This window comes from Cydia fagiglandana, chromosome 10, assembly GCF_963556715.1.
Source record: "Cydia fagiglandana chromosome 10, ilCydFagi1.1, whole genome shotgun sequence".
NCBI lineage: Eukaryota > Metazoa > Arthropoda > Insecta > Lepidoptera > Tortricidae > Cydia > Cydia fagiglandana.
Window position 1 is genome coordinate 10,806,338 of NC_085941.1, and position 262,844 is coordinate 11,069,181.

At 36.8% G+C, this 262,844-nt stretch overlaps 1 protein-coding gene and 1 non-coding gene across 2 annotated transcripts; both read right to left on the reverse strand.

Annotated features, from left to right (window-relative positions):
• Positions 1-2,219: 2,219 nt before the first annotated feature.
• On the reverse strand, positions 2,220-211,736 carry LOC134668163 (protein couch potato). The gene is given in 10 exon segments (XM_063525680.1): positions 2,220-6,100; positions 6,558-6,762; positions 8,334-8,527; positions 9,502-9,671; positions 10,553-10,697; positions 11,709-11,771; positions 11,853-11,906; positions 15,287-15,364; positions 200,947-201,711; positions 211,574-211,736. Coding segments are annotated over 9 exon segments (1,005 nt in total). The 5' UTR covers positions 201,007-201,711; positions 211,574-211,736; the 3' UTR covers positions 2,220-6,064.
• On the reverse strand, positions 67,503-67,575 carry Trnad-auc (transfer RNA aspartic acid (anticodon AUC)). Its single transcript has one exon. It is a non-coding gene; the product is annotated as a tRNA-Asp (tRNA).
• Positions 211,737-262,844: the final 51,108 nt, after the last annotated feature.

The following is a 262,844-nucleotide window of genomic DNA, read 5'->3' on the forward strand; positions in this document are numbered from 1 at the left end:
TCGGCGGGAAATGGGGTTGCCCGCGCTCAGACCTATCCGGCCTCGCTTCGCTCGGCCGTCTATATGTCTTCGGCCGGCAACCCCTTTTGTCCCGGCCTCTGTAGTAATGTACTATTACTTACCAGTTATTAACCTACATAACATTTTTATAAATGTAATATAATATAACATTTTTATCTAATTTAACCCTTTAACCGCCAGAGTCTGATATATTATAAGACATTACATATCCAGCTCATTTCGCCACAGTCTGATAAATAAGACAAAGATCTGATTTGGTTTTTACAGCACATTTATAACTCCCGTAACTATGCCAACCTTACTCTGCGTGGTACAATTACTGTCGGTGGCGACACGAGCACGCTCGATCAAAAATTGCTGGCGGTTAAAAGGTTAATACTTAACCTTATCCGTTGACTCCTGTTGTTTTTCTTCGTTTAAAAAATAGACATGTAGGTACACCTGAAGACCATGAAAACTTGAGTCTTACATCGAGCTGAAATCTCTTTTCAGCTTCTATTCTAATCTAAAAAAGATTTTAAGAAATTGACTAACACTTGTTTTAAAGTCATAAGTTTTCGTGTGACTGTCACTTCCACTTAAGTATTTTTAGTACAGTCGACGTCAAAGATATGTTTACACTTTTGCATCTTATTGCAACGGAATAAGGTGCAAAAGTGTAAACATATCTTTGACGTCGACTGTACACTAAAATGCAAGGTCCCAACAGAGGTTTATTCTCATATATTATTTACCCGCAAACTTGACTTAGCTTCAAATTGTCTATCAACCTCGGAGTTGTTTAAGCGATGGTCTCCAAGAGACTTGCCAAAACTTCCCTACTCATTTATTTATTGGCACAAACTTGCTAAACATAGTCCGGGATAAAAGTATTCGTAATTTATAACTTTTATAATTCTTGACAAGGCACTTAGGAAGTTATTTTCCAACTACGAAAAATTTCACACCTTAAGAAAGAAGTGTGTGTCTGTTCTATTAAGGTCACTAGATAAGTTTTGCCATAGACAAATATGACAATGCCTCCACCTCTTTGTTTCATATTTGTTCATTGCAAAAATTATCTAGTGACCTATGTAGACCTGTATAGGTATTACCTATAGGCGATTTTTTAATTATGGAAGGTATTAAATGAAACCCTTTGATTTTCTATATTAACAAAAACAAAGTGAAGTCGATATTTCAAAGACGCTACCCAATCGTATTATACCTACTTGTAATATATAGGTACTTTACCTACAGTACATGTAGTACAGTCAAATAATTTAATTTCCGACCCATTTCGTACCGTAAGTCCCTAGACCTCATACTATTGTCATCGTGACAAAGTACAAAATGTGTAGGAAATTATATTCTTTGACTGTACTTTTTCTTTATGATTAATATAAGGAATTACAAGTAGAAATCAAAACCATCTGCCACTCAAATGGTTGAAATAATCGAATGGTAATACAGAAATCATAAAAAAAGGAAAAGGATTAATTTATAAATGTTGCTAGATGCGTTTTAAGTTTATACTAAAATAACTAATCATAATTTCGGAACAAAAAAGGGATAATACGAGTATGAAGTTGAAGCTACTTGTACAACAGCGTCGTGAAATAAACAAACAGAAGTTTATTTTTTAATATTGTTTATTCCCAATCTTTGGACCCTATAATGCTTTAAAACTAATTTAATAACAGAAATACAACACCGCCATAAGTTTATCAATACCTAGTCAATGAAATAATGAAATATCCTAGCATTTTCACTGATAGTTTTTTCTGCAGTCTGTAAAACTAATTTAGTTTGACGTTTCTGTAAAAACCGCAAGAATAAGAAACATTGAATTTTACTCTTGTAAATCAGGTTTACAGATGGCAGCAGTAAGCATTTACGTCTACAAAGCAAATTTTAAAAGCTCAACTGTCATTTATATCTAATCTGAGTTATCCTAAATTAGGTACCTACCTAAGATTTAGTACTATTCTGATTACAAGACTTTCAAGTAAAATAACAAAATATGTATTCCTTTTTAAATGTTCCAACGAATAAACGTCGTAATTTAGGTACTCAAAGGACATAATTCTTCTCATGAAAGAGCGTTAAAATGATATTGGCTCGGCTCTAGAGCGCAGGTTAAGAATTCATGAATGGTATTATATTAGGCTGCCGCCGACATGAATCCAAAGCGGGGTACCGTTGAATAAAAACTTCGATTGAGGATGAGCTCAAATTTATTTGAATTAACAATGACGTCTCCAATGCCACAATACTCCATGAAGTAAGAAAAGAAATCAATGAACATCTATAAAAGTTATAATAATTATAATTAAGCTATAGTTATCACTATTTTTACAATGTCATTATGTTTTTTTTCTTTAACCACAATAACACCTTACCATTCTGCTCTAAAAGCATTTAAATGATTCAAGTCACACAAATCTAACAATTAATTACTTAGCTATATAGTTTGTATTGTTTATTTTGCTCAATATACAAATAAGTTTCAGTGGCATCCTACTCCTGCCACCGTTAAAACAAGGACATTATAATACTGAATCTGAAGCCAAGTGTTAAAAATAATTTGGTAATTAAGCCATAATTATTACTTTAAAATAACAATAACATTTAAAATCTATAATAGCGGTAAAACCAAAACTAATCGAAACTTGCGCGCCACTACTCGGGTACTATTCTGTGAGTCACGTCGAAACACAATCTAGTCGACAACATTACTTTAACGTACGAAAACAACACTCAGTATTTGATACTCAAAACATCTATTTTGTTGCTTTATTCTATTCATATGTATCTCTTAGATTATTAGTATTTAACTAAATTTATTAGGGGCACAGAATTGATATGTTTCCGATGCACGGCGTTTGTGTGTTACCGCTTCACTTAACCTAAGTTGCAAGGCGCTGCTACCACCCCTACTCTACCCTATCACATGCGGGCCAATGTCACGCTCTCGCCCTCGCGGATGCCTAATAACGATGATCCGAATACCATCTTTTCGATTTCACAGTAAACGTTTACAAAATAACGTTGTAAGAATATTTTCGATCTTTCATTTCAAATAGTATATTCCGCAAGATTAAATAAATATATACAATATAAAAGTTTGAATTAAAATTTGTAATAGATAGTTATATAACTGAAATTGCAAGCGTTAATGTTGACAACTGAATTCGGTTAAATTTTGAATTTGGCGTGACATGTAGCCGATTGCATTATAAGTAATAAATAGTAGACAAGATACAGAATAAACGTCTCTATGAAACCGCTCTTTACTCTAATTACACATTAATATTACACGATGATATGTATCGAGTAGTCCCGCAAAAGGTGACGTAGCCGTGTCCTCAGCCACTGGACGTCTCTTACGCGCTATCTACGGTTGTTGGACGGAATCATGGCGGCGGCGGCGTCTCCTCGCGTCCACGCCACCTCCGCCGCCATCTTGTTTATAACAACTCTACACAAAATGGCGACAGGAGGCGTTGTAGACAAATCAAAACTATTGAGGTTTATTGGTGACTTGCCTTGTCGTTTAAGTTTACTATAATAATAACACCGAAAACGTCACCAGTAAACCTAAAAAATTAACAACAGAAAAGAAATAAATAACTTTTCGTTGTATTTTTAAGTCTGTTCCCGAGACCGCCGACCGCCGAAGGTATGGGAGATCACTACATTATTTATTACATAATTACTTACGAATTAGCATTAATCGAAATAAATAAGTAAACATTGACTTAGCTTAATCATTAAAACCGACAATGAATTTATTACGAATAAATATATTAAAGAATTCGAGATTTAGTGAAAGAGTGATTATTATTTTTTGACTGATCTGATAATAAATAGCCACACGATAAGTTTTTTTTATCGTCCAACCGAATTTCTCGTAAGACGCATGTCCTCGACGTTGCAAAACGTTATTGCCAGTACAGGTTTGTCTATAAAATACAAATTTGGTACGGTCTGAGGTTAGTATTAAAAATTATGTATATCCTTTATCTTTGGTCTATACGTCACGACGCTCGGTACATTGTGAAGTTACAGTCACTATAAACAACGTATAAAATTTTGCTAAGTCAAAAATTGACAAGGTTTCTATTAAATATTGACTAAGAAATTTTCATAAGAATTCACATGCGGAACCTCCGCCCGCCAAGCGCTCGCCCGGCGGGGTCGTGAATCGTCCATTTCCGTCGCGTCAACGTCAAACAAAACAATATTCCGATATCTTATTACAATAGCCTAAGCAGGGATTTTTTTTACTTTTTTTTATATAATTTTTACATGTTTACATCAGCAGAATATGTCACTAATAGGTACCTAAATAACATTAAGATTTCATTTTTGGTTTATTGCTATCTCGCACTCCCGTGCGCTCGGAGCGGGCTCCGGTGATACATTTCAGTAGGTAACTAGTATTCTGTATGCGATAGTCAACTAGCTAAAAATAAAAAATATATTAATCTTCCATTTGATTAACCCTTACCTTTCAGTAAATTTAAAATTCATTACATTGTTTCATTATTATGTATGAATAACGTTCATTAAATAGTAATGTAACTATGTAAAATTTCTACAATAAATACCCTTATCTAAATTTATGGTATCGACCTAACGATTACACAATAAAAGTAACTACTACATTTAAAATTAGATTATTACCAAAAAGCTCGTCAAAGCATGCAGATAGAGTAATTGTTTCACTAATCGGCGTCGGCGCACCCGCGCGGCGCCAACTAATATATTATTACAATTAATTAATAGGTATAATGATTACATTTAAGTTATTTAACTCTCATAAGGCCAAGGCTAAATTCTCGCAACAAGACTGAACCGACGTCGGCCGGTCGCACCGCGCCCCGCTTTACTGTTATATCCCGTTTCCCTTCAGTCCAACTCTCAAACAAGAACATGAAGTGTAAAAATATTAAAAACTTCGAAGGATAAGGGAATCGTAGGCAAGGCACATAGAAAGGAATATTTGTGTGTGACAAGTGGAGAACAGACGGGACAGGTGGGAGAGGAGCGGCGCGGGCGTGTCGGTGTCGGTGGCGACGGCGGCGCGGCGCGGCGCGGCGGCCGGCGCGGCAGCGAGTCGCACTCCACAGCAAGCGGCACCAAGGGGCGTCCCTGTCCAGTCGCGCCGAGTATACTCAATCTTTATAATTATTCCGATAACTCCATTTACAGAAAGAAGGGACCATAAGACCAACACCAGAGTGCCAGCGCTTTAACGAGTGATTGAACAATATAAAAATTACTAAGAAAGTATTAGATAAATATAATTTGAAATAGTTATGAAATTCATTTAAATACGCTAACATTATTGAGGCTAAAACAAAAGCATCGTATTTATTAAATACAACTTCTTTTTAAATCATTTAACTTGAAATATTATTTAACAAAACGTAATCTTTCTATGAAGGGCACCTTTGGTTTTTAGCTTATTCGAATGAGATTTATCCTAAAATGTTTAATTTCTGTTATTACACTATAATTATAAATCCTCTTAGATGTTTGCATCGGTCCTGCAGAAACGAATTCGCAATAAGTTGTAAATAAATCTTATGTTACACATTTAAAATAAAATATCGACAATAAATAAACAATAAAGTTTACACCAAGAACTAATCATTTAAATTAATAATTATAAACATGTTTTTATTATGAACGGTAAACAATAAAACTGGAATGTTAAAATTAATGCAATAAAATAACCCTTTGTGCTAATTTTGGTATACATTAAGACACCACACCCCTGACGCTGATTTGAAAAACAATAAGGAGATGAGAGCATTGCCGTCTACGAGTAGGCTAACAAAACCTATTATTTAACACGGAATGATGGGCTTGTGTGTTTGTCTGGTTCTGTACAGCCTACGAGAAGATGTTTTCGGTTGAATCTTGATCCTAGCAGCCGTAGTATTGACACTGGTTGTAGCAGTAGGCTCCATCTCCCGCGGTTCCGATGCGTCGAGGATCAAGATTGCGCGCCCCTCAGTTCGCTGGTTGTCAAGTGCCGAGAGCAACGAATGAGCTAATGCTGTTCGCTCTCTTCTCCGCCTTTGGCTCCCTGGTAAACGACAAAAATGGTTATTATTAAAAACAAAACAAAATAATTAGTAAATATAACTCATAGTAAATTATAGATTTTATTAAAACTAAGCAAGCATTTTGTGCGTTGTGCAAGGTGAAAAATTAGTGACGATTATATTTGAAACCCATATTATTATATGTTTGTACGTAGATAAAGTTAAACTTTAATGGACCTTTAGGTTAGCCTAAAATCAGATGTCCATTCAGTTTTATCTAAAATTCAAATTAGTGAATATTTCAATGGGTTCCAAATTATTAAAAACGCCTATATTAAGGTGCAGTTCCTTCCTGTGTGACCGTCTTACCGTAGCGATCATTACAAATTCTAATGAAGGAAAAACTAATGAACGTAAAATGGTGGTACAATGTAATAATAAAATTACGTCGAAGGTTCTGCACCCTACTAATATTGTGAACATAGTGCGCGTGCGTACTTCGTGCGCGAGAATCCAGCCGTTGTGTGCCATCTTGTGCCGCGCGTACTCAAGATGGATGGCCCCCTCAGAGCTGAGAAGCAGCGCGCCCTGCAGCCGCGCGAGCGCGGCGGCCGCGTCCGCGGGACTAGCGAAGTCGACGAAGGCCACCGGGCCGCTGCCGCCGCCAGCCGTCAGCAGCCGCAGCCGCGTGAATCCCGCGCAACTGTCACCCACTATCTTTAGAAGCGCCCGCTCACGCCACCCACCGGATTTGACAAGTGTGTGTTGTTGGTCGTGCCCGGTTATGGCTTCCACAACGTTTTTTTTTTAATTCAATCTACAGCTGGTCAATCTTGATCCGTGTGTTCGAGTGTTATATTCCGAAGGATCAAGAACCTGGCTAAGGTACATGATCCATAACAAGGTTTAAAAAAATACTGGATTCTTATGCCTTTGCCATCTAGCATACCCGATTTTGTAATTTTTCAACTTTTATAACAGACGGTACTTTCTAAAGCAACCTAATCAGATTATGTTTAAACATTCAATATCATCAACTTCATTGATCATCTTTAGCTAAAATTTTTATAATAAATAAACTGACAACATAGTGACTTCAGTGAAAGTGCAATCTAGTACATCGGAAACGAAAGTAAATGGCTTTGTGTGTGTGGTGTGCTGATAGTTATATGACTAGTCGTGATAGTGTGGAGCAATACAAGTGATATTACACTGTCATGCTCGGTGGGTGGAACGAGTGCAGGCATTAGTTCTGACCATAGGCAAAATAATAGTAAGTCGAACAAAGAGGTGCGAAATTATGTTAGCGTATTTTTTTAATCAGCATTTAAGATGGGGCTCTCTAAAGCTATATCAAATTATACGGATTAGATTGTCAAGTACTGTTGATATCACGCCAACAATATTTACCACCACATTGTACATTTTACTATTTATTTGTCTATGACTCTCACACAAATGTATTGCAAAATAATATTAGTCGTCACTGAAACGACATATCATCGCAATAGTTCGTGTCAGACAATTTACAAACAAAAAAGACCTAATTATTTTATACGTGGACGACATTGTGATTTCGGTGAAACATGCACTGTGGAAGATTACATAGACATAATTAATTATGATATATTCATATCATTATTCATCACATTTGGACTAAGTAATACTTTAATTTGAACATTAATCGTGTGTGTTCATGCACGTGACATTCACAGTAGGTAGCGATTTGGACTGGAAGATTAAAAGGTAATACTTTCTATTTATTTTAGTACTAAATATTGTAGTATGTATATATTACAGACAGTGCTATCCACGTATTCTTCCTTCAACTATTAGGAAGGAAAATAAGGAGTGTGGCGCATTTTTGTACTGTTTATATATCTGCTTTCATAATACTTCCAGTCTAAACTTTATTTTACATTCATATAGGATAGGCATCGATGGCTGTTCAGCATCTTAACAAGATTGCGGTTCAGTATTACTAACCCCCTTATTAATAAACGTTTTACTAAAGTTGACAAGCCAATAATAATCGTTTGTACCTTTCCATCATACCAAAACGACGGAAAGGGACAAACGATTATTATCGACTTGTCAACTTTAGTAAACGTTTATGAATAAAGGAGTAAGTCTTCACAATGAGGATATGCAGTGAACGTTTGCAATAAAATGCAGGAATATATATAATTTAATATATGCACAACGCCATGACGCAAGATGCTGAACATACCAAACCTTGCTCGGTCCTCTCGTATATATAAAAATAAAGCTTACCTGCTGAATATCTCCTTTAGTTCATGTTCGGAGACAAACTGTCCGAGGTTAGCGACGAACAGCGTGGAGCAGGGAGGCGCGGGGTGCGTGGGGTGCGCGGGGTGCGCGGGCGGCTGCGCGTGCGACGGCACGGCCGCGCCCGGCGAGCCCAGCGCCGGCGCCGGTAGCACGCAGGCGCCCAGCGTCAGGGGGGTCTGCCCGTTCAAATACTGACATTTAATTGAAGCTGGCGAGCGTTTCAAGGGTCAAGTACTTATTTACTCTTCCTAGTGGTTTAGGGTCGGTTGCACCAAACTGTTCGTATCATTAAAGAGTTCGCAAAATTTTTATGCATGGAAAGTTTCATAGTAAAGCACTGGGGCGCGCCGGCTGACGTTGATCAGTCTGTCAAATGTGGTTGGTGCAACTGGCCCTTATTCTAATTCTAATAACAGGAGGCGTATTCTAATTAATTACTTTCACTGACAAGTTACATCCATAGCAATTCCAGATCAAATTAATAACCTGTTATTACAATCAGAATAAGTACGCCTCCAGGTTATAAATTTGATCTGGATTTGTTATAGATATTCTCTTAATGATAGATCATATCTATAACAAATCTAAATCAAATTTATAATCTGTTATTACATTAGTCCCAGTGACACTTACTAGTAGTACAAGAACTACGCTAATACAAGAACTAGGGATAGACACCTATAAAACATTGCGTAAAACACTGTTTATAATTGTAACCATAATATGTATATACGGTTAAGACTGAAAAGACTCCCATAAGTAAACGCGATATCTCAACATAACGCTACAGAGAAAAGTATCAGCTACGCGCTACGGCGTAGCGCGACTACAAGAACCGCGTAGTGAGTGAAATCCTTAACACATTCAACACCAAGAACCCGACTGTCGGGTACACTGTTCGTAGCGACTACGCGCTACATACGGCGAACCCGTGGCTACGCGCTACGAGCGTAACCCGTAGCACTTAGTGGTAATGAATGTGTTAAATTTCACAGTTTAGAAAATCTACTAAGAATGACAAACATTGTTGTTAGTATAAAATACATAGGCATTATAAAATATTGTGTTGTCAAAAAACTACTTTGAGCCTAAGTATAAGGGCATTATAACTGACTTTTAGACATACCGAGGTCATGAAAAAGATACTTACGTGGTGTGGCCTATCGGCGGCAGCTAGTCAGAGGTAGGAGCGTACAGGCGCCATCTGCGGGTGGATGGCCGGGTGCACGAGCCCGTGCGAGAGCGTCGGCAGCTCGCCGCCGTACGCCAGCGGGTGGTGCCACAGCTCCCCGCCGCCGGGGAAGAACGGACTCGCTAAGTCTGCGCAATCGTACCACGTCACTATCCAATACAAAAACAACTCCGTAAAAAAACAATTAGCTCGAGCTGTCTCACTAACTATGGAAAATCATTATTTACAGTGTGCTCGCTCGGCCTTTGTTCTCCAAATACTTGAATCCGAAGCACCAGATTCGCGACATACATAATACGAAATCTTGAAAAAATCGACCGACTTTATATCAACCTTTGAAACATTCATGTAAATGTAATACATATTACCAGAGAGCCAGCCAAGATGACAATCGCCAAACGAAGCGAGACCTTTCGTCGAATCTGTCATCGCGATACATGGTTACTTGTTGGCGATTTTACGATATACGATATCATCTAGGCAACAGCCCCTGATCAAAAATATTGATTCGGATTAATAGTATCAAGAGAACTAAGGTTCAACATGTTTTCACGGCTTGCACAGTTGAATGTTGTTACATAAAGTATCATGAAAACATGTGGTAGTGTTAAGAAACCGACAGATCGATTGTTTGAAAGAGCTTCGCGGAGCTAGGCCTTGCGTGGTACGTGTAAGCGATCACAGATACTTGCCCATGGCGTTTGCTCGACACCCCAAAATAACTAGATAATTACTTAAACTGGATCACTAATTTTAAAGTGAAAGAAAAATACTGAATTGTAAGCTGCTGCGTATTTGTAGGTGCTGGCGGTTCACTTGTGAAGGGATTTTTAAAGTCACAATTAAAAATAATTGAGAAGGTCTCGAGTTTGCTTCAGTAATTGATAGTGTATTTCAGGGTAGGGTTATCACGAATCGCGAAACGATGAAAGAGTGGGCGGTCGAGTGAGGTCTGAAGGTGTGTGGGGTCGAGCAGCGCCGGGCGGTGTGTGCGTACTGCGGTACTTACGTCCAGTGAGTGGGTGCATCAATGCAGGGTGTGCAGCTGGCGCGGCGGTGGCAACTGCCGGCTTCGGCTTGCTGACCTTCGTGTTGCTTTTAGCGAACTCCAGCCGAATCGTTTGCGGCATGTCGGGGTCGAATCGGACGCCCTGCTGTGAACAGCCGCGAGCGGCGCGGCGCTCCGATATAATGAAGATGGAAGGCTCGGTTGCCGCGTGCTCCCTAACCGTGTGCCCTCGGCGGCGAGGACACCCATCACGGTATATCGGGAAGAGGATACTGCATTTGGATGAGGACAGCCAATTGTGTCTAATACAATCTAATTGCAATATCCCCCAGCTTACTTATATTATACTGTCTGTGAATCAATTGGACATATACACCCATTTTTTTAAAGCAATTATAAAATTAACAATTTAGTAGGACGGGACATTGGAAATGTCTAGAGATTCGCGCCTGCTGCCAGGGTGACGGAACACAGTGCTCGGGACGTGACATCAAAACCTGTCAAACCGTGACATGCATTTGCTTATTTACACGTTAAATATTGGTCACACGGCGCCGAGCGCGGCCCACTGATGGCCCGATGTGGTCTATTCGATATGTGCATGGGTTTAGCATAACTTACGATGCGGTTACTCGAGTTAGGAAAATGTTATTCCAAGTCTACAATGAGATATTATCTATAGTGCTCGTTGGCTGTGTTGAGGCATGTGATGAAAGAGGTTTAGTAACACCGTGCGTCTTACAATTTGTTTAGTATATACAACAGCAATTAAGTAGGTTTCCTAATCTTATATCTCAGTCTTTTCCAGATATATTTTTGTTGTTAGAACATCTTACTGTGTTTGAAAGCCATTCATACTTGTTATAAGGCATTGTGTGTGGTTCTTTTCTAGTGTTACTGTGTTTTCTCCTACATTGTCAGCTAGTAGGTATTTAAACATTCTTAGCTCCCGATTGTTAGGTAAAACTTTTCCATTTACTTCTTGCCTATAGTATAAAATAGCTATTGAGAAACTCAATAAGCAACTTCTAAAGTTTCTGATCGGTATAGACGGTTTACACTCGTATCGAGTACGAGAAACTTTAGAAATAACTCGGTTTATTCTTAAATATTAAATGTTGGGTACATCAAATATTATGCATGTGACGATACTAACCTGAAGGTCCTGTTTAGCTGCCTCTGCGCCGGCCCGAGTGTGGAACGTGACGAATCCGACCGGCTGCAACATACATACGCCGTAATTATAATATTCTATAGTTAGAATCAACACTAATTTATCAATAAAGATATTTCTACCCACCGATGCTGTTTTTCCATTCTTGCTTGTCACTTTTAATAGAGAACCTTCATAACCCTGCAAAAAAGAAATAAGAAATTAGTTTATAACATCATACCATTATTAACATTCCTACGCCGTGGCCCAGGCCACGTTACTCGTGCTTGGATCCATTAGCCGTTACATTACCAAATTACTTTAATGCTTTTACCAATACGTCATAGTTCCATCCTATTCAACAAAAACCCCTAAAGTGTTGAAAAATAGTAGGTTTCGGTGCCTGGTACGGGCCGAACACGCGATGCACACAAACTACGAGCCTTGGTTTAAGTTAAGGCACCTTTATGTTCGCGGTGCCATCGGTGCCAGTCGAGAATCGAGTGTAATCCCCCTTATCGGTACACTGAATCGATTCAATCCGAATATTAGGAATCGGAGCATGACATTTGATATTTACGACGCAGTAATCCGAGTCGAGATCTGCGTCGCGTGACGGTAAGCCATGTTGCTTTCCGCTTTATTTTCTCTAACAGTAAATATTTGGACGTCTTCTGGAGTTTCTCGTATCATCGATTCCTTATGAAAGTGGTTTGCGTGTACTGAGCACGTTTGATGTTCGGAGGTAATAGTGTTCCGATTTAAATGCTTTTCGTAAAATTACTTTGAGTTGAAATAGAAAATATAGAAGCACGATATGTTTAGCATGTTCACCTTGACAGTTTGGTGAGAGTACCTATTCAAAATTGTACCTGTAGGTACAATAACTCCGTAACTCCGTCATTCGTGATGGAGAAAAGGGTAGACCCTTTGGGTTTAAAGTTTGGAAAGTCATTGTATATCTATTGACGTCAATGATGTCCTGCCCTCTTCGCTCTTAGAATACACATAGTATAGAGTAACAAAGAGCCTTTGGTTTACAGAAATAATCACGCGTGCTAGTTAGGCAACTTTTAGTAAATGGCCTTTCCTGAATGTATTATACAGATACAGGGGTGATTTTATTACATATACGTATAGTGTTGAGTGTCATAGTTAAACTAATCATAGTTAAAAGTATTGAGAACATTTTTTGCCTTAATAACTTTTACATAGAGTATTAAAATACATTTTCTGTACAACTACAAAAGTAGGAAGGAATACTTATTAAAAGTCTTCTATTATTAGTAACATATAAAAACTAAAACAGCTGAAGAGACACTCGAAATAAAACCAGTGATTCCGATATTATAAGCAATTATTATTAAGTAGGTATCGTATTAAACTGAATTATGACATGTATAGTTGCTAAAATCTTTGGGCCTAGGCTGTATTACTGTAGCAGTTAGGTACTTATTATGCGTTATAGCGTATTTATAAGCATGATATATCATTGCGTAGTGTATTAAGAATATATATAAAAACTTTTTACAAAAAAAAGAAAACCGACTTCAAAAAGGATGAAATAAAATATTATCCTTTTTAAGTCTATGCGTTACCAACTGATATGTTTGAAGTCGGTGCCAAGCCAACTTTTGAAGCATACCATGATTTTGGTGCGATTCGATAAGGATGTACGTTGGATTGCCTTACACGACGACAATGAACGTACTTTTTGTAGGTACAGTCGACGTTAAAATATGTTTACCTTATTACAAAGGAGTAAGGTGCAAAAGTGTAAACATATCTTTGACGTCGACTGTACCTAAGAACACACCTCAGAACATACGATCAAACCTTCCACAGTTCGTACCATGTTTGTCGGCACGCAAGCGTGGGATTGGGACTGAAGTTATTTGCCGTCCCTTATTCAGAGGACTACATTTCAAAATATAAAACAATTCAAGGAATTTACTTTCTTGCCAAATTTCACTTAAAGCGGTTCAGTTGTTTAGCTATGAAAAGGCGACAAAGAGGCAGACAGAATTACTTACATATTTATAATAGTTATTAGTACAGTTCTAATGGGATTTATAGTCATAAAGCTGATTAAGTATTTTTGACGGGTATTGTTACTACTTGGCTTGGCACCGACTTCAAACATATCAGTTGGTAACGCATAGACTTAAAAAGGATAATATTTTATTTCATCCTTTTTGAAGTCGGTTTTCTTTTTTTTGTAAAAAGTTTTTATTTTTCCATTTTTAGTTTTAACGCATTGTTAAGAGCGCGACGCATGAATGAAAAACAACATCATGATTAACACTAAATTCGTGTACCTACTTTAATAAATAGGTATGTAATCAGGAATTTTCTCGAGTCCGACTGGGAAATTATAATTCCTGTCACTACACTAAATCCATCCTCCGCCCCGCCACTGACCCAATCCCTCAACCCCCCGGATCACTCTACCTCACAGCGCATCAACCCCTGATCCATGTACCCCTCGGCCCTGAACCAGCAGCCCTTCAACCACCATTACCCGACTCCTTAACTCCTAACCCTAACCCCCGATCAGTAGCCTTACCAGCTTACCAAGAGTTTGACATCGATTTATTCGCTAGCGCGTGTAGCGTAGCTTTCTTTGCATCTCGCTCGTACTCGCATATTAGTGCGAGCGAGATGCAAAAAAAGTAAGTTTCGAAGACATTAGCGTCGCTAACTTAGCGAATATGTCAATGTCAAACTCGTGGTAAGGCTACACTTGCACTACATCAAATTGGCGGTGTTCGAAAGCAAATGTTAGAAAACACCGAAATCACTTTACACGTGCCTTTAAAAACTGAGGAGTTCCCTCAATTCCTCATGGATCCCATCATCAGAACAGAACCAAAAATAATACGTAAACACCTTAGAGGCAACTCCTTCCAAACAAAAAAAGAATTACTCAAATCGGATCACAGGTGCCGGAGTAATCGCTCAACATACTACATTTAAAAAATCATCATCATTATCATCAAAACAATCATCATCATCAGGTCTACTTCATCAAAGTGGTGGTTTTCGGAAGAAAATGCTCGAGTTGCTTATGAAAACACCCAAATCACCATGCATGTGCCTTTAAAAATTGAGGAGTTCCCTCAATTCCTCATGGATCCCATCATCAGAACAGAACCAAATTAAAATGGGACCAACTCGGAGGTAGCTCCTTTCAAACAAAAAAAGAATTACTCAAATCGGACTACGGATGTCGGAGTAATCGGTGAACGTACATAGAAAAAAAAAAAATAGCCACAACCGAATACAGAACCTCCTCCTTCTATGAAATGGAAGTCGGTTAAAAATATGATACGGTGCAGCGTGTCTATTTCGACTGCGGGATAATTTCAACTAATCGAAATATCTTCCATGTTTTACATTATTACCTAGAGTGACATATATGTCCAGATAGCGAAAAAGATGTGTTGTGTGTGGTGTGAGACTCTAGTTAATGATGTAAAATATGGAAGATATTTTGATTAGTTGAAATTACCCCGCAGCCAAATTGCCCCGTTGCACCTTAAATGTTTAGTGGAATAAGGCCACAGATATGAATCACTCACCTCATATGCTCGAAATAGTAAATAAAGCTCGCGTGGTTTTGCATCCATGGGTAACCCGCTGACAAATAGCGTCCGCACCTGTAACAAATAACATAACCTTATTTATTTTAAATGTTTTACAATATGCACCAAGAGAGATTAGATTGCAATTCTATTTAATGGGAGTTATATGGCGGCATTTTTTGGACTCGTCAATTTCTAAACTAAAATAACGTTTCCCTTTATAACTTCGTTATATTTGATGTCATTTCCAAGTAGGCATTTTCCCACCTCAAACAAAAAAGAAAAGAACATTATTCACCGCAAACACAAAAGAAGCGTAGAAATGTTTCTATTCAACCGCTCCTTCTCGATTCTTTCATCGGCTTTGTAAACGGTGCAACGCATTAATTCGGCGGGTCCATTTAATGAAATAAAACAGAGGTCGTAATGGCGGCGCGATTTGGCGCGCGCGGGAAATGGAGATTAATTGCAGGCAACACCGGCCGCCGCCCGCGCCGGCGCCATCTTGTTGCGCACTTTATTTATGCATCTAACATTCTAAGGGCTCATTTAGATTTAGACGATGCGAGAACTCGCATATGAGTTTTATTACATTGCGGTTTTTGATCGGTCGGTTGAATTGGACGTAATCAACAGTCCGCAATGTAACTATAATTGAAGGGATGTTTACACAAACAACATACAATTGACACTTGACACTTTTTTCAGAACATTGTTAATCGTTTCAGGTGTCAACCAGTGTAGTCAGTTATGTGGTTTTTGTAAACATCCCTTCAATTGCATGCGAGTTCCCGCGCCGTCTAAAACAACCTTCTCTATAATACACAAATGGTAGCCAAAGAAACGGAACACTTTAAGCCCTCCTTTAAGCAGTGCCTAATAGGCAGATCGCAACCTCCATTAAAAAAAACAGCCATTCCTTTGTATACTTTAGATAAGAATAAAACTTTAAATCAAATTACAAAACGGAGTAAAATTTTGACATATTTTAACAGCAATTCGAAAATTCTCTACGAGGCAACCGAGGGAAACAAACGTTATTTGAAGTTCATCCTTGAACGTGAAATCTTCTGGCCAGAGCAGAAGCGGTTCTCGCAATATATATTTTTATCGCATCCGACCCTCGACCAGTAGCAGAATGTCAGACCTTAATGTCGGCTATTTTCCGGTCGACTGCATGGGAATGCCCCGGTTCGCCGATACGCGATATTTTTACGCGAATCTTTAATACAAAGTTACCATTATACTCGTACGATTGTAGATACTCAGCGCAAAGAAACTTGATACTCGCTTTGATATCACATTCAGCCGGGCTTAGTTTGAAGTTAAAATATTTCGATATTTAAACTCCTTTTACGTTCGTCATTTTCCAAGCGAATGCGCTCTGTCCCCGATGGAAAATATTTCACTTTGACAACGAATAAGCATAACCGGTTTAGCTAGGGGCTCGGCCTGGATTTGGACAAATATTGAAATAGCCTAGGGTGAAAGAAAGCACTTCATATAAAAGATAAACAGTCCTGTAAAAGGTTAATAAATGGAATGCTCGTTCTTTTACTTTGCGATCATACTATTTACTCTAGAGAATACTGTTACGGCATGCCATTTAATCACTTAGAAGGGACCGTAAAAGAGTTATATTGCTATTTGAATTAAGGAATATTTATCCTAGAACACAATTTCATCGCACCGTCGCCTCTCATAAAAGTGTTCATCGCCTAGGTCTCACGGCGGACGACCTGATTCATGTCGGACCACACCTACGCGAGTGAAATATCTATCACATAAGGACGTCAAATACTCGCTCAGGCAACATATTTCACCCAGCGGCGGGGGCGTCCGGTCAGTTTGAAAATGCCCCTCTGTGTCGACCATTTTACACTCGGTTGCCTCCGAATCCCTCCGCTCCACTATTGAGTTATGCTTCATACTCGTGTGTGGCAAAAACAGGGAAAACATCGAAAACATTGTTAGTTTTGATATTGGAAAATATTAAATCTCTTACCTACAAATACTATACAGGGTGCTTCCTGTAACAGGAGCAATAAATTAAACTAAATGCTGTACTCCTCAAACTGACCAACATTTGTTCAGCATTTTTTTTAAATTATGAATCCTTTAGACTTTCTCTTTTTCATACAAAATAAATATTGCCTTCAATGTACGCTGACATCAGTGTGTTTGACGTTACTTGTCACGCTTTTAACATAACAAAGCAATACATTGTGTCTTAGAATAAACTTTAAAGTGTAATAAAAATCAAACCATAAGTTATTTTCAAAAGTTGCTGAACAAATGTTGGTCAGTATGAGGAGTAGAGCCTACAGTTTAATTTATTGTTCCTGTTACAGAAAACACACTGTATATATATATATATATATATGTATACATGATCCTGTCGTGGTTAAATTTAAAACCTAACTTCGTGTTAATTTTGCTACTTGCGAATGTATTTCTTCATAGAATACACATACCTACGCATGTAGTAGTACGACATGAGTTTCACGGCCTTGTTTCCTTAAGCGAAACATACTTAAACGTGGTCTTTGACGGAACACTAGTCTGATAACATTCACGGGTGACAGTAATATGGCAGGAAGGCAGATTGTATTGTGAACCACGCTGCGATAGCTTAGTCTGCGGTTATCTCCTCCATAATACCCGCAATCAGTGTTGGCCAACCATATTTCAACAAGTTTTTGATAGATGATCATACGATTTAAAATTCAGATTAAACTATGTTGAGGTATTCTTAGGCAACAGATTAATAATTATGGGCATGTTCACTTAAAAGTATACCACTTACATACTTTTTTCGAAAATCCATCAACTTTTGGGTTATTTCTACTTAGAATCACTAGGACTATCGATTTAAAAATAAAAAAATTGTGTCCCTAAAAGTTTTCAGTTTTGTGACTCATTTTCACAAAAGTAAGTACATTTTGTATGAACCGTCAAAAAACTGACACCCAAACTTTGTATGAAAAGCTGGGGTCACGTTTTTCCTTCGTATCTTTCAATAGTACTCGTGATTTTGAGGCTTTTAACTCGTAGTAATAAATGTCTTAGTAAATGGTACCATTTATTCTGAAAACCCCCTTATATTAGAAAACATGTAGGTACCTAGTTTACAGTTCAGTTTACAGCACTTAACTGCCTCTGTGTCAATTAACAAGCACTCCCAGCAGCAAAAGTTGTTATGACTATGTCGCAACAAATATCGCGCCGAAATGCAATATATTTTTATTTTCTGTGTGCTCCATATTGGCTGCTAAAAAAAAAAACCAAAGTGAGATGAGCCGGGCGCAATCGGGTGACAATTGCATACAGCCGTATGTGAATCAGCTTTCGAAATCACGCCGAGTAATGGGAGCAGTGCAAACCGATGCTTCGGCAGTTGCAGTGAAATAAAACCATTTGAACACAAAGGAAAACACGATGAAGGTCTGTTATGAAGCAATACATTGAATATTTTCCATGAAATCTGAAATAGTTTTTTTAATACAGTTGCTCAAAAAGTGCTACTTTACGTAGCTGTTTAGCGTGCGGAAAGTTGGTTATCTCGAACTAGTGCTTTTTACTTTTCCAATTTTTTTAAATTTATACTTGTTCCAATTCACGACTACTTATTGATGAGTGTTAATATTAGTTTCCTTTAAACGTCGTAATCAGCATAAAAACCTACCGTTAATGTAAGAATACGAAAAATATTACATATTTCATATTTAATTACTTACCTCTTCATCATTATAACACGTTTAATTTTTAATATTCAATATTGAAAATTCCGTTCTTAATAAGTTGACTGAATGGAACGGAATAGCTGTCAAACGCCCATAGATATAATATACTTAAAGACGACGTCTAACCGAGCTGTCACTGTTACCACTTTTGTTTAGTGTACGATTAACAATGTTTTTCTTATTTTTTCGCAACTGTATTAAAAAACGTCGTTCGATACACGTGCGGAAATGTCATTCTTCACTCGTCCCGAGTCTTGCCACTCGCCTGCGGCTCGTGGCAAGATATCTCGGTACTCGTGAAGTAATGACATACCTTCCGCACTAGCATCGAAATGTACTATAGTAGTAGCCTTATAATAATAAATTATGACATTTACTAAATAAAAGCAACTGACAGAAACCTGCTAAATTTGAAGATTTTAACCTTTTTTTTTGCAAGAAATATTTAATTAGTAGGCTTTAAGGACATAACCAAACAGAGACGCCTTATCTATAATTTACTGTACATGGCCGATTTTTGCGGGGGAGGGGCACGTCAAATGTATACGTAACGTAAAAATAGCCATGTCAGATAAACGTCAGTCCGTACAATGTGTATGACCATTGGCCGCCTATTTTCGACAGAGGGGAACGCCTGTTAATGGCTACTCAGTTAAGTTAGTAGGTAATGCTATACCTATTACTTACTAAAATCACCCTGATAATGTTGCTTATATAAAAAGGCAAATATGCCTCTCTTGACAGTAAGCGTCAAGAAGTAGTACTGAAGATTATACTTAGCTGTATTTTTTTTAAATGGACATGCATTTTACTTTCCTCTTATTCGACATGAAGCTAGAATAGAGTGTTTAACTCGGCTGTAAGGCACAATTTCAGTCTCAGACTATAGGTCCTCTCACTGCGTTCGAGCGCCAAACCTCGACAGAAATGGGTGTCTTTCATCCCTTGGTTAACCATCTACGATTGTCTACCTCCAGCTACTGTATTAGATAATTATTCTGTTTAGCTTTGTCACATGCATATTATCTAGGTGTATATGCTTGGCTATATGCATGTTTTAGACCAACAGACGAGATACAGTTTCTGGTAGCAACAGGTAAGCTAGCACGGCACTAAACAAAGACGAGCATTGTTAGATGTTGGCGCATGAATGTAAATTTAATGAGCGAATGTTGGGTCAGGCGCAATGAGCTCTATTATCTAAGCTAATTGCTAATATATGGTAGATGAATATTTGAAACAGGAGTTAGATTTTGTTTATTATTGTCCCCTTAAGTATGTTTAATATTATCTTCACAAATACTTACGTAGCGTCACTAGAATTAATGTAATAAAGTCAAATGTTGACTTGATTTTTTGACACTTACCGCAAGTTGATTCATCAAGACTTTTATGCGATATATTTTGCGAAATTTAGCAATTGTTTGTTGATATCACCGCCATTGATAAAAATAGCCGATGACGATGACGCCAAATTATGCGTTTTACGATTATTTATTAGATACGACTAGATATCGTAGTATTAGTTTCTACTTGTTACCATAATATAGCTTAAAATACTACAGTATTTCTGTACAGGAACCAAACCTTTAATATTAAAAATAAAATAGTGATAAAGGTGTGTTCACACTGTTCGTACGATCGATCGCACAGCTCGCATCCGAAGCGAGCGGAGCGGAAACCCCGGGGCGGCGCACGGGAATTTATCATGCGCCCAGTATTTACGTGCCCCAGCAAGGTTTAATATGTACCATCGGCCCGTGAAAATGTTTAGTACACTTCGATATGACAGAGCTTTCAAATAAACATATTATGGCGGCGAGTAGTGTACTGTGCAACGGCACGGTAAAGGGTTAAATAGAATAGAATGACTGAATTTGTTCAGGGTTAAAATAACTGCGGTGTGAAATTCTCAAAAACAATAGGAATCGAGGGTCAAAATCGCCTTACTACCTTGATTATTTACAAAGTGTCACTTAAAAACGATTTGAAAATGAAATGTCACGCCCCAACAGAGAAGGTTAATCGAATTGGGTTCGTCACATGTCTATAAGCGGACACGACATGTTATTTCCATTTGTGAAAAGGGCAATAATGGAAATTTACAACTTTGGAAATAATGTTACTGTTTAACGTTTTGTAACAAGCAATTGTATATCTGTTTGAAGTTAGTACACTTATTAAAAAATAGGAAAAGTTTCTCAATGTTATAGCATTTGGTTTCGCGATATTTTGGTACTTACCTTATTTCCTTTAACAATTTATACATATTTATTCGGTTCTCTATAACCCCGATAAATCTGAAAATTCCGAGAAATGGATTTAATAGAGGACTCGTGATATAAGCAGACTAATAAAATGTAATAAAACTAGTTTTATGATCAAAAATACACCGTTACTTATATATAATTCTTACTGCCAATTTTGCTTTATTGTACAGCAGCAGAAGTTGCTAAGCGGGTGAGGTGTTCAAAATGATCTTGACGCGACGTTATTGTTAAAAGAATAAGAGTGTGTCATTTTGAACACCTTTGAAATGAACGTGTGTTTCGATATATTTGGCTACGTGTGCCATCACCAAACGTCGGACTATAGGGGGCAGTTTGAGGGCAAGGTAAGGTTTACAAAAAAATCTTAACTTACGAGGATTATAATGTACCTAGTATTTGTAACATAGTTAATTAAATTAGTTACCCGTTATCATTTTATTCATCTTTAATGTGTAAATACTCTTTGAAGTGATGACTGATAGCACACTGAAGTGGCCACTTAAAAAACAAATAAATAGCTGACATGCGTCATTATGACTGTTGTTCATACTTATATTTGTTGGTAGAGTGCCGTCTAATCAATAGAAAGATTTGCTTTATTTGTTATATTATAATTACTAGGTACCAAATACTAAGTACAAATACTCGAAAGTGAATTGATTGATTTGCGAACCTTACCAATCATTCTGACATGCCACGAAAATGCCCGCTGGAGTCCGACGTATGGCCATCACTATCTATTTGATTCTGCCTAATTACTAAACAATGTTATTTTAATAAAAATATGTTTAGGTAACATACAAAATGTTTCATCACTTGACTTACCTACTAGAATAGATGTTGGTTATTAATGTTAATAATAATTCAATTTTTTTCGAATGTCAAATTGGAGGCCACACTCACAATTTCCTTGTTTTCAATTGGGTTGTTTTCACCATATTATTGAGAGACCTCATTTCAATAGCTAAGGTAAATTTACGAACAAAACCTTTATTATTTTTATACGAAGTATACAAATTGTTACGGTCCATCGCACCCTAAATAGAATAAAACATTCATTGTTTAAGAAACGGAAAGATTGAACCTTTATAAGCCTCCAATACGGCGGTGAGCGGAGACACAACGATAGAGATATTTTCTAATTTTTCGCTCGACTCGCACCGACCGAAGATTGGCAGTTAGGGGAATAGACAACCAAAACGTAAATAGGCTGGAAACTTGAAGAGGGTTGTTTATGTATGCAAAAATAGTCAATCACATTAAGTAGGTCAGTCTTATGTTATACAGGCAACAAGTAATAACAAATATTAACGTAAATAAATAAATGCAATCAGAAAAAAAACTATTAAATTTTAAATAAATACTTTAATAACAGCGCCTCGTGAATATTACATCAAATCTAGGGGGCACTTGCACCATTTACTAACCAAAGTCAAAGTCAAAGATACTTTATTCATGTAGGCCTAGCAACAAGCACTCATGAACGTTTTACATATAATTATATTATCTTAAGCTAATTATCAGAGCAATTTATTGATGTTAATATTATTCCATAATAATATTGGTTTATTAGGTATACAGATCAAATTAAATACTAAGAATTTCACAAAAGCTGGGGTTAACCGGTCAAACCTGAAGTTACCAGTACAATTTGACTCTGGGTTAATGGATTAACCGGTTAACCCTGGTTTAGTGCAAGTGACGCTAGCATTTATGCTAGCGTCAATAGCTAAATATCCACAATAATCTAAAAGAAATCAAGACAATAGCGCCAGCAAAATCCCTTTCAAAACGATATCAAAGTAAAATAAAACAATATAAAATCACGGAACAGAAAACATAGAAAGAGTTCCAGCAGGCAATATTGTCGACCACCTGCTCCGTCGAGATAGGGATCATAATGTTAATTTAATTAAAGGACTAATCTAAATTGCAGACGACCCGACACCCCGGCCGCTATTAAAAGGATATTTCGTTCGCCATGAAGTTAGGGAAACTTGGCGACTATAAATACATCTTGGGAAACAAGCAGAGGGGTGGGCGTTAAGTGCAAAAATGTAACTTTTACACGCTAAATAGGTTTTGTAAATATTGTTGTGCTCTTTAAGCAATTGTTGATTTTAAACGACGTGCAAAATAGTAATGGTGTTGTAATAAGAACTCCCTCGTTAACTATTAAGTTCTTAATAATGTCACGAAATACTACCAAAATACACTGTCATAAAATATGAAGCACCTACCTCAAGATATATTATAGTAATAATTCTGTCCTAGAATTTCAACATGAGACCTCAAATCGAGGTACATGTAACTAAGGACAAACCTAATTAAATTAAGACGTAGAAAATAAATTAAAGCGTTATTTTGTTAAAGGAATTATCTAATCAATTTCCAATTTTTATACAGAATAATAATTCAATATTTTAATTCAGCGTAATTAAATCTTATTGCCATTAAATTTTATTCATAATAAATTATTTATGATAGACTATTATTCGAAACCGAACTGAAACATAGCTTTGGGTGTTGTTGAACACTGTTCGTCTTCTTATAGATAGGTACCTACCTATACCTACCTAGTATTTCCCATTATATCTTTCTATTGCCTATTATACCTATAAGTGTTTAGAGGCTTCGTGCTCAAATAACCAATATAAATCAGACATCGTTAAATAAAAATAAAACTTTTTTGAAGGAATTTGTCGGAAGTTTTTAAAAGGGGTTCGAATTTCGCAATAAGGAAGAATAAGTTTTGTCATGATAAATGTTGCGCGCGCTCTCGGCCCGTCGACAGACGGAAAACAATCCATTATCTTATAGCCAATTCTTTGCAATTATCGTTTCGGTCGCCTGTTATAGACTCAGTCGTTAAAATTAATAAAACTGTGCAAGAAAGTACGAGTAAGACAGCCGATGTAAACACCAAAGGAATCATAAATAAGTTTTTTCTAAAGCCGACAACTAACTAACAGTCCGCCGGACGATATCCGCCGGTCAGTTGTTCGGAATTGTCAAATTTTTGTTCTAACTGACAGGCCGATATCGTCCGGTGGCATAATAGCCGACATAATAGCCGATTACAAAAAAAAGTTATTGCAACGTTTTTGGAAATTCAATCCCTAAGGGGGCTAAAAAGGGGATGAAAATTCGTCTTGGGGTGTAAATTTAATTTTAAGCTAGGAACTTTAACTTTTTGAAAAAAAAGGTAATAAATTAAAAAACATGAAAACTAATTCAAGCATTTTTGAAAATCATCCCCCAAGGTGGTGAGAAAGGGGTTGAAATCTTGTATGGAGATCAGATATTTTGTGAGTGCGGAATGCGGAACTTGAATCTTTGTATAAGGGCATAGGTACATTAGGTACCTATTATGAGAATACAGGAAAAGTAATTTCAGCAACCAACATCAAAATCCACTTGACTTAAAACTTCATACAACTTGCAAAAAAAGAAAAGTACTTAATTTCAACATTGCTTGGATATGAAAATTATAGGTACTAAAGATGTAAAATGTTGAAGATAAGATTCCACGCGGACGATGTCGCGGGCAACAGCTAGTAATATATAAAGCTATTTGCTCCTGTCATGTTAGATCTATCATATGGGCCAATGAAAGAACAATCCCATCAACGCTTCATCATTAGGTAAAGAGCATTAGTACAAATCAATAGTTTGCAGCCAGTCGATATCAATTTAAACGGAGTACTCGGCAACAGCGATGGCGGCGGGCCCGCCCGAATTATGTTCAATGGGTAATTAATTGAGCCTATTCACGCCGATAACAATGAACGTCATATCTCGATCATTAATGCGAGTCGCGTTTTTGGATCGGGTGTTTGCAGATTTAATGCACTGTAGTAACAGTGTACTTAACACTAAAATACAATAACGTAAACGTATTAGTACTCGACATGCTAATGCCCAATAAATGACACCTTGCTGTCACCTCTATTGACAATGAGTTAAGATGACATGTACTGGAACCGCGTCGAGCACCATTTACCTTACATGGCTAAGCCGTGGTTTAATAAGACTATCTCGGGAGAAAAATAGACAACGACATTCTGAACTAAGAGAATGATAGTGTCTCACAGTTATCACAATTTTTAAGTAAGTAAGCACAAAAACAGTTGAATAGATTTGGATGGAGTTAGTCACACAGATACTTTATCATCTGTAAAAAACATTGGATACTTTTTTCCTTAAAGTTATCCCCAAGGGGAAAAAGCCGGCCGCGAGTTGGACTCGCGCCCCAAGGGATCAATAATCAAACATGTTTTTGCAAATTTTTTTCGTAAGTTCGACTCACGTCACGCTTGACTGGTCTTATTACTTTTCCTGTAATCTGTGGGTAAAAACTATTTAGTATTTTTTTAACATTAGATTTTAGCCTATTTCATCTCAGCCAAGTAAAAAACAAGGCGAAAACCATGCGTCTAACAGAAAATAAACAATAGGTAGTGTAGCTCATAAATATAGGTAATGATGATTCATTTTCAAACCAAATTGTGATGTCCATACACTAAATTTATCTGTCTTCCAAAGTTTCTACATTTTGCCAAAAAATACAATTTCATAAGCTTAGTAAAGTATATTTCGGAACAGATACAACTTTCTAATCCCTTTACTTTCGCTAACCTCAAGGGCGGCGCGAAACTATTCCCTACTATAAAGATACACGGTTACTGCGAGCCCGGTTTCGTGTTATCTTATTTGAAATTCAAATTGGGCTCCAGGTGAGGACACGATTGGGCTGAACTTCCTGTACGGTTTAGATTTACCAGGCTCAATCGAATTGGGCTTGTCGACGGAACTTGTATACGCGTAGTTGGTAAACTGGCTTATGAAATTCGTACAAGTCCTTTGTGTGGTTGGTGATATCGTTTTCGGGTGTCTAGTGTTTGTGAAAAGGTTTTTTATTGTCTGACGTAAACATTACCTGTACTATAGGTAGATTAATTTTTGACCGATCATGCGCCATAAGTCGATCGACGACCGGTTGGGCGTCCTAGGTATCGCTGGTGCGATGAGGTCGTGAAAGATCTGAACGAGCTTGGTGCCGTCGATTAGACAGAAACGGCGCTAGACAGAGAAGCATGGCGTTCCTTAGTGTCAGAGGCCAAGATCCACTTCGGGTCGAAGCGCCACGGCAGTAAGTAAGTAAGTATGCGCCATAAGTGCAATTTAGAAATTTTTGGTATATACATATGTGAATGTGAAGTGGAATTATAAGTACCTATGTTCTAAGAAGATTTCGTTGATATTACTTAAATATATAATTCAATACGGATGCATTATCATAAGATATAGCCCATAAAACATGAGGGATTATTTAGTTTTTCTTAGAAGGAACAACGACTTGTCACAAAATTAAACTTAAGTACTTAAGTAGGTATTGTTGGCCACACAATATAATAAAAATAATGATATTATTTTCAACAGTGTTGTAATTGGAATTACCTAATAAAATACATACTAAACATGAAATTGGAATGGAATGGTAATGACAATAATATTAAGTTATAGTATCTCTTCCGTAGGTTTACGCTATTATGTTGTTAACTAGGTACATACATACAAGTAATTAAATTGTAAGGGTAAAACTAAGCATCGAAGTAAGTTTATTTTACATGCTTTTTGTGTAAGGAATATGAATATACTTAACAATAATACAGAAAATAGAGCAAGATGAGAGAACAAGCAAACAATAAGGAATCTATTCTATTTGCGGAAACCAATACACTCGAATGAAACACAAAGCACTTTGTAGTAGAAAACTCAACTTTTCTACTTGCCGTTTTACTTGGTTTTGCACATGATGTTTTATTGTAACTCGTTCGCATTCATATTAATAGTACGAGTAAGACTGTATAAAAGACAATTTCGCTATACATTTATAACTGTCTAAATACCTATAGACTTAATAGTAAAAGACTTTAAATTATCTACTTTAAATAACTATATGTGCAAGTAGATCCAGTTTTTAACTGGTGAGTTACAGCAACAATTACAAAATCTTCACTTAAGTATGTTTATTAAAGTATTTTGTGGTTGTTGTAACTTATTCATTTCGTCTATACTAAACAAAAACACAGAAAATATAAAATTAACAGTTTGTCATCAATATGATGAAAAATTTAAAGCATTGACAGTAAAATATAAATGAATCATGTGAGATGAAGAAACTACTCAAGGCTCTTCTCCAAAGAAGACGTTATAAAATGACGTTTAAGTAATGTTTCACGATTTAACTATGCATTTCCCGGGCAATTGAGAAATGCCCCATAAATAATGCTCCCATAAGAACGGTTAGATTCTTTATCCGGCAAGTAGGTACAGGAAATTCCGCCACTCGACGTCTACTTCAGAGGTAATTTTTCACAACTCTATCGGTAGACGCCGCTTGAAGTGTATTTTGGTACAACGTACAAGTTTCAGCTAAAAGTGCTTTAGTTTGAGATCTCCATTTTTAAGTATAACAAGTTAGTTTATCTACATTTATATACCTAGTTGAAACAAGACTTGTACAAATAGCATTACTCCTAACTGTACATCGGTGGACCTTATTACAAAAAGCATAAGGTCCATCGAGGTACCGTTAACAGTTCGGCCGATGGTACTGCTTTATACACTCAAGTTATTTGAAGGTTTGTCACTTATCGGTTCTATGTCATGGCATTAAGGTTCGTGACTATACATTTTGCCTTTGCTGTAAAAACAATTTTAAATTAAAAAAAAAGTCGTAAGCAAATATTTTAGAATTGTATGTATTAGTAAGAGTATAAAACTAAAACAAAACTAGAATATAGCCTAAACTATTATTCCAACAGGTAACACGCAGACGAAACCTCTAAAACAGTGCACGTTCAAAATCGATAACCAACTTTCAGAATCCATCCACCACAAAATTGGGTAAAGTTTCTCTTTGCCGTGAAACAAAAAGCCGACCGCTCTCAGCTGTGGCTTGCCCCGCAGTGATAGAGGTATCTCGGCTGCTCCAGACCATCTGATTGATGGATCTAATCTCCGCGACTATAGTACTCGTACGGAGATAGATAACACACTGGATACTGAGGCACACATAATATTTGGGATAAAGTGATATATTAAGGTAACTTTGTCTTGTTCAAGTGGTTCAATGATAACTGTAACTATCGGAGTAAAAAAGATGTATAGGGATTCAACTTGGATTAATAATACTTCCATAATAGAATATCTTACAAATAAGTTAATAAACAAATAATGTCTGACTGTCTGTTATGTATTTATTACATAATTATTACTTGTTTATTGGCTAATATAGATCTAATAAGACGTGTTCAATTGTTCATATGTATACTAATAATTAAAGTCGTGTTTCATATTGGGATGTAAACTTGAACTACGGGCTGATTGTTTAAACTTTTTAGACGAACCAGCGTTTATAATCCACATATTTGTAAATGTCATTTTTAAGAGCAAATTCAATCAGTCCAAACAAGCGGAAAATCGAACCCCAAATCATCCAATCGTAGTAAATCTCAAATTCTGAGTACGCAGCTAAGGAGCCGTCCCGTCCCGGCCAAGTCCCTGATTTAAATTGCAGATGCCCCTTGGGAACGAGCGCCGACTCCCGCGATATGCTAATCATAGTCAAGCCAAGGATTATCCCTGTTTACACTCAACAAACTCACTTAATTTCGCACCAACTAGACGTCTTTCTATATTTGTCATCCAAATGTAATTGAACGCTGCGCTGGACGACCAGAGATTCAATAAATTTCAACACTCGACCCGTACGTATCCAACTATCCAATCAAAACTGTGTACCCATTTCTCAAATTAAATTTTAAATTATCGAACTAAGTGTAGATGACTAGTTCCCGAGTTCCTATTAATAACATGTTAATTTGAGGCGAATGCACGAGCCATTGTAAGAATAATTCGCCTCAAATTAAAATGTTCTATAGGTACTGGGGAAATAGTCATCTACATTAGTTTAATACTTAATTAGAGTAGAGACTATAGTAGGTAAGATAAATAACAGGATATAGAACAAATTAAATAATACGTCTATATTTTAGTTCCATCCATTCCAGTTTACCGCACTTCTACTGACCTATAAGTTCATATGATCCCAGTAAACAAATACTAGTAAGTGGCTAGGATAAATCGGCGCAATTCTGCTGAGACGGCCCTTCGTCGGGCGCCTTAGTTTCTGGAATTAAACTGTCTAGTAGCCCACGTCTATTCGGTGTTTCAAACCAGTTATTCTCTTGTATAATATAATATCTTCAAATTAACAAGGTAGTTTGAAAATAGTTATTAGGATTTATGGGAGCGGTGTTGCGCACTTCACTGCGCTAGGTAGAAAAAGTGCGTTAAATGTGGAAACAAACATAATTATCTGCGATTAAGTCATAACATCACGATTAAATTAAACTATATTTCCCGTTGATACAGAATTCCGCAAGTAAGTATTTGTAAGCTAAATAAATTTTAATATTCATTTATAACGCTTACAAAACAACAAATAAAATAATTACAAAGCTTTGATAACTTTGAGCGTTTCTAAATAATTACGTCAGGGGAATCGACGGTTGTTTTGAAACTAAATTTCATTAACACATTTTAGTCACGAAGATTTGACGTTTGTCCGAATTCCCTTTAAATTAATTCTGTAGAAACTTCGCGACACCTCTAACGATGTCTTCTTCGCTTAAGAGTTCATCTATAACAGAAAACTAACTTACCGGGTTTTATTCTCTCGCCTCTTAAATTAACCACTTAATTCAGTTTTCAAGTTTATAACAATCTTGTGGGTTGATCAATGTTAACTTTGCTGAAACTTTTAAATCTGCGTGTAATAGCAAATGAGAAAAGTTTGTATATTAGCGTATTGCGCATTCTACGCTACGAATGCCTGAAGACCTTGCGACTATTCGTGCCTACAGCGCTAAGAACGCTAAGAAGTATCATTACGTACGCTGTCAACGTGTTACTGTCATGTTTCCAGGAGTTCCTGGTAATATTGCCCTTTATTTTGGCATGTGAGTGACTTTTTTGATTATGATCACGCATCATAATCAAAACGCCTTTAACGGTTTGTATAACTCTAAACTTACCGATAGTTAATAAATAAATAATTCTTAACAAACACGCACACACATGACATGTCTCCGATAATATATTTTTTTACAGTGCTCGGTAGATTATGATTTTAAGCTACGTATTAGCCTGTCGCATTAATAATGCAAAAGTCTACAAATAAATACTTATAAGGATATTTACTTTCAGTAAACATTTACCACGGTCACATTTCTAGACCAGGCAATAAGTACGGCTGAGGAGTCGTAAAGTCGACCAGAGGTGGCACTAATACGAATTTATGTCGATGGACCCGCAGAGCGCCTTGCCGATATCGACCCACCCACCTATAAATGTTTCAATTTACAAACCAATTTTATGTTAAGAATATGACACGAATGTACGAGTACTATTTGTTAACTCTGGGAACGTATATGGATATGATGCGCAGTATAATTTACTGTTCTGAGATGACTCTATCCAGCATAATATTTAAGTTTACATAAAACTTAGGACTTTAGATACGAGTATATTGATAGATTAGGTAATGAATTCCTTATTGATGTATGTTACTAATAAAAAAAGAGTTAAAATATATTTACTAATTGCAATATTTATAAAGATAAACGGATTATTATTTTCCTAACTTCGATTATAATAAACAAAGTGTGTATGAATTCGTCACTCAATAAATAATCTAAACAGGAACCCTTCACTCTTAGGCGTTGACAATCAAGTGCGTCAGACCGCAGTTTAACTTATGTTATATCGAGTTTGGAGAGGAAATCTCGTAAATTTACATGAGAAAGCCCGCGGAAAGAGGGCTGCATGCCCGGGATGTCTCGGGATTCGCGTCTAACAAGGGCCGGGTATGTTTGAGGTATCCGGGACAGCCACGCGGAATACGAATTGAACGTTTGATTGAAATTGCTAAAGTATTTAGATAGTTACGTATTTCTGTCGCGAGTGTCGCGCGTACTCTTTTTTAATAAGATTTCAAATCAATGAGAATTAGTGTGAAAGAGCTGCTGCTGCTAAGCTAGTTCCATGATTTATCTACACGGAAATTAAGCTAAAACTTTTTCTATTACCATACTTTGTTGGCAAACAAGATTAAGCATATACCCCCCTCGGCTGACATTAAAAGATAATACGGCGGCGCGGAGGCCCACGTTGGGCGCCAAAGTTCGCGATATGTGGCGCGCCGCACGAGTAGTAATTAACACCGCCCCACGGACCCCGCGCCCACACGTTCCTCTCCTGCCCCTGCCTCACCCTACAACACTCAGTGGGGCACAGCGATTGAATTAAACTTCGGCACGGTTGTTGTGGTTCGGATCCGAGGTTGGTTTTGCCGCTCGCGTTTTGTGCAGCTGCGATTAAACTAGCAATACTTGTTCAGCGTTTATTGGTTCTGCCATAAAGTTTTTTACTCACATTAGTAATGAAAGCTCTTTGAAAGGCACACGTTTTTATTAAAGCGAATTCTCAGTAACAAATGCGAACATTTCACGTGATGCAACAAAAGAAGAGAGTTTTTTAACTCACTACAAAGCACATGAGCTCAATGTCAACAGTGATAAAGATTTTTCCTTTCGCGCAACGAGTCTCAAAAACAAGGAGTGCTAGAAGGGGGTGGGGGTGGGGTTCCACCTAGCACAATTAGCGCGCGCGACTCAACACGACTTGAGTTTTAACAACATGCCTGGAACTCTCGGCGTCATTCACCCGAGGTGGAACAGCACCGCATGGGACTGTTTGTATCCTAGAGACCTACTTAACATTTTACTTTCTAGTTTCAGACAAAAATAGTTTTGTATTTTTGCTTTCTACTTTTTCTCGAAGCAAAATATAGCAGTTGAGTTTTACTTTAACTCGACTATTTAAAGATATGCTTATCTTGGTAGTAACTACATTGGCCTTTATTGAAATTCAAACTGATAAGCAGTTGTTCGGCAGACAGCTCCCACCTTTTCAAGGTGCAATAAGCCGAGGCAGCCACAAATCCTAAACAACCACAGCCAGAGAGCTAAATCTAGGCCATTTCAACAAAACAATACAGTTCATTGATCACAGTTCCTGCAGGCCGTAATATTAAATGTACACAAGCGCATGTCTGCTCGCCAATTAACACAGCGGCAGTATCTCTCAAATTAAGCTTGTTCAGTGTGCACAGAGTGCACCGCAACGGACTAGGCGGTCAAAACTAACACTACTCTATTTTTTGGGGAATAAGCACGTGCACAGGTTAGCTGAAAGTTCACTACGCTTCACGCTCTTCAAGCTTATCGTTATTTGAATGCATATCGTTGTTTACTTACGCTGGCCTATATTGTATTTATCATAAAATTGATCGTCCAAGCGACATCCAAATTAATATTCAATGCTCAGTATATTCAATTTGATGTAGGTTACCTATTCATTCGCATTGGTATTCTATTCACGAAGGAGTAACAAATATCATGTTAATAAAACATGAAGTTTACTTAGTTTTTGATCACAAAAAATATATTAAAATAACTCCTTTACACAGACGCTGAGGGTTTGTAAATTCTGGTACGGAGCTTTAAACATGAATATATAGGTGCAACCGCACAGTCCCTCAACAGAGTGTGCCTGCCTTCTCCTTCAGGTTAACTCGTGCGAAAACTTTTACGTTTTTACGACGACTGCAAAACTCGACCCTAATGTTCTTAAGACGACACCTCCGCGCTGATAAGGCGTCGCGTCATTAGAGTCATTACGCTAACAGTGCACAAAGAACAAGGATTTCATGGGAGGAAACAGCGAGATTTCCGCCAAGATGCGTTCCTCGACAAGTAGTGCTGCAGAACGAATAAGCGAATATTTTAAATGTAAAAACTATTTCGGTACTACACATTCGGGTAACCGATATCGATGAAAAATTTAACCGACCAAGTTAAAAAAAGGCTTTATAAACCTATTTAGATACCGCATCATAAACAATGAATTCAGTCTATAATAATATATTTGTAATGCTGTAACGTAGCGTTTGCTAACCCTATTCAAGAAAATAGTCATCCATGTACCTATTGATAACTGCAATCTAAATCTGACGAAGTAGTTATTCAGTACAATACTACTTTACTCTTGTGTGTGAACAAGAAAAAAAGCCTTTGAAGAAAACAGACTTTTCAGGCTTAATAAAAGGCAACGTACGGAGCAAAGTTTTAAAGAATTTTCTTGAAGCTTTATGTGAAACTCACGTAGGTACTTACAACGGATAAAACTTGACAATTCTTCCAATTAGTACCCAGCAACGCAGTCTTTTAATTTTATTGAACGTCTGAGAAACTACGAGCTTTGTTTAATGTTCATTTTATTTGACTTGCACAGAAGTAATTGGACGTAATAGCTCGTTCATATTTCAATTTAAAAGATGCTTATATTTTTCTTAATCCGAAGGTTGTTAGCGAGGTCGCTACCAAGTCGCCATAAAACGGCAGGAGTGTCTTCAAGTAGTGTCAAACGCGTGTAGCCTTCATTACTCGGCACTCGTGCGCGAGCCGGGGTCTCAGGCCCACTCGAGACTCCTTTATAAGCCGGCTAGTAACGCCGCGCCCACATGACTTGCTGGTACTCGCTCATTGCAGCCTTTTGACTCTTACGCATGAACATATTATGTGCGTGAGACTCATTACAGTTCTAGTTGTTTTAATGTGCTCTCCATACGAGGCAGATGATTACGAAAGGAATGCGCGAGTTGAAAATAATTCAAGGGCAGTTACGCAGAAAGTTGAACGCTTTGACGCTAAATACGGCTATGTAAATGAGATTCAGTTCTGTTTTGTTTACCTAACCGATGCAGTTTCGTTTACAACTCTATTTACGTTTCTCTATCTGAGCGATTCAATAGGAAGTTTCGATGTTTAAAACTACTCACGCACAGCCGGTATGAATATTGGATTATACTCTTACACAAGCTGGGAACGATAACGAGTTTCCCGAAGATCTAACTAGCCACCTATATCCTCTAGCGGCCCACCATAGAAGGAAAATTGGCAATCGAATTTGAATCAACGGTATTAGAAAATAGAGTTGAATTTGTTTTGTTTTAAAATCGAACGAAACAAAATAAAAGAAACTCTATTCCATTTCATTAAGATTTAAATTTCATTGGAGGTAATTTGTACTAGTATTAGGACATTGAACCTCAAGAGGATATTCCGAGATCCACTATTGAGGCATTCAAATGGCTAGTTTAGCATATAATATTTGAAGAGAGGAAATGTTCGTACGCCATTTCCTCTATAGATTTAGAACATAGCGCTCCTAGATGGTTTGTTTTCTCATTGAAAAACCCAGAAATTCAGATACAGTATTGGTTAAAGTAGGTACCAAAGTTATGAAGGAGACTAGCAATTAGAGATTAATGAAGAAGCTATACCGAGAAATTACTAATTATAAATAGAGTTAAGTATCTGTTAATTTGTAAAAATTAGTTAACAAAATATATTTCAGTTTTTGTGAAAACTTGAAATGTAAGTAAATAGTTATGAGAAACATGAAAAAAGTAAGTTCAACAGGGTGCATCGGCTATCAGTATACTATAATCATATTAAGCGATTTTGTCATTATGCGGGGTTTTGGGCACAAGCCGTATGAATCGGCCTCGGCCCTTGGGCCATCTTACGATATACCACTTTATTTAACTACTAAATCGAACCACTAGGGAATCAGGAAACTAACTTATTCATGAGTAGGAGAATACTACCCTCTAAATTACAGCGGTCGCTGTGAATCGGGAAGGTAGCCTATTCGAACCAGGCTCGGAATATCGTGCCGCCATATGTTACATAATTTGAGGGATCCACGAGGGGTACTCCTTAGAGTCAGTAAGGGGTTTCTGGTAAGGATATATAACCTAGGAATTTACGAGGTAAGTTGTTACGAATAAACTAGTATTTTTTTGTTGTAGCACAGATACTTCCCTATATCTTTGCTTATTTGTACGAACATTTTAATAAATACGGGCCAAAAATAGAAATGCTGACAATAATATACTTATTATTATAGCATTCCGTACCTATAAATAGATCCCCACATTTGTAAGCGTTCATAACTAAGCGTACATCCAATAGCGTGTAAAATAAATTCGTAACAATAAATACAAATTAGACCTATAAAAAGAAAAGGTCGCCTCAAAATAACGATACCCACTATTAGTAACGCTACAACAAAATTACACCGTAGTAAAAGAAAATAGACCAGAAACATTCCCGTCCCGTTAAGGATGACTCACGCTAGACCGGGCCGTGCCCGGACCGGGGCGGGCCGGAGCGAGCCGACGCAGGAGCTGTCAGGAGCGCCACCGTGACCGGGCCGTTCCGGGGCCGAGCCGTCAGGGCCACCCGTTTATTACATTAACACTAGTGCTGTCCGAGCAATGTCCGAGCCTCTAGTGATTGTAGAAACTCGAGTCCTTTGAGTCTGAATTTGATGTAGGCACAGCTCGTTTTTACAAGACTCTGCGCTTAAAAAACTTCTTCCGACTTCTGTCCTGTTGTAGTCCTTTTTAAGAGCAACTCAAAAGGACTCGAGCCTCCAAATAAAGACTCCGTGAAAAAATTTATGGGTTTTTCCTATATAACAGTAATGAAATTAAGCGTTATTTTATGATTTATGTACGTATCTAATCTACAAATTATACATAAAGACAATGCATTTCGATTTTTTTTTTGTAAATAAACGAGAGTTCGCTGAAAAGTACTCAAGTCTCTACAAGAGACTTTGGTCTCTATCTAGTTGAAAAGAACTCGAGTTTAAACTTAATTATAAGAGTCAGAAAATTGAGTAGTCTTCAAGCAGAGGATTCAAAGGATTCGAGTTCTACCCAGCCCTATCCGAGCCGACCGGGACGTCCGAGCTGACTGTTCATGACAAATGTCATAATAAATGTCAATCAGATTGAAAACAATGGTTCGATCGGAAGCAAGCGGATATGGAAGGAAATAATATAATCAAAATATTGGCCCTAGCTGCCTTAATGACTGATTAAGAGGCTACTGCATACTCTAGGGCGTACATCCACGTCGACACGTTCGGAAAAATAAGAATAGGTACATACAACATGATGTAAAGAGCTTTATTTACATATGACTCAAGATTCTTTCGAAGCCGTCCACACGGCAGAATTAAACAACGTTTGGTAAAACAAAAACAAGATTTCAGAAACCAATATCCAGCATTCACCGTCTGGCTCTCTGCTTAAGGTAAGATATGGAAATACAGTGCATGTACCTATTAATAAATATGTATAATCATGTGCCGAAGTATATTAAGCTATTAAGAGGAAAGGGAATGACCGGTTCTCCATACAAACATAGTTCCCGTTTTCCTCACTGGATATTGATATTATGGAATATTTAGGTAGTCGTCAGAAAACTGTAGTGGTACCCAATGCATTTAGTTACATTCTACAAATGTAGATTTTTCAGCTTATCTGGTTTTGACATTATTTTCTCCCATCAATGCCACGTTCTTCAGTGTTCATGTGTTCAGTTCAGATATGTTCAATTTCAGGAACCCATGCATGAAAAACGAGTTTAAAAGAGGAGAAATTTCCAATGGCTGCGACAAAGTAACAAAAATTTTAAAAGTATCGGTATAAGATAATTATCTACAAGCTGTTTTCGGCCACAGCGAATACAGTACCACCACTAAGAATGTCGGTGGTGCGCTCTCAATAAAATAAGTAAGTAAATAAAAACTATTAAGCTCGTTACACTAAGATAGAATTGTGTCGGTTACAAAAAATAAACTATCTACTTACTTACTTTCCTCTGTTGAAAAAGAAGCCAAGATGGCAAAAACGGAACCCTTACAGTTTCGTCATGTCCGTCCGTCTGTCTGCCTGTCTGTCTGTCTCTGTCTGTCTGTCTGTCCATATGTCACAGCTATTTTACTCAAAAAGTATAAGATAACGATTTGGAAATTAGGTATATTTTGTAAGTCGTGCAGAAGAAGATAACAATATAATTGATTTTAAATATGGGTTGCTAGTTTATATTTATTCATTAGCTTGCATTGCAATGGCACTTTAGGCTTAGCCTATAAGTACTAAGATTCTAATGCTTAGATCTAATATTAAAAAAAGTCCTTCTATGGTCCAACTCTTAAATAATATGTTTGGACTCTTTTCTTATGCCTTTTTACATTTTACGACTTTTAAATATTTGACGCTGTCATGTTTTTCGAATAGTATAATAAACATGTGAAAAGAAAAAATAGTGATATTAAATTTGTAGAAAGATACTAAATGTATTTGAATATGCAAGAACACGTTGAATGCAGGTAATGTATCGTGTTACCCCGCGCGTCAAGGTATTGGCAAAAATAGGTATGATTATGGTGTAGTGCCGTTTGAATCTGCATAGGAACCCGCTTTCGCCTTTGTAATACCTATCCTATATATTAGTATGCATTGATGCTGTTTTCTCCCCGAGGGTGTTTGTCTGTCTGTATTTTAGGATTTCATTAGCTATCCAAAACATCATCATCATCATCATTAACTTAAGAGTTATTCTCTTGTCGGTGGAGTATCTTCCAGCTTTCCCTATCTTGCGCCAAAACATACGAACCCAAATTATTTCTGTGTTTTAAGGGTGAAACCCTGGTCGTGTGAAGAGATTTTATTTTCTTTGACAAATACAGCATTTGCATTAACTACACATAGATGAGGTGTTCCATGATTATGTGGCTTTCGAAATGCTTTTGTCTTGTAGGTATGACAACTTCCTGAATTAACTGCGTAAAGCTCGAGAAAATACTACCAATAGGCTAGGCTAGATGATAAGTTTTTTGTAAAGGATCAAATGTCTATATCATATGGGACCCATGCAGGCATGCACCCATGATATTGAAGTAGGATGATTGTTTTTAAAATATTTGTAAGTATATTGTATGTACGTAGGTTTGTCTGTAAGTATATTTTTTGGTTCTAGAAGTAATACCTAGTAACCTTAACAGTGATGTCTTTCACGTTTTTTTTTCAAGTAAGTACGTACTACTTGCATACGTGAGAAATAAGAAGAGGAGTAAAATAAATTTAATATTACTGTACACATACGTATTTCCAAAGAAAGAGCGCTATGATAAGCAAAAGTTATTTTTTAGGGTTCCGTATCTCAAAAGGAAAACACGGAACCCTTAAAGGATCACTTCCGTCCATCTGTCTGCCCGTCTGCCCGTCTGTCCGTCCGTCCGTCCGTCCGTCCGTCTGTCCGTCTGTCCGTCTGTCCGTCTGTCCGTCCGTCCGTCTGTCTGTCTGCCCGTCCGGCCGTCGATACCCTTTATTTCGGGAACGGGTCCGTATTGAGTTGAAACCTTTTATATACTCCTAGACTTCGTAGCGTAGACCTACGGTCCTGTGAAGATAAATCAAATAGTAATAATTATTATGTATGTATGTATGTAATGTACCTACAGTATTTCCAAAAAACAGCGCTATGTAAGGTTTCGGTGCTTAGGTACAGTCGCCATCAGATATATCGGAGCGGCCAAGGTGTTCACAATATCTGAACACGCACTCTAACGCCTTGACAATAAAGGCGTGCTCAGATATTTGTGAGCACCTTGGCCGCTCCGATATATCTGATGGCGACTGTATCGTAATTTTATTGTTATGACATGAAGTATGGTAAATAATTTTGATGGTATATGTTTTGATTATTTTTTATTAATAAAAATATTACTTATAGAGAGGAAGGAAGAGAAACTGCCCAAATTCCACACGGGCCAAGCCTTGGCCACAGCGAGTATAACCACTAGGTACACCTAGCTTATAAAACAAAGTACCAAAGAGTGTATATATTATATGCTCGCGATAGAATCAAAAGAGGTATTGTGATACAATTAATTGTATTATAAACGATTTTTTTTTTCATGTATGTGCCATGGACATTCCTCGATGGCACCAAGTTGCAACCGGAAAGCGATGATCACTCGGCAAATCAAGACTATAGCAGCCACATCTAAGGAGATCATGAATACCTATTCAATAAATTTTTATTCTTTGCTGTTTGATATGTAATAATAAGTTTTTGGCAAAAATTTCATTTTTGGTACAAGCTTTTATCGTCGACTGTACTTTTTTCCACAGGCAACTAATACTCATCGAGACAATTCTAAAAACCCCAAACACAATTAGGTTTCGTTGTTTTATCACAGAGTTCCTATGGCCACCTCCGGTCTCCATCATCAGATCAGCTCGATGACACCATAATATTGCATAGTCACCCGACTTACAATCGGAAACCGGGAAGTTGATCAAATTTAACTTGCAAGATTTGATTACAGACAGACAGACAGACAACGGTCAGGTGAAACTAAATAAAAGCTTGTAAAAATGCGGTATAATCCAAGATTTCACAGGTCCACCCGCCATCCTGACATCAGAATAGCGGGTGGACCTTTTTTGTTAAATATCTCGTTTCCGGAAGAAGTACACTGATTTCTATTCATAGTTTACGCAAGTACACTAAAAGTACACTATAACTACATACTTGGAGTGCTGTATAATCCAAGATTTCACAAGTCCACCCGCCATCCTGACGTCAGAATGGCGGGTGGACCTTTTTTGTTAAATATCTCGTTTCCGGGAGAAGTACACTGGATTCTATTAAAAGTACACTAAAGTACACCGAAGGTACAATATGTTTATAAATATTTCGTTCAAATTTGCTGAGGTCCACCCGCCATCCTGACGCTCACGGAATGGCCGTCCCTAGCAGAATTGTAATTTAAATTGTTGCACACGCAGTATACCCTGGTGTGATTCTTATACAGTCAGGGTTATAACCGCGAACCACTTCATTAATTAATATATTTGCCTCTCTATCACTCTTATGATTATTTGCGCGAAAGAGAGGCACTTATATGATTACTTGGCATGGTTAGCGGTCCCCCTGACGCGTTCCACGTCTTTTAGGATGGTATTCCATCTATCCAATTTCTTTGCCCAATGTGTAAAGTCGGACCAAAAAAAGTCTGCAGCGGATTTGATAGCCCACGCAGTGCAAGTGTCATTTATACGGCATAATTTCAAAGAAGTTTGACGTTTAAAATAACACTTTCACTGCGTGGGCTATCAAATATGCTGCAGACTATTCTTGGTCTGACTTTCTATTGATCAATCAATCAATCAATCAATCAATCAATAATTTATTTCGTCATCATAGGTGTAAATACATTAGTACAGGTGATAGGGTGTTTTTTCAATGCAGCAGCTATGATGTACCTTACGGCTTACGATATTTAAAATATAACTAAGTAATACAATTATTTACAGTTAAAATATAAGTTACAAACTGGGAAAAAATAAGTTTAAAATTATAAATGCCAACTGACCTTAACATAATATACCAACCTACAACTAGTAATAAAACCTTACAATGTTCTCAGTTTAAAAGTCAAATTAAAATTAGGAATAATTAGGAAATAATTTAAAGGTCACTATCACACCTCGCTATCATTGCGTCTCACATCAGAGAGTGAGACGCAATGACATTGGACAAATAAATTGGATAGGACGGTGGAATACCACCCTTAGTCATTCTCATTTATATAAGAACAATAAAATATACGAAGAGTTCTGTTGTATTATTTCAGTAGTTAGTGCCTTTGGGTAATTTTAGGCAGGAAATAAGGAATATTACGGAACATTCTGCGTATGGGGCGTTACTCTCACTAACCCCAGGACCTACTGCGAAACACGAAAACCAACATTTCGGTTTCTGCCTCTCTATCACTCGATATCTGCTTCTCTGCATATCGACAGAGGCAATCACTCGATATCTGCTTCCCTGCATATCGACAGAGGCAATCACTCGATATCTGCTTCTCTTATCGACAGAGGCAGATAACGAAATTTTGATTATCGCGTTTTGCGGTAAGTCATTTGTAAACAAGTCACCTGGATGCAAAGAGTAAAGTAAGTATGCATCAATATCATGGTGAAAAGTTGACATAAAACTGTTTAGCCCGCTCCACACTCGTGTGCGAATCGCAGCGCGAAGCCAAGATTCGCGCACGAGTGTGGAGTGTGGGCTTTTAAGGCATAGTTATGATGTAAATTTGTACTCTGTGCAGGCAGAGATCAGTTGAACTCTAAATGAATGAATAAAAATGGTTATTATAGTTTGTCAAAGGACTGTCTCATTTCAAACATAGATAGAGAGAATCATGCTATCTTGGTCTTACACTAGTACTAACACCCAAAAGAAAAGGATGAGTATAGTTTTTTGTTCTTATTTACTGACAAATTTGGTTTGACCAACTATAAATACGGTATTGTCAAATAAATTATATATTTCTATGAACTTCGTACGAAATAAAAAAGTATCTAAGTAATAAGTTACTTCTACACTCCATATAATAAGTGGTAATGTGAGAAAAAACGATATAGTATCTTAATCTTCATTATAAACCTACATGCTCATTATTGAATCATTTTTACAAGCAGTAACATCAATAGATGTCTCATTTAATATAATCCGAATATAATCCGACTAAATTACATTTCAGCAACACTTCCATATTTCACAAAATAAATCAAGACATTATCCAACCTATATAATCTTGACGTATATTATATCAAAGACGGCTGTACCTAATATAAACCGACCAAGTAACGAATTAGCTATACCATCATATTTAACAAACAAATTTATGACGTTTTGCAACCTTCTTATTTTGGCAAATATATTCCGACACAGGGGTGGTATTCCATCTATCCAATCTTGGTCCAATGTGTATTTGCGTCTCACATTTTGCTTAATGAGAGAGTGAGACGCAATGCATATTGGACAAAGATCTTAAACAAGTAGAATACCACCCGAAGAGAAAAATAGGTTGTCAGGAGGCTCCGGGACGTGACCGGGCCGGGCCCGCACCGTGCCACGCCCGAGCCCCGGTGATCACGTGATGCTTTCCATAGAAAACGACGCTCCGGAAGCTCCGGCCCGGCCACGGCCCGGTCTAGCGTGAGTCATCCTTTACTGGGGTCGAACGATCTCTCGGAAACTTAATAATGTATTTAACAGTTCCATTACAGTTTATTTATTCGTCACATTCGAATTCGTAAACATTTAGTTAAAGAGTATTTGCAGTGAGGTTAGTTGAAACAAACACCACCTAGCGAAATGTTTCAAAATATCTTTACGATCGTTTCCTAACACTTCAAAGGTAGGTCATTAAATGTCGGGGGACGTCGGCGATATAAATCCGGAATACCTAAGCGTGCACCACGTGCGAATGCCACCTGGCTACTGTCAACATGAACTGCCAATTTGAATTCCGAGTCACCTAATTGGTCGACAGCTCGCTCCAAATATAAATATTTAAGGTCGGAAACGGAAATCGCGTAACGAGGTGAGCGGGGCCGGGGGAGGGGGCCAAGGCTGTTACAATCAACGTAATATGTTGATTGAATTTTGTTTGCACTCAATTAAACACGATATCGCACTTCACCTCAAATGTCAATCATCGCGTTGAGTATTTCATTTAAGTTTATAATATGAAACTATTTTTCAACGAAAATCCTTTTTCCTGATATAACAATTTGCACGGCTTAACGTTTAAACTATTAGTTTTGAAATAATTGAAACAACACAAACGATGAAAATGGAATAACTTCAGATGTATTCGTTATAAGAGCGCAATGCATGGCTGCAAAGCGTTTAACACATTCACTGCCCCCGACGCACATGTTCGTTCACCGTCATACGAGTTTGTTCCTAGGCCAATCCCCCTGACAGTGAATGCGTTAAATTAGGTAAATATGTAGGTACCTACAATATCGATTTATAAACAAAAGGAAAAATCGCTAAATTAGACGAAGTAGGCCTACTTGCACCATTCCACTAACCCGGGGTTAACCTGTTAAACCTGGAGTTACCATGGTTACCACTACAATTTGACACTGGGTTGACGGTTAAACCGCTTAGCAACCGGCCTTAGCAAACTAGCCGTAAACATTCGTGAATGGTGTCATATCTGTCTAGTAATGAATACAATTGGAGATAACACATAAGTGTTTGAACACTTCGAACTTTATTAATTTCAGATTAATCTTTGTTTCTCAATCTATAGCTTGGTTTAAGTTTTGAAGTATAAGCATATAGTAAATATGCTTTGTTAAGCTAGAGAAATAACAGGGCGAGAGGTTTACAAACAGTGCTATGCAAGATATCTGTCTGCGGCCGGATTTATCCCGGGACAAATTGCAACGCCCCCGCCGACGCCGTCCTTTGTGCAAATGAGACACGTAACAATGTCGAAAATTGTTTCGCTAAATTAATACATTTGCATGGTGCTGGTGTGAACTTAATTGAAAACGATCTCGGGCAGCTCTTGTTTACGTTCCGAAAATCGCTAATTATTTGAAAATAAATTGCAAAAGGACGTTGAACTTCCAAATATAAATTTTAATTAGGTAGGTAAACTCAATTTTGCAGATTCAATATGAATGCTCAAAATTATTTTAGGTTTCGATAAGGTTGGTATTTTCAAAAATCGTCACCCAAATTCCGTAGGTAGTATTATATTCTGCAACCTGTTGATTTCAGAAATATGTATAATGAAACGAGACATTGTGTTATATTAAAGTAAATGTTATAATACCCCATTACCTATATCAAACAAATTATAAACAGCACAATCAGACCGAACACCAACTGAGAGCATTGGATTCAAAAGACAACACTGTCTCGAGTCATGACACGACAACTTGACAAAATTTATCCCTTCAACTCGGTTTGTTTAAACGTTAATTATCGTTTTATTTATGTTAGGAATATTCTAATTTACCCCGAGCTAATACCCGGCCGTGTTGCGCAGACGAGACAAGACGGGCCCCGTCCCGCCATCTGACAGGTGTCTTACGCGCCGCCGGATTTGTCCCGAGATAAATTGCCGAGTGCCGCACTCGGTCGAGTATGGAGCCGCGTGTCAGCTGGCGTTTAGTGGCTTTCTCGAGAATATTTCGCAATTAATTTACGTTATTTGGAAATATTACCACTATGGTGGTCTGATCAAAAAGGTACTTTTTTGTACCTGCGTATCGCAGAATGATGGGCAGTTGTTCGTCTTTAATAAATACATTAGCATAATTCAAAATTAATTTTAGCCAATCGTAAATTTCTACTCCCAGCCGTTTAACTTTTTGAATATCTTAAACAGACAGTTCACCGGTGGCATTATCATTTTGCACAAATATATAAATTATATTTAGCAACCAATTTAGCTACGTTTGAACTTTGGGTTCAGTAAAATAACTGTTTGCGAATATTTTGATTAAAAATACCTGGCGTACGCGGACGTTCGTGATTAAAATGATTGATGGCGCTAATAAATTACCTTAATTACCCAGAAATGACTGTACACGACTTCGGCAGAACTTTGAAAAGGGGCACGTGATTTAACACGCACGCAAAAGAAACAAGAAAACCGCTGAGTTGTAAATTCAAACAGCGGTTAAGTAATAGTTATTTGTTTTACATGGGGGCAAAGTTATTGTTTAACCGCTCGTGCTAATATTGATAGCCGAGTAAGCGAAAGATTCCAAAATTGAAAAATGGAATCTTGAGCGTTGCGAGGGTTTCAAAGCACGAGGGTTAAACAAATTTTTACACAAAATTTTTCACCACACCAACCCGAAGCAAATATTAAATGTAAAATATCAAACAAAATCAAACCAAATCAAATCCAAATGAATGTTATTAAATATTTATCATCCAAAATCATCATTTAAAATTCAATTCTACCAGCAAACTTAAAAAACAACTCAAAATTTGCATTTGATTACTTTGCCTCACATGTCACTAAAATGCAACTTTGCTATCAGTTTTTGAAGTGCAAAGTAAGCCTTTCTGAGCTGGTGTGGTGAAAATCAATTTAGATGTCAGAAAACAAAGCAAAGAAAGTTGTTTCAGAATATTTTTCGGAGACACGGTTATAATTTATGAAAAACACTTCCTTTCGCCATTTACTCCCCCGCTATATAGATGGACAAGCGCAACCCATTGCCCTCCCTCTCCTTTGTTTAAATATGCATCGCGCCGTCTCTACTCGGGGCACTTGTTTGAATATTTAAAGTAGAAACTTGTATCGAGTCACAGATCCGTTCGGTTCGTGCACTAAATTCCGCGTCTTGTCCAAATTGTCCGCGTCTCCCCTCGCGTTCTTTTGTTTTCATTTGTACTTCTGCGGCCACACCAATTTATTCGGTATAATCTTCACTTGACTATTGATTGGTGCGTTTTCAGATTCTAATAACCATGATAATTTAGTTTCTAATTGGCTTACATAGTGAATTGTGCTTGCTAAGTAGTTTTCTGCGTGTTAGGATAACCAAATAAGACAACCAGTTAAATGTTTTCTGTAAACCTGTTTTTTCTGTTTACTGTTATATTCAGGTATCGGAATTGGATGAACTTGTGCACTCAGAAACTATATAACGTGGATTAAAGCTACAGGTTATCAGAAGCAACAGCTTTAAGCCCCGGGAATAATGTAGTTGATTCCTAAATGAATTATATTTCCACATGAGTAATAATATGCCGCTATTGATTATATAGAAGTAACTTTAATTTTAACGCCACGTTTTAAGCTGAATAAGCCACAATTAATTCGAATACATTGTAATCTCTATTTAATGACCACAGAAATATTTCAAATACTTAATCACTGTTAATTAACGTCAAAAATTATCAGAGCGCGGCCGATAATAAAATGATATCATAAATTACTCCTGGCGCGCAATCGGCAAATATTTCCATAATAAAAATATCACATCAACTCTCCATTGACATGACTATTTGAGTACGACCAGGGGGCCGATTTTTGAATTTCGACTGCTCAATTTCGTGTATTTCGTTCAATAATATATCCACTATGAGGCATTTAAATTCTACTAATAGAATTAAAAACGAGTGGTCAATAGCACTAGATACCCAATTCCAATCGCTCATATTTCAAAAATTAGCATTTCGCTATTTTCCACCGATTTTTGAGTGACGAAATTGAGCGATCGAAATTCAATAATCGCCCTCTCAATGGTACTTTATAAGTGCAGGGTCTCTAGAACAGTAGTAGCTCTACTAAAATGATTATAAGATAAGATAATTAAATATTCTTTCGCGCGTCATTCACATCATGATGAATTGAGTTATGTACCTATAAGAATAACTAAAATCACCATTACTACAAAAGAAACGGCAACGACTTGCTACGGAGGACAAGCACTTTGCTACGTTTCAGTGTAGCCTTCTACGAAATACTTGCTACGTAGCATATGATGTTCCTTACCACGCATACACGCAATAATGACTATAACTGAATGGCGTTCGAAGTTCAAAAACATGGTATTGATTTATTATTCGCAGTGCATTTTATTTATACTAAGGTATATTGTGCTGGCTATTAATATTAAACCAATATCAGGTATTAAAAGTTCGAAGCTGTTATTATATGCTCCGACTCGTAAGCTCCTATAATCCCAACCGGAAAAAGTATACAACTTAAGGATACATGTAGATAACTTGTTTCGGTAAGAAATAATTTTTAAGAAAACAAAACCGACTTCCATGGGGGCCGATGAAAGATTATTGTAGATGGTACACTATGTAGAAAAGGAGGTAAAACCACCCACTTTTCTACTAGCATTTCGCTTCTGTATAATGGCTCCTCTACAGGATGGGCCAACGCCGGCCACTCCAAGGGACGCAGCCATGCGGTAGAATGAGATAGCAATATCACTTGCTCCCTCTAACGCATAAATGCGTCCCTTGGAGTGGCCGGCGTTGGCCCATCGTGAAGAGGAGCCATGAGGGTCGTAGTTCTAGCCTAACCTAACTCAGATAGCAGTTCGGTTCTGTGCGGCTCGCAGTTCGAACCTAATCAAACCCACTTTTCAAGTAGCATTTCGTTTCTGTAAGGCTCGCAGTTCTAACCTAACCTAATCCTTGTTCGGTTCTGTGAGGATCGCAGTTCAAACCTAACCTAACCCACTTAATGGCGCATGCCGTGCGGTGTACGGGGGTTTAAGCGGGAGGGGCTAGTAAGATTGGCATCATCGTACTTTATACCTACATTAATTTTATGGTAGGTAATCATAGTTGTTTATTTAGTTAAGGTATCATAGTGGTTTTCTGGGTCAAGATCCGGGTCCGAGTCCGGGTCCGAGTCCGGGTCCGAGTCCGGGTCCGTATCCGGGTCCGAGACCGGGTCCGAGTCCGGATCCGAGTCCGGGTCCGAGTCCGGTTCCGAGTCCGGGTCCGAATCCGAGTCCAGGTCCGGGTCCGAACCGGATCCGGGTATGACTCCGAGTCCGGGTCCCAGTCCAAGTCAAAATCGAAATTCGTAATCACCAAACGTGTACCATGCGTCATTGAAGAGTTCTGTTCTGGTCATCATCAGCAGTTTCACTTCATCAAATGCGACAGTTTTTAATGTAAATGCTTGATTTTATGATGAAAATACAAAAAAATCTGTACGTATGCCTTTAATATTTGAGTTCCCTCGATTCCTTATGGATCCCATCATCAGAACTCGAGCTTGACAAAAATGAGGCTTAAAAACTTAACTTGCTTAACGAACATAACGAAAAGGAAAAATCGCCAAACGTGAACTATGCGTCGTTTAAGAGTTCTGTTCTGATCATCACCAGCAGTTCCACTTCATCAAATTCAACAGTTTTTAATGAAAATGCTTAATTTTCTGATGTAAATACAAAAATCTCTATACGCATGCCTTTAAGATTTGAGGAGTTCCCTTGATTCCTCATGGATCCCATCATCAGAACTCGAGCTTGACAAAAATGTGGCTTAAAAACTTAACTTGCTTAACAAACATAACGACGAGGACAAATCGCCAACCGTGAACTATGCGTCGTTGAAGAGTTCTGTTCTGATCATCATCAGCAGTTCCACTTCATCAAATGCAACAGTTTTTAATGAAAATGCTTGATTTTCTGGTGTGAATACAAAAATCTCTATACGCATGCCTTTAAGATTTGAGGAGTTCCCTTGATTCCTCATGGATCCCATCATCAGAACTCGAGCTTGACAAAAATGTGGCTTAAAAACTTAACTTGCTTAACAAACATAACGAAGAGGACAAATCGCCATCCGTGAACTATGCGTCGTTAAAGAGTTCCGTTCTGATCATCATCAGCAGTTCCACTTCATCAAATGTCACTTTTTTGGGTGTATATGCTTGATTTGTTGATAAAAACCCAAAAATCACTATATGTATGCCTTTAAGATTTGAGGGGTTCCCTCGATTCCTCATGGATCCCATCATCAGAACTGGGTTTTGACAAAAACGGGACCAATCTGTATGCATATACATTCAATCAAAAAAATTATTTTCAAAATCGATCTAGTAATGACGGAGATATGGAGTAACAAACATAAAAAAAAATAAAAAAAAAATAAAAAAAAAACATACAACCGAATTGAGATTTGGAAGTCGGTTAAAAATAGAAGGGAAGCAACTTGTCAACCCACCCATTTTCCCACCTTTGTGTCCCTTTGTGCATTTTGTTTTTCAGTTTTAATAGAAAAATGATTGAAGTAAATTTTTTGTAAAATGATATGAACCTAAGAAATTTTTTAATGATTCCTAAATGAAATAAATAATCCACATAAAATCCTTAAGTTCTTTTCTTTAATTACCTATACATCTCATATTAATTTATTTTCATTTGGCATCTTTTGTTTCGTACATAATTACGATGACGCAGGATGGATACTCTTCCACAAAAGGGGGGATTGTTTTTTATTTCCTCTCGCGTATGAAATCCGAGCGCTTATTAAAAATGCCAGTTAATGATGCGATATGTATTCCGGGAATTTTCACAGAACGGTATTTTGTATTATAAATGGGAGGATTATTGAAAAGCCTCAACATTTAAATCTTCCGGCGGAAAATAAAAAATGGTTATTATTCCCAAATTACGAGGAAAATAATAGTAGCGTAAAAAAAAGTTCAAAAAAAGAGGAGCGCTGTTACATTTACATTGTAACTTAGCATAAGGACTGCTCGTGTGATCCCAAGAGTTCATGTTTAACATTCAATGCCATAAATCCTTCTTTTAAGATTATTCGTCTCAAATATTTTTATTTTCCGAAAAATCTCTAAAAACTTAAACAAAAACTTTATTACTTAGTTTGAGCATTAAGAGATTCGGACTCCAACTAGTTTTGATAGTAACTAAGTAATTTCTAATTTATTTAACGATGGTTAACGTGTGAGGGAATTTTCCATTTCATTTATTTTAACGACCCGAGGGAACGCCCGCGTTCCAGGTCCCCGTTTAATTGGTCGAATTACTATTTAACAACTCACGTTAACTTCAAGCCAAGCTGTATAAGTCAAAGTCTTCAATGGACTTATACTCGTATAACTTGATTTTCCCTATGAGGCTATGAGGTTGTTGCGATTTTTACAAGGTATCACAAAAGCGGATGATGTATTCGATAATTTGATACAAATACTTAAACCGGTACAAAAAAAGTGTGACCTGTTTAATGCCTGATAGCTAGGTAGATTAATCAGTGTCCTATAAAAGGAACACCTTAAACTGGTACAGCTGAGTTTTGTATTTTACTCGTACTACTTCATAGTCTTCATACTTGAAACCAACACGCGATAAAAATTCAGCGAAATTAATCAGCGGACCATTTGTATTATTAAAGAAAAGAACTTAAGTAAAATAATTATTTGAAATAAATCTTCGGAAGATGGAGAGCAAGCGAGTCTTTCACTCGCTTAATTATTCAAAGCAAACTACATAGCAAAGTCTGCTAGTTTGGTCGTAAAACGCGCTAAAGACTCCGGAGGCAGCGCGAAATACGGGCGCGGTTAAAAGTTCCTTAATACTGCCATACATTAGACAACTAAAAGCCAGCTGTTGTCAACCATTAGACACTTCAGTACATTAAATAAGGTAATGCAATGTACTCAGCGAGTCGGGGCAGAGTTGCAGCGTGGAGGGAGATGCAATCTGCATACATTAGCCTAACGTACCTATCTTAGTTTTGACACCTGCTCGCCGCGCGGGATGGATGGCACAAACATGTCACAGGTGTGGCGGGCTGGAATGCCCATGTGTGTCCCATTTTCAACGGCGCATACGACCTCTTAGGATTCCTCTATAACACTTCTCACGACTTGTACCAAGTTGGACATGTCGCCGCTGCGCTGCGGCGTGATATTTATTTTCTGAGTCTCTGTGGAGATCCTATGCGGGACGATTTTAAATAAGTTTAGAAATGACAGTGCCTGACTTAAGTTCGGGAAGGAATATGGTAAATTATTTGTTGGTACCTAGCATCACTGCATTATGATTATTTTGTAGATTATCTTCTAGGAAATCAAAAAACAACATTTTAACAAAGTGCTTTACTGCTGAAGAGATATAATAATTATTTTATATACCTATCTAGATAAACTAAATAGTATAATAAAATATAATCAGTATCTAAGTAAATATGAAAGCTCTTAATGCCTACATTAAATACTAAACCAAATGATCGAGTCAAGTTAATGCAGCCAAAGAGCCAGGGTTGTCAAGCCGGAACACATTTTAATAATGCACCCGCTCGTTTAGTATGAAAATTAGCAAGCGAGCGGCGGGCATGCGCGACCGCTTTATTATTGATAGCGACGACGGCAACCCTAACTACGCCCGGATTAATCTATTAAAAACGTAAACCTGTTGTAAGTTAGCTTGAATCCAATTTTATTTAATGTTACATAAAACCATATTGTAACACCCTGATGAATACAAAGCCTACTAAGATTATTTATATTAATGCGTAGGCATTTCAAATTTTAATACTTTAAACTTACTTACTTAATAATTACTGAGACGACATACAATATGAGGCCCTAACTTTTAAACAGTAGTTACAACACATTAAGGGATTTTTTAAATACAGGGTTACTTTTTTACCAGTACAATAAATCAACATACGTAATTGTTGCCAAAAATAAAAAATACCAGCATTCTTTGTTACTACTATTTGGGAACAAAAAAACAAAAATAGCAATGCCGAACTTATCCGCTAAAGTACTAGAAAATGTGGATGCCTTACGCATCAATTAGCAAACGCACGAACTGGCAACTGTTTGTTTACGTCATCGCGCGCGATTTCATACCGTTGACACCTTGTAATTAGTGCAACCAGAAGTTACTAAATTGGTGAAGGATAAATTAATTGATGCGAAATAAAAAAAAAATTTTTTTATTTGTGCAATGTGATCTATTATTGATACCAATGATGTGGTAAAATTTATTGTACCGGTAAAAAAGTAACCCTGTATAATGTGTTATTTATTTTTACTATGACCATAATTACCCACTAATATGTTACAGTATGTTTATCCAAATCCAAACCGAAACACTTAACAGTCTGTTAAGCAACCGTGTCAGCCTACAAATTGTACAGATTAAAGTTTTGACAGTTCGTAATGCGCTGATAACACTGTAATGGAGTGTTCAGACTGTTTTGTAACTCGGAATTAGATTAAATAGTGCCCCCGGGACTTACAAACTAACTTAGAGTCAGTACAATATCACAACTCTAACAATCAGTCATATTACCAGGCTAAGTGTAAACGTGAACCAGTATGACCGGACCTAGCGAAATTAATATAAGGGTTTTTGGTTACCATCAGAATCCTAAAAACAGGTAACTAATTTGACAAAAAAAAAACCTATGGGTAGCCTAATTTAAAAAAGTATTTAACTAGTTTTATCAATATAACATAATAGTTTGATATATATTATAATAAGACGAATGATATATAAATTAGAATAAGAAGGAAAACAATACTAAGCGATAAGTATACACTCTAAAAAATGAAGACCAACTAAGAGCAGTTTCTTCTTAGTTGACGTTAAGTTAATTACAACAATTACGATCTTATATAAATCAATGAAAGCTGATTACTTAAAACAATAAGTGTATCTGTGATTGAACTAATAAAGTAGGTATTGATTAATCCTAACAATTGTATACCTTGCATCTATTATTAACTTGTTGACATAATTATGTAACGTAGGTTGATTCAATAAATATCAAGCTTAGTTGATCTTACTAGGGTCAATTAGTTACCATAATTCTTTTTCATGTATATATTGAACAAGATCTTAGTTGGCTCAGTTACATAGCAATAGTAAGATCAATCAGAATTACCTTATTTGAAATGTCGAAGTCCTTGTTAGGCTCGTATGGAATCAAGATGCTTGATTACGACTATCAAAATATTGATAGGGCCAACCAAATTTTTTTTAGAGTGTAGATAATAATAATTTCAGTTTTGTTCAAACATATGAAATTATTTCAGGAAAAGGGTAGGATCTTTTAAAAGTTACCTATTTTTATTCATTTATGTTCCGTATCACAATCGTGACTTTACAAGCAATCGGGAAGAAGTATCCTCTCGCTATCGCGCCATGGACGTGACTGGCTTCAGAATTATAACCTTTTCACCGTAGGGCGCGACTTGATGTTTGCGGGACGCACAGAATACTTAGTGAAGTTTTCCAGGAGCTTCAGAACAGATGTTGTGTGTAAGACAAATTTGACAAAGTGGATCTCGTTCCATAGTAAAAACAGGACAAAATCAATGATCACGAACACCTTATAAAACAAAGTCCCCCGCCGCGTCTGTCTGTTTGTATGTTCGCGATAAACTCAAAAACTACTAAACGGACTTTCTTGCGGTTTTCACCTATCGATAGAGTAATTCTTGAGGAAAGTTTGTGCACAATTTGTTAAAAGCCGGGGCGAGTCGCTAGTGTTTATTAAAACGTATTGATATATTTACATTATGTAGTGCTTTTTAAAACGATGTTCTAAGGTCACGATTTGTATCAAAATTCATATACGGCTCGTTAATTAAGTTTTCATTTACACGCCTTTAGAAAGTTCATTTAAACATTCACTCCGCCGCACTTCCCATTAATAGTAGTGGTCCCAATTTTCCCGAAAACTGCATGTTTACATTTAGAAGCGGCATAGAGTGCCGACCCAGCGTTTTAAAGTCAACCGAGGGCATTATAACATTCACACAAGTGGAAATTCAATTTGTAGTTTTGATTGTGAGGGTAATAAGGCATTGTCTAAGCCCCAGTGAGGAAGGGCCTCGCGCCCGCCCTCCGCGCCACTCTGAACATATTTTTAGTCAACTCCTGTTATTTATTACCCGACACTAACTGCCGACAAGTTTTCCGGTCGACTTTGTCTTCGGACTTTAAACTGCTTTGCTACATTAGTTAACTGTTTCGCAAGTTGAATTAATTTTAACTGTGATATTTCATAGGGATTTACAACAACGGCCAGACGGGTCCGTGAAACCAAGGTGAAGCCATAAAGATTTGATATTTTGTGAATTTATGGCTGGTTCTTTTAAAAATAAAAGCCGTTCTGCACTGGTATAGGAGGCAGGCATGGCAATGGCGAAAAAAGGCGGGAAGGCAACTAGGCCCGTCGCGAACGATTGCTGCACATAAATCATACAGATTTGGATTCGTCCGAAAAGCGCCTGTTGCCGGTGTTATGTACATTCGATCCCTCCTTTTTCAGGTTTTTATTCTAAATGGTCGATTTCCTTAGCTGTGTAACTTATCCATAAAGATAACATCCTTGACTTCTTTCCACAAGCGCGGACTTTAAATTGAAAATTAAAATTTTGATCCCGTACTAGTTTTCTCAAAACCGGAGGGAATTTAAATTTCCTTTAACTTGCGAGGTAATGGCTCTTAAATTCCCACATAATGCTGAGCAGAGCGCCCTGAAACGACCCTGGCGCGTGGGGCAAAGTTAAATTTGATTTAATCTTGTAGGTTCCTGCGTACGCAATTTACAACTTATTAAAATTGCATTTAAACTTGAAAGGCGACGTGACTTAATGGCGCTCGAGTATTATGCGCATAACAATTTGTCAGTCGTCGGGTTTGAGTCCCGGATTTATTAAAAGCGGAGTTGACGGAGACGGACGAGCGGTTGTCACCTAAATCAGAAAACAATAATCCCGATCGGTCGGTCAAGCCCGCTTGGCGTGGAGAGCCTCGTGCCGCTAGAAATTTTCCGGGTTCTTTAACGGGATTCATTCATAACTCACGGTCGAGTGGAGCCTTCGAATATTTCAAGCTGTAGAGGCTCCACCCCCATAAATTCCGCGCGTCGGGTTGCCAAATTAGGCGCGAGGAACGCCGACTTATTCCCCCCATTACTCCGGCCCAAAGCGAGTGAGACTTTAAAAAGAAACTTTCTACATTCGTCGCAGGTACAAGCGCGATAGAACATTGGAACTTTTGGAAACTCGTCATGTGAATTTGTATAAGTAATAATACGTGTGATTCTCGTTAGAAAGTGGGGTTGAATTTATACATTTAATGATTTTAATTGCTCGTCAGTAATATTTCCCCATTACCTATTTGTCATTATTTTGAGAAAGTCAAGCATAAAAAAATTACGAAATACGTTTTCTCGATACCTACCTCATATGTGCTAAGCGATTTCACTAGCTTGCAAGAACTTCCGCTCAATTAACTTTATGCGTAACACGTTATGGTAGGTAATTGTTATACGGTTTTAGAGCCGAGCAGGCGAGCATCCGCCTGGCACATGACAAGAAAATTGGCATTTGTGTCAATTCAAGACTCTCACACAGGGGAAAACGCTAAAATGATCATTTAGTTGCTAGTAATAATATTGTAGAATACTATTTAAGGAATTAAAGTATAATTATAAAAATTCGATGAGATTGGAACAGGTATCGAAGATTGAAGGCAAGCTCGACACGAAGTACCTATTTTCAATTACAATACAAGAACTGTAAAATATACATTTCTTATAATAACATACTTAGCTTCTTTTCTGTGGAAGTTTGATATGTATTTGATTGAAGTACTTACCTATATTATTGTTTTATTAAAGAGTTACGAGTAATTATTGATCTAGAACCTAAAACAATTCGTTGAACGTACCACTTCGTGAGTAATAAACATTCTGGTAGCAAAAACATTGTGCACGAACCGAGACAAATCCAATAAAGCACGAAACAATCTGGAAAACTGTATGAAAATCAATATTCAATATTTGGCGTCGCAATCATCATAGGGATAACAACAATGGTGTGGTTTCACAATGACCGGTAATTTAGCGAGCGTAATTCCGAGGCGGGTGGCTGCCGAATTTAATTTTATCAGGGATAAACCCTCGGTAATAATTCATGAAAACCACGGCCCGAGCGTACGTTGCTTTCGCAAAAAAATCTACTTTCCCCGACACAACAAACAACAAAATATGTAACGTGATTCGGAAGGAAAAAGAGATTAGACCTCTGGGCCAGGTGCAATATTATATGCTAAAAATAATTTTACTGGGAAAATGTCTGAGATTTAACAAATAGGCTTAAGCTACATGCCGCCAGTGTTGAATTAGGTAGAATTATAAATGAGTTTTGTTTTATTATTATAAAATATATAAAGCTAACAAGTGTTACCACGTTAAGTGCATAGACTAACGAACAGGCTAAATGACCCATATTTACTTAGAGCTGGTGTAATTTAGTAAGTGTTATTAACCAAGACCGTGTAAGTACACTCTCAGAGTTTCGTCTAAGTTCTTGCTAGTTGCTCCGAAATATGGCGCTAAACACTGGGCTAAATTTTAGTCTACTGCAAAAGAGCTTAAGCTCCATGGTCCGGATAAGATATTTACGTCCATTTCACTAAAACACTGAATACTAGAATTAAGTGCAGCATTAACAAGGGGAGGAACCCGGCCCGCGCTAAGCCTGGCCAAATTAGCAAAGTCGGGCTTCGGAGGTTTAACCGGCAAGAAATCTGTCTTAGTGGCAATATTAGTTAAATAAATAATTTTATCGTACACAACATTGTCTGCTCATTAGCAGCACTGGGTATGTAAATCAGTAAAGTACCTACATCCCAAAAGGGCAAATATGTAATTCTTGTAATTACTAAGCTTCAATTACCATTTCGTGGTAGGTGTTAATAAAAAAAAAATACTCCCCTATCTTTAAGCAAGAAAAATCACTAAACCAGTAACGGCGTGTACTTTGCTTAACCTAGGAGGCAATAAGCTGTATAAAAGGGCACCGCAAGTGGAACGGTAAACTTAACATTTGTTACTGTAGACGGAACAGAGCAATAGAATTAATTCAATCGGCACAACTTTACATTCAGCCCCAAAGACGATTGTTCCAATTCATGTTGGCTAAACAAGGGCTGAGCCGGGGTTAGGCGGTCCACAAAATGATTGATGGATCGAATAATTAGCGGGGCCGACGTGTTATTGTTTTATCGTGTCGCTCGATCGTGACGTTATCTAATTTAATATTCCACGCCCATATTTCATTCGGCCGTCATTTGTTATCGACCAAGTACGATTTTTTTCCAGTATTGCAATGCAGATACAATTGAATAGGCCAAGTAATCGATTTCCTAAATGACTTGTTTATCATCCATATTATTAAGTCGGTTGGCTTGTAAGGTTCAATTTTGTCTTATCAAAGAATGTTCACAAGTATTTCATAATATCATATTGCAGAAAAAATGGGAAAAAATGATCGAAATTATGTTTCAATATTTTCTTTCTATAAAAATATCTGAATTCAGCTGAGCACAAACACAAAAATTGTACCTTTACGTTAAATACTATTTACTTACTCATGGGTACCATAAACACAAGAACTACAAGTATGACATGACAGCCCAAAAGCCGAAGCTGTAACAACTAACGCCAAAAATGTGCGGACCGTTCGTGACAGCACTTATTAAATGCGATGGCCGCGTTAGTTTAGCATTTGCCCGTCGCCAGGGCAGACACGAGCTGCGAGTAACAGGGATTAAGTGCGCAATAAAAGCCTGGAGGCGCAAACAATGCGGCTCACGTCACTCGCCACGGAATTATCTTGCCGCGGCTACGACGATCAATTACGTTCGCAACTACGCTACAGTCAGTAGTCTACAAGAGACAGTAGTCAAACCGCTACCAAGCGTAAGATGGATGCTGTTCGACATGACAACATAACTATCATTTTGCGACAAACGCCACTTTTTTGACACCGATAACCACTAGGTACCATCATTTATCCGGACAGCAGTTTGAATGCGCCTGACAATTTAAATTTTAAATAATTGTTTGGTATTAAGAAGATTGAGTTATTCGTCGATGTTGGCACTCACTTGCACGAATGTAAAACCGTGTGTAAGAACGCGACGTGCTAATACTCTGTCGGTTGTTGTTTTTCATTAAATACGCCCAAGAACTACGATAGAAAATATGGTATAGGTATCTTATATGTAGAAGTATTCTTTCGTAAAAAAGGAGCTTAATTTTCCTTTTCATTTCCAAAAACATTGTGTACTGTGTCGTATTTACTGCGGGCACGTGGACTCGGATAAGAAGGTTTTATTTTTTCAGAGCTGCCTTTGTTAGGGCCTTCTCGTAAACCCCACTTGTTTAATGAACATCATTGTTAATAAGATTCCCGGCAAACGCAGGCTTTGAAAAGTATTTCAAAACTTTGCATTCGAGTTTTAACATGCGGACCTTTATTCTTGTAGGGTTTATTCTATTTATACGCCCACGATAATAATATTTCTGCTAAGCTACATATATAACATTTTTTGTAACTTATTGCCACTCAAATAAAAAATTGGCTACTAGCAACTAGCATAAAAATAAATGTAAAATAGAATTAAAATTAGAAATCGTAATTTTTATGTTTTCCCGGAAATTTCTCAAATAGAATCTTCGTTGTTTCACATTACCGTCAGCAGTCTACTGCAACGTGTAATGTAAGTACTGGAAACAATTTTATTTTTAAGATAATCATTCTGAACACCAAACCCGCTTAGCTACTGACTATTCCAACATACGACTCATTTAATCTACTCCACACTCATAATATATATATTATATTTCAACGAAATTGATGCAAATTCATTTTGTCGACAAGTGATCGAAGGGTTTCAAGCCCTTCAATCAATTGCCAAACTAATCAATTACCCATAAGTTTACTGATGATATCCTAATACCTTTCACGGTACGGAAATCGACGACAACAGACGACGCCAGAGGGGAAAACTGACTAACCTAACGGACATGGTTCAGAAAAAAATTACTCGGGAAAAACCTCTGGCCTTATTCATAAACGAGTTGAATGAACGAAAAGAGAAACAGGCCTGATTTAGCTATGAATCGTTTGTTTTTATCTGTCATTTGGACTTATGTATTTGTAAGAAAGGTATGAAACGTAATTTAACCAAGTCAGGCCCGTAAAGTATATGAATGAAGGGGCTAAACTTTACAAGAACTTTTTAAGACTAAATTAAGTGATCTCCAAAGTTTTTTATTTAATTTAGTATGTTCTACTCTACACTGTAGGTACATACATTACGTGTGCATATAACTTTAACTATAACTTAGTAACATAAGTTAATATGTTTCTCTTATAAGTTATTTTATACATTCTCCTGAGAATAAAGTTTCTTAAACCTGAATAATACAAGTAGATCCTTTTAAACATTGTTCCTGGAATAATACGTTATCTGTTTTTGTAGTTTAGCTGATGCTTTTCAGTGGGTAAAATATAGTACCGTGTGTGCTGTGGGGAGCTAGATAACTGGAAATATGTTGCTCCGTCCGTTAACACTGAAATAAAACGACGATTGCTTTATCTGCTAACCACATTCTGGCTCTCCGCTAAAGAGAAACGTGTACGTGTAATGTAACATAGTGCTTATTAGAGCAATACCTAATTTCGGAATAAAATTATAGGTAGATATGGTAGCATATGCCTTTTAGCACGAATCACACGCCCTACTGCCGTATTCGAACTTCAAGATATTCACAAGAGACGACACGTACTAGATCCATTCTAGATACGTTATAGTTTAGATATCAACTACCTAGTTCTCTTTTGCAGCGCAATTCGGGCAACCAATGTCACTTTTACGTTAGCTAGAGTAAGATATATATTAGATGTGAATTGGATCTTTAAGTCATATCCTGTGGAAATCGTTCAAGAGTATCTCCAGAATAGCGCAAATGTCAAATTTGACAGGTTAGATCTTAAACATATCGTTATCGTATCTTGGCGATGTCTAAAAGATATCTAATAGATGTCTATTTCAAAATCCGAATCGGGCCCCCAGTACGCTAAGGCCGCGTCAAGCGGTTCACTTACCTAATAGTTAATTGAATAGTTATATTTGTTAGTACATAGTAAGTCGAATTAATGGAAGCCGCTCGTAATTGACGGCGGCGCCCTCGACACTTTCCTGGTACATTAATTTGGAATAATTAATGCTCAGCCTCAAGTGGCACTATTTAATTACTATCACACTATTTTCAATTTTGAAAATGTGTTCGCAAAACGTTATTTGCATAGGTATGCATAATTAAATATTTAAAAAAACTGTCAAGAATTTTAAAGCTTCGAAACAGTTAGCTAATAACATCTAAATATACAAATTTAAATATTTACGAATTAAATATTCATTAAACAATACGTATACAGTGTGGAAATGAAATTATATTTATTTACTGACTATGAGAAGTCATTTATTAGAATTCATACTATTGTTGTCATAAGATTGATCATCATCACTTAGCACAGCAGAATGTTTATCCTAACAATACAAACACATCTACGACTGCGGTATCCTAAATTGCGTTGTAATTGTATCCTTACACAGTTCGGAAACAACTTTTCTTGCGAAGGGTTCATCCATTTGTTTGGGCTTAGTTTTAGGAATTATTATCTGAGAGAATCGATCGATGAGACTAAGCTGTAATTAAGGGTGGGATTATTACTAATTGGAGGTCTAATGGACCGTCATTTGTCGCAGTTTGGGTCTGCTGTTTGTCAAAAGGAACGAAATGAAATTCCACGAAACTTTTTGATTAGTTAAAACTGTATTTTACACGTGACACCGCAGAAAGCACTGATTGGTACAGTCGACGTCAAAGATATGTTTACACTTTTGCACATTACTCCCTTGCAATAAGGGAAAATGTAAAAATATCTTTGACGTCGACTGTACACACCACGCCGAATATGTTCGAGACGCAAATGTTTCCAAAGAGTTCCAACTAAAAAAGGTTTATGTATGCTTTCACACTTATTTAAGATGTTGTAATACTGTTTTAAATATCGTGAAATATTTTAACTAGGTATATTGAAGTTTAAAGAATAAGTAATCAGTCTAACTGAACAATTGCATTTACGTTGTTGAGAAACAGTTTAAAATAATTTGCAAATATAACTCATTGCTGAGCTGTAACTCTCCTAATTAAATTAGTATTCTGACCTAGCCGCTTAAATACCAATTAAAATCGTGTTACGTGTTATATTCCAGTTCCGTCGGCGGGTCTCGACAGTGGTAGATGCGGATTAAATACAAAAACGGCGCGATTACGACGCGAGCCGGCCCGCCGCCGCCATTACGAATTCAGCAAACGAAATGGGGACATCGAATCGACAAAATTGAGCCCGCCTTATCTTTTCTAACATCGTGTGTTCCCTCTAAGGTCCAATATTTTAATATTTTTCTGGAGTCAAGGAAAACGACCGCTGTTTTGATCTACGTCCCGCAAATACAATTTTTTCTTTACTCTACATAGAAAATTCCTCTTCATTCCTTTCGGGCCCATAACTTTGTGAATACGCCTTGGAATAATACGGGGATCTTTTATGAATGGAATTTTCGCTTTGCCGGGGGCCGGCCAGCGAAAACAGCTAAATTACTTACACAGGTCACCAGTAACTCGAGTGCCAATAGGCTTACCTGGAACAAAATATAATAAATTAGTCCAGAATTAAACGAACCAATAAGAACTTAATTCATAAACTTCTTAATGCTGAAAGCCTTCTAAGAATTACAAGTGGGGTTGTTTGCATTTCAAAGTTAAAATTACAAATTTAATTAACTGTGATTTATTTCAGTCCTCTTATTCCGTTAACACAAGTTTAACAAAACATCATAGCGCCGACACAAATATTAATATTATGTTTTTTTTTTTGTATACCTTACAAATCTTTGAAGCTGCTTTTCCCAACAGTCCTCTTACTACTTACTTACTTACTTTGTTGGCGCGGTGACCCAAAATGAGTCTTGGCCTCCAACACAAGAGCACGCCACTTTGATCGGTACTCTTAATTCAGCAATATCCAATATATCCATCCCCAAACATCGCGTGATTGTAATTATGTGCATCGATTCATGTGTATCATCATCATGGCAATTATTACTAACGGGCGATTCCTAACCAGGCGGCTAACGTCAGGTATGTGTTTGCGTATTAGAACGCTAATGTGCGATGCACACGGTTCGTTAGGCGATTAAATGCGTTATATTAATACGTGTGGCCGTCGTATAGTTAATTGATTGTGCAATTAGATTGAGCTCTTGTATTGAACGAGCATTGTGTATCAATTGTGTCTATATCATTGAGTCATGAATTATGATCAAAATACAATATGCAATCGAAATAATGCTTTTAGTGTTCTTAATCAGTTGATAACAGTCAATTCACCTTTTTGTACTGAAAAAATAATAATTTATTCACTTACTTTTCGATTATGAGTATATTTGTCATAAATAAATATATGTTAATGTACAAACTGATTGACAACTCATTAATATTTATACTATGTCGTAGCATTGCGTAAATCTTTTGTTTATGTAAAAACGAAAAGGAACGAGAAAAACTATTATATGGAGTGAGTAAAAGTACTGAAACAACAGACTTCTCAGCACAAGCCCGTAACATAACATGTAATAAATATTAATTAAGTGAAAGATGTGCGTGTCTTTATATCAGAACACATCTGTACTATATTCTACTTTAATGGAAGCACCGTGCGCCGTAATGATTATATATTATGTATAATGATAATAATTCAGCCTATATACGTCCCACTGCTGGGCACAGGCCTCCTCTCATGCGTGAGAACCTGAGAGGGTTTAGGCTATAGTCCCCACGCTAGCCCAATCGAATGATATTTCTTACATAAGTTCCGAAAAACTCATTGGTACGGAGCCAGGATTTGAACCCGCGACCTCCGGCTTGAAAGTCGGGCGTCATATCCACTCGGCCACCACTAGATTACTTAAGTAATATTAATAACAGGTTTACTTTATCGATGTGAATCTCTGCATTAATCTGATCAAACATTTTCAGAGCACTCCTGTGTAAGTTGGTGATAATCGAATAACTTCTATAAAGACAGGGGGGGGGGCACTGTTGCTTCTATATACAAGATTACATTACTCTGTTTTAACAAGTTAAACACAACAAACTTATCCACAATAACACAAATTATTATGAGCTCGTGCCGAGGTCATTCACTACGTAGATACCTATCTAAACGCGTCGTTTAGAAAATAAATAATTGTGACAGTAAATTATTTATTTATATAATTATGAAACGCCATAGACTTCTTTCTTAGCTCTCTTATTTAAGAAATGTTGAATGCAGATCGGACAAAAATATACAAACGACTAGTAGGCATCGAACCTGCCATCGAATCACTTCCAACCTGTCTTCACTGCGTAGACTTAATAATAATGCCAATTTTCGCTATGTTCAAGTGATTAATTCTGATTTTCATATTTAATTCGTAAACGGTTTTTCCTCAGTGCTTAGTTCCGTCTAGCTGTGTATTCACATTAAAGCCAAACGCGTCTCGCGTTCCATACCTCGAGTGAATTATTACTGGCTGCTCCTTGCATATGACCGCAGACAATTAAGGCACTTGACCCGATTACACGAGGTGATCTAATATGCGGCGGGCTACACGCCACAGGTCAGAAGGGCCCGAGCCGGGATGCCGGGATTAATTGTCTGTACCGATTTTTTTATTGAGTCAAATTGGGGTTCATCACGGTGGAATATGACTCAATAATAGGCTTGACTAAATTTACTGTTGTTAAAATTTTATTTATTATTTTGTGTTTGAATTCATCTCCGTTTTATTTATTACTTATTGCTACAGACAATAAGTTGCATGTAATATGTTGCCTACGTTAAAATCTATTATAGGTATCTATATATACATATAATAAGACGCACCGAAAACGCCTGGAAGAGCTATTGGTCAATGAAACACCTGATGAAGGGAGACCTACCTCTATCTCTCAAGCGTAGGCTCATGGACATGTGCGTACTTCCAGTTCTCACCTACGGTGCTCAGACCTGGTCATTGACGGAAGCTCAGAAGTCCAAACTCGGGGTTTGCCAGAGAGCTATGGAGCGCAGCATATTAGGTGTAAAATTAAGGGATCGAGTCCGAAACACCACGCTGCGCTCTAAAACTCGAATAATAGACGTAGCTCGGAAAGCGGCCAAGTTAAAATGGGACTGGGCTGGTCATGTCTGCCGAATGCCGGACGACTTGTGGGCCAAGTTAACCACAGAGTGGGAGCCCCACGAGTCTAACCGGGGAGCCGGCAGGCCTCGTCGGCGATGGCGGGATAACTTGGACTCCTTCTTGAGAGGCTGGCCAGATATTGCACTAAATAGAGACGAGTGGAGAAAGAGGGGGGAGGCCTTTGCCCAGCAGTGGGACACAGTGGGCTCTGAATAATATAATAATAATAATATATACTTTGATTTGAGCGATTTGAGGCTGCATCTTCATCACCGACGTGCAGGATTATTATAAGCTATGCATGCATTATAAGCCCATATTTCCTGTAAATTTTAATGGAAAACAGACATCTATGACTAAACTTAAACCTAGAATTAAGTTAGGGATATTTAAGATACTGATTATGAATTCAATTAATGTATTACATCAGACGGTACAATTAATCTCGTCATATTTAATAGTTTGTAGGCACTGACTCATGATTTCGATAGCGTACCACTCCGTACCTATCAGTGATCTTCGCAAGCCGACAAGATTCCATGATCCGATCACTAGCGTGTTTACCCTGAGAGATTTGCAAACATCCTTTGTGTGCCGAGCGAGGTGGAACACCTACAAGCTTGCTTTTTGGGCTCCCTATTACACAATACAATTTAGAACCTTTGAATTTTCAAGTCTTATTTAGCAAATAATGTGGCAGATAAAGTTAAATCATCATCATCATCATCATTTCAGCCTATATACGTCCCACTGCTGGGCACAGGCCTCCTCTCATGCGCGAGAGGGCTTGGGCTATAGTCCCCACGCTAGCCCAATGCGGATTGGGGACTTCACATACACCTTTGAATTTCTTCGCAGATGCATGCAGGTTTCCTCACGATGTTTTCCTTTACCGAAAAGCTAGTGGTAAATATAAAATGATATTTCGTACATAAATTCCGAAAAACTCATTGGTACGAGCCAGGATTTGAACCTGCGACCTCCGGATTGAAAGTCGGACGTCATATCCACTCGGCCACCACCGCTCTAGCGCCGCGTAAATTAAATAGTAGTATTTATTTAATTCTATCGAGCAAAAAAATATAAGTACGAAATTTAGTTTCATAATAAATTGCTGGATCAAACGATTGGCTCGGAAAAGAGATGACTGACGATTACTCCACCAACACGAGAATATACAATGCTATTTCCCGTAAGTTAAATAATGTAGGTATATAAACATTATTATATCAATTCCCGCTACACTCCGCATATTCACAACCGAAGATGAAGTGAGGCTCATAATATGATCAAAGGTAGTCTAACACTTTCATCCGATATCAAATAGTTTCTGTCGAAACTAGTCGGCACCTGACTAATGATATCTACGTTCACAGTTGTGTTAACTTGTAGGGTGCTTTTGTCACATCGTTACCAAGTATTTATTACAGTTTTTTCAACCAAAAACGTCACTTTTGATACTGATATATCTAATCCATATCGAATCTAGAGTAATATTTGACGTATCCTAAAATTTGAATTGGGCCGTTAGTAAATATAGTGCCTTATTGCCGTTGAAATCTAATGGAAATAAATTCCAGTAAGTATATCTTACTTCGCTAAACTCAGACTAGTAATAACAATTTTAGATTTTTAGCTCCATTCAAAAATAAACCTACATCATTCTTTTCTTAGCACCCACCACCCTAAAGTAAACACGAAAAATCTTAAAACTAATATCACACATTTTCTTTGAAAGGAATCACTTTTCGGGACATGCGATATTTTACAACAACAAAAGGTTGAATTGGCGACAAAAAACGACCAGTATGATGCGGTGTCAACAGTGATAATAATATATCGCGATATCAGGGTGTCTCCATCGCTATTGTGTCCCTAAACGCGCGATCCCGGGGATCACCAGCCCCCGACTCGTTTGTCCCGGGATATCCTTCGGCAAACATCGACGAAACCCGAGATTCACTGGACCTTTACACGAGAGCTTTGTCGGCTCGTTCGAGGATATAAAAATATAAAATGTCTTTTTTCTCACCACGTATACGGTTACGATATTATATTGGTTAGTATTGTTTCTGCTCAGCGTGAGATCTAACAATATGCCCGCGTGATACTTGCATTACATCTTAGATTATGTAGTGTTTTCCTAAATTAAACGACACATAAAATAATCTTGCAATGTCTAATACCTAAGTTATTTTACCTAAGCGACAATGATAAAAACAAAAGACCATTTTATATATGCTTTCCTATTAGCTGAATGCGAAGAGAATTTGCTTTGGTCAGATAATACCGGCACTTAGAAACTGTTCAAAGATCACGTCGCTAGTCCACCTAAAAAGACGACAGAGCAAACTTTCACGGAAACATCCAATAAAACGAAGTGTGCTGCTGTTCGCCAGTTGCACATAAAAACTTCTCGCCGATAAGTTGGACGACCGGTCGTCAAACTCGCGCGACTTGCCGGCCTAACTTGGGATATTACTTCGCGCGTGATCGATTTAGCAGGCCAGTTTGACAGTTCCGATGGTGACAGATGACGCCAGATGCCATATCGTGCGGGTGATTTGTCTTGAACTTGAGTTATTTCGCCGTGTCTATATTGACATGTCTCAGTTTGTGGCGATCGATGTAAGGAAAAGTGAGATATCAATTCGCAAATAATATCTGACGAAAGCATTAAACTGAATACGAATACGTGAGAATTACAGCAGTTATGTTATATTGTTTAACATTTTAGCTGTCAATATATTCCCACCGTTTAATCTACTCGCCTAGGTACTTACTATTTTAATTGGTGTTTTTATCATTTGCTCTCCCATAGACCATAATAACAAATTACTTAATTTCTGTTGACAATATCTTATTTAAAATACCCTATTAAAGTATAAAGAAAAATATCCTTCATTGTATCTGCTTTAAAACCCGCCACCAAACGTAACAGCTAAGCGAGGCAAAGTGCTAAACGCCTTATAAGTCATTCCCGTGATTAATTTGTGTCTGGGCTGTCGTGGTAATGGGCTAAAATAATTTACAGGCCGCCTCGCTTTATTTATTGTTCGCTTTTCCACCTCCTGTTGGGGTTTGTTGGACAACTTATCGATAATCTGGTTCGGAGTCTAGTTGGGCTGACGTCGGTACACTGTTTTGTAAATATTGTAGATACGTGGTATTGTTACTGTAGCGTTGCTTCTGCATTTACTCGCTGAAGTTATGTCTCTCTGTATCCATTATGACATGACTGTAACATTATATTCTAGTTTAAAGCAGCTAAGTTTAAAGAGGCAAAGTGCTATCCTGTTAATGGAGTAAAATAATTTACAGACTGTCTTGCACTAAATACATACAGGTGTCTATTTCATCTATTTTTTTTTATTGGGCAGGACAGCATTTCCACACTCAACAATTCATAGTAATTGTATTATTATTTCGGTCCCGTCAAACCGGCATTATTTTGCTAATGGCACCAAACTAATGGCACTAATGACGTAATCCTTACTGTCCGACATTGATTAGGCACTTTGTCGATGTATTTATGCAAATCGGACTAATTAGACTTTGTTTATTTAGGTCACTACTGTATCAATTACGTACTACTATTTTGTACTATACTATACATAATTTTAATTTTGAACAAGCAGAAACGTCTGCGAACGATGCTATTAAGCTTAGAATAAATTTAAAAGTGGAAAAATTACTGTCTTGGGTGAGACTTGAACTCACGGCCTCTGGATCGATACTCCAGCGCTCTGCCATCTGAGCCACCAAGACCTCATCCCCAGCCAGCAAATCTTTCCACCATATTATAGGTCAAGGGGACCCTTAGCGACATCTACCGTAAGAGTGTTACACTTCTTAAACGGCTACCGGAGTTCCAAGTCATATTGGAAATTCACCAGTTACGATGTGCTACCCATACTAATTTTAATTTTGAACAAGCAGAAACGTCTGCGAACGATGCTATTAAGCTTAGAATAAATTTAAAAGTGGAAAAATTACTGTCTTGGTTATACTATACATATCTATCAACAATTTATTATGTTTATTGGTAGGAACGTTTAAGATTTTTTTTAAAGGGTTGACGAATCCATAAAATAGTTAGGTAAGTACTTGAAGATTACAACTTTGTAAGATTAAGTATTTTCTTCGAAAATTGTCGGAAGACAATTAATATTATACAAATGGAAATGCGGGGAAATGCCGCCAGCATCCTTGGTACAATGCCTCAGGGGCCTATTTTATTTAGATTTAAGCTAGTTATTAATTTCGTTTAGTTGTACCACTGTATATATATTATATTGTATGTAAATAAATGATTTAAATATCTGTAAATATATTGATAACAGTACACATATAGAATGTATGTAATGTAATATTATACAAATATTTCTTTATCGTTCGTATGAAATAAAACATAATTATGAGATTGTGAAAATAATATTATAAAAGTACAGCGAAATTAACGTCGCAAGGCATTCTCTACTAGTTAATCACAGGGCTAAACTGAAATTAAAGCTAAACTAACCGAAGTGTTCGTCAACATTCCTCACAGGAAAATCACTACAAACTGGGGAGACGTGAGCGACTTTGTACTAAGCGGTTTCTGTCGTCTAGTGAGTTTCTGTAACACCCCACAGTTACAATGTGACAAAAAATTAAATTTATTCAAAATATGAATGTTGAATGCAAATTTTGAATCGCAATAAAGTGAACAGTGGCGAGCTCGCTCCATCGTAGGCCACGTCTACGCCTCGGCTAGTCTGTGGCCATGAGTAAGCCCATTCATAATAAAAAAAAAATATATTCTGACCATGTTGTGGCTTCAGTAGTAATAAAACGGTTAGACATTAAACAGAAAGACAACAAAGACAGAAATTGTGTTGGCTTAGTAAGTTTAACTAGAAAAGCAAACGTGACCCGGATGGGCAGTAATTGTATTAAGTCCAGCTGGATAGACATTACGATATTTTTTCGATCCTTTCAATAAGTTTATAAAAAAAATCTAACTAATTTTATCCCATTTTCGTGGCCAATTCTCGGAGCGGGACATGTCTATTTCTTTTTATTTTATTAATTGACAAAAAATTATATGAAATTACAACAACTCTTAAATGATGTACCTATACAGGGTGATTTCTGGGTCGTGATACAAATTCACTTTTTCTGACTCTGTAAGTGATCCATATTATCATAATATATGGTAGTAATTGATTAAAATAGATCTAGTTTTATTTTTCTTATTTTTCAAGTAAAATTTATCTTATATTAAGTAATCATGGTCACCCTATGACTTTTGACATACGCTGTTTGGAAAACGACAAGACGTCACATTGAGTAGGGTGACCAAATTGTATGCAAAAATGTTTTCTTCTACTTGTCGTTTGAAAAATAATCATCATTATTGGCGATAAACAATAATTAACAACATCATTGTGGTCATCTTTGAATTCTGTATGATGTCTTGTTCTCTTGCCACACGACCCCGAAATCACCCTGTATATGAGTTAAAGGGCCATTTTACTAATAAAACAACGGACGTGAAGCCTCATCCGCGTCACGCACCAGCCAACTCAGAAGTGAAAATCCTTTAGGTACCTTGTAACTTGTCTGATTTCAACCAAACTTGGCCCGCTCGCCCGACTTGGCACAACTTTCCGCACAACGGATTGGGGGTGAGCAACAATGCTTGGCGAAACAAAAGAGCCCCAAATAGGTACTTCGCAATACACTACCGACCAAATTAATGTATATGGCCACTTCCCTCGGGATAATTATACGGTTATCGACGTTGTTGCCGGATTATTAAGTTGTAAGGTCGGGATAAAAGTGTGGCTAATCTAGAAAATGTAGGTACTTAATGGAGGATTTTTATATGAAGTATATCTACCTACAAAGTTACTTAGAGACTTGGTACACTTTACTCGTAATTTTTTGAGTGACTAATAGTAACCCGAGTATTGATTTGTTAGGTAGTAAGTGTGCTGTAAGTTAATTGCGATTATTTTAAGAATAGATACATATATTTGGATGCTCAATTATTTTAGCTAATTATTTTTTAGTGTCAATTCTACTGGTCCCTTTTGCTTGTGCTTTCTAACTATATAAATGCTAATGCTAAGTTAATGTTTACACACAAGCATCGCCCTAATTACCACTCAACTTGGTCTCAAGTGTACGTCACAACTTGAAAGCTGTCATCAGTTAAAATTAGTTTCGTATAAAGAGGCTGCCATTAAAAGAGCATTAAGTTAAATTTTAATAGCATTACAAGTACAAACTTCTAACCAAGTTTTGTTTCTCGGCACAGTGGTCTTGATAAACGAGCCACAGCTAAATCGAGAACAGACAACCGGCACTTGCTTAGTCATTAAAGATCCGAGGATGAGATTGAAAAATATCCGGAGTAAGAGAGACGTGATCAAAGCGTTCTTAGTATGTAGTAATGGATCGCTTTTTGAATGTTTGAACACATTGAAAGTCATTTTTTTACAGCTTCTAATATTTTCTACCGTCAGTTACGTGAGTTTTTATGGGACGAGAAGAGCTTTTGGTACATAGAGCAAAAACAATGCTACAAGCTACGGCGTAGCAACCGTAGCACGCCAGCGCAAATGAAATATAATAGGAGCGGTCTCCCTTTAAAGATCTAATCAAGTTCTAATGGCCTTCTAGGTTAAATACAAAATTGTGGATTTGATCAATGACAGACGCACGAGTGATCCTATAAGGGTTCCGTTTTTTCCTTTTGAGTTACGGAACCCTAAAAAACGAAATGAATTAATTATTAAGAATATGTGACTCTACCTATAGATCAATGTTTACAAGTGTACGATCGGGATGCATTATTATTGAAATAAAATTGGTAACATTAAAGATAATCAAATTTAAACTGTTGTGAGACACACTAACATTGAATAATTTTACGGTTTAGACTCACTTGTTTTTAGTCACTCGCGCGACATGTTTCGGAGAGCTCCTTTCTCAAGCACTTACAGTGCGACCTCTCTCTCTGAAACATGTCGCGCGAGTGACTAAAAACAAGTGAGTCTAAACCGTAACATTATTCAATTAAAGATGATATTAGGTAAGTATATTACACGTTTTCAAAACTGCTTCTGTTGATGTAACAATTAATTGCTCACAGCGCAAACATGGTTAACATGATCACAACAAGATTCTTGTAACAAGTGTGGGTAAAATACGAAGAGCAATCACTGGCAATCTATTACGGTGGACCCAGATCCCCGAAACGTCAGTTCCATCAACACGAGGTTTTATCGAATTACTATTTGTCCGACCGAATGCCGACTTAAACCCTTTTATCCATCATTTGTTGTGCTCTAACGAGTACTCTACTTAAGGCCACGTTTTTATACCATTCAAGGGTATATCTACAGTCGCCGTGGTCGAAGCAGGCCGGGAGAGTATGTATGTATGTATGTATATATCTGGGCATTTTCATTTAACTTGTACAAGTTAAGCGCGACTTAAGTCGTATTTCAGTAACGTCTAACCGTTACATTCCTGACAAATGTATGGGATTTGACATTGACCGTCAGTTTTGTAACGATTGCTAACCGGCCGTTAAAGGTGTTCAATTAAGTGAAAATGCCCGTCTACACTATTTTAGACATCACTCCCCGCGACATGTGTTAAACCCGGCTTTATTTTATAAAGTTGTGCAAAATACTTATGTGAAAATATAAAATTATAACCGTGGATAAAATTTCTGCATGTTTTTAGCCACTTTTATACTAGTTATGTATATCTGACAATAGGCAATTTTTTTAATAATAGTTTAATTGTCAAGCCGACCCCAGGCTCCCATGAGCCGTGGCAAAATGCCGGGACAACGCGAAGAAGAAAAAGAAGTCTAATTGTCACTAAATCAAAAATAGGTTGATTTTGAAAACCCTCCCCTTAATACTTGTGCGAGTCTGTGGAGCCCCCACATTCCGACGCGTATGCGATTAAGTGTTATCCTGTAGGTATTCCCTTTGTTACACGAGGTGTAGTCGTGTTTTTCTCGCTCCCGCCCTCCCTAAGTCTCAAAAGGGCAGCTTAAGCCGGATTTACACGATCGATGATTGTGGAATTGTGTGGGTCGGCTCAGGGCAGTAAATTTAGGATATCGCAACAAAATATGTCATGGAGTGCGAAAGTTTTTGAAATATTGTCTGTTGTGAGCGTGCATGGTTCTTTTTTCAACTACTAGCTGGTATTTTGTAATGATAACATTGAAATTCATACTCGTTTCTCATCATAGCCATGAAGCCTAATACACTCACGAAGTAGGGTAAAACCTAAGTACTTAGTTAAGTGACCTACATAAATGTCGGATTTTCTGTGAGCAAAAATTACCTGGGTATGAAGAAGGTTGATCTAAATCACTTACCTACATACATAAGCCAATATTAGATATTTTTAGAATAAACTAAGATATAATATTATAGTTTAGTTTAAGTCAATGAATCATAATGCCATCAATGGTTTTAACGTTTATATATGTAGTTGTTGTGAATTGTGTCGATACGTTAATATTACTGACTAGTAGCAAAAGCAGGAACATCGTTATTTGTATTTATATCGTAGGTACATAATTCCAAATACATTTAGTGTGCAATATCAACCAAAAACGAGCAGGCAACTAACGAAAATCTTTCCCGAAACACACAACATATGCACCCAATTTTCTATACGCGTGCAATTTGGCGGGACAATTGGTCCACTTTTTTCAACGTTGTTTCGTGAGCGCCGCTACTAAAGAAAAGGGATATTTTCCAACAATCTTTACGAACCAGAAAGTTTCCGATTTCAGTAACAGGTACTTTTAAACATCATATATTTATTATTGAGATTTACGAGTAAAGGTTTTAACATTTTGTTAATAATATTTGATTTATTTATTAGCACAAGTTAATTTATAGCACTCACCAAATAGTACTTAAAGGCAAATCTTTATAAACTACTTCAGAATACTATACATAAAATAGTAGACTATGTATCCCTCGTGTGCCATAACATAATAAATAGCCTTAGCCACTTATGTTTTCACTACACTTTACAACACATTATTCCAATTTCAATAGCATTTAATCCGAAATTTTAAGTAGGTAAGTTAAGTTTGCTTGTTTTCGTTGCAATTTCTGCCTTTAAGGAAAACAATAAAAACAATGGCAAAACAATACCAGCTCTTAAAAAATCCTCAAGACCTTTTCTTGATTAATTACACCCAACAATGGCATAGATTTCATTGTCCCCCAGTGCACGGCACAACAGAACTAATGCTCTTGTCATGCCGAATGAACTGTAACTATTGTTTTCATCCGTGAAGCTTATACGCTCCATTTGTTCGTTCCTTTTTTTCACTCAGAAATTCTCCCTTTTGTTGGTAAAATATGGCCCAGATTTTTTAGGGCATTTATCAAAGTAATAGTGAGTATTTGTTTATTACTTGATTAGAACTCTAAATCAATGTAAGCAGAGTTAACTTCACATGTCATTTGCAATGACAAAGTGTGCCAATATCATCATTATAAGAATCTAAAATTTTTTTTTTTATAATTTTAGAATAAACTATTTAGAAGTAATTCAAGAAAATAGGCAAAAAATGACCATTGCCCCTTTATTACCGAAACTACTGAGTTTAAAATAAATAAAAAAATACATATCATAGGTCCTCACCTATAGATGACAGGAAAACCTGTTAGAAATAAGCAGTCATGCGTGAGTCGGACTAGGTAATTACTTAGTTTTTGATCCAACCCCTACGGGTTTTTTAAAGGCACTTGCGTTTCACATATAAAATGTCTATGTCTCTATATTAAATTTGTAATTTAAGTTGTTGGTTTGACGTAAATAAATGTATTTTCTTTTCTTTTCTTTCTTTTCAAAAATACATTGTTAAAAATTGAGTAATGTACGGAACCGTGGGAACGCGAGTCCGACTCGCACTTGGCCGGTTTTTTTATTCAATTAAGTGCAAAGTTAGCTTAGACGGATATTATTAATAGGCCTAAAGTACAATTTAACATGACAGTGAGTAGATAAGTTCCGTTGATAATTTAAAATAGAATGTCGTTGGTCGTGTGTCACTAAATCTGCCATTATTGCAATATTTTTAGAACTGATTTTCTTCTTTTTGGTCCGCACGCTAAGCAATGGTGCAAAAAATAAATACAAACTTACAGTGTCCTAGAGACCCTGCTCCAAGCAACTTCCAGACCATTTTTTTAATAATATTACGTGTATTATAATACAGTGTGGAAAGATAAGTCGGGCCCTGGAGGGAAACTACCTTAAATCCTTAAGCTGGCTCATTTTACTTAAAGGAGACATTCCTTTATCTTTAAAAAGAAACAAAACTGCTTACAAAGATTTTCTAAAGCTCGCTTGCCTCGCCCGGGACTCGAACCGACTAAAAAAACCCAAAAAATAAACACTCGCAATTTTATTCTATTAGTCGATACAGTTAATGTTAATGATAACATTTCTCCAAGAAACATTAGGTCTTACACTTGTCTGTCGTACAAAATATCCAGAATATCTAATATTTAGTACTCAAGTTTTTTTAGACAATTGTAGAAAAAAAGAAAAATCTTTTAATGCAGTTTTGTTTCTTTTTAAAAATAAAGGAATGTCTCCTTTAAGTAAAATAAGCCAGCTTAAGGATTTAAGGTAGTTTCCCTCCATGGCCCGACTTTCCACACTGTATAACTTGTCAGTTTTAATTTTATTTGAATTACCATTAACATGTCATGACAAAACAGCGTTTCGCTTCCAATTACCCATAAAGGAAACTCATTTTGTGATTGTACAAATGGGCACACATTAGAAAATCAATATCAAGCGGAATAGTGGCCGGCGTGTGTCACCTAGCGACGGGGCGCAAACACAGCCGGTGCCACCCAAATTACTAGCTCACCTTCTAAAGTGGCCACGACGGCCTTCTATGTAATCAAAGGAAAGTTTCATTAGAAAAATACACTAATTATTGATGGGATGATTAGTAGTTTATCAAATGGACTTCAAACGGATATGTGTGTGTTAAAAGCGTTTGGTTTTTATATACATATACATAAATGAAGGTGTGTTTTAATTTCCGAGTTTTTTTGTGTTTAGTGGCTGAAGTCCAAAACTAAAGTTTGCTAGAAAAACTAAATGAAAAGGTACAAAGATGTGAAGGAATATAATAATAAGTGTATTTTACACTAAATATATAGAAATATAATTATGTACCTATTTAATAATAATATATAATTAACCTAAAAAACAATCACTAAGCAACAACAGAGACCAATTTTCATTAAACTGACACTGCGGGGTTGCGAACTGCGTCGCAACCATAATTGTGTTTTTAGTTTTAAGATATATTTTGTAATAATATGTATGCTAGTTTTAAGGTATTTATCTATGGGCCAATAGTTGCCTGAAAATAAATGTTTTCATTCATTCATTCATTAAAAACATTATTATACAGTTTTATTTATATAAAGTCTTTTATAAACATGAATAATTAAAAGTACCTAATACAAAACTAAGCCACGTGAAAAGAAATTAAACTAAGTAAATGTAATTTATTACGAATCTCACGAAACACCAATTTTCCTTTGGCACGCCTGACCTCACGTGAACTTTATTTGAAATTCTGCTTAAATTGTTCAAGTGCTATACGTAGCAGTCTAGATTAAAATCGCATACTTAAATCTAATATGTTTAGTCTTGATTTAAATACCTACTTAGACCAGTGACCTATGCAATGGAGCCATCGTGGTAACTAGAAGGTTTACTCTTATGGTAACATTCCATTTCTAACCGCAGCTACACTACCGGTACTGAACGCGTCGCTGTCATTGTCAATTTCTATAGTAAAATGAACAGTAATGCAGCTGTCGTTGGAAGTGGACTGTCACCTTAAACTTAATAAATACACGTGATGATTTTGTCGTTTTATACATATTATCCAATGTTATCAAATTTAAAACGGCTTACACATGAATAGTAATGTAGAAAAATAGTACTGGATTACCACTGGTAAATTTTTGATAAATAAAAATGGATTAGTTCGATTCCTCGAATAATATTTTTCATTTTCACGTAAGTTTATGTATTATTCATGTTTATTTGAAGTACTATTTATTTTTCAACACATTAAATTGGGTAATAAGTTAACTGTCGAGATTTTCATTTTCAAATGATTTTTTTAACGCTGAGAGTACTTTTCTTCAACATTAAGACGATTTCCATTCTACGAACTAAGCTCGATGAAGTTGCGTTGTTTCATCGTCTAGTTTCTATGAGTTCTATGACCATCCGCATATAGGGGACTTTATTATCATATCATCATAATAATGTCAAGAAGTGTCAGGAATGCCACCAAGACAGTTACCTTCACTTCTTACTCCAACGTAGGCTGCATAAACGCGAAAAGCGATCGACGACCAGCCCACCTGTAATGTTCCTGGCCGGCCATCCCTATTCCCTACATTCCTCGTCGATTTGATAGCTGTTGGTCCGAAACGCGATTCGTCCAAATGAATTTAAGTACGCTTTTCGCCCAACACGCTTTTCGTCCAACACGCTTTTAGGGCAACACGCTTTTCGTCCAACACGCTTTTAGGGCAACACGCTTTTAGGGCAACACGCTTTTAGGGCAACACGCTTTTCGTCCAACACGCTTTTAGGGCAACACGCTTTTAGGGCAACACGCTTTTAGGGCAACACGCTTTTCGTCCAACACGCTTTTAGGGCAACACGCTTTTCGTCCAACACGCTTTTAGGGCAACACGCTTTTCGTCCAACACGCTTTTAGGGCAACACGCTTTTCGTCCAACACGCTTTTAGGGCAACACGCTTTTAGGGCAACACGCTTTTAGGCCAACACGCTTTTAGGGCAACACGCTTTTAGGGCAACACGCTTTTAGGCCAACACGCTTTTCGTCCAACACGCATTACGTCCAACACACTTTACGTCCAACACGCTTTTCGTCCAACACGCTTTTAGTCCTACACGCTTTACGTCAAAAAACACCCTGTATATAGGTGTGGGAAAGGTACGTAAATAGTTATTTGTGCAACAAGAGAGGAAAGTTGGTTTTTCTTGCGAGTGTTTATTTTGTGTCCCTCGCTACGCTCAAGATTTGGACAAATGGCGACTTGGACGAATCGTGATATGGACGAACGGTGTAAATGATACTTGACGGACCACGTAGTTGACGAACTAAGATTTGGACAAATGGCGACTTGGACGAATCGCGATATGGGCGAACGGCGTAAATGATACTTGACGAACCACGTAATGGACAAATCGCTACTTGGACGAATTACAATTTGGACTAACAGCTATCAAATCATCTCGTCATCTATATTGCGTAATCAAAGAGCGCCAGTAGCGGTTACACTGGTGGTGCTCGGCAAGCAAATGGTAATGACACCCCTAAAGGAGAATTACGCTAAGTTGCTCATTCGCAGCCTCAGGGTGAGGTAAGTTTACTGTTATACTCCCCTTTTGGGTGTGACGCAATTACTGCAGCTAATGTGCTCAGCTCGCACTCAGTGTTGTACGTTACAGTTGCGCTTACACAACTGCAAATATTTCTACGAACATGTATGTATAAACATTTGTGTGTCTATCTGTACGATCTGTAAGCATAAACAACGGAACACCTCTACATACTTCCAATGAAAAACATAAATGAAATTGCGCCTTTTTTATTTAATTCTAAATAATTAATAACTGGCTGGTTAATAGCCGCCATAAAACGAAAAAGTTATATTACGTAAAAGTAAGACTTAAATAACTTCAGTTTGGCTTTAAAGTACAAGCAAAACAAAAACCGTCTTATCACCGACATAAAAATAAAAACAAAACGAACACAAATGTTCAATGTCCTTATTAAATAATTACAGTCAAAAAGTCTAAGCGGAAGAGAAGCGATTAAAAGTTATTCATAAAATTCAAACTGCCTTAGGGCAGTGTGGACGCCGCCTTATGTAATAAGTGCCAAGCTGGGGTGGAAAACGAAAATGCTTATGCCGCTAATGAACTTTCCCTGACTTTTATGTTATAGCATAATTTTTATGGACCTTTTACTGCCACGAAAGTAGCTAGTCATTAGGAATCACGGAAATGATGGATTTACTTAATACATAAAACGTAAAACGCGTTCTGTTCCAAAGCTTTGTCACGCGTAATTTATCATAAATGACAAGAACATTCCGTGGAGTGACAGTACTTATTGATAAGGGGATATATTCAGCCGCGAAAAATTGTATAGGTACCGAATTGATGTGTCGCACCGCTCATACATATTTTTGTCAGTAAAGCGAGCGCGATGCACAAGATATTCTTTTATTGTACATTTCGATTTCAAAAATTCTTTTATTGTACATTTCGATTTCAAAAATCTTTGAACACATTAAAAAGGCACGTGGCATGTTTTAGTTAAAAAAAGTTTCCGGTAGGTCAGTTAGCCTCCAGGGCGGTGAATATTTTCTAAAAGAGTGTCGTCTAAAAAGGACCTAATAAAAGCAGACGCTGTTCAAAGGCGCAAAAAGCCAGGCCCATTACGGGACACACGTCGTCGGAAACCACAAAAGACCCAATTATTCTGGTGTGTGAAGCCAAAAAAGGGTTGGACCAAAACCAAGTCGGTGGGCGCTCTGTTTTACTTTCCAAACGCAATGAGCAGAAAGTTGGGCCCCGTAATTCCGTGAAGTGAGAAATGGACATTGGACAGCTCTATTTATTTATTGTCAAACAATTTTGTTGCCCAAATAGCTCAACTTTATAGGCTATTTCGATTATTAGGATGCGTATTTTAGCAGAGTTACTTATCATATTTATTTTCACGTTCATGCTTATTTCCCATTTATAAATAATTTGTGAAGTGTAAATATAAATTGATAGGATGAATTACGGTATCCATACTATTATATCAAAAGTACCTAAGTAATATGTAGGTAGGTACTAGGTAAAAACCTATTGGTTTAATGAGTATAAGAAAGGTAAGTTATAACCATTAAAATTAATGACATACCCTTGTTACGAAGATTTTTGTTTAACGTATCAAAACTTTAGCCATTCAAGTCATCTCACGAAAAATCCGAGTCTCTTCACCCACCCCGTGCAGGCCAGGAGTAAAGAGCACTTGACTCCACTTTTTGGGACGATACTTGGATATGAAGCTTCCTGTTATTAAACTTGAGAATAAACTTGGATAATTTGTTTAAGAATCTTCATTAATATATTTTAAAGCACAAATATATATGTATAATCAAAAAGGTCAAGTGAAAATGTATATTTGGGTAAAGTGCGATAGGAAATATCGTGTTTTAACAATTTCACAGTTACCATTAAAATTACCCAAGGTATACAGATATGCTTCAATGCAGCATATTTTCGGTTTCAACCTTTGAAAATAAATTTGAAGACCACAAACAAGTGGCTATGTATCTAGCACGTTCTAGCACATGCAGTGACGTACGCACGGAGATAAATAAATATCAATATCATGTTTTCATCATGATTCTCGATTCTGAAGATGCCTCTTTTTCGCTATTCTCCCTCGTGTGGTAACTATTTACATGAAAATGTTATTTTAAATACATTTTTTTCACCGGTGACAAAATAAACGCGTTAATCAATGTATAATCTCTGTGATATTTTCATATTGAACAATGCCACAACAAATTTTATATTTATGACTTATGACGCAGTGTCAGGTTGCATTTAAAAGTAAAATTGTTAATTATTGATTACGCGAAAGTTTTGTCTGATAGTGATCAAATGCACCTTGATATAATCAACGACACATGACTTAATTTTGGTTACGCCACACCAGTATAAATGGAAACTGTATTTTATGGTTTTAACGACTATAAATATTCATACTCGGGTCGGCCCGCACAATACGCCCAATGAGCCGAATGATTTAATAACCCGTGTATTTTAATCGTTCAACTACACTTTAACGTTACTTATTAGTATTGTAGCTGAAGTTCTATTCAACCTGGAGGAACATTTGAACTTTATAAATATATAGATATATCAGTGCAAGAGAGATGCAGGGTGATGATTGCTTATACGATTAAAGCGTTGGATTAATATCACTTACGTGATCGTTATTTTTGGTTAAAAGTGGTGACAATGTAAGTATACACAAAGAATAAAATGAATAATATGCAAAATACTTTTTGACGTAGCTGTTTTGTATTAAAAATATTACAAATATAAAACAATAATATGCAGCTTTCGAAAATTTCCTGTTTTTGCAATTTTCCTGTAATAATGAGTAATCTCAGCAATTTCATTTTTCCTCATAACGAAGACCTCAATTAAATCTGGGCGCTCAACAATTAATATACTAGACGAAAAAAAACTGACTTTCCGCAACACAAATTTCAGTGGGAATAAATCACGGGAAATTTCGTTTGAAACAGTGGACCGCGCGGGTGGGGAGAATACGCCATTTTCATAAGGGGAAAAACAATAACTTCAGGCGTGGAGCAAGGGCCGCTTTTAAGACCCATAAATCAAAACACGGACGATATTTTCGGTATAATAAGGCCAAAAGCGCACTTTCAGACCGGGATTTTTTGGGACAGATCGGGATTAGCGTTGTTTTTATTCGCTTCTGCATTTTCATCTCTTGCCCTCAATATGGTAATATTAAAGAATGTATCATTCGTATCCCTCCAGTCCATCTTTTTATATCCTCTGAAAGGTTAACAAGTAATACAAACATACCTACCGTTTCCTAAAAAAGCTCAAGTGTTCAAGTACCCCAAGGGCACTACCACTTAAAGTTCGCTAGTTCATAACTACGCTTCATCATGCTTTGATATTGTGTCAACATGTTCATTCTTACGTTCAATATCAAACCAACATCGAACTGGGTCCTAAAGCATCGCTAAAGGCAAGAACGGAATGAGATTCTTCCTTTGTGCTTTCATATTTCATCCACCTACCGAGGTTTCTGAACACATCTGGCATGCACACTGACGCGGGTATTTAAAAAGCGTTCTTAACATGACTGATTAAAGTCGGATACAGAGCGGAGCTACATTTGCAAGTAACTAATGCAATGTTCTAGTGCTGGTTCTGCTGGGAAAATTTGCTTTTGGGAAATATAGTTTGAGCTCGACGCTGCACGATAGCACACCTGATAATTCAGTGTAAATGGATTTCATTGGAGAGCAGGTTACATATTGTTTATTACGAAGCCAGCCAGGGGTGAATTTAAAAGCTACGCTTCACAGTGTCTGTTTTACGAGCTACAAACGCGTTTTTAATCTCTTTAAAGCTGAAGTAAACACACAATGTTTCATAGTTTCATGTGAGAGCTTCACTCTACGTCATATGAAGGGGAGATGTATTTGTTTCCAAATGCGGGTGTTATTTTACAGAGTGCTCTCGTAGTATGGCTCGACTGGCTTGTCGATTTTCATATGACCAGTTGAACTACTGCTATAGTGGACTTTTGAAATATTTCTAGTACCTATTCAGATTTCTATCGTTCGTTTTTCTAATAACAAATACAAGAATTATTAGCTTAATAAACCTAGTTATAACAGGATTTTAAAAAATGTTTCAAACTAGAACGAAAAGTGAAATTAATGTACACATCATGCCATGAATATAAAAAAACGGCAGAGAAATGAAAACATCACGCGCGGCCCACCGCTCGTTATAACGTGACAAATTGGCGACATTTTTTCCCCGAAGCTTCAAGAATTAGCGTGATCAATTGCAGTGTTCGGCACTCCTAAACTCCGTCCTCCACCCTCTTAGATACCAGTATATATACGTTTCGCTCCCACGCTAAGAAGGGAGACGTTCCGATAGAAGATCGTCACACCTCAATCAAGTTCACTCCATTTCAATGGGTACTTACAGTTTTTGCGGATTTACTCTATACATGCTTGCAAAATGAGAGCGATTGAAAGAATTTATAAGGCGGATTGAATCAAGTCGAAGGTAAATGCGTAATGCCCATGTTGGAGTTTTTATTTCTAATAAAATAAAAGAAGAACATTAATAAATAGCAATAGGTACAGCATGCATTCCAAATACCTATATGCAACATTGTAGATTAAAGTCAAGTCTTCGTTATGAGCAAAGCAAAAAGCTGACACTGTGTCCAATATATAATAGCTGGGTTTTACATCGAATATAGCCTCACCTCAATGAGGCAGCAAAATTTCTTCCCCGAGTGTGATAGTCAGCAGTGCACTGCATCTCGTCAGCGGTACGTCGCGTCGAGTGTGCCGATGACAATTATGAGACTCCGCAGTTATGGATAGCGGAGGCTCTCCGCCCACTCCAAGTCTAGATAACGCAATTACCGCCCATTATTCAGAGACAGCTATTACTCATTCCTGAGCCCCTGGTACCAAGGGGTTGTAATATGGCCACAACATCATGTATTTAACCTCCGGGAATTGTTTTGTTTTTTGAGCAACCGTCAGGTTTCTGTTTTGTTTTAAGAGGTTTGCGCAAGCACTTGCTCTGAAGCGAATGAAACTGCCAACACGTGCAAAATAAAGCGCATTCAAGATTTATGACTTGAGCTAGAATAATAAATACAGCGCGCAACGGGCAGACCATCTGATTGAAGCATTTTAATTAAATTTTATGACTTCTATACACAAAGAAAGTCTCTATGGTTGTATAAATTCATAAAGTAACATACCGTAACATTTAAATATACTAAAAGAAAGCAGCAATATGTATCCCATAGTCTCGCGTACGTCGCCAGCATACGTTTAACCTCCTGAGCGTGGAATTATTCACGTAAAACGCGTTGCTTCCGAGCTATTTCTTTATTACATCCATTCGGCGCGTCGCGTGCTTGCTTAGTTTATTTAATTTATTTCACATCTAGGATATTCCTTATTGCAATATTTCCAATACATAGCTATCCCCTTTTAGCCATCTGTTATTCAATGTCAATTTTGTATTTCGATTGTCATATTCTGCCTTTATGAATGCTTAATATATGTGAAAGTGCTGCGATGAATAATGAACACGTTAAGTAACGCTCTAGCTAACATAGCCGTGGCTCTATGTAACGTACCTATTACGTACCTATCAATCTCACCTAGCGCGACAGCTATCAGCAAATCTATGGGTCTATTCTACAGTAAGTATTAAGATTTAAACGAAATTTGATTGGTTTTAAACTGTACAAAACATGACATAAAATTCCAAATAAGTTGATTGTCTTACAGGCTGAATAACTATGCTGATACTACATTATTAGTAGTAGATACCTTAATAGTAGAACTAATTAATTTAAATGGCCTAATTAGGTACACTAGGTAATTACTAATTAATAAATTTAAACAACACTCAGCAGGTGATAATAACCCATGATGATAGTTACAAGACGACTCAGACTGCCGCTATATTAACAATGATTCATAATAATTAATAATTAATAAATCTTCAAGTTGCATATGTCCATGAGTACATTTATTTGGGCCAATTAGTCTCCTTCCAGGCGCGTCAGGAAAAAGAGGTCGAAAGACATACTTCCAGTTCTAACCTATGGTGCACAGACTTGGTCTTTGACTAAAGCTCAGAAGTCCAAACTCGGGGTTTGCCAACGAGCTATGGAGCGTAGCATATTAGGTGTCAAATTGGTGGATAGAGTTCGAAACACCACGCTGCGCTCCAAAACACAAATCGTCGATGTAGCTCGGAAGGCGGCCAAGCTAAAATGGGACTGGGCTGGTCACGTCTGCCGAATGCCGAATGAGTTGTGGGGCAAAATTGCTACAGAGTGGGAGCCCGAAAACTCAAATCGGGGAGTTGGCAGACCCCGCCGGCGATGGCGGGATGAACTAGACTCCTTTTTGAAGGAGTGGCCAGACACAGGAGAGGAAAGAGATCTCTGGAGAAATTGGGGGGAGGCCTTTGCCCAGCAGTGGGACACGTAAGGCTCCAAATAATAATAATAATAAATCTTTTAATTTAACTTTGCCTTGATTATCGTTTTCACAGTCTCATGGTCACACAGACTTAAGTTGAATCGGGTCGAAGACAGATATGTATTCAATTAAACCAACCACAGTCATGTGTAACAGACATATCGTCGTCACTCACTGGATCCTCAATCTGTCTCTGGCAGCGTAATAGAATCGACAGAGCCCGGGTGCCCCGGATATGACCTGTCATCGCACAACTGACAGAACCGTGCGAGGGGGTGTTTACTTGTTTACCCTACTTAGTATGAGTAAACAGGGCTTGACTTTGTTTTAGTGTAGCCGTCTCCGGTTGATTGATTTACGGTTTCGGTATCCGATCTTAGATAAGAGTAGTTTGGGTTGCAACACAATATGCGCTGAATATCGTCTATTAATTGTTTCATGAAGATGAGCTTACGAAAGGTCATAAAGTAATTATAACAGAAACAACTGTATTTATGGAAAAGAAAAAACATAATATTTTTACTTGAGTCTCAATAGTAGAAGTCCTCAAAAAGTTCAATTTAAGCATACATATTGACTACATTTAAAAAATTTAGGATTTCTACTGGACAAGAATTCACCTTGTGTATTTGTATTTTATCAAAGAATGTCTCTGTTTGAATTCATAGGTCCGAAGTTTTGTTAAATCATATTTAACTGTTTTAAATGATACATTTCTTTATTTTTATGCGAGCTTTTATTAAATTTAGCTTGATAATTTAATAAATTAATTTTGTAAGACTTAAATAAATAAAGCTACGTAAGGAAGTTCATTTTAAATATACTCGTATAAGTGAGCCATGACCCAATTTTATTAAAAATATTTCTGGGCTATTCAAGAATTTTAACAAGCTCTCAAGATTGTAAATATATTATATCCAAATGTTTAAATAGGTCATTATTTTCTTATTAATGCAATAAAAGTTTATTAGGTATAGGGTGAAATACGTTTTTTATTATGTTCCGATACAATATGGGGTAAAGTATTGTTTTTATTAATACATTTTGGTTCCAATCTAATACATTTTCAAACATCCGTCATGCCACGGAAACGAAACACATAAAAACATTAACCCTTTAACACTACTTATAAGTAATCTAAAGCCAATTCTGAAGCTATGCAATGGTGTAAAAGGATTTATAAAGGGGAAGGATATGCAGTTCATTGGAAAGTCCGTGTGTCAGTTTCGGGGAGTTAATTGTTTGCGGACAGCGCTGACCGGCAGTGTCGCATCTCACAACGCGCGACAGCCAGCTAACGCGACCTCTAGCTCGACTGCACTAGATACCTTCTCAGTTTTCTAACATCCCGTGTCTGCATTTCACTGCAATGCTAATCCTTTAGCCGTTTAATTATCTAGACTTACATTTCTGTTCTATTTATATCCTATTAATGGCAGTTCGTCGAGCTATTAAAAAATGTAACTTGCATTTCTAACTCCACTGATATGGCTCTGAGTGAGTGAGTGAAGTGAGTGAAGTGAGTGAAGTGATTCGGCAGCTACGGCACCCGCGACCTTAACCCGCCATTAAACGGTCTTGATATACTAAATAAATATGAATGGTACCTAACTAAATAAAGTTAAAACAAAAATACCTTTGATAAAATAAATAATGTCAGTTACCGTACCGTAAAGATACCTTACAATCAGATTAACATAAATTATGATCTGAATCTTTATAGCCTAAGGAAAACATACAAAAGAGCGAAATAACGCTGCGTTTTAACCGACGAATAGGTATTTTGTGTAAAAAAGTGTGTTTCGTGATCCAATTTTGATCTCCAAAATCCAATTCTCCTCCAATCTCCAAAAGCTTTGCTAGGAACACATAATATATAAAATCATTAAAATGCGCGTTTTCCCGGAGGTAAGACCTAGCTAGATCGATTTATCGCTCCTGAAAACACCCATATAGAAAATTTCATCGAAATCGTTAGAGCCGTTACCGAGATCCCCAAAATATACGTCTATAAATAAACATATAAATAAACAAGAATTGCTCGTTTAAAGGTATTAGATAATTCATTTCAAACTAAAACTTTTTCAAAATTCTCTATTAATGCTTTGATAGGTACTCATAAAATAAAAAATAAGTATTCAACGGAGGATAAGTACCTACCGGTTCATGTTAAAAAGCAATACACACGGTCTAGAGACACTATACTTTGAACTACATTATCAAGCGTAAGTTTCAAGTCCTCCTTAACTATATACAAAAATATTCAGCTTACTGAAAAATATCTTGTAAGTAATAGACAATAAGACACATTTCTTATTTATCTGCTATGTAAAATAAATAGTAACGTTCAAATTGTATTTAGTCCAAGTCCCTAATACCATAGACATTTGTGCAGTTTCCGAGTAGACATTACCAAATTATCTGTTGCTAATAAGCCAGAGTAAGAGCAACTAACTTCTTGCAGAGACGCATCTTGATCTGTCTTATAGTAAAATATATTCATTTAGACGTGAAAAGTCAAATTTTAGCATGTCTGATGAGAAATTAACAGAAGGAAATTCAACGTGTGTTAATGAAGCTTACTCAGAAGTTAGCAGCTCATCCATTACCGGTTAATCAGAGCATCGTCGGTGGAGTTTACCTGTAACAAGATACGTCAATTAGTTGCACCGTAACCACTACACTAACTTACATTAATTAAAGATAATACAGTGAGTGTCTGTGAATTTACAAGACTCACATGACACAGTTTCAACGAAATATTTTCAATTACATTTGGCACCAAGTGAAAATACCAGTGGCGGCGCGTCCATAAAAGCCGATTCCCACCGGCTTGCCTGTTTTTGGACGTTTGAGCAGAGTTGTAAAGGAAATATGTACCTAAGCCAAATTAGCCCCAGCTTGCCTATGGATATGTTAGACGCGCCGCTACTGGAAAATACACTGACAACTTTACTAAACAGGTATTTGTAGCTGTAGATTTTGAGATAAAAATAGAATTATTGTAGAATACAGTTAAATAATTAGTTAAACGTGAACTGATGTCGTCATTTATAGCAGGCAGACAGATTAAAAAGTTTCATCCCTTTACATCACGAAGAAAAATTAAGTAAACTTAAACAGTAGATAAAGATTGCAACAATTAGTTTATGTGAATATGAATAAGCATATAGCAGACTTTTAGGTTCTAGTGGTACCTATGTGAACCAGGAGAGGCATTTAAAATCAAAACCTAAGCCTGTTATTATTTTCCTATTATTTACCGCAGCGCATCTCACTCGTTCCAACAAGAGAGTTGAACGGGCAAATGATGCCAGAATGACATCAATTTGCTAGTGTCAATTAAAATTAACCAATAAAAAACCAATCTATGTCAGTGCTGTTATTAGTTAATTTAAATTAAGCGTTTTTGAATAAAGCATCTTCTATTCTATTCTATTCATCTTCTAAAAAAGGAGGACATATAAAACAGCCATAGTTGTCGTTCCAACAGCAGCTACAAATAGTGACACAATATCTTCCGTCGAAAGGTTAATTGATATCAATTACTCAAGCAGGATAGTGAGAAGAGTCCTTAATTATTAGGATAGATATACAGGTTAGTGCGGGCCGGGTCCCCGGACGCGTCAGTTGATTGAGCCCCGGGTCTGACGTGAGTGGATTGATCCCCCCGCCCCATTCCTACGTGCAGCGTCTCCGGCGTGACAAATATTGCTATTGCCAAGCAATAATAATAATCTGGTGCTGTAGCTCCGGGCTTTTCTTATCTTCCGGTTTTTATGTATTACCTAAAATAAATGATGGTGATAATAAATGTAACTCATATGAGTATTGTCAGCTTTAGTTATAATTTAAATTTATGTTAATACCGATTTCAAGATTAAATATATTTTAGTGAAGTTCAGTGTCATTTGCTCAATCTATCTTCTATCTTCCTCGCGTTATCCCGGCATTCTGCCGCAGCTCATGGGAACCTGGGGTTCGCTTCAATATGGGGTCATTTGTTCAATATAAAATCAAATATTTTTATTGTACCGGATGTCAATCAGTACACCGGAAGCCAACTAGCAATTTTGTTATGGCTTTATTCCTAAGTTCTAGAAATTTGCAAAAAACAATGCGTTCCCGACCTGTACTCGTTGTCTCATATCTCATCTTGCCCATATATGTACTTTACATGCCGCAGCCGGTAGGTTCCGTAATCAATAGTTTTCACAACACGATTAGTTAGACTGTCAGTTACTACTGCATGCCAGCATGACGCTTTATTTACATACTGTCCCGATCACTACGGCCGACCCGCGCTGCACTTGCGCTTTCAAAACCGCACATGTATCAAAAACGATTCGTGTATATCACTAATGATCCCTCATAACAGTATTACGTTGCGTTTTATATCAGCTACGACAGCTTACCCTTTATGATGTGTCGTTAACATAGAGCTTATTTATTACAAACCAAGGACGTTTTTACAATGGCACAACGCAGCAAGATACGAGGTCGCGCAAGTAATCAAGTCCATATTTCACCGGGTCACGTTTCGCGTATACACGTATAGGGATATTTGCGGAGTCAGAACGTAAACGCGGTAGTACGCGTCAGACGAACCGGCTAGGGTAACCAGATATTAGGCAATTTATCGTGTATATTTTCGAGGGCTAAGTCCCAGCTAAACTTAATGTTTCTGTACTGCCCAGATTTCCTTATCGAACAAGCTTGTAATGACAACGTGTATTCATTCGAGTGTCATGAAAGAGAATTTAATTGGATATTTAATCAAATCTTGTATTCAGCAGGAGCGTGGTCACCAGCGCCCGAGGCGGCACCTTTGAACCCTGCATGAAAGCCGCCGCCCGCCGCGGCACCTACTTTTCGCGAGGAATATTCAAAAAGTCGCGTTCAAACAAGAGGGCCCGTAGAGTCATTTAATATTTCACTACTTACTCTCGTTTCGAGCTAAAAGTGACATTGTTTAAGCAATTCTGCCTTGTAAGAAAATGGCATAAGATATTTGTACGGTTGCATTTTACAAATGCAAGTAGATAATTCGGGAAAGGAATACAATACAGCGAGTAGAGTATAGCAGCATTTATGTCGCGTGGACACTTATCCAAAATAATATTTAATCATATAAATATTTTTTCTTTGATCAACACGTGTCTGTCGTCATGTCTCAAAGTTGAATGTGTCTTCAGTTTCACATCGACTCCATTTCATTCCGGCCGTATCCCAGAATACACACGCCTTCATCTCGGAAGTAATGAAGCTTAGGTACTTTATAAACGATTTCAGTGAATTTCATACATCGCGGAATTTTATTGGAAAGGTCGTGATTTCCTCCCTCCGCCATTGAAATACGGGCAATATCTCTGCAAGCTCATATTTTATAGCGCTCCCTTTGTTATTATGTTGTTTGTAATTTTCTCAGCGTTTTATATTTATGTTGATTTTCTTTTGAGTCGGGCTTGAGGAAAATGTTTTGAACATGCTTTAATATTTGCGTGCCGAATAAGTTTTTCTTGTAATATTTTTAAGAAAGCTGCATAATCAGGGAACGATATGACTGTTTTGTTCATAACCAACTAAACCAATTTTAAAATGCGTGTAACTTGTAGGTACCTAGGGTAGCTTATTTCTTGAGCTTACCGTGGGGCTCAGTCAATTTGTGTAAACATGTCTTGTAATATTTATTTATTTATTAACTCAACTTTCTAGATCGTTCAGTACAGCTTGGCAAAAAAGAGTAGAAATTAAAAAGTTGCAACACTGTAGTGTCGTCCCTTTCAAACCAATAAATATAAGAAAACGGGATGACACTATAGTGTTGCAACTTTTTAATTTCTACTCTTTTTTGCCAAGCTGTATCTTGCCAATTGGTCACACTTTGTATTCATACCTAATTATAACTGGAAGTTTCATTCGATACCTTAATAAAGGTTAAGTAAAATAATATTATACGCCGTAAATTTTATCCGTGTGATAAAAACAGATGCCTACCTCACGTAATTAATGCAGACTAACCACCGGCTATAACTCCAGCCAGTGGACGGGTAATTTTACTGATAGCAATGTATGGTCACCGTGAGTTACCCACACACTTATCAGGGTGACAACACCCGCTGTTTGCTTAGGACTGTTGTCCGAATGGACATGAAGGCTGCTTTGCTAGGATTTTCCGTTTGATCGCCGAAACATCATGATTTCGTTGGTTGGTTTCGTCTAGGTACCAACTTTGATATTACGCAGTGTCTCTAATTTTCTAGTTTTGGTAATAGGACTTTAGGTTGTTAAAGATCTGATTTGTATTATGGTTATCATAGTTTCAGTTATCAGTAGTCACTAGTAGAAAATTACAACAATGATAGATTGAATATGTCCAACTAGTAATTAGTATAGAAACATAATGTACCTATATGAGTAGTAAATAAAATTGATACGTCAGTTTTATAAAATATTATATGGTTACCGCGCTCGTACATTTATCAGAGTGACCACACGCGCCGCTGTTTGCTTAGGCCTCTTGTGTAAATGGACATGGAGACTGTTTTCCCGGGGGATTTTCCGCTTAATTGCCGAAAGTGATCCCAGTATTCCACTTTGTGTAAGAAAATAGCAAAGTACGGATTGGATTTAATTAATAGATGACAGGAAACCGCTGCGACAGTTTGCGCACTCAAGAGATGTGCTAATAGTGACTTTGACTTTAACAGTCTGTTTATACCACTCAGCGAAATTGCAAGGAAATTCGTTATTTATCGAAGTTTATATGGAAAGGAACGGATGTTCTTCCCTAGTTCATATAAAATCAGCAGTACCTACTTATATTGTGTGTGTGTGTGTTCTTTTTTAAATTAAAAATAAATAGAAAACACTTCAAAACATTACATTCTAATAAAAAATAATAAAGGTAATTTAGGCAATGCCATCTATTAAATATAGGAAAAAATAAAATATTATTGCACTGTTCTCACGAAAACTGAAATTCAAATTAAATTATCCTATCAATTAAAGTTTCACTACGAGAGGGATTTATATTGAAATGCCTGCTCAATACCTAATATACCTAAAAATAATTTCATTTAACAACACGAATTATTTTTATAAAAGGAAGCAATGTCTTATGGGAAACAAATTCAAAATTAATTCATTTTAACGAACAATTACAGAAAATATCACGCACCCACCCATGCATGCTTACATTTAACCGACATATGTCACAACACTATTATTGTAGATCTCAACAGAATCTTGGTAGCCACGTCAAATTAAGCCGAATTTGGGCAAGCTGCGGAAATAATTCGTGTAGTTTTGAAAATTGGTACAGGCATACCTTGTGGTGTCTAGATAAACATACTAAAAGTCCTCGAGGGTAGGGGGTGTGCTGGGGGTGTAGAGGGGGGTTGAAGGTACCTTTTTTCATATTTTTGCTCATATCTCGAAAATGTGTACGAATTGCATTATAATTACTTCGGACTAAAGTTTTAACATAAAATTTACTACAAATTTGGTTATGTTTATTTTTACTCTGCGATCAATACTTTAGGAGCTACAGGCTGTTAAAGTAAAATAAGAGATAAAAAATAGACGGTTTAAAAAAACGTCGTATTTTCCTAATTGTTCATCATAAATAAAAATTTTAATTAAGAATAAGCAAGCTAAATGACCTGCTGATAAAATATAAAAAAACCGGCCAAGAGCATGTCGGGTCATGCTCAGTGTAGGGTTCCGTAGTTACCCGTCCGTCAAAATAGACTATTTGCAAAAACTCAAAAACTGCTTAATCGATTAGGTTCGCTATATTTTTCTCTGAAAGTCTTTATTAAGCTTTACTTTCACGATTTTTTTCATATTTTTTGGACCCATGGTTCAAATGTTAGGGGAACTAAAGTGGAAAACACAACTTTTTTTCTTTCAGATCGATTATTTCCGAAAATATTAAGCAGATCAAAAAATGGTTCTCAAAGACCCGTATTCGTTTTAAAAGACCTATCCAACGACACCCCACACTATAGGGTGGAAGCGAAAAAAAATTTCATCAAAGAAAAAAAGTTGTGATTTACCCCTTAGTTCCCCTAACTTTTGAACCATGGGTCCAAAAAATATGGAAAAAATCGTGAAAACATAACTTTGTAAATACTTTCAAGGAAAAATATAGCGAACCTAATCGGTATAGCTGTTTTTGAGTTATGGCAAATAGTCTATTTTGACAGACGGGTAACTACGGAACCCTACACTGAGCATGGACCGACATGCATATGGCCTATTTTTTTATATTTTATCAGCAGGTTGCTTAGCTTGCTTATTCTAAGCTAATTTTTTTATTTGTGATGAACAATTACAAAAAAACGACGTTTTCTTAAACCGTCTATTTTTAATTACTTATTTAACTTTAACAGCCTGTAGCCCCTAAAGTATTGATCGCAGAGTAAAAATAAACATAACCAAATTTGTAGTAAATTTTATGTTAAAACTTTTGTCTTAAGTAATTATAATGCTATTCGTACAGATATTCGAGATATGAGCAAAAATTTGAAAAAAAGTACCTTCAACCCCCCTCTACACCCCCAGCACACCCCCTACCCTCGAGGACTTTTAGTATGTTTATCTGGACACCACAAGGTATACCTGTACCAATTTTCAAAACTACACGAATTAATTCCGCAGATTTTTCTAATTTGCTTAGGCTATGGTTCCCACGCTCTAACGGAAGCCCGAAAGAATCCGCACCGCACGTGTCGTGTCGTAACGTAACGTACGCATTACGCGTGTAACGTAACGACCTTTTATTCCGAGCGAGGAATCAGTAAAACAAAGTGAATGAACAAGCGTTTCGGAAGTATTTAAAAGCGGACTTAAACCACAAATTGCTTCCTGACATGTCGTGACATCGCAAACATTACGAATACCCAACAACAAAAAATACATTCCCAGCTTGATGAGATAATGGCGACACCGCCATTCTTCACGAAAGTCACATGTCACAAACTGTCCCCTATTTCCCTTCTGAGTCAAAGTATTTATCTGGGGCAGTTACTTTCGTCAGCAGCAGACATCTGGCTGGCTGGTTCCTTTAGGACGCAAGGGTATGCGTTAAGATTAAATCAATCAAACATGCATTTAAAAGAAGCATGACCTTAACACATTCACTGCCAAGAACACGCCAGATGTGTTCATTTTGTATTGGAAATTGGGAGTTTGGCATTGAAGAACCCATGTCAACGCGCTGGATATCCATCGTGAGATAGATTCGCTTCGATTGTTCCGCTCGCAGTCCTCGACAGGTACGCATGAAATTAATTCATAATGCTGCTAGGTAATCTCTATTTATCAAAATGAACTATATGACAAGAAGTCAAAAACCCCTAAATTGCAGCCCATTCACGATTGGGTGTTGATCGTGTAATCGCGTCGCTTAGACCGCCGCCGCTCACGATACATCCCCAATTTCCGACCGCCGCCGTTATTGCCCGGCGATGGACTGGCTAGTTTTGATACTTTGATTCTTCACTGAAGGTTCTCATTTTCTTTCAAATTTCTAAATTTCAAAAGGAGGAGGTTGTCAATTCCGTTATATATTTTTTTAGATTATATTATGTACATTTGTTATATCAGAACTTTGTCATTTCTCAAGCTCTCTATCCAAATCCAATCCAAAATTCGGCTCTTATGATAAAATTCATGAGGAATCGAGGGAACTCCTTAAACCTTACATGTATAAAATATAGTTATATTGTAATATATTTTCACCACCAAATCAAGTAGGTAGGTACATGTTAACATTTAAAAACTGACATTTGATGAAGTGAAACTGCTGATGAAGACCAGAACAGAACTCCTCAACGACGCATATTTTACGTTTGGTGATTTGTTTTCTTCGTAAAGATTGATCAGAAAGAAGAGAAATTAAGGGAACTCCTTAAATATTATAAGCATACTTATAGCGATTTCTTCTATTTTTACCCTATAAACCAAGCGTTTGCATAAACAGTGCTATTTGGTGAAAAGGAACTGCCGGTGAAGACCTGAATTCTTCTTGTGTTCAATTCTAATGTTTTGAGATGCAATATGTTTAATGACAATTCAAACAGTTTTGAGAAGTCTTTTAATTGTTAAAGATTATTATAGAATATGTATTTTTTTAGGTACCTACACCTACCGTTATTATTCATTTACTTACATAAACACGTAGATTCAACGTGTTTCAAGCTTCATCAGACTTACCTGAAATAAAGAAAATAGAATCGTTGAGTACAACATTATTACCATTATTAAGGTTGACTGGTAGAGAATGCTTTTGGCATTAAGTCCGCCTTTTGTACGATTAGTTTTCTTTTGTGCAATAAAGTTTAAATAAATAAATAAATAATTACCAGTAGCATAATTTATATTGTTATTTCAATTAAAAATCTAATCAGATCTCAATTTAAAAAATAATGAAATAAAGAATAATGTCTCTACACCTTTATATGTGAGGCATTCAGATTGTTTTAACTACTCAATCAGGAACTGAATAATACACCAAGCAGATCAATTGCTTTACATTGATATGGGATTTAATTAAATATTCAATTAATGTATACAGTATATAATACTCCAGTATCGAGTTGTACGAGTAGGTGCGAGTAATTAATAATGACGCAGCTGTAATAGGGTGGGCCATTTCAACCACTTAGCAAGTTCCCACCCACGCTCGAACGAACCAGTATAAGTACTATAAGTGCGCTTTTCAATTACTAGAGATCTCGAGGTCACGTTAAACTGGTTTAATCAAAAACACAGTCCACGAGAATGCGTCGTAGGGACGTGTAGATGCAGCCAAAGTGTTTGTAGTGATCAGCAATCGGGCGGAATCAATGCGATAATGTACACATTATTGCACGGTCGTAATTGGATTTTAAGTTTTAACAAATAGTTGGATAAACTTTCGGTAAATTTATTATTCATTTAAAAGTCATTATTGACTGCAGTTTTTTATGGCTTGTTCTAAAAATATTTGCAAGATTTTTTGATATGTTGCTATATCCTAATACACCTAAATTGAAAACACTAAACAAGGCGAGATCTCTCTCGTCACCACCAAAAAAACAACGAAAGAAACTAAATATGGAAATGTTAGTTTCCTTATTAAAAAATCCATTATGTATTAACTTAAACATTGAATATTCCGTTTACTCGTGCTCGAAGTTAGTTTGCTAAGCTACCAAATCCCCTCGGGCGCGCTACACGAAAATCCGATAGATAAGAATCCACAAGAAACTAGATAACCACAGACTACAACACAACTTTCCCAATACGTACACACGTCAAATTGCGAGCTGTACGCACACAGGCGCACATAGTCGCCTCGGCAACGGCCGTGATCCCTCCGGAGTGAGCAATAACTCGCTCCTGGTTAATAGGGTGTCGCGAAAATTAGGGAAAGCACCCACCGCCGAGCACTAGCTGATTAGAAGCCGGGAAATGCGGAAAATTACTTAAATACTCCACGAGATGTTTTGCTTGCGAACTGTTAACCACCCTATAAATATTTAGGTACAGTCCGACCTTTGTTAACCATAGAAAGTTCGCAGCTTCTACAGCAAACATAATCTGTATTCAAAGCGTACTTTATAGAAAAATAAAAACTTTTTATTTAACAACGGGAGCCCCAGTACGGTACATGTTTGTTGCGAACGCCTGTAAAATAATTAATAGCAATATTTAATATCTGTGCATACTTTCATAGCACTGGATAAACTTTCGCAACCGCCAGGCGTTGTTCTGAATTGCAATTCGTGTTATTCTTACAATCTGATTGTACCTACTTTAGCTACGTGGACCAACGAAGTTTCGCTAAATGTATAAATAGGTATATGGCATTAATTCTGCAAGTTGGGAGCTACAGGAATAGTTCCCTGGAGTTGCTTCAATAAGTTTGAAAGGATTTCGAGGCGGTGCTAACCGTCAAATAAGTTTGAGATTGAAATTTAGTGCAGTCCTCTGTGGGCAAAACAGTTTCCTTCCGCTCTTGTGAGTAAACTTAAAATTACAAGACGATGGTTTATCTGATTGCGTTAATGGAATCTTGCATCAAAGTTTCTTACTTCTTAATTATAACCTATTATAGTCGTATCTACTAACACAAAGCTTCTACTAATCAAACTTTGCCGTATGGAATGGAATGCTGAGCTGCGAATCTCCTTTTGTTTCTTAAGACAGTTTGTTAATGTAAACTGCAAGCTATCCAGTTATGCGTATTATCATGAAGCATTCAATTAATAGAACCTTTTATTATAATAAATAACTGTATAAACTACCTATTCCATTACTTCGTCGCTTGATCTTAATAGTCTTACTTAATGAAATGATGATAAATTTAGAGAAATGTTATCTTAGTACCTAAATAATATGTGCGCATTTGGATACATTTTTATATATAAATGTATCCATGTGAACATGAATGGTCATCACTTAAAGACACCAAGTAGTCATCATTTACGCAACTTGATTATTTTCCTTTCTTGAACTGTTCCTGATTCGCACTGCATAAGTTTAACACCAAAAGTCTAGAATTGCACCGTCAAGTCTGACAATAAACCAAGGAGTTTACGAGTAAGTATATCTCAGTTCCCATTTATATTGAATAAGCAAAGAAATTGGTAACGCGACGCGTAAGTACAGGTGTAAATAATTGATGTAGAGGAATAGAAAACGACGCCTCTGAGGACAGAACGTTTATTACATTTCGCGTAAACACAGCTCATAGATTTAAACTATTAATCTGAATATCAAATAAATATAATAAGTTAATTTGTGTAAATTAAAAAAAAAACATCATCAGCGTAAGGTAACAATATGGAAAAGTATCTAAGAGCGGTTGACTTGGTAACCCTCTATTTACCATAGTATTCAATTCAGAATAACATATAGATGAGTCTACCTATGAACTTCCATAATATATATTTACGAAATTTATTTACCGAATTCATTGTAGAGTTATCAATCATCATACACTAAGAGTTCCAAGGCTGAGAATCGAACTGAGTACAAATAACGATTTCTAATTGCGAAAAACCACAGGGTGAACACACCACACACGCCACAGGGGGTTGTTTTATAAATTTAAAAAACATTAAGTATCAAATGTCAATCACGCTTCACTAGTATGGATTTCATTCGTTATAGACTAATTTGACATTTCAAAATTAATGTTATTATCGTACTGTTCACAATCCATGCCCTGTGCCCCATTGTGAGTGGAGATGGATTAATTTCACCAAGTCAAGATCCGTTCGTCGCCGGGATTCAGCCTCCGCGAGAATTATACTTTAGTCGACACTGCGCGTAAGTTTAAATTGAAACCGGCCTTAGCAAGAAGTAGGTACCTACAGTGTGACAAGACGTTCGCAGCTCTTAGCCGTCTTTCTTTTGAGGACCCTCTTTAGTACTGGACCAAAATGAGCAAGTTGCTTAAGCAAAAATCGTGCAAAACAATTATTTAAGCGGCGGTGGTGTAAGAAAGCTAATCCGTACGTTCCCAAAAGGCATAACTATTGCGTGATTTTATTCCTATAGTCACCTATCTTCTTCAACCTAGCGTTTTCCCGGTCTAACGCCAGGGTCCGCTTTCCTGCTCAGTCTTCTCCACTTTGCCCGGTCTTCGTTACCGTTCGGTTCGGTTTTCTTATAGTCACCTATGTTTTCAATTTATTTCATTATAAGCTATAATAGTAGTACACATATATGTAGCAAAAACAAACCGCAAAACAGAATATAAATGGGAAACTAAAAGCTTTTCATTGAATGCACATACATAAGAAATAACAAGCTTACAATTAAAAGGTTTTAGCTTTTGTAATTGTACAAGGTCATTTTTTCCGCACAGACCCTTTTTAAAAAACAGCATTTCCGTATCTTTCAACTCATCAGTTCTTTAACAAGAAAGTTCCAGGGCATGCTCCCTTTTCGACCCTTCTATTGAGGACAGGAAGAGAGGGAGTATTTTTTGATAAGGTGAAAAATAGCGCTACTTGAAGGTACGTACACCCCCGCTCGTAGAGTTTAAACGATAAGTACCTAGAGGGTTACCAAGTCAACCGCTCTTAGACTTTTTCATATTGTTACGTGTTACCTTACGTCGAAGTTTTTGTGGCTGCTAATAAAGGTGTATTGTTAACCGTTCAAAACACATGTCGTTTAGGAAAATATACTTACACTATCTATAGAAACTAAGGCGTAAAAAAGGGACATTAACAAGGGTAGCGACTTTATTTAAATCACAGTGCAAACACAGCATAATATTTACCTGGATAATGTAAATATTACTGAGCTGACAGTACGCTTACGTACTCTTTGTAAGAAAAAAAGAATTGCTGACACACATTCGTTAGTCCTGTCATCACACTTTAAACATATTACGGGCATGTAATTAAGACGAAACAGAGAAATTCTAAAGCCTTCACTAGCCGTGTTAGATACATACATGGCTTGCGAACCGTACGGGCCTAGTGGAAAGCCCTCCAGTAAGGTAGCGGGTTAACAATGCGCTCCCTTGCCCTTTGACCCGCTTGGCGCTTTGTCGCGCCGGATGATACCACGTACTCTAAGTTTGTATAACTAGTGTGCTAGGATTACATGTCACCGTGTATTTGTATAGTTATTTTGATCGGCTCCCAATTGATAGGTACATAAGTTACTGCTTAACTAACTTACATAGCTTTCTGGCAAATTGTCACAAAGCAAGACAATTCAAAATATATTCTGAATGATTGTTACAGTTCTGGATAGACACGGAAACACATTAAAAGAAGGATATAAAAGCAGTAGTCTGGACAATGCGTGTTAAAAAAATTGCTAACTCATTCATAAATTTGGCATGTACGAGTAGGTACCTATTTAATTAAATAATATTATGATAATTTAAATGAATGGCCCTTAAAAATATTAAGTTCCATGCATTATAAAAGAATTTCTAAATTAACTGCGATATTAAAGCATAGCCAACAAAAAACCACACATAACTTTTTGCTAATAGCCGTCGTATTAATTGAACGAGACTCCCAATGCCGTCTCGACTCTGCAAAGTTCAAATTCAAAAGGCAAATGTTTTTATTTTTCAATGCTCGGTGTATGGCGGCGTAAATTGGTTTTGCGTAATTAAGAGCCAGTGTCGTTTACAAATAGAAAAGTCAATTACGACTCAGAGTGGGAGGGTCGAATTTGAAAGATAAAAGTTTGGTGCTCACCCACATGAGGTCGCGGGTCGCGTTGTAATTAAACTCAGCAGTACTACAGCCAGCGCGGACCGTACAGAAACGGGATAGCCTATAAAAGGATCACATACCTACTCAGAAGCTTAATACAATGGAGTAATCACACAATCAATCACTCGAATGACGAAATATACGGAATCATTTCTAAACGAGGATATGTTTTTTTCAGCTGATTTAACTACATATATTTTTATTTATTATATACTGATTAACATAACAATTAAACAATAGAAACAATAAACTAAAATAATTATAAACAATATCAGTACCTTAACAAAGTTTTCCAATCTCCAAGTTACAAAAGATTGTTAAACAATCTTCCGGAATTGCTCAAGCTCATTTCATTACAAGAACACAAGTTTCAGGTACGACATTCGTTAACCCGGAGTTTTCATGTGTATAACATACTACCTCCATGCTAAAAACGATATTAAATAACGTTTACTTTTGCGCTATATCAACTTCCTAAGGCACAAAATCGTTTGAACAGGAGCAACGTAGGTAAATCATGTTCGTATATTTTATTGCTTCTCTCTGCCATCCTCCTGAATGTGCTGATGCGAACATTTCCGACCTCTTTAAAGAATTGAAAGTCTTCAGTTGAAGTTTACAAGTGGATTTGGGCTGAAACCAAATTCGGTATCTCTGCACTGCTTTGAGCGTAATTTTTGCGACATTTTAAGACATAAGTAATATTATATTATAAGAAAATAAATCACAATAATAACCGTAATCATTTTAATATATATTTTCGAGATCAATCAAAACATCATTGTAAAAGAAATATACATAAAGAAGTAAAATATTGACACAGAATACAAAATGTTATATTTCTAATTCTTGTCAACCAGAATGTAACACATTAGCAACTATGAAGGTTTCAACAATATGTATGGACAGGATATAGAAAGTATGTAATAAAACGACTTAAACGAAAACAATACATCACCGCAAAAGTTATTCTCATTCAATCCGTCCACAAATCCATCGCTTTTCGGGCGGGCTTATTGGAAATTTTCCGATAATTCATTACCGGCATGATAAATGTTCCGTTCCGTGTAACCATTGAAATCGGGCCCTTTCTACTCTAACGGTGATACGCAAAAAAGGGGCGGCCGGGGTAAAAGGTGACAGCATCGGAAAGGGATGATATAATCAATCTAGGGTTGTGCTAGGGATACGTATTGAAAAGCGGTCGCGGGTGACGACCCTGGAAGCCTTTGACAACGTCTGACTACATTTACGTAATTACATGTTCTGTTTAGAGCACTTCAAAATGTACACTTCTAACAGCTTATAATAAGTACATTTACGTAAAATACACAATAAGCTAGGTATCTAATATGAATGACTATGACTTATTAATTATCACCAATAGATAAGTATTTTTAACTTGTAAAAGATTGTAATTTAAGGCTAAGTTTAAAACGTGGTAAATAAAATGTGATGGTATTGTATAAAACCTTACTTTACTAACTCAATAATAATCGCAACTGAGTATTTGTTGAGAACCATATCCTCACTACAATTGTTATTTGTCAAATTATAGATTCAAAACAGCATGGATTTAGACACCTTAGCCCTTATAGGCCTCTGGGAGCTAGAGGATATAACATTTCCACTCTCAGAATGATTGTGAGAACTATTTCATCATTGATGTCACAGAAATCCAAACATATAGCATTAGATCAGAATATTTATTGCACGAGCAATAAATCCGATTTCGAAAAAAACGTGTAACGTCATTTACACGGAACAATGAATATATGCTTGGTACGACTAATAAATCAGTGCGCACTGCACAAAACTGCAACGCTAGTTTTCTAACCAAATACAGCGCAAGTGCCAAAGAAATTCTAATATATATAGGTCGTTTTATGGAAAACGTACAAGCCCATTCACGGCTTTTATTCATAGCGTTCCGACTGAAAGCGAGCGTTCGCCAGTGGAAAACTAGTGTAAAGCGTGAGTGCGGATCGCATAAACTTCTTACGGTTACTGTGGTTAAAGTTTCACTGGTTCATACGAGTTGAATGCTCGCCTTGGCTTGGCAAGCGACAAGAATCCAGGGCCAGCACGTGTCAGCGGCACGTCGGTGTGTTTACACGCCGCGACGGATGGCCAGCGTCCGAATGACGCTAATGGGAGTATGATGCTACGAAAAAACTTTTACAAATATATTTTAATGAAAGTACGTCATGACTATATTTTTAAATATAACGAGGAAGTGAAAGTTATTGAGGAAATATGTATAGCAAAACCGTTTCACATAATTTAACTATAATCGACACATTCCAAAATATATTAGGCTAAATGTAAAATTTTAAAAACATCTTTATCTTATATCGCATCTAAAACTATATTATTTATATATGTGTGCGATCAGATCAGACATCGAACTCAGCAAAATAATTGTCGTGGAAACATTTCATCGCACTGTATCCAATAAAAGAGCAATAAATAGCAATGGCGATGAAACCAAAAAGTTTTGTCGCGTTTCTGACCCCGCCGACGAGTCAACGGTTCAACGTAGCGGTAACTTTAATCAAGGATTTTGCTTTTTTATCCCTGTCCGTCCATTCGCCAATACACAACATTCGAAAGTTTAAAATGTTTCAAATTAAAACAAAAAACGGTTTATTAACTCTGTCTCGACCCTATCACCCAAAACGACGTGCTATCAATCTATGAATCACTGAAATATTTGTGGCACTTTATTTAAATAATAAATTCTGTGTCAATATTATTTTACGTGTGGATATTTTTAAAAAGTCTGAATACACGTTGGCTTGAAAGTGTAATAATGTATGCATAGTATATACATATATATACATGATGTAAAACGTACATAGCTTAGTAGCACGCGGATAATCTAAATTATTTACGAAGATAAAATTGGCGGCAGTCGCAGAACGGATCGCGTTAGCAAAATTGGCTGAATTTGTTTCAGGGCAGTGCGCCGCATTAAGAATTAGAGTTTTCCGGGGTATTTGAATATGAACGCAGGCTAAAGCTATTGAGACAATCTGGTGTTATGATTATATACTTAGGATCTCATAAATATGATATGTTGAGGCAACATCAAACGCTGTAGATATGATTTAACGCTAACATCTTTTTGGAAGACATGACGAATAATGTAGGATAAGTACCTAAAGGTGGTGTCTCAACGTCTCTGAGCGGTTAGTGACAATATATTATTTGTCAAGGAAAACTGTAACGAGCAATCATCACCTCGCCACCTTATTAATTAAACTATTATTAGAAAAATAGATGGATAACCTAGATGTTTGACAAAATATCACGTGGCAACTGTTCTTAAAACTATACAGTATGTGTCTGACCATGGGGCTTTAATTTCAGGGCTTGATTTTACTCGCTAAACTGAGCTACTTTTACTATGGGACCAAACCTAAAATCGGGGATTTTTTTTGGCTTTTCCATAGAAAACGTCGACATCTGATCAACCAAAATGTATGAAAAAGTAAAATAAAAAATCGGGATTTCGGGGTCGGTGCCATAATAAAAGTAGCTCAGTTTAGCGAGTACAATCGAGCCCTGGATTTAAAGCCCGATGGTCAGTAACACCCTGTATAGCATGAATAATCTTAAATTGTTTATTAATTATTATACGTCTCGCATCGAATGTTGGTCCTTATGAATATACTATGTGTTATGCGTGGAGGAAATATGGTGGTGATATACGTACAGCAATATTTATGACTGTCAAAATTATCACTTAATGTTCTAGATCCAGAATAGACGGCTTTGAAAAGCCGGTAATTCAGGGTACTTACCAATTTCGCATGGACGGTTAAGTACCTAGGCCTAATAAAACGTTCACTCTAACTCAAAATAGCTACTAATGAGAGTGGCTTGTGAAATCTTTCGTCATTACAAGTACGTGTAGAAAATTTAATTAGGACATACCGTCGGCAAGAACTTAGTTTATTTTTTGAAGATTTACTGCTTTAACGTTATAAAGATCAAATACCATAAACGTAAACTAATAATCGTGTTAGAATCAAATAAATACATTTGGTGTAGCATTCAAATCTTCTTTCAATAAATAACTAAGAATTATTTAACTTTACGTAAACTGACAAAATTTTGAGTAAGATTGCGTAAAAATCCTAAAAATATCGGACCTTGGCACCTGCCAATAATAGCGATATCTATCGCTGAGTGTCTATCAGCAAAATATAACTCTGTCATCGTGGCCACAATTAGATACGAATGATGTCCCGTCAGAGACTGTTGACTCAATGATCACTGGAATACTGGAACCGACTATATTGTTGGCCATCTTCCTCGCGTTGTCCCGGCATGTTGCCACGGCTCATGGGAGCCTGGGATTCGCTTGACTTCTAACTACCTATATTGTGGACCATTTACCATTAATGTAAGCCAATACTAAGTGTAGTATTTTCAATGTTTTTCATTTTCATCATAATTATAGTAGGTAGCTACATAATGTATAGTCATGTAAAGTAGTGTTTATGTAAACATATTTGTTCAATTACGTTAATATTGAGAATGATTAGAAAAATTCATGTATGCGTTTTAGGATATCGCTCCTATTTGCACTTAGTGATGGTGTTAAAACCAATGATAAAAAAAAATTTTTCAAGCTAACTATGTATTACAGTTTCACAGAAGAATAAACAAGAGACAAAATACTTTCGCAAAAATATTTGAATCGATTTTCGGAATCCTACCTCCTACCTAAATGACAATTAGATATTAGGAATTCAAATACCGAGTTCACATGTAATCCTAATGTCCAGGAATTTAATGAGAATGAATTCGTCGCAGCCAGACCGTACTTTGGATACCAAACGACGCGTACCAAGGCGTTTATTACTTCCCGTGTCGTCGTGCTGCGACCAAAATGTACCGCAAACCCATCAAAATACTGACCGGATTATTTCCTAAAAATATCTATGACAAACTATATTAAACTTTGAATCGGGGTTTTTTTGATTAACGACAAATATTTGGAATAACGTTGGAAAGCGACTATGAGCAATACCAAAATCTTTGATATCTGTATCTGCAAGGATTATTTTGCAAAAGGTAACTTGATGAACATTTAAGGTTAGAGACTAGAATCTTACTTTGTACATATATATCTAATAATAATAATTTCGGCCTATCTACGTCCCACTGCTGGACACAGGCCTCCTCTCATGCGCGAGAGGGCTTGGGTTATAATCCCCACGCTAGCCCAATGCGGATTGTACACCTATTTACAATAAATAATGTTATGTTAGGGAGACATAATATTTTCTAAAAATCCTAATAAAACCCAGTGAAGAAAACCCAGGAGTCAATTTCCACTAGGTCACTCTCAAAAGCAAGTTGTCAGCTCACGTACGAGCTATAGAAAAACCTACTTCCTCATTGCGCTAGCATGATGATCACGTAGAACAATCACGTATAGTGCACCATATACGCGCTCGCATATCGCAGCGTCGCCAGTGAATCATGCGCATGTGACCTCGAATATTAAGCCAGTGTAGTGCTTAGCGTGCGAGAATTCATCGACATAAATGTGATTTTTTGACGTGATCTTGTGAGGATGGATTCGTGTGATTTCTTGAAAAATGTATTATTAAAGATAGTTGTAAACATACTTAAGTTATATAAATATATACAAAGTAGTTTATTATATGTTATATGCTAGTTTAACAGAATGGCAAAGAATCATCTTTATTCAAACAGGGCATATATAGTAATTGTATAGGTACATTACATAAAAATCGACTGTCTGCATCTCTGTTACTTAAAAAATGAATCTACCTACCTAAAACCGGACAAGTGCGAGTCGAACTCGCGCACAAAGGGTTTATCATCTGTGAAAATTTCAACTGCTTAGCTATCACGGTTCCTTAGATACAGCCTGATGACAGACAGACAAAAATATTCAGTCCATCCGCAATTAAGTATAATGCGACCCGCGAAGTTAATAAATCGCTTCTCGCCGCATCTCGCCATATACCTACTTAGTAAATCAAAGACTAATAACAGGATTGCAGCCATCTACTATAAAATATATTATGTATTTCATTTAACACATACCTAAATTTTATTAAAACAGGACTAAATAACGTTGCCACGGTCAACTACCATCACTATTCTGATGCTAACACCGCCTCAGTTACGTATAAAGTTTCAAAAAAATTATATCGATAACCATCGCTAGAGTATGAAGGTGACATCACTATGTGTATGCTAATCTGCTCGGATGTCATCTTGCGCAACAGGCGACAGTGTGTACGCGGCTTAACCGGGCACTAGTTGATGCCCCACTTTGACATTCAGCCCCGCCATCCTCAACATTATTTAGAATATTCATGAACACTAACGTTACATATTTTACGAATATTAGTTTTGGTTAGTGATTTCGCGGACGCTTTCGGCTTTGAAGTTACGAGTGTTACGACTAAGAGTATAAATGCAAGACTATAATTTGCAAGTTATTGAATATATTATGCATTAATATATACGTTTTAGCAAAATGTAGCAATTGACTTTTGTTCATTATTTTTCCTCTCACATCGTCATTGTTTTTATAACAATGAACGTTGCGAGTGCTGTCACAAAACACGGTTATAGTAATAGTACATAGATAAAAGTCTGGTATTGTAAACTTTTCGTGAAATCATCATCATCATCATCTCAGCCATAAGACGTCCACTGCTGAACATAGGCCTCCCCCTTTTTTGAGGGGTGAATGCCATAATCGCCACGCTTGGCAGGCGGGTTGGCGGTCGCAGTCAAGTACACCGAACCAAGAGGGACGCTGCTGCCCGTCCACCGGTGGTCTTTGACGTGGTTTAAGGACATGGGTACCCGGGTCCACTCCGGGTCCGGGTCCATTCTACTTTATTATTCAGTGAAATAATAAAGTAGAATGGACTTGGATGTATCGCTGACCAGATATTAAATCAATTAAAAATAGAGTTGACTCGAAAACCTTATCTGAAAGTGTTAGCGCGCGTTTAACCCAGGTGTGGACTTAACTTGTTCCATTTCTGTTGATGTTTTAATTAATCAGTTTCGCCTAAGAAACTTCAAATTTCTGATTAATACTACCTACCGTTGTTCCGTTGTACCTGGCAATAAAACTCCGGAAGCGAGCAGTTTGGGGGCACGCCCTACTTCCGGTGGTCGCGCGTCGCTGAATGCAAATGGACGGTCCGTCCGTCTGTCCGTCCGTCCGTCCGGCCGGCGAGTGACGTCGCGCCGTGCGTGAGACAAATGCTTATAATACCATTATCTCTAAATTCGTAAAGCGGTATCTAAAATTGGACATAGTTTATTTCTTGTACAGTAACAATTGCTTGGAAATATCTTATAACTGTTATTTTAATTTTGAATTTGTAATCAAACTGTTGTCAGTCAGTGAAATAATTGGCCTAGCTATACCTAATTGTTCACGCATATAAAGGCATTTATAACTGACATATTATTGAATAGTAAGACTAAGAATATTTTTTATATTGATAGGTGTGTGTCATTGAATGATATCCGATATAATATATCCATCGCTTAACTATTACAGGCAAAGTTAAGACCAAAGCTCAATTTTATGGCTAGTTATTTGTCAATGTCAACACGGAAAACTCGTTTGTTTTATTGGCTGACGCGACGGACCTAGCTTATCCTTGATTTACGTCCACGTTCAGTACATCGCCTTGCCAAATAAACAAGTCTTACCTAGTAAGTAAAGCTTACTAATAAGTTTTTTAAATATATCTTAGACTTAACGATAATCAATCACTGAGAGCTTGCTTCTAGATTATATTTAACTAGCGACCCACCCCGGCTTCGCACGGGTTAACAAATTATACACCTTAACCTTCCTCAAGAATCACTCTATACATAGATGAAAACCGCATAAAAATCCGTTCTGTAGTTTTTGAGTTTATCGCGAAAAAACACACAAACAAAGTACGCGGCGGGGGACTTTGTTTTGTAAGGTGTAGTGAAGAAGAATAAGTGAGTAATCTGATCAAATTGAAAATCTATTTAGTTTATAGAGTTTGCCAAGAACAAGCATCAAAATAAAATAATGGAAAGCGCAATGATTTATAACATATCATTATAGTGACGATAAATAATAAAGTTAACGTTGCGTCGTTAAGCTCACAACGAGATTACCTGATTACCCAGAACAGGTTCGTAATAAACTAAGTTAACGCTGCCAACCCGTCCACAACCTCTAATGCTAGTAAGTATACCTTATGTACGAACGTATGATGTTTCTAAATAAGACATAACATCAAACTCCTTTGAGATTAGACTAGTTATGGCTGCAAGCTCGTTTATAACCGCGCTAGTAAATTTAGGATATTAAGTAAGTAGCTCTGGATTCTGTATGCTTTTCTAAATAAGACATCACATAGAATCTCGCATGAGGTTAGGCCATTTTAGCTGAGATAATCTACGGTCGCGGCGAGATCGCGTGTAAGAATCCGTTGGAACAATAGGCGGCCTTGGGCGAGGCGGAGTAATCAGCCGGACTAACAATGCGGCTTGTTAGTGCAACTAGACCGTAGGTACCAAGCTACAGCCAGTGCATATGAGAACTGACAAGCTCTAGTGTTATAGTGCTAGTGTTCACTACGATACCAAATACGCTGTCCTTAGAAAAGTAAGCCATACATTCATTGATTCTTCGTAATGCAAAACCGCTCTAAGGTTGTTTTCTACGAAATAATATACTTAGATGTACATTAGTCCGTAGTATTAACCGAGATGTTAGGGTGTTTAATCAACGTATAGTCGGCAGCAGAAGTTACTAAGCGGGCGAGGTGTTCAAAATTACCTTGACACGCTCTTATTCTCTTAACAATAAAGTCGTGTCAAGATCATTTTGAACACCTGGCCCGCGTAGCAAGATCTGCTGCTGACTGTACATAGAAGGGATATGCAAAGTATTACAAAAACTACTTTCAACAAAACATTTTACATCTATACGACGTTGAACGAATAGGACATTAAGACAAACATAATTTCTTACCAATACACAATTCATGGTAAATTGTAAGAGCAAAATGATGAGCTCTTCTTTCCGTTTCTTCGAATTATGAATTGGAAAATAAACTTAACATTAATTTAGAAAATTTCACCGCGTAAAATAGTAATGAAGATAATTCACAAAAGTGATAAGGTACTGAAAAATACGAGGCAATAAAACCGTGTCTTTTAATAGTCGAAGTATTCTGAGCTCACGCTCTACGTTTGCGAAGTCACCGCAGAGAATAACAGTAATTCCATCCAATGTCGTGAGAACCGCCGTTGTGCAAGCTGCAGCTAACCGCTGAACTAGTTTACAGATTAATCTAACAACAATCATTAAGAACGTCGACGGTAAACCACGATCTGAGATAACTGACGATACCTATAACGCTAACGCGAACACAAAATTGATAGGGTAAAAATGTCTGTTTATAAAGTAAAAAAAGGAAAACGAATTTTAGGCAGCAAATAAAAGGATATTTTACGCAAAAATACTAGAAATGATATACATAAAATCCATTATTGCTGGATTCCAAGAAATGAAAAACACCTCATATTTTTGAAGTTAATTAAATACATATTTTGCTTTAACGGTTGTTGCTGTGTTTTTCAGCCAGCATAAAATATTAAATGGCCCGAAAAGGGCAGTGGAACTGAATAAAAACAGGCGTACATCCAATCAGAATTTCAATCAGCAAGCTTACAAAACCAGGCACGAGCCAATCTAGCCAGCGGGTGGAGACAGCCCTTTGGTTTAGGCCGATGTAACCGAACACAGCAACTTCCGCGGGGGACGTGGGGTATCCAGTGACGTCGGCTGCGGTGGACGGCCGCGGCCATCCGCCGTGACCAGCACGAGATCGGGTGACAACATAATTCTGTCATAGCACAATAACGTAATGCCAGCATAACATACAGGAAATGATTGTGACATATCCAAGTTATCCTTTGTATTAATGTTTCGCTTAGATCATGAAATAATAATAAGCCAATTATAGAAATGATTTGAATTCGATCTACGTTTTAGTCACAAATACGTTTCCCGAAATTGACTCACGTTGGTAATCTAATCAGAGAGAATGACTTTGCACAATAAGGACAATAACAGCTTTGGGACGAGAATTAGAATTTTTTACGTATGTATAAACTAGTCTAACGTCACACCAATGCACTGCACACCGCAGAATTGAGAGAAAGAAGGGATTCTATGAGAAAACTGTTTTGTATGTACTGTCAGTTGCAGAGAGATGTGACCTAATTAATTAATTAATAAAACCTAATTAATTAATAAAATTTCTATGTAGGGGGGTTGTGTTTATTCGATTCTGAATAAAGAATCAAGCGTGATGAGATTAATGTAAGACTGTGCGGAAAATAAAAAGCACCAATAAAATATAACCAAGCACCGTCGGAAAATGGACAGAGCGATGCGAGACGTTACTGCTCGTCTAGGGAGTAATAAAAATGATATAAGACTTGTACTTGTCTCTATGGAAAAATCAATAAGGGAAAATGTCAAGACAAAGCTTGTTCAGAAAAGCGTGAAAGATAAAGATTTTTACTTCAGAAACAATGTAAGTCGAAAAAACAAGATGAAACTGCTCGAATTTTACTAATCAGATCATAAATGCTAAAGTTGTGTGTTTCAGATTCTATAACTACATCGTACTTACTCAATTCTATTTTAAATTTGTAGACATTGGCCTCCAGAAATTCCAATATATTTACCTGCAACAGAAAGCATTTATTCAGAAATAAAACATACAAAGTTACCAATCTAAGTTTAGATTATGTTGCGCCAAATTCGGTCAGGGTCTGATGCTATGAATCAAGAATAATACAGTATATCTTGTACTTCATTTGTTTTGGATGCGTCGTCTCTAATGCATTACAAGTTTAATAGGTCGGGGTTTGGAAAATGACGTTTATAGGTTAGGTGAATATAAAACACCTTTTGATGAGAACCGATTGGCTGCATTCCCGCCCAGCCCTTTAGAATCAACAAATTACGCACGCCTTGCCTCTCCATTGACAGATTTATTCTCCACGGGTGTGGGCTCGCTCGGGTCGCTTCCACTAATTTCATCGGGAATCAATCGGAATACATATCTTTCGGCAATCAGTTTTATAGGCAATCGTGGGGTCATTTGGTGTAGGTAAATCGTAATCAGAAGCCGGGAATGTATTTCCGAAATAGTGACTACAATCTTTAGGAATTTAAAAGCTGTATGCGTACCTACTCTAGCAATATTAGTATCGCTCGCAAACATTAGAAATAGTAGACTTATGTTTTTTGTTACATATGTATTGTAAAATTACGTTAACAAGCTGTCTGTCATCTTGAAAATTTTACGTATGGTGTTGTGTATTCATAATTGCATACCCAATAGCACAAAATGCCTGTGGCTATTTATGTGGCATGAAATATCCTAGAAACATGTGTTGCGTTTTGCTCCGAATGTTTATGTGGTGACATCGTAATATAAACATTTTAAAGTTAAAATATTATTCACAGTTTGTAACAAAGTTCGATTGAATGTGGAGTTACAGATGCGGCTACAATGTCTCTCTTATTAAATTTAATGGCTTCATAAAATCCGAGAGTTAGCAAGTAGATACTGATATGTTGTTATGGCAGTTCCGTCTATACTGCTTTGATGCCAGAAGTTGTTTCTCTGAAACGTCCGCATGAATATCCAACTTGGATTTTAATGTGGAATCGATAAGAATTGTAGTACGAACATTACAATGTTCTGATATGATTGCGAATCTGTAAACACATTTGCTGTATGCAACGAAAATGTTTCCAATCGAAAATTGGAAAGCTTTAAAATCAAATCATGAAGACATACTGGCTGGCGAGAATATTTGTAAACACGAGCAGTGTGTAGATCCCCGTAAAGCAATGAATTAAATCTCTCCCCGCTTGGTAGCGGTTGCCTTTTCTTTTTTAACTCCGCGTATCGAGATAGGAGAAAAAAGAAAAGGAAACAAGAGAGACTGTAAAATTTCAACGGTGGCTGCTTACGTCCGACTTTTTTTACGATGTTGTTAACTGTTGATTCTTTTTAAACATCTGCGTTGGGAACTGTAAACTACATTGTTCTTTCGATGACAGCTAAAATGTCGCTAAACATTCCTAATTAGGGAGATAAATGTTCTGGAAATTTTGTTTGTAACATTATGTTTTTAATTATGTGGTCTGTTGTTGTAGGTCTGTATGAAATCTGTAGATTAATAATATATTGTACCTAAACATATAAAGTGTAATATGTAGTTGAAAATAATAATTTTGAAAGTAAGTAATTGTTATGCTTACAATTATGAATTCTTTGTTTTTCTTAGTTCATACAAATACCTGTCTTACAGACCGATAGAAAATAGTATGAAACTATACAATTATAAAATTATTTGCTACAGGTTAACCCAACGACATCAATTCAACGCTGTCATAACCGACGTAAATTGAAGCCAAACAGTTCAATATAAATTTCGTGTAACTAATTTTCGTTCTTCTCTACAAGCGCAGAAGCTTTAATCGCCTCCAGCACCGATACAATTTAAATCAGAATAAAACGAGCAAAACGAATCGATCCCCATCGAGAGCAAATCGCACGACTAAAGACGTTTCCCTCGGACGAAAACGACCAATTACTTTCTAACCCTCTTATTTCATATTACACTTTTTTTGAAAATAAGAACTTTATCCTGCAGAGAATAAGGTGCAATTTTCAATTAGACAATTAATAAATCTTCAAGAAGAGAGGTAGACGAAACGCTCGCAGCGATTGGAAATACTCGCCTGGCCTGGAGTGAGGTGGTAGAAAAAAGTTAATTGATACAGTTTTTGTCGCTGCACTGGCCCGTTACCTCTTTGACTAATCTATCCATTCTTCGAGACGATTTACCTAGTTGAACAAGCTTTTTAACCTGAATGTTACTATCGAATAATTCGCGAATTTCCCAAAATGACACGCTGATAATTGTAGTACGTTCGTAAAATCTAATACCTATTCAAACGAGTCGTTCTTTACTAGTTTACTTAGGTATATACATAATATGTATTTCGGGGATGTCGGAAACGGCTCTAACGATTCCTATGAAATTTGCTATACGGGGGCGTAAAATCGATCTAGCTAGGTCTTATCTCTGGGAAAACGCGCATTTTTAAGTTTTTATATGTTTTCCAAACAAAGCGCGGTCTCCCAGATATTTATGTTTAAAAAAGGCAATGATAAGTATCTAGTGCATTTGTTAATTTCATCATCCTTTTCTAAACTTTGTCAAATTTTCTAATATTTAGAACATGGGAATATTCGCATAGTATCTAAAGTCAAAATTGTAACGTTTCTATTAAATTATCAAGCTATTAAATAATAAATCATAAGCCGCTTCTCCCACGGATATCAAAGGGTACCTTCAGAGTGCTCACTTAACACTGTTTAAATAGTTTATTCACGCCAGAAACCGTTTTGATAATAAACAATTTTCCTGGCGCCGGATTTAGAAAACACGTTGTAGAATTTACGAAGACAACGTCAAGAATATCATACTCGGCCCACCTTGTCGTGTATGAAATGTTGATAAGTATAAGAAACACTATATTTTTTAATTTGCTAATCTCTACTTTGTTTTAAAGGATGAAAGTGCAGATTGCACTGTTTATGGAGATATCTAAAATATAAACAATCTAGAAGACGTATACGCATCTGCCGGCGTTCTCGGAGCGTAAACAGCGCCGGTCGGCATAACGGTTACACGTAGCATAAGCATAGAGAGAGACGTACTTGCAAGATCTTCATCTTCAACAGTTAACTTGATAGACGGAGTCTTAAACAATCCTTGAATACCTACGACCACATCAGAGAGCTTTTGAACACAAACAATTGTAACACTTTAGCTAAGCTATTGGCACACCGCACCGATGTTTCTGAAAATCACGGAGAGGAATATTCATTTAAGTTTTGCACTGATACAAATCCCGGCATAGATTTCTTATTCTTGTTTCATATCTCTTATCTAACCCTATTTTATAGACATAAAATTAGCTAAGTTTGTTGCAAAATAAAGTTCAAAATTAAAGAATAGGTTTTCTTAGGCGCAGCGCATCACAAGCCTCACAATTTATGTAAACACTTTTAGTTGATTCATTTAGAAGCGCCAACAATATGGCATGGCGCGGAGCCATGATTACATTTTCGCGTCACTGTCAACCTCAAACAAAGACATCGAGAGAAAGTCATCAGTCATTATCACGACAAAGAACAATTAAGTCGCCAGTCACGGGTGTTAAGCGAATTTACCCCTATTGCTACCGCAGGAAAGCCATCAGAGTAAGTTTGGCTTGCCAGTAACGTTAACGTTCCCAAATCTGAAAGCCTGAAGGCTTTGTGTTAATAAATAATGACGCCAGTGACGCTACATAAATACAGTATATCTCTCCTCAAACGTTACTAAATACATTCAGAGAAGAGGCGATATACCTCTGCCTGGAAATTCTGTGTGGTAAATGAGGTATGGCCGCTGTGCTACGAAATTACGATGCCAAAATGTTGCTAAATACTAGGTTTACTGTTTACTAACCAATTATGTATATGGCATGTCTTAATTCTAGATTTAAAGATTCACTTCGTCCAACGGAAACATTTTTTACTACGAAATGGTCGAACCAATAGGGATAGCATTTAAAAAACACCCCTTTTCTACGTCACGGCCTAATAGACAGCTAACCACCTACGTTAAAAGTACCTACTTAGTTTGGGCTCCAGTAGGTACAAATATAAGTCCATTTTCCATACAATAATTATAGATACAATATTTAATTCTGCCGTAAATGCTGGTCAGGTATGTTTAGGAAAAGAACTGTAGTATTCTCTATAGAATTCTTCTGGGTACTAAATATTATTCAAGTGTGTTGTTTACTTATAGACTACTAAGAAATTTATAGACAGGCAAAGTTTTCTTTGTTTGTTTGGAAACCGGCTTACAGCAAAAAGTAAAATAAAAAATTATTTCATTGAATAACATTGTAACAAATTAAGTAGGTACTTTCTCTAGAACGGAACCGATACACAAAATGCACAAAGGTATAAGTATAGGTTATGTAATTTAAGTAAATTAGGAAGGACACTAACAAAAAAACTATTAACAAAAAAAAAATCTAGCCTACATAACTGATTAGTAAGTACTAGATTTCGTTCAGTACTATCGCCCAAACGTTTTGTTTGTATGGAGATTGCAGCTATACCTTCAATTGCCCTCGTGACCAAATTACTTTAGTGCTCACAACAGTCGTATACCGCGTGTGTTCGTACCTAATGCATATCATGGTTCATACAATTGTGTATCTTATCTCAAGGCAATAAGTGCTACGGTTATTAGACGTGTCTGTACCGTTAGAGTAAAAGAGATTTTCGTGACCAGATCGTCGGTTCGCGTAATCGCTAGAGCTTCAAACTGGCTACCGTTTCCACGCTCGTTAACTTCTGGCTTTAGGTATACCTGAAAAGATGGACTTTGCATACAAAGTTGGAGATTGTGTGAAGGCACGGCATGGCAAGATAAAGGGGTTGATTTTGGCCTTGGGTTTAACAGTGCATTGTCACGCGCATATAAGTTTTATGGTGATTACATAAGTGTATCAGATTACATCAAGCACTGTTATTATGAAATTAGAATCGTCGGAAAATTCAGTATCACAAGTATTAGATGTATTTAGCAAAAAAAAATTACATGATAAATTATTATTAAATTTGTTTCTTCCTTACTGATAGACGCACCGTAGTTTTTAATTGAGAAGGATAACAGCTGTACTACCATGATACGCTGGGGTACGAGTGCTTGCAAGTGGGCGCCTTAATTATTTACACACCTCGATCCTCAAGATTTTCATCTTATCATCAAAGATTTCATTTTCCTTCAGGTTTAAGTAGTTAAAAACAAAGGTTTAAGTTTCAAACTTATAATATAAGGCCAACTTTTCGGGCAAACTGAAGGTATAACACTAAAATAATCTTTCAGATTTCATATTCCAAAATTGCTTGGTGTCACGATAGCAAGGGTACTGTCAATTTTGAAAACGACCATTATAAGAATTAACGCCCCAAATAAGCAGGTCTAAGATAACTAGTAACGATCGTTACCCAGTTCATTAGCTAGAATTAATACCTTGAAGGAATATAATTTCACGGTTACTATACCTAATAAATTGGTAATCAGTGTTCACCAAAAAATAAGCGCGTAAATGAGTAACTATACTGGGTCAAGCAGACCTTGTCAGTAGAAAAGGCGGCAAATTTGAAAAATGTAGGCATGAAGAAATATCGTATCATAGAAAATATGAATTTCGCGCCTTTTTCTACTGACAAGATTTGCTTGACCATCTTGGTTGTTAAAGCATATTTAAAAAGTATTTATAGGGAAGACAGATAGCAAAAATAAAGTGGTACTCGTACCGGCAGTACATTGTCTCTTTTTTACGTGAGCTTTGGATAGCTTTCAATATTGCACACAATCTATAAAAAATGTAACAAAGTAGTCGAATTTACGTTGCTCTACGGTTACATTATTCATATTTTTACTACCTTGCCTTCTTCTCTTTATCTTTAGATCTTTAGACCTGAATTCAATCAGTTTGTTGCTAAATGTAGGTCAAGATTATGGTCAAATTGTAAGATTATGATTTTGGCTATATCTATTTAAAAAGTTAATGAAATTAGAGCACAAAAACGGCAGCGACGCAAACGGGCCTACCACGAAGCACATTTGACGTGTCCCCTCTCTGTCGTACTTGTAAATTCGTTCGTAAGTGTGACAGGGAGGCAACACGTCGAATGTCGTTCGCGATAGGCCCGCAGGTGCAAGCTCGATAACGAGGCGTCAAAGTCTATTCACGGTCCGGATAAGCCACCGTTAATAGTTTTTAGAAGCAACATTGCGGCACCTTGCTCCGTTAAATATTAACCCTTAAATGCATAGTGTTGCCAAATGTCCACAAAGCAATAAACAGCTCACAGTTTTAAAATAAAAAGGCTTACATTCTTGAACGCACCTCTATACCAATAGTCAAGTAATAGGGTGATGATTTAGTGGTTAAATTAACGCAATATTTTTAATTTATAAAAATTACATTCTTTTTAAGACGAAAAGTCGGCAAGCTTTGAAAAATCCACAAGTTGATAATTTTTAAGTAGTATGTGATTTTGAACGGTTTTTTCGGTGTATGTAATTATTTTATATTTAAATACTTTATCATAGGTATATCACAAATAGTGTATCTTTCTAATGGTAGTAAAAAATTAACATATCTATTACTGAAAATTCCATATTTACATAAATATGATTTAGCCAATTCAACTTCTAACACTGATTTCGCAGTGAAAATCGAAGTTATATATTTTTTTTACTATTTTCCTAAAATCAGCAAACAATTATGTGATACATACATTAATTATTTCGGGCAAAAAGAAAAAATCATGAATTTAAGGGTTAAAGTAGGTGCTCTACTGGAGTCAGTTACGGATCGCTGCCATATATGACCCAAAAAATTTTTATTAAGCTATGAGCTTCATCACATATGATCTCTGAGTAATTCTAAGCATTTCTAGCCTCGGAGGCGATAAGAAGCGTGCGTCTAGTCGAGGAGGGTGGAGCACAAAGATGGCCGCCACCCGTCATCATTCAAAAAAATCTGTTCTGGTCTTGGTGGCTACTAGGGCAAGTTTGGTATCATTTTCGTATAAACCGAAGACGTGGAATTCATTGCTGATATTTGTTTTTTTCAGTTTCATAGTAATTTTGCAAGAAAAACGTAAAAAGAAAAAAATTTGGGATGGAGGTTTTTGCTTTGAGAGCTAATAACTTTTGTATAGTGGCCAAAAGTATCATACAAAAAATACTATAATAAAGCGCAATTCATGCAGCTTCTATACATGTTTAGTAATATCCTACTGCAGAAAGATGGTGAAAAAATTATTAAATGACCGCAGCGCGGGTAGTTGGACTCTCGCTAGGCGGCGTTTATCTTACAAAATGGTCGAGTACGCGTATCTTACTTTGCTAGATTTTATTATGACGAATAAAATGCTTTCTGTATATTTAATGTCCGCAGTTTCCAGTACACAGACATAATTCTGGTATAGGTTAAAAATTACACACAGGTATCCCCATGTCTAAAGAGGAGGGCGGCTCGCTTAACAAATAAGATCATGTACAACCGCAATTTCAGGTTGGGTTAGGTTAGGTTCGTTAGTTACCTTTTATCCCTCAGAGCACAAAATAGAAGCCCCGCGAGGCGGGGCTTCATTGGTTTGTCACCAAGTCATACTTGCATAACCTATATTAGTATGACAAATATACATAGCTGTTATGATTTCTAAATGTAAGTTCTCCGCATAATAGTTATTTTTTTTTACAAGGGGGCAAAGTTGTTGTTTAACCGCTCGTGCTAATATTGATACCCGATCAAGCGAAAGATTTCAAAATTGAACCACGAGCGTAGTGAGTGATTCGAAAAATGGAATCTTGAGCGTTGTAAGGGTTTCAAAGAACGAGGGTTAAACAAAATTTGCCGCCGAGTGAAACACTGAAATTTTCACCACACCAACCTGAAGCAAATATTAAATGTAAAATATCAAACAAAATCAAACCAAATAAAATCCAAATGACTGTTATGTGCAGGTTGAAGTTATTTATTAAAAACAACAAGTAAGTACCTATTAAAACACTTAAAGTGAGTTATAGCATGAAAATTATCGTGAAAATAAATATTTTGCCTCTTCCTAAGTAGTACAATTTCTCTCACAAATAGTGTTTTAATATTATCAGCAAAAATTAGAGCGCTATTTTATTAGAATAATTTCATTTATAATAGTTATTTCTCGGACCCAATTTTGGACCCGGGTATATCCTTAAACTACGTTCAAAAGAGAGATATGGGCACTGTGAATGTCATCTCGCTTTGTGTGGTAGGGCACAGAACAGCGGATGTCATTCCAGATCTATCCGAGCAGAGCCCAACTGGGGAAGTACGTACTTACCTCCACCTTACAGAAAACACCGGTCAAATAACACTAGGCCCCACTCAAATATGTAGTTGCAAGTGCATTAAAATTAAAGTGCATAAAATTATGTCTGTATGATGAATTATGTCTGGATGAAAGTATTTTATTCGTCATCATAAAATCTAGCAAAGTAAGCATACCTACGTAGATACTCGTACTCGATCATTTTGTAAGATAAACGACGGTCCGCAAGATAAACGAAAGTCCAACTACCCGCGCTGCGGTCATTTAATAATTTTTTCACCATCTTTTTGCAGTAGGATATTACTCAACGTGTATATGTTTAGAATCTGCATGAATTACGCGTTATTATAGTATTTTTTATATGATATTTTTGGCCACTATACAAAAGTTATTAGCTCTCAAATCAAAAACCTCCGTCCTAAATTTTCATCTTTTTACGTTTTTCTTGAAAAAATACTATGAAGCTGAAAAAAACAAATATCAGCAATGAATTCTACGTCTCCGGTTTATACGAAAATGATACCAAACTTGCCCTAGTAGCCACCAGGACCAGAACAGATTTTTTTGAATGATGACGGGTGGCGGCCATCTTTGTACTCCCCCTCCCCTTATTGCTTCCCAGGCTTGAAATGCTTAGAATTACTCAAAGATCATATGTGATGAAGCTCATAGCTTAATAAAAATTTTTTGGGTCAACTTCATAACTGACTCCGCTACTCGTACATACACCGTTTATAATTATTAAATTATTGACCATTAAAAAACTTATTATTACACGTAACATGTTACTTTTAGAGACACTTAATGTACGTAGTAGATAGGGAAAAAGACCAAAATAAATAGGTAGGTATGATTTAATCGATCACCAAACAAATGTATCTTCTATAACCTCATTAACATGATTAGTCATTGAAATCATACATCTCTAGTACGTGGGAAAAGCATCATTAATTGAGTTTACCGATATAGGAACTCCCTACCTGTCATTTAATTTGGCTTCTATAATCCGATGTCTGGTAATATGTAATTTATTTGTGTAAGTAATCCATTTTAGAGAATTTCTACTGATACTTATCAGCCTAAGAGATAAGTAATAATAGGTGCGTATACCTATGTGTATGTATAATAACCACACTATATAAAACAATAGGCAATAAGAATAAGATAATAATATATTATTTATTACGTCTATTCCACATACACGGTGTAACATGAGTAAACCGAATAATTTTAACAGCGTATTCCTGATCATATTTAGAGACAAAAATGTCCTAAAACTTTTTTTAAAAAACGCCTAGTTACAGAGATAATATTAATTTAAAAATAAACAAGTTTTTGTTATTACATAATGTAAAAGGCTTTTGATGGTAATGTTGCTGCTATGGGACGTAGTCTAAATATCCTTATTAATATATGTCAAAAAGTGACAAATAACACTTCGCAAAAAGAAGGTTTTACGAAAAAAAAATGTATAAATCAATTTTAAGTAACAAGTTTACCAATAAAATTTATTGTTTATGTACAAATACATTCAAAAAATTTAAAAAACGAAACAAAAAAAAAATTTTTTTTTGGCGAAATTGACCTAAACTCATATTAAATTTTTTCCATCTTTTGACCTCAGAAATGCGTGGTTAAAATTATTCGGTTTCCTCATGTCACACCGTGTATAGGTACGAAGTTTTGGTCATACTAATCAAGACGCTAAGACGTACCGTAGCACCAGATGAAGTACACACTTGAACAGTCGTAAAGAACTTTATGGACATCGTTCACTAGATACACACTAGAGTTACAAATTATGTACTAAATTTTATTCAGAAACACTAGCATCTAAACAAAAGACTAAAGAAAAAGAAATAACGAAAAGAGTTAATTTTAGGTTAAATGTAAATTTGTAAATACATTCATACATTTTAGTAGAAATAAACTTACTTTACTAATTAACTTTTTTTTTTCAAATGATTTATATAACTGTCATAATATTTAAGAATATAATTAGAGTCAGCGATAGTTGGAATGTGAAATAGAAAGCTATCTGGTCTTACCCGCTATCTAGTGTTGTCCCCCTTTCCCCTAAGTACAAGCAGCAAGTGTACTATCTTAGACTATCTACTCCACGTCAAAAGCGAGCAACAAACCGAAACTAGTTTCGTCATCGCGCGATCACAAAAAACGACTGCATCCATCATTACACTTTCTAAACTCTTTGTTGCCCACTATTATTGTATGGAGTTTTTGTAAGTAATTGCACCGACGCCGACGTAACAAGATGGAGTTTTAATTGTAACTATAAATTGATCTGAATTTCCATTGTCTAAGGCACCTCGCACGAACATGATATAAATTATAATACTTAGTTCTCGCATAGAAACTCAAAATAGTTATTTGTTTTACAAGGGGGCAAAGTTATTGTTTAACTGCTCGTGCTAATAAGGATACCCGAGCAAGCGAAAGATCTAAAATGGGAAAGCGAAGAGCGAAAAATGGAATCTTGAGCGTTGCGAGGGTTTCAAAGCACGAGGGTTAAACAAAATTTGCCCCCGAGTGAAACACAAAATTTTTCACCACACCAACCTGAAGCAAATATTAAATGTAAAATATCAAACAAAATAAAACCAAATCAAATCCAAATGGATGTTATTAAATATTTATCATCCAAAATCATCATTTAAAAGTCATTTCTACCAGCAAACATAAGAAACCAACTCAAAATTTGCATTTGATTACTTTGTCTCCCATGTGAATAAAATGCAACTTTGCTATCAGTTTTTAAAGTGCAAAGTAAGCCTTTCCGAGCTGGTGTGGTGAAAAATAATTTACCATCACCATCATCAAGAATCGCGGCACATTCTCCACGTACGCACCGCAGTATTTGCAAGATTTGTAACGCATTCCTAAAACGCAGTCGGTTTAGAAATGCATCACCGTCCCGAAAATGCGAAGCAAATCAAGCTTTAACAGATCTTCTTTGCGTCACGTTATGTCGTCTACAGAAGACATGCTTTCTAACATGTATGCGGTATACAATACAATACAATACTCGTATATACACTTATGCGGTATATTTACTTAAATTTAATTTAATGTCTACTCGTACACTATTGTATAGGTTAGGTACTCAAAACTATTTGTATATGTCGGCGGCCGATCGTAAGATTAGGCAGATCGTAATGTTCCTGTGTAATGTTTTGACGATAGTAACATTAATCCAATATATAGGTAGGATAGGTTCGTTAGGTTGCTTCAGATGCCCGAAGGGCAAGCTGTCCAGAAATAGGAGCCCCGCGTAGCGGGGCTCCGTCGACTCTGGGAACGGGTCAAAGATTTTCTCGTTTCACGATATGCCTATGAATTTCACGATATACCTGATCTAACGATCGATATATGCTTTCGAAGGCATTGTTAATAGAAACGCGTTTAAATATTTGTGTTTTGTCGCTAGATAATATAGGTAAGTCAGCAGTATCTATATGCTGCTTAAATCACCTGTAAAGATGCACAAGGCCTAATGATGATGATTTGTGAACACGTTATTCGCTTTGATATATCTGACGCCGACTGTACCAATGTACTCCCTCAAATAATAGCAACAATGGGTGCCAAAGTTCAATATAAGCTCTGCACACGCAAGATTTTCCCGCTTCCGCTGTAAACTGACGACAGTTCAGCGATAGTGCATCTGTGACGTCACGTGGTAGGGGGGAGGTCGTTGCCCTGCGGCGCTGGAGATGCCGATAACGACGGTCAACATTTCAGATGACCCATTTGATTATAATTGTTTGTGTCTTCTCTTAGGTCAGTTTGGGATTAACGTATCTTTGTGCATACACATTAAACGGAATGAACATAAAGTTTTAAAAGGAACATTTCCTAAATATCATAAAGTAGGTATCTATGTACAGTCACCACACGGGATTGTTATGCCGTTTAGGGTTCTTGCTAAATTGGAAATTCTATAGCGCCAGTTTTGAACAACCAATTTTGCTAGGACCCTAAATAGTGCAACTATTGCGGAGCCTACAACTAAATGACTTAGGAGTAAAGGTAACTTATATTTATTATTTAAATAATTAGGTATGTCGATAAAACATCGTCAATTTATCAATGTAGATGTCAAAGATATCAATACTACCCAAGAGTATTTCAAAACATATAAAACTTTCTTGAAAAGAAATGTTATGTATGTAGATAATAAAACAGGAACGGAATCAATTAGTTATCTATTCTTAAAAAGCCTCCCTCTCATCCCTACTCTACACAACATGGCTCATTAGGGCCGTGGGAAGCGGGCGCACTAGTGCTGCCAAGCGGCAACGTCGACATAATATCGATATAAATCATAAACTAAATGTTACAGTTACTGTTTAGACTAAATATTAATACAGCAGAAACGCGTGTGAATTTTATATCGTTGTGAAATGCGATGACAAAACATTTTTAGGTGTGATACTTTAACAACAAGTGAGCACGTATTGACCTTTAGTGCTTTGTAACAAAAAAGCTCTGTAAACGTGTCGTGTAGAAAATGTAGAAATATGAATTTAGAAAAGTATTTTGTCTAGACGGTGATTTATACATAGTAATTTCGGTTAGGTATTCATTGTACAATTCCAGAATAATTTCAGACTGAATAATGTACATTTGTTATTTGATATAAATAGGTACCTAAGTTATTTCGCATCAGACACAAAGTTGGTTTTGTTTTAAATATAATCTAGACAATTTATCTGAAGCAGATGCGATTACAGCTGTTTGCGCTGCTTCTCACGTTACACCTGTTTTTAACTACATATTTACGCTACTCGATGCAAATTTACCCTCAAGGTAAAATTAAACGTACTTCATACCTGTTTGTACTCGGAAGCTAATTCACAAAGTATTGTTATGTTTCCCAGCTAATACAGTAAAATTATACATTTTGCGTTTGCGTCAAATCCGGTAGTTCTGATTTTTTGCAGGCTTGTTTATGATGTTGGCCCAATGAATAATCCAAGTTTGTGACCTCGAGCGCCGAACGCAACTTTGTCAAAAATCTAATAAACCGCAATTTTTTTTAGATTTAGGCGATTATAACCCTAAAGTACTAGTTATTGATAGTAACTTCCTAGGGCGTTTTTAAAGTAGACTAAAATTGCTACAATAAGACACTAGAATTGTCTCTGTACACCTAATATTTTCCGAGATAAAGCCTTTCAAAATTTTATAATTTTACATCAGTTCTTAGCTATAATATAAGGGTTAGGTAGGTAATTTCTATGGAATTCATCACCGGCACGTTCTACAAAATATTTATTTTCCATAAAAAAATGTATGAGTGCCTATTTTGAAAAAATATTTAAAAATATAAAAATTTAAATATAAAATTTAGAAAAGCTTTATCTCGGAAAATATTAGATGTACAGAGACAATTCTAGTGTCTTATTGTAGAAAATTTAGTCTACTTTAAAAACGCCCCAGGAAGTTACTACCAAAAACTAGTACTTTAGGGTTACAATCGCCCAAATCTAAAAAAAAATGCGGTTTATTCTATTTTTGACAAAGTTGCGTTCGGGGCTCGAAGTCACAAACTTGGATTATTCATTGGGCCAACATCATAAACAAGTCTGCAAAAAATCAGAACTACCGGATTTGACGCAAAAGAGCCAGGTTACAAAATTCGACAAAGTTACTGGATTAAGCCTAAAGTACTTACCTACATTGATTAAATAGTGAATCATATGATACGCATATTACGAGTAGGTACCTACGCATTAGTATGCATGACATACTAATTAATTAGAAAATATAAATTCTGCACTCAACAGTGCAGGGTTTATAAATGCGTAAACTCAATAGTTTACGCGTAATTATCTCTTCCATACAATTACATTACATACATACCTCTGAAAGGTATTTAAAAAACAATACAACTTAACCTGCTGCTTTAATGGTTTGCCAAATAATTAAATAGTTTTTCTTCAGTACTTTTCAAAAATATATTTATATTTATACTGCCTAATGGTCTTATTTTATAAAATTTTCGCTTTATTGCCTAATGGGCTTAAAGGTGAAAACGTCAAAACAATCGATATCACGGGAACTCCGAATAGCACAATCTCTAACCGGATTGCGAGTAAGCAACGTTTACAAACAACAGCGGCAAACGAATGAATACAAGTACGTTCTGTGAAAACGTCTCTCAGTTTCGACATAGTACGTGTGAGAACACGGTGTATAGCTCTATGCGCTGAAAGTGGACTATTATGCTAGTACAATAAACACAAAGGCGATTGTATGAGATATACATGGTGGTGCTACTGTCCTTTCACTTGTCGCCTATTAGTGTTACGTATCCTATTCTATGTTCACGTAAGAATCAAGGCAATGGCAACCTAAGGCAAAACCACGTGCTAAAAACGAATTCAAGTTTAACGCCGCCGTACTCTACGGGCCATGCGGTAGAATGAGATAGCAATATCACTTGCTCCCTCTAACGCAAAAATGCGTCCCTTGGAGTGGCCGGCGTTGGCCCATCGTGTAGAGGAGCCATACCATTGGAGCATTCCACGGGCTGTCCCGTACAAACGCATTTTGTTTCGTGTATTTGAACTTTTTTCGACGTTTAAATCAGATGATTATTTTTCTGCGCATTTTTTTGACCGTTTGTCACAGAGGAAGAAACTCCTACACATGTAAATCTTCAAAAAATTCTTTCGTTCGTTCGTACACTGAGAGAAAAGTACAACAAAAAACACACTTAGAATTACAAAAATAAACTTAATCCGGGGACAAGGAGAGTCAACTAATAGGAACAAATTGACTTTTGCAATTTCTATTAGTACTTGCAATTTCTATTATCCTTTTGTTAAGATTATATTTGGGATTACTGAGCTGTTTGTAGAAATAAATACACTTTACAGAAATAGTGAAACGTCCATAATTATTACTAAAACTTCATTTTTTCCCCCAGTACAGAACTGTTTTTTAATTCCTGGTGATGATTTTTCTCTCAGTGTACGGGACAATGGTAGACCATTCCATGGAATGCTCCATTAGATACGAACATTCATAGTAACGCCCTTTTTAGTAAAAAACTATTTTTTTTTAATTTATTTATCATAAAGTACACAACAATTTTATAATACATTATATTTGTATTGAATTGTCGTTTCTGAATACACTTTCATACCCAATTGGAAACATACTAGCGCAGATAGCATTATTATGCGATTATTCCACCAATAACTGTGTGGAATACTTAACTACGCATTGTGTTGTTATTGATAGTTGCGATATACTCCTAAATGGGCTTTTGCAGTTTATATAGCTTCATGAATGTATAATGTATCCAATTGAATAGGATCAGAATTAATGTTCCCTTTAAACATAGGTATTTACTAGTGATGTACCGACTATTGATTTGGCCGACTAGCCGACTAGCCGACTAATCGGCGCTTGGATGGCCGATTAGTCGGCCGACTAGTCGGCTAGTCGGCCAGATCATTAGTTTCGTCTAAGTTCGGTTCAGATGCACTTAAAAATAGCGCTATTCATCAAACTACATTAGACCAAGAAAAGTCTGCAGCAATTTTGATAGACCACTCAGTGCAAGTGTTATTTGAAACGTCAAACTTGTATGAAATTATGACGTATAAATAACACTTGCATCGCGTGGGCTATCAAAATCGCTGCAGACTTGTCTTGAGGTCTAACTCTAGTAATGCTGAAAAATAAAAAAAATAAAAAAATCCAAAGGCGTTTTCGGACAAGAAGGCGACCACGCGATTCAAGCAAGTTTTCGTAAGCACCCTAAATAGGAATTTGGGTAAAATAGGTGAAAAGCTTATGGTTAATATTTGCTGTTTATTTCTTCTTGCCCTGTTTTTCTGTCACTTATAAAGTGCCGACTAATCGGCCATTTTTGCCGACTAGTCGCCGACTAATCGCCGACTACAAAGTAGGCCGGATAGTCGGCTTTCCCGACTAGTCGGCGACTAGTCGGTACATCCCTAGTATTTACTCTTTTGAGGAATTCCATACTGTAGTAAACTAAAAAGGCCCACAGATTACCAGTTCGCCGGACGATATCAGTCTGTCAGTTGTTCGGAGCTGTCAAATTTTGTGTTTAACTGACAGGCTGATATCGTCCGGCGAACTGTTAATCAGTGGGGCCCTTTAGGTAGGTATGTACCAAATATAATTAAAATTAACAAACCCCACGTAAAAAAACTTTGTGCAATTATCTATTTTACGGGTTTAAAAAATTTAGGACGTTTTTAGTGCTTAAAAATATGCCACAAAATGTGCTTAACTTCCCGCAAACCATTTCCTTAATGGGCTCGCAGTTATATTAGTTGAAAACTGACGTAACAAGGACGCATTTAAGTTTGACCGTAACTTTTTACGGCTGCTCGCGTAAATTCATACTGAAGCAACCGAAATAATACGGCCAAAAACTTGTCCATGGTGCTATAAAGCTTTTACATATGTATTTTTACTACCTGATCATCCAAACAATTTTTTTGGATTGGCTTGGCTTCCTAATCCTACGAAAAAATATATGTATAGCTTCTTAGGTATCTACCTAATATTGTTTAACGAAAGCTGGTGCCGAAAACCTTATTTGCACCTTAATTATAATAAATATAATATTGTGGGGGTGGGAGGTAGACGTGGGACTTGTAAGCCTTCTCTTTAAGAATGCTTATTGCAAATTACATCCTAAAGAATCTACGGAATTTTCCATATTGTGAATTAAATTCGCATTTCAAACTGTTAGAAATCAGAGTCTATAATTAGAGACCGGTAACAATGTTTTGATTTCATGGCAGCGTGATCGAGTTAAAGTAAAGGAAAGTAATATAAAAGTTATTAACCTTAATTAATAATAATAAAAGTTATTAACCTTAATTAATAATAATAAAAGTTATTTTATTATTATTTATATTTTACTTTTATATTCATATTATAATTAACCTAACTTAAGAAGAAAAATAAATAAAGAGAATAAAAGTTATTAACCTTAATTAATAATAATAAAAGTTATTAACCTGAATTAATAATTTTACAGATTCCTTTAACTCAACAACGCTACCATGAAATTAAAACGTTGTTACCGATCACTACCTATAATTTTAGTAATCAGAAATATTTGTGTGAATAAATATGAAGACGAGTGTGATTTCATAGTAGTAGAGCAGTATTCAGCCCTACCAATATCCTCCTAAGGCCCAAGGTCCTACCTATAGTACCTATTCAGTTCAATGGAATTTTAATCATATTCGATTGGAACTGAGTTGCTTTCGCTTTGTTTCGTCCAGTTTTTGAACAACGCAAAATGAACTCTATTTCATGCATTGTAGGTTCAAATTTCTGTGGAAAATTTTGCATTTTTCATTTGTATGGCTGGGCCTTAGGAGGTTATTCTGATACTCAGTCATTTAAATAGCAATTAATTAAACCACACATCAAATGTCATCGTTGCTGCTTTACAGTGTAAAAGAATAAATATACGATGTATAATAAATATAAGAAAGGATTTAATAAATTACTCGTTTATCACTGCAACAGACAGTTCTTCATAATAACGTAACAAATGTGGTCGTTACTGGACGCAAACTGCACCTAAACCATTTTACATCACCTTTGGCATATATAAACCAAACGATAGTCGTAAATTTAATCTATTTTACTATGTATAAATAAATAATCTGTCTGTCGGTACTTTTTGCCTAGTATCACCTTAGTTAGTACCATGTTAACAGAAAATTAACAAGTAACGGAAAGTGAAATTTGGAAAATAACTTTTACTATTACCAAACTATGTATTTAAACGGACGATCGCATTATAGTTATTAGTTTTGCAGAATGTACTTAAAGCCTAACCACCAATAAAAATACGAATAGTTGTTACATACACAATATTGGCATAAAGTTGTGATATAGGGAAAATCTCACACATGTAGGTACCTAATAACCCACGTTTACAGTAAATTTATATAACTTTGTAACAATATACCCAGCAGCGAACCACAATAGCATTTACGATAGCAGATCACAAAGTAAAGTTAAATAATCTTTCACTTTATAATTCCAGTAACTGAGTTTACAAACTTGGAATATGAATATTTAACAACTCGCGGAATTAATTCGAATTAGGAGTTCTACAAATATTTGCAGGCTAGGATCCCACGAGTCTGGGTAGCCTTATATGTAAGTTTACCAATTACCATTTGCGTAACGATTAGTTAATCCGGTTTAATTACTCTCATGTATTTAAGAAGTACGAAAGTTAATCGAAGCAAAGCCAAGTAAATATTTGCCACTCAGCAAGGCAGAGGTTTCACGCCCATGTATTTGGCTATAGAGCTTTAATGACAAGCTTTTTATTAAACTACCAAGTGTAATCTTTAATCAAAAAAAAAACCGACTTCACAAAGCAGTTTGAAATGCAATTAATTATTTACGATCATAGTGGATCTCATAACAATTATACAATTAACCCAAAGAAGTAAAATATTTGTCGTGGAAGAGTTCCACTATGGTCTTCATGAGCGGCCCGGTTCACCAAATGGAAACCTCGATTCTCCATGGATCCGATCATCAGAACTAAACAAAAATGGGACCAATCTTTAAGTTCGGAGTACAGAGGTAACAAGCATCAAACATAATTTCAAAAATTCAACGAATTGAGAACATTTATAGGTATGTTATCAATAAAGTTATGTTAAACAAAGCCAAAACATTTTATAAAGGCTTTCAAAGAGAAACCCTATTAAAGAGGGTGAGGAAGGTAAGTTCTTATAGCAGTTTTAATTAGTTACTTGTCTCCGTTCATAGTAAACTGTCTCGCGGATCGAATAATTTAATATCTTATACATATTTGCATACTCAAAGATTATAATAGAGTATAGAATATCCAATCTGGATGAACCCAGTTGAACCAAGATCGAAATCATAAAGTGGCAAAGGCATAAGGTTCTGAGTTAAAGTCAAATTTCCAAAATATAGACGCGTTGATAAGCTTTTGTTTTGAAACCCATCAAATGGCGCGGGCCTTTGAAGGTTCGCTTCAATTTGTAAGGAAAATACCGCAAGTAAATCAAAGGCGTAATAAACTTTTCAACAGGTAGGTTCTTCAATGTTTTATACTTTATTGTAAGTACATTGAAGAACAAATAAAAAATTATACGTTTGAAAAAAAACATTTTTACATACAATTATTTATTTCAAAAGAACATACTTAAAAGGTATTATACACAGTATATACAGTATATTCCAAGATATGTACTCACTATATCTCTTGAATACACTCCTTGTCTTTTCTAGTCCACTAACCTTAAGTTTTCGTACGTTCTAGCTGCCTCTACCGGCCGTTAATGAACCTCCATAGTGGCCCCATTTTTACATTTGTAATCTGCCTCTTTCACTTTTGCTTTTGCTCACTTCGTTTATTTTTTAGCGTAAGTGTCATTCTAGATATGTGTGTAAAACAAAAGCCCCTTAAATGGTTTTTATACTTAGCTCTTATCTCATAAACCAACTTATTAAACTTATCGGGCTTATAAGGGTTATTTGTTACTCATGTGACTTGCCTAGATTAAATTATTTTTTACAGAAAAATCACATATTGCGCCCAAAACTTAAAGCAGCTGCGTACATCCATGGATGGACCCATGTCAATTTACACTACGTAACCCCGCTCACTAAAAAGTCGGTTAAAAAGGTTTCCGAACTCGATTTCGGGGCGACAGATGGGCGACATCAAGACGTTATGGCCGGCAATCCAGCTCACATGTTGTATAAAAAACGATCTGATGTATTTGAAATCGATTCTTTTTCTACCGCGTATATTCGATATTCGACTTTAGACTCGATGTCGCATGGCGCTCGGTTCCAAGAAAGTTGGCAATCTGTCGCGCTCATGGAAATAGACTCGGTACTTATCGATGGTACTGTAATAGCTACATAAATGACAGAATTTCCTCTATTTCGAAATCGGAGCGTCTATAAATAGTGAAAGTTTCCTGTGCTCGATGAAGCCATTTATTTACTCGAATGATGAATTCAATAGAAAACTTAAAATAGACGAAATGTTTAACCCTTATTTATACAACTAGCAACCTCTCACAAATCTCTGACACATTATGTCTCTTTCTAAAAAACTGAATTGTTAAATTGACGATTACCAACGTTTATTACATTCGACAGTCGTGTATGAATAACGCAAATAGTTATACGTCAGCATACGCCAATATAGAGTAATGGAATAATTATATTTATGAATACAAAGTGTAGCAGTTTTCATTACTTTGTAGTACAAACCTATTTTTTTTCAACTTCGGGGTATAAATCCATTACACCGGTTTCATAATCGATATACGCACACGTTTTAAATTATCCATAATTAAAACCGCTAAAGTTCAATATCGGATATCGGGCGGCGGTAAGCGACACCGCTTGCCGTAATTAGTTAGCTCATAATTAAGTATGTACGCTACCTGCCGCTAAGCTAAATACGGGCGCTGCTGCGCCGAGTTTACACCCGGCTTCCCAGAAACTCCGTTTGACGCAATTCCGGTCATGATCTCGAATTCACAACTCTTGGAGCTAATTTCCGAACGTCACTTTGTTCTTTATTCAATTTCCGATATTGGCTATTCCGTACGTTCGGAATGTAGTTTCACACGTTTAGTTAGGTTCAGATATTAACGCGATTATTCGTCCTTTAGTAACCTTAATAAAAAAGACGCCCCCTGCTTTAATTAAATTTGGGGCTCGACTAATCGATAGTAATTGTCAATTTTAGGATGAAATAAATAATTTTAAATTAAAAACGGCGTATATAATAGGTACCTATCTACATTTTGTAACAATATTAAATGCTTTTTTAAGTAGGCGAAATTAAATTGCCTACCGAGATTAACTTGAATCGTGCAATTAAGAAAATGAATTACCTGCAGTTAGGCGGAGAGTTAGGGGAAGAGCACAAATGTTATTTAGAATGGAGTGGTTCTGATACTTTTTGATTTTATATTTTGGGAATCGCGCTTATAAAAAGATGTCAATTTTTTACAATGATTATTTTATGAATCTTTAATTCAGTTATAACAAAGTAAAATTAATCTAAGTACTTACAAAATAAAACAACTGCTTTTAGGTAAGTTATTTTATATTTTAGTGAGGTGTCGTTTTAGATTATTATTTTATGTTAAACCAGTACGGACTCTACCTATGTAGTTATAATCGGGATAACACAAAAAAGACAATGATTGATACTTACAGGAGATTCGTGAGAGAAATTCGGCATTTTTCTTCAAAAGTCACCCCCTCTGTTCCTCACCGCCCATACCAGCCCGTCGAATATTAAATTCACCTCGTCAGTGACGCAATGTGCCGGAATATTGTGACTTCTGTCTGAATTTGGATAAATGATAAAAAAGTCGTCGTGAAAAATATTTTCACGCAATATTACGCGTTTTTATTTATTATTACGTACCGGCGCCCTGGAACTACGACGAATGTTTATCAATTAATAGAGTCGTGTTTCAATAACTTTATTTGCCAGCGCAAAGAAAAAGGCTCAAGCCACGTAACAATAGATAGGTACCTTATTATCTGTTGAAAAATGCAGCCAACTTACCTGTAAAAAAAAAGAAACATAATGTTATAAGCATAAGAAGTAACGACGTTCATTCAGTTATTTCAATGTATCCCTGCGATGTTGTAAAATTAATTTGTGTTTAACATAGTATTTTCTCAAAATGTATGAAATGGAGTAGGATATGAAAACAGTCAAAACAACGTTACTAATGAAATTATTATCTAAAGACGAGGATAGGTATAAAGAAAACCTTGCTCTTTTTAATATGTTAAATATTTTTAACATGATTTTAAACACAAAATTAAGATTTAAATTACAATTAATGAATTCCTAAAACAAATAGTGCCTACTATAGTTCGTTTTTTTTAGCATTAGAAAGAACTCCACAGAAGCAAGCGTGCAGTTCTTATCAGGCTCTTTAATTGTTAATAATTACTGAATTATCTAATATAACATGGTCAATACATATAATTTACTAGAAATTATTAGCGCTAAAAGTGCCGGATTTGGAACCACAGGCTTACTTCTGCGAAGTTCTTTCTAATGCTAAAAAAAACGGACTAAAATAAAGGTTATCTCTATAAGCTTTATTACTTTTATTAGAACTACTTATGTGTCTCTTACATATAAAAAAAGGTACTTTATTAATATTCCATAGCCTTTTACATACAGACTGAATACTGTTAGCATTAAGTACAACCTACCTTTTGTTCCAAACTAAAAGCTAGAAAGGTAAAATCCAAGTTTCAGCTAGGCAAAAACTTTAGAGGATTGATTAATTATTCCGATATTCTCTGAGAAGCTTGAAAATTGTTTCGATTATATTTTACTATGTTTAATAACTTTTGTTATTATTCTATAAAATCATATAACTGTGGCTTTATGAAGGCAAGCATTTAGTTAGCGATATTATGTCCATTAGAGGTAAAAAAAAATATAATATTTTTAAAGTTAAAGGCCATTACAGTTTGTTACAAGTTAACACCGAATTGAATCTAATATACCTACCTGTGTTTTTGGTATGTTCCTAAGTTAACCCCCGTAAGGTAAACAAAGAATAATGATAAAAACAGTAGATAGCCAGTAGCTAGGTGACTTTAACGCCAGATAGCTTGTCTGGGTCGCAATTAAGAGGCCCATAAAAAGTGAGTAAAAAAGTGCACGCGCGCCGGCAGATGTTGGCGCGCCGAGCAACGAGCGACCGCGACAGGTGCTCGCAGGGTCGGCACGCGACTAACTCGGAACGACATCCCATTTGATCTATAGAAATTACGAGAACATTAAGGGCACTTGTATCTTTAATGGCCTTGACGTTTAACCCGTTCAACGCGCTTGCTATTTTATTAGTCAAAAAATGGGCGTGCCAAGGGCCGACATACATATCGTCTGATACTAGTGCTACTAGATAAACAGGGTAAGTACTTCCTATTTGCTTAAAAAAGAGGTTGAATCCTTAATACGACTAGCACCAATTGAAATGGTTTCAATTGAAGTGAAGCAAGCTCACACGAAATTTTATACTTATAAAATATTATTCGTGTAAAGAAATATGTAGTACCCAATTTGTTTTTAAAATGTAAATCCGGCTGGTAATAAATGTGGTGTAAATAATATTTTTATGGCTTTAAAATAGTATTGATTACTTTTACAAATTATTACCGATATACCAACATTAATTAAAATTATTTCCAGATCCATTTAAAAACCTTGTTCGGGCTCTAATATTGTATTTTACGAAACTATGCGCCTTAACCAATACAGTTTTCAACCTCGTCGAAAAACACAAACTTTGCAACGCCGATAACGAAATTTCCGGTAGCAGGCACGACAAATTCGAGTTGGGGGGAGTGGTTAAGGCAATAATGCGTTTGACGCATCATTAAAGGGGGGATCAGATTACTTTTCGGTAATTTTACCTGTGACTTTTGTAGGAACAAGTGTTCCGTGAAATCGTCAGGTGGTGTCGTAAAAAGGTTTATCTAATTTTCTGGTTTCATATGGAACTTGAGTCCAGAACAGCATTTGATACTAGCTTTTCGGTGAAGGAAAAACATCGTGAGGAAACCTGCAGATATTTAGCGAATAAATAATACTTCCGTTTTAAAGTTTTTCTAGTCAAATCCCTCTGCTATATCATTAGCTATTTTATACTAAAATTATAATGATGTGGTATGCAGAGTAACGATATACAATTGGAACCTTTTAAAGTATTTCTTAGAGTCTGCCCTCGCAAATATAGTCTAGTTTCAGAGTGAATTTTTTGATTAAATCGTGTAAAAATTTAATATAAAAATACAACTTTGCGTTAGCCCCCTCTCAAACAATACGGAAAGTTAAAATGTAACTACTTATTCATTTACTAACTTTAGATTTATATGTAAGATCAATTTCATCTTAAATCAGCATGTATTCAGTACTACCTAATATAAGGGTGATAAACTGACAAACAGAAAAAACAAACTAAAGTTATTCTAGCAACATTAGTTTGTAATAAATAAGGCCTATACTAATTGAAGTTAGCACTAAATCAATTCGAAGTATTGCAAGTGGGTAATAAACAATAACTATAAAGGCAATCAATTACAACTCGACACCAAACAATGTTTATTACTTATAAAACACTGCACATATCAATTTATACACAATTACTGTTTAAGCACCTGCTCCTCGCATTCAGACCCTCAAGGGTCCACAGCTCGGATAATTTGGTATACCAGCAATTAAGACTAATCGCTATAGTTTCCCGTCAATTAGCGTAAATGAACCTTCGCGACAATCGCCCCATCGCTAATGAGCTTATGTCTCCGCAATACGAATTACAATTAGTGATCTGTGCTTTATATCAAACGCCTCGCCTCGGTAATATTCGTTTGTCTTCGGCTACAGCTAGGTATCTCTATCTTCTAAATATGCCATCTCAAACTGTTTGTGAAAGGATAAGTACTCAAACTGCGGCCCGCTGAGCTTTTTGAGGTGGCCCGCCAGGTGATCCTGGTAAAGACCCTCGCTACCCAATCACCTTCAAGCAAATTTATCTTGTGGCCCGGGGCTACAAGGCAAAACCTTCTTTGTGGCCCTGATAAAAAAAAATGTTGGGTCTAGGTTGTGGTGGATGGTTTGACTACGCATGGTTTATTTTATATTGTGGTAATCAAAAGTTAAATACTAAAACTAGACTTTGCCCCGAACTAAAGCTATGTTCTGTTGAAAAACCTTCACCTTACCAGACGTAGGTAGGTAGGCTAGGTGGTACTATAATTATTGTCCTGCATATGATATGAATGCTGTCTCCATCGATCCGTCACTAGATTTTGAAAAAAAAGATCGAAGCCTTATAAAAACGACTGTGTCGTATATTCAACCAACTGTTCTTCCGTCCTTTCAACCGTCTTAACTTTTAGGCAAACAATTCATTTGGGTATGAGAAAACTTTAAGTATCTGTTTGAAGGCATTAGCATCATTTTAAGGTAATAAATATACCTAATATTTTTCTAATTCTCTCTCTCTCCTATTTCTTAACGAGATACGCATTCTTATGTTAGGGCCGAAACAGACGGACTACAACCCGACTACAATTTGTACGGGACCTGCACGCTGACTGCATGCCAACTGCAACTTAATAGCTTCCCAAAATTCGTAATAACTTTAGGTATACACTGATACCTATATTTGCTTACTACAACAATACCTACACCGTTTAAGACACCGGTGCCCTCGCCGGGCTTCAGAGACGTCGGATTACACCCCCGACACGACCCTTGTAGGTTTATATTTGCCTTTTGCATACAAATCCTTTAGAAGCTAAATCAAACGTATTTGTGTGCTCCTCTCAACGTGCTTTATCATAAACATAGTTAACATACATGTTGTTTACATATATTAGCGGTTGCGGTTTGGGGTGGACGCATTATCAATCTAATTTATTTTGAAGAATAATGTACCTACATGTTTTATTTCCTGGACCATTATAAACATAAACTCGTAACTACTATGCGAATGTTTGCTTTTTTAGCATTCCTGTGATTCTCATATTTATCATACAGTACAGTACAGTCATCTGCGAAATTGCATGGATAAATATGAATGAATTCATTAATAAAATCGCCAACTTTTACGGCTGATGGTACATGGAAACTCCTAGCCTTATTGTTTTACATTTTCGAACCTCATCATCATCTTCTTCGCGCTGTCTCATCTTTTTGCCACGGCTCATGGGAGCCTTCCGCTTGGCAACTAATCCCAAGCATTGACGTAGGCAATATTTTTTACGAGAGCGATTGCCATCTGACTTTCCAACTCAGAGGGTAAACTAGGCATTGTTGGGTTTAGTCCGGTTTCATCACTATATTTTCCTTCACCAAAAAGCGACTGGTGGAATTTTCGAACCTAAGATGAAATAAACATTAGTCAAAATCTCTATAGCTTAGAATAAATTTAAAAGTGGAAAAAATTACTGTCTTGGATGAAACTTGAACTGACGGCCTCTGGATCGATACTCCAGCGCTCTGCCATCTGAGCCACCAAGAGCTCATCCATAGCCAGCGAATCTTTCCACCATATGGGTATACGGGATCCTGGGACAGTAAAAAGGAAGTAACTGCAAAAATAGTTTTCTATTTTAATAATTTAATAAATTACTGGCAACCCTGAAGCTCATAAATTGATCCGTCGATCGGCATCGACAAGTGGAGCGTCTCTTCGTCGCGCGCTAATCGACCTACTAATCGCGCCCGCCGTCGTCGGCGCGTCGCGTCTCGTAAAACATTGCTGCTTGCTGGCTCTAATATAGAACATTTTTTTTAGATATAAATTACATAATTTATTTTTTACATAAATGTTGCTTTGAGATCAAAAAATGCCCTATGCCTACGTGCCCTATCTAGACTGTCATTATATCCACGTCTACAACAAAAAATAAATGTATAAACGTGGACCGTCATCGTCATCATGATACAGGTGGAAGCAATTACAATCCGAAGATTAAAGTAAGCCAGCCATTTATTAAACTCACGCATGTATGTTACGCAAGCAAATAAAGTGGTACAGTAAATTAAATCTGCTGTTGCAATATTAGTTCTAAGAACAAACCGCTGAAACCCTCCATCGCTGCTAGCGGAATAAGATAATGCAATACCTACAAGCAAGCCCAACAAAGACATTCCTCTAAGTCCGGCTTACAGCACCGTCCGACCGCGCCCCCCTCCCGCTGTTTAATTCCATTAAACCACCCCTTTTTATCTTTTTCGCTTTTATCTTTTACCCCACTATTGGATTACTGAACAAAATGGCGTGCAGCAAGAGACACACGCAATCTTTCGCCTTTGCCATTACCTCACCTCTATTCATAATAGTTTTCTTTTTCCGCTTTACAAATGATCGGTACAAGAAAGATTGATACGTTTTACGAGCGCTTCCCAAAGAGAGAGCAGTAATATCTTACTATCGGCGCGCAAAATGTTGTTCATTTTATTACAATACAATCGAATCGTAAAGTTGCGCGAACGTTGACGGCTGTGCCACCCTTTATTTAATTTCGCGCAACACGTGTGGAAGTAAAGTGTATATAACCAATTCAATTTAAACTCGTGATGAACCGAGTCATGTCAAAGTTAACTCTGTCGTGTTGCGTATGTGATAGGTAGGTATTAGTTTAAACGGCACTCCGAAATTGAAATACTTCAGCTTGACGCTGTGTGTAACGGTTTTAACTCCACTGACACGGGAACCAGAATAATTGATTCGGCAGCCGTTTTGTAAATCCGTGAAATAAACAGCTTTCATAGGCATCACATTGCTTCCGAAGAGAAATTAACTTAATATCTCGGATTACGCAAAGCCTATATTGACGCTACAGAGCGAGTTTGAATAGTCTGAGTGTGTTACTAACAAATAATTATTTAAAGGGCTAAATAATTATTATGTGCTGAGTCTAAAACAAATCCAATCAGTGTATGTACATTAATCCCAATTAATCTATTTTTAGTTTGCTCATTAACACATTCACTGCCAAGAACACGTATGTGTGTTCATTTTGTACTGGATACGGGGCTCCCGGCACCGAAAGTGTTAAGGAACCCATATACAATCATGTACCGCGGTCATGTAAAGTTGAAATTTAATTTTACAGCGGCAAGCAAAACATTTTGGAGGCATCAAAGTGATAGTGAAACTTAGCGTTCAGGTCGATTAGGGTAAGTAACGCAACTAATTTCTAATATGTTTAGTTAACAGCACTTACCTATATGAGTTTCGCTTGCGAGCAAATTTTCGCAGAGGCGTACGCGGCATAGTTGCTCAACTAACTTGGTTCTTTGATGTTAATCAATAAACGACACTATAGTTGTGTGTGTGGGGCGGTCCGTAACTACCAAAGCGCCGAAACATAATGAAGACCTTTCACATAAAAGTGAACGTTTGTTGTTGATAGGTGGAAGGTAAACACATGCGGCTTAATTTGCTCGTATCACAGTCACACAGATAACGTACCTGCTAGATGGAACATTTACGAAAAATCATGGTCCGGACTAAACCACGCTCCCCTACTAATTCAGTTACATGAATGTGCAACTAGGTACCTACTCATTTCAGTCAGTTGCGCCCTCATACATTAAAATAAACCTATCTACCAACAATTATACTAGAAGAAAACACACAGTACAACACTGTATATAAAAAGGTATAGGTTAGGTACAAATACCTAAGTGATGTGTAAAAAAGCGCATGCCTCTGTGGTAGCAGGTGACCGCGAATTATTGAAATTGCTCCATAAGGTTGTCTGTGTGGGTCAGTCTGTGCCGTATCGGCACCATCATCGAGGTACATCGCGTTGACAGCACACGTCAGACTAATGGAGACTATAATAATCGCATTCAATTCAGATACCATCTAGATTGTATCCGCATGGCTAAAGGCTAGTTACGCTTTCCCCAATGTTATCCTACATTTGAATATCGTTAGTTGATCGATATTGAATTAATATTAATAACATGTATAGACCCAAACTGAATTCAACCAGAAGCAAATGATACCTAATTAACATATTATAATTAAAGCATTCAATAACAACATCGGTTTAAAGCAGGGTAATTTTATTTGATCGGTTAAGCGCATAATGTACGTGGGCATTTCTATTTAAAGTTGTCCCCCCAACTTGCATTTTAGATTTTGGAATTTATATATGATTTCCACTCAGAATTAATAAAAGAAAAAAGTGTCCCCAAAATTTCATACAATTTATTTTGATCGTTTTCACGTTTTGTTACGGCCATAGAAGGTTGTATTGAAAATCGTTACCAAACGGACCAAAAATTTTGGGGACACGTTTTTTCTTAGTAAAAATGGAAAAGCTCGTGATTCTGAGTTGAAATAAATGAAATTATATAAAAATTCCCAATTTTAATACAAACATTTTTGGTACAACTTTAAATAGAAATGCCCACCTAAGAAATTATTCACGCTCATTCAATATAAGAAACTAAAATTATTGTCTAAGGATTTTTTAATGCCTTGCATTGTACGTGTTATAATACTTCTGGTGTAATAATATATGTAAACGTGCATAGGTAAATGACGTCCATCCATCCAGTACATCGTTCGCGTGGCAACGGAAACATCGTATTGCACGTAATGCAAATTTTGTACTACATAAGGACTGTATCGTTTATTATAAATACAACTTTACTTAGCCGTTTTTTCTGGTATTATATTTTTATTAAAAAATTACACATATAGTTTAATTAGTGCTTTAATAATAAGTAACATTTCGTCCTGGGAGATCACGTAAAGCATATGGTTTGGACAATATTTACCCAATCCTCCCGAGTAACTACAACGATTTTGGACAAATACTACAAGAAAATTTACGGTTTGCGAACAAGACGAGATATTACACAAAAAAAATCGTACTATGTAAACAGCAATTACATATGATTCGTAAAGCGAAACATCTGGGCATAGTCTAATCATTTCTTTTAGTTGGAAAAAAAGTTTTGGATCTGTGCTTGGTGGCCTTTTAGAGAATATGGCATACAATATAACCATCATGGAGCGTTTCTATCGACCTGTTCTAGCCATGGTTCAACGCCATGAATGTCCGTTAGGCTTTGGATTTCGGTAGATTCTTTTAGCTGTTTCCCTCATTTCGCTGGCGTCAGAAATTGACGGGCATCCAAAATGTTGCATAAAAAGTCGTTTTCATGTAAAGATAAAAAATCACCACATTTATTCTGTGGATGTTCAATTGAGCAATCATGAAAAGGACACTTAGATGGCATATTTTGGCAGCATATTAACCTTTTGTTTCTTTAAATCGTACCAAGGAATCGGTGAAATAGTCTCAAATTAAGCTCGATAGGCTTGTCCAAATTACAATTGCTAGACGGTATTAAAATCATCATAAAGTCCCTAAAATAAAATAAATGTAAAACCTTCTTATATCAGATATGGCTTAAAAATACCCCCAGAGTATACCTTAAGAACATAGTAATACAAAATAATACACACGTCAACAGTTAGACCAGGTTTTATTTGTATTTATAATAAACGATACAGTCCTTAAATCCATGTCAATCGGCAGTTCGTGTGCGCATAGCGCCATATAAATATGTGTGCATTTTCGTACCAACCCGGCCCAATCGTACAAAGGAAGAATTTGTTTGAGTTTGACCATGCGAGTCCAGGGCTATCTCCCGCTAAAATGGTTTAATTAGTTCAAATAAGTGTAATTAATGCGATACGCTTCGTTACTTTATCGGATTTCGTAACACAACGTTTCGACAGGTGCATAACCCGATAAATGCCCGTTTCGACTGCAAATTGCACGCATTCCTGGCGAATCATGAAGTTTTGTTACGATTTCTCTCGTTTAAAACACGCACACATAGTTAGTATTATATTTTGAATTATAGAGTTATTATTAAACGTAAATACATACAAACATACCTAAAAAAATCACTATGAAACTAACCTTCCTTAACTCATTCACTAAGTGACGTGACTAAGTCTTGACCCAGTCCTGATCCTGAGCTCGTCTCAATCCAGAAGTATTCCACACGTCTATCCATTCAAGCTAACGTACACCAGATGCTTCTTTCATTCGAAAGCAACCACTAATCCGCCAGTCGACAAAACCATACCCGAACTGGTAAGGCCTCTCGTATACCTAAACTATTAACAGACACACATCGAATTATTCGGTGAATACTTAATATTTCTACAGGCCAGTTTATACTAAAATAGATATACATATATGCCATTCGTGCGCAGCGAACTTGCAGTCAATATATCGTACACTTGTATGCGTCTTAGACAACCTTAACAGACCAATGCCTAAGTTAGACAACGATTGCGTTCCAAGTTCCATATTCAAACTGGCCACTCACTTTCCAACGCACGCGCACCGAATTGCATTGACTTTAATTACCCGTTAATATAGCTGTGCGCGCCATGTGTGATGCTTGGGCAATTGGCAGCGTTGGACAGGACAGGCCGTTACTTACTGAGCGTGGGCCAGTCGAACCCTTAATACCTACAGATATGCAAGTTGCAGAAAGGTTACAAAAAGGGAGGGTTGTAAAAAAGTAGGTAGATATACCAAAATTAGACGATTTTCTATCCATCTATATCAACACCACGACAACGTTTCTTTACGAGTACTATATATGTACATGTCGCCATCAGATAGTATATCGGAGCGGCCAAGGCGCTCACAAACATCTGATCACGCATCTATTGTCAAGGCGTTAGAGTGCGTGTTCAGATATTTTTGAGCACCTCGGCCGCTCCGATATATCTGATGGAGACTCTACAGCAACGTATTGTAAAACGGTCACAAATAAGTAATTTAACGAAGTGACGGACTGGCTCGCAGGGGAAAGACTATCAGTCTTCTGATTTATGTAAGTACAGTTCGATAAAGTGGGTATATAGGATGTCAAACGCGCACGTGACATAGCATAGCCCTACTTACGTTCTAGAGTAATTCTGAGCACGAGATCCGTAACTACTCTCAGTAATCGGAGATAACATCCTAAATCTTGGCTCGCCTGCACTTGATGAACGGTTGTAAATGACGCCTTTGGACACTAGTCCGACTAAACTTGATAAGTTACTAGTATGCAGTTCTTACTTTACCTGTATTAAAAATTCATTCAAATCTCACAGTAAAATTAAAGAAAAATTGTAATATAATGGTTATGATGTAGTAATTAAATTCACCGCTTTTTTGAAGGTTGATATACAGGGTGATCAATCTAAATGGGTCAGTATGGAGAAGTCAGAAACTATAAGAGATAGCGAAATCTGTTCTTAGGAACCATGGCTTCGATTTTAGATTTAATAATAATGGCATTCAATTTTTTTTTTAATCTATCATACATAACCGGGATTCGAACATGGTCAATATTCTTGTTGTTTGTTTGTATGGCAACTTTTAAACGATGCGTGATAGCTGGGGGGTGCTCGACCAAATATCATAGAGGGCCCCGAGACAAAACAAACTACATTAAAAAAAATTCAATATGGCCGACTTTTTTTTAATTTTTTCAAGTTGGTCCGAGCGCGCTGAGATTTGACATGTGGCGAGCCTAGGGGCCCAAGATTACCATGTCAAAATTTTTTTTTTGAAAAAATCCAAAATGGTGGCGGACACGGGCAAAGTCAAATTTCCAAGTAGGTTAAGCGAGCCCGAAGGGCGAGCTTCTGGCCGGGAAGCCGAAGGCCGACCCCGGCGGAGAGCCGAAGGCCGACCCCGACTCCCAATAGGAAAAGTGTTGGGTCGTGTTTAAGCTCCAACTGCCCCCTCTCATGTGACGCTTCAGGCCTTCAGCCCTACGCGGAGCTCGGCCTTTGGCCTTCGCAAGCCTCGACGCTTCGCCGTCGGGAATTCGGCCCGCCGGCTTCGCGCATCAAGACAGTTGATTTGGTAAAACGCTTGGAAGCACCGCATTCATGCAGCTCGGCCTTCGGCCTCGCGTTTTGGGAGTCGGGGTGGAGGCTCCGGGCCTTCGGCCTTCCGCCGGGATCAGCTTTCGGTCTCCCGGCCTGAAGCTCGCCCTTCAGGCTCGCTTAACCTACTTGGAAATTTGACTTTGGCCGTGTTCGCCGCCATTTTGGATTTTTTCAAAAAAATATTTGACATGGTAATTTTGGGCTCCTAGGCTCGTCGCATGCCAAATCTCAGCGCGCTCGGACCAACTTGAAAAAATTAAAAAAAGTCGGCCATTTTGAATTTTTTTTAATGTAGTTTGTTTTGTCTCGGGGCCCTCTATGATATTTGGTCGAGCACCCCCCAGCTATCACGCATCGTTTAAAAGTTGCCATACAAACAAACAACAAGAATATTGACCATGTTCGAATCCCGGTTATGTATGATAGATTTAAAAAAAAAATTAATGCCATTATTTTTAAATCTAAAATCGAAGCCATGGTTCCTAAGAACAGATTTCGCTATCTCTTATAGTTTCTGACTTCTCCATACTGACCCATTTAGATTGATCACCCTGTATATAGTTTGTTTCATAAGAACAGGATATTTGTACTCAACTGTCAAAATTCTCGAACGAAACGACCTTAGATTATTTACTACCTAATACCAAACATAATTAATCCAGTAATAACCGCATTACCGCAGAAGCCACAAACCTAAATTTTGTTTACACAGAGTTCTCAAACATCAATGGCAATGGGTGTAATTAATCGAACAGCCCATAGTTGACGCGACATTTTATAACCCTTTGTGAGCGATCGCTTTGATCCCGCACAATCGGGGAGTAAGGTCGCGTAATCAGTGAACGATTGTGCATCGCACCTACGCTACTAACGAAACTGTACCGAAAGGCGCATTCACACAAGCGGGGCGGTAGGCTGTTGCTCTGAAGCCTTTATTCGATGAACTAGTGTTTTTTAATAACAGCTCGTATTCTGGTAACCACGTGATTAGTTCGCTAACAGTCTACCAAATTCAGCGGCATGGCAAACGTGTCTGACCCTTAGGTCAAAGTATACCACTACCACTAACTGACTTAACATTTAGTGACCTAAGAACTAGGTTAACAGCCAAATCATTGCTGGACAAAGACCTTCCCCAGAGATCTTGAGAAGACCATCAGCCATCTAAACCCATCCAACGGTTCCCTACGATCCTGACCAGATTGATCGTTGATCCACCTAGTTTAAGGTAGACCAGAATGTAACAACAAGAAATAATGACAGTTGGGTTTATTATTTCACATGATGTATTTAATCATCAGCTCTCACGGCATGTGACATTGTGTGTGATACTTCAATTTTCTGCGACTCAATACATTTCAAATCCGATCACTCATTCCATTCACCGGCAAAATAATACTTTTGGCATACTATGTTACCGTAAGTATGTCACAAGCCTCCAAAGTCCATGAGCACTCAGCTTAAGGTACTCGAACCGCACCCGAACCTCGCAGTGACATTAATCAATAACGGCTGCCGGTTTCATACAATGCCATAGGCATTGGAATACAGTCCTAAAGCAATGTTACCTTAACTACGTGGGAAAAGACACCTTTAATTATTTTGAATGAGTTAATGCGTCGTTGAATTATTTACTACAGCATAATGTAAAACGTAACTCTGTTAGACGTAGCGCCAATTGCACCATTCACTAACCCGGGGTTAACCGGTTAAACCGGGAGTTACCATGGTTACCAGTACAATTTGACACTGGGTTAACGGTTTAACGGATGGTGCAAGAGGCGCTTAATAGAGTAAGTTTGTAAGTAAGTAGGTTATCTTGAGATTTAGATTTAAACATTAAAATTCTATAATTCTTTTAACAGACCCAAAATTTCTCTGACGTTGTAACAATTTAACAACAGTAAATAGATGTCTTCCGTTTCACTTGCAATGACTTGACATGTTGATGTGACAATTATAAATAATTTAGAACTAGCTAATCCACTTTTCTCGTGCACTTCAATTTCTAACGACAGCAGACGTCGGTTTCTTTAAAACGCCGCACATTTAAATTAAAGCCATCCAATTTCCATCAGTCGAGCGGGGTCCCGCAGTGCCTCGTCATGCATTCTATAATCTCGGTCTACAGCCTCAATCTACTCTGATTGAAGCGAATCTGCTTGCCACGCGTTCTGTCCACGGGTACGCGTTCCTAGTTGCATCACAACTCTAAAGACTGCAATTCCACATTGATTTTTGAGTATTATGGTATGAAATTTTGAATAAGGTGGCATTATTATATACTTGGTTCCAATACCGACAAATTGCTCTGGTAACATGTTTTCGCCAGGAATTCATACTTTAACATAGTACCTTTAAACAGTTTAAACCTTTATAAAACAGCTAGAAATAGTTATGACAATCTTCGCGTATTTATTTTTATTATTAAACTGACTGGCGATTGACTCTAGTCACACCTGATGGAAAGTAAAGAAAGTGCCTAATATACAGTGTGGAAAAATCGAGTGCCACATGGATGGCAACTACCTTAAATATTGTAAATAGCACATTTTGTATAAAGGAGACTTTCCTTTGTTATTAAAAACAATAAATTCTGCATTTAAGGATTTATGAAAAATCGCTTGCCTCAGTCGGGACTCAAACCGGTCAAATGTGACAAAAAATAACGTGCCGTATTTTATGATGCAGATTGAAAGGTTTACTGATAGCTCACCGGTTAATAGCCTATTCAGTCTCGTTTTAAAGAAAGCATTATTATAATAAAGGACTTTTATAGCTTAAATAAAGTCTCTATTCATAATTTGTCCTTTGAACTTACCTAAATAGAAATTTGAATCGCAAATTGGAACTTAAAAAGCAAACCGCATCAATATCAATTTTAGGTACGCGAATTCATTTATCAAAGTCTAACGATTGTGCATAGAATTCGTTCTATCGCTAAGTGGAGAATAATTTATTCCTCATTGAGGAAACCCGACCGATCGGAGTCCCGAGACATTCCCCTAATCCTTTGATGGATTCTAGTCCGCAGACGCCGGAAAAAATCCCGGAAAGTGCACTCTACCGAGGAATAACACATAAAAATTCCCTTTTGCAAAATTCTTAAGCAAACATTTGGCGGGAAGTGTTATATTTCCATTCCGTATATAAATAAAACTTCTGACGTGGAGGACTGCCATTAATACAAGTTGACGAAAATAAGTTTAGTTAAAACTACGTGGGTATGCTAGAACTTGCCTGCTATAGAACCTAAGTTGTCCAATTACCTTGGCCTTACCAATTACCTAAAATAAAATATCCAGCCTAGGCCTATGTTGCCTGTTGTATTTTTCCTGCCTTCAAAAGTGAAACGTTTATAGTTCTTACGCGTGTATTGTGCGACAATGTCCTATACTATATGTGACAGAGATGTATTTATATTATATAATATAAGCTTAAAGCCAAGTGAGTTGTCAGCCTCATTTACCTACGGCATAAAATAAATTAACACTGATGCGCAATAAATCATTATAAATTAAAAACATAAATTATTTCTTCAAGCCGTAATTATTGCGCGCAAGCTAATTACTTGAAAGCGAATTAACGGAAGCTGTTTCAATTAATGATAGCCTAACACTAACGCCGCACGCGCCGCTGGCGTTGCAAGGTGAGCGACCAATAAGAATGCTTCCCGCCGAGTCAACGACCGCGTGTTGGCCAATCGGACGTGCTCGCTGTGATCCAGTTGTTCGCTGTCATCCGAGACGAATCGATGTTATTTCCTTCGTCACGATTACCACGACACTCACTTCACCGCCAGGACTGTGTACAAACAGCAACACTCTTATCTGCCCATCGGTGGACCTTATTACAAAAGGCTTAAGGTCCACTGATGTACAGTTAACAGTGTGGACGATGGTACTTCGAAATTCTATAGGAATCGTCGATTATCGCAGCGCGTCCAATAGTCACGTCATCATATGCGGTCAGAGACGGTTAAATTATAAAAACTGTTATACCTCAGAAAAGGCCGCGTTCTGCTTCATTGTTATAAATGGCTCTACTGAGTCAAGTTCTCGGATATTTGGTTATTTTGAGGGTATTGCAGAGTGTCTTCTTCCTAAACCTAGCGTTTACCCGACCTAGCGCCATCAGCGTCCGCTTTCCTGCAGTCTCCTCAGTCTTCTCCACTTTGCCCGGTATTCGGCATCCTCAGGCGTGAGATTATTCTCTTCCATACCCGCTATCACGACGTCCAGCCAGCGCTTCTTAGGCCTAACGCGGCCGCGTGATATTAGAGCCTTGAGCAGTGAGGTTGCAATGAGGCATCTATTTCCGACGTTGTCTATTAGTCTACATTACATCTACATTATGTAACATGGGGGTATTACAGAATGTAACAAAAATATTTATGATTCCTCTCTCTATACATGTTTAATTCTCCCACTTAACTTGTATCTGGACATTCTCGCCTATTTGGACGACCATCATCAGTCCTCAATTAAGTATTTTCATTTTTACTTGTCAAAACATTTCTTTTTTGCTAGTTAACGAATATGGCCTTAGCGGATCATCAGTACCTTTATCAATTTTGTTACACATTGTAGACTGCACTTCTATATTAAGCCAAGATCAGTCAAGCATCTAAAAATTACACATACTTATACCGGGTGTGGCCTGTAATAGGAGCAAAAAATTAAACTGTAGGCTATAATCCTCATACTGACTAACATTTATCAGCGACTTTTAAAAATAACTTGTGGTTTGATTTTTAATACACTTTAAAGTTTATTCTAAGACGCAATGTATTGCGAATTTTGTTTTGTTTAAGGCGTGACAAGCAACGTCAATCACAATGATATGGCGTGGCGATGGCGTCCATTGAAGATAATATTTATTTTGTATGAAAAATAGGGAGTCTAAATAATCATATATTTTTAAAGTTATAGAACAAAAGTGTCACCGTTTGAGGAGTACAATCTATGTTTAAATTATTTGCTCATGTTACAGGCCACACCCGGTATATTTCTTTACGCAGATCTTTCTAACGTCGGGCGATCTATAATAATTAGATACCTAGAACGCCCTTTTGCTACGGAATACTGATCTTTATTATTTATTTGTTGCTTTAACGTTGGTCTGATGATGTGATTTGTCAGTCGTAGACGTCGTAGTGCGTTGTACTTTAACGCATTACGCAAGACGGTATTTCGTTATGGCTTCACCTCTGATTTGTCCTATAAATCATTTCCTTCGTTCTTATTTCATGTTTGATTTGTTTCCTAAACACATAGGTGCACATTGATAGTTTTAACTTTTGAATAAAATACAGCGATTTCATAGCAAGCGGGTTTAACATTTACATGGTATGTATAAAAAACTATAACATAATAACACAACATCAACTTAAATGAATAATTGCTCTATCCATTATTTAGGAACAGACCGCACCACGAAAATGTTTAAAATTCTCATTATTAAGTTCTTGCACAAAAAAGGTGTTACAGTAACTCGGTTTTGCAACAAAATGAATCGCAGTCGCAAGCGTTAATTGGAAAACAAAAGAAATTACTTACTAATCAAAAGGATACAACATCGTTACATTAATTACTAGGACGGACATGAAACATGACTGTACAAAACAACCCCTTGGGCCTTGGACTGGAAAGGAAAAATCCAATATCAATTAGTTGAACCCTCGCAAATATTGCTGTGGTTCAGACATTGATCGAAAACGCCCAAACAATACGATTTCGATACTATCATTGAGATTTGAAAATTAACAACATTAAACTCCATAAAGCCTATCGATACAGATTTCAATATCTCAAGGAAAAACTATACATACTAGTTTATATGTAATTTTCACAAAGTAACTTCGTTTTTCGTTAGCACAGCAGTAAAATGAATTTGACTCGAATCCCCTCTAAAACTGTCCTGTTACCGAACTGCTAATCCCAGGGAGTCGCATTAGCCGCTCGGCTGCTCTTGGCCGCCGTCCACCTCATGCATCTTCTGCCGTGCTCTTCGCATTGTTAATCCATTGTTATTTATAGTGAGCAAGATGCACAATTATTATGCCCTCCACACATACGAGTGCGGCAGTCGAAGTGTGCATGCGAACTTGGTAATATTAAAATCAGCTTCAGAAGCTGATTAACGAGCACCCATCTTCGGGCCCGGCTTCGACAGGAGGTCATTCCGAGGAAGCATCGCTTTCGGAGGTTGGCGCGGGCACTAGCGGCGATAAGACCAAGGCAACTAAGCCGGCGGAGTCATCGTCACGTTACCCGAGGAGGATGAAATGAGAATCTCCGGTAGTTCTTGTTACAACTTTGCATGAATAATTGTTTTTATTACTGTGTACCCGTAATTCTCAAGCTGTTTTCACTGTTTCCTTATCTACCGACATCACCATTTATTATCAATTTCGAACCAAATGACAGCTACAATTTATTGACAGTGACAGTGTCAAGCCGCAAATGTCAAATAGTGCCGCACGTTCCGTTTCACGTAGTTCAGTTAATCATTTCGTAATGTTTGTTTATTCTTTTAAATGTATCACTGTAATTTTATAATATTCCTTTTTTATGCTTACTGCTGTTATAAGTTATAACTTTGTATAAAATCCGGTGTTTTGTTTATACATTGTTGTATGCGTTGTGTTTGGTCGACCGGCGGGCTAAACGGGCCCGTATTCTAGTTTAGTATTAGTTATTATTATTTTATTTTATACACACTTATATTATATTTATATATAAATATATATTTACATATGTCTATTGATGGATCCGATGAATCTTTTTACTCTGCTTGCGACTCATCTACTTCTTTTCACTCGACCGATGAACTAATTGAGCCGTGTACTCTTGGTTCATTGATGAGGTGTGAATTCCTAAAATATCCTAATTTCTTTAACGTTTGTCACATTAATGCACAGAGCATTTGCAGTCACTTTTCAGATTTCTTAGATACCTTTTCTTCATGCGATGCTCATGCGATTCTCATTAGTGAAAGTTGGCTTAAACCCAATGTCCCTTCGACTTCTTGCAGCCTTCCCGGGTTTGTCTTGTTGCGAAATGACCGTACCGGTAAGCGGGGTGGTGGAGTGGCCATATATTTGCGCGCAGACATTCCGTACAAAGTTATCAAGTCTTCTCCCTCTCTTCACTCCAGCACAATGGAAAATCTAATACTTGAAATAAAGTTGCACGGTGTGAGCATAATTCTGGGCGTGATATACTGTCCACCCACTATTGACTATTTTGCAGCATTTGAAGACCTTCTGTCGGATTCTGTTGGTTCAGAGTGCACACATCACATAATTATGGGCGACCTTAATACAGACTTGCTGAGAGACACATCCAGATCACGGCATCTAAGATCTATTGTTGAAGCGGCAGATTTTTCCTTAGTACCCTTGCAGGCTACGCACCGCAATTCTGACTCCCCTGATACATGGCTGGACGTGATTCTGACATCGTCGTTAGATAACGTTATTAACTCTGGCCAGTTTCTGGCAATCTGGCACCGGGCTTCTCACACCACGATTTGATTTTCATAACATATAAAGTCAAGCCACCGAAACCAAAACCGGTAGTCGTACATCTGCGGAGCTTTGCCCGGCTTGATATGAATCTTTTGAAGCGGGACGCCGCTTCAGCTGATTGGGCTGCCGCGTTGGGTGCATCAACTGTAGATGAGAAAGTAGCCAATTTTAACTCCTCTCTCCTAAAGTTATTTGATGCACACGCGCCGGTTCGCGCAGTGAGACTGAAGCGACCGCCTGCTCCTTGGATCACTAGAGATGTTCGGATGGCGATGGGTAAACGGGATAAAGCGTTTCGTAAATACAAGAAGGATCGGAGTGAGGGTAACTGGGGTCTTTTTAAAGCTGCTAGAAACCGCTGTAACCAAATGGTAAGGGCAGCAAAGCGTCGGCATATCCACGAAAATGTCTTGAACTCATCCCTTGCTGACACGTGGAAATTTTTGAGATCGCTTGGCATTGGTAAAGGTAAACCTGATATAGATTCTTCTTCTTTTACATTAAACCAGTTAAATTCGCATTTTTCTAAAACATCAACTCTCAATCCATTAACCAAATTCAAAACTTTATCTCTCATTGCCTCTTTTACTTCTCCAGATATCGTTCCTTTTACTTTTTCTCCTGTCGCCATTGAAGAAATCCGCAAAATTATAGTATCAATTAAATCTAAGGCCGTTGGCCATGACAATGTCAGTCGTCTTATGATTATTCACATTTTGGACAGCGTCTTGCCAGTTATTACTCACATAGTCAATACTTCTCTACTCACTGGCGTTTTCCCATCATGCTGGCGTAAGGCGTTTGTCATCCCACTCCCTAAAATTAATAATCCAAGCTCACTTAGCCACTTTCGTCCCATATCTATTCTCCCGTTTCTGTCCAAAATACTAGAGGCCGCGGCCCACAAACAGATCTCACACTTTGTTCATAGCAACAGTCTCCTTTCACCGCTGCAGTCTGGTTTCCGGTCAGGACACAGCACCACCACCGCTCTACTTAAAGTTACAGAGGACATAAGACTCGGTATGGAATCTTCCAAAGTTACGGTGTTAGTGCTGATAGATTTCTCCAACGCCTTTAATGCGGTAGACCATGACCTACTTTTGGCTACTCTTACTCATTTGCGGGTTTCTTCAGATGCCACAAAGTGGTTCTGTTCATATCTTTCCGATAGAGCCCAGGCAGTCCGTGCCAGCCGCTCCTTATCTGATTGGTCTGAACTGAGTACTGGAGTACCTCAAGGCGGTATTCTCTCTCCTTTTCTCTTTTCAATTTTTATTAATCTTATTACCGCCAAGATTCGATGCTCTTACCATTTGTACGCAGACGATCTTCAGCTGTACTCGCAAGTTGACGTGGAAGATATAAACACGGCTATCTCATCAATAAATGCTGACTTGGATTACATCGCCGAGTGGTCTGCTAGCTTTGGCATTTGTGTAAATCCAGCTAAATGCCAAGCCATAATTTTAGGTAGCCAGTGGCAAATGTCTAGGTTGAGTACAATACCTGTTGCTCCGATCCTTTTTGTGGATGCTGTAATTCCGGTGAGCAGTCGGGTTAAGAATCTCGGATTAGTTTTAGATTCCAACCTTTCCTGGTCTAGTCAACTCTCGGAGACAAGTCGGAAGGTCACAGGTACACTTAGAACTCTATATAAATTTAAAAACTTTCTGCCTGTAAGCACGAAAAAAATGTTAGTGCAGTCCTTAGTGTTACCAATAATTGATTACGGGGATGTGTGTACTACTAATGCCACTCAGGAATCACTCAATAAACTAGACCGTCTACTCAATAACTGTATTAGATTTATATTTGGACTTCGTAAATACGATCATGTCTCCTTTTACCGCCGGCAGCTCAACTGGCTCTCCATCCGTCGTCGTAGGTCCTTCCGGATCCTTTGTATCCTATTTTCGATCCTGTTTGAGCCTTCTGCTCCTGGATATCTCAAAAGTAAATTCGTCTTCGATACTCCTCGTCCAGGATGTGAGCTGCGTACCTCCCGCGTTCTCAAACTGACCATACCTTCTCACCGTACTGGTTTTATGACTAATTCTTTCGCCGTCCAGGCTAGTCGTCTCTGGAATTCACTCCCTCTAAATATTAGACAAGTTCCAAGTAAGTTTTCTTTTAAGCGGTTGTTGCGTAAGCATTTGCTAAAACAAGAGTTCGAATAATATCCATCATTATTATATTTATAGTATGTATTGTATAAATATGTAGTAGTTTATATATATTTTATTTATTTATGTAGTTTATATGTATAGTTTGCTTTTTTTTTTTATTCACTGAATAAGTATATTTCTCTCTCTGCACCAATTGTAGATGTCTGTTTGGCCCTATGGTTGACTGGTAGAGAATGCCATTTGGCATTAAGTCCGCCATTTGTACATTTTTGTTTATACTTTGTGCAATAAAGTTTAAATAAATAAATAAATAAATAAAATACGCCCGTGGCTGACAGATAGACGCCTGTCTATAACCTAAGACTTAGGTCCTAAGTGATCCTTTAAGTTCCCATTTTGTTAATCGCTGTACTTATTATAGGTACTTGAAACAAGGACAGGGCTTAAGTCAACAGGACACCGTAGCCTTAACCACAAGTGCATTAAAGCAAAATGTATTTACATATACGTTTCTCAACGACAACACAAAACATCCCTAGCAAAATCAGCTGCCTCTAATAGTTCTCTGTCCGGTTCCGTCTGGACATTGATCGAAAAATGCCAGTGTTTCAAGTCTCTCAACAAGTTTTTTTCTGGCATATCGCGCTTCCAGTGTACTAAAGCCTTTACTCACATACGGCGCTATGAAGTTAATAATAGAGGGCACTGTTAGACAACTCCGTAGGTGATGCTTGTTGAACACGAACGCTATTCACTGAGCTCGAAGCGGAAACTCAACCAATGTTCTCTCTTAACGTACCGCTATATAGTTATAACAATTTGTACTAATGCAGCTTACGATTTTAGAACGCGAACTCACTAGAACCTCATTCTCTGTTGTCAGTTGCAACCAGAACCCCAATAGCGTAGCCTGGCACTGAATTTAATAGTAGTTTGGTGATAGTATTGACAGAGTAAGCGTAAAAGCTTAATTGGGTTTGCAAAAAAACAAGAATTTTGAATCACATAAGGATATGTGTAAAATTAAGCATGTTAACTAAAAAGAAAGGAAAATGTGATCAATATGTCACCATTGATAGTAATCGGCAAATAAACGTTGCATAAAACGCAATATTATAACTTGAACGAATCGATTACATTATATGTAAAGAGAAAACAATGAATCATATCCACACATCCTAGCGTTTCAGCATCTTTGTACTGGGAGCAATCTAACAGCTAGCAAATACGCCATCAAAGACAGACGCTGTTATGAAAACAAGCACCGTCGAACAAACAAACAAACACGCGAACAATTGATGAGAATGACGAGACGCGGGTATCGCGTACGAATCCATTGCTTGAGAAATTCCGTGGACTGTTGATCTTAGAATGCGCATAAATTATACGCTTGATAACATCGTTCAGAGGAAACACGGCAAGGCAGAATCCAATGTAAATGATGTAACAATAATTCAAGCTTTGTTTATGTTACATTACATACAATTGACAAGTAAACTGCATTGCATACATATTTAGGTAGGTACACAAAACACTAAGTTACCTATCTATGCGTAGCTTTATCGAAAGAGGATGTGGCGTCAAACGAACAAAACGGCACGAAATGGTAAATTGCGTTCAGCCTAACTCGATAACGGCAAACTGCTGGTTTATACAAAACGGGGCCCTATATCGTACCAATATTTTTTTGCCAATGAAATAATCTGTTTTGTGATCTAGGGAGTAAAACGGTCGGAGGGACACCCAAACTAATTTGTAGCGGCCATTTTGCATTATGGCGCACATCATAACATCACTTTATCGGCTCCATTTGGCCAGTGCCCGTCTTTTTAATAACGTGCTTTATTTTTATGCCCCTGTATCTCCAGGATTAAAGCACTTAATTGAGGTTTTTTCGCGCATCTGTGTATAAATTAGCATTAAAATGTAAAATAATGTTTATTTTTATATGTAATTATATCTTTACGAGCTGGTGTGTTGTTAATTAAATTGGAATAAGTACTATTGAAGGACGAGTAAGAACACAAGACCAATAAAATTAGCTTCGTAGCAACGATAATTACATCACATAATGGGCGACTCTTGGGTTCGTCAATAAAAAGCATTTGGTCGTTAAGTACATCTTAATTTAACGATTAGTCCTAAACAAGGGCAAATAAATGGACTCACAAACGCAACGATATAACAGTGCGTAAATCTGAGTAAAGGTGATTTTTACTGCCTGGAGCGGGCGGCTAATGAAAATGTTTGATTGTTAAACTTCGCGTCATTGTTTTCTCTCAGACTAACGATCTTTGGTATATAAATTCGTAGTTATGTGATATACAGTGTGATTTTAATCTTTGAACTTTTGCATCTCTTAAATAGATACACAGATTGTATCTACTTAAAAGAGTCGTTATTTTCCCCATGGATAAGCAGATTAAAAACGTCAAGTTACCTTCATTTGAAAATTTCTTAAGCAAAACAATACCGAAACTCAGTTTGTGCTTTCAACACGTTTCTACGCAATACCCTATTGTGGCATTGAATTCCATCGGATCAAGATTACTGTTTGAAGCTGGTGTTATTCAATTATTAATAGAGGTATAATTGCGATCCCAGTTCCATGGAATTTGGGAATAACACGGAATCTGTGTCGCAGGTTTCAAAGGGTTTGTGTTAACAATACCATTGATTTACGGGAAATGTGTAATTTCTGTAGTTTCTAAGGACACCAATAAATATAATTGGAATTCACATGATTTATATTTTTAACGTCGTATTTCGAGAAAAACCAGAACGTTATACAAATTATATGTCAATTTGGGTGAAGATCAAAAACAAAATAACAAAAGTAGATAACTACTTTTCTCAAATTTGGCAAAACTAGAGCGGAAAAGTGTCATTTCACTAAGCCCGGAGCGGATGAGTTGCTAACGGTATTGTGTACGTGACCGTTAATGATAATTTTCTTTGCGCTATCGCTTTTAGGTGCGACTCAGTATACCAACACGTGAACGTTTGGTCGTGCGGCCCTGTGGTCGTTCAATTATGTCATTTAACCCACATAAATGACTGATCACAGTGTCCTACTGTGATCAGTCATTTATGTATCTATAAGTACGTTACGTCTCTAAGCCCCGATTGGACAAAATTATAATTAGAGGTTAATCAACAAATTCTATGTTTTACATATTTTTGTCTAATATATAACAATGTTTTTGTCAAAATGTATCTAAGGCGCATAAAATAGTCGACTTCCATTATTCCACTTATTATTTCCTTCAGGGTTATTTGCTTATGTGAAAAACTATAGTGCCAATTTTTATAGTATTGCGTAAATAATGTCATAATAATAAACAACTTTACACAAAAATAATTGCAGCTTTTATTAACTATTCTGTAATAAAACTTGTTGCTTTTAACAAAATCTCTGCACAATCAAATGGAAATTGCTGTGGAGAAAAAAAGGCGCATTGATTTCAACAACTTGGTAACTTCACAAAAAGGGGAAAGTTTAGCAGATAGGACAAATTAAATCAGTCAAATCTACTCTGAGGGCGACGATCCGTTGATAACGACTGTGGAGCTAAATTACATTTACACAAAGTACTCGACATAAAACTAAGTCATTAAAACGCTAACCAGATATAGATCTGTGTAGGTACATACATATATGTTATTGTAGACATACAGAGTGAATGTAAACGCATTAAAATGAAATTACCTACTCAATGTAAACACTACGAAATAGATATCCTTCAGAAATTTTAAGTGAAAGAGTATAAATATTATTGTAATAAGGTGGAAATAATGTTTAACTCAGAATCAATATTTTTGCCCAAACAGAAAAAATGCCTGTTTTTTTTTCTAAGTATTAATATTAATAGCAAAATAAGGCAGTCTGGAATTATGTTGCCTAAGCGGACCCCGGGCTCCCTTTGAATCAAACTAAGAAACGTTTAGGTAACAAGGAATTGTAAGTACTTATTTAAGTTGTATATTTCTCGTGCATCTTCATTACGTCAACGCACGCGTGACGAATGTGAAACAGTTCAAAGGAAGAAGTCAGTCTTCAGTGAAAACCCGCGAACGTCTTTCTTTTAATAATAAACAAACAGACAGATAGGGCAAGCAAACATTAGTGGCGCCTTAACCCGTAAATTAACCTAGTTTTGTAAGAAGCGAATGAAAAATATATTATGTACATACAAAATACCTACATACGAGATTATAATCTGAAACTTAATGCCACGTAAACCGCTAAGAGAAGACCAAGACATAATGGCGAAAAGGTAAAGTTACAATTTCTATAATGCGCGCGTTTGACATATTTGTCATAAAATATCACAATTTCACAGCGTGTACTACATAAGTACATATAGATATATTTTAATTCGACACGATGTCAAAAAACTGTTGGTACTTACCTATCTACTAGTATTTTATATTATAAAGAAACAGAGTTAATCGAATTTAAATTTTATCGGGACTCAAGTAAAGCGAAAAATTTAATAGAACCCCGGCGAGTGTACTGGAAAAAACGTTTCACGCCTAATATTTTTTAAGTCGATAAATCATAATATTAGACAGCTACTTAATATCCGAGGGTGGGAAGAGGGGGAAACACGAAAATCGTCTTTCATCAATTACCTGGGACAGAGGGAGATAAACATTTACATTCAATATTCTTTCTTTCTCGGATTGAAGCTTGGCGACAACATATTAATACCTATTTCCGAACGGTAGGTTAATAGGTTTTACGTGGTTTTATTTACGCCGGCTTTCATAAAATGGCATGATCTGAAATAAGTTCATGAAATGTTTAGACGCATCACGAACGCGTTTAATTCATTTCACCAAAATCATACTAAAGGTTCTTCTAAATATAGATATAATTATATGTAAGTATTTTAATTTGTCATATACCTAAATCATTGTCGGAACTATATTTTTTTAAATCAAACTACGAATATTAAAGCCCTTGCTTTAATTTATTTATTTATGATTTTGCTAATGCAAATAATAATAAAATTATCTTATTTATGTTATAATAGGATGTTAACTATGTGAGAAGTTTTAAATAACACTTTAATTGATTACGCGGTAACGTAGTAGTAAAATCATTCTGGAAAGTAAACTGCCATTAAGCAAACGATATGGGTTTTATTTCCTACTAATTATTATAGCCCGACGTCGTACGCTGCTTGCCACTGTACGCCGCCGCAAATCAAACGATAAGTAACCTTACCAACTTAAGTAGGTAACTATTCATTTTCAATTTCAATGTACGCTTAAGCTGTTACACTTTTCCAGATCATAATTTCCTGTTAGATAAACCAGTAGAATTTGATATCCTTTCACACAGGTCGCTTGCGGATCAAAGGCTTTGTCTTGAAGCTTGCCGTGTAATATTCGTTGGGGGAGTTGCGTGTAGCAATATAAACACTTATCTAACATTGGATAGTTTGTGTTAGTAGTTTTACTTTGTGGGAGATAGCTTTTACAAATAATTTGTGCGTATTGTGTGTACAACTCTGTTTGCCAGCCATGGAGGATAAAAGCACTACTTGGAATTATATTCACATTTATGGTTTAGGTGTGATGAAGATATATGATGGTTAATTTTGGACTGTTTATTTAGCTGCTTTATAATCGTTTGCGAGATTCTAAGCTAATGAAGCCATCAAAGATTGTTAGCCTAGACTAGATCAATGAACCACACAGAACAGGTAACTATATACCTACACTATAATTATAAGCAAAGGACGCAAACATGAATGACATTCAACACACAAAACATGATTTAGGTTATTAATATTATGTAGTGTTTACTCCCGGTACTGATTTTGTGTGCATGGAGCGTTTCACGTGATAATAGGAATCGGCCATGCAGATTCAGGTAACTTGATGCTCTAGTAAATGTACCTATCACTTCTTATAGTGTTCCGAGGAGTGAAAAAAATAAATGTAGTTTGTGTACAGTGTGTACAGTAGGCCCTACTAAAGTCCTACGTAACGCCACACCATAAAAACAGTTTGGTGGCTACAGAGAGTACAATCAATGCCGCGGTACCCGTGGTAGGTACCTATATAATTACCGCACAGCGGAGCATGAAGCTTGTACCAGTCGACCTTGGCGGGTCGCGATGCACTTGCCCAGCCTAGTCATCAAGCAAGTCGCTCTACTGAACCATACCGAGACCAAAAAGACGTATAAACGTTAGAACAATACATGCTCATTGTCTCTTTTAGTGTAACGGCATTCTCACGATACAATAAGCTCACTAATTTCTAACCAAAGCAATCAAAACTCAACGTTAAATCAGTGGCACCAAGTTTCATTTTCAAATGACACGGTTTGAATAAATTACATTAGAACAGAGTATTCCATTTGACAAGTGAGGTTGAGGTATTGTTCGATTTGTGGCCAATGCTCGCGAGGCCAGCGCAGGTTGCCTTTTCATAGACTTAATTAACAAATCCAAATACATATCATCCATTCCCTTCAAATCTCATTTGTAAGTTAGTTTTATTATTTTTATTAATCAAGAAGAACTTATTGATGTAATTTTCTGTCTTTTAAAAACCAAATATAGCATATTTTCACCATTTCCCCGCCACGCAGTAAACCCAACAGTATTGTATAGTTACTCATACTATCAGAAGTTTATAAATACGTCTACATAACTTACGATTACTGAAACTAATAAATACACCTAGCAGTTTGAAGCTTAGCTTTGACTTGATATCATTAGAAAATTGTGAAAGTGCAACGGGTACGTGCGTATTACGTGTGTAAGTGCCAAAAATATGATTTGTTAGAGTAGATACTTACACATCAGTTACTTAGGCATTATACCTATTAAAGTTACAATGTTAGCCAAAAGAATACTTAATAACTCGCAATTTAGTAACAAAGAAACGTAAAATATTATCTCATTAAGGCCATCAGAATGGTGTAAGATTTTTTCGACCTCGCAGAAAGTGCAAGCAAAATGGGGACCGCAAGTGAGACTCCCTCACAAGTGTTTATGGCTGTTAACACACAACATATAACCTAGCGACAAATTAACACATACTGTCCAACAGTGACACGTACGACGGTTGATTAACATACCGGACTGAGTGCGGGTTACATTTAATGGACCTACACAAGTTTACTTACAAACTTATTCTAAGTTTACTTACAAACTTATTCTAAGTTTACTTACAAACTTATTCTAAGTTTACTTACAAACTGATTCTTTCTCTATGAAGCTTGAGGTGGGACTAGCTCGATATGTGTGAAATTGTCCTGAAATATTTTTTTGCTTTCGACTATGGAAATATAAATTCCGGCAAGTTCACAGGTTTTATTTGGTTTTTTTATTTAATTACTTATCTTTTAAATACTGAAAGAATAAACATACATAATAAAAGCGTTAGGGCTGTAAGTTCACATTACAGCTGTAAAACATTTAAAATTCTGTATAAAAGGGCTCAAATTTCTCCTTTGTTTTCACAATGATTTCAGTAAAATAGATCACAATTTTAAAGCTTTTCTCGTTAAACAGGACGTCATTGTAATAACAGGTTATAAAGATTTGGATTTATTATGGCTATAATCTGTCAGTTATTCCACCAAAAACATCACTTTTGACAGTGACAGATCATATCCATAACAAATCCAGACCAAATCCATATCCTATTATTGCAATCAGAATACGCCTTCTTGTTACTTACGGCAGCATTTTTAGACCAGGTATCATTTCTCATTTAGTGACTGCCGAGGCCACAACAGGTGCTCAATGTTTTTTTTTATGGCTAAGCAATAGATAACTATACCTTTTAAAGTGATGAAGACGCGTGTGGAATTGGCAACTAACCAACGATGTTTTGTGCACCCATTTAATACAATGTATCATTAAAGTAACTAAATTGATTAGGAAAATAACTTAACATAATGTGCTGTAAAATACCTACCTATACCTACCTACTAAAAAACCTGCTTAGTCTTCTTTTTACAGTCGTGCAATTGTTGTTACATACAATAAATAGATTCGATTCGATTGATGACTTAACCTAACCCAATCAAGATTTATTTTTACGTAAACAAATATTGTCAAATATCATAACTTTGGATACGGTATCAGTCTAATGACCACTAAATGCAGAGACAGTCGTGATTGCCTGCGGCTAATCGCCGCGTGTGTACATCGGACTATTATTACAAATGGATTCCTAATTACAGGATTACACGATACTATAATGGCCAGTTGTTATTGTATCGACGAAGATACAGATATGCAATGTAACACACGCTATTAGCGGATTAAAATTACAGTACACAGATTTTGTTTATACAGTTATAAAATAATTTGAGCACGCAAAGCCATGCCAGTGCCACCAAACTCTATCGAGAGGAAATTCTATTATGGAGTCCACGTCATGGACAAAACTATGACTCTCTTTCCCTCCTCAACTACATGCTCTTTTTCAAACGCCAAATGCGACCTTTCCGCCATAAAGTTTAGATGAAGATTTTCGTAGTGTACTTATAAGTGTATTACGTTAATCACTTATAACTTTAGAAGTTTAGAACGAATGAAAACTGTTTAGCTGACATTGGATGGGGACAATCGACCCAGACGACGACATATACTAACACTAAGTAATAAAGTTATTTCATGCATAAGTACTCTATCATCATAATCGACAAACTCTTTCATACTGTGCCTCTAATGCATAAATGCACGAACATTGTGCTTATAGAGCTTCAAATATAATTAATTGAATCATCTCGTCTATTATTCTTTCTCTCGTTTCTCAAAACAATCCCCCAGCCAGGCCCCGGGTTATAATTTGTGAAAATTCCTCAAAGCTCCGCTGATACATGAGAGCGAACGTCATAATACGCCGAACTAGTAACATTTAATATAGCGGGAGTTCGGAGGGGGGGAGGGGTGAATGGGCAGGTGACTTAACACATGCCTCCCTTAATGCCAATGACCCGACTGTAAAACACCCTTTATGTAGTAACAGCTGATCTTTAAAGCTGTATGTATTCCCTGTGGATCATTTGATATTTTTACCGCGGCTGTGTCACAACCCTTTTGTGAGTTTTTTTTTTGATAAATATTATTATAATTTCGTGTGAGAACGAGCGTTTTTAATGACATTGGGTATCGGACTTTTTGTTTAAAACATATTTTAAGACATATTGCATATGCCTAGCTAGATTACCCGTGTTGAACTACGAACGTACGATGAATTAACCACAAACGGCGTGCTCTAAGTTTATAGCAAATTACCTAAGACATATATAAACAATCTGCAGTTTGTTTTCTCAAGCACAGGGCAGCATAAAGCGCATATTTTATGTTCTTTTATTTATACGACCAATCTACCAACGCCTGTTGCATATCAACCAGTCGCATCGGACGCTACATGAAGACATACATTTATGATTTATGATTTACAAATATGATTTACCATCACCTTATCTCGGTCCGTCCATAATACGTCGTAATCGTACTTCCCCAACCTTCAGCCGTCCAAAATTTATTTAATCCACTAGTATATACATATATTTGCGTGGTCCCGCGAGAGTTTGGACCGGAAGTGCTTGCGGGTGGAATCGCGGGGTTTGACCGGAAGCCGACCCCGGCAACCCCAGACTGATGTGTTGAGCCTAGTACCGGCTTAACTCAGTTATTAATTAACGACCGCGAGCATCCGCCCGGTATCGGATGCAAACTTTCCAGCTTTTTGTTGAGATACGAGTTTTTGGCATCGTTTAGGTTATACTACGCTAATGGAGTTGATTAGATTCTCGAACATAACGAACTGACATGACTGCACCGTCCACCACTTTTATGAATGAAATATCTATGTACTTAACAAGCCTTACGAATAATATTGACGAAACAGTAAATCTGACCGAGGGTGCTTTTATTTATTTCCAGATTTCCATTGCGTCCAGTCCGCGGCCTGGAATAAGCATGCCGCAGCAGATTTGCATTTACTGCATATATACCTAATAACATAACATATACTAAAGATATTTACATTACAATAGGCATGGCTTGACATATATTTATATTTATGCGACACAATTAAAATATTGAATGAGGTCTAAAGAATTAACGTTTTACCAACAATATTTTTTTTATCATTTCATAAACCATTCAACAAAGTCCAAGTGAGCAATGTTATGGTTGTTAGAGCAACTAATAGAGTTTAAAAGAAAGTGAGTTCGCCCCGGGGCTATGATCTCGAAAGTTGGGCCTCAAATGAAACGAACATTGAAGAAATGTACCTACAGGTATTGATGCGGTGAGGCAATTACGCTGCATACGCTTCATTAAGGCTCCTCTTCACGTTGGGCCAACACCAACGCCAACGAGGGACGCATTTATGCGTTAGAGGGAGCAAGTGATATTGCTATCTCATCCTACCGCATGGCTGCGTCCCTCGTTGGCGTTGGCGTTGGCCCAACGTGAAGAGGAGCCTTTAGGTATCTTCCCTTCCCGAGTAGACTACATGTGCTACTAGATTTTCCATTCTGAATTAGATGTTCGCTAAACGAACTAAAAAAGATAATTTCAGTCATATTATGAACCTAGTAAATGGATTGGAAATTATAGTAAAAAAAAAAAAGTAGGTATATAAAAAGACGAAATATGGGATCAAAATAAATAAACTTAAGCCTTGAATGTAACGTGAATAATCTTTGAAAGGAAGAATGTTTTTGTATGTACAACCTACACGACTTTGTAGTAATATTACGTCCGATTCTGAACGAAATGCTTCCATACAAGTTTTCTTATGCATACCTATAAATTCTTCAAAATCTCCGAACTGTTAGTATATTGATTTTGTCTTACCTGTAACAAAAATAACATTTATTAGGTTAAGCTCAATGTCCTCGGAAACAATTGATTGGTTGTTAAACAAACCCATTTCAATCCAACTTGATTTTATCTAGACGTTAAATGCCAATATCAAATATGATTTATTAACCCCAATATCACATCCCTATCGAACTGAGTGCCAACATATATACGTTTCAAAGTCGGGCCGAGTGCGGACATCGGAAAACTGTTCGCGTCCCGGTCGCCCGCGGTGCCATCCCGTCCACAAATACCCCAGACAAATACCTACAAAAATATAAAACAACCCTCAGATCCAAAGGACATTGTATTTCAAAACACGTCCTAAATTTGAATCTTTTCAGCGAGTCCAGGGGCGTTTCTGTGGAATATTTTTCGATCAGTAATTCTAATTTCATTTTTTTGCTTGAAATATTTTTGAACGTTTAAATACCATTGTATCCATAAGTGGAAAAAACATTAAAAACGAAGCTGCTACCTGTAATTTGTGATTCCTTTTGTTATCCACTTTTGTCATTAGGGCCCATAGATGCGTAAAAAATCCTTTAATAAGGATATTCATTTACCCGTATCCATAGTCGGTATTGCGAAATGTAAAAAAAACTAATCAAATATGGACATGACACCGCCCTTAGCCAGGTGAGGGCGGCAGGCGTTGGACAACAGCTCGCCATCTCCCTCACCCTTGCCCTTAAACCTATACACCTCTCACACACCAACATATGTTCCTCGCGTGATATTAGGTTTTAGGGGTAGATACACTGGTAGATACACATCGAGTTTATGCAGAGGAGTTATTTGACTTTTCAACCGTTCTCGTCATGCATTCAAAAATTGGTTTTTGACATTCGCTTTTTAGCTTGCTCTAGTTTGGCGCCCGTGTATCCGCTCGGTAACCGGGCAGGCTAAGTTGAGAACTTTTTAGGTTAATTAAATTGGACCTTAGCTCTTTCGCTCACTATAAAGCTTTTGCTCTGTATTTATTGCATTTTATGAGTCCTGATCTGCATTTAATTTAACATTACCGCGTGAGTCATCTACTTTAAAATACAGCAACGACACTAATCTTATAAAATACATAACTTAGTGTTTAAAGATTACTTACTTTTAAATTTTACAACGCAAACGGAAGCCGGCGTAAACGCCAACAACACAAAGCCATAAAATAAGTATGGACAACTTATAGTTTTATTTATAAGTACGCGGTATTAATATGACGCCGAAAACGATTACCTATATTGGACACATGAAATTTGACTTGTTGTTTAAGTCCAACTCCAACCCCCGATAATCTACATTGGTATCTAAAATGCCTATTTAGCAATAAACCCGTTCGTAATGCAGTTTTTTATGATCCACAACCGGACTTTTTAATAAAAACAATACGCTTTTGTTTTATTACCCAGCGAAGCCGTCGGAGCATAGAGATAACTGTAGGCCGATAACGTATCGCTCGATCAATAAATCGTAGTAACCTTCGTTACCTACCAATTGTATGGAATATCGCGTGGGTTTAGCATTCATGAGCAACTAACTGGGCTAATGAAAATAATTACGTATGGCGTAAATATTGCAATGTTGGAAGGTTAGGTATTTCATGTCCGAGAGTTGAAAGATAAAAATACTTGTGCCTTGCACGGCCCCGTATTTTCACTCTTCATTTGGTGTATTGAGACTCATCAGAGCGCATTCCGAACTCAATGAATAAAGTTATCTTGAAAAGTAAATCAATCTATTTTTATTAGTTTCATCGCAACCTCGCAGCAAATGTATCAAATAAACCAGTAACCACCACATTGATAAAATGAAACATTTTCAGTATAAAATATACTACATATGTATTTATTTCCCAACGTATGTATTTCTAAAGACTCCAATTTGCAAATAATTACTACAAGTTTATACAAATTGCACATAACAAGTAGTATATAATCATCAAAACAGTGATTATGTTAAAAATATGACTCTAGGAAAGCATTAGTTCCAGTAAATGGCACACATAAATCTGTTGCTGTGTGTATGTCGCATTGCATTAATCAGAGTAATTATTTGAGCGCGGCATTTAATTATATCTACCCTTTTTAAATAGAGCTTAAATATCACGAGTGTTATCGCGATTATTGCGTGCGACTGCCCTTTATTAAAAATATTTAATTAAAACAGTTTTATTATTCTGGCTTTAGTTGTTATATGTGCCGTACCCACATTTTAACATGGCAGATATGCCATAAAAAATTATTCCTGTGATTCCTTATTTCTATAATTTCTAACGCAACTTTTTAGTAATTTTGCTCCCTATTATCGCGCGTTGGAATCTTTGACGTCAGTTGGAACTGTTGGAAGTAGGTACATAATTATGTAAGTGGTTGTTACATTTTGAGTCTTAATAATAAATACTATCGTAAAAGCTGTAATAAATGTTATATACCGTTATCAGAGATGTGAAAAATACTTTATAAAAAGTATTTAAATACAAAATACAAATACTTCCTTGATAATACTATTTCAAATGCAAAATACAAAATAGTTTTTGAATTTGTATTTAAATACAAAATACGAAATAGGTATTTTCAAAATACTTTTTTAAAATACAAATACTTTGCGATAAAAGGTACTCTGAGTAGTGAATACCTAGTCTGAATTAAAAATATCCGAGTTGAAAAGACTCTCTTTATTCTTTGAAATTAATCCTCTATCTAAAGTGCAAATTTCTAGTTGTTTGCTCATATTAACCGGTAGGATGTAGGTATGGATGATGGTTTTTAACGGCCAACTGTTAAAGCATTAATTTGTAATTTTTTACAGCTATTATAATGCCTCTCGTTAGTGTGATGAAAACGTCTCGTTTGTGTTTCACCAGGGCAAAAAGTTTGTTCTCCTCTCGTGCCTTGAAACCCTCGCAACACTCAAGATTCCACTTGCTACGCTTGTGGTCATGTGCGACGTTACTAAACAGCAGATTCAACAGTTCCATGTTAAAAGAATGAGAAAGTTGCCAGGATTGTAACTGTAACATCAGAAGAGATTGTAACTCCTACCTATATTACCTACCCACTATAAAGTATTTTGTATTTTGAAAATAGAAAATAGGTCCCAAAAACTATTTCAAATAAAATACAAAATAGTTTTCTTCAAAAGGTATTTAAATACAAAATACAAAATAGGTATTTTGCATTTTGTATTTGCATTTTAAATACAAGTATTTCAAATAAGTCACATCTCTGACCGTTATACCTACTCATAGTCCAAAATAATTCTATAAGAAATTAAAAGCTTAATAAACATTTTACACTTCGCATAAATTATTTTACCTATTGGCAATTAATACGTGATGATGTAGGTTTGAATTACACGCGGGTCAAATTGATATATTTGATATTCATCTAATACAAACATAACGTAACCTAAATTTACAAAAAGCGCCTAATAAAATGTTTAGTTACCGGTATCAACTGACGTAGGTATTATTAAATGCCAATCCACCTTGATATTCGACTTAAATTGTGACAGGGAAATGAGGCACAAACCCCACATGACAATCAACATTTTACTGAACAGTGAACACGGCTTAAGCCTTCCTCGTGCGTCGGGCAATATTATTTTTTCTGTCAACCTAGAAGTGTCATGACAAATGCGGGGTGATGCGGACATGCTTGTAATATATGAAAGCCGGTGAAATATCGATGTGTTGTGTGTGCCGCCGTAACTAATGTGCCTTTCGCGTGAGCTTGTGGCCGCTCCTTGGCCTGACCACGCCTTTACAACACTATGCTATTATGAGTTGGGGAATATGCTGTAAAATTTTAATGATTACATCATTGTGGCTAAACATAATTAATTAGTGACAATGTTTAAGATTTCCTTTGCACGTATTAATTAGATATGTGCAAAGGAACTGTTAGAACGAATAAATTTTTATTAACAAAACTATAACCGCCAACCGAATGATGCCCGTAAAACGATTATTATATAGTTTTTATTGACATTTTCGTCTAACGTTTCCTTGCAATTTATTCTGTTTATTCAAATATTGGATCTTATGTGGAACGGAAGAGGATTTATAGCAACTTTTATTGAAATGCAAGTTATAAATGATTTTATCGTCTCGGTCTGGTAGCAGCTACGATGTATTATAAAGCTTAATATTTAGCGGCTCGAACGAAAAACACTACAAACATCTATTTAGCTTGTAAATTGAAATAGATATCATATAAAAAAGAAAAAGGGACCTGTAGCAAGTCTGAGTGGGAAACTGAAATACATACATCTGTTTAAAGTCAGAGCGCGCAAAGTGTTCAAAATATTTTTTTTTCACAGTATTTGTATCGCCACATCAGTAGGTAAGAGTGAATTTTACAAGAAAACCCATTCAGCGCTTCCAGACGCTTTTCTTTGGCGCTAACCGCTTTCGCAAGTGACGGAATGTTAGTTACTCGTAGAACAGCCATTGAATAATAGTTACCTAAGTAATTTTTAATCTTATGTTAGGGCACAATTAATGTACCAAATAAGTACCTGTTTGTGCCTTACGACAAATAAATCAATCAATAATATTCATAACATAACCAGTCAACTGACCTAATAGATATGTCTGACAGAGCGGGCTCTTATTTGCATAATAATGTGTAGCAGATTTGGTTCAAGTACAAAGGTACTACGGATTTAATACGCGGTTTGATAGCCACAGAAAGTCGACACCGCGAGGAAAAGTGGCTGGTACTCGCGACCGCAGAACAATCCGTTGACAGCTTTAATGTTTACTTTCAAACGATTTATCTTAAACACAGCCATCAATACCTAATAGAGGCATTTATTGAAAGATTAAAATACGCTTACAATTTATAGGAAAATTTGTGGCCAATGGATGTTTTTAGAAATCAAATAATTTTAGTTACAAGTTCAATTCATTCATCATTTTGAGGAAAGGTTTTAAATCACAATTATTTATTGTAACGAGACTTACATGATTCAATCATTAGTTAAAATCAGTTTGCACTGAATTAATGCCATTATAAAATAAAACAAACTTCCAGTACCTACAGTACAAAACGTAGTCAGTGTAGTGCAGAAAATGTATCACGCGAAACGCATATTAGTGCAAACAAAATAATACCTACGGTACCAAATACAGGTTTTCTGTTTTGAGCAAAACATGTAATTCTGTAGCCTTATATAATGTGAGTTTTTCTATAATTACATAAATACCACACTAAGCAATAAGAAACTTAAATACGCCTTCTGTGTCAGTATTTAAGCTAAGGACTTACTAAGAATGTTGTTACTATCAAATATAGCATTCAAATTAGATCTTATTACTACATAAAGTATTAGCATTTACTGTGTTGACATGTTAAAGGACTAACAAAATCCTTCACAACACACGTAGTATAATTCTCGCGAGTTCTGGCAATTTAACGCGCCATTAGGAACGCAACATTTATGTACATAGGCACTTACATTTAACTCTTATTGAATCAGTAAAAGTTCTTAAAAAAATAAAAAAGCACCTTCTTTTTAATTGTCAATTTTTGCGTTGCTACGACAAAGTACTGTTGCAATGAGACTGCTCAGGTACCTATTAACGGAAGAATGTAATAATGTGTGTAATTACCTACCTATCCACGGATGTTACGAAAGAAAGATGGAGGAGAGAAAGTAGGCGAAATAGATGACCAATGTAAGAATAAGTACTTGGTAAGATCATTAAACAAATATTTAGGTAGGTGCAATATTAAGATAAAAAGTTAGTAATCTTAAGATATTGATAAAACTTAGGTAGGTACGAGCTAGATGTAGGTATATACAGGAAGAACATTTCTAGAGACTGAACTGAAAGGATAGTGTTATATAAGTGATCTACAATCGAGTTATTATAATCGTAAAGATGGATTAAAAAGTAAAACAAAATCATTAGATTGAAATATTTTTATATCGGTAACAACCCCACAATCTGTGCGCCTATAGCGTGAACAATGTCAATAGCATTGACGGCGAATTTACATTGACATTCTGTAGGTATCTAAGGATTATCCAGAATAAATCATACATATTTATTAAAAATACGTTTATTGACCGAAGCGAAGCGAAGGTCTACGTTTTGACTCGGGCATTTTGCTTTCGTATGTCCGGATGTTCTCCTCTACAGGTCGCAATTCTTAACCGATTCTCGTGAAATTTTGTGACCGAATTTTATGACTAAATAAAATTTTTTTGTCAATCCGGTTTTTGGAATTTTTTAAAAATGGCGGAGTCGTGATACCTGGCGCCTAAACAAATAGTCGTATCGATATCATAAGCCTATTTTCTTTTTGAAACATGTTTACAGAGTTAATAGCAAAAAATGCAGAAAAAAATTATCGCTGGTTTAGGCGGTATTTAGATATTTAATTTTAACTAATTTTAATTTGAGAAGGAGTAGCTAAATTTCGTCAACCCATCTAAGAACTATTTGGCTCAGTTTGTAAACGTTCGCTTTTTCTGTTTGCACAGAGGGTCTGGGTTCGATCCCCAGTAATTGTATGCTGGGATATTATAACTTTTTGTATTTTTTTACACATAAATTTCGTATTGTTTTTCTTTAATTTACTATACACCGTGTTTTTATTGAATTCCGTTAACTTCGGGGTATAGTTAAGTACGTTTATAAGAACTAAATGGCATAGTTAATTTTCAAAAAAAAAATTTTTTTTTGTTTTTTTTTTTGTTTAAAAAGTAATTAAATGTAGCATATAGCGTTGTTGTAACACGGGCATTACATTTAACTCAACCAAACAATTGAAATCTGTAACATATCAATGTCATTTCGTACATCAATCGACCGAGATTGTACTTAAGTTTAGTAGCAAATGTATGAACTCATTCTAAACACTAATCAATATGTAAGCCGGCCCTAAGGCAAGTGTACACGCTTGTAGAGGCCTTATAGTAAAAAAATAAATTATGGATTATCTCCGAAATGGACTTAATTAGAACATCGGTGTCTTTGAGAAAGTTACTTGATTTAAGCTCAGGAATGCACCCTTGAAATTAACGGAAATCAAAAAAAACACGGTGTATTTAAAGCTCTTAGCACCATGTTATTTCAAGCTCTGCTCGCGAGGTCTACAGCTCAGATTAAATGTCCAAAAATTCAGAAAATTTGTATCGCTGGTTTTGGCGGTATTTAGATATTTCGTTTTTACTTGAGAATGAGTAGCTAAATTTCGTCAGCTTTAGTAAGAACTATCATGGCGCATTTTGCAAACGTTCGCTTTTTTTGTTTGCATCGGGAGGTCCCTGGTTCCATCCCCAGTAATCGTATGCTGCTACACAACTTTTTGTATTTTTTTATACTTAAATTTCGTATCAATTGTTGTTTTTTATTTTATTATTTTATTTTGAAAAGCGCGGGCTAAGCGTATTCGTTTAATTTTTGCAAGAGATGATGGCTTTTTGCGCTTTAAAGAAAATTTGATTCTTGAATATACGGCGCCCATACCTTTGGCCTCCATGCTCGTCTAGATGGCGACACCATTTTATATTTAACAATTTTTACTCATATCAGTAAAAGAACATGGGTCAAAATCATATGGCGTTCTAAAAATAAAAAAAATCATTTATCCATACATATATACATTTATTGATATTTTTTATTCATTTTCATTTTAATCCTGTATCGAAAGATGGCAGTAAATTTACAGCACTGATTTACAGTGACTACAAAATTTAGTATGACAATAACCCTCTACTATAGGGACCGTGCGCGTTGGAGGGTCTGCCATCTTGTGGCCTAAATCGGAAACATGTACATTGCCAAAGCAAGTTCTACCATCTACCGTTCTTGTAGGTACGTTTCCTAATGCATAGGTGCATAGTTGACCGAAGCGAAGCGAAGGTCTACGTTTTGACTCGAGCGTTTTGCTTTTGTATGTCCGGATGTTCTCCTCTACAGGTCGCAATTCTTAACCGATTCTCGTGAAATTTTGTAACCGAATTCTATGAACTGATAATTTTTTTTTGTCGAGCTGGTTTTTGAAAATTTTTCAAAATGGAAGAGTTGTGATAGCTCGTGCTTAAACAAATAGTCGTATCGGTATCATAAGAGTGTATTCTTTTTAAGACATGTTTACAGATTAAATGGCCAAAAATTCAGAAATTTTATTTCGCTGGTTTTGGAGGTATTAAGATATTTAGTTTTTACTTGAGAATGAGTAGCTAAATTTCGTCACCTCATGTAAGAACTATCATGGTGTATTTTGCAAAAGTTTGCTTTTTTGTTTGCACGGAAGGTCTGGGTTCGATCCCCAGTAATTATATGCTGGAATATAACTTTTTGTATATTTTTACACTTAAATTTCACATCAATTGTTGTTTTATATTTAATTTTTTTATTAATTTACTCAGTTTTAAGCTCTGCTCGCGAGGTCTACAGCTCACAGAGCCACTAGTTTATATCAGTAATTGGTCTAACATAACCTTTATAAGTCTTCTTTAAAAATACGATTTGTTACTGACTCACAGATACGGTAGTCAACCAGTAAATGCCCCCATGACATGTTTCTACAATTTTTGTTATTGTAAATCAAACTGTAATTTCTCACAGGTGCTTGATCATTAGGTGTAGACAAGTGGTGACATTAATGATCCAAACAAATATTATTTTAAATCGTTTGAGGCGTTTCTGCATGTCTTACGACAGTCACGCGTAAACATTAAAATGTATCTCTTTTGTATATTGTTTTACTAATAGCACTAATAACGCTTAACAACATTGTTAGGACAAAAGATTTGAATCTTAATAGAATTAAATGCTGTATTCACACCATTGTATATTGTAATAATTCTTTAGGATCGTGAGTTATATTTGCGACAAGTGAACCATTACGTACGTCTCCATTGACTATACGTTATGTTACGAATGGCATGTTACAACGAAAAACGAGGTCATGGATGGGCACTACAAAAATTCGCGAGATTGCAAATTCAACATAAGTGAAAATTGACTACCTATGTACCTAATCTCGACTAACTACGAACGAAGTCCACCGAGCTGGGTATAACATACTTAATACTGTCCAGCATAAGTTTTTTATTTAATTTATAAAATGTTAATACCAATATTTCAAATATTTCAATAGACAATCCAAATCAAAACTTTTTAAAAAGCACAAGCTAGAGATTGGTCAAATAAATAAATTCTCGCCACGTTCCCGCACAGTAGTGAGAACGCGCGAGTGTTAGCTGAGATTCTCAGGGCATTGTTACAAACACAATGTTGTTTTCTTGTGCAATATTGCTGAATTCACAACGATTGTGAAATGTTGCAAACACGTCGGTTTGACCGTCTGGCGTTTTTTACTGTCGTATGTTATGTATTTTACTAAATTATAATATGTGTAACAACTAATTCTAATTTATTTTCTTGGTCATTCAAAATTATAGATTTAAGACCAGTTGACAGCCACACATTTGGCGCTGTGAATTAACGTTATATGTACTTACATACATCAGCAGCCGTTATCTCGTAGTAGGAAGCTTATCAAACTTTCAATATACTTACATAAATTTTAACGGACGTAACCTGTGATTTTTACCAAAGGTTTGAAACAGTCCACACTTTGATAAAATAAAATAAATATTGAATGAAACGAGGGCTTATAAATATTACATTGCAATCTACTGCAAAAGTTGCCGTTCATATATAAAGCCGTCTTTGCTCCCAATTCTACTAGAGCCAGTAAATATTTTAAGCTAACTCTGACTCAACATTTGCCAAACTGGACTAATTAGCTGATTGATCAAAATCCATAAATTCTCCGCTTTTTTATTATCAAAGTCGTTCGGACACCACGCCGGAGGGTCAAAAATGCTCGCGCTTGACTTCCCTCGAGCCTACTAACTCGTTAATAGCACAAAAGTCGAGTAGTCATTCAGGAGTACCTTTATTATTTATAACTGACTTTTTAAACTTCTTGAATAACTAGGAAATTTTAAATAACTTTTGCAAGAAGCTATAAATTTCCTTCTTAGTTTCTAAACTTAAAACAATGAATACAAAAGTTTAATAAAAACGTGTTTCTAGTAACATAACATCAATTAAGCGTTAACATAGGTACATCTGTCATAAATAAAGCGAATAACGAAATGTTACATAATAACGCATCGGAATGCTGAGAGCGCTCCAGAAAACAACAAAGTGTACTAAACGTGCTCTTACAATATTCCAGTTTTATTAAATAACAAGGGAAGGTGGGACGATGCGAAAATGACGTTGGAAATGCTGGCAATTCCAGTAAGTGGAACAGGGAATGTGTTTATGCCGCGCATGCCTGTAATAAGCCGATGTTTACGTATGAAATAAACCAATGCAAGGTGTGCAAATAGCTTGACCTTTGCATGTATTTATTAATAATTACATTGCAAATCGAGGTATTAATATAAAATAAATAACGCCGCATGGAACATCTCAGTCGGTCATGTAGTTATATCATGTTATATGTGTTTCGTAAACGAGTTTGTGTCTGTTGTTAGTCTAAACAACGGCGAAGCGCGAAATTGTGCGAAATTAAAGAAAAACACGACGTCGGAACACTGTCGTTGCTTTCGTTGGGTCGTCACAGGCTGGCGCAGTCGCGTTTTTCGTTTCGTGTATAATTTCCCCTCCCACAACATGTACAACTATTTAACTTTTCCCAACACCGTTAAGTAAGAAATGTTTTTATTACTTTTACCTTGACCACATACAGATTTTGACTGTTTGATTAGTTACTAGTACGAGTAACATATGTTTAGTATAGGTACTATGCGTACCTAATTACCTACATGTGATTATTAAGCACGAATCAGCCGAAATATAAAACCTAATTTAAATTTTAGCAACGGTGACATCAAAACAAACTCAATCAACTTTTATGTCATAATAACGGGGAAAATTCCCGGAAATAGATCATAGCATTAGCAGGCAACTTTTGCAAACACTAGCGAGCGCTCACATTGTATTAAGTACAAACATTTCGAAATTATGTTGCGAGGCAGAAAAGTGCAAGCAAATGCGCAAAGCATCGCTAAAGCAGAGTAAGCGGATAGCTCGATTCGTTTTGTTAACAATCGGTGAGTGTGCAAAAACAGCGTTTATAGAGCATTTCTCATCGGCGGAGTTTGGTCAGAGCTGATGTTTCCATCTCGTACACAATAGCAATACTCTATAAGACCAGTGTATCGAGATCCATAACAGCTATGCTTATTCGGAGATCACAATTATACTGGAGCGCCTAGAAAGTTGAACTCTGTAAGCAACTGTAAGCAGTTCTGTTTGCACTGAGGCCGGAAGGAATGATAACAATTGTTATGGTATGCATACAGTTTTTGTAATAGGAACGAATAGTTTACCTACCAATAAGCCAATTTGGTAGGTTAAAATTGCCAAAACTGCTGTTAAAAACACAATTTTTATGCGTTAACTATGTAGGTAGGTTAGAGAACCTTCCACATGGTAACTTGATGCGGCATCTAGATATGTATTTACATAGACTTGTACGAGTATCTGTAATTAAATACGCGTTGCGTATTTAAATGGTATTTTCTTACATAGATATGTACAAAACATATATTGTCTGCGTAGTTTAAGCACTAATGCTATATATACATTTACGAAGTTATTATTAATTTAATAACAGGTGATATCAGCGAAAAACATATGCCACATATCGGATTGTTGGTAAATCAGCCGTTCATAGCCCGGTCATATTGACCGGGGCCAGGCGATCGCGAATGAATCCGAAATGAGGCAAATAAGCAATTACGCGCTCGTATTCGGGCACGATTACGCGGTGCGGGAGTTTAGACGCGGTGCGGGAGTTTAGACGCGCCGCTGCGCCCCGCGAATGGCCTGCGAATGGACATTCAACAACGGTTTGGTTTCCAGAACAACTACTTTTCATAGCTACATCTCTTCGGCGTAACATAAACATAATTTGGTAGGTTTCTGTACGAAATATTATTAACTAGTGGTAGATCTTCAACGCAGGAAACAATCGCAGAAAAAACTACACTATTTAATATCTACCTAAATGGCCTTGTTTTCAGGAGGGTTATGGAAGGACAGGTTTCTGCACCAATTTTTAATCTTAAAAATGTGTTCGGTTAGGCTCTTTTAGTTTAAAATGAAACCGAGTTGGCGCTAAAATGGGGCGTGTTTCCCAATATGACTATATTTTAGAGTAATTAATATATGTGTTCCAACAGCATCTTTATTTTAAGACGTATTAAGCACCTCTGTTTTAGTTAATTCTGTTCCAAACTAGGAGCTGAGAAAGTATTCCAAATATTCCGCCTACACAGCAAAAAATTAGGCAATAAACCTACCTATACATACAACTAAAGTTTACTGTAGTTTAACACCTTCTTTGTATAAACTACCCTTATTAAGTTTTTAAGTTTTTAGGTTACAGTTTTTCTTTTTATTTTTAATATTTTTAAATTTGATGTATATTGTATAATTCAGTGTGGTTTTTTTTTTATATGTTATTAGTATGTTTTTTTTTTTTTGTTTTCCTTTTCTTTCGTTGTTGTTCAGTATGTATAAATTTTAGTGTCTCTCTCTTTTTTATGTCTGTTTTTTGTGTGTCGCTGGCGTATGTGTTGTCGTCTCATAGTTTTAAGTCAGGTCCCCACTGAAAACCAGCGCCACGGATTGCCGCGGCATTATGCTGAGTGGGGTCCTATTTTAGCGTCCAATGTTTTTTATGTTTGTATGTCTTTGTTTTCTAGATGTAATATGTTGTGGCGTTAAATAAATGTATTTTCTTTCTTCTTCTTCTATTATTATTTAAGCCTCCAACAAAATCATAAACACCAACAGCACATAATAGTTTGCTCATTTGCCAACGCAGCATTATTAAATTGTATAATTGGTTTTGAATTAACTACAAACATTAATATAAAGCTCTTTATAATTTAACGAATCTAGACACGCGGCAGCGTGTCAAGCCAAGTTCAAGCAAAGGAACTGGCTAGCCAGCGCCAAGTGTAATATTACACGAACCACTTGGTGCCACTTTTGACCCTTCTATAACTCAAAACATCTTTAACGTAAACACATAAAACTACGTGTGTTTAATTATATCCATAAGGACATCTAGAAGCCCAAATTTCATGAAGCTAGCTCAAACGGTTATAAAGATATGAAGGTCAAAAAGTCGTAAATTTTAAGACTGACTGACATACCTATAGTACGTAAACCTAACCTACTTCCAGATGACCTAGAAGGATGAAATTTGGAATCCATCTCAGTTATTGTGTGAAAGCGTAGGAAAAAATCTAAAAATTAAAAAAAGTTATAAAATGGGGGGGGTCCCCATACAAAAAAAACCATTTTTTATTGTGACTGACATATAAGTACCTAAACCTAACCTACTTCCAGATGACCTAGAAGGATGAAATTTGGAATCCAGCTCAGTTATTGTGTGAAAGCGTAGGAAAAAATCTAAAAATTAAAAAAAGTTATAAAATAGGGGGGGTCCCCATACAAAAAAACCATTTTTTATTGTGACTGACATATAAGTACCTAAACCTAACCTACTTCCAGATGACCTAGAAGGATGAAATTTAGAATCCAGCTCGGTTATTGTGTGTAAGCGTAGAAAAAAATCTAAAAACAAAAAAAAGTTAATAAATAGGGGGGGTTCCCATATAAATTTCTTTTTTATTGTGACTGACATATAGTACCTAAACCTAACCTACTTCCAGATGACCTAGAAGGATGAAATTTGGAATCCAGCTCGGTAATTGTGTGTAAGCGTAGGAAAAAATCTAAAAATAAAAAAAGTTAAAAAATAGGGGGGGTCCCCATACAAAAAACCTGTAATACGCGCTAAACAACCGGCCCACGGTGTGTCGTTGGCGGCGCGTGGCACCACATAATTAATACAAAGAACAGAAGTAAAAAACATGCAGCGGAAACACAAGAAAAAACATTAAATCTCAATACCTGCCTAGTTTTCTTTACAAAAAGTATTGATATCCCATCAAAAACATAAATGTAAAAAAGGAGAGCCAAGTTCAATACAAAAATTATGCTTGGCTGTGGGGTTCGCCGCAAAAAGAATGGAGATTTAAATGAGTGCCAAGTTCTATGCAAAATCCAAATATGTATTTATAGGAACAAAATAACATTATAAACAAGTATTAAACTCTATTTCTTTGCTTTATTGGATACCTATAACAATTGCTGTTATTTAAAAAAAATGTGACATCTTAAAGTAGGTTAGATTTGGCTTGGCCAGTTTTTATCAGAATTACAAAATATATATGTTGAATAACTTTATAAAATGATTGATGTAATGAAAACTGGCCAAGTCAAATCTAACCTGCTTTAAGATCTCGCATTTTTTTTAAATAACAGCAATTGTTATAGGTATCCAATAAAGCAAAGAAATAGAGTTTAATACTTGTTTATAATGTTATTTTGTTCCTATAAATACATATTTGGATTTTGCATAGAACTTGGCACTCATTTAAATCTCCATTCTTTTTGCGGCGAACCCCACAGCCAAGCATAATTTTTGTATTGAACTTGGCTCTCCTTTTTTACATTTATGTTTTTGATGGGATATTATTTACTCGTTACCTACCTTAATGCGCCTACAATTTTATCAACAAAATACATGAGGGATCACATTTACATAATAAGGCCCGCATACGGAGCGTCCGATATTCAGATTTCCGTTATTATTTTACCTCATTCAATCCTGTAGAAAATTATGTTGAGGTTAAATTGTGTGCCCAGATAACGGGGTTGTTTGCTACACTGCCTACGCAAAGAGGAACTATATAAGTATATGTAGATGTATAGGTACTTGTATATCACCGGTAATCCACTTAACCATGTTTTGCTCAAATATATATGTTATATATTTTATATGTTATATAAAATATATATATTTTACAAATAAAATGAAATGCAACACGACTTCATATACCAACGAACAACTGGTAACTACGGCTAAGAATAGTTTAAAGTTTTGTATTTTACATGCTCTGTTAAAACAATATTAGTTAATCACTGAGTGTTTTTCCCCTGTACTTGGTAGCTTATATAGGATACGATGCTGTTTTAGATCACACGGATCATGTAACTACCTAAGCTTGTTTACCAACAACGTTCTACCACAAAAAAGATTAAATACATTTGCAAACCATAACAGCACATTGCAGGCGATCAAACAAAGTCGGATGTGTCACGTCGCGGTTTGTAATAAGATACAGATTATTACAGATAGTGAATCCAATTAGGTGGTCTAGTTCCTAGTTCTGGTTGTAAATTACTAGATCTTGATGAGAGCATAAAATAAAACTAAACGGTCGTACCGGCAGCGACACAGCGTTGGTCCCGCGCCAACGATCCCGACTTCTCATATCTGTGTAACTAAATAATCGAACAGATCCTGTCAGAATTTCTCACTTATGACAATTAGGCGATATTCGATATATCGTGAAGCTGTCTTTACTGTATGGAATGTTTTCTTGGAAATAAATTCCGCAACGAGCAGCACTCAATTTGATAACTAATAAATTAAATAATAGAAGGGATACTGTCAGAATTTCTCACTTATGAAAATTAGGCGAGATATTCAATATACCTAACCAGGAAGAGGAATGTATTCGCAGTACACAATGTATTCTTAGAAGCAAACAATGTATATTTAGAAGAACGGTTAAATCATTTCACTTTATAAAAATTACCTAAGTGCATTTGTAATTTCACATTTTGAATATCGCAGTCTTAAGGCACATGCGCACATTGTTATATAATAATAAAATAAGTAACATCACATAAGAAGTAAGTAATACAAAGTCATTCATCGATCGTCTCGTAATGAGAGTATAACGTAAGTTTGTTCATAGGGCGCGTCACTTAGGCCTTAGTATAAAAGTACAATATTTAGTAAAAAATAATGACAAGTTTATAACGCTACAGTGTCTGCTTGTCTTTTACAATAGAATAACATTTTGAATGATTGCGAAATCTTTCATAAAAAAATCCAGCAGTAAAACTACAGAGAAGACGGCGTAGCGGCACTTAATTTTTATTATCTAAATCTCGATAAAGAGGACAAAGTCACAAGACGGAAAACGTAAAAAGCGCATTATGAAATCATAATCAGAGTGGCATAAATCTTCCGCCATACTTTGACGCCATCTTACTTTTCCCTTGTTTCCTATTTCTTCGATAGAACCTATGTACATTATGAAACTACACAACGGGACTTAATCGCGTATTTAAGATTTAAGATTTACCTCCGACGTTTCGAGGACGGCGTTGTCCCCGTGGTCTCGGAGAAGACTGGCTTAAATTGACATCAACATCTTCTAGCCGCGCGAGTTTTTCGAACTACCCGCACCTATGTACATTACAGAGAAAAAAGATTAAAACTAACGGTGTTCCGCGTTAAGTAAAATAACTATAAGAGCTTCATTTGTACTGTTAAAAGATTGTGAATAAAATATTCGCTTAAAATTATATTTAACCAAACGTAGATAAGACACGCATTTCGAACATCATTTATCAAACAAAAATATTGCACAATATTAATCAGATGATACAACGAAATGTGAGCGCAGCGCTGAATTCAAGATCATGTTAGAAATTTAAATTAGCGATGTCTCAGTCGGTGCGCTTCCCAGGGACCCGCTTCGGGCGAAACGAGCGTCTGTTGCGAGCGTTAATTTATCAAGGAAATAAGCAACAATTTAGAAGTCAGAGGAGAGGGGCTACCGCGAAAACCGAAATTCGCAAATTGCGGGGATCTTTCTCTTTTACTCCAATGAAGGCGTAACTAGAGTGACAGAGAAAAATGCCCGCGGTTATAGCCCAGATACTTGAGCATCGTTGCATATTCCTCCGCACTAATCACCAAGGGTACCACCCACATTTAACGGACTGATTAACTTTTATCAGCAGTGTAGTTTGAAACTTCCCACACAATAAAATTTAGCGAACGCTTTAACAGACAGACGGTTTGGTACAACCGAGCCTAACAGTATCGTAATTATGATTAGTTCATGTAAAATGTAAACTCAGGCGTCACCGAGACTGAATGACAAGGTCACCTCTGCAATATTTAATTACCTCTAAACTCCCATCAACCAACATAACTAATTTGCTTAACATTGTTGTACAACAACGCTTTCGAACAATAGGCTGTATGAGACCTTGATCCGAAAATAGAAATTACAATTCTTGCAAATTAGGACGCGTCAAATATAGTTTAATTTGGCAAGAATTAAAATAAGTAATGTCCATAACTCACTGATGTTAATTCTAGAAGGATGCAAGAAGGCAAATATTTGAATCGATTGGTAGCTAGCTTTTTTAAAGATACAGTTCAAATTAAGCGATTTCGTGTACTTAGTCTGCAATGCTACGTGAGATTATCACCACAGCTCGGATTGCCGTTTTACCCCTTTGGAAAGGGCTGGGTCACGACTCTCACAATAGGTTTAGAATTATTAATTAGTTACCACGGCCTTTGCGACGCCTGTCGCCTCTACTCGATTTAAGTAATCAATATTACTGAACTATGTTCTAATTTATTAATACCAGTTGTAAACATAATTCACATGTTCAGTAAAGCGTTCTAAAATATTAGTAATCACTGTTAATCAGATACTGATTCTAACTGCCCGATCCCAACTTTATACCGAATATCATCATCAAATAAATAATACAAATGGAATGCAATTTACAACACTCAGCTACGAGTTGGTAAATGCAGATCATAATTATAAAACCACATCATTTCTATTAAACCTGATGGGGTGATGGGTGTGTAAATAATTAATGTTAATGAAAATCAGTAAATTATTCGTAATTCCTGGAGTTTCAATATTTAAATCTGCAACTCGTAACTCACTATTCGTCCATGGTAGAGTCGGACTAACCGAACTAAGATGCATGGTAAGTATTACATTACAAAGTGTGGTAATATCATCATAAATGTCAAATTTCTATGAAAATATGACGTTTATACTGACACTGCCTCACTTTGTTCTGTTCAAGCCGGTGCAAAATTAGCTTAGGCTGACTTTTCTAAATCCGCTCTCATCCAAAAACCTGCATGTAGGTCTTGCATTCCAAAAAGGTTTTTTTGTTTGTATTAAACAAGTGTATTTTTTGTCTAAGCACCACCTATACCTACTAGGGTTATTTAGGTTAATAATCACTTCGAATATTAATGTAGATTATACCTAAGAACAAACGCGATGTCCTCATTGCTCCGATAGTCAGGCGATGCTGCGACGATGCACACCGCATTTTAATTCGCACAATAAGGATCGACTATTGTAATTACGTCTACTCACGCACCGGTTGCATCAAGGCTGGTGTCAGTAGGTATAGTAGGTACTAACCTACTTAATGCAACGCAATACGCATTGTGTTAATCAGCAGGTATTTATAGATTCAGCTCAGGTAATCATAGATTCTGCTCATATAATTAGGTGCAGTAAGCTTGAAGGTTTTATAATATATTATGTATCAACTACATAACTACCACCTTTATGTCATGTATATATCTGAAGAAATGTCTTAAATCTCAGGTTAAACAATAATTCCACATAAACCACACCCCGTGTTATGAAGAATACATATGTATATTTTTTGCGTAGGTATTACACACAACAAAGATAAATTAGCTGGAAATGTAACTAGAATATTGAAATAAACTGCAAAAACACGTACAAATATACATATACAATTACTTCATGAATTTGATATACACGGTGTAACATGAGTAAACCGAATAATTTTAACAGCGTATTCCTGATCATATTTAGAGACAAAAATGTCCTATAAACTTTTTTTTTTAAACGCCTAGTTTCAGAGATAATATTAATTTAAAAATTAACAAGTTTTTGTTGTTACATAATGTAAAAGGCCTTTTTGATGGTAATGTTGCTGCTAATGGGACGTAGTCTAAATATCCTTATTGATAGATGTCAAAAAGTGACAAGTAACACTTTGCAAAAAGAAGGTTTTACGAAAAAAAAATGTAAAAATCAATTTTAAGTAGCAAGTTTACCAATAACATTTATTTTTTATAAATAATTTTTTGAATACATTCAAAAAAATTAAAAAACAAAACAAAAAAAAAATCGGCGAAATTCACCTAACTCATATTACATTTTTTCCTTCTTTTGACCTCAGAAATGCGTGGTTAAAATTATTCGGTTTCCTCATGTTACACCGTGTATATGAGTGAAAGCTAATTTAAATTATTATAAATATGGTGGTGAAGAGTGAAGAAGAAAAAATACCTTATTTACTATACAACGCGTTGAACTCGTATTCGAGTAATGCGTCTTTGACTGTCGACCCAATTTAAACGGACCCTAATGTTTCTGTGCAAAATACCTCTTTTATCTAAACACCGAGCGTATTCGTCTTCTAAACTGTACCATAAAAAGCAAGCCCGTAGAATACATATATCACATGCAATGGCACGAAAGCCACTCTAACCCTCCTCTCGGCGCGCTGAACCACAGATTAAATAAAACAGTAGAATATACACTTGGCAAAAAAGGATTTCTTTTCAACCATAATGTTTGTTTTATAAATTTTTATGTTACTTTACAAACAAACATTCGTCAAGAATCGAAACATCTTGCGCGTTATACCATACACACTACTTACACAGTGTCTATTGTGTCGCGTTAGACTGCAGACCTAACCAGAGAGCTTATCGCGAAAACCGAAAATCGAAATTTAGTTATCGCTCTTATTCAAACGATAGAGAGGCCGATAACGAAATAACGATTTTCGCGAGGCCCTTGATGTGTGGCAATGTCAACATTATTGTGAAAATACTATGAAAATATGACGTTTATAATGATGCTCTAACTTTATTATGTTTACCTGAGTCGACGCCATGTTAGCTTGGAGGCGTCTAGACGGACTCTAGAATATTTCCTTCGAGCGTGGCGAATCTACTTTAACATTGTTTACTCTCTGCCTGAACTCTCGAAGCGTCTTCCCCACATACATATTGAACGCTTGTTAATTTGTAAACGCCGACAATACGCGAAACGAGACGATCGGTGCGCGCTGTTTACCGAAAGATGAAATTAGAATAATATTTGATGGACGAGCGCACAAGTTATTATTGTTCTATTATTTGATATTAAATAATTGTTAAAGTGAAATCGCTACCACTTTCATGCTTATGTACGGTTCAGTTTATATATCTATCTAGATTGATTGTATTGATTCATTGTAATTAATCCTTACTTCTTAATTTGAGAAATTGTATTTAAATACTTTGGAAATTCTTAAAAATCTAATTGCAAGGTTTACGAACAGTTTATATCATGGCTGGACAATACTACATGTTACGCTCTTTAACACATGTATTATGTATATGTAAATCAGTAAGGCATCACAAATGTGATAAGGACATGATATACATCGTACTCTATTAAAAAGTGAGTTTTTATCAACCGACAAAGCGTTTGGGACTACAACGGTGAATAAAACAATACACAATCGAGGGTAATCAGCTAATGTACCGCGCGCAATGCAAAGCTGCGATTTTCCACCGCCTCATTATCGCATCCTGCGCATTGCGCTCACGTCCCGAATATCCTGTCCGGATTAGGATTTGAGGATACACTGGGCTATTCGGCGCATCGTAAACTAAGTGGGGTCGAGCAAAAGTAATTTGTCAGTTTTTTAAATATTTACGTGATGACCTAAGTATCATTTCAAGCACTGACTGAGAGGGGAAAACGCATAGAACTTAAATAAGTACTTGTCTTATGAAGCTTAGTCCCAACTAATCTGCCGATTGATATAATCATGAGATAATCGAAGATCCTAAGCATTGTCTAGTTACATAAACAAATACAGATATCTATTTCTTATAGTAGTAGTAAATAAAATAGTTTCATCGCCCTAGTTTGAAATCTGAGGCGAAAATGAAACCAAGTCTTCCCGTGAAGTTTCTTTGTGCTACAAAGTTCGCGCCAAGACTCGTTATACTTAATGACAAGCGCGCATAACAATAGGCGCGCCGTGCGTATTCGAGTGGCCGATGTCTGTTTGTTGGATGAGGACGATATGCATGACCCACAGTAGGCTTTTTAATATTCAAGTGCCAACGCCGCGGCGCACGCCTCGCTGTAATAAAAGCACGCTTCTCCGCTTAACGAGCTCGACCGATGAGCTCCTTCGTATTTCATACAAGAAGACCCCCGCACGTGACCGCAACGCGAACTTAATTCCTACGGGTAACACTGAATTATTGTTCCCGCTGATAGGCTTCGATGTTATCGCACCTCGTGCAATTTCCTGTTAACAAATTACGAAAGCGGAACTTACGTCTTGGAAATTTACGGGGACATTGCCATTGTTGGCTTTAACTGCGTCTACGTCGAAATAATAGACTCACGATAATTAAGCAGTAACGTAGCACTATACCTGCTATCCTGTTCGCGTCAATTAAAGGAGCCGGAGCAATAACGGTTTCGCGATCCCCAACAATAAACGAACACCTACACATACACACGTCGTAGGTATAAATAGAATACCACCTTATGAAAAAAACGGAAAATAAAAAATAATACAAAACTCTCCAAAGTCACAAAATTTTGGAAGTTAACAACCGAAATCCGAAACAAACACCGAAAGTTGTGTAATCGATTAATGGATAAAATCTATTGAAACTCAAGACAAAATATAAAAAATAGGTCTTTATAAACAGAACAATCGAATAGTATTCATGTTTATAAATACAGTTCAACATCGAAGTTCATTTACCAGTGCAATCGAGCAATAAAAGAGAGAAATAATCTCTGCTTGTTATCGAATCCTTAGCGAGAGAGGCCGTTTTAAAATGGACGCCGCATCAGCGGGATCGAACTTTAACTTCCTAGACTGCAAAGAAAGTTATCAGCAATCGTGGGGCCATTGATTGTGCACAAAGAGCGTTTCGTCTTGCGACATTCAAGTTCGATTTTCCGCTCACAATACGGGCGTCGATTCCCGTCTTGCATTCTGGATTATAGTTCCACGGTTCGTTCGGTTTCGTCGACATTGTTCGGATTTTTCCGTCCCGTTTAATTTCCCGACGTATGAACTGTTAGGCTTATGAAGCAACGTAAAACTTCGCCTCTGTCACAATCCAGAGCTTCTATCCGTTAACATTCGCTCTAAAAGACTTCTGATTCACAACTTTTTAATAGCGCGACATATTTCAGCAATGTTCATAGTGGTTTCATAAGCATAGATCAACGGTTAACAACGTAATACAATTTACAACGTTGTTACTCCAACGTATGAATTTCGGAATAATAAATCAGCGTAATAAAATATTGTAGCGATTTATAAAGCTTTAAGTCTGCGCTGGCCGACCGCCAGCGCTGCCTGTACAATAATAGTACTACGACTGGACTACCTTACTCTTAATTACTCCACCCTCACTCCAACTATTTAATACTATGTAAATTTTGTAAAGGAACTAAACTGGTTGAGAGGGAATAAATCTTAAACGTATTTATTAAATATTAACTTATAATATTTAACGTAAAGTGATGTTTGTGTATCTAGATCTAGACAGTTTTTGGTAAATAATGCGAACGGCTAATGCAATAATGCACAATGTTTTTTTTTAATTCTCTATTGTATCAGTTACTGAAAAATGAGAATTTCGACCATTCTGTTTTTGTTTACAAGTTGAAGTTGATAAGGTGATCAAGAATAAGTAATATGAAACTGTGAGAACCACGAGCGATGATTATAATAGGTTAAAAGAAGCTATTTATTAAAAAGTCCCGACATACTCCGCAAGTATAGTATAAATATTGTCCGCTAAATCTTATCACCTAAACGTAAAAAAAACTGTCCAATAAAATCCACGCAAAAGGACGACACGGGTAATTATAACGCTTCTCATTCCTTATATTTCCTCAGGCTTAAAACATCAAGGGATGTTTTTATTCTCTTTGCAGGCCGATCGCCGGTAATACTGCCAATCGAGAAATGTATTAAGTGAACATAAACCCGATACCTTATTACTGCCTTTTTATTTTGAAGGTTGGAGTAATCCGAGGTGCAAAGGCGATGAAGGCTGTGTTCAGCGCATCGGAAAACAGTTATAGGTGGGCAAGCTCCCCTTTTAGCGCCCATTTTGCCGCGCAGGACACTGGCGATCGCGTTAAAAGCCACCCGTATTCTTTAATCACATGGGATTTGAAAAAAAGCTGACACCTTAATACAAGAAAATAATACAGAGAATACAGCAACCTAAGTGGAGATAAACAATGGCACGTATTTAACCGGTCAACTAATTAATCGAATTTGGGTAGTTTAAAAAAATAGAAATGGGTACTAAAATTAATAGTTTGGCAACAAAAATGGAGCCTTAAAATATATCAATATGAGTTGTATTTTAATGCCGTTACAGCTTTTGATTATTTTTAGGCAAGTACCAAGTATTTATTTGGCAACTGAATTATTATATTGGAGACCATTTATGAAGCATATTTTAAAAAGAAAACGGCTATCTAGACACGCGGCAGCGTGTCAAGCCAAGTTCAAGCAAAGGAACTGGCTAGCCAGCGCCGAGTGTAATATTACACGAACCACTTGGTGCCACTTTTGACCCTTCTATAACTCAAAACATCTTTGACGTAAACACATAAAACTACGTGTGTTTAATTATATCCATAAGGATATCTAGAAGCCCAAATTTCATGAAGCTAGCTCAAACGGTTATAAAGATACGAAGGTCAAAAAGTCGTAAATTTTAAGACTGACTTATGACTTATAGTACCTAAACCTAACCTACTTCCAGATGACCTAGAAGGATGAAATTTGGAATCCAGCTCGGTTATTGTGTGTAACCGTAGGAAAAAATCTAAAACTAAAATAAAGTTTAAAAATAGGGGGGGTCCCCATACAAAAAAAACATTTTTTATTGGGACTGATATAAGTACCTAAACCTAACCTACTTCCAGATGACCTAGAAGGATGAAATTTGGAATCCAGCTCGGTTATTGTGTGTAACCGTAGGAAAAAATCTAAAAATAAAATAAAGTTTAAAAATAGGGGGGGTCCCCATACAAAAAAAACATATTTTATTGGGACTGATATAAGTACCTAAACCTAACCTACTTCCAGATGACCTAGAAGGATGAAATTTGGAATCCAGCTCGGTTATTGTGTGTAAGCGTAGGAAAAAATCTAAAAATAAAAAAACGTTAAAAAATAGGGGGGGGGGGGGTCCCCATACAAAAAAATATTTTTTTATTGTAGCGTTGGAACCGTTACAAGCAGATATTTGAAACTACCCCAATATATGTATTATTATATTTGCTATATTAAAATAAAGTTTAGTCAAAAAATAAGTGGTGTCCCCATACAAAAAACTTTTAATACGCTCTAAACAACCGGCCAACGGTGTGTCGTCGGCGGCGCGCGGTACCACATAATTATACAAAGAACAGAAGTAAAAACCATACAGCGGAAACACAAGAAAAAACATTAAATCTCAATACCTGCCTAGTTTTCTTTACAAAAAGTATTGATATCCCACCAAAAACATAAATGTAAAAAAGGAGAGCCAAGTTCAATACAAAAATTATGCATGGCTGTGGGGCTCGCCGCAAAAAGAATGGAGATCTAAATGAGTGCCACTGCCAAGTTCTATGCAAAATCCAAATATGTATTTATAGGAACAAAATAACACTATAGACAAGTATTAAACTCTATTTCTTTGCTTTATTGGATACCTATAACAATTGCTGTTATTTAAAAAAATGTGAGATCTTAAAGTAGGTTAGGTTGAGGCTATGAGGCTAATATATTTTTTTGGCGCTAAAATATTAACGAACAGCCAAATTATATTATTATATGCCTAATGAAAGTTCCTGTTTAATATTTTAGTTGTCCGGTTAATAATAAGCCATAAACAATATGTGCTCTTATCGCTAAATAGCAGCTACTAACTGCCCGATTCGAACTTTAAAATACGTCAGTTACATAATAGATCTAGAAACAATTTGGATTAGATGTGTCAGTGTCAAAAGTGACATTTTTGTTTGAAGAAACGTCACAATTGACACGGACATATCTTATCCATATCGTTCCTAGATCTATTAATTGACGTATGTTATAGCTCTAGTTCTAATTGGGCTGTAACATTTTTTTCTAATGCAATGTCGACTAAAACTACTTATTCCCAGGTAAAAGTTATTGTGAGATTACACAAAATACAGGCAAAAAAGTATAGCATACTTGACCAAGTAGAGGGTAAATGCACAAGAGGAAAGATCCTTCCTAGTTAGTCTCTTTAAGCGTTTAAGTTGGTCAATGGCCGAACAAAGCAGAACAGACGAAACAAGAAAAACCAGGTTTCACTTTTTTATGTAGCAACTAAAATATTATATATTATTTCGAGGATGATCCATTTAACTGTAGCTCATATGTAACATGTGCTCAATATAAGGCTTATTTTATTTGTCATTCCAAACTCCACTCGGAATTAACATAATAGTCGTAGGAGGTGGCTCGGTGAATCTGTTATAGTCTGTACACTGAGTGGGGCATTTTCACAATGGAGCGCGCCGGGGGGATAGTTATTGCATGGCTGGGGTGTTTACATGAGCTACTATGAGGTGCTGCGGAGATTGTAGCCTCATACGGTCGTATTAATCAACTTTGAAATGATACTCGTAAATGAACGTAAAATGCTGGCATTTTGCAAGTTAAGTCTGTCGGGAATTAGCTTTGCACAAAACGGTCACATTTTGTTCGCGTAATTATTGTTAGTACCTAAACCCAGATTTTAAATACGGATCCAACATCAAGAAAACTCATTAAACTACGCTCAAGCATTTATTTTATACACAGTTATTTTATATTTGACAGATGTCTAATTACACAACCCAAATTCGAAACAGATCCGTGTAGACAGGTAAATTAAATAAAGTGAACTTTCCCAGAGCGTGCCTAAAAATTTTCTAAGGGCGGTTCTTGTCAAAAAGCCAAAATCGAACAACAAATTCAATTAAAAGTTTCCCGCGAGTATTCTAAGCCGGGTAACATCAGATAAACATCGATTAATTATTATTCTGCTAATGGACAAAGGAGGCTCTTTGCAACATCGAACAAACAAGATTCGAACTGAACTAGACAAAAGCCTGAACGTAACCAGCAATCGCTCATTCACGCGGTGAATGCGAAGGCGGGAAAACTATCGCCCTCTCTTTTCTTCCCTCCGTGAAAATAGGTTTGTCTTTGTTGGCCTGGAAGGGGAAATGCGGGCTATTTGTTTTTACAGTCGAGCGCCGACGAACAAATTAGGTGGACAAACTGTTGAAGCGGCCGAGGTGTCTATATTCCACTTGGTGGAAATTCTTCACTGAATCGTTCTTGGCTGTCTCGGCATCGAGTGCGGTAATCATTTTCTCTCGGTTCCTATCCCATCGAGAATTTGTTGGATCTGCGTATTATTGGCGGGGCTTTAAACTTTTGAGCGTGAAAGTGATATGCTTTCTAAGCGTAAATTGCTCGTTCAAGCGGTTAAAAAGGTTAATTAGGGTATTGTTTTGAAATAAATATTTGACTAAATGGGACCTAATAACCTAATACCTATGTAATTGTTTTCATTTTTTTCAACAATGTTGGATCACTCTGGCATCTTCTAAGGAAGATAATTATAATATGGCAACGAAACACAATACAATAAAAAGTGATCCAGCCTTTTCCATAGCCGTGACGTGAGAAAAAAGAATTATTTATCGTAGAGAGATAACGATCTCAGCCATACTGTAACAAAAAGCTATTCACACTGCAGTAATAAAAGATGCTATACAAAACTAGCTCGTATCAAGTATAAATACCTATGTGGATACAGTAACAGATGCATTTTTCCTTATTATTTATATGAACAAAAAAACTAATTACAAAAGTTGAAATCACAAAACACAACCCTCGAATCTAAGAAAAATAAATTTGAGGAAAATGTCCTATTAAACATTACCAAAATAAGACGACACCGGCCTATTATCCAATTCCAGTAAGCGTCTCAGAGGCTTTGACCGCTTCTGAAGAAAATAATGTCGGATACTTTTTCCTTTGAATGTGAAATTCGAATATTGGAAAAACAGAAGGGAGAGAAAACAAGAACACTGCGGGTTAACGCCCCCAGATAGTGAGCCTCCGAGCCATAAGAAAACATCTGACAGTCGTAATATTTGTTTCGACGACTCGCAGGAATAATGGGGAAATATCGCAGTCCATTCATTTCTATTAAGTATAAATGGTAAGGGAAAAATATAATGTAAGTACATATTTTCAGCCAGTTCAGTGATTGTAATCAGAGCAATAATGTCGAAGGCTCAAGGAGGATAAAATATTGAGTTCAGAATTATTGCAATACAGGAACGCAATGATTTAAAAATATGTTACAGTACTGACCAAAAATATAACACTTAAATATGTATAATATATGTCAATAGGATATGGAGTACTATTGAAAGAAAAATAATTCCAAAAGACATCAACTGGTCCGTCTAAGAGGCATTTACACTTGATAGCCTACGTCTAAGCAAGTCTGCACGGTCTTTGATAGCATAGAGTGTGAAGAAGTGCTATCATAATAGTAAATATTCTATGAAATTATGACGTTTAAAACGAGGTTGAAGTGACGTTTGAAAAATGTTATAAGTTCTTTATAAACAACAGTTTGAGGTGTTTACTTATTATTGACCGACACTGTAGCCGGAAGTACATCCTAAACCGCAGCGATGAAACAAAAGTGAATGACCACCAGCCCAGCGCAGGGTTTCAGGAAACCGTACAACAGCTTCGCTATCCGGTTCCCACGACAACGCGCGCGACCAATCGCCCGACTAGTTTATCCTCCGTGTAAACAAATGACGAGTTGCTTGTTCCACAAACGGTGCCAGTAGTTAACGTCAACTAAAACGCATTACTGTAAGTTGCAGCCAGTCATTAACATTAGCAAGCTGTGATAGCTACTAGCCTCCGTTTAGTTCTCAGACATTTAATCTTTTAGTCATTTAAAGGATTTAAGGAAGCAAAAGAAAATTAAAATTTACTGAGACTGAGAGATTTACCAAGGACTTTCATAGGATTGCTTCTGAGTTGTGTATTGGTTAAGTAGACTCAAAAGGTGTGTAATAAAGTACCTATATTATTGCACATACATATTTTCAAAGATATTCTGGCTTTTCAATATTTTAGAAACTATTAAGCATCGTAAAGCCATACCCTTATGAAGAAAGCTTTCTCCACAACGGGTTATCTTTATACAAAGCTATTTTTACTGTTATAAATTTCCAAAGGTTTAATTTTCTAATCCTTAAACAACGTGCGCGCATTGAACTTGACAAAGTGCAGACTCAAGGAAAAGCTTCAACAGTGAATTTCTCACTAACAAGGAAGGGTACCCAACTGTCCGAAAATATATTTATTATATTTATTATATATATATGTCGGAGAACGGCTGAAATGTGCCATCTATCGCCCTCAAGAGGCGTTTTATCATGCAAACCTTGACAAATAGAGCAAACTAGGGTGTTACGTACACCGAGTGGCGTTCGACGCAGTTTCGCCTAGACGTCATAGAGCGCGCTGTTAAAAACAATTGAAGCCCAGAACAATTGAAGTTATGCTGTCAATCAATCTTCAGAAGAAGCACGATGAGAACGAACGGGAGAAGATGACGTCTGTGGCGGCTCCTGGGTCAAATCCACTGGTTTGCTTAAGATAAGAAACGTATCGCGTGCTGTGATTTGTAATGAGTCTTGTGCAGTAAAGATTGTGAGTTGAACAACGTATTTCATTGAAGGCCCTCGTCATCCAAGATTGAAGGTTCTGATGTGCTGCAGATAGTATGATACGCCCACAATCCTCGACATATATATATTTTTTTATATAAAAAATGAGTTTGTGGTGAAATGACAAAACACGTCCCCATTCTTTATTCATGTTCTCCAACATATAACGAAACCAGTAATTAAATATAATTTTTTTTTGAAAAAAGTTTTTCATAGTAAGGACTGTATCGTTTATTTTAAATACAGATAAAACCTGGTCTAACTGTTGACGTGTGTATTATTTTGTATTACTATGTTCTTAAGGTATAATCTGGGGGTATTTTTAAGCCATATCTGATATAAGAAGGTTTTACATTTATTTTATTTTAGGGACTTTATGATGATTTTAATACCGTCTAGCAAATGTAATTCGGACAAGCCTATCGAGCTTAATTTGAGACTATTTCACCGATTCCTTGGTCCGATTTAAAGAAACAAAAGGTTAATATGCTGCCAAAATATGCCATCTAAGTGTCCTTTTCATGATTGCTCAATTGAACATCCACAGAATAAATGTGGTGAATTTTTATCTTTACATGAAAACGACTTTTTATGCAACATTTTGGATTCCCGTCAATTTCTGACGCCAGCGAAATGAGGGAAACAGCTAAAAGAATCTACCGAAATCCAAAGCCTAACGGACATTCATGGCGTTGAACCATGGCTAGAACAGGTCGATAGAAACGCTCCATGATGGTTATATTGTATACCAAAGTCGGGGTTGTCGTAAGTAACATGCCATATTCTCTAAAAGGCCACCAAGCACAGATCCAAAACTTTTTTTCCAACTAAAAGAAATGATTACACTATGCCCAGATGTTTCGCTTTACGAATCATATGTAATTGCTGTTTACATAGTACGATTTTTTTTGTGTAATATCTCGTCTTGTTCGCAAACCGTAAATTTTCTTGTAGTATTTGTCCAAAATCGTTGTAGTTATTCGGGAGGATTGGGTAAATATTGTCCAAACCATATGCTTTACGTGATCTCCCAGGACGAAATGTTACTTATTATTAAAGCACTAATTAAACTATATGTGTAATTTTTTAATAAAAATATAATACCAGAAAAAACGGCTAAGTAAAGTTGTATTCATAACAAACGATACAGTCCTTAATTAGAAGGTTTGGTCAATTTTCAGTACTTTGAAGGCCATTTTCTCCTAACGGGTTGAGTTTGGGCAGCTAAAAAAAAATACGTGTCCGTTATTTTAGACTACTCTATAACATATATCAAAATAAATCAAATCGGAGTCGGACAGTTGGGTACCCTTCCTTGTAAGCATCTTCAAAGAAACGATTTGCTAAATCCCTACTCACCTGACAGACGAATTTAGAATCATTTTGGAGAATTCTTGGATATGATTTATATGACATAGGATTATTTATATATTTTACCCGAATCTTATGAATAAATAAAATAAAATACGCGTGAAATTACCGTAGCACGCTAGAAGGATGTTGAAAAAGTACGAGTCTACTTGAGGACCTCCACCGTTTTTTTGAAGATTTGTTATTAAATGCTTGACAAATCCTACTACTATTATTGTAATACAATTACACGATTATTACAGGATAATAGTTAGGTGTCATTTAATTTCTATGCCTGTTAGTTTCAAGTAAGTATGTCACATGTAAACCCACCTAAATATAATTCCACCTAATAATCTGCAATGTGATACATAATAAACATTTTGATTTTTTGAGGATGTACAATGTATACAGGGTGTTATCAAAGAGCGATCGTAGTTGCAGTTGCATCCAGACAGTTGTTGTCACAGAAATAGACACCCCTAGCCGGCGCCAGACTACGGGGCGCCGCGGCGAGACACCCCGCCTTTCCTGGTCTACAATCAAGCACACAGTAAGAACAGTAGGTACCAACTGGTTAACCGTTCCTTAACAAGTAAAAAAATGCCTTGTTTTATGTCCGGTCAAATCATTTGAGTAATTGGATTACACCTTCACCAGTCATGCCAAATGTCTATTTTAATTTGCAAGAATCAGGAGAAGGCATAATAGACAATGCGAGGGGTGCGTGGTCAAACCCGATAAGTCGAGTAAAAGGGTTTTTAAAATTAGAACTATATGTGACATGCGAAGAATTCTTATTTGAATGATCAAATATTTGGATTTATAGGGTTTGACCTCCAAACCCTAATTTATTTATTTATGTTTCTATAATTCCGGATTAGGTACTTATAATAGCTATACGTAAAGTGAACTTTTTTATGTTAACATTAATTTATTGTCGACTTTTATGATAATATAATATTATTATTTTGTCTCATAGGTAATTGGTAGGTACATTTAAGTCTTATTGAGATTACCGGAGCAGACCGGCTATATAGGTCATTCGAAGAAAATTTACCTACCTACTTTATATTTTTCAAATTTTAACAATAATCTCCCCACTGTTTTAAAACAAGGGTACTGCGCTATGTCTCCCTATTCTGAATAGTTAGGCGCGAAAGTTTGAGTCAGCAAGATAAAACGTTGTCTCAGTTCAGTCCTATTCCAAATACCACTGCCGACCCAGCGATAATCCAATTCAATGTCTACAGACATTTCCTGTACAAGCTAAGTGTGCATGAAAGGTTCAGTATAATGGCTCCTCTACACGATGCTGGGCCAACGCCGGCCACTCCAAGTGACGCAGTCATGCGGCAGAATGAGATAGCAATATCACTTGCTCCCTCTAATGCATAAGTGCGTCCCTTGGAGTGGCCGGCGTTGGCCCAGCATCGTGTAGAGGAGCCATAATATGTGGTGAGAGTGACCATTACAAATCATGAAAAAATGTTGGAGCGTTATTTCTTTCTTAGCCCTTACAACCTATGCACTAAATAAAATTACTGTTATTAAAAATGAAATTAAGACAGTCCTTTAAACAAATACGGGCGAATCTGTCATAGCATAGCCTCTATATAAAAGGAGTAAATTCCCAATTTCTGATTTACTTCGAAGAATCCTTCGCGTCGCATATTCCCTTAGCGGGAATGTCTATTTGAAATTTAATTAACTGACAGAAAGTTTAAATGCCAACAATATTACAATTATGAATGCCACCTGAAGGGTTTAATTGACAACTTAATTTACTGTACCTACATCAAAGTAGTAACATAATAACGATCTGCCACGAGCACAATTCAAAAATACTTCCCGAGGTTCATATTGTTATGCCGCGGCCACACTAAAGGGAAACGCCGGGAAACGCCGTTGATTATCGCTATAATCCCAATGTGGCAGTATGAAAAGTGTCAATTATCGCGATAATCAACGGCGTTTCCCGGCGTTAGTGTGGCGCCGGCATTATAGGATAATATTTAATGTTAAAGACGGTAACTACTAGGTAGAGTAGGTAGTCGGCAGGCGCTCCTCGACGCTCGGGTGGTTAGCTCACAAGCAAAGGGTCGCGCCCAGCGCCTTGTGCCTACCAACCCTTTACCCTGCACACCACATCAAAGGGAAGGGAAATCAACATTAACTTGCCAACGCGGACGGTAACTCGCATGCTTGGGGCTTGGTGTTGTGAGCAAGCGAACTGCGTATGTTATAATAAACAATTTTTTTTTATTTTAACCGTCATAACAAGGAGAAGGGCAAACGATTTCCGACTAAGAAAATACCCATCAAAGAGTATTAACTAAATGACTACGAAAACGCGAATTAATTACTAATACCCATCAAAATCATCACAGATAAAGGGTTGCACCTAGCGCTTACAAACCCTTTACTCTGCGCGGCGCCACAACAAAGCGAAGGGAAAATAACATTAGCTTGCCAATGCCAACACGGACGGTAACTTGCATGCTTGGAGCGAAGTATCTACGCGAGTAATGTAGCAAATGCTGTATACTTTAAACGCTTTTCTGGTTTAGTTCATAGTTACCGTAACTATGTTTTTCCAATCGGTTTCCTTTATTTTTTGCAAAGGAAACAGACAGAAAATATTGTATATTTCGCCCATTGGGTCCCACAAAACAGAGTTCTGTCCCGCAATAGACTTTGAATGACAAGGAAAGGCGAACAAGTTGCCTTTGGTGAAGACCCAAAACTAGTATTAGGTACCTAGAACTACGCGTAGAATAAAACGAAAGGCAGCTTTTACAAACCAGTAGCCTCAAAACCTAAAGTAGTTCCTCGCATTCTAAACAATGTCGGATATTCATTCGGCATTTCGTTGGCATTCAAAAAAGTTGTTTTCCTGATCAAAATATAGAGTCTTTATCTTTACGTTTTAGGCATTCTAATAATCGTTAAAAAATAGACATGGTGGCATTCTGAATACCTAACCATAGAGATTTCTAGAAACATGTGTAGTCGAGTTCACAAGCCAACTTTCCAAAGATATATTTACAATTTATTTGTGAACTCGTCCGTACTACATTATGTAGTGAGGGTTTGCTCAAAACTCTTAGGTAGTTTGTGGCATACCAGCAGTTTACCCATCCTTCTTGTGTGCTCTGCAAACACATAACATAATATCATAACTAGGTATATGGGGCGTACAATGTACACAGGTAAATAATTTGCATCAACTGTAATTTAATGTAAACAAGGCATTATTTATGGTGGCACGTTCTTATCAAGGTTATCATTTTACTAATAGATCTATGAAACACAGGGAGGGAGTTCCAAACGATCTGTAATCGTGTTCATTAAAAGTTGCTAGTACGTACATTACCCACACTATTAAATGACATTTCGTAAACCTTATTACAAAAGGATAAGGTCCACCGATGGACATATGAGTGTTTCTGTATGTACCTAATGGCTCCTCTACACGATGGGCCAACGCCGGCCACTCCAAGGGACGCAGCCATGCGGTAGAATGAGATAGCAATATCACTTGCTCCCTCTAACGCATAAATGCGTCCTTTGGAGTGGCCGGCGTTGGCCAATCATGTAGAGGAGCCATAACGGATTACATAACAACTAAATATTTATGAATAGTCTTTAGGTCCAATGAAACTATCTGTTAAATGTGGTCAATGTACCCATGATGTTACTACATAGTTACATACAGATTTTGTATGGTTTGAGGCCTAATGGATTACAACAATATACACTGAAGTGATGGCCAAGACCACTCTACCATGAATGAAACGACAAAGAAGAAGAAGGAATAACAGTTTGGTACGACGAGATCAATAAGAAAATTTCAATAAGTTATGCTCAAGAACAAAAATTATAAAGAAAGTGCTCAGTGTACCTACGGATGTTTTCCCTAAAGCAGCGGTCGGCAACCAGCGGCCCGCGAACCTCTCACTTGTGACAATGTCTGATAAAGTCATAAATATTAACAAAGTGCGGCCCACGACCACTTCGTTGACTGCTATGTGGCCCTTGGCTGCTAAAAGGTTGCCGACCGCTGCCCTAAAGCGAGGCTAACCCAGGCAAATTTTCATTTTATCTAAGCTAAGCTCTCTTGACGTTAAGCTTTATTGCTTTTGCCACACAAACTCTGGCACGTGGAGGTGGGCTGGAAAATCGCTAATATAATCAATTGACCTAACGCCCATCACTTTTATTTCAACATACTTTGAAAATCTGAACGAAATATTCAACCCAATATCCAATTTACGGATCGGCCAATCACTTGACGAGAAAACGGGGACTGAGCAAGTTAATTTATTAATAGTTTGGATGGGACAGAAGATTGATTTAACTGAAATAGATGTCACTAAAAAACACTGACCGAGCGGAAAGATTAAGAGGATAAGGAATATTTGAACCGGTGTTTGCAGCTTTTGAGGCCAATAAATTTGTTAGAATTAGAACAGAAACAGAAATCAGTTATAATGAAAAAAAAAACCTTTATACCGTTGACGTTGTACATATTTCATAAAATGTCCATTTTAACTCTAGGCAAACTATCGACATCGATCGAGGAAAAGGTATTCATGTTTGATAATCTGATTAAAGTAATTAACACCATTGGTCAATTATTTACGCATGATTAAAACTATCCAGCAAGAAGAGCACTTGTTAGGGTTAAAATTCGTTACACAGTTAAAGCTAAAGCCACACGGATACATTTGAAATATGAAATATATAACCATCCCTTCAATGTGTAACAGTAATCGTTGAAATGTTTATCAAACGGTCCGGCAGTGGAAATGGAAATACAAATGCAATTCCGGTCATGTTATTAAGAGCCAACAGGAGTGGTCATTTCTCCATACAAACGTACTCGACTGTTTCCTCCGTGGGTTTTGATGCTAGAGCAATTATTTTTTCAACACAGATTAATATTGTTAATATCTGTGTCGGATCGTTTTGCTTTTTTTGATATTTTTGATTTTTAAGGCGCTATAGCCCTTCAAAAATGGCCAAAATGGCCTCATTGACTATGCCGCAATGAGAGGCGTAGTATTCTAAACTGATATCAATTAGCCAAAAAAGCAAAACGGTCCGACACAGATAATTTCATAATCATTTAGATTTTTAAATTTGGTTACCATTGGTTAAGTTTTGGAGGAGGAAACAGTCGAGTACGAAACCTCGATTTTTGAGATTTTTATGCAGGATTTTTCGCCTTGTCCTTATCGCACTAGTTTTTGGAGCCGCTTCCGTTAGCGAAACGGGTATATTTAACTAAAATATTTAAAATGAGCTCCTGTTTCGTCTTAAAAGAGCAGATATAAAAGTTCCACTTAATAAAGGACAGATGAGAGCGGAAAGCGCCGAAGCGTAGTCGTCGAGATCATTTGTCTCCGCGCTAACACTACCTTTGCCGCTTGCGCGGACTGGGTTGGCAACTGTCAAAGGTTTGCATAGATGGCGCCATCATGGATTGCCCCTTTTTCTATGAGATTTGTCTTAAAGGGCTGGCATCCAGGGTATTAAAAAAACAATATTTTTACACAATTCTAGGGATTGACAGGGCAAGCTATGATGGCGCCATTTGCTAAAAACTTCCACCGGCCAACCCCATTACAATCGAGTTTTTTACCCGATGGACCAAATGAGGATAATGTTTTTAAAGAGGCCAAAAGCCAGGAAAGTAGACGAGGGCAAAGATATGAAACTTGCGACTGAAGATTAGTCATCGCGCGGGTTTTTATCTCAATTACTAAATATATGAATATTGAACATATTTCCGTAATTTCTTTTTTTATCAAATTTAATCTTTTAAGGTTTTTGCTTGGAATCTGCCCTTGCAAATATAGTCTAGTTTGTAGACTTTAAAGTCAGGTATTAATAGAATAGGTATATCATAAAAATATCAAGAAACATTTTCAAATTCGGATAAAGGAATTTTTTCATTAACCAACGTGCAGTCCATTCGTGAACAGTGCTGAAAAGTAACGACATTCAAAAATATTGAAATGTGTTCAGAAAACAACTGCCATTTTCTGGCCCGAACATGACATGGCGCCTCACTGCCTCTAGGGCTGTCGCTTACATATAGGGTTTCTGGTTTCTCGACCTTTTTAATTTCTCGAGGCACGGGAATTCCCGACCAAGATTTCTCGAGTTTCTCGAGTATCTCGAGAAATTTTGAAAGCTCCAAAAAACACTATGTTATTTAATTTTTTTTTGTTTTTTACAAATCAGAATCGTAGGAATCGTAGGTGAGATCAATAATCAAACATATAGTACATTTTTAGTCACCGTAAATTGCACTTAATAATCAAAAATACAACAACAAAAAAGAAAACTATAGGTGCAGGCGTGCGCACCAGCGGCGATGTGTTATGTGCTATAGTGCATTATGTAATATTGTTGTAATTTTATTTCCGAAATAGGAATATATCGGGATGATTTAATTTATCATAAGTAATTTAGTTTTGTAATATTTGTTATCACAATTATTATATGGTCCTATAATTCGTTACAATTTTTTTTAAAGCGATTCAATAAAAAGACGGTACATGAATGTCATGAATCATGATAGTTCAAAAGTTGAAAATTGGTTAAAGCTATAACGATAGGGGACGGATCAAGGTAGTTTTTTATTTGGTTGGTAATAAATAAGTAGGTTCCTACCTGAAAATGTAAAAAAAAAAACATTGTTCATATTTATTTAACTACCTAAAGAAATAGATTATAGACACATCATGTGTTATACGCGTGTTTTTTTTAACTTATCACGAGAGATTTATTTCTCGAGTTCTCGAGGCATTGAATATTTTTTTCCCGTCTCGACTTAGGACAAATTTCTCGAGATTTCTCGCCTCGGGAATTCTCGAGCAGAAACCCTACTTACATATTGATACCGAATGAAATACGCGAAAAAGACTTTCATCAAACGGAATAAGGGTTAAGTTATAACAACGCGCAACGGTATTGTAATCTTTCGATCCCCATCTGCTGTCGTCGCAAGGAAAATTTCCTTTTATTGTGTTAGCAAATGCTTATTGTATATACGGCGTGTCCCTATTGTGGCGCTCGCGATGCCGGTTCCTTGACACTCACAATTGCACGGTGACAAATCACTAATACGGTACATTAAGTTCTACTTGTGAATGCTTTAAGATGCTTATCCCCATTCCGACACATCTAATATATTTAGTGTTTAGCAACTTAGCCGTAACGCTATTAAGATCTTGTTTTAAGGGGCATCCCAAGAAAATGTCGAAATATTATTTCTGACTATGACTTTTAGTATGAAAACTGTTAAAAGAACATCTCGACCGCGCGGCTTATTGCAACCTAAATTCATAGAATAAGCCTAGATAAGTCAACAGGGTCTATGTATCTGCCTATCATTGTTAGAAAACATAATTAAATTAAACTCTAATGTTAAGGGGCCCACTGATTAACAGTCCGCCGCACGGTACCGGCCTGTCAGTTGTTCGGAACTGTCAAAGTTTTATTCTAACTGACCGGCCGATACCGTCCGGCGGATTGTTAATCAGTGGACCCCTTTTTTGTATAGCCTATATTGTGTCCCACTGCTGGGCAAAGGCCTCCCCTATCTTTCGTCAACTTTAGACTCAAATAATAATATTATCCTAAAAAATAACAATCTTACCTCTTCCTCAGTGGTGGCGGTGTTGACGGAGTCCATGCTTTGACAGAGCGCGAGCTCCATGGTCTTGTGCTGCGGCGAGGCGGCCCGCGGCGATGACTGCTGAGGGGGCACCAGCGCGCCCTGCGTCGCCGCTGTCTGCGGCACTCCCGCGCCGCCCGTCGCCGTGGGACTCTGCCCCTGCAGCGCTTGCACTCCCTGCAGGCTCTGCGCCGCTTGCAGACTCTGCTGAGCCGCTTGCAGATTCTGTTGTGCCTGCAGGTTCTGCAGCGACTGATGCGCCAGGTTCAACTGATGCTGCTGCACTATACTCTGCTGCACGATGCTCTGCTGCACCTTGATGTGTTGGTGCACGGCTAGTTGATGGATCGGGTGGAGCTGGGAGGGGGGCGCGGGGTAGGGAGGGGAGAGACGCTGGCGCTTCACTTGCGCACTCTGCAGCGCTTCGTGCAGCCTCTTCACCGGGAGCGGACTTTGGCCGAGGTTATCCACGGCTGTGGCGGGGCGTGCCGGCCGAGTCGGTCGACTCCGGCAAGCACCGACTGTGGCAGCGACAGCGACGCGCGCGGCGCGGACAACTATCGATATGCGCGTATCGACAACGGCGCAACACTACGTTGCGGTACGACTAATTGACTTATTGATCAAATTATCATTAATTTTAGAGATTTAAAACGCGCCTAAAAGCGATTGTTTGTATTTATTGTTTAGCGCGAAAGCACTATTATCCTCATTCGTGTAAGTTAATCCTCAGCTTGCGAATCACTCCTGTAAAGAAGAGAAAAAAATGTTTAGTACCTAATATTTTAGTGACTATTAATAAACGTTTAGTAAATTGAAAAGGCAGCCAGAAGTGTAACGATAGCTTGATTTGAAACGAGATCTGACTTCCCGTTATAAATTGAAACATTTCCAGTCTTTACCGGCGGCGCCAATAGGAAAGGGAATCCTCTTATGACGCCCTCTTCGTATATAAACCTGTATACTTAGCTACCCCTTAAGAATTTATATATGGCCCATAATAATTCGAGACGGGAATATTTTTATGTAACGAGGACGTAGACATCCAAATATTTAAGCCAAGCAAATTGGAATATAAATTGTTAGGTCGTTTGAGATTGTCAATTTGGCATGAAAATAAATAATATTGAGAGAATTACAATAATGAGTTTTATACCCATATTTTGATTAGATAATATTGTAAAATTTAAAGTAATTTACGTAAAAGTATACCAACAGTTATGTAAAATAACTCAAATTCCGTCATTTGCAGACCGACTCATACTTGATCATTTTTAATGTGCGATATTATTATCAGCGACAGTGACCCACGTGAACGAAATTAAGTCCTAACACGCATAGATAAGATACGTTTTCATATTGGACAAATAGGTTATTCTGAAGTGTCAAAGCTGAGTGGCGATTGCACTCGTGTGGGCGGCGGTCAGCTATTAGATTGTTAGTCATCGAAATAAACATCGAATATAACATAATTCGTACATCAGACTGTTCTCGATCAGTGTTCCATTTTCAGAACTGACCTTTCGAATTATCAAAGTCGTTTGATAATTCTATGATTGGCACCTGCATACTTCTTGAGAAGAAAAAAGTTTCGAGTCTCTTTAACTACTGTTTTATGAAGAATTTTGTTTCAAATACTTATCCATTTGTACGTTATCGATAGTTTGTTGAATAGATGCAATTGAATAAGTATAAAAATAAATAAAATAAATAAAAGTCCCTATATTTGTTTAATCTTAAACAACAAAACTGTTATTCATTGTAATAGCCACTTTTCTAGTGCTCTACAATTCTACATTAATAGATTAGATAATCTTAACAATGAAATCATAAATATAATCTAATATTTTTATTACATATTTATTTAATTTTAACAGATCAAATATGTGCCATCAACCCTTTTTAAAACTACAGACTACTATTTGTATTAGATATTGATCGAAGTAGTCAAGTTTCGTGCCCAAATTCCAAGTCATACTCTCTGCATAGCGGCGATCACGATCAACAAATGCGTCAGTAACAAAGTACATGTTGTATTAGGTACCAAATTACATAGTTACTTTTTTGAAACACAGAGATCTCCTGTGCCGCATTGAAAAGTAGACTTTATTTCATATGTAATGATATGATATAAGACAGAATCTACAATGAATAGACCGAATGAGATACGAGCTAGCGTAGGCATGCGGTTAGGTGTTCCAAGCCAAGGTCGCAGCTTTTTGTCCCGACATGACTAAGCCGCGATATAAAAACTGACCAATTGCTGCCTCGTTATGTTACTAGGTACATAAAATAGGAACACATACAGCTACTGGGCTATTCTATTGGCTTTTGAAACACAGCCGAGTTTGCTTCTGATCATTCATTACCGATTAATTGTATCGATCAGTAATTAGTACTGATGTTAATACTGGAGTAACTAAACCACGCATATAAATTACTTGCTATTAAATTTATTATTTAATCATTGATTGTATCATAGTTTACATACGCGCTTTACGTGCGTTTAAGGTTAGATATAAACTAAGTAGAGTGGTACTTATGCAGATTTAACAATTTGTTCATTTGATATTATTAAGTATGTTCTGATACTCTAACACGAGTATTCAAGCGATCGTAAACAAGCCATCATGCATAGTACCTATATTAAAAGTCGGGATAACTTCATGAAAATCCTTGTCTTGACAAGGGTCGATTAAGTAATTTTTGGGCGATCACGTGTGCAGACTATCTGCATACCAGGTGAGCAAGAGAAAATTTTATATTTGTTCTTCTAAAGTTCTAAAAGACTGGCCTGATTATTCCCACAGCCGAAAAGGTGGAAATTGTGGTGGGAATTCTTTAAAAAAAATTCATACACGCAACTGTATTACCGTACTTGGAATCGCCCTCTCTAAGCAAGCTCCCTCAAGTTTTTTCCTTAAAATACGCATAAAAGAAAAATTTATATAGCTTTTTATAGCGTACGTGCTAATTTATCGGTATCATAGTATCTATAATTGAAGTCGAAAACTACACTAAACGAACTGAACTTCATAGAGATAAATCGAACATTGGTGGCAAGGAATACATATTCTAAAAAGATAAGATATACCGTTCCTATATTAGGAATAATTTTTGCCTCATAACATGAAAATGGTAGCCATGTGACAAAGTGGTTATAGGTATTCGTAATATCATCGGAGAATTGTCACATTTTACTACAGAAATGCGCGAAGTACCTACCTATTGTAAACTTGAAGTGACAATACGAAAATGACATATTATTTCGTGATATAATAACATGAGTAGGTATTAAAAAAAACTAGAATTGTGCCTCCACATGTGCTACTATATGATTACATTAATTACTCACAAGTATGTCTGACCATATTAAAATATTATCTGCGATAACGCTGCCGGCACAATTGATACTGCAATGGTATTCTTGACATTCAATAGAACGCATTGTTTTTCAGTAAACTGCAAGAATGGCTCAACCCACAACAGTACAAGAATGCATGTTGTTTGTGTCTTATCAAGTCACATGTTTAAGGAACCATCTTGTAAACGCAGTTTGTTTCTAAAGCCACAGATTTATTTTATGCCTATAAAATACTTTCTTCCCTGCCAATTCAAGCAGCTAAAATAGTGCAGTTATTATAGGTAATTCCAAAAATATTTTTAGGTATGTGTTACTTCTCCTTAGGTACCCTACCCATTACGTAATTCCTAATTTAACCACAGTACCTACAAACCAACTATGCCACGTGACTCGAATATGTATTTAGGCAATGGGTACCTGGTAAGTTAATCCAGACACCAGACAAAGTTTTCATTGATTGGCTGAAATTAACGAGTCACGCGGTTTGGTTTGTTTAAATCAAGTTAAATGAACAGAGTGAAACTCACGTCCCTTTTTAAGTTTGAATAGGAAACACACTGATGCAATCATAGATAGTGAGTGTGATGTGATTTATTCAATTCACAATTAGTCGTATGCTGTCTGCTATACGGCCACTTGGGCACCAACTTTTCAAAGGATTCTTAACTTTATTAGTTTTTATTAAGATATAATCTTCAATAATCATAAATTTTGAGATGTGACCGAATAGCAGACAGCATACGTAGTGTGTACAACTTGTAATAATGATAACATCAAGTTGAGAGCCAGAAGTCCTGTGCTGCCCGTTGGCCGTTACTACATTTTTTGGAGTTCTCGCTCTAACTGCTCTCGCTCGTAAATTTGGCAAAATATTGACATACTACATAGCCCTCTTCATTATTGACCGTTTGCATCTCTTCCAAGAAACTTGCAATCAGGTATATCGCTAGTACATAATAGGTACCTACCTTATACATAATAATGGAATCATAACTATGTACTTTGAATTCCTCTGCTATACAAGCAACCTTTTCTACTTAGAAGGTACAATCGCGCAGAAAAGTACCGCGTGCAATATTTCCTTGCCGCTGAATACTTTAATCCACCGCCTGTATTTATGTTGCCGCGGACTCGTAAATAAGCCCCGGCGAACTCTTCCAGTTTCCATTTGTTATAACTACTAAGTCCCACGGAGTCGGACTTCGCCGGGACTTGTGGATGGGATGGCATCGGGTTAAAATGAAATACCGGGCGAAAGGGCGGAATTGAGAAAGTCAGTATCTATTAAAATAACTGCATAGCAACTCATTGTCAAAAAATTTGATACCTGATTAGATTTTATTTTTAATGTTACACAATCGTGTAACCCTTATAATCATAAGTACATTTACTTTTTTATATTCATGAAATATTGTAGTATGTAATAACTTTACAGTTTATTCACTTTATTTGAGTAAAATTAAGACATCTTTTTTTTAGGTTAAAGGTTTAGGTACTGGTATCCTTTGAAGCTGCGCATAACATGATAAGCGTAAAAAAGTATCTGTGGCGAATGCCAATAATTCTTTATTAGATTAGACACAGTTTATGTTTGAGCAATGCCGAATAAAGATATGGAATGTGTGTCCATTTACATTTACAGTGCCATTAGGTACCTCTACCTTTATTATTACTAATGGTAATAGGACTTTCATATCGACTAAATTACTGTTTTGGACTTTTTAGAGTAACAAAAATAAAATATAATATGTTTGTTATTATTTGATATGTCTAATGATGGCCAACGTTAGACGTCGTTGCTGTCGTGCAGGTTGCCAATATGAAAATGAATTCCATGAACGCAAATTAACGAAATGATTCCATCTCACCAGCTTGTAAATGTAAACGCAGAGCTGCGCGCAATTTTGACATTTATGCTACGTTTCCAAATTGTTTATATTAAATTCAAAATTGTGGGTGGACAATGAAGCTCCAATTCATAAATAAGCCACAAATTGAATATTTTCAAGCCAACAGGACCTAAATAGCTTTATAAATATGCTGAAACTAAGAGAATGCCTAGCTCTAACGACAAAGTAAACCGAGACATCTACGTAATAGTTTCATGTCGAAATATACATCGAGCAGAATTCCTGCACCTAAATACAGACATAAAACAGCACTTACAGGGTCTCCCTGGGGACGTCTATAGTGAGCGCTCAAGTTTACTCGAAGGAAATTAGCGCTGAGGAGACAATGGATGGGAAGTCCTGGGAGCGAGCCAAAAGCCGCGACGGCCACTACTGAAGACGTATCACCCCTGTGGGCCTTACCACTGGACAGAGATGCTCCGAGAAAATGGATATTCGGAATACATCCTTATCGCGGCGAATTCAACTGTTAAAGAACAAGAGAATTGAAACAATCGGCATTTCTGCTCGGTGCACAGTCGAAATTTTACTGATTACCTACCTATAGGTTTATGAAACTGCAAATACTTCAATGTTGTAGACTAAATAAGCAGACTACTATATTCGGCACGGAGATTTTTAGGAAGGGTTTATTCCAACAAGCCAAACGAAATGAAGCTATCTTCATGCAACGCATGCAATTTTTTTTGGCCAGAAAGATTATCCGTTAGGTATAAATACGATGCGTTAGTGTTTCTTCAAGGAAGGTCTTCCACTAAATCGACGACTTGGTCCTAATCACACTGAGTCTGTGGTTGGTGATGTTGCTTTTTTCGAAAACAAACCATATGTACTCTGCTGATATGATTATATTAATAATGGATCACCAGCATTATATTTCAATATTGCATTTATGAACTTTCTTAAATAATTAATTAACCGTGCCTGAACATTACTTTCACATAATAATTGCATGAAAATAACTTTAACGTAACATATCGCTTTTACCCACCTCTTCGCGTGACAATCCTTCTACAATAAAAGTTTACACTCAGTTAAATTTGAGTAACATAAAGTGAAAGCATATCAAGAGCAGTGTAAAACTTTTTTACATGTCTTGTCTAATTCCTGCAACAGCTATGTACCGTTCGTCGTTGTTCTAATTATCAAAGAAACGAAGCTTTGTTATTTACGCCATACCCATAGAGGCCCGCAAATTGAATCTAATTGCCACAACGAAGTGTTGAATCAGACCGGCGGTGGCCTGAATTGCGCCCATTTACCCATTTAAGACCCGAACACCCACACCACCTGTTTATGAATTACATTTTCGCCATACAGTGACATCATCTGTTAATTCACAATGTGCAGGTTTCTGAAAGGCGGTGCTTTTTCAGGCTACGAATGTATTCCAAGAAACATTTCCACGGCAGCACTGGTCATATAAGAAAACCCCTGGTGCAATAGTACGGTTTTCGTACTGAAAATTTGGTGGGGATTGACGGTGTAGTGGGATTTTCAGCACTAATCATGAAATATCAGGCGCTCTTTTCGGGTTGAGCTGGTGAGGGGAAAAAAAAATACCTGATAGCTTAACTTATATACAATTTAGTAATTTGGCTTATCCAAAATTATACATAACTAATGAGTAATGACAATGGTTACACTATTATATATAAATCTACACGCCTTAGAAATTGATATATAAAATGTATGAAAGTTTGAAGTAAATTCTAGGTATATGAGTTCTGCTCACAGACAAAGCCTATTTTCAAGTTTCTTACTTATGAAATAGACATTTTCATTTATAACAATGTTAGTAATAACATTCATATTCGGCAATGCGCCTAAATTGGATATCCAAACTCCTAAATCCTGTCCTAACTAAACAAGCTAAACTGCCTCATTCGCAATTAAAAACCTTTCATCATTGTTTTTTTTTAACTTCAGCAATGTGCTCCAGAGTACTAGTCAAAAATGACGTAATGTTTGGTTTAATTAATCACCCAAATAGATTTTATTGCGGCAAATATTTATATTTACGGAGTTCCGGTGGCGGTAAGCGACCTAGCCGCGCCAGTTTTTTAATTTATCACTGGTCCATGTCTGCATCGTTCTGAGGATAAAACGCCTGACAACAATTTAACTTTTTTCGTGGATCCTCTTACATTGGGGTTGGTATAAATCACATTTGCTATATATTCGGAATTCTGAACCTCTAATTTAATATGAGCACCGTTTTAACATACCTATAACAGATGTCATTTCAGGGTCATGATCTGTTCATAGATAATGCATTCATAAAACTTAATGCGAATTTATAAGATCTTATCAACACAATGTAGCAATTGCAATTATGTTTTAAAATACCAAACAAAATGCTAATCAGACAACAAGTTACGCTAAATTTAACGAAACAAATAGTCTTTCCCATAGATAGTGGTCTGGTGTTGCAACGGAGGCACAATAGCAGACCTTGGAAGCTGCGACCACGCCAAATGGAGCCGTTCGTAGTAATTACCAAAGCGGGCTAACAGAAAAACGAAATGACAAAAAGTGTAGCGATGTACAAAGACATGAAAAAACAGTCAGACGAAGTTTCGACAGCGCTTCAATTTTGTAATCTGTATGGTTAAAGGTCTTTGACATACGTAGGTTAATTTGATATACAGCTAACATTGATGCATAATAGGTAGGTACTCCAGTTTATAACACATTCCTCAGTGAATTAATAGTAGTTAAGAGGTTGAATTTCGAAAATGTAATTACTATTGGGCCGTTAGCAACTTGCACTCAAGCCAGGCTTGTTGGATCGAGGAAAGGAAACGAGTAGAATTAGGGCTATAATTATAGAGTACCGTTGGATCTCGACCAGTAGCAAATGAATGGGAAAAAACTTCTTAGCTGCAACGCATTAAGTAGTAGAGTACCTACTTTAAAAATATAGTTGCTTTGCGATAAATATTATGATTCCTTCTTGTCTCAATCATCCAAGTTTCGGCCAAGAAATTATTTTTCCCTTGTATTACATTAATGAAGCGAGTTAAAGGTCCCTGCTCCTGTAGCGCCTCCGATAATTCGATTAACCTTTTAATTGCCTTGACAATAAATCTAATGGCCGCGCTCACATTTCTGGGGTGCGTGTTCATTCTTTGCGAGTTCAATTAGGTAGGGCACTTTTTAACAAAGGTTGCCTAATACGGAATTGAAGAATGCATCGTGATGTCCAAATGGCTTCTATCTCGTGCATGATTGGAGGGCTTGATATGTGAGAGAATAAATGTTTTCAAAGAATCACGCATACTGTTAGGTACATCTATGCTCATGAGTCGAGGCGTGCGTGCCTGCTTGATAATGGTTATGAGTCCGCTCACCTGTCACGCTTATACTTTGCGCAACCACTACCGTGAAAAAATCATCCATATACATACATCAAGTTATAAACTTGCAGGAGGTAGGTACATTTGGAACGTTGGTTGAGACGGTTGCACAAATCCGAACTGGTTGTAATTAGAGCCTGGCTTGCAGGTAACGTGAGCTGATATTGCAAGCTGCCAACGAATGTCATCGATATCCTCTTACGTCTAATTCTGTGACAATATTTCAACATTGACTTTATGTATCAGATAGGCCATCTGGATCCGCTACAGCTGTCTTATGCAATTCCGTTGGTTACAGCGGACAACTGAGGCGTGACTTCTAAATCCCGTCTAATTCATATTCATTTCTAATAATATGTCTCATACAGTACGTGTCCTTCATTTAGTTAAATCTATTCATATTTAAATTAGCTTGACTCAAAACAAGATGCAAAACGTATTTGAAACACTTCGTACTTATTTGCATAGGTACACCTTTGCTTTTAAATCAGACTAATCACCTGATAATCAAGTCGGTCACCTGCTTCACAGGTTGTTTATAGATTTGCTTTTGCTTGTAATAATGGTCTTTGGCCCGTTTTTGTATTTGTGGATCTGTTTATTTTCTTCAAGTAGATACTACATGTTAAAGTTATATTGTATTGGGCGCCAAAATATAGCGCTAGGGAATTAGGCGGTAACTTCGACTTGCGCATGGGCAACTCGGCAAGTAGGAAAGTAGATAATAATATCTATGTTCTTTCAAATTAGGATAACTATAGCACGCTCTAATGGGTAGATTATTTGTTACTAAAAAATATCGTAACATGTTCGCCACATTGTAACATACTCTTTCAATTAAGGCATTTTTCATTTTCAATTTCATTATTACCGGATAGGTATACTTTTATCAGAATTGTTTTTTTTTTTGAGCAACGTATTTTCAATTTATTGTACGTCTGCTTCAGTAGATGCTACTTACATCTGCATGCTCTCGATAACGAGAGGGTGTGTGATATTGGTCCTACGACTGAAATTACATGCACGTATAATTATAATTTCTTAATAGGTATGATGTAGGTACTTATGTATATTAATCTCGATGGCTCTTATTCGCTAAAAATCTAGTGCTTAATACTGATTGCGGTACCAATAATGACATTTTATTATATATTTATGTTACAGTTTTGATACGAAATATATCTCCAGTTTTGTGTTACCATTTTACTATCAATCCTATTATGTTTATTTTATTACCGTCGAGTTTTTTTTTACTTGCATCGAAGATTTAAATAATAGGTACACGAGCAGAAATTTTCTTATTGTTTGGGTAGAGAACAATGTGTAGTGGTTTCAGAAAGTGCTCTACGATGTCGATACTTGGCAGTAATTTCAACGTTGCCATTGTTGAGTGCCCCTCTTTTGTGTATCGCATGAATGATATGAGACATGACTTCGCGAGTTTCTGATTTCAATTCATATTTTCTACATAAATTTTGCTTCCTCGTGAATTCTGTACCCTCGTTATTTTCCAATCACGTAGAAATGATTTTTTCGGAGTGAGATTTTCGAGAAATGCTTGCAGATTTTCCGCCGCGAAAACAAGTGAAAACTTTTTAAAATTCAATTCCGCCAACGTTATTAGCTGTCAAGTTGCCCAGCATAGTAATACTGTTTCAGCGAACTCTTTCGACATACGGGCTTTATAGTTTGTTAGGCTTATCTAAACTAGTGCAAACAATTAACAAATCGTAAATTGGTACTGCGCTAAAAGTGTTGTAGTTTATAAAACTTTTTTAGAGCAACACGTGCAAACCCGCGCACTCGTAATTTACTTCCTAAAGTCGTGAAAGGGCGGCTTTATTGAACTTGCTGGTTTTTCCGCTTCTACCCTCCGTGGGAAATGTAAAAGTGAAATTAAAAACGCGCCAACAACGAGTGCATCAGTTAATACGTTGCATCCGGCTGCCTTTTTATTCAACAATGGTCTCCGTTACCTAGAAAACAATAGCACATCTCACAAGCACACACACAGGCCGTCGGAAAACGCACATGCACAATTTTCCGAACACCGATTACGGACACTGCGTCGGTCGCATCAGAGCAAAGGGCGGCACGTACTTAAGCTGCCTCTGCACGCGATAGACTGACGGCAGTCGGCATTCGGACGAGCCGGCGAGCGAGCGGGACGCGCGGCGGGCGTGCCGATACTCTGCGCGCGCACGCTCCCTCTCACTCCCACCAACCGACTCTATATAGAGTCGTCTCGTTCCTCCACGCCCGAGCACACCTTTCGCATCCCGAGACAGGTGTTCCTATCCCTGTGTGCGTCCAGATAGCCGTAGCCGGCAGCGCGTGTATGCGCGCTTCCTGCGGCGGTGGATCGTTTTTTGCCCGGCAGAAATTATAAAAAGTAAATGGAGGGAAAATTAAATAAAACGTCTACAATGAAGCGTTTTCCTGTGCGCTTTGAATGATTCAGTATGATCTATTTTTCAGGGTGATTTTTGGGGGTGCGTGTGGGGGGTACCATGTAGGCTGTGGTGGGGTGTAATTAGGTAAAGCGGAAAGGTATATTGATTGCGGTGACGCGGCTTTTGTGGAAAAATCGATAAATTTGTATTAAAGGTGGCACGCGACGGTGTCCGGTACGCCGACGGATAGCAAGGCGCTTAGATATCGATCCACTACTTTATGGCTCACACTATAACTTTAGCCTCTCTTACGTCCATTTCATACCACAACGACTTTAATAAAACTTATCGACAGATAAAAGTTTGTTCTAGTAACAACCTATAACTTACACACCTGGCGCAGTACCTATGTACTTATCTTCAGTACCTATTATTTTACAAAGAAAACTCGATACTAACGTAACGCAAATTGTAGTACCTACCTATATTTTGTGCTTGAAATCGTACCTATACCTACCCTACGTGTACTACGGTTTAATGGTTATAATTGTAAACAAGGCAAAACATACAAAAAAAACAACGTCACATCTTTTAAATAAACGGCGCGATTCGGGAAATGAATTAGACATTCACTAGATATGAAATAGTAAAGATATGTGACGTTCCACGGTAAAAGGTACCTTATGGCGGCTGGCGCTTACGCTATTATTGACGCCGCTACAGTATTCTGCCGGGGCAATGGTACCTTTTGCCGTGGAACGTCACATATCTTTACTATTTCATGTCTAGTGAATGTCTAATTCATTTCCCGAATCGCGCCGAAAGTCGAGTACCTACTGTTTTTGTTCCTGGTGCCAAAGTAACATGAATAAAGCACTCGGTACGGAGGTTATTTTTCCGAGCAAGGGCCTATTGCATCTATAAAAGCTAGATCCTAATTTTTCCAGGACATTAGAAGGCTCGCCAGACAAATGTAATAAATTATTCCCTTTCAGGGCATCATTGCCGGTACGACGAGAGGCACCTTTCTGCAAAAAGTAAAATGAAACAAATGCTTTTCAAGTCCGCGACTAATGTACCGGGATAATGAGAAGAGATAAACGAGAAACTCTCTTTTTGAACTTACAGTTAAAGAGCAATATGACAGCATAGTTAAATACTTTAAAAAAAAATCGCTCCATACGTGACTTTTACCATGTCAGGTGGAGACGGCAAAATATTGCAGAGGGCCTGCCGCGGGTTCGCGGTTACGTGGTGGTGGGAACGTGGTTGCGTTCGACGTGTTGCCTCTCTGTCGCACTTGTAATTTCGTACGTAAGTGTGAGAGAGAGGCAGCACGTCGAACATGGTTCGCGGTAGATCCCCAGGGCGGCAAGAGTCGGTCACACACGGTTGCACATCAGCAAATTCTGACATCCTCAGTATTCCTATGACACCAGTAAAAAATCTTGCATGAATATTTATTCCTAAACAATGTGTAATCTCGATGGGTACCTACCTCATGAGTTTCATACAAAAGAAACCTAACTCGCTATATAATGCAAGATGGGCTTTTGGGAAAATGAGCCGTGTGTGTTTCAGGGTGATCCTATCCTAACAGAAACTTGTACGCGTACTCAAAAAGTGTTGAAGCACGCATTAAAATAAATAATAACGCCCTAATTACTATAATTTCTCCACATATGATAAAAACTTTCAGTTTGCCTCTCGTTATACGAGTACCTATACGAGTATAACTCCACTGGAATTACAAGTAGCTTTTTTATTTAAAGTACATATTTAGTTCCATTTTTTTATTGAATTGGGAATTTTCATATTGTCTCTGCTCAGAATCACGAGCTTTTTCCATTTTTACTGAGAAAAAAAGATTCCCCGAAATGTTTGCTCCGTTTGGATACGATTTTCAATACAACCTCCAATAACCGTAAAAAAACGGGCAAAAAAGCTTGTATGAAATTTACTCGCTACTTTTCTCTCGTATTAGGATTGAAAGAGAGCGTGATTCTGAGTGGATAAATATAAAAATTCCAAAATCTAAAATGCAAGTTGGGGGAGTCAGCCAAGAAAGTAGTCTACCACTTTTCGACTCTATCATCTGATTGTACAACTTTAAAATCTTTAAATAGGCCCAAGTGACCATAAACTGAGATGCTGCCGTATTCGAACTTCAAGATATTCACAAGAGACGACACGTACTAGATGTCTAAAAGATATCTGATAGATGTCTATTTCAAAATCTGAATCGGGCCCATGGCCGCTTGCCATCCGGCGCGGCGGGCCGTAACGTAATCGTGGTAAAAAATAATGCCCGTTAATGTGTCAATTTCTAAATTAGTTTTTAATCATATATAACCAGACTGAACTTAGTTCACTAGTAAAACACTTCACAAATTTTAATTTCTATAAATATACACAAACTATGAAGTCAAATGGTAATCTGTGAGTTTTCCGACGCCGGAAAACATAAAGTAGTGGTAACAGACTTTGGAAACGTAAAATGCCACATTGTAAGGAAACGTTATTGCTTATAGCAAAGCAAACTTAAAAGGTAGGTAAAACGCAACTCAAATTCAATTTAAGTCGGAAATAAAACAAACTCATCTATTCTACATGATACATTACCCCCTTAGTACCTAGTGTACTTATTACAGATTAACAACCAAATTATATAATTAGAATAACATATAATAACAACACCATTTGGTCCATTTGTATTACTGGAGTATATATGATATGAAACCTTACCAGCAAGCGACTTAGGTACCGATGGCTATAGCCACGTAATAAAGTAAGTTTTTAACAACACGCTATTGGAAAAGATGGAGACTGCCATCACGTTGCCACATAGATAAATATTGTATCCGTAATAGAGGCAGATTCTAAGATAGATATTTTAAACTTGATTTATTCGTGTTATGATACGACCTTGACACGATTGAAGAGTACATTAAGCCAACAACTATACCTACTCGTATAATATCAATATCAAAATCGTAATACATTAAATTCTGAAAACCGCTCTCGCTTTCAACATACGCAAACTGCACCAACTTTGCCTTCATAAAGACATAAAAAAGCAGTTATTTAAGTCCGTAAGCAAGTACATAACATAAACATAAAGTCAACTGAAGAAACCAATCAAACAATACACAATTTATTGAAAGCAAGTTCCAATGGCCCGTAAACTTGAGGGCTGTTGGTTTTGCACAACTGTTTAATATTCATACAGTTACAGAACAATATTGATATTTTGAGATACAATTTACTTTTGGAGCCCTCACCTGTCGGCGGCGCCGGTCTTTTGCGAGTTGCCAATGCCTTTGCAGTTTTCGAATTACAGATAAAGGTGACGTGGGTTGGGTATTTCTTTTTTCAAGGCGAATTGTCACATCTGGTCACATTTGGCTAGCCCCCTGGAGTGACGTCAGATGTTTGGCTTCTTCTTCTTCTAATAAGCTTTTTTCCCCATCATCTGGGGTCTGCTCTCCTTGTCTGTCTTTTTCATTTTTCTCTATCCTGCGCTGTTGTTGCGTCTATCACGATCTCCTTCAGATATTTGGCAATGATGTTTTCAACGAACTCAACTATTTCAATTAGTTTTTTTAACATTTATAACTATATTTTTTAAATTAATAACCGAAGCCGATTAAGAGTAAAAATACATCCATAAAAACGAGTAAAGTAGGTATTGAGTAATTATGATGGCAAAAACTAGTTATTTAAGTGTTAACAGGAAATAAAAAAATGTAAACCATTTTCGGTTACAGACGTAGTTAGTGACGTCACAAAGTTTGTGACCCCCCCTCCCCCTTGTCACAACATGTGACATTTTCTTGACTCCCTCCCACCCCTAAACGTGTGGCATAATTAATGGATGACCCCTATTACTTATCAAAAATTCAATTATAAAATTCGCTACTTGCGCTAAAATTTACTGAACGCCAACAATTTGGCTGCTGTAGGTGCATTACATTAATTTCTAGCTGAAACCCGGAGCATTAATTTGCGTTGTGCTCGGAGGCGAAACCGCAAAATATTAGTTCCGTTGCTATTCATAATAAAACCGGTGCAAACCGCTAAGTGCTTTAACATCTGGGTGCAGCAAAATACTATTACTATGACAATGAGCCGTGAAATAGTAGCGACAAGCCCGACTTGCTACTTGTTAATACGTAGGGACTTTCAGAAAAGGCAAACTTCTTATTATTTTAAAGGGGCTCATAGATTACCATTTCGCCGGACGATATCAGCTTGTCAGTTAATCGCTAAAGCTGACTGTTGCGAACAACTGACAGGCAGATGTCGTCCGGCGAACTGGTAATCTGTGGGCTCCTTGCAATTTACATATATATACCTACAATTTCAGGAATTCATCAATTCAAACCACCGTAAAATTTACAAACTGGCCGCATTTTGCGATTATTAAATGAATCGTATAGAAGCAAAGTCAGCAAAATCCGGTAAAAAGAGTAAAAAATCCGGGTAAAAGAGTGGAATTTGCTTCTGATATGAATATAGTACAAATATCCGTTTTTTAAAATCGTATACGAACTGTTTTTATTTAACTACGGCCGAAAATCATGCTGAACATTGTGTAGAAAACATGTTACTGTTTATAGTTAAAATGCAAATTGTATCATTCAATGTATATACGCATTGCTAAAGTTTGAGTAAAGTTTTGCACTTAAGAGATTAAAAAGCTTATCGTATGTTCTGCCTCTTTCATTTTCCCGTTTAGGAGCTTTTACTTTTCTTTCCGTTTACGTGATTTGCTAAGAGATTAAATTTAAGACCGTACATAGATCATTACGTTGAAAGCTGCGCCTTAACTTTGGTATAAATTCAGAAGCGTGTTTGTTTCTGTACTTTGGTGTTTTACAGTATTTTTTTCATGTTCTGTAAATACAAATTTACAAAATAGTAATGAAAACGTTTATAAGTTTGTTTTAGTGAAAAATTTAGCGATATTAATAATGTGTATGTTAACTAACCTGAATACAGTGTAACAAATAAATATCACCAACTTTCTCTATAATTAGGCATTTTTTTTACCAATAACAACCGACAAGTACATGTTATAAAACGAGGTCCCCCGCCGCGTCTGTCTGCATATATGTTCGCGATAAACTCAAAAACTACTGAACGGATTTTCATACAGTTTTCACCTATCAATAGAATGATTCGTGAGGAAAGTTGAGGTGCTTTATAATTTGCTAAGGGTAACCAGTGCGAAGCTGGAGCGGCTAGCTAGTTACCTAATGAGGTTCACAGGGGGACCTTGCAAAATAGTACAAGAATTTTAAGGTGGAGGGCAGGGGCAGCATTTTAACCACTTAGGCAAATGAAGTCAAGGGCGGAGGCTAGTCGATTTATAATTAGCGGTATTTCTACGTTCGTATGAAATATGTAATAAAATATTAATTAAAATAATACTTTTGCCGATAATTACCTACATAAAGCGTCAAGTTTATATGCATACATAGCAGAAATTAATTAATTATAAAAATGCGAAGTATTTTCCAATTAGTTTCAAAGCAGAATGTAAAAATGCATATATTTAAATAAACACTGCGCGTAATTTTATTACTCGGAAAAATATTGTCGCTACAGAGCGTTCGAGCAAATAAATAGTGCATTTTAATATCAAACGAATATTTGATACGGCAGCGTTCTAATAGTTAGACCCGTTGAAATACATAAATTTTGTTTTCTGTGAAATATTTGAATGAAATATAGGACACAAAAAAAATTATAAATATACCATAAAGCATTAAAGCACGCAACATGAACTACGAAATGTCAAATTGACTATTATCATTAGACCTTTATAATTTCGGGTCCTCCACTGCCTCATGCATAACGGCCTAAGTTCGTCAGATTACGCTTCGTTTATACGATACGGGACGACCGAAAACCGGCGTTGCGCGTCGCCTCGTATCGCGAGGCGAGCCGGATCTGGCCGCGTAGCCAAGATGCCAATCGCTAACGCTCCGTAGCGATCGAAACGCAACTGTCACTGTCACACTCATGTGGAAGAGTGATAGAGATACATAATGCTTTTCGTTGTCGAAGCGATAGCGATTGTAACCTTGGCTAGGCGGCCAGGCGGCCTAGCCAAGGTCACAATCGCTATCGCTTCGACAACGAAAACCATTATGTCTCTCTATCACACTTCCATATTAGTGCGACAGTGACAGTTGCGTTTCGATCGCTACGGAGCGTAAGCGATCGGCATCTTGGCTACGCGGCCTGGGCTATAACGCGAAAATCGAAGTTCGTCAATTGCGGGCATTTTTCTTCGTCACTCTTATTACGTCTTAATGAGAGTAAAAGAGGAAGTCTCCGCAATTTGCGAATATCGGTTTTCGCGGTAGGCTTCCAGGTCTCGTTGACAACATGCCAATCGCTAACGCTACCTATGTAGCGAACTTCGTAACTGTCACTTTCACACTAATGCGGAAGAGTGATAGAGAGACACAAAGCGATTCGATGACGAAGCGCAAGCGATCGTCACCTTGGCTAGGCCGCCATACTTCATATTACTACACATTTTCTTTTAATTAAATATCACTATCACTACACCTTACAAAATATTCACAAAGTCACCCGCCGCGTCTGTCTCTTTGTATGTATGTATGTTCGCGATATACTCGTATTCAAAGGTTCCGGATTTTGATGCGGTTTTCACCTATCAATAGAGTGATTCTTGAGGAAGGTTTAGGTGTATAATTTGTTAAAATTTTGTGAAACCCGTCTCCTGCGTTACAAGAGAGTATCTAAATGTAACAATTTCTAATAGTAGATTGAGTAATATAATTAGTAAAGGTACTAAGTATTGGTAAACTTTAAAATCGTGTCGTATATAATAAGTGGACACTTTAGGGCCAACTTTAATAAATAACTATCCCTGGCTGGCACGGATAAGCAGATACAAGCTTGACTCGTTAAATACACAGTAAAAGGAGACTCACTTTGCATTTTTATTAATATATAGTTTTTCGGAACTTATGTACGGAATATCATTTGATATTTGCCAGTCGCTTTTCGGTGAAGGAAAACATCGTGAGGAAACCGGGCTAATCCCAATAAGGCCTAGTTTCCCCTCTGGGTTGGAAGGTCAGATGGCAATCGCTTTCGTAAAAACTAGTGCCTACGTCAAATCATGGGATTAGTTGTCAAGCGGACCCCAGGCTCCCATGAGCCGTGGCAAAATGCCGGGATAACGCCAGGAAGAAGAAAGAAAAGTGCATACTGTAAACGCAGTTTTCTATTTTCCTACGTCAGCAGTAAGCACATATATTCTTCTATCCTAAGATTATTTTTGTTTTAAAGTTGCGTTGGCTGTGCATTGTGCAAGTCAGAATACCAATACCAATGTTTGATATAGGTAGGTAAAAAAAAAATTGTTCTAACCTAACCGAATGGTAGAAACATGATAATTACTACACACGAAATTTAAGTGATATAGATACGTCATTTGTGATCAATTAACCGGTGAAAAAAATGTAAGGTAAATATTTTATTTCGTTTTTACGTTACCTGAAATATATTTTTACAATCTGCTCAGGCCGCGTAGCCAAGACGCCAATCGCTTACGCTTCGTAGCGATCGAAACGCAACTGTCACTGTCACACTAATATGGAAGAGTGATAGAGAGACATAATGCTTTTCGTTGTCGAAGCGATAGCGAGTGTAACCTTGGCTAGGCCGGCTGTACAGACAGACAGGCATTCCCATAAAAATCCTAGCACACAAGCTTCACAAAGCGGCTAATTATCATATTTAACACCAACGAGCCATAAAACCCTGGCCTTAAATCACCAGACAAGTCTCATAACACAACGGCACTCCTAAAAAGCTGGAGCTAATTGCAGTAAGATACCGTCCTTCGCTAATACGATGTGTGTTATACGGGGAGCGGCCACGACGAACCATTCGAAACGCAAAACGTCCAACCCTTCTCTGACACTACCGGCCTTCCTACTTAGAAATTAGAGTTGAAATTTGAATACTAACATTAAAATTTGGGCTGTTCCTATTACGGAAAGGCTTAATGGAAATTGTGAGCCGAGCCCGTGTCGTTACGCGCTGCGAATGTACATAATGTGTCGTCAAAAGGGTGAAATATACTTTAGTAGGCCGTGATTTCATTCGTTTCGAGCGGGGCTCGCCAGCTTTTAAAAGTTCCTGGTGTTGATGAGATTTACATTATTCGGTCGAGCAGGCCCGCTGCAGTGAAACCGTGAGGTTGTTAGGGCACTCGTCCACTAGAAACGCTGCTGTGGCTCGTAAAAAATTACGGCAATTTGTAATATTTTCCCTTACAACGTAGTTCATTTTTATTTGACAATTTGTTATTGGTAAAGATGTTATTGTGTTATTGGATGCTAGTTTCCGATGCCAGTTTATATTTTACTAGTCTTATATCGACCGGGATATGTGAGTAGTGAAACTAACCGTGAAGTATACAAAACTATTATCTTACATATTTGTCTTGGGAGAATTATGCCATATTGGGATGAACTACAACTTTTCATACATCCCAAGGCCTGAATTCACTAATAAACAACCAAGATCCTTCAGGCCCTATTGGTACTTTTTATCATTGCTATATTCAAAAAGCTAGTAGCTTATTGTCAATGTACAGTGAGCTGCAAAATTGCATGGACACATTACACAATAATAATGCAGTATTTATTATTATTGCTGGGTATACAAAATAATATTTCCTCTATAAACTAAAAATCATTCTCCTCATCCTCGCAGACAGAGGTTCGCGATCATGTAGGTCCTTAGTATAGATCGAAGTATGATGTAACAAATAGTATCAAAAATAGTACCTACTAGTCCCTACTACCTACCAACTTCAAACACTTATTTTACTTCTTAGGAATATTACGTGGTGCCGCCAATGGACACAAGCCTTTACACCCTTTTCAATTCAGCTGATTGTTATCACGAGCTCGTTGAAATCATTTGCTAAATTAAATAAGCTATTTGAATATATAAATGAAAGGGTATATTAAAATGTTACTTTTCCCTCGGTTCCTCTTTCTTGAAACAAAATTTGCTTCAATGTATAAGTTTTAAAATACTTTCTACACGTGATAATTGGTTCCTTTGGGCATTTCTGCATTTCCATGTAACTGTATAAGTATAAGCAAGAAAATATTTCTACTATAAAAACACTTGCTTTTATATTGATATGATTAATAAGCAAATTACAGTGCCACACGATTAAACAACATTTTTTTATAAGATTCTCGTGTAATTATTACAAGAGTATGCCGACAAAAAAGTCCAACTTTTTCAAGGAGGGCAGAACAAAAAACTTTCACGCTACTTCACTAAGGAATTTTATTAATGTTGGCTGTACTCTTGCAAAAGAAACATAATTTTAGCAACAACAACACTGCAAAGTTCCTTTGTCAGATTTTGGTTTATAAATTAAAAGAAAACAATATTTTAGGGAAAGATATTTTCATTGAAAAATATTTTCCTTGCAACTTAGCGTCTCGGGTGCAAAGTCCTTTGATTCACATTCTTACTTTCCGAATAAAATTATTCCATGTCTAGCAGGACTCGTTGTCTCCTGTAAGTACCTACCTCTATTTATAGTGCTTACGGCGCGATTCGGAAAATGAATTAGGGGTTGTGCGGCTACTTTTTTATTTGGCATTATTTGACAGTCCAGTTATTCGAAGTAAGAAAACACAATTTAATATTGATTATTATACAGTATTAACAGTATAGATAAATTTAAAATTTTTCTATAATAAATATGCTACGATAAGACACAAAAAATGTTCGTAAATATGTCATCGAATCACAAGTGTACGAATTTGTTTCGGTAGCCAGGATGAATTTGGTGGAAAATTCGAGCTCTATTGCACTTCGGCCGTGACTCGCTGGTAATGTTCCAAAAAGCCTATTAAGGCCGCGGTGTTCACGATATGATAAATGTCAAAAAAACCAGCCGCATTGCAGGATAAAACGCAGCAATAACTTGTAAACGCAACCGCGTAAAAAATAATGCTCGCGAAATGATGTTAAAATTATTGCAATTTACGCGCGTGTATAATATTTTTTGTACGCTCGTATTTTTATATTTTTTAAATAGTTGCCACCGCCCGTTGTGTAAATGTTTCAGTTTTTAATTATTACCTACAGAGCATTGCAATATTTAATATACTTTGTGACATTGAAATGAAGTGAATATATCTTCTCTTTCTCTTATTAGCGACATACATGTTTACTGTCTTTATTCATTTGTAATTCCTATAATGTGTCGCACTGCAAAAATCGTCCTGTGTGGAGTGAGAGTACAAGGAATGCCGACCCCAGATAGTGAGAAAAAGCTAAGGTAGAAGAAGAAGAAGATTCCTATAATGTGTAACAGTGTAACGCGCATATTTACCCAAAAGCCCGCATTTAAGTTTGGCACAATACTGACTGATATAATAAATGTAATAATAAATAAGTACCTAATAAAATCGTAAGTCGAGTTTAAGAAAAATAACATTGTAAACAATTATGTACTGGTGCCTAAACCAAAGAGCGACAGTCTGACAGTATTTTCCCATGCACAATGTGCAATAAAGTAATTTAACACTACTAAGTACTAGTTATAGATAGATAATAGAAGAGGAAAGATACTTGGGCACCTGATACGACACGACGAATTTATCAAAAACATCATAGAAGGGAAAGTTGAAGCAAACAGGAAAAAAGGAAGACCAAGGAAAGCGTACATGGATCAAATAAAGGAAAAGATCAACGTCGTATCGTGCTGTCAAAGAGAAGGCAGAGGACCGCTAAAGATAGAAATCCACTGACAAGAGTCATACTCTTAAATACATGATGATGATGAAGTACTAGGTATATTATTTTCCAGTAGGTAATGCACATTGGAAAACTGTCGACGGGAAACGCCCAGCATAGAATAAATTAAAAACTAAGCATTTGCTCAATGACGATCCTGCAGGACAAAAGGGGTGCATAGAGCTCTATAGATGATTGTCCTTTTGTATGCCAAAAGCCTTTGCGGGTATCCTTTACTTAGTAGGGAAACCATTACTTTTAATGAAAATGCGTCACCTTATATGGGTGGATTTTAAGAAATACAAACCAAAATAGAGGTCTAGGTTGACCTATGGCAAAAATGGTAAGGATTGATTTATGGTTGGATGTATATATTATGATTTAAAATATTTTTTATATTTTCAGGGGTCTCTACATATAATTATTTAGCTAAGTACTATGCATTTTAATCTAAAAGAAAAATCAGAGTAAAGTATATATTTGTATTAATTTTTTTTTTTAAATAACCAAAATTACATTAGATTAAAAGCACTATAGTTTTTTTTAATGTTATGATATAATGCAACTACATAGTTTTACTTAGACTAGAGCTTCCTAAGTGCCTGTAGGTATGCCAAATATCATAGAAGTTAAATCCATACAAAAAAAAACCGGCAAGTGCGAGTAGGACTCGCGTTTCTAGGGTTCCGTACATAAGTCCGACTCACGCTTGACTGCACATTTGTAATAGGTTTTCCTGCCATCTACAGGTACAATAATGGATAAACTTTTTTATGAATATATAGTCAATAGAGTGCAAAAGCGTTCACAAGCTTACAGCTCCCCCCTAAAATACGATAGAAACTAGTAAATCATGCATGCATTCTTTTAAAATATAAATTTAACTGCTATTTTAATGATTCAGGAAAATCAAAAAGAAATACAGACTGTAACAGATAAAATTTTCTTAAATGTATGAAATTAAAATCGTCTAGAAAAGAATTGACAATTTCACTCACTCGTTCAAATCGCTTTGCAAACTACTAGGTACTGTACTCGTATTTTAACTTCAATTAATTATACTTATGAAATGCACGTGAATTCGCAGACGGACAACGCAAACATATAACCCCTGTGACAGAACGCCGGTAACAGAAAGTACAGACACGTAATAAAGAGAATTCCAAAACTGACGTCTGAATTCCTCGTGTTAATATTCCTGCATAAAAACAGCATTCCTATTTATTTTACTCGAATACAATTTCGCATAAAAACGTCCAAGTCAGTTCTTTATTATCCCTTTGGCCTTTTGACACGTGACTCACTCATTTGCCGGGAAATGTATGGAAAGAGCTACACTTATGGACAATCGACGTGACACACTTTTGCACTACTAAATTATGCGAAAATGCAAGGTGACGTAATGACAGTACAATGCGAGGCAATTTCAAATGCCAACTCTGCCTGCTCTGAGAGTCCATTGTGAAAAAGTACTTAGTTATGTGTAAAAAGGGGCACATTTTATCTAGCAGTGGACGTTTCTCGCTATACATAATCATGATGTGTGCGTATGAGCATCAACATCATCATAGGCCTTTTCGTCTATATCAGACGATTTATGGTGTAACACCGTTTTTGGTGGCTGTATAAACCGATGCGAGACCGACATGGTCTACCACAGCTATCGCTATCGCTATGCTATGGTTGTGGCAGATTTTCTTATTTTTATTTTTGCCAGGTAAATATAAAAACAACATTATTGTAGTAAGAAAATAGATAATAGTGCCTAATAGGTATTTACGGTGTCCAAAGCTAAAATTTATTGTATTGATATTCACGATAAGGTAGGTAACTAATTCGTAGTAAGTATACTTTATAATGGCCCAGAGTGTACACGCCCTACAAAAGCACCTGAAGCTTCCCAAAGAATGAGGAGTCGTTTTCATAACACCAAGTACGTCGAGGACTCGACAAGACTTTAGGGATGTGACGTTGCATGTCCGATTTTTTTGGTGCAACTAAAGTTAATTGAGATCGGTAGGTGATGTTAAAATTTTGTTATTTATTTTAATAAAAATTCCACCTGTTACCTTTACATGAAAAGAGATAAGGCAAGGGTGTAAAATTTAAATAAGAGGATAAAGGGGCCCACACCTGGATAAAGGATAAGATATCGTCCAGCGAACTGGTAATCAGTAGGCCCCTAAACAGGCATGCCTATAGGTATGTTACGACTTCAGACGTTACGGCATTATGTAAATGAGCTATTTAATATGTTCATCTACGTCATATCTACTATTAAGAGCCCTATAACGTGCACACTAGCGCCACAGCTAAATAATCGTGATTATTTAAATTTAACGAAAGCTATTGAAAAAAGGGGGCCGCTACGGACTGTATTGTGCATTTAAGTACCTTTTGAATACATCAGACTAGTTTTTATGTTGCTGGATTCGTCGATCTAGGAACTCAAAACAGAAACGGCCGTTTTAACTTTGGACGCATAGATTGACGAATTCAGCAACAGAAAAACTAGTCTGATGTATTCAAAAGGTACTTAAATACACAATTCAGTCCGTAGCGGCCCCCTTTTTTCAATATCTTTCGTTAAATTTAAATAATCACGATTAATAAGCTGTGGCGCTAGTGTGCACGTTGAAGGGCTCTTAAAGGTTTTGTTTACCACTCCATTATCTTCCACGCGTTATACCAGCATATTGTTCCACGGCTCATGGCTGGATTTTGTTTAGGTACCACTAATACGAGTAAATACCCTGATTTAAATACAGTAGTAAAAACATTTTTTTTATTTAACGAATGCAGTTTAAAGGTGACATTCAGATGGCAACTGCAGTTGCATTAATGTTGCAGTCACTGTCAATTTCTTTGCTAAAATGCCGCAACAGTAAGCAGCTGCAGTTATACCAACTTAACCACATTGCAGCTTTACCCAATTAGCTTAGTGTAGGCAATTAGATAACTGATGGACCATCGCATAATGTTATTGGCTGGAGGGTGAATAAATATAATTATTACTCTTATCGTCGCCGTAATGAATATGTATTGTTACAATAGGGTGGGTTGAACCGTTACTACACTGCAATGCCATCATGGAACTAATTCGGACCCTCTGGGCCTATAACTATGAGAATCACAATCTTTAAGACTATTGACTGCTTTGCGAAATTTATATGCTTGGGTTTTCGTACATATGCGACATATATCCAGATATATGTATGTGTACGTATAAATGTTTTTATAACTTAGTTAACTAAATAATTATTCCGAATGCCATTTGCATAATGCAGTCCACATTGTAATAATTAATGACAACCAAAACCTTTTTGCAGTTCAAACTTAGCTTGCAAAAAGCCGATGGCAATGACAGTGTGGCTCGTCACTAGGGGTCGGCGGGTCACTGAGGTGTTATTCCAAACGCCTCCAAGGCGTAAACGATAGGAACCAGTATAACTGCGGTATTCAATTACTCTTAGTTTCTACGGTTCTCAAGTTACATTGGTCAGTATGAGCGTGCTACTTAATCACGCTTGGGAATGTCAGTGGGGGGAGGGGTGGTAACCATGGCAATCGCGCCCCACAACACGCCGTCGCGGCGCCACAGCCGATAGCTATAGCCACCGCTCACGTGGTACGTACTGACAGCAACACAAATGTCCATTGGTAGTCCTTATGTCTTTGGAATACGGTTTACATAAGAACAGTACTGTGTCCACGATGGTAGTACGCAGGTTGAACTTCGATACTGTTAAGTTGCGTTGGAATAACGGACGTCACGTAGTGAAAAATGTATTTGGTACGAGGAAGTTATTTTCCGTTCAAAATTGCGTTCACAGTCATTCCAAATACTTTCTGATCAGATATGACCTCTCAAACGGGAAAAACATACTGTACCTACTTTGAGCCAAGATCGATTTTCCGGCACATTTTGGTTGTTGTAGTTGGAACTACTTAACATTTTACGTCGAAGTTGCTTAGAAAGGGTACAATTCCTAGACGTAAAGAGGGATATATATAGATATTATTCCCGAGCAAATAGGAAATCTTTTTTTTTTTCACGATATTCACTCATTGACAAGAGGGTTAGAAAAGAATGTTAGAATATAAAAAAAACCATAAGGTCTAATCTTTTCGGAATTGCAAGACACCAATTCCTTAACAACAAACTATTTAGGAAGGCTAAATCTGCAACATTTCTTATTCACCTCTCTGTAAGAAGTTTTACATTTTTGCTAGTTCAAGACTTGCCTGCTAAGCGCGACTTACAAATAAATAACAAAGTGAGAATATCTTAAAGCGGTATTCGACTTTTCAAATTGCAGCTCATAAAATGATGATCGTCTGGCCAGTGTTATTATAGTATGTCAGCAATGTCTTTACTCATTTAGAACTACATAAAGTTAGTGATAAAAACGTGAAGACGATCGTGCGCTATCTTTGTCAGCCTTTCTTTGCAACCTTGACGAAAAGCCACCTTGTTAATGAGCGTCTGCCAAAAGTGAGTAGTTTTTGGGTTTATTGTGCGAAATACACTGGTTGGCGGATAGGTAAAACAGACCAGGCACCCAGGCAGCCGCCCGTTCGTCGCGATTTCACTGTAAGCCAATTATCGGCAGTACACTGCCAATTTCAACCAGCGGTTCTTTGCAATTCTGACCAATCTGTTTATCGACTTTATTCAAGATCTTTCCACGAAGCGGAATACCGCATTCGCAATATGCAATGAGCTATAAAAACAAGTCTAACGCTATGTCGACATTATTTAGCTTTCCTTATTTCCTTAAACATTTCATCCAACGTGATGTGACGTGACATAAGCTGAAAAAGTTCAAACAGGGAAGAGGGAAGTTTTCAGGCGAAATGGGAGGCCGAAAACTTTTTAATCAAAGCCGAAATGGAAAAGAAAATATAAACTGTCAATTTCCATTGATCGATCAATCGTTAGTTTTTAAACTGCCCGTGACTTTGTCCTTGCAGATGTCGTTAACCTTTCCCCTCTCAAAATTTACTACCGTACTTTTGAGAAGTCATCCAAAATAAACACACCGGGATATTATTAGTAGGTATTTTATTAATTATTCCAGCGTCATCAAGTGCCACTTCTGTCCGTTAGTATAATTATATCGCAACGACTTACACTAACCCATAGTAGGTATGTACATATTTGCTAGTTTACCCAGGGCGGTCATTACAGCAACAAATTTTGTGTGTAACTGCTGGCCTCACGCACACGTTAAATGAATTCTTTATAACGTGAGGCTAGTTTTTATTGGTAATAATTAATATGTTCTTGTTTTTCCTTGGCTAACTTTTATTACAGCTATTTGGGGCGATCGTTCATTACAAACTTTTATTTAACTTGCCCTGTTAGTATGTATGTAGGTATATTAGTTAGTTAGTGTGGGTCAAATCTTGGAAGCTAAATTTGACCCACTTTTAGATTTCCGATTGAGCTGAAAGTTTCTACATAGGTATGTATGATGTAAGTCGGGTAACAATGCAATATTATGGTATCATCGAGCTAATCTGATGATGGAGACAGGAGATGGCCATAGGACCTCTGTGATGAAAGATCGCAACCGAATTGTGTTTGGGGTTTTTAGAACTTTCTCGATGAGTATTAGTTGCTCGTGGTAAGAAAATTACAGTCAGCGATAAAATCTTGTACCAGAAATTAATGTTTTGCCAAAAACTTATTTTACTAAGTACTTCTTTTATGTTCCTAACCAAGACTGCACAAAATAGCTGCGAGTAGATACCTACACTACGTATATTCAGTGTACCCATAGTTTAAAGGTGCCGCCTATAATGGCCATGGCTCTTAACATTTGATTTACGTCAAAACGTCAATGATGCTTACAAGATCTGTTCGATTAATGGGAACCAAAAACCAAAACACACTTTTAATTCCCAGCATTAAATTTTCCCTAAAAGAAAACTGAGCCCATTATTATTGAATAAAGACCAAGCAATAAAACATAGCATCATTTTTTTCTGAAATTTCAGACAACTCACGAATACTTAATATTAAGTGAGTAAAAGTTGGATATCTGTTTCACAATAGCGCGATAAAAAGCAAATTCTTTTCAGACTTACATAACAAAAACTGAGCTGTTTTTACATTATTGCTATTAGAGCTAATTCGGATATTCTATTCAGCCGTACATTGTATTTTACAGTTTATGTAAAAAGAAAATGCGTGTCGCACGCATACAGAGCTGGCTTGCCACGCGACAACGAAATACATTTAAAATGGCAATTGCATGACGACTGTTGATGGACGCTAAACCAAAATCTTACTTTTTTCATAAAAGCATAGTGCACCATATAGTATATCGAAATATACGAGTTGAAATGTGACAATATATTTGGATTAAATCGGTTTACCAAAGCTTATCTAAATCTTATCATTTTAATATTAACTGCTTATATAAACTTTAAAGGTAACATGCCAATTATTGGAGAAGCGTTGCTGTAGACTGCATTTTTGCGCTGACCAGAAACTTGTCCTAGAAAAAAATACTTTTTACGCATTGCAAAAGCAATAGTGAGCATTGCAGCACAGCATTGCTGTAGAAAATGTCGATTTAAATGTGGATGTCCTGACTACCATTCAGGATATTTCATATTTCTTGCAGCTAGTACATAGACTGCAGAATCGTTGCCCTGCAATGTAGGTACCATCACGCTCCTCGATTAATTGTTGCGCCATTTAGGGTCCTCGCTAAATTGGTTGTTCAATACATGCGCTATCTCCAATTTAGCAAGAAACCTGAATGGTATAACAAAATCCCGTCTGGTGACTGTATATGTGATTTTACATCAAATTATTTCAGTCAGTTAACTATTCAATTATTTTATTACAATCAACGGAGCGTAAAACAAACTTTCAGCAAATTGTTCTTTGTTTGTAGAAGAGTTTTAAAATGAAATTAAATGAGATGTAACAGTAGTACTGCATTTTATTCCCGAAGTTTTGTTTTTTCGAAGAACTTACGCACAACCAAATTAGGGACAGGTATATGCTTTATGCACTGATAAACAGAGTGAGTATAAACTGAAGTTGTTTTTCTTGTATAACGTGATATAAATGAAGATGGATGAATTCGAATTTATCCTTTAGAGAATTCGAATTTACCTACGTAGTATGCTCGCTGAAATCGTTCAAATCATTTTCAAACAGAAAATAATACTTGCATGTATAGCGCAATAACATAAAACTACACCTGTATTTCAAAAAAGATAAATACTTTATTCATTAGGTTACAGAATTACGACCTCAATTGAATCATAGGTGAGCAACAATACTAAACTAGCGGAAATTGGCGCACGGGTCGGCGCGCGCGCAGGAAATGAAATCGCGTCCGACATGCTTATTGATCCATTGTGGCGCATCGGGCCCGATTTATTTATCGTGTCGTGTAGGTACCTCACTTAGGTGCGGCAGGATGGAGAACTATTGGTACATGGGTCAGTAGTAGTGGTCTTCGGTAAAACATACAAGGTATTGGCTCCTCTACACGATGGGCCGACGCCGGCCACTCCAAGGGACGCATTTATGCGTTAGAGGGAGCAAGTGATATTGCTATCTCATTCTACTGCATGGCTGCGTCCCTTGGAGTGGCCGGCGCTGGCCCATCGTGTAGAGGAGCCATATAAGAGAAAACGCGTCACTTTATAAGTAAGATTCCAAAGTGACTCCGATTGCACTGCTTTGAAATGTAGTTTGGACTTCGGATTAAATTAAGAGGTATCATGGGCCTTTTTGCCAACACGTACTTACCCCTTGCAGACATGTAGATATAAAAATGAGGGAATAAAGAAAGGCGTTAGGAAAGGGTTAAGGGAGAAAACTGGTTATCCTACTGAATCGGTACCTAGCTGATGTACCTACATCAATTAGTGAATTTATTTTTTATCCCTTTGAGCTACTTAATTGGGGTATGTGGCGCGTTTATGAATAACTTTAAGTAAAAACGATATTAATTTTAAATCAGGTAAGAATTTATTTAGATAGTTTGATGTTTCTAACTTTAATAAAGAACCAATATACATACATATATTTCAAGGACTCTGATAAAAATGAGCATGTCGTCACGGTGCCGATTGTGAGCCGGAAGAACTTGCAATCAATCAAGTTTGCTGCAATAAATTGCATACCCAGTGCTACGTCCTTCCTCTGTTGAAATACGTAATATTAAGCATCTATGTAGTTGGTAGAAACGCAATAACACGGGGCTGATTCTGATTTAACAAATTGTTAAGGTTTTGATGAGCTCACGCTGATTGGTGTACTAAGCAGTGTACGCTTGTGTTGTGGGTACTAGACGACGAAACACACACATATATTTTACTTACTCTTACAAATATTTGTGATAAACAATCGAACTCACCAGAATTCGAACCCGGAACTTTCTAATTCATAGGCAAGGTCACTACCGTCCAGACTACGAGTACGTTTAATATATAAATGCAATAAAATACTATTTACGCAGTATCTACCTTTTGCACCTCCCTTTCGCAAGAAATTACTCGGTCGCTAAGTTTTCGGTCGGCAGTCGGACAAGAGTCAAAGCCCTGCTTAGCGTAGGAACTAAGTCGGTCTGTCTTTGCACTTAAATATTTATTTATGACGTCGATCACGCCGAACTTGGCCCTTAGAGAAACATCCCACAAAGAGAGACTCTTGCGGCTGTAATAAACTTGGCTTGCAATACCTCTGCAACGTACTGCTGCTAGAGTAAAGCAACAGAACAGAGTAAAATTTATACAACCACTCCTCTTCGATGCACTAAGTACAGGCTACTTACCCGCGCGTAGAAAATAAAAAATCCCACGCAATATTTTATGAATATACTCGTACTTAATTAATATCATGTTCGAAACTTAAACATAATAGGTTGCTTGTAATACGAAAAATTGGATTAACAAACTAATTTAATTTCAATCCTAGCTCAATACGATCGATTCCCGAATAAGGTCCCGCTTATAGGAGCCCGCTGAGAGCCTAGGTACCGTTTTCGTTACCTAAATCTGCCTCTCTGTCGCTCTTGTATACATTATTTGAGCGATAGAAATGGAGATGAGAGTTTAGAATTTCAGTTATTGCGGTAATGCCTGTGTCGTTCTTTTTCGTTTTATTTTCCTGTGATATTATTTTGCACTAATCGTAAACTAACATTAACACATATTTAACTTATAACTTTTTGTGTGATCAGTGCGATGTTTCTATGAGAACATATTATTCACTCTGCTCATTTTATTTACTCCCTTAGCCCTAGCAAGCTACGTTGGACTCTTTACCTCGAAGGTAAATTCTCAGGAATATATTGCGGCGCGGTAACTTTCGAGCTGTAACTTCACATTTCGCTGAAATGCACGTCCAGATACGTGGCTAAATGATATATTCCTGTGGGTTTGGCTTGTGGACATGTTACATATTGTTCATGCAAATTTTATGCTTAATGTTTGCATGAAGTTTAACCGTCATTTCTCACGCAAAATTCCGTTTAATTATAAACGGATGACGTGATACCAGCTCAGCTTTATTCTTACCTGCAATTTATATATTTCTAATCTAACCCAACAATTACTTGTATGTGAAAGCAATGCATAGCTCGTAGACTGAAATATGAATATATAAATTGCAACGTGGACAATGTTTAAAAGTAAGACTTGATGGGACCAACAAAATTGCATTTTTATGAAATTTGTTTCTAATAGGTACTTATTTTAGAAAATTTGTATTTTTATTTCATGAGCACACTTCTAATGTTTTTTTTTTAAGAAGACGAGTGTTACTTGAGCTCTTGTCTTTCTACCATTCGGACAATTTAAAAAAATCTAACTACCTACAATAACAATCGCGAAACAAAACTGATCGACCAACTTAATATAGTCATTATTAAACAAATATACAGAATAGTATGCAGTTTCGTATATTTGCTCACCGATTTAATCGTATTGCGTCAGTAAGCAACCATCCGTTTTTGCCAATTAGTCTGCCATCGGTACTGTTTATACTACCAAATCTATTGCATCACGTGATATTAAACCACGATTTATTGATTAACAAAACATTTAATTTCGTTTGTGAGCTCGTTTCTAGTATAATTTGGAATCAGATTTACCCCATTAAATCTGCTATCGGAGTTACCATTAAACAGTACATTTTTTTTTTTTTTTTTAGGACATTTTTTACACAAATTGACTAAGCCCCACGGTAAGCTCAAGAAGGCTTGTGTTGTGGGTACTCAGACAACGATATATATATATATATAATATATAAATACTTAAATACATAGAAAACAACCATGACTCAGGAACAAATATCTGTATCATCATACAAATAAATGCCCTTACCAGGATTCGAACCCGGGACCATCGGCTTCATAGGCAGGGTCACTACCCACTAGGCCAGACCGGTCGTCAATACATTGTGCAATAAGGGGGGGGGTATGGCCATATTGTTAACGAGAACCAAGAGTAACCAAATTCCCGATAAGTAGAAGGGATTTGTAGCTCAAGTTTACAGTTTTGGTAACGCCCGAGTTACAATGTTTTTCATCTCACTTCTGAAGAAAATTAAGTTGTAAGTCAAACACAAAATAATAATAATATGGCAAAAATTACACTTATTTGTCAATGATTTTATTTACTGTTGACGTAAAGCTTGAAAGGCAGAACCCAGTTGGAACACATCCAGGATTGAAATAAGTGTACAAATTATTTCTAACATTTTTTTTTTATATTAATGAATATTTGTAAAGAAAGAAAAGAACAAAATATTTGTAATCGGATTTAAATAAAATAACCGACAGTCACCTTGGTATGTCCTTCGAGGGTTACCTCACACACATGGACCACTGCAGAAATAACTAGGTATTTCATGTTGCCAACTAGGAATTTTGAATTTAAAAGTAGGTACCTATACTTTTAACACAAAATTATAAATTATAATATTCTTGAAACTGAAAATGCCTGACTGTTTAAGCTTACATTTTCCACGGTCTCATTTCAAAACACGCCTTTCCGCTGTTATAGCAGAAAAAGGCTTAAAATATTATTAAAAGCTAAAAAAGCTAATATCCATTAAGCTTATCTGACATTAGTAGAAAAAATAGGTAAATAACTGACGGAACATGCAAGCAAAGTTGTTTGTTGCCGATGTAGGCACGCGAGCCGCGCCCTGTCGTGGAAATATTGCTACAATACTGCCGTATTGACACGACTCGTAGCTTTGGCAAATCAACGTAGAATGTGACATTACATGTATGGTAAGCTATTACCACGTCTCGTACATTTCGTTTACATATCGGAACGGCCAAGGTGCTCACATATATCTGAACACGCTTCTATTGTCAAGGCGGTAGAGTGCGTGTTCAGATATTTTGAGCACATCGGCCGCTCCGATATTAAGTGATCGCGACTGCGAAAAAAATATTGTTAATTGTACTATTTACAAAAGTACTTAACATATACAAACCGGACACAATGAAACCATGGGGTTTCTGTTTTGCCATTTTGGCTTATTGGAAACCCCAAGAAAGCGCTGTAAAGGGTACCTACATTGCGATTGCGTAACAATCGCAACTAATGCACGACCTACTGCCGTATTCGAACTTCAAGATATTCACAAGAGACGACACGTACTAGATCCATTCTAGATACGTTATAGTTTAGATATCAACTAGTTCTCTTTTGCAGCGCAATTCGGGCAACCAATGCCACTTTTACGTTAGATAGAGTAAGATATCTATTAGATGTGAATTGGATCTCTAAGTCATATCCTGTGGAAATCGTTCAAGAGTATCTCCAGAATCGCGCAAATCTCAAATTTGACAGGTTAGATCTTAAACATATCGTTATGGTAATGTATCTTGGTGATGTCTAAAAGATATCTAATAGATGTCTATTTCAAAATTCGAATAGGGCCCCTAATCAATAACTACAGTTCTGAAATGTTCTAGAAACCAACGGTAAGGAAGTAGTAAGTATACTGTAATAACCAACTTCGAGTAACGATGAAGCCTTAAAATTTCTACGAGGTTTTCTTTTAGCGATTACGGGTGTAATCCGAAACTCAATTCCCCCGTTAGGCTATCTCGACACGCCTTTATTTATTTCGCCGTCAATTTTGGACTTCTCCCTTAGGGTAAATGCTTGGGTAAATACATGCTAATGTGTTTCTTATTTACCTAGGTAACGGCACTTTTAACAGATTGTGTTTTGATACGTACCGTATATTTTGACATGGGAAAGTTATTATACACGGATGTGCTTTGTGGTCTTGACTGACCTAAACTTACATTAATTAATAGGGTAAGGTAACTCAATATTTGGCACAATGCCGCGGGGCCTTTTTTAGATTTAAAATAATTTAGATTAGTTTAGTTTTTAATTTTAGTTTAAATTTTATTTTTTAATTTTAGTTTTAATTTTAGTTTTTAATTTTAGTTTTAATTTTAGTTTTTAATTTTAGTTTTTAATTTTAGTTTTTAATTTTAGTTTTAATTTTATTTTTTAATTTTAGTTTAGTAATGTAGTTTACCATTTTGTTTAATTTAGTGTGTTATAATAAAATTATACATTTTTCTTTAGGTAATAAACAACTAATGATAACATCGGTTAAAAAAAATAAAAAAGAGGGTATTAAAAGCTTTGAACTGTATATAAATCTTTTAAATAGAGACACATATAGTAACAGCACCAGTCATGGGACATTTAAGAGGAAATTTGGAGTATTTATGATATTTCCCTTATACATGTAAATGGTCTACCGCTTAGCGTGTTAAAAGATGAAAGTCCCTATCCGTCTTTCATGTTTTAGGCGTGTTGTATAAAAGATACTGCAATTAGTTTCCACATATTTAACAAATTAAAACTATGCTTTTTTTCTCCAGTCATGGACACCAAAGTTCCAGTAATGGGCCCCCGGTAATGGACGTGGATCCAGTAATGGGCCCCCTATAATGGACATTGCTCTACCAGTATAAAATATTGAAATGGGGAATAAATTACGGCAAAATAAAACAATTTTTGGTATAAACTTTTATCCCTGAATGTATTTTTCTTTCCACAGCTAATTATTATTGTATTAGATCCATCGAGACAATTCTAATATACCCTAACAATATTAGTTAGGGTTTAATGCGATAAAGTTCCCATGGCCACCTCCTGTCTCCATCATCAGATCAGGTCCAAGTTATCATAATATTGCATTATCATCCGATTTGCATACTTAATTACGTACTTACACAAAATTTCAACTGAATCGGAAATCGAAAAGTGGCTCAAATTCAGCTACCAAGATTGGACCCACACTAACTAACAGGGCAAGTTAAATAAAAGTTTGGAAAAACGATATTTAATTTTTCCGAAGTCCGAGAATACCTCCTGATTGACATATTTCTTAACTACATTTTATTTCTGTATTGTTTAAACATGAAATTATGGCATAGCAAGCATCATTCTGTCATTTGTCCCATCATAGGAGGTACGCAGTTTTACAGCTCCTATAATGGGATTGGGCCAAATACCACTATTTTTTTACATCTGTGGAGTCACAACATAGTGTGTTGTATACCTTATCTCATGGTAAATGCAATTAACAAAACACATTCTAGTTTTCATCAAGTATTAATTAATTAAAATTTAATAAATTAACTCACCTCTCTTAGCGAAGTTGTTAAGAATTCGTAGTGGTATTTTTTTTTCAGTGACACGACAACTTTTAGGTTGACGTCAACTTCTTAAAAAACAACCAAATTTAATAAAACTTCAAACTGAAACAGCTCTAGGACTCTTATTTATGATAATATACAGCCAGTGTTTATAAACTACTTTTAGATACTTATTTTAGAGGAATTATGTTTTTTTGTCCCATTACTGGTTCCACGTCCATTATAGGGTCCACTACTATACGTCTGTATAGACGTATATTCTATTACGGACGCGCTTCTCGGAAATCATGGCGCAGTGCTTATGATTTAATTATACAATTGTACCTTTAATCATAAAGTACCTATCGTAGTCTGTGCTTTAGTTTAGTGTTCAGGTTTAAAGCCAAACATATTATAACAAAACTCTTTTGGTACATTTTCAAATAGACTGTGACTACAATAGTCCTAGTCTAGAATGCTTTCTGTGCAACATTCAAACTTATTAAGTTAATAAACTCACGCTTTCGTTCCTTGTAACAGTACTATAAATATAGCCACGTGGGTAGTTTCAATTATCAATAAGCCTACCGTTAAATTTAAATGTTTTCTTGTATACTCCAGAAGGCGACGACTGACGAATGACTTTTTAACGTCAAACGAAAATAAAGAAAATCTTAATAGTCCCAACCAAGATGTATATTATGGTTAGGACCTTAGAGCATCTAATAACCGGAGTCGCCTTTAAGAACTTACCCCTCTGCCGAAAACCTTGCACAATTGTGCAAACTTTTGTATGGACTGACGTTTATCTGACATGGCTATTTGTACGTTACGTACAAATCATGTACGAATAGCCATACATTTGACGTGACCCTCCCCTGCAAAAATCGGCAGACTGTTTTGTACAGAAAATGTCAGCCAAGGCGTCTCCAGTTGCTAAATGCTCTAAGGCTTAGGACAGAGGACAGCCTCTTGTCCTTAGAGGGTGAACAAGAAAAATGGTTTAGTGTAGAGAACGGTTAAAATGTGCTTTCATAATACAAGGCAGAGTTTGTGCGGAAAGAGAAGAGTCGTGAGTATTATCCTATCGACTGCGCCAGTGTTACATGATTAAATGATCGAGATCCATAGCCATAGACTAGGAATCCTCTAGGCCGAGTTTAGAGCAATTATTTCATGCAACCGATGATGCCGAAAATGCGGGGGTGCGCGGGACGAGGTGAGCGAAGTCCCGTGCCGTGATTGGTCCGTTCAAAGACACGGACGTCACACAAAGACACTTTCGACTCGAACATGGAGTAAAACTACCGTATGCGTGGCAGAGGGGGTAGCGCGACTATGCTCAGTCTGGAGGATGTTTTGCCTGTGTCCATAGCAGACTGGTTTATTTCCAAATTTGCAAAGACTACCGTCATAAGTCTGCTCTACGTAACATAATGTATGGTGCCCAATTCATTCCACGGCTCTTCTCTTACCGAACAGACTCTAGGATTTTGAATAATTCTAAGCACCCGTGGCTTCAGTATTGTAACATTCGGCTCCAATTGTATATGGTTGGTAATTAAAGAAACTACAAGGTGCTTAACCTGTCTAGCCCAATATGAACTAGGTTTATAAACGGTAAAAAAACTCACCAGTTTATGAAGATCCTCGTGGACACTGGAGATGTCCCAGTAAAATTGAAATTCACAACTCGATATTCTTGTATAATCAAATAGTCTTTTCCATATAAATTCGAAATGTATAATTGTGAATATTTTATGATAAATATGCCAAAATAGTTTAAATAGATTATCAATAAGTAAATATTATATGGCTTAAATTTACAGGCACACAAATGATATGTATTCAATTTTGTTGATTTTGTTTAAGTCTTATAACATAGTTTTTACGTTAATTTCAACGCGCTTTTACGTTGCTTGTAGTCAAAGCGTAGATACGGCAATCAGTCCCATTTAGTCCATAGTTGAGTATCCTTTAAATCACACGGATAATGTCCAAATCACTTTTCTTTTCATCATTTTGAGTTCACTGTCCACTAGCTGTTATTACCACATCTTTCTCATTTATTACATTGGGTTATGGCGGCTTAGATTGTTTAGATTGGTTATCTTATGAAATTGCACTGGTAAACGCGGAAACTTTATAAAATAAGCACGGTGGTGTAGGGAAAATAATCCAGAAGAAATTAAAACGGAAATAAAGTGATAAACTTGGTATTTTAGTTAAATATTGATATGTTTTTAGGGTTTAGTCCGTAGTATTTTCTTAGCGTGCCTTACTTGATGCCAAGGGTATCGGTGTTGTCAAATGCCACGGTCATGCGCAATGCGGGAGGTTTTGACAGGCCGCGACTATGTCGATAAAGCAGGGTGCGCTACGCTGTAGGAAAATAATCGTTCCCGACACTAACCGAACTCAAGCGAACATTTGCTTAAAATTCTAGTATGTGATCGTCGATTCAGCATAGTTGCTATCGGTCTAAAGATCAGACGAATACTGGTTCTTGTAGTTCAAATAATCGCCAACACCCGGTAAAAACTAGAATCAAAGGTCAGATTGATAGCGTACGTACACCGTTTTCATGAATGCTAAAAAGAACTAAAATAACTTAACCTTTTGCGTAGTTTCGTGATCTAGGCTTGATTAATAAAGTAATAACTGAAACTGTTACTGTTTATAAATGTCAATCTTTGACATTTGCCTTGCAGAGGTCACATGTGTGATTTAAACATTTATGATACCATCGCCTACACTGTTAACTATTCGTAGGTAAACCTTATTACAAAAGGCATAAGGTCCACACTCCACAGATGAACAGTTAAGAATGTTGCTTTTGTACAAGTATAATAGAGTTTGTTCGGAAAGAGAAGAGTCGTGAAATGTATTGGGCCCCATACATTCCACGAATCTTCTCTTTCCGCACAGACTCTAGTACTTATGTACCCCGGCAAAAGTGCTCAGTTTTGAAAAACTATACCAAAATTTAATATTTTATTAATAAAAACTCTTACTTTGCATGGATTAAATCTAATTTTAGTGGGTAATTTTATACCTGAACCTACTCTCCGATCTCGACTCCACAAATAGCATCAATCCTATCCTATCAGCAAGATATCATATCATAATCAGTCGTTGACAGAAAACGCAAATTGCATAAATTGCTTAATTATTGTATGGAAATCGTCACGTCACTTTTCTTAGCATCTGTCATCCAGATACATTTTAATTTTTCAGTGCGATGGTGACTTTCGTACAAAAATAGGTTGACCATTGACTGGTATTTTTTGGTGTGTTTTATTAGGGAGTTTACTGTACAATTGATTCAGGCAAAAAGAATAGATAGTATAGAGGGGTCCTGTCATTGTCAATTTTGTAGTCACGGTACATTTACTGCCATCTATCGACACACGATTAAAACTTAAAATAAAATTGAAAATGTATAAATTAATCAAAATATGTTTACGGATAAATGATTTTTAATTTTTATTGTTCCATACTGACCCATGTTCTTTCACTGATATGTGTTAAAATTGTTAAATATCAAACGGTGTCCTCAACGCCATCTAGCCGAGAATAGGCCAAAGGTATAAATTATAATGGCGCCATCTACTCGAGAATGACTTCTTCTTGATATCCGAGGCATGTTTTTTTCTTAGACTTTATTGATTTATCTTATACGGAGTTATATATATCTCTGATTCAGGTAATAAGTGCTTTATTATTTAGACTTTAGAGGAAATGGCAAGCTAAATAAGGTGATTAGGGCGATAACTCCCACGCACAGAAACCAAATAGAAAATAAAAAAACAATTTATAATACAAACTGAAATTGTTATTGAGGTAGAAACTGGCTCATTAATAGGGCCTCATTAAACCACGCAACGTACAATCACTCCATCGTTTAGGAAAATTCGCCTTTTATATATATCGAACTTCTAGTAAAATAAAGTAATTGTGATAATGGAAACTCACGGCACATGCAACATTTTAAGAATATCTTACTATCGCGGTAATACCAAGTAATTCTATATATTACGAGTATTAAGTTTCTGGAATTTTCATTGCTCAGTTTCTGTCGAAAAAGTATGAAAGCATAGCCATGTGTCACGCAACATGTAGAAAATGGATGTGAAAACTTTGAATCGTAGCTCATATTTGGGGTAATAAAATGGCGTAGGAGCTTCACTGTCGTTATAAGTACCGCTTTTGTGACTTCCCCTTCAATAGTCGTTTGTTTTATTTAAAAAATCAAATATCATTTATTATCAGGCAACTAAGGCCCATAGATACATACCTCAAAAACTAACATACATACAATAGTAAAATCTTACAAGTTAAAATTATGATTTTATGATTAAAATTATGATTATGATTTTATGAGGATGGGCTTTGGATAGTTTCGATCGCACGCGAAGCATATCAAATGTAGAGGTACTAGTAACGTATGATAGTTAGTACGTATATTTTCTTATTAAATTATTTAATAACCAAATAGTATTACAGGCGGCATTACTTTTTATGGGGACTGTTTATTAAAAATGTCACAATTACTTTTTATATTGTCTCTAAAAGACGTATGTTTTATTTTAATAAACATTATTATATAGATTCTGTCTATAACATAGAAAACAATTTCTCAGCTAAATAGAATACGAATACTGGATAAGTAAATACGTTAAGGTAGGTACCTACCCTGCTCAATAATACAACATGCAGTATACAATTCCATAAGATGATGCAAAGCCGTAGATTATTTCCCACTAGATGTAGCATACTCGTAGTTTGTTGTATACATTCGCTCTCACCAGTACGTAAAGTACAACAATATTTACCGTCGAAGCCCTCTTCAAGTGAAGCAAACTTTCAAAGTCATATACCTACTTAGTTAGTTGCAATAGTAGTTACCTACAAATGCTAATCTGCCGTATTCGAACTTCAAGATATTCACAAGAGACGACACGTACTAGATCCATTCTAGATACTTTATAGTTTAGATATCAACTACAGTTGCCTCCAGAATCTCGCGAACTAAATGGACAGGTCAATGTGCACAAATGATACCACAGTTTGGCCAGTGCTGTTCATATCGATATTTTCAAAAAAGTTTGAATTAGAGAATAACGCGAGATATCACCGCTAGCGGCGCTACTGTTGCGCGGTCAGTTAAAATGTATCTTTAAGTAATTTAAATTATTTTACAAATGTTACTTGGTATTTCGAAAATTGTGCAATTTAATAATAATAGACACAAGGATATTGGATAAACATATTGTAGGTAATTAAATAAATATTTTATTATATTTATTTTATTTCATTTGTTAGGAAAACTTGCAGCTAGAGTAACAAGTTGTGGGTGATAACATAGAAACAGTGATTTTGGCTCAAAATACAAATAAGGCCGACCCAGACGGGGAAATAAGATACTCGTAAGATTTCTCATTTATTTTGTGTGGTGTGGACGTAAAAATTAAATCGTCTCGGTGATCCCTATTGCTTCGATTGTAAAGAAGTCCAGTCCCTAAACTGGACATTCAAGTTGACAATTAGGTCAGAATTTAAATACAGTCAGACCAAAAAAAGTCTGCAGCGAATTTAATAGCCCACGCAGTGCAAGTATTATTTTAAACGTCAAAATTCTATGAAATTACGACGTATTAAATAACAGTTGCACTGCGTGGGCTATCAAAATCGCTGCAGACTTTTCTTGGTCTAACTTTAATTATCAATCAATCTCATCTAGCGGTCACATTGTATAAAATTAAAACACCAATTTTAGATTAATGGCGACAACCGCGAGCTCTTGATATAAACAACATGCCCCCAAACCTGCATATTAAGAGACAACAGGAGTGGTCATATCTCCATACAAACGTACTCGACTGTTTCCTCCGTGGGTTTTGATGCTAGAGCAATGATTTTTTCAACACCGATTAATATTGTCAATATATGTGTCGGACCGTTATGCTTTTTTAGGGTTCCGTACCCAAAGGGTAAAACGGGACCCTATTACTAAGACTTCGCTGTCCGTCCGTCCGTCCGTCCGTCCGTCCGTCCGTCCGTATGTCACCAGGCTGTATCTCACGAACCGTGATAGCTAGACAGTTGAAATTTTCACAGATGATGTATTTCTCTTGCCGCTATAACAACAAATACTAAAAACAGAAAAAAATAAAGATTTAAATGGGGCTCCCATACAACAAACGTGATTTTTGGCCAAAGTTAAGCAACGTCGGGAGTGGTCAGTACTTGGATGGGTGACCGTTTTTTTTTTTTTTGCTTTTTTTTGTTTTTTTTTTGCATTATGGTACGGAACCCTTCGTGCGCGAGTCCGACTCGCACTTGCCCGGTTTTTTTGATATTTTTGTTTTTTTAAGGCGCTAGAGCCTTTCAAAAATGGCCAAAATGGCCTCATTGACTATGCCGCAATGAGACGCGTAGTATTCCAAACTGTTATCAATTAGCCAAAAAAGCAAAACGGTCCGGTGTGATAATATCATAATCATTTAATTGGTTAAGTTTTGGAGGAGTAAACACTAAACAGTCGAGTACGAAACCTCGATTTTTGAGATTTTTACGCAGGATTTTTCGCCTTGTCCTTATCGCACTAGTTTTAGGAGCCGCTTCCGTTAGCGAGATGGGTATATTTACCTAAAATATTTAAAACTCAGCTCCGGTTTCGTCTTAACATTGAAATTTGTCAGTTTCACATCCGCACCTCCTGATTTGATTGGTAACGTCACAATCTTATAATCGAATCAAGCACTTTTCTCGTCACATTCATACAAATCGAAATCGTTTGTGACCCCTTTACTCGTATAACTATCACATGGGTAGTAAGTGCATCTTACTTATCGATATCATTTTATCGACATATACCTCTGACTATTTTTTCTTTGCTATTCCTGGTATCATTTTATTTGTCAAACTCATGTCAATTTAGTTCGCGAGTTTCTGGAGGCTACCTTAGTTCTCTTTTGCAGCGCAATTCGGGCAACCAATGTCACTTTTACGCTAGATAGAGTAAGATATCTATTAGATGTGAATTGGATCTCTAAGTCATATCCTGTGGAAATCGTTCAAGAATATCTCCAGAATCGAGCAAATGTCAAATGTGACAGGTTAGATCTTAAACATATCGTTATCGTATCGCTTGGTGATGTCTAAAAGATATCTAATAGATGTCTATTTCAAAATCCGAATCGGGCCCAATGTGCCGTCGTAAGTATTTCTATTAGGTGAGTGGTAGATGGTTTTTAGACTAGCCATCCTTTTCGTGCAGTTGATCATTACCTAAACACTTGCACCCCCTGAATATTTTGGCTGATCAGATGTCGACGTTTTCTATGGAAAAGCCAAAAAAAATTCCCCGGTTTTAGGGTTGGTCCCATAGTAAAAGTAGCTCAGTTTAGCGAGTAAAATCAAGCCCTGGAATTAAAGCCCCATGGTCAGACACATACTGTATTCGTATTATGCTCCATCTAGCGGTAAATACAAAATATTAAAAGTTACAGACATCGCGCGAATCCTCAACGGAGTGCGTTGTTTTCGCATGAAAAAACTGCCTCTCACGTTGTATTAACAAAGCGTTGCATGCATAACATAAGTACATACTGGCTCAGTAGGCTCATGACACGTTTTTCCATTATAACGCCAGAGCGACCCAGGGTCCCGGGACAATTTACATTTATTTAAATATTGAAGAATAAGCAGGTCTGTAATGTTCCATATGAAATGGAATTTAGCCTTCCGCACACGGTTTAAATCCTGCTTCAATTCTACACAAACTTTTTTATGGAGTAGGTACAAGCAAGAATAAAAAGGTAGCACACGTCGAGTCCCCAAATTTTATGGTTTAAGACATTTATTATCTCATTGAGAATTTACAAAATTCACTTACATGAGATACTAATAAATTTATATGTACTATATATAGGTAATTTTTGTTATGCATGGTAAAGTAGGTAGAAATCGTTTGTAACAAGTATTAATTACCAAATTTTAGACATCAGGTACCTACTGTCTCTGCAATCTTGACATTTTGGTGTGACTATTTGACATCATTAGGAGTCAGAACCATACTCATGTCGGGCACTGTACGGTGAAATTCTTGGCTCCTCTACACGATGGCCCAACGCCGGCCACTCCAAGGGACGCATTTATGCGTTAGAGGGAGCAAGTGATTTTGCTATCTCATTCTACCGCATGGCTGCGTCCCTTGGAGTGGCCAGCGCTGGCCCATCGTGTAGAGGAGTCAAAAGCGATACAATCAGCAAACATCCAAAGGATAATATCCGAGCATCAACGCTGAACTCGCCTCATAATAATTAGAAACCTACCTCGAACGCTTGCGTGCTACCGAAAACAATTAGAGCCATTATAATCTAGGTTGGTAGGCCGACACACAATTAGCTAAATTAATACCTACCGAGGATACTACCGCGGAGCTCTCAGTTTCACCGCCACGTTTTCAAATGATATTGGAGGATTAGATTTCAATTTCATTGATTTCTCAACAGTTACTTGTCCGTCATTACTTAGAACGTTGTGATAGAAACGGCCTAAGTTTGCACTGGAACTCTACAAGAAAGTATACAGGTATACTTCGAATGCTCGAAATTTTAAGTAAGCGTAAAAACATGGTTGCGTACGGTATCTACTTTTGTGAAAAGAGTGTCGAAGGGGGTCTATTCGACACATTAAGTACAATGACAGAACGGTGCCTTATAACAGACGAATAGATAATGTTATTGTACTGTACGCATTAATTCACGCAAAAGTGAATATTCATCAAGCCTTCCGCTACTGTAAATACTTTTCTTTAAAAGGAGATAAATTGTATAGTTACTTAGATGCTTTACAGTAAATTAGCTGTTCAACTTGCACTTGCGCACCTTCTACAGCGTATATTACTAGCCTAAACTGCATTTATATCAACCATATATGTATATCTAGAAAGCTTTACGATCAACAAGAACGCATTAATGAATGATTTACCTAAAAAGCGGTGCGCAAACGCAACTCAATCCGCGCATTCAAGATGGCGCGTGCATAGAGCACGGCGCACACGCCATGTCGGTCACGCTTGGCTGGTCAAGCGCGAACCGTTTTTTTTTCTACATAAACATTGTTCGCAGAGAAATCGACGGGCGTATCCGCCGCCATTGTTGTACGCTAGTTCTAACCGGGGATATTAGAGCGTGATACAGTATCAAATAATGTACAGCTACGGATTTTTGTTAGTTTAATGACACCGTTATACCTATTTAATAATTTCAGAAAAAGTCTGGTACAAACCAGATTCCCATGAAATCAATTTTCACCAAATCGGTGGCAAAAGTAGTAAAACTAGTAGATACTTACCTACTTTGTACTTTAATTTTAAATAGACAAAGCATCTGCCCATAGTCGCATTCATTTTGATGGTGATAGATTTCAATTGATGGTGTTTCCAAATCTTCTGGTTTCTAAGCTTTTTTGCCCTGCACTAGTTTTTATGGGTTAGGTAATGCTAATGGGGTTGGTTCATTACGATCAATATGTTATCTTTTACACAATAGATACTTCATTCATTGGCCTTTACGTCTATTGCAGACGATTTATGGTGTAACAAACATTACACCGCCTGGGACGGAATTAAGGAAACGCAGGGATGCCCAGCACCTGCATTACCCTCTCGGCTTCACTGTCTTATGCCATAGATACTTACTGTGGTTTTATTTTAAATAATCTTTGCTGCCAGGCCAGGTCCAGAGGGATTCATATTCACAGACGAATTACCATTCGCATCACCTAAAAGTTTTAGGTGATGCGAATGGTAATTCGTCTAACCGTAGCATTGTCCAACTATGAGTAGGTACACTGGTTTTAGGCTAAAACCAGTGTACCTACTCATAGTTGGACAATGCTACGGTTGAATTAAACTAGAGACCTTACAGACAAAACAGAATGATTTGGAAATTAAGAAACCTTGCCGCTAAGTTCGATGACCGTATCTTCGATTCGGGCAAACTCTACCCATTTTATAATAATAATGCGTAACTTATTGGTAGGTACTAAAAACTCGACATAGTCTTCTCATCGTCAAGCTGGTTTGTTTATCGCTTCCTGTTGATTAGTCTCTTTGTTCGAGCCTGCTCGAGCGCATCGATTCAAATTACATTATCTATACATGCGCATAAGCAATGAGCCCGTATGCGCGTCGTGTAAGTTTCAACGTGTCTAACAAATATGAGCAATTTTTCTAGGATGAAAAGGATCCTTTCCAGGAGCATTCCACGGGCTGTCCCGTACAAACGCATTTTATTTCCTGTATTGCGACTTTTTTCTCGGCATTTAAAGCAGGCGATTATTTTTCTGTGCATATTTTTGACCATTTGTCATAGAAAAGGAATATCGTATACCTTTAAATCTTCAGAAACTTCGCGTTTGTACGGGACAACGGTAGACAATTTCATGGAATGCTCCTCCACAGGATTTAGACGAAGTCAGTAATGAACTTGCAACAGAAAATTGCAAATGGACATTTGGAGATCAGTAACATTTTGCCTATCCTATTTGTCTATTTTTTTGTCCGTTTGATACCGAAAGTCCCGAATTCATTGGAGTATACCTAAGCCAAAATTCTCTTCTTATACAGTACAATGAGAGTTCTGTGCTGTACCCTTCACTGCCTTTAGTGTTCCTTTCCTTTGGTCATCAATGATAATTAGGGCAGAGGCGCACAGATGCTCCACAAGGCGCTCGGGAAAAGGCTGAGGGAGGCAACGGGCGAGTCGGGCCAATGCAATCCAGCGCGGGAACGCTGCCTGCGTGTTGGGTACCCGAAGGCACCAAATTTATATAGGTATTTTTAATTTTTAGTTTTAGTTATTTTAATTGTAGTTAGTTTTAGTTTTATATTCCTGTTTTTGTCTTTTAGTAATTTATATTAATAAATACAGTCATATTGGATAGAAGATCTCGTAGAATTTCTTCAGTGTTTTTTTTAAACACCGTAGTGTCTTCCAGCATTGAATAAGAGCACACCCAGCTCATATACGTGCACAGCGTGACATAAGTCGGAGGCGTCACACACGACTGGCGTCGGCCATTTGACAGTTACCCGAGTATCTCGAGCGAGACGACTGCTCCTTATGCAATACACATTATAAACGGCTTAGTGTGAGGAAGTTTGAAACACAATGTCTTGATGCTTGATGGAATCGACTGATTGATGCTTTTCTGTTTCTTGTTTTCTGTATCATGGACCATCAGGGATAAAACTCACACAAAAAAACCCTGCTGTTCCCGAAAGTTAAGGATACTGGAGCTTAATTTTTAAGTACTAAAATTGTGATCATTTATTTCACCAATGTTCCACTACTTACTTTCAAAATCAGAAAAGATAAATTAGAACCTAACTCAGCGTATGACCCTCACACCAATTTTTCTATGTTAGTAAAGTTTTAAGATGTAATGTGAAACCAAGTCGGTTATTTTAGTCAGAACTAGTATAGGAAGTGTTAAAATCGTATCAATATTAGATAGATAAGGTAAACGTACTGGGCATCTATTGGCCATTAGCATGTCTTAGTACGTTTAACTTATCTCTATTTTTAATACATATAATGACTTGGTCATCGCCATTATAACTAACACCAAGCTACACAACGATACTGCATACCTACGCTTTATTTTATTTTTTACTGCATAATATGGTTTAAGATTATAATTCAACTTTTTGCAGAAAACCGTTGCATAGTCGAGATAATTAATGATTATTAATCACGAAAGGCACGGAGCTTAATTGTAGTGATTTTATGTTTAACGAGGTTCAAATTTGATTACTCTTGTAGGTTGTAGCTGCTTACTTGATTAAAATTAAAAATTAAATACATAACTAGTTAATTACAGGTACTTTACCTTACCTACCGTACCTTTTCTGTAGCGTCGCCTCTGTTCTGCCAGCAGCTAATTAGGTAATACGATAATGATGCAATTTGTTGGCAGCGATTCCGAGACGTGGTAATCTGGTAATCATCTATGGCACATCATCAACAATATTTAAGAGCTTGCTCTTGTCGGTGGAGTAATCGCCACTCTGCTGGGCCTGCCATTTAACTCCCTCGTACGACATAACTATATGGCTAATCTCATGAAAATGAAAACTGTTCGTATTGTCATCGGCGAACAATTTACCCATCGACACGGAAGTTTCGCTTAATTAAAGTATGACTCACGTTAGACCAGACCGTTTCCGGGTCGGAAAGCATCACGTGATCGCCTGTCATGTCATAGAAAAGTAAGCGCCTGAAGCTCCGGCCCGGGCACGGCCCAGTCTAACGTGAGTCATCCTTAAAGGCTTGTGCACACCGGCTGCGTGTGCGTGACGTGCACGTGCGCGTGCGGCGTTGTAGTATACAGATCTTTATGAGAGACCGCACAGGCGCACACCGCTTGCATGACGTGTGCGTGTGCGGCTCCAACATTTTTGCGCACGCGCGCGTGCACATCACGCAGACGCAAGCCGGTGTGCACAGGCCTTAAAGTGGCAATCGGATGGCATAGACAGAATAAAGGATGGTTATTGGCCCTAGAGCGGCGACCAGGTTAGGTGGACAACGAAGGGTTAGTGAGAGCTGGTAGATGCGAGCTACGCAAGACGACACTTTGTGGTAATCGATGGCAGACGTTTTTGTTCAGCAGTGGCATGGCGGATTAGCCACGTGGCATAAGTATCAAATGCCACGGTCCCGTGCGTTTGAGGGCACCGCGCTCCTACGCATTGTGGCCGTAAAAAACCTAATTTTCATTTTGTTCAGTTCGTCCGACAAAATTAAAATAATCAATGGGCCATGATAGAATTTGCTACAGACTCGCCGCTGACTTAATCCGGCACTGAGCAGTGGAAACTAGGGTCTGACCTTTTCAGGACCCAATTTACCTTTTTGCAGGACTCCTAAAATCTATTTCACCTTTACTTAAAAATTAAAATAACTAAGAAAACCTAACTAAAAATAAGTCCTTTGTGGTACTAAAATATTCTTAACAAACAAATTTGACAGTAGGTATACCATAATTCAAATTCAAATAACAGTCCGTGGTTCTCAACTGTGGGCTACAATTGTGAAAAAGCTTCTATTTTCAGTTAAAGTGGATAAGAATATTTTATGAACTCTAGGTTAGAGACAGCTGTACATGTTCCCAGGCGGCTAATCGATATGAGTAATCTAGTTCAACTACTAGCGGAGTCAGTTATGAAGTTGACCCAAAAAAAAATTATTAAGCTATGAGCTTCATCACATATGATCTTTGAGTAATTTTATGCATTTCAAGCCTGGGAGGCAATAAGGGGAGGGGGGGTACAAAGATGGCCGCCACCCGTCATCATTCAAAAAACTCTGTTCTGGTCCTGGTGGCTACTAGGGCAAGTTTGGTATCATTTTCGTATAAACCGGAGACGTAGAATTCATTGCTGATATTTGTTTTTTTTCAGCTTCATAGTAATTTTACAAGAAAAACGTAAAAAGATGAAAATTTAGGATGGAGATATTTGCTTTGAGAGCTAATAACTTTTGTATAGTAGCCAAAAATAGCATTTAAAAAATACTATAATAAAGCGTAATTCATGCAGATTCTAAACATATACACGTTGAGTAATATCCTACTGCAAAAAGATGGCGAAAAAATTATTAAATGACCGCAGCGCGGGTAGTTGGACTTTCGTTTATCTTGCGGACCGTCGTTTATCTTACAAAATGATCGAGTACGGGTATCTACGTAGGTATGCTTACTTTGCTAGATTTTATGACGACGAATAAAATACTTTCATCCAGACATAATTCATCATACAGACATAATTTTATGCACTTTAATTTTAATGCACTTGCAACGATTTGAGTGGGGCCTAGTGTTATTTGACCGGTGTTTTCTGTAAGGTGGAGGTAAGTACGTACTTCCCCAGTTGGGCTCTGCTCGGATAGATCTGGAATGACATCCGCTGTGCTGTGCCCTACCACACAAAGCGAGATGACATTTACAGTGCCCATACCTCTCTTTTGAACGTAGTTTAAGGATATACCCGGGTCCAAAATTGGGTCCGAGAAATAACTATTATAAATGAAATTATTGTAATAAAATAGCGCTCTTATTTTTGCTGATAATATTAAAACACTATTTATGAGAGAAATTGTACTACTTAGGAAGAGGCAAAATATTTATTTTCACGATAATTTTCATGCTATAACTCACTTTAAGTAATTTTATAGGTACTTGTTGTTTTTAATAAATAACTTCAACCTGCACATAACATTCATTTGGATTTGATTTGGTTTGATTTTGTTTGATATTTTACATTTAATATTTGCTTCAGGTTGGTGTGGTGAAAAATTCTGTGTTTCACTCGGCGGCAAATTTTGTTTAACCCTCGTTCTTTGAAACCCTTACAACGCTCAAGATTCCATTTTTCGAACCACTCACTACGCTCGTGGTTCAATTTTGAAATCTTTCGCTTGATCAGGTTTCAATATTAGCACGAGCGGTTAAACAACAACTTTGCCCCCTTGTAAAACAAATAACTATTATGCGGAGAGCTTACATTTAGAAATCATAACAGCTATGTATATTTGTCATACTAATATAGGTTATGCAAGTATGACTTGGTGACAAACCAACGAAGCCCCGCCTCGCGGGGCTTCTATTTTCTGCTCTGAGGGATAAAAGGTAACTAACGAACCTAACCTAACCCAACCTGAAATTGCGGTTGTACATGATCTTATTTGTTAAGCTAGCCGCCCTCCTCTTTAGACATGGGGATACCTGTGTCTATGCCTCCTCTTTAGACATGGGGTTGGGGATACCTGTGTCTATTTTTTTAACCTATACCAGAATTATGTCTGTGTACTGGAAACAGCGGACATTAAATATACAGAAAGCATTTTATTCGTCATCATAAAATCTAGCAAAGTAAGCATAGTTACCTACGTAGATACTCGTACTCGACCATTTTGTAAGATAAATGCCGCCTAGCGAGAGTCCAACTACCCGCGCTGCGGTCATTTAATAATTTTTTCACCATCTTTTTGCAGTAGGGTATTACTAAACATGTATATGTTTAGAAGCTGCATGAATTGCGCTTTATTATAGTATTTTTTGTATGACACTTTTGGCCACTATACAAAAGTTATTAGCTCTCAAAGCAAAAACCTCCATCCCAAATTTTTATCTTTTTACGTTTTTCTTGCAAAATTACTATGAAACTGAAAAAAAAAAATATCAGCAATGAATTCTACGTCTTCGGTTTATACGAAAATGATACCAAACTTGCCCTAGTAGCCACCAAGACCAGAACAGATTTTTTTGAATGATGACGGGTGGCGGCCATCTTTGTACCCCGCCCTCCTCGACTAGACGCACGCTTCTTATCGCCACTGAGGCTAGAAATGCTTAGAATTACTCAGAGATCATATGTGATGAAGCTCATAGCTTAATAAAAAAATTTTGGGTCATATATGGCAGCGATCCGTAACTGACTCCAGTATACTTGACATTACGATTGATAGGTACTTGTCTAGGTCATTTCAATTATATTAACCACTAGGTACCTGACTAGCTGCAATGCGCTTCACATAATTTTCACAATGCCTATTGTCAATTTCAATATCAAAATTTTTACATATTGACAATAGGCATTGTGGGTAGTGGCCTTTGCCTGTGAAGCCGATGGTCCTGGGTTCGAATACCGGTAAGGGAATTTATTTGTGTGATGAACACAAATACGAGTATTTTTTCCTGAGCCATAGGGGTATCCCATGTACCTATATAAGTACGAGTATGTATTTTCTATATAAGTATGTAGGTATATCATCGCCTAGCACCCATAGCTTTGCTTAGTTATATATATGTCCCCTAATATTTTTTTGACATCACAAATGCCATGCAGAGATCACTAGGTTCGACTATACTTAAATTCCATTAAAATTTAAGGTAAGACAGTAGGTATTACCTAATGTACCTATACTTATTTATTTAAATAAGACGTGAAACCGTGGCTACAAAAAGCTTTAAAACCCCATAATTCAAAATTTTATAGGGTCGTAAAGTCAAGAACTAGCTTAACTTATCTTTATGGCAAAGCAATGTGCGATACTTACGAAACTGTAAAGTACTTTCAGGTTTAATTAACACATCATAAATATTATTAACTTCAACGCTTGAAGTATAAAAATAAAAATCTTTTTCCAAAGTACTTACCTATGCGCACTTAGTCAAAGTAATGATCAACTTAACTCACCCGATATTTAGAACAAGTAAAATGTAAACTTTACTTGCCGTAAGGCCTGTAGCTGTCTGTGTCGCATCACTATCGGCGCGATTCGGGAAATGAATTAGAGATTCAGTAGATATGAAATAGTAAAGAAATGTGACGTTACACGGCAAAAGGTACCTTATGGCGGCTGGTGCTTACGTCGCATATATAGAGCCACAATAATATTATTAGACACAGACACAGACACAGACTCACGGCACGATTCGGGAAATGAATTAGAGATTCGATTCACAAGATATGTGACGTTCGAATATTGGAGCGGCGTTAATAATAGCGTAAGCGCCATAAGGTACTACCTTTTACCGTGGAATGTCACATATCTTTACTATTTCATATCTAGTGAATCTCTAATACATTTCCTGAATCGCGCGCGTCAGTACTGAGTAGAGTGAGTAGTAATACTTTAGAAGTTTTTAAATCTAGAGAGCCTGATGAGAGGTTCAACTTCAAAACTTGCGATTTTTTGTCATAAGTCATATGACAAACTGACAAATGAGATATGACGAACAAAGCGCTTACGCTTTTGATAAAGTTAATAAACTTCCTACGTATTACGGTTGATAGCACCAGCGCCATGAAGGGGACATCCGCAGTGACATTTTCAAGCACAATTAACTTTTTTGGCTACCTTCGATGTACTACAAAGAAACCGTAAGAAGTAAGTTTAGGTATCATATAGAATAGGGTGGTTTAAGGAAATGTGAAATCTCGCCGATGAAAGTTAAAATAATCGGAAAGTCTCATTTTTAATAGAGTTCCTTGTTAAAAGTATTTTCATTTTTACCTAAGTCCAGCAAAGCATTGTTTACCATTAGGTACATTTAATGTCATACATATAATAGTTATGTTTTCAGCGCACCATTCAAATAACATCCTAACACGCATTAAACACGCATAACAAATTTGGCCATCAAAAACAACCCCAAAATACCATATTACCATTTCCCTTCCCCCTTCAAGGACTGTTATAATATAATAAATGTTGCGTTTCCCGCCAAAAAAATAGTATTTCCGCGACAAAATGGCTGCCAAAAGTCGATAGCTTTGAATGTTTGATACGCTCGGCGCCGCTGCGACAGCGAGCGTGCGACCAAACATACGCCTCCAACTAATCGGGACCTCTGCAAACTAAATGGACAACCACTCTACAGTCCAATGGCTGCCTGTAAAAGGGAGGCGCGGCAGCTCAGGGAAAACTGGACGCGGCATCCACGCGTACGTAGCATTAAATATTTAACTTTAGCCTAGTTTTCATAATGTCCCCTTTGAATACAACGTTTAATTCCGTCTAATTGCGGGGTTAATGGCAGGACCTAATTCTTTTTCCCCGAAACGGTATAACATTAAATTACACCTATTATTACTCGGTACTTTTTCAGGAATAATGCCGTTATGATAAGTAATGTTTTCCGTGGTTATTTGAAAACATGTATTGTATCACATGACTTCTCGTTGTTAAAATGTCGATTTTCACAGCGCAACATTCGTAGTTTCTTTAACTCGGGGCAAGAGAAATAGTATGAGGACCGTCCTTCTGCGTAAGTATTTCTAGGCTAGCCTTAGTACTATATATAATTTCCCCATTTAACTATGTAGAACCATTTTCAACCTATACCTAGGTGGCCTTTAAAACATCGATCAAAAGATCAAATCTAAGTACCTAAAGTAAACTACGTCTATGTGAGGTGTGATACAACTTACACAAGTCTATGTGAAGTTTCAGCTCAGCCTACAGAGCGGCTACGGCGGCTATTTACGCGTATTTATTTATTTATTTATTTTTATCTTTCTCTTTTACTCCAATGAAGGCGTAATTAGAGTGACAGAGAAAAATCCCCGCAATTTGCGAACTTCGATTTTCGCGGTTATAGCCCTGGGCACTTGGGAAGTCTAATTTAGCAGTGGAAGATATGATTAGGTTAGTAGGTACATACACACAACAGGACAGGTGAACTAAATAAAAGCTTCTGATAAAAAATATAGGGTGACGGCACCAGTAATGGACACGGCACCAATTATGGACATTTTTTACGTTGATCGAATTTATTAAACAACTGTCCCAACATTTTTCAACTGGCAACACTAAAGCATAACCAATAGACGTTTGAGCTGTCATTTTGACACATGTCACCAAAATCAGCCGTTTTGTTCTAAGATGGCTGCGAAGTAAAATCTCGTTGCGGGCGGTGGTCATAAAAATCCGTTATTGTTGTTGAAATCGTTAAGGAGGTGAGTACATATTTGTGCATGGTGTTATCTTGTGTTATGTTGTAATGAGATTTAATGTTATTTTTACTGAATAATACTATATTGCAAGTAAATTGAGCTAAGTTGAATATGTCCAATCACAGCAATAAGTTTTTTGTGGGGTTTGTTCATTACTGGATTCGATATTTTATGAAATTCAGTAATGGACAAGTGTCCAAGCTTAAGCTTTTTATTACTTTTTTAGTTTATTGTGTTAAATTATTTAATTTATTGCACTAAACATTTGAGTTGGGTTGATTTTGTGATTGCTCTTTATTTTCCAATAATAGACGATGTCCATAACTGGGTATTTTTAGTTGTCCATAATTGGGCTCTTTGTTTTGTCTTAGATGGATGGATAAATGTGGTCGGACTGCAAAAACTGCCAGGCTAAGGCGAGGCCGACCAAGCCATACGTCAACAAGTTTATTTTGCTATTATAATCCGTTTTTTATTCATCCTATTTTTCGATGAGGCAAATAATAGCTGTCACGTGGTACCACAAATTTGGTCGGACTGCAAAAACTGCCAGGCTAAGGTGAGGCCGACCAAACCATACGTCAACAGGTTTATTTTAGCTATTATAATCCGTTTTTTTCATCCTATTTTTCGACAAGGTAAATTATAGCTGTCACGTGGTACCACAAATTTGGTTGGACTGCAAAAACTCGTAGCCTGGCAGCAAAAACTGCCAATTCTATTTCTTGATTTGTGGTACCACGTGAGAGCTACAATTTACCTCAAATTGTAGCTCTCACGTGGTACCACAAATTTGATCGACCCAATCGCCAATCGGCCGGCCAATACAGGATTTGGCCGACCATTTTTTTTACTGTCCTCAAAGGCAGCTATCGTACCATACAAGTTTCATACGATTTTTCGATAAGATTTTTTTGATGATTTTTTTATAACTGTGGTCGGACTGCAAAAACTGACTGGTTATGGTGAGGCCGACCAAGACACGTCAACAGGTTTATTTTAGCTATTATAATCTGTTTTTTTCGTTCTATTTTTCGATGAGGTAAATTGTAGGGATTCTAGCTGTCACGTGGTACCACAAATTTGGTCGAACTGCAAAAACTGCCAGGCTAAGGTGAGGCCGACCAAGCCATACGTCAATAGGTTTATTTTAGCTATTATAAGCCGTTTTTTTCATCCTATAGGTAAATTGTAGCTGTCACGTGGTACCACAAATTTGGTTGGACTGCAAAAACTCGTAGCCTGGCAGCAAAAACTGCCAATTCTATTTCTTGATGAGGTAAATTGTAGCTCTCACGTGGTACCACAAATTTGATCGACCCAATCGCCAATCGGCCGGCCAATACAGGATTTGGCCGACCATTTTTTTTTACTGTCCTCAAAGGCAGCTATCGTACCATACAAGTTTCATACGATTTTTCGATAGGTCTTTTTCATGTTTTTTTTTATAAATTTGGTCGGACTGCAAAAGCTGTCAGGTTAAGGTGAGGCCGACCAAGACATACGTCAACAATTCTATTTTGCTATGAGGTAAATTGTAGGTGTCATGTGGTCCAATAAATCTGGTCGGACTGCAAAAACTGCCAGGCTAAGGTGAGGCCGACCACTTTTTTTTTACTGTCCCCAAGGTCAGGTATCCTACCATACAAGTTTAATTCCATTTTTCGATGAGGTATTTTTTTGATGTTTTTTTGTCCAACGTTTTTGCCATTTGTACAAAATCTGCCAGGTTAAGCCTAGGCCGACCAAGTGCGTTGGAAGGTACTAAATGTCAGGTACCTCTACAGGGTAGGTATATTCTATTTTTTGATCAGGTTTGTTTCATGCAGCCGGCAACCGGATTAGTCCTAGAACTCTTATAGTATAACTTAGAAATCTAAATGAAAGTTCAAATAGCGTTAATAAAAGTTGATTTGTGACATTATTTGTTTCATTTATGTGTTCAATACAAAAGTGTCCATTAATGGATGTTCATAATTGGGTCCATGTCCATGACTGGGTGTCCATTACTGAATTTTTGATGTCCATCAATGGTGATTTCGTAAATTTCAATTTATATATTTTTTATTAATTATGTATTAAACATACAGAATTTTTGGTTTTGTTTAAATGTTCCTCATGTATTTGAGTGCCGAAAAAAAAATCACCATTTTTGTATCGTCAAAAAACATCCCATTTTTAAACGAAATTCTAATTTAGTGCGCTTAACATGTCCATGATTGGTGCCGTCACTCTACCTCACCGAACCAACATTAATGTTATTACAAGTAACTTTTACGGAATAGATTAGTAAATCACTGAAGTAATTCTGGGAGCTGTATTTACCTTCCATTAATTTCATAATAACCGGATCGCATGTCGGGACGAAAGGCACGCGAATTTGCTATTGCATTGCAGTTGGTTTAAACATAGTCTGTCATGGCAAAGAGGATTTAAACTAGAGGAATATTGTCAAAGAACGGGCTTCAGTAGGTAGTACATATTTAGTTTATATATCTATATTTAAGTTTGGTTTTTAATTAGTTTTATGTTTATAGTTCGTTTTTTTAGCATTAGAAAGAAGTTGCATGAAGGTAAGCGATCTTGACAAAAACGCTTTTTAAAAATCAAAAACTATTACTTATGAAAGCAGAAGAATATAAATTATCGTATTAGATTCATAATTGTTACATATTTGCTGTAACTTATTTTTTAAATGTGTTTTTTAATTAAATGACACATCAATTGTTTACCTTATTTCTAATGCTAAAAAAACGAACTATAGATTAGGTGTTATTTTATATCTGAATTGAACAAAGTAAATTATATAGTCACAGTACATTTACTTACTTCCTTATCTTTGGCATCGATGGCAATAAATGCACTGACTACCCAACACACTTTGACAATATTCCTCTATTTTATAATTATTCTCTTTGGTCATGGCAAGGCGAATATGTCGGTACCTATCTAATATCGGAATCGGGTACCTGCTAACAATTGGGTTAATGGCAACCGTATACCTATCAGGATGATGGACGTGATGTGATCAGGAATATAGAAATAAATGATACGTACTTTATTAAGTAAATGGATACCGTCAACTGGTTGACGGAACTTAATTAAGTTGTTATCGAAGTTTCCATATATCCACCGTTATTAGAGATTATTCAGATTACAGAAAGAATAATATTTCATATTATAATCTTCATGACAATAGGTACAAAAACTTGTATAATCTGGTCGGTCAACTAGCATAAAGGTATTACTGTTGATAACAGACTGCCGTATTCGAACTTCAAGATATTCACAAGAGACGACACGTACTAGATCCATTCTAGATACGTTATAGTTTAGATATCAACTAGTTCTCTTTTGCAGTGAAATTCGGGCAACCAATGTCACTTTTACGTTAGAGTAAGATATCTATTAGATGTGAATCGGATCTCTAAGTCATATCCTGTGGAAATCGTTCAAGAGGTCATCAAATTGGATAGGTTAGATCTTAAACATATCGTTATCGTATCTTGGTGATGTCTAAAAGATATCTATTTCAAAATCCGAATCGGGCCCATAGTCACTAAAAACTGATTTCATGTAAGATTTACGATCAACCCTTTCTTTATAAAAATAAGAACTGCTCAGTAACCACGTTGGACTGCTGGAAATAACGAACTCCGATTAGCTGCCACTAGCCAGTGAAAAAGGAAAAAATCACTGCCACGGCGAGACTTGAACTCGCGACTCCAAGATCAACCCTCTACGCTCTAGGATACTTAACCGTCTGCGTCCTGTGGCGAATATCGAGGTTTTAGACGTCTGCTTAGTACAATATTAATGATGTAGTTGGACACAAATTTTAGGACATCACCGGGAACCATGTTTGTATAACTTTTTTTGTCATCACGCATTTAGAAAAAATGGCAGGAAAAATGAGATAGATCTTTGATTTGGAGGCAAATAAGTAAAAAATAAAAATATTGTTTCATCTTAATATAATGACGTTTTTGGTATAGGTATGTAGACATAGTATATTATACAGACTAAAACATTGAGCTTAAGACATACAGAAGATAATGTACCTATACAAAAAAAAACATCTAGTGCCAAGTCGTCAAAACTAAAAGTATAATCGGTTCCTAACTAGATAACAATAGATAGTGTCTTTTTAGGTTTTAATAAATCGGGGTTTAGAGACACTACAGCTTGTATTATTTGCATCACTCTGGTTTCTGACTCTAACTTTACAAGCTAACATTTGGCGAATGCGATTTACGATATAATCCAAAATTACTTCCTTATAAAATAAATATTATCACAAAGAATCACCAAACACGTCATCTGTATGCTCAATGGTTGAAATAACGACGTCATATTCTTAAATAATAATAAAATGATAGAGTCGGACTACGATACGTTTTCATGTAAAATGCTATGTCAAGTATAGATAGAGCTTATATGGATATGCATTCTTACTGCAACATTCGTGCAGAGTTAGCGTGGTCAGAGTCTAAAAATCAATGATGCATGACATTACTCAGACATCAGAAAAATTGTCAAGGTTCATCATTGAATGAATGATGAATTTGATTCTGTTAAAAATAACCATGCCTATGACTTGCGTCGTAAGACTGTTTATTTCAAAAAACCGGCCAAGTGCGAGTCAGACTCGCGTTCCAAGGGTTCCGTACATTACTAAATTTTTAACAATATATTTTTTATATATATGTGAAACGCGAGTGAATTGCCTTTAAAAAACCAGGAGGGGCCGGATCAAAAACTAAGTAATTGATCCGACTCACGCTTGACTACATATTTCTAATAGGTTTTCCTGTCATCTATAGGTAAAAGACCTATTTTATGTATTTTTTTCAAAATTTTAGACCCAGTAGTTTCGAAGAAAAATGGTCATTTTTTGCCTATTTTCTTGAATTACTTCTAAAATGTTTATTCTAAAATTATAAAAAAAATATGTTTGAGATTCTCACATTGAGCTCTTTCATTTGATATGTAACACGATATAGTTTGAAAAACTTTATTTTTTGATTTTCTCATTTACCCCCCAAAAGTGGCCCCCATGTTTAAAATTCATTTGTTTACGTTACATGCCCATCTTTGGGTCACAAACTTACATATATATGTACCAAATTTCAACTTAATTGGTCCAGTAGTTTCGGAGAAAATAGGCTGTGACAGACGGACAGACAGACGCACGAGTGATCCTATAAGGGTTCCGTTTTTTTCCTTTTGAGGTACGGAACCCTAAAAAGAGGAAATCAACGCTATGGTATGGATATAAATTTCTTTTTGATGTATCTGTGCAAGTGCAACATCCACCAACGATATATATAAGTTACATTAATTAAATAAATAACTAACAGATCATTTCGTAGCTAGCATATCGCAAATAATATAAATTATTGACTAGCAAACACAGGTTATAACTAACGGAGGTAAAACAAATACACATCATATTTGTTGTGTGGGCTGTGCACCTTGTAAATGCCCGTCTTGGTTACACTAAAATAAATATTTTTTTTTTAATTATTACACTTAATAAGGAACAAAACATTTTTGTACCCTTTCGTAAAATACTAGTTATATTCTTATAGTTATTTCTTTTAGCTGCACTATAGTCAGACCGTAAAAAGTCTGCAGCGATTTTGATAGCCCACGCAGTGCAAGTGTCATTTTAAACGTCAAACTTCTATGTAATTATGACGTATACATAACACTTACACTGCGTGGGCTATCAAGTCCGCTGCAGACTTTGTTTGGTGCGACCCTATTTTATGTGGTTCCGATAGAGAAATATAGGTAAGGAATGAGTGGTTAACTCCATACATCAGTTCTCTTCGCAAGTTAATTTCGCAGGCGACATCTAGCGTCAAGTCGTGGATTTATCAGTAACGCACCATAAGCGCATTGTAATATGCCTATTTAAAAAATAAACTATCTTTATAATACACATGTAATCAATCCTGTGAACTGCAAATCTACTTATTTTTAGTATTCATTCTGAGCAATACGTACAACACATAGTAACTATCACCTTTTTATATAAATTAATCAAGAAAATAACAGATTTAACCTATTCCAATCCAAACATACAAGCTCTGTAAATGTCGATAGATATCAAAATTGCTCAAGTTCATGCAAAATGGTAAACAATATAATTTATCATGAAACTGAATAAATGTAAAAACAAATTTAAAATTCTGAAGTAATTTTGATATGCATCGACAGTGACACTCCCAGCCAAGTTATATAAGTAAAGAGTCAAAAGGTCATCTCAACCGAGATCTTAGGCCTTCATTTAAAAACAATAATACGAGTATAATAATTTGACAATAATCACTGCCACTGGTGTAGTCAGAGAGAAGCATATTGTTTTTTTTCTTACATTAATCGTATCACTCCAAAATATAGACCGGGAGATAGTGACACATTTTACTGGGTCATTTGTACCAGTATGGCGGTTCGTCAGGGGTCTAAGTACGTAATGAACGAAATAAAAATGATGGTCATAGCGCTGGTACCGGCGGCCCAATCGCGTGGGCGTTAGTCGAACGTGTCGGATAAAATACGAGTGTCGAACGATTTGTTCCACAAAAATCCTCGTATTATTCGATAGTCCATAAAAAAAGAAGTAGACGGTAGCGTAATGCCATACTTCTCCGGTGTGACTTACAGCCCGCCATACTGAGGCGAACACATTAATTAAAAAAAAACAATTCAATCATTTGTGCCAAGCTAATTTTTGCACAGGTGATCATCGTCGAGCAGCCATTCATGGACATCACCATGCCATACTTTTCGGATGGTTCCAAATGGCCGCCATACCGCCGCAAAGGAGTTAATTTGTTTTTTATTGCTAAACGATTTGTACCATCTTGTAATTTTTTTTCGAGACTTTCTGTGTGATCATAAATGGAAATCTCATAATGCCATACCTGTAGGAGGTGGCAAATGTGTACAATATATTTTTTTTATTTCAAGTATGGTGCCCCTTTTTCCCCCTATTAGAAGTATGGCAAATATAATAATATTAATAATGGTCACATTGCATCATATAATTTCCAAAAATCCAAATGCCATACTGGTACAAATCGTCAAAAAATTGTTTTTTGTTTTAAGTCTTGGCTTAAGTCTCACAGTCGTCCGCCCCGTAGTTATAATGACTTGGTGTCAAGACTTGTAAGACTTTCGGTACCGTTCGTGCCTAAGAACCTGCTCAGGCCGCGGTGCCCTAGCCTTTTAGCTGTTCCTCTTACGCGTACAGTTTCCTGCAGAAACTCTCCAATAATCCGAGCACTTAGGACGATTAACACGTTCTTGTCATCAGCTCCTGACTGCGATGTGTTTACCAGCAGATGGGTGAATGTGTGTCGTGAATGTCTGAAATACTGTGAGAGGATGGATGAATGATACTTTTTGATTTGATTTATTTTCTTTTCTATTGTTTAATATTGTATTGTTGTTTGACATGAAATTGTATATTACCTAGTAGCACATTTTAAATCACTTGACATATTTTTAATTTTTATTATTATTTGCATGACTAAATTATAATTCAATAATTATTATGTACTATTTTTGCTACTTGCATGTATAATTTTCCAGCGCTTTGGTGCGAACTGTAATGCTGTGTAAATATATTGTAATAAATAAATAAAAATAAAATAATCTGAAATATTTTTTTTTAGGTATAATTGTATCCAAACAAACAGAATATGATGATGCCATGCTGTAAAAAATTATTTTACGTATACATAGTCGTATTTTTGAAACGTGTCGATTAAATAAGTTTTTCAAGTATGGCAGCACTTTTTCCCCCTACTATAAGTATGGCAATTATAAT